Source organism: Vicugna pacos, chromosome 13 (assembly GCF_048564905.1).
Source record: "Vicugna pacos chromosome 13, VicPac4, whole genome shotgun sequence".
NCBI lineage: Eukaryota > Metazoa > Chordata > Mammalia > Artiodactyla > Camelidae > Vicugna > Vicugna pacos.
The window spans coordinates 52,594,861-52,866,204 of record NC_132999.1 but is presented as its reverse complement, the minus strand read 5'-3'; the positions used below and the strand labels follow the sequence as shown (position 1 = coordinate 52,866,204).

Here is a 271,344-nt window from a genome sequence, read left to right as displayed (position 1 = left end):
GTCTATCCACACAATGGAATCTTACTCATCAGTGAAAGGGAATTACTGATACACGCTACAACATGGCTGAACCTTGAAAACGTTATACTGAATGAAAGAAGCCAGTCACAAAAGACTGCCTATTCTATCATTCCATTTATATGAAATTTCCAGAGTAGGTAAATCTATAAAGACAAACTACACACGAAAGTTGTTTCCTAGGGCAAATGGAGAGGAACACAGGGTGGAGGGCTGGAAAGTGATTGCTAACAGGTACAAGGCTTCTTGGGAGGTGAAGCTGTTCTGAAATTGGATTACAGTATTGGCTGCACAACTCTTAAATATACTAGAAATCATTGTATTGTCCACTTTAAGTGTGTGAACCTTTATGGGATAAAAACTATATCTCAATAAAATTTTAAAAGTTTATTAAATGAATGACTGAGGAGACATTAAAGAAGGAGGGAAACAAGAGAAGAAAAGCAATTGGGAAACTTCCACTGGGTCTGAACAGAGCTGAATCCCTATGAAACCCCAGCTGGGGAGCCTGGGAACCTTTCAATTCCCTGTTGTCCCCTCTTCTGCTTCCCTCCCCAGCTGGGTGGGTGGAGGAACATCTAAGGTGGAGCATGTCTGTCCCCTGGTGGTGATCTTAAGTGAGCACTTGGGAATGTGGTGGAGGGGACAGACCTAGATATGGGACCAACTTTTTTTTTTTTTATATATGTAAGTTTCAGGATTACAGCATTATAATTAGCCATCCGTATAAATTACAAAGTGATCACCACCACAAGTCTAGTCACCATCCATCACCATAGTTGACCCCCTTCACCTAATTGTCCACCCCCAACCCCTTTCCCACCTGATAACCACTAATCTGATCTCTGTATCTATGAGTTTTGTTTTGTTCTTTTTAAATTGTTGTTATTGTTGTTTAGATTCCACATATGAGTGAGATCATATGGTACTTGTCTTTCTCTGTCTGAGTTATTTTACTTAGCATACTGCTTTCAAGTTCCATCCATGTTGTCACAAATGGCTGGATTTCACTCTTTTTCATGTGTGTGGCTGAATGTTATTCCATTGTGTGTGTGTGTGTGTGTGTATATATAGATACACACACTACATCTTTATTTATTTATTGAAACATACTGTTCACAATGTTATATCACTTTCTCGTGTACAGCATGATGTTTCAGTCATTCATGTACATACATATATTCCTTTTCATATTCTTAATTACAGCTTACTACAAGATATTGAATACAGTTCCCTGTGCTATACAGTAGAAACTTGTTTAGTTATTTTTATACAGAGTAGTTAGTATCTGTAAATCTGAATTCTCAGTTTATCCCTTTCCACTCTCTTTCCTATTTGGTAACCATAAATTTGTTTTCTATGCCTGTGAGTCTGTTTCGGTTTTGCAGATGAGTTCATTTGTGTCATTTTTTTTTAGATTCCACATATAACTGGTATCATATGGCATTTTTATTTCTTTCTGCCTTACTTCACTTAATATGACGATCTCCAGGTCCATTCATGTTGCACCAAGTAGCATTATTTTATTCCTTTTTATGTTTGAGTAGTATTCTATTGTATAAATATACCACAACTTCTTTATCCAGTCATCTGTCGATGGACATTTAGGTTGCTTCCATGTCTTGGCTATTGTAAACAGTGTTGCTATGAACACTGTGGTGCATGCTTCTTTTCAAATTGGAGTTTCCTCTGGATATATGCCCAGGAGTGCGATTGCTAGATCACATGGTAAGTCTATTTTTAGTTTTTAAAGGAATCTCCATACTGTTTTCCATAATGGCTGCACCAATCTACAGTCCCACCAACAGTGTTGGAAGATTCCCTTTTTTCCACACCCTCTCTAGCATTTATCATTTGTGGACTTTTTAATGATGGTTATTCTGATTGGTGTGAGGTGATACCTCATTATAGTTTTGATTTGCATTTCTCTAATAATTAGTGATATTGAGCATTTTTCATGTGCCTATTGGCCCTTTGTGCGTCTTCACTGGAGAAATGCTTGTTTAGGCCTTCTGCCTATTTTTGGATTGGGTTGTTTGTTCTTTTGTTATTGAGTTAAATGAGCTGTTTGTATATTCTGGAAATTAAGTCTTTATCAGTCACATCATTTGCAAATATTTTCTCCCATTCCATAGGTTGTCTTTTTGTTTTGATTTTTTTGAGTTAACTTTTGTATATGGTGTAAGATAGTGGTCCAATTTCATTCTTTTTGCATGTGGCTGTTCAGTTTTCCTGACACCATTTATTGAAGAGGCTGTCCTTTCTCTACTATATTGCCCATATGTGTGTGAGTATTTCTGGGCCTCAATTCTGTTCCATTCATCTGTGTGTCTGTCTTTGTGCCAGTACCATACTGTTTTGAATACTGTAGCTTTTTGGTATAGTTTGGAATCAGGGAGCTTGACACCTCCAGCTTTGTCTTCTTCTCAAGACTGTTTCGGCTATTCAGGGTCTTCTGTGGTTCTATACAAATTTTAGAATTATTTGTTCTAGTTTGGTAAAATGTGCTATTGGAATTTTGATAGAGATTGCCTTGAATCTGTAAATTGCTTTGGGTAGTATGGACATTTTAACAATATTAATTTTTCCAATCTATGAGCATGGAATATCTTTTCCATTTTTTGTGTGTTTTCTTCCATTTATTTCATTAGTATTTTGTAGTTTTCACTGTATATATCTTTTATATCCTTAGTTAAATTCATTCCCAGGTATTTCATTCTTTTTGATGCAATTATAAATGGGATTGTTTTCTTAATTTCTCTTTCTGGTGTTTTGTTATTAGTATATAGAAATGTCAAGATTTTTGTATATTGATTTTATAGCTGGCAACTTTACTGAATTCATTTATTAGCTCTAACAATTTTTGATGGTCTTTAGGATTTTTGGTATATAAAGTCATGTCACCTGCAAAGAGTGACAGTTTTACTTCTTCCTTTCCAATTTGGATGTCTTTTATTTCTTTTTTCTCGCCTAATTGCTGTGGCTAGGACTTCCAATATTATGCTGAATAAAAGTGGTGAGAATGGGTATTCGTGTATGTTTCCTAATCTTAGAGGCAAAATCTCAGCCTTTGACCAATGAGTATGATATTAACTATGTGTTTGTTTTATATGCTTTTTATTATAGTGAGGTACATTCCTCTATACTCACTTTTTGAGAGTTTTTTCATAAATGGATGTTGAATTTTGTCAAATGCTTTTTCTGCATCTATTAAGATGATCCTATGATTTTTATCTTTCATTTTGTTAACGTGATGTATCAAATTGATTGATTTGTAGATATTGAACCATTCTTGCATCCCTGGAATAAATCCCACTTGAATGTGGTGTATGATCCTTTAAATGTATTGTTGGATTTAGTCTGCAAATATTATGTTAAGGGTTTTTTCCTCTATGCTCAACAAGGATACTGGCCTGTACTTTTCTTTTTTTGTGGTGTTCCTGTCTGGTTTGGGTATCAGGATAATGCTGACTTCGTAAAATGTATTCAGAAGAGTTCTCTTCTCTTCTATTTTTTGGGAAGAATTTGAGAAAGGTTGCTGTTAATTTTTCTTTGCATGTTTGGTAGAATTCATCAGTGGAGCCATTTGAGCTTTTGTTTATTGGGGGATTTTTGATTCCTGTTTCAGTGTCCTTACTAGTAATCAGTCTATTCAGATTTTCTATTTCTTCCTGATTCATTCTTGGAAGATTGTATATTTCTAGGAAATTATCCATTTCTTCTATCTTGTCCAATTTATTGGCATATAATTATTCCTAGTAGTCTCTTATGATTCTTTGTATTTCTGTGGTATTGGCTGTAACTTCTCCTCTTTCATTTCTAATTTTATTTGCGTCTTCTCTTTTTTCTTGGTTAGTCTAGCTAAAAGTTTGTTGATTTGTTTCTATTGGTTTTTTTTTTTTGGTATCTATTTCATTTATTTCTGATCTTTATATTTTTGGTAAGGGGTCAGCTTTAGCGAACTAAGGAGGTCCTGGGGAAGGGCAGGGAGTGGAAGAAACTTGTAGAAGCCTGGAGACAGGAAAGTGCCAGGGATGATGCCAAGGACACTTTGCTGGGTTTCTGAGGCTGGTATCACCATTTATAATTATTGCTGGGTTTTTCTCTGCATTTGTTCCCTGCCTCCTCCCACAGTGATATGAGCACCAGGAGAGCAGGGATGTGTCTTCTGGTTCACCCCACTTCCCCAGCTCCCAGCACAGTGCCTGGAACTTGGTGGATACTCAATAAAAATGCATGGACTGTAGTTTGTTGTAGTAGAAAGAACAGAGAGAGAAGTCTGGGTGTGAGTGCAGTGTCCACTTTGTTAACCCAATGACTCTGGGCAAGTCACATGACCTCGGTGGGCCTGAATTGGCACACTTCACTGTGTTGTGAGGAGAATGTCCCTTTCCTCTCAGGGTTATGGTGAGTTTAAATGATGGGCAGCTGGGATGTGGGGGAGCACTTCTTCCAGGATCTGCGGGCCCAGGGCGAGGTGCCAGAGCTCTACTGACTTGCTGGGTGACATCAGGCAAGTCCATTTACATTTCAGGCTTCTATTGTCTCTCCTTTAAAACAGCAAGAATAATGCCCTTATCTCGGCTCTTTTGACTCCTATAATGACTATGTCCTGAGAACCTTCCAGATGCCTGGCACTGGGCTAGCTCTGGGTTCACAGTGAAGTCACAGCCACACCTCTACTCTCAGGAAGCTTACATTCCAGTGAACGAAGCCAACAACAGCCAATTATCAGACACGTAAATGTATTGTTACAACAGATCTGAGGGTGACGGAGAAGCACAGGCAGCTAGATAGAGGGTGGAAGAGGACTCTCCCTGAGATTAGGTCAGACAAATCCCTGGAGAAGTCATTCAGGTCAAGAGCCAAGGCAAGGTGAGGCTTGGTGAGAAGAATGTTCCCGAGATGTGTGAAGGCATTTAGGCGGGAAGGGGCTCCACCTCCTGTCACAGCCCAGAGAGCGGCAAGGCAAGGGTGAGTGGGGGTGAGACCTCATGGGGCCTGGTGGGCCACCTTCAAGAGCTGGATTTCATTCTAAGTACAACAGGAAGTTATCAGAGCATCCTGAGCTGGGCTGAGTCTTGAAAGATCACCCTAGTTGCTGTGGGTGAAATGGCTTGTTTGAGGTAGGGGTGAGGTGCAGAAGTCCAGCGAGTGATGAAGGCAGCTCAGACCCCAGTGATGGTGGTGGGGCTGGAGAGAACTGGACCACTGTGAGATGAGATCTGGAGACAGAATCCTCAGGGCGTGGGAAGGAAGGCTATGGGGATGAGAGGGCACTGAGGGTTCTCTGCTTCCATCCCAAGCAGCTGGGCAAACAGAAGTGTCATTTAATGTGGGGGAAGCAGGTTTAAGAAGGAAGAATGAGCATTTGGGTTTGTTAATTTTCACGTGTGTGTCAATTTTGAGATGTCTGTTCAACAACCGAGGGTCAATATCAAGGAAGCAGCTGGAGAGCAGCATCAGAGCTCAGAAAAAGAGATCTGGGCTGGAAGCTCATTTGACATTTCAGAAAATCCTATTAGCTTTTCTTTTTAATTGCAAAAAGAATACATACCAGTCATCACAAAATCAAACAATGCAAAACAGAAGAAAGAAAGAAAGAAAGAAAGAAAGAAAGAAAGAAAGAAAGAAAGAAAGAAAGAAAGAAAGAAAGAAAGAAAGAAAAGAAAGAAAAGAAAAGAAAGGAAGAAAGGAAGAAAAAGAAAGGAAAGGAAGAACTCATGCTTCTCCCACCCCTGCCTCACCCCTTTCAGATCAAGTCAATCCTGACCTAACTTGAGAGAAGAGACCCAATAGTGGGAAAGGAGGTTGAAAACTCAAAGCAGTTTGGCAGCATGGACCACATCAATGTGCAAGGCCACCCTGGGAACCAGCTTTCTGAAACAATTTAGGTCATCTGTTAGTGCAGACTTAAGGATTCTCATTGCCGCATAACTAGAAATAAAATGTTGGGTGTTCCTTTTGTGGCCAAAAATAGATGATTTAGTTCTATCCGTGGTTTCCAACCCTGGCAAAATCTCCAGGGAAAATGTAAAAAGTAGCAAGGCCTGGGACCCACCCAAGTCTTCCCAAATCAGTCTGCTGGGCGTGGAGCTTGAAATCTGTACCTTAAAAAAAGCTTCCTGGTATTCTAATGCAGCAGGCCCATTGAGAAAGAATCTATACACTTGTACATATAATGGGATATTACGCAGGAAAAACAGTAATATAGAAACTTAGCTCCTGACATGTATCTATACCTATTGTTCATGTTTTACTGCTCAAATTAAAAAGTAGTTTGTGAAATAGTATTTGCAGTAGGGTTATATTTTCCTCCTTTTGTTTATCTGTATTTCTGATTTTACCACCACAAGCATGGATTGCTTTTGTAATAAAGAATCATTGCCTTTCAGGAGAAAAAGAAAAAGTGATGACTCAGATGCATCTTCTTGGTGTGATTCACTGTGTGGCCAGGAGGAAAGATCAGATTTCACTCATTATATCCTCTGGAGCTTATATGTACCCCCTCGAGGTGCCCAGCCTGTGTTAGGGGCTGGTGACCAAGCACACACGCGGTCTTGCCCAGAAGGCACAGATTCCAGTCAGGGAGACAGACAGTAATCAAGTCATCACATGAATAAGCAGGGGAATTACAAGCTGAACTAAGTTTCCTGCAGGAAAGAAACATGGCTCTTTGAGAGGGTTTATCATAGAACTTGATCTAGACCCTGGGGTCATGTAAGATCTCCATGAAGAGGTAACCTCTGAGCTTATACCTAAAGGATGAAAAGGAGTTAACTAGGTGAAGGGAGTGGAAGAGCAGTCTAGGCTGGGGGAACAGCATATACAAAGGCCCTGGGGTAGGAGGGAGCTCGGTGGATTTGAGGAACTGAATGATAGGGCAACAGGGGCTGGAGTGCAAAGAAGAGGTAGGCAGGTGCTCTAAGAGAAGCTGGGGGATTTCCAAGGGCCAGAACATGTGGGCCTTGCAGGCTGTGTTAAGGTTTGGGGTATTGATCCAAACAGCCATGGGAAGCCATCAGTGTTTCCAACAAGGAGATGTCATAATCAGATCTGCATTTTGATGTGGACCACTCTGGCTGCTGTGTGGTGGAAAGACTGGAAAGGTCCCCTAAGACAATGCCAGGAGACCAGACAGGAGCTTTTACAAAAGCCTAGCCCAGAGATGATGGCACCTGGAGTAGGCTATTGGAGAGATGCTGAGGAGGATAACATGGGTAGTAGCTGGTGAGGGACTGGATATTGAGGGAGGGAGAGGGAGATTTCCAAGATGACTCCTAAGTTCGTGTCTTGTGTAACAGGCTGCAACTGAGATGGGGAAGATTGTTAGAGAATTGGGTTGGAGTAGATCATGAGTTCACCTTGGACAGGTTGAGTCTGAGGTACGTTTGAGGCACCCAAGTGGAGATGGGGTACAAGTGGCTGGATGTACCAACCTGGGGTTCAGAGGAAGGGCTAGGCTAGAATAAAGTCCTCAATCTGGGCATGGCTGACAATTCTCTGCCGGGATTGGGAAGGGGGCATCCTGTGCATTGCAGTATGTTCAGAAGCATCCCTGGCCTCTACCCACTAGATGTCAGTAGCATCCCTCCCTAGTTGTGACAACCACAAATGTCTTCAGACGTGGCTGAATGAAGGGCCAGACTGCCCCTAATTGAGATCCTGGGCTAGAGGTACGCACTCGGAAGTTATCACATCTATAGGGGTGTGTGTAATGTTACCCAGGGTAAGAGAATGGGATGAAAGGAGAAGAGGGTCTCAGATCAAGTGTTGAGGAGCACCAGCATCTAATGGCCAGATAAATTACAATGGGCCATCAAAGGAGGCTGAGGAGGAGAGGTTTGAGATGTGGGAGGAGAACCAGAAGCCAGAAACACAGGTGAGGGAGTCTTTCCAGAAGGAAGGTGTGGCCAACAGCATCAAGTGCAGGTAAGAGAGAAATCAAGTGCGTGGAGCCTGAACAATGTCCCCTGAGCGGTGACCTTAGGAGGCTTGGCTGGAACTGTGGGCGAAAAGCCAAAATGGCCTGGGCTGAAGAATGAGGAGGAAGTGAAGAAATGAGCACAGTGAGTGTAGGCGGTCCTTCCAGGACTTCCGCTGTGAGGAGAAATAAGAGGGTAGCTAGAGTTGAAGGGCAAGAGACAGAGGGGTTGTTGGCTTATATTTTTAAGGTGAGAGAGACTTCAGCATTTTAAGTGGAAAGTTCTGGTTGAGAGGTGGAATGGAAGGTGCTGGAGAGAGGGGCCATTAGTTGGAGACAGGAAGGAGTAGGACCTGGAGCACCAGAGCAGACTGGTCCATGGCCCTGGGGGGTTGGGGATGGGAGGAAGGGGGACGGCTGTTGAGGAAGGATGCAGGCGGGGGTGGGCGGAGTTTTGCACATGCTGGGGGCAGTTGGAGGGTCCCCGGCTGAGAGTGGGGGAGGCTGTGCAGGCTGTGTTTGTAGAACGAGTGTTGGAGGTGTGGGGTGCATGGAGAACGTTTGATACCAGGTTGTGGAAAGCAGAACATAAAAATTAAGGAGACGACGCATTTGAAAGGCCGAACGCTGTTCCAGATCCAGAGGAAGAGCTGGGCTGATGCTCTTCTCGTTCTTGTTACTAATTGTAATAGTTACTATCTGGGTTCAAAACTGGCTCTACCTATTCCAATCTGTAAAATAGGGATAGGGGAACCTTCCTCAAAAAGTTACTGTGAAGATTCAATTACATAAAGCGTGTTAAGTGCTTACAGCCTGTGGTAGGAGCGCAACAGGGCAGCTCAGCAAGCATCCCCGGGCCTGGAAAACCGTTCGTGTTTTATAACTGACTGACCAGCAGGGGGCAACATGTCCATGCAAGGAAGGACATGGTGCAAACCTTCAGGTTGTCGGACCCAAGGGAGCCATGATGCAGGCTGGAGGAGACCCAGGCCAACATGGAGCCCCAGGAGAGTGGGGAATAGGACTGGGGGCGGGGGTCCAGCTCAGCTGGGGCGGGAGCAAGCTAGTGGAGACTCATGGGGTGTCCCTGGGATTATCCAGGACAGCTTCATGGGCCGACGGGAGCAGCGGCCTGGATGAGTCAACAGGGAAACAGATCAATACTAGTAATCCCCTGGGCCCAGAGCAGAACTGTGCTGGGTGACCAGGAACATTCTGGGCAGAATGAGATGAAGAACTTGCTCCAGCTTAAGAATGAGCCTTGCTCAAGTAAGTCTAGGGAAGGGAGAGCAAATTGTGCTGGGGTTGAAAGGGCAGAGTTTAGGCTGGGATTTGGGGTTTGGGCGTTGGGGTGTGAAAAGGCCTTTGCAAGCTGAGAGTTAGAAAGCAGAGTTGGCAGCCAGGAGCTGGGCCAGAGAATCAGGTGGGGGCCTGAGGGAGGAGGGCCAGGGAGGACCACTCAGGCCTCCAGGACAGTCAGGGCCCCAGATGCAGCTTTCTGGTGGCGTCCCAGACCCAGCAGCCAGAGCCAGGCTGAGCTGGCCTCCCCTGGCCTCAAGCACTCCTCTTCCCAGACAAGGCCTCTGAAGGGCTACGGGGGTCCTGGGGTGGTGTCGGTGCCCCACTAGGCTTGACTCTGCTGCCAGGAGGTGGTAAGGCAGCCTATTCCTCCTGCTCCTTCTCCCAGGTCCATTCAGTCTCCTGCCTGTGGTCTCGGCAGACACATCACCCAGAGTCCTTTCTCTCAGAAGCGGAGACCCACACAAGGCTGCAAACATGGCCGAGACCGGGATTACAAACAAGTCCCTGGCTCTCTGTGTAGACGACGCTCCCGTCAGGTATGTCCATTTCACCAATTCCATTTGTGCCCAGAAGCTGGGACTAAAATCCCAAAAGGGTATCTGAGAATGGCAAAGGCCTCAATTGTCAGGGATAGAGAAGTCTCAGGTTTGCCTGATCCCCTGTCCTCATTTTACAGAAGAGAAAACCAACTTACAGCTTATGGAGGCGAAGTCCTATGTAAAGCAAGGACTCTAACCCAAGACCCCGGGGTTCTTCTCCATGGCCGACCACATTAAGCACAGATAACCATGCAGCGGCTGGAGAGCACTTGTGCCTTACAAAAGAGCCCAGGTGGATGACACCTCCAAGAGGGATCTTTTTCAGGATAGAAAATTTCACAAATTATCTCTGTGATCTTTGTCAAATCTGTCCCTCTCTCTGGATATCAAAGTCTCATCAACTAAAGCAGAGGGATCAGAAAAAAAAGGAGGTGGGGAGGGAATTAACATATTTTGTGAGGTGATCTAATCTTACTTTCAAAATTGGAAAAATAAGACAAGAAAAGAAAATGACATGCTCATTTCACCTATGAACATGAAGATAAAAATCCTAAATAATATATTGGCTAATTGGATCCTTTGTTGTTGTTGTTGATTTAAAATCACAGCCAAACGGGGTTTATCACATATTAGAAAGGAGAATTAACCATCAGAAAATTAATCCTTTAGTTTTTCCATGTTAATTAATGGACTGAAGGAGAAAAATCACATGGTTATGTCATTAAAGGCACACATATACACAGAAGTCTTTTGATAAATTCAGAAATAATTTATGATTAAAAAATTGTTCTTTAGGAATAGAAAAGAACTCACAAATTTTGATGAAAACTATACACCAAAAATTCAGAGCAAATATATTCTTAATGAACAAACATTAGGTGCCTCTAAAATCAAAAGCAACTCAAAGGTATCTGATATCACCATTACTACATAACTTAGCTCTGAAGTTCTAGCCCACATTACAAAGGAAAGTAAAAGAAATGTAAGGACTGAAAGACAACAGGTAAAACTGTCATTACTTTCAGACTATATACTAGTCACCTACACAGAAAAAACATTGCAATAATTGCCAGGTAAAGGACCTATAAAAATTAATAGCACTTTTCCATATAAGCAATGACCAACTGAAAAATATAGAGGAAAATAATATGCTAAAGTAACAAGGAAATTAGCTTCCTACTCCTTTTTATTCTTTTCCTTGCCCTTCCCCCGAGAATTTAGTCATAGAGCCATTAAATGGTGTACATCTAATAAGGCAACATCTGTGCAGAGGCGCAGTCTGTGTGGGGTTTTGGGGGCCAGTGGGATGAGGAAGGCAGCCAGCGTTGGGGAGACCTGGCATGAGACGCTGGGGCCCGATTCAGGTAAAGAGAGTGATATATATTCTCTAGCTCTGAGAGGGCCTGGGGGCAGTGGTATTCCAGCAGTAATAAGCACACCTAGTACTCAGCACCCAGCTCTTGGTCTCTAAATACCGTTCTTCACTAAAAGGAACTAGGTCTCCTTGGATGAATGACTGATTCCAGGATTGGGGCAGAGGAAGTAGAAAATGAGCCTAGATCATCTTGTTACAAGAGAAGGCAAGGAAGTGCTCAAAGAATGATGGGGACATGACAAAAGGACATGTCCAACTTGGAAGGGCTTCCACTGGACAAAAATAGGACAATTTAAGATCAAAATAAATCATGATAGTAATGGATTAAATTTTTTTAAACCATGAGTTTGTATTTCTATAAATAAATGCCCAAATAAATTGAAAGTTTCATGGAAATATTTACATAATTTAAAAACCGTTCCACAAAGTACTTTTAATTACAAGGGAGAAAAGGATAACTTTATAATGGCAAAACCTGGCAGATACCACCTTAATCGAGTAATCAAAGTAAACACCATTAGCAATAGGACAAACTGAAATTGTGTGCCATCTGATAGGATGCCTCGGGAAGAATGCAGCATCACTTCTGTGATGTTCCTGCCAAAGATATGTAACCTGAATCTAATCATGAGGAAATATCAGACAAATCTAAATTGAGGGACATTTTGTAAAATAACTTACCTGTGATCTTCAAAAGTGTCAAGGTCAGATAAATCAAAGAAGGACTGAGGAACTGTTTCAAACCAAAGGAGATTAAAGAGACATGAAAAGCAAATGCAAGATGTGTTCTGAACACGATTCCTTTTGCTATAAAGAATGTTATTGGAAAGACTGTTTAAACTTGAAGGTCTGGAGGTAAGATGATGGTAATGTATCAGTGTGAATTTCCTAACTTTGATGGTTACATCATAGCTATGTATGAGAGTGTCCTTATTTGTATGGAATACCCAATGAAGTATGTGAGGGCGATGGGGCATCAGGTTTGCAACAAGAATTCAAATGGTTCAGAAAAAAAATTCTTTGTATCATTCTTGTGACTCTCCTGTCTGAGATTTTTTCAAATTTTTAAAAAGTCCTAAGATTTACATTTAAAGTATCTAGAAATTAACTTAAGGAATGCAAAAAGATCCCTAAAGTGAAATTTTAAAAATTCTATTAAAGGATATAAAAGAAGACATAAATAGATACCTACTGCATATTCATGGTTAGGGTGACTTAACATCATAAAGTTGCTGGTTCTCAAATTGGTCTACAAAATCAGTAAAATCCCAAGCAAAATTCTAGATAGATTTCATCTTGGAGAAATTCAACAAGCTTCTTCTAAATTATATATGGAAGAATACAGTCCACAAAGAGCTAAGTCAACTTTGTAAAAGAAAAACTAAATGGGAGAAGTTGTCTTATCAGATATATAGATAGGTAGACATATACATAAATATAGATACAGATAATGATTATGATAATAGATGGACATAGATAAATGATAGATAAGTACAAAGATGACACCATAAATCAAAGAAGGGGCAGACTTTTTAGTAGATGGTACTGGGAAAACTGGCTCACTATATGGAAAACAAAACTGACTCCTTGTCTTTGGCCACCACAAATGTGGATTCCAGATGTATGAAAAACCTAGATGTGAAAGAAAAAAGTGTAAAACAGTTTTTGTGATCTAGAGATGAGGAAAGCACCTCTTAAACTAGATCCCTAAAAGCACAAGCCATGACGCAAGAAATGCTGGATTTGACTATAACAAAGACTTCTGTTCAAAGAAGGACCCTGTAAACAAAATTAACAGATGGAAAACTGATTTGTTAAACATGTTTTCAATGTCTAAAGCTGACAAGAGATTCATATCTAGACTCTACATGGAAGTGCTGCAAATTAACAAGAAAAAGAACCAAAATATGGGGGGAAATGAGTGAAGGATATGACTAGGCGACTCACTGAAGGGGAATCCAAATGACAAGATGCGAAGAGATACTTAGATGCATCCATAATCAGAGACACACAAAGTAAAACATCGGTGAAATGAAGTCATATAAATAGCCAATAGGTGCATAAAAAAATGCTCAGTATCGCTAATTATCAGAGAAATGCAAATCAAACCTACACCTCACACCAATCAGAATGGCCATCATTAAAAAGTCCACAAACGATAAATGCTGAAGAGGGTGTGGAGAAAAAAGAACCCTCCTACACTGTTGGTGGGAATGTAGTTCGGTGCAGCCATTATGGAAAACAGTATGGAGATTCCTTAAAAAACTAAAAATAGACTTACCATATGATCCACCAATCCCACTCCTGGGCAAATATCCAGACAAAATTTTAACTCAAAAAGAGATATACACCCTAATGTTCATTGCAGCATTATATACAATAGTCAAGACACAGAAGCAACCTAAATGTCCATCGACAGATGACTGGATAAAGAAGTTGTGGTATATTTATATAATGGAATACTACTCAGCCATAAAAAAGAATGACATATTGCCATTTGCAGCAACATGGATGGACCTGGAGATCATCATTTTAAGTGAAGTAAGCCAGAAAAGGGAAAGCAAAACACCATATCACTCATATGTGGAATCTAAAAAAAGAAAAAAGAAGACACTAATGAACTCATCTACAAAACAGAAACAGACTTGCAGACATAGTAAACAATCTTATGGTTACTGGGGGAAATGGGGTGGGAAGGAATAGATTTGGGGGTTCGAGATTTGCAGATATTAACTACGATATATAAAAATAGATTAAAAACCAAATTTCTTCTGTATAGCACAAGGAACTGTATTCAATTGCCTTATACTAACCTTTAGTGGAAAAAAATATGAAAATGAATATATATATATACATATATATATACACACACACACATATTATATATACATATATATATATATATATATATATACACACACACATACATATATATGACTGGGACATTATGCTGTACACCAGAAAGTGACACATTATAACTGACTATACTGCAATAAAAAACAAACAAAAATTTAAAAAATCAATGAGATGCCATTTCATATCTATCAGGCTGGCAAAAAAATGAAACAGGTGGATTGTACTGAGCACTGGTGAGGATTTAGGGAGACATCCTTATGAATTGCTGATGGGAATGCAGACTGGTGCACCCACTCTGGAGAACAATCTGGCAGTTTGTAAGTGCAATTAAGCTTGCATGTACCCTGTGATCCAGAAAGCTGAATGCTGAGTTAGTATCTATGTAGATTGAATAATGGTCCTAATTTTTTATTCTATATCCTTGCCATAGCGTCAGGATGGGCAGAGAGAATTTCCCAAGCCCTAGACTTTGGGCTTGGCCATGTGACTTGCTTTGGCCAAAAGAGTGTTGGCAAATCAGAGACATATAGATGCCTGTGATGTGCTTGTGCCCTTGAGCTTGTTCTCTTGCACTTCTGCCATCACCATGAGAATGCCCGAGTAGCCCACTGCCTTTCCAGCCTAGGCTGGAGAATCTCCCTGAGAGTCAAATGAACATAGTAAGACTAGGGGGAAAAAACACAAAGAAACATTCCTTCCGCACTGTTTGAACACCTAGAGCCAACTGTGCTTAAAGCCAGAATTCCTTGTGGACTTTTCAGTTATGCAAACAAATAAAGTCACCTGTTTGTTTATGTCAATTTGATTTGGGCTTAAGTCACCTACAACAGAGTCCAGTCTAAGTCATCTCCCTCACAGTATTTTAACTCCAAACTAACTGAATTACTCATCATACGCATCATCCCTTAAATATTGTGTCTCTCTGCCCTTGCTCAAATTCAATTTAACTAATACTTTTATAAGCATATACCATATAAAAGGTACAGGATTCCAAGGGTACCATGGTCAACATGCCTTATTCAATTTTGTTAATACTTTCAAAGAACCAACTTTTAGCTTTGTTGATTTATGCTCTTCTATTTGTTGTTTTCTTCTTTTTTTCCTTTTTCCTTTTCTTCCCCTTTGCTGTTCCTTTTCAGCTTCTTAAGATGGACCCTTTAATCATTCCAAGTCTCTCTTCTTTTCTAATACACACATTTTTGAGGTTACAGATTTTCCTCCAAGAACTGCATTAGCTGCATCTCACAAGTTTTAATATGAGATATCTTCATTATCATTCAGTTCAAAATGTTTTCTGATTTCCATTTTCATTTCTTCTTTGACCAGCATAACGTTTAACATCCAGGCAGTCAGGAATTTTCTTTTTCTTTTTTCCTGTTATTGATTTATAGTTTAGTTTCTTTGTGGTTAGAGAATATAGTCTGAATAATTTCAATCTTTTAAAATGTGTTGAATCTTTTTTAGGGACCAGTATATGGTCGATGTTGATAAATGTTGCATGTTCACTTGAACACATGTGAATTTGGAGTTCTTAGGTCAAATTTGCTAAGAAAATATCACTAATTGATCACAGCCCTTTTTACATTATTTATCAGAGACAACCTCAGAGTCTTTCTCAACACAGGGCTTCAATCAGTTGCTAGGAGTAGAAACTCAATATGGAACCTCTTTCCTGTATAGTGTAGGGGTTATGGGCGAGGCGTCAGATTGTTTGCATTCAGATCTCAGCCCTGCCACCTTCTAGCTGTATGATTTGGGGCAAGTTGACCTAACTGCCTTGATCCTCAGCTTCCTTGTGTGAAAAATGCTGCTAATGATAGTTCCCCTGCTGCCTACAGTTGTGAGGATTAAGTATGAATAAAGTGCTGAGCTGAGGGAATGTCATCTAGTAAGCACCCTCCAGCCAGACATGTAAGCCTCTGCCCTGGTCTGAACCCCTCCACCCAACATCAATCATCCCTTCCAGCCTAAGTCTAATCACACTTCAAGGTCCGGATAGAATCAACTCCCCCTCCAAGAAGCTGTTGCTACTGAGACTTTACCTGTTCCTGTTTGTTTTGACTGCCTGACATCTGAGCCCTTTTCCCTATTCTAGAAGAGTCCCTTCCTTAGGAGCCGTGGAAGGAGTCAGGACTGCCTCCAACTTTAAAAGCAAAATTTTCCAGATGTTTGCTTTCCCAGCTTCCCTTGCAGCCTGGGCATGGTCACTGACCATGGTCATTGGTCCTGCCCATCAGATGTTCCCACTGTAAACTTTGAATCTGAAGCAGGGACAGAGAGACTGTGTCTCGTGGGACAGCAGCTAGCCTGGAAGTGGCCTCCCTCATCTAGTGCCAGTTGTGGGTCAGGACTGGCACTTCAGGCTGCGGCTTTGGGCTGGACCATTATTTACCTGACCAGTTCTATGGGTGATTTTGGCAGCTTCTTGTCCATGAAGCCTCTGAGCCTGGTTCTTCCTCCTAGCAATATCCTGGAATGAACCTGATACTCTTCCAACAACTTCTCCCTTGGGGCTTAAACCAGACAGAGTTGGTTTCTGTTGTAATCAAGACCCCCCTCTGCTAGGTCCTCCTTGGCCATCCTTCTCTCTCACTTCTAAGGCCCCTGCAGCACCAAGGATCTCCCCAGTTCGTGTATCCAGCAAGTCCTGGCTATGACCAAACTCATATTATTTTCTGCCTCTATCATACCTCCACTACTACAAGCTCAGTATCCTCTATGCAAATTTTAAGGACCAGGAGTGATTCAAAATTTTTCAGATTTTAGAATGGTAACTTGGTGCATATTCTGGGACCACACCTGGTAATCAATCACATTAACGTACTCGCAGTCAGTGGGCTATTCCATTAAGACTATAAACAATTTGGCATTAATTCAGATCAGGTTTGGCCATCAAATGAATTTTGGTGTCAAACTAAACAAAAACACTTGAGTTTTCAGAGCTTTATGAATTTCAGATTGCTGACAAGCGATTGTAGATCTGTAGTAAAAGCTAATGGCCAATATTAACAAGCATTTCCTATGTGCCAGGAACTGTGCTAAGTGTTAAACCTCACCTCCATGCTATGAGGTGGGTATGATTTTTATGCCCATTTCACAGCTGAGGAAACTGAGCCTTAAACCTGAGCATAAAAGCAGAAATTATCTGATGCTCGGAAGAGACGTTATTTTAATGGATGAGAAAATGGAGGCTCAGAGAGGTGAAGTGACTTCCCTGAGTCCCAAAGCAAGAGAGTGGCAGGATACAATTCCAGCTCAGCCTACTCTCCCCTGGCCTTGCCTCTTTCCTGGTATGCAGAGCCTCACCTCATCCTTGCCCTTCTCTGTCCCAAATCTGGGTAACAGGGAGCAGGCAGACACAGGAAGGAAATGCCAGCCCCAGAGAAATGATTGCTCAAGCAAAAACTAATGCAAATACCTTCCCAGGAACTTGCTCCCACAGGCAAATGTCTACTGCTTTGCTGACTGGTTAAACACATGCCAGTACTTGGTGAATTCAGTTTATTGGCCTCTAGGCTTGGCTCTCTCTGTCCACTGTCTCCTCCTTCAAGTGTCCTTCAAGTTAGTGTTTCCTAGACTTGGTGTTTCACAAACCTACACAGTGTCAAAAGAAAAGACACAGGGACTGATGTAGAATTTAGTGGCATGTAGACATGCCACTAAAAACCACAACTCCTGGCAACCAGCTTCATCTGTCCAGAAATTAAGGTGATTTTAAAGCTAACATAGGGGCACACTTTATTTTATTGAATAGCCACAATATTTGTTCTTTTTTTGTTGCTGAGAAAATTAAGTGTTCAACTGCCAGCATGGCTATCCTTGTTCCCCAGCAGATGGCTGACCTCTGCTTTAGTCTAGAAACTCCTTGAGATAAGAAGCCACGGCGGTTCAACCTGCTGTCTCAGCCAATCATCTCTCCATCACCCTAGAACAATCTTAGTTGCCTGTAATAGACACTTGCCTTGTGCTAGAACCAAAGCTAAGTGCCCTCCATAATGCAAGAGGCAACCACTATTCTCAGCCTCATTTTACAGGTGACAGACCTATGACTCAGAGGTTAAGTAACATGATCAAGGTCACACAGTTAATTAAGTGGCAGAGCAGAAATTTAAATTTGATTCTGTCTAGGTCCAAAACCACTATCCTGTAATTCCTCTCTAAGGAAGTGGATGAACAAGGGCACAAAGAGCATCATATTCTATGCACATGCCTCACTTTAGGGAGAGGATCCTGGGTACAACGTGTTAACAATCAGGAAAGACTGTTGGAACAAGGATCTGGGAGCTTCTAAGGAACCTGGATTCACATGGTGCTTAGATCCATGGAATGCACATTGGGAATTCTTTGCCATGTTATTATTATCCCTCTGTTGAAAGAAAAATACAAGAAACCAAGATTTCTGATTTACTAACATTTTACTACACTTGCTTTCTCTCTATGTATATCAGCACTGGCAGATAAAAACTTCTGTATTTGTTTTTATATTTCTGTATATGTTTTATACCTGCACCATCCTAGTTGGGGTGAAGTGGCACTTTGTGGCGGTTTTGACTTGCATTTTGCTAATGACTAATGATGCTGAATAGTATTTCATATAGTATTGGCCGTTTGTATATCTTCTTTGGAGGAGTGTTAATTCAAGTCCTTTGTCCATTTTGTAATTTTGTCGTTCCATTGTAAGCGTTCTTTATATATTCTGGATACTAGACCTTTATCAGATATGATTTGCAAATAGTTTCTCCCCTTCTGTGGGCTGTCTTTTCACTTTCTTAACGATGTCCTTTGATGTATAAAAGTTTTTAATGCGGATGAAGTCCAGTTTATCCAGTTTTTCTTTTGTTGCTTGTATGTTGTTTTGTTGTCATAGATAAGAATCCATTTCCAAACCCCAAGTCATGAAGATTTACCTCTATGTTTTCTTCTAGGAATTCATAGTTATAGCTCTTACATTTAACTCTTTGATCAATTTTCAGTTAATTTTTACATGTGGTGTGAGGTAAGGATTCAACTTCATTTTCACTCTTTTGTATGTAGATATCCAGGTGTCCTAGTACCATTTGTTGATAGGACTATTCTTTCCCTATTGAAGGTCTTGGCCCTCTTTTGGAAAGTTTATAAGTTTATTTCTGGGCTCTAAATTTTGTTTCATTATGTCAGTTTGATATGGTCTTGAATACTGTAGCTTTGTAGTTAAGTATTGAAATCAGGAATTGTGAATTCCCCAATTTGGTTAATTTTTTTTTTTAAAGATGTTTTGGCTATTCTTGAGTTTCCCTTGAGTTTCCACATGAGTTTTAGGATCATCTTGTCCATTTCTGCAAAAATATCAGTTGGAATTTTGATAGGGAATTCACTGAATCTGTAGAGCAATCTAAGGAGTACTGCCATCATATAAATATTAAGTCTTCCAACCCATGGACATGGGATATTTTTCTATTTATTTAAGGGTTATTTAATTTCTATTAACAGTGTTCTATAGCTTTTAGTGTACATATATTATACCTTCTTCATTAAATTTATTCCTAAACATTTTACTTTTTGATGATAATGTAAATGGAATTATCTTATTCATTTTGGATTATTTATTACCAACTACATAGAAATACAGTTTATTTTTGTATATTGATTTTGTATCCTGCAACCTTGTTGAACTTATTAGTTCTAAATTTTTTAGTGGATCCCTTAAGATTTTTCTCTATATAAGATCATGTTATTTGAGAATAGAGATAATTTTACTTCTTTCTTTCCAATCTATATACCTTTTAACTCTTTTTCTTGCCTAGTTGCTCTATCTAGAACCTCCAGGACAATGTTGAATAGAAGTGGTGAGGGCAATCCTTGTCTTGTTCATGATCTTAGTGGGGAAGGATGAGCAGTACGATGTTCGCTGTGAGTTTTTCGTAGATGTCCTTTATCAGGTTGAGGAAAGTTTCCCTCCCTTCCTTGTTTGTTGAATGTTTTTATCATGAAAGGATATCGGACCTTTTCAAATGCGTTTTTGTTGTTGTTGCATTGATTGATCATGCGGTTTCCTTCCTTTATTGTATTAATATGGTATATTATACTCATTGGTTTTTGCATATTAAACCAACCTTGCGTCCCTGGGATAAGTCCCACTTGGTCATGATGTGTTTGGCTTGTGTTTGGTTTACTAGTGTTTTGTTGAGGATTTTTGCATATATATTCATAAGGGACATTGGTCTACAGTCTTCCTTTCTTTTAATGTCTTTGTCTAGCTTTGGTATCAGGGTAATACTGGTCTCATAGAATGACTTAAGAAGTGTCCCTTCCTTCTCAATTTTTTGGGAAGAGTTTTAGAAGGACTGCTGTTAATTCTTCCTTAAAAAAAATTGATATAATTTAACATAAAGCCATCTAGTCCTGGGCTTTTCTTTGCTGGAAATTTTTTGACTACTGACTCAATCTCTTTACTTTTATGTCTATTTGGTTTTTTAAAATTTACAATATTATATTAGTCTCAGGGGTATAAAACAGTAATTCAATATTTTTGTATATTATACTCCATTTAAAGTTATTAAGAATAATGGCTATATTTCTCTGTATAATATATCATTGTAGCTTATTTATTTTATACATAATAGTTTATACCTCTTAATCTACTACCCTACAATTGTCCCTCCCCCTTCCCTCTCCCCACTAGTAACCAGTAGTTTGTTCAATATATCTGTGAGTCTCTTTCTCTTTTGTTATATTTATTCATTTGTTTTATTTTTTGGGATTCCACATATAAGTGATAAAATACAGTATTTGTCTTTCTTTGTCTGACTTATTTTGCTAAGCATAGTACCCTTTAGGTCCATCCATGTTTCAAATAGCAGAATTTCATTCCTTTCTATGGCTGAGTAGTATTCCATTGTATATATGCACCACATCTTGTTTATCCAGTCATTTGCTGATGGACACTTCGGTTGCTTCCATATCTTGGCTATTGCTAATAACGCTGCTATGAATATTAGGGTTCATGTATCTTTCTGAATTAGTGTTTTCATTTTCTTTGGATATATACCCAGGAGTGGAATTCCTGGATCATATGGTAGTTCTATTTATAGTTTTTGAGGGACTTCCATACTGTTTTCCATAATGGCTACACCTCTTTTTCTTTCTGATTCAGTTTTGGCAGTTTGTGTCTTTCTAGGATTTTTCCATTTTATTTACATTGTCTAATTTGTTGTCATACATGTATTGATAGTATACTCCTGTAATCCTTTTTATTTTTATAAGTTTGGAAGTAATGTCTCCACTTTCACTTCTGATTTTAGTTATCTGAGTCGTCTCTCTTTTTTTCTTGGTTGGTCTAGCTAACGATATGCCAACTTTTTGACAAAAATATTGGTCTTTTCAGAGAACTAACGTTTGGGTTCCTTGATTCTATTGTTATTCTATTTTCAATTCCTTCTATCTCCACTGTAATCTTTTTAATTTTCTTCCTTATGCTTGCTTTGAGGTTAGTTTGCTCCTCTGTTTCTAGTTCTTCAATGTAGACGTTTAGGTTATTAATTTGAGACCTTAACTTTTATAATGTAGGGATTTACAGATGTAAATTTCACTTTGAGCACTGCTTTCACTGCATCTCTCCATTTCTTTTTGTTGCCACATAATATTCCACTAGACAGATATACCACATTTTATTTTAATCATTTTCAAGTTGAGATTTTTGTCTTTGAAAATTATTTGCTCATGCCCTTTCTATTTTTCTTTTTTTTAAGACCACATTTTATTTATCTATTTGTCAGTTGATGGGCATTGTGTTGTCTCCACTTTGGGGCTATCCTGAATATGCTGCTATGAACATTTGTATGGATATATATTTTCAATTCTCTTAGGTGTATATACCTAGGAGTGAATTGCTGGGTTTCGTGTTAACTCTGTGGTCAACTCTGACACTCAAAAATTTAATATTAATACAATAATATTATCTAATGTAGACACACTCAAATTTCCCCAATTGTACCAACAATGCCCTTCATAGCTGTTTTTTGACATGGAGGTAAAATTTACATATAGTGAAATTCACACCTCTTAGGTGCACATTTCAACGAGTTACAGTAAATACATATACCTGTACTATATCACCCCAGATAAAATGTAGACTCTTTCAATTGCTCCTGAAAGTTTCTCTTTCTAAGTCACTCCCCCACGTTCCTCCACACCTATTATTATTATGGTAATGGTAGCTCTGGGGCTGATCATAAAGGACTAATATTTATCTCAAGAATTTGCAAAACATATTCCCTTCATTTTTTTAACTTGGAAACAGACTAGGGAAGGGGGAAGATCATGAGCACTGGAGTTAAATAGATCTTGTTCTTATCCTAACTCTACTAATTATTGGCTGTGTACTCTGGGTAGGTTACCTAATATCTCTGAGTCTCAGTTTTCTCAAATGTAAAATGGGTTGTTTGTAAAAATTAGAACAATTTATTTGAAACTCCTGGCACCATATGGAGACCTTCCAAACATTAATTCCCTCTCCATTTCCTGCTCCCTCTTCCTTATTTGATTCTCAAAATAACCTTCATATAATCATTTATCCACTCTACCATGTGTTTAGTGCTAAGCTCTGGGGAAACAATGTGAATTAAAATAGCCACTGTCCCTACCTTCATGAAGGTTATAGTCAAGAAGATGTTTAATCAAATAACCATATTAGAGTAAGGTAAAGAAGTACTCAGTGCTCTGAGAGGGTGTAATGAGAGCCCTGACTCTCTTAGGGCTGCTGATTGCAGAGGGCATCTAGGAGGAGGTGACCCTTTACCTGAGAACTGAGTAAATAGAACAGAATGAGGTAAGGCTTTGGGGGAGTAAAGAATGGCTTTCCAGGCAGAAGAAACAGGGTGTGCAAATACCCTGTGGTAGGCAAGAGAATGGGGCATTCAAGGAACCAAGGGAAAGCCCACGTAGCTACAGCACGGGCCAGATGTGGCTGAAGGTGGTGAGGGCCAGATCTCATAAGTCCGAGGCGGCCATAGTTAGAAATCAGGTCTTTAGCAAAAGGGCAAGGAGAGCCATTGGTGGTTTTTCAACAAAGGTGGGGTGGGAGCATGATCTGACCAGATTTGCCCTGAGAAGAGAGGGCAGTGCCACATCCTGAGACTGGGGAGGAAATGTACTCATCTTGGTGAGGAACTGGTTGCCTGGAGCAGGATGGAGGTGGAGAGGTATGGTCACAATTTTAGAAATATTTAGGGATTTATCAGGTAAAATAAACAGGATTTGGAGATGGTCTAGACATAAAGAGAGAGAGACAAGGAGGACTCTAGTGTGAGCCATGGATAAAAGACAGTTCCAGTGAAGTAGGAACTCCCAGAAGGGACCAGGGCTGGGGGACCTGGGGGACGATTCTGAGCTGGAGAAGCTGAGATTCCACAAGGTAAAGGGACTGGTTATGGCCAGATGGCTGGACTGGGGGCGGGGAATGGGTGGTAATGCTATTCTGAACACCTGCTGCTCCTGAGAAAACTTCCAGCTGATGTGTGTATGGCAGGAAGTGGAGGTGGTGGTTAGAAATAGTCCATTGCTTAAGATCTGGGAGCATTCTTGTCTGGGCATCCTGGAAACAACTTCACACCTCATATGGAAGACAGAATAAGAACGAAGCCAAGAAACTGTTTCCTGAGAGCACAGAAATACCCTGGCAGCAGCCAGCCGACTGACAGCACACACTGCCTGGGACACAGTAGGTGCTCAGTAACCAAAGACCCTCTGCTGAGAGTGGCCGGCACTCAAGGCTGGGGGCCTCAGAGGTGATACTCTACCCAAGGCAGGAGCTAGGTATCAGAACAAAGAGGTCAAGGCTGGTTCTGAAGCCTCCAGGGTTCAGGAATTTGAAAAAGTGAAATTGATGCTAATGTAATTGCCAAAGTTGAATTTCCATTTCCAAAACTCCTCCCCTCCTCCTGGGTGGTGATGGAGGAGGTGAAGTTCCCAAGCTGGAAATATAATTACATACTATTTAAACACTTGGCAATTTGCCCCAAATTAGCACTGAATGCTGAAGATAGGGAGAAAGCAAACATTGGCTAGGGCCCACAGGAGAAGTGGCAACAAATGATTGTTTTTTAAGAATTACAAATATCAACAGGACAATTCATGGATTGTATTGGGGCGTTGTTCTCCCAGAGAAGAGGTCGGCTTCACCCCACTCTCCAGAGTCTTCTGAGTCAGAGTCAGGTAAGGCAAATGGGGCACCTTCACCCTAGCCCCACCCTGCTTGTAAGACCCCAGGACCTAGAAGCAGTTCCAGACAGTAAAGCTCTGCTCCCCAAAATCCACAGGCTCTCCCATCCCTCACTAACTTAGGAGTCTGAGGGAGGAGCCAGTCCCTGGGTTGGTCTGTCACCTGCTAGGCTGCCATTGTGCACAGGGCAGCCAACACATAGAAGTATTTACTGAGCACTCAATATATGTAGGACATTCTGCTAGGTATTTTGCTGGTAACAAAAAACATTGACCCATATCTCTCCCCAGGGAGCTCCCAACCTCATAGAAATGACCCAGAGTAGGAAATGATTGGGGAGGTGGGTACCCAGATGTGATCTAAATAACCTCAAATTGCAGATCAAGAAGGCTTTCCTTTTTAAGTTTATTTCACTCTCTCCGGGCCAATATATCATCAACACCTCATCACCGCTTGTTAAAAGCCTTGGCAGGGAACAGATTCAAGCTAGAATTCGTTGACTCTGTGGTGATGGTTACCTTCTATTTGTGGCAAATGAGATTGGTTTTCCATTTTTGACAGCAATTTAATTCTAAAATGAATCTATTGGAATTTTAAAAAGGAAAAATGCATCCACTTGAAGAAGCGTATCAGCCAGTAACAGTACAGTTAGTGACCCACAGACATGCCAACAACTACCGAGAGGTAAGCAAGAAGAAACACCTTGTCCCCACCCAGTGCCACAGACTCACAACTGTCCTGTGGAATCCCTGTCCCACTTATTTCCAAAGTACCCCAGAGACTGGAGGATTTTCCTTTTGGCCTGGGATCAACCCGACCTGCTTGGGATAAAAGAGCAATTAACAACCTTGGTGTTGTTTTCTGCAGGGACTGTTTTCCTCCCTCCCACTCCTCCTCCTGGGAAAAAAATTAATACAAACAAAACCACTTGCACTCAGTTAAGAGTTGTTTGGGTGAGTTGAATGTTGTTTTGCAGCTAAGGTCTTAAGATACTTTAAGGAACAGTGATTTTAAAAAAACAGACAAGACTATCCACCCTGAAACAGAAAAACGTGATGGCTTCAGGCCACCAATTCTAAGACTCAATGCTCAGCATCAGAGGCGGCTTTAGACCTTTAGGTGCCTGAGCCCTGGGACGCCCCTTACTATCCTCTTTCCATGTAATTCAAAATGTAAATGACATTAAACCACAAACACATACCTAACAGATACGGCAGAGTTAAAACTTGTTTATATGTCTGTATCTTAAATTCACTGATTACGGATTCTGAATAAGATGCTCGAAATGAACTTTTGTTCTTGGGTTTTGTTTGGATTTCGGGGGATTATTCTATTTTCCTGGTGCCCTGGGCATAATTTTTACCCTAACCACTATTTGCTAAGGGAAGGTAGGAGGAGGGAGGGGAGTGTGATCTGGTCCAGCCCAGGGAATGTTGCTGCGCCCAGGCTCAGAACGTTGACACGTCACCTGTCAGAATGACTCTGTGCTGTCAGTCTGACATCAGCTTTTTAGCCAGCCGGTCAGGAACTTGTCTCGTCTCCCTGGCATTAGCTGGATTCTCAGCAAGCAATTATCAGTTTACTCCCCATAGGCCCTCTGCATTGGGGACACTGAGAGATCAGGAAACAGGTGTAGAAATGAGAATTCTGTCATCCCACTTCCTTCTGTTACAAACCACTTTTACTCTTGGCCCAAGAATAAGGAATAAAATAGTCTACCATCCATTCTCATAACATGCGGCAGTGATGAGACACCTCATTTCTGGATCATCAGAGAAGGGTGGGGCCCAAGACTATGCCTTGTCCAACCTCGTCATTTCACAAATAAGGAAATAAGATTTTGGTGTTAACAGTAACTCCTACCAAGAAGGGACTAATGTTTATGTAATTTAACTATGGGCAGGTCCTAGTACATAGTGGGCTCAAAAAATATATATCTTCACTGAATCTGAATAAATCTTCAGATTTGCTAAAGGAGAGAAGAGGCTGGAGCCAGGGCTTGGTTGAGCTACTTACATACAGTGAAGACATGGTAGGAAGATTCTGTCCCACCTCCCTCCCAGTGAATGGTTGCCTGGTTTACAAACAACTTCTGGATCTAAGTATAAAGCTCTTTGGTGCCTTGGAGGAAATATTTTCCCTCAAGCCCTACTCTGGCCCCACTTCGGTGTGCCATGACAAGCCCAGGTCTGAGGTGTGGAGAAGGGCCCCATACCTGGGGACCTTCCTCTACTGCCCTCAGGGATGCAGTGCCCACGCTCTGGGGTTGGCGGTCATAATGATTGTTTCTACAGGCCATTTTGGGAAAGTTGCTTTCTGTCCGCTCCCTCCTAGGGGAGGTTGGGTGGCATTGAGACAAGGAGAGAGTATTGTGCTGCCAACTATTGTTCAGAGTGTCCTTAAATGGATGTGATTCTGGTACACACTCTAGGCACACACGTCCATGAAGCTTTAAGCAGGAGAAATGGGGGTGGGGTGGGATGGTTATGTCTTTTCTCCTTGGAGAAAAAAAAGAAGTTGGATTATTTGTGGCTCTTTTTAAGGAGAAATAGGGAAGTGAAATTTTCTGGGTAGCACATTTTGGGTGACATGAAACAAAAATTTGGGTGGAGGGAACTGTGGGGCTACAACTAGAAATTCCAGGGAGTTCTACGGGCCCAGAAAAGTTACACTCAGCCAGGCCCCTCTGGTGCTGGAAGAGGAAACTGGAAAGTTGGAGATTGCAGTTACCTGCCCAGTGTCTTGGGCTGCAGGTCACTCTTACCTCAGTTTCTCTCTAAGCAACTGCTCCCTTCTCTCATTCGGCTGGGACGCTCTCCTTTCCCAGATTCAAGGCGGCTCCATGTCGCCCATGGCTTTTCATCTTGCATGGTCAACAACAGCCCTCTCATTACGATTCCTTGGTTCAGATTCTGATTGACTGTGGAATCAAGGGACAGGCCTGGGGACTGGCTGAATGTGACTTGATGGGCTGTGTCCAGAGGCGTGTGTGTGTGTGTGTCTGTCGGTGCCCTGTGATGGCTATCCAGAGTAACAGGTGCCGTGCGTAGGGCTTCCCCCAGGACAAGGGAAGCTGTAAACTTCTGAGTGTGATGGAGTGACGATGAGACTTTGTCCTCCCAGTTTGAGAACCAAGGAGTAAAACTGGTTTGTGATAGAAGGAAGTGTAGTGACAGAATCTCATCATCTGAGTGTCCAGTCCCCTTCACAGCCCAGTTCCCTCTTCCGTCGGAGCTGCCATGTTGGCACTGCATGACTCCACCCCTATCCATAGCTGATTGGATCAGGAGTGGACATGTGATCCAGCTGGGCCAATTCAATTCTCTCTCCTGAGGACTAGAGCGGCAATGCTTGTATGCACTTGCCAGATAGCCACTGGGCAGGCCCCTCCTGCTGCAAAGACTGGGTAGAAGAGAAAGTGGGTCTGCAGGGACAGAGAGTGAAGTAGATACAGAGAGAAGAAACTAAGTCTGAAAATGATCTGAATTGGTGACTGATCAAATCCCTGCTTCCAGACAGTATGGAAAACAGTATGGAGGTTTCTCCAAAAACTAAAAATAGAACTATCATATGACCCAGCAATTCCACTCCTGGGTGCAAAAAATGAAAACACTAAGTCAAAAAGATACATGTATCCCAATGTTTATGGCAGCATTATTTACAATCACCAAGATATAGAAGCAACCTAAGTGTCCATCAACAGATGAATAAAGAAGACGTGGTGTATATATATGATGGAGTATTACTCAGCCATAAAAAAGAATGAAATTTTGCCATTTGCAACAACACAGATGGACTAGGAAGGTATTATGCTTAATGAAACAAGTCAGAGAAAAAAATACTGTATGATATCCCTTATATGTGGAATCTAAAAAATAACACAAACTAGCGAATATAACAAAAAAGAAACAGACTCACAGATATGGAGAACAAACTAGTGGTTACCAGTAGGGAGAGGGAAGCAGGGAGGGGAAAGATAGGGGTCGTGGATTAAGAAGTACAAACTACTATGTATAAAATAAATAAGCTACGAGGATATAGTGTACAGCACAAGGAATATGGCCAATATTTTATAATAATGTAAATGTAGTATAACTTTTAAATATTGTGAATCACTATGTTGTACACCTGAAACTTAAGTAATATTGTACATCAGCTATACCTCAATAAAATAAAAAGAATTGAATACAAAGGCTTTTGAACATCTCCTCCTGCAAATATACGCCTGCTTCTACTCTCTTCTGGAACCCTGGCTGCCTCCCTGCCCTTGGTCCAGCAGGAGTGGTTTTCTATTACCTACAATTTGAATATGCATTAGTATATATATCTAATAGATACAATAATAGTAATAGTTATAGAACGCTTATTATGTGCCATATACACTCTCCCAAGGGGTTTATATGGATTATTTTATTTAAACCCCTCAACAACTCTATATGCTATATATTATTATTCCCATTTCACAGCAAAAGAAACTGTTTTACTTGCTCAATGTCACACAGCTAGTGGAGCCAGTTTTGAGCACAGGTGGTCTGGCTTCAGAGTCAGGGCCATTGTCCATTATGACAGCCTTTTCAGTTGAGACTGCTGGCACGTGGAGGCTCAGGCTTTCTGAGTGCCCCCATCATATGCCCACTCTAGCCCTGCACCCACACAGAAAACTGGAGCTTCAGGAGTTGGCATGTGAGATGGAGTATTTGCCCTCTGCCCCCTGGCTCTGCCCATCCCCACCCCAGAGGGAAAGGGAGAGTCCAGAGTCCCTGGGTTTCCATGACACTGCACTTCTGGGTGGTAAACATTAAACCCACTACTCATCTTCCAGAGTCGCTTTTGGGCACTTCCGGAATGACCAGCAGGGCATCCTTTCTCCCATTTGGAGACTGTGAGCCACCATGGTTAGGGCCTGGGCTGGGAACCGCATGCTGGCTGCCTGCTCCTGACTTAATCTCCAAGCCTCAGATTCATTATTCATAAAATGGGGATCGTAATAACCCCTACCTACCCAAAGGAGAAAATGGGATCATGGGAAAATGTTTATATATTAAATGAAAAAAGCAGGGACCTTCATTCTGTATTCTGTGATCCCAGCCTTTTGAGTTTTTGCTTTGTTTTATTTTGTTTTTAAATTGGGAAAGATAAATATCAAGGTGTTACATGGGATATCTCTGTGTGATGAGACTACAAGGTATTTTAATTTTCTTTTCCTTTTTTGTATTTAAACTTTCTAGTATGGAAATAGATGATTTATGTATTTAAAAACACATCATACTTTACACATATACAATAATTTTATTATTTACTTCATAGTGCTTTGGCAAATACAAAGCCTACAAATGCAAGAGTGTGAGTTCTTCCCCAAGTCCTAAAGCCATGTATGGGGGACATTTGTGAGCTGCCTCCCCACACCCAATCCCCTCTTCTTTTTAAGCAGATTGGGTAGGTTGGACCTTATCCTATCTCCACAGGTAGGCCTGGATAAACTTAAAGATCAATCATTGCAGTGACTGGATTAGGGATCCCATGACGGAGGTTTGGTCCACGAGACTTAATTCCAAGACTTGTGTGTGTTTGGAGAAATAGATTTCCATATCTTGTCAACTGGGAATCTCCACCTGAGTGAGACTGGGGCCAAGTGGGAGGAAGAGGAGCTGAGAAATAGAGAGGGAAGCCAGGTCCTGATTCCATCACTGAGCCACTGGGAAAACCTCTCCTGAATGTGTAGTCTTTTCTGTTTCATGAGCCAACAAATTTCCTTTATTTTCAAAACAAGTTTGAGAAGTTGGATTTTGTTACTTACAACTTCCTAACTGATAAGGAAATAGGGACTAGCACTCACAGTGGGATGTTGCAAACGGTAGACCCTACAGTGCAGAACCTGTGGGGCTGAGGAGGCAGGCAGAGCATAGAAGGGGCCAAGGCTTCTGGCCGGGAAGGTGGCGGCTCTAAAATAGCTGGTGGTGAAGGAGCCGGTTAGGCCGTGGTCTTTTGAATCTCAGAATTCCAAGCAAGTGCCTCCAAGGCTGCTCATATATGAGACTTGTGGGAAAATTTCAGGATTTTGGAATGCTTTCTCATTTCTTGTGGTCATTAGTAAATTCCTACAAGAAAGAGACGTGATGCCTTTTGAAATAGGCCTGTTTAAAAGAAGAAAAAGAAGAACTAGGGTTTTGCTAAGAGAAGTACTTTAGATCTGAAGCCTGTGATCCAAACTGACAGCGATTCCAGGATTCCAGCCAAAAAGCTGAATTCTCCACACCCAGCTATATTTAGTGTAAGCAGAGGCCAGGAGGTGGGGGACTTAGCAGGAGATAAAACTGAAGACCCCTCAGGTCCTTCCCAAGCACATCCCATTAAGCATTCTTTGTCTGACAATGAGATCCAGCTCCTCCTCTCACGCCTCTGATGGGATGCAGACTGCAGACAAAAGGCCAGTTAGCAATATCTCTCTACATGCCAAATAAGCCATTCATTACACCGAGGGCAGAGGGGTGTACTGAGTCCAAGGCCAGTTGTCAGGAGACAGATATCCCCAGGTCAGGCTCTGGACACAAAGCTGTGATAAGGTCTCTATGTATTTGGCTAGGAGCAAATAGATCGGACACCTACTAAGTCTTTCAGAACATTGCTATAGTGGGGGAGGGTATAGCCCAAGTAATAGAGCGCATGCTTAGCATGTATGAGGTCCTGGGTTCAATCTCCAGCACCTACTCTAATAAATAAATAAACCTAATTCTTCCCCTGCCCACCAAAAATGAAATAAAACATTGCTAAAGTAATCCCCAATCTGGCCAATATCAGCCTGCCCTGGTCCAAACCCTAAAGTAGCCTCAGGTCCCTGAATCTGCATCTAACAAGAAGGGGGATGATAAAGTGATGTAGCTCCCGGGAGAGCATCTCCAAGGCCCATTTCAGATGTGTCCATCAAAGACAGGGAGATGGATGCACAGGTCGATGCACAGCCAGGAGGCTGGGTGAATCTCCGGGAACCTTTCATCAAAGATGATAAAAGCCCTGGTTGGGGGTGGAGGGTGGGGTGGGGGAATCTCTCTGCCATCCTAGGTTCAGCCAAACTCTCTTCCTACTTATTAGGGATGGCTTCCTGCCTGCCTCCATTCTGAAAATGCCAAGGGACTGCCACGGCTGGGCCTGCCTGAACCTGCTCTGGCCTCTGGAATCCAGCCCCCAGCAGACAGCCCTGACCCTTCTTCCTCTTGGCCTGCAGCCTTCTCCAGGGCAGAGAATAGGAAGCAACATGCTCCCTCTTGGAGCTTGGAGCCTGCTCACAAATCCCTTTAGAAATAAAGGACAAAATGAGGACATTGTTCCTTGGACAATGAGGTTTTCTCACAGAGCAGTCTCTTCAGGCCTTTGTGAGGAAGGCTTCCTTTAAGTGCAGCTAGGGCTTGAGGACACCCTCTAGCCAGTTCTTAGGGTACTGGGCACGGGACTGACTGCTGGGAGTAGGGGGTGGGACTGCGGATGGGGCTGTAGGTGTGAAGAGACACCGGGGTTAGTACTGCCTGAGAGAGAGAAGATGAGGGCTGAGCAAGGGCGAGGCTGAAGATGGGATGGTTCAAGGCTGGGGCAGGATTAGGGGGACTAAGTCTAGGACTGGGGCTAAAGCCAGGGCTGGGAGGAGGCTTGGGGGTGAGAGCTGATCCTGGGAGGGCATGTCGTGCACTGCTCAAAAGCCCAGGCCTTAAATCCAGGCAGCCAGGGTTCTTCCCTGACTATCTAGGTGGTCTCAGGCAGGCTCTCTCTCACCTTCCAGCTTCCCTCCAATCTCATCTTTCCGCTCCGAACTCCCTGTTTGATGCCACAATCTGCCCCCTCCGGCACTCCTCTTATATCTGCTCTAGCTCTTTATTTATTCCCTTATCATCTTCTTATTTACCATATTATTTACTTAATTATAACATTTATTGTTTCTTTTCTGTCTTCCCTGACTAGAACGTCAGTTCCATGAGGACAGACATCTTGGTTTTGTTCACTTGTGTCCCCAGATCCTAGTGCAGTGCCTGGCACAGAGCAGGCATCCAATAAATATGTGTCAAATGGATAAAGTTGTTAAACTCTGAGCTGAGAGCTTCCTCATCTAAAACGGGAGGATGACGTTAATGACTCATCTTGCAAAGAGGAGTGAATGAGATCTGGCCTGTAACGGGCTTTGCAACAGGCTGGTGGGCACATCCGCAAGTGACAGCTCGTATATGCCTCAGTTTCCTCATTGGTAAAGTGGGAATAAAAGTCCCTAGTCTGTCGAGCTGTTGTGAGGTTAAAATGTACAAAGCACTTAGAGTAGCTCCTCACACGAAGTTGGTGTTCGGGAAGCTGGGCAGCTGCACCATTGGTTTAATGGTATTGCCTCAGCTTTCTTGGTCCCTTCCGTCTCCTTGTTTTACTGAGTTGAAGGAGAGGCTGAAGGTGGCTCTGGGAGTCAGATGGCTGAAACTTGGGTTTATACTTGGGCTTGACCATAAAATGATCTCTCAAGTCCAAGGCTCAAAAGAGACCAAGGGTTTCAAGACCCCCTCCTCTTTAAATATCCACCTTGATTTCAGGCACGCTATCCTCCAGCCCTGGGTCAGAGCCTACTCCGCCCTGCCCCCCATATACAGGCTTTGGGGTTTTGTTTTTTCTCTCCATCCTTTCTCCTGCATCCTTCACTCTGGGGACCTGACACCCCTCTGCTCTCCATCTCAGGATCTCTCCCTGCAGAGCCTCCCCAGGGTCAGCGGAAAAGAGAAAATTTTCTTTTCAACTCTAACTCAGCTTCTGATGCCTGGTGAGCTTCAGGCCTTGTTCAAGACACGGGGCTCATGGCACATGGCTCATGGCACGCACTTAATAAATGAGGAACAAATGAATGAGGAGAAAAAGCCCCGGCTCCATCCCAGACCATTGGGTAACTCTGGCCTTTGGTTTCCTCATCTCTAACGGGGATTATAAATGTCTGTCAGTCAACCTTATGAAACTGTTGTAAGAATAAAATGAGGTCATCAGCTCTTAGAACAAAGGGAGCTTGGAGGTCAAGCAGTCCGATCTGCTTATTTTTCAAAAAGGAAACAAACCCCCAGAGACATGGTATGTGCAGATGCAGACAAACCTAATGTGATGAACTATTTTCTAACTGCTGCGTGGTCCTGGAATCCTGGAATCCTAGAGATTGTTCAGTCCAACCAGCCAGAGGGAATCTGAGCCTAGACAGGGAAAGTGACTTGCTCAGCTCACGCAGGAAACTAGGGCAGAGCTGGAACATGGGGACCCCCGCTTTCCGGCCTAGGCCTCCTTCCTGCTGTGTTGACAGTAACAGGAGGGGTGCATCTAGGGAGCAGGGGAGGCAATGGCTGCTGGGTGACCCCATCTTGGTTGAATTCTTGGAAGAGAGAGCCTAAGAGTACAGTAGGAGGAGGGAGGGAGGAAGGTGGCAGGGCTGGCAAGGCAGCGGTCACTCTTGCTCATAACCGATCCCTGGACGCCCAAGGTGGTAGTGGAGGGGATACCTGTGGGAAAATCACCCAGAGGGGCCCAATGCTGGCCACATAGTGCAACCAAGAGTGTCTATCCCGCATAGCTTTGGGGAGATTGGAAGTCGGGGGCAGGCATGGGGGCCCATGATAGGTGAAATGGGGTCCTCCCACCTACCTGTTGCCCTGGTCTCCCAGCCTCTGTCCAGGCTGCACAGGCAGACTTCTCATGCCTGGGGATTTGCCCCTGGCTCACTGATGATGATACTATCTCAAGCCTCTTCATATCTCTAAACCGTTTCTTGGAGTTTGTGAGCAATTACACAACCTCTCACAGTGGTGGGGCTCTGTTCTGCTTTCACCCACAATTTCTTACGCAAAAGTATTGTTGCCTGAACTCGATTCACTTACCACCTCTATGATTTTTGCCTTGATAACCTGATCCATTAAATACATAAATAAATGTTTTCTCAATGTTTTGATCTGCTTTTTAAAAACATAAACTTATGTCCAAAAGGAAACTTCACGTCACTCCTGTAAATAAAGCAGCAGTATCTGTTGCTAAAAATACAAGAAAAAAGGAAAAGAATTACAAAGGCATTCTTGGTTTCTGGCACCAGGCCCCAGTTCTGGTTCCAATCATACTGACAAACCACCTGCGGGCTTTCTTTAGGCCTCTGTTTCCTCATCTCTAAAATGGGGCTGTTGGGAGATAATGTATGCAAGATGTCTGGCCCTGAGCTGGCATGGAGTAGGTAAAAGAGAGAATTCTGGGCTGGTATCGGTTCTGCTGGTGCCGACACCTTCTCCGCTCTGCTCTGGCCTTAGTCTCCTGCCCTCCGTCTCTTTATCTAGAACTTTAATATTTCCTGTACGCTTGTAGACCAGTGTCTCATATTAACCTGCCTCTCAGAACGTGGTAAGGTAAGCCAGGGGAGATGATGTCTGCCTATTAAAGGGCAGGCCAGGCCACAGGGCTCAAGTGATTTGCCCAAGGTCAGGAGGGTGGAGTCTTGAACCTGGGCTGTTTGACTCCACTGCTTAGGAAGTGTAGGCTTCCTCTTCCTCACCCAGGAGGCAGGTCCTGGGGCTCTGGCTACGATGCAGTCTGCAGCAACCCTGGTTGGCTCTAACGAGAAAAGAGGAAATAGTTTCTGTCTAAGAAAGGTGGTCCCGCCTAGGCGAGGCTCACCTCCCCAAAGCCACCCCTCCTACATCTCCCTCTACTTCCTGGGGCTCTAGCAAAGGAGACAGCCCAAGGGTAGAGGAGAAATGAAACAGGCCAGTGGTCCGGTCTGCAGTGGGACGGAGAGGGGGACAGGGAGGAGAGCCAGAGACACAGGTGGACAGAGACGGAGAGAGGGACACGTGGGCAGAGATGGAAAGAGACCTCAAAAAGAGACCTATAGGTTGACGGACAAAGAGCCAAGATGCACAGAGAGGGCCAAACAAGACAAGGCGCGAGAAAGAGAGCTACAAAGAGACACAGAAGGAAGTTGAAGCCAAAAATAAAGGCAACCACAAAGAGACGGAGATGGAATCAGAGCCGGAGCTCCGGGGGAGGGAGGTGGCTGCGCGGGGAAGCCGGGAGGCGGAGAGAGCCCGAGAGCGGCGGGGGCGGCAGAGCGCGGAGGCGGCAGCACCCTCTCCCGCCCCAACCCAGCGCGGTGCCCCAGCCCAGCCAGGGCGCGGGAAGCAGTGAGAGGATGTCCCGTTCCCCGGCAGGGGGCGCCCTGGCCGCGCGCCGGGACCAGCCGGCAGGACTCGGGGCCGGGGGCGGGGCGGGGGAGGGGAGGGCCGGAGCCCGGGCCGGGGGCGGGGGCGGGGGTGGAGGTGGGAGGGGAGGGCTGCCCGGGCCGTGCTCGGGCCCCGCGGCCGCCTTTATAAGGCCGCGGGGGAGGTGGCCCCGGCAGCGTCCGGCTCCCGCCACTCCGCGACCTAGGTCCCAGGGCACCGAGTCACGCCACTTGTGCCAGGACAGGACTTCACCCACGAACTCTGCGCAGGTAAGGACTCCACTCTGGTCCCCGGGCGCCCGGGACTCCCGGGGACGTGGTCGATCCCCGGCCCCTCCCACATCTTCTGCTCGCCCGGGGATGGTGGCGAGGTTGGATATCAATGGCAGGGCAGGGACCTCCACGTCCCCACACTGCCCAAGGCAGCCCATTTGGAACCCTCAGCCACCTGTCCCGCTCCCTCACTCGCGCGCATCCGAGGCTTCCTGCTGGCGTGCTGGACCCGGCTGGAAGTTGGACGTAGCGCACGCGGAGCCGGCGAGCTAAGGGGACCGTGTTCGTAACCGCCTCTGCAGTCCTGGGGTCTCCTGCCGCCCGGGCTGCCGCCGGAGACTCCTCACCTTCAGTCTAGGCACCTCCTCCTGGTGTCCCGTGCCTGAGCAGCTTCTGTGGTACCCCCTTGATCCAAGATCAAGAGACTCAGGTTGACCCATGCTACGGCGCCCCCACAGGGCAGGGGTTGGTCTTTTTGCCGGGGGAGGTGGGGCGGTTCCAAAGGAGTTTGGGCCAGAGCTAGAAGAATTAAAGGGAAGGAGGATCTCGGGTCAAGAGTCGCAGGGAGGCGGGGTTGGGGGGCGGGGAGGGACGATATCGGGCGTGTTGCTGTCTGTTTGGGAGTTGGGGGTGGGCACAGCAGCCATAGGGCACGGTTCTGGAGCTCCTGAAGCTGAGGGAGTCTGCGATCCACCTCTGGACGTTTGCAAGTGAGCTGATTGCCCAGGGTTAGTGCCCATGCCCAGTCTTGATAAGAAGGGGTTAAATGCATAGTAACATTGGCAGGGTGGGAAGCTAAGGAAAGTCTTTTACTTTCCCCACGTTGTCCCTTTTGACCCTTTTCCTACGCAGAATGGGATTGGGTGAGGGGGTCTTTACAAAGGCCTGTGGGTGGAGAGGGAAAACCCAAGAGATCAAAAGAGGGGCAATTCTTAAGCTAGAAGGGGCCTTTGGGCCCTGGAAAAAAAGAGTCCCAGGTGGGCCAAGCTTCCCAGGGGGTCAAGGCTTGGCTCCCACAGCAGTAAAGATGACAGCAACTGTTTATTGACCACCTACTGGGTGCCGGGCCCACCCCAGTACTTCACATGCATCATCTCATTTACAAATGGGGAAACTGAGGCTTGGGGAAGTTAAGCAAGTGTGAGACTAGGATTTGAACCCAGACTCTAAACCCTGCAACCTTCATCTCCCACTTCCACTGTACTGCCCAAGAGATGAGGGGCTGAGCCTTGGTTCTTCCTTCTGGCCTGTCCAGTGTTCGATCTTATATGCCCCCCCACCACATGCACTCTAGACCTGCCCTCTTCAAATCTTTATTCCTCCCCACCCCCACCCACTCCACTCCCCACCCCCGCTCACCTTGGCCTTCTGCTTCCTTTCTTCTTCTTAAACTTCATGCCTCTGAACTCCCTAAGCAGAAAAGGCCCCTGAACACAGCTTCTTAACTTTCCAGTCCCTGGAGTAAGACAGGCTTGGATGATGGCCCTGTTGGTGTCTGTGGCCCCACCTGCAAAATGGGGAGTATGCCACGCTCATGACTATTGTGAGGAATAAAACTGAACTGAGGCCAGAAACAAAATGCTGTCTTCATTCAACAAAAGTTTGTTAAACTTTGTGCCAAACCCTGTTCTAGGTGCTGGGAATGCGGCAGTAAATTAAACAGACATTTGGACATTCACATGACAATTTTTTCAGGCTCTGAAATGGATATTTTGGAATTGGAATCAAGCAATTCACAAGGAAGGAGATTAAAATGCAATAACACGGGTAAAGTTGGTCGGCCAACCTTTGGTTTTCACTCATAGAAGAGGCAACCTGGCTGTTGACCCTGGACAAGTTCTGTTCCCTGTTATGCCTCAGTCTCCTCCTTTAAGCTGAGAAGATCAATAAATAGTACTTACCAGCAGTGATGTCTAAATATGATCTATGTATGCAAAGTGTTTAGCTAGTGCCTGTGCTTAAGAAAATATTGGCTATAATCAGCTCTAATCTCAGCAGAAAAGTGCAACCCTGAGACTGGGTGTAGGGTTATATCACTGCCTCTGAACCCTGGAAACCTGTCACCCACCTTCTCCTAGGTCTTGTCCATTCCCTGATGGGTTGGGCTGTAGAGTGGCATGGTGATCTCCTTGCCCACACTCAGGTGCCATCTCCTATTACCCTACACACAGCCTTGGCCAGGAGCCTGGAGCTCCTTGCTGGGAACAGGCCTGGGGCTGTTTTCTCAGCAGTGCCTTCTGCCCTCTGCCTCTATTTAAATGGGATGAAACCAAACTCAAGCCCTGCCTGTCCTGTGCTTTACATATCCTACATTCCCTGCAAGCTAGATACAGTCCTTACTTTACTGGTGAGGAAGCTGGTCCTGCAGAGGGAAAGTGTCTTGTTCAAGAGACACACAGATACTACCTGGGGAGCTGGGGCTGGAGCCCTGGTGATCAGCTCTAGTGATCCTCCTGTTGCACCCATCTTTAGGGATGAGGCCTCTCAATCCAGGGGCAGGATCCAGTGGCATAGCTCGGAGTTCTTACCTTGAAATAGATCCAGCTGAAGTTATTAATACAAAACTCAGAGCTGGAAGAGAACATTACGGGGAGAGTGAGCACGCTGGGCTGAGAACCAGCACTCAGAAATCTCCTAGTGGCCACAGGAATGCAGACGCAGCTTGTCTTTGTCGTTGTCCTCGTCCTCAGCAGGGTGGAGCTAGGCTGTGCAGTGTGTGTGTGTGTTTCTTTTTTTTTAAAGAGATGTCTTCACTTTTAGAAGGCAGCTGTGGGCAGTAGATTGAAGGTTCATTTCCAGCACTGCTGTGTCACCCTGGACAAGTTTCTTTCCCTCTCTGAGCCTCAGGTGAGGAAATCATTTATAATATGGGTTAACAATACTTTGCAGAGTTGCTGTAAGGAGCCAGCAACATCATAAATGATTTTTCACCACTGAATCGTTCAGCTGGGGCTGAACCAGAATTGGTGATTGTTATTGAGAAGTTAATGTCCTCTGTGGGACAGTTTCTTCACCAATACCAAGTGATCCATAGGGCCAGAGAGAAGGCTTTGTGAGGTTACAAAGACCTAGACAGGAGGGAAAATATTGGACTTGGGGTCAGCATCTTGGGTTCCCACCCCTAGTTGTGTGACCCAAGGCAGGTCACTTTGCCTCTCTGACTGCTGGGTTCATAGTAGGCCCCCAACTATGATGCTCAGTGTCCAAAGAACATTCAAGGGTAGTCTCCATATTTTTCCACCTCCCCATGCCACCTCCCAACGTTTCATAATTGCTCCCAGAAAAAAGTCATGCTTAAAGTTTTCCATGCTGAAATTCTCAACCTCACTGTGGCATGAAATCAATTGTTTGCATTTAATTTGACTTCTCAAATTAAGGGGTAAAATTTGAGATGAGAGTAGGGGATGAGGGGGGGAGGAGACGAGGAAAACGAAGTTAAACCAGATGTGTTTTTGTTTAACTGTCGGATGGTGGTTAAACTGCTCGAGTATTATTGCCATCATTCCTTCTGAATTCCAGTAACCAGGAGTCAAGTTTCACTAAAAATTGTAGTGTTCCCTCCTGGCTACCATAGACTTGCTGTCCCCATTATTATTATTATTACTATTTTATATTCATCTGAGGTCACAAAGTACTGGTCAGAGAGGAGACATAGATGCCTAGAATTTCAGAGCTGGAAGGAATTTAGAGGCTCCTTGTTAACTGGCTGCTTTGCAGATCAGGGAGACTGAGGTACAGAGAGGTAGGAAGGGACTTGCCCAAGGTCACCCATGATCTTTCCAAAAGCAACCATTGTCTTGACTTTGGTGTGTATCATTTCCATAGTATATCCTTAATATATCTATTTTTTGAAAAAAAAAAAAGAATTATTCAAGGAAGGATACACATAACTCCTGTATGTTAAGAGGCTGGTAAATCAAAGTGGATACAGGTGGAGGAAGAAAGAGACAAATTGTAGTCAGAGAGGCCAGGCCTGACACAGTTCAATGACAGCCAGCAGCAGGCCTGGAGGATTACAGGACAGGGACCTGAGGACCTCAGGTGTGGGTTGGTAGAAAAAGATCCTCAACTTAGAGGAACAGTGTTTGAGTCCTTGAACTGTTGATACCCTACCTGTGTGACCCTGGGCAAGTCACTTCCCCTCTCTGAACCTCAGTCTCCTCATCTGTAAGCCAGGATGCTTTTGAAGAGCAACAGTTGGGGACATCCCTAAGATTTGGGATGGTCTAACTTAATCAGTTGGTCCTCACATGCTCACAAACTGCCCTCCCGAGGCAGCAAGTGGTGGGGGTGGAGGAATTGTTGACTCCCACAGTGATTTTAAAACTTTTAGTTGTTGGTGTTGCTAAAACAGGTGGTTTTATTTTACATAAAAATAAGGGTTTCTGGTTTCTCTCAAAAGATCAAAAGATGTGACCACACTGGGCTGCATCCTGTCTGGCCACTATGGCTTGAACTGATCAGCAGCTTCTCTGTCCACTTTTCCACAGTCCCCACTGTGCCCCACTCTCACCTGGCCCATTTGCTTCATTGCCATTCCTGCCTGCCTTCAGAGTCTCCAATTTCTGTGCTAGGTGCTTGAGGCTTGGCCAGCCCTCCGGGGGCTCAGGGTAGGAATGTGGGACACATGGACACCAGTCTCTCTTCCAGGGCCTGGCAGGATCTCTGAAACATGTCTGCCTGGAGGAGAGAGCTTTCCTCCTGCTTTGCTGGTCCCGGGAAGAGGCTAAGAGCTATAGAGACTTGGGGCTGACAGCGTCAGCCTGTCAGTACTCAGAGAGCTGGGCCTGGGGCCCAGCTGTTGGGGGACAGGCAACCCTGGGTGCTTCAATCTAGAGAATACAGTGTCCCCTCAGGGAGGGGACTCCTTTGACATCTGCCACCTCACCTAATGCTCCCAACAGCCCTGTGCATTGGTGTCCGCTTCACAGATAGGAAACACCGTCTTGCGCGCTGAACCCACAGCTCTCTGTTCTGCCCCCTTTGCTGGGAGCCGAGGTGTGGTGATGACCAGCAGGCACCTGATCTCCAAATCGCTGTGTCAGAGCTTAAGGGCAGCATGGGAGGCCAGGAAGCCTCATGGTTCAAGCTCCTGGTGAAGGCTCTGGAGGCAGCCACCTAGCATGAGCTTCTAGAAGGTCTCTGCAAGCAGACTGCTCTGGGGGTACAAGCTGAACAAGGGGGAGCCCTGAGGACCAGGGCCCCTGGTCCTTGCACCTGCAGAGTTGTTCAGGAACATACTCTGTGTGGGAAGCAGCATCCTGTGAGCACCCGCTGAGTACCAGGCACTTTCCACACTGTCTTTGATCCTCATCTACCCTCACCCCTGCCATTCTGCAGTTGTGGCTCAGGGGACGGATACCTTGGGTCCAATTCCCTCCCCTGGGTGCCTCTGTCACTGTGTCCCGATCCAGGGAGGGGAGGAGAGCGGGGTGGTGGCTGGGAGGCTATTTCCTTGGCAAACCTGTAGTGAGACCCTGACCCGGGGCTTGTCTGAGAGAAGCGTTTCCATCCCCCTAAATCTCAGTTTGGGATTCAGGTGGGTGAACTTCACCCGGCCAGGTCTGCAAGCTGCCAGACAAGCCCAACAAACATTTTATGTCCTTTAAAAAAGTGTTTAGGAGGCTTTTATTTGCAAACCTGTAAATCCCACATTTAAAAGAATCTGCTGTGTGACTTTTTTTTAAATTGAGGTATAGTTGATTTACAATGTGTTAATTTCTGATGTGCAGTATAGTGATTCAGTTATACATACATGTATTCCTTTTTAAGTCAAATTCTTGCCTTCTCTGATCCACCTTTGACCTTGTCTACAAAACAGCAGGGTGAGTACTCTCCCAGACCTCAGGTTAAGGTCCTCAGATCCCCATCCTGTAATCCTCTAGGCCTCATGCTGGCTGTCAGTGAACTGTGTCAGGCCTGGCCTCTCTGAGTATCATTTGTCTCTTTCTTCCTCTACCCGTCCCCTCTTTGACTTACTGACCTCTTAACATACAGAAATTAATAACTTACTCATCTGCTGCCATTCTGGGCAGAAAGTGTCTCAGCTGACTCTGAGACCCCTCCCCTCTGTCACTCCTTCTTAGCACTTCTGTAACAGCTCTCTGTTTCTTCTGAGCTCCCCATTTCCACCTGCACACACAACTGCTCATTATATGTCCATAGACTCTACCCGATAACATTGCTCCTCATTCAATGTTAGCAGCCCTGTGCGGCAAGTGCTATTATCCCACATTACAGATGAGGAAGCTGAGGCGCCAAATCACCCAGCTGGGAAATGGGAAATATGCATGTTCATCCCCTACCATTGCCAATCCACCCACCCAAGGCTGCTTCCTTCTTTGTGACATGAATGATGTGATCTACTTAAAAGAGAAATTTTGAAATTGTTTTGATATTTTGAAATTGTTAAATGTAGTAATTCATATTTCAGCATCAGTTAGCCAGTCAAGATAACAGAGGTAAACAGATTCCTCTCAACAGCTCATCTGAGAGCCCTTGCCTTAGTGAGTAGTATTTGTGACAATGCTGTGTGTTTTAATTTTTCCTCTTGACCTCATCCTTACAAGTAACACTTAAGGTCTTACTGTATGTCAGGAACTGAGCTAATGACCCTCAGTGACCTTACTGTATTTAACTTGTTATCCTCTCCATTTTATAGAGGAGAAAAATAAAGCTCAGGGAAGCTGAGTAACTTTCTCTAGGTCACACAGCTAGAAAGTAGAGATGAGACCCAAAATCAGGTCTCATGCCCTTGTGCCCAATCAGATTAGCATCTGGATTCAAATTTTTGTCTGGATACTAGCCCCCAGGGGACCTTGCTGTTTTTTCCCCATAGAACCATCCATCTCTGGGTTTTGCAAAGTGATGTGGGGTGGGATGCCTCAGAGGGAGGGGACCTAGCACAGTCACTCCTGATTGGACAGCAGCTTCTGTTCTCCAGACAATGAGTCTTGGCCTGGACATCCCCTCTTCTAGTTAGGAGGAAGAATATGACAGTCTTAGCAGAAGCATTCTTAGAAAACCAGAGGGGCCTGGGTTTGAATCCCAACCCTGTCACTTCGAGCTTTGTGACCTTAGGCAAGTCTCTTTGCCTCTTTTGGCTTTCAGTTACCTTGCCTGACAAGTATGGCTTGTTTGAGCGAGGCAAGGCCTTAGGACTTTTCTAGCTCACACATGGCAAATAGTTGGCACACGTGCTGCCACTCTCCTGTCCTCCACCCTTATCAGACATCACTAATCAACCACTGCTCTCTTTCCTTCTAAACCTCAAGTTCCTTCTAAATGCAGTCCTCTAGGCAGTCATTATCAACTCACTAGAGTTGGCACACAAGATTGGAAGACATCTCCAAACCAAATTAGACTTAGGCATAGTGTGAGCAGAGGCGGAGAAGGGACAGGCCCAGGGTGGTGCCCAAGTCAGTGTCACTGTGCTTCTCAGTCTTCTTTTCCTGATCTGAGAGAGCAGGAGGAACCCTGAGCTAGACTGTGCCAGAACCTGCCTCTGGTGTGGGGTGAAGACCTTTCATGGAGCACCCAGGTGTGTCCATGTTCAGTCCTCAAGGGGATGGGGGCGGGGGGTGTGGTTTCTGGGGCCAGTTGCAACCCAGGTTTAAAGTAAGAATGAAAAGGAAAAGGCTGCTTTCAGATCGTCCTGGAAAGAATTCCATTCACCTCTTCCAAATAATATCCTCCAAAGATAATACCTGTAATAGCAGTAATAATAGTATTAAGAGTTATTAACATTTATTGAATATTTATTATGCACCAAACCACTCTGCTAAATGCTTTAAATACATTCATGCTTTTAAGCCTTATAACAACCTTTATTCAAGTGAAGAAAATGACTCAAAGATGCAGTCCTTTGCCCAAGTTCCCTGCTGGTGAACCAGGGGAGCTGCTGAGATTGGAATTCGCATCCGTGCAGCCCTGAAGCGGCTCCCCTCCCTGGCTCAGTCCGAGGACTGCCAGACTCTGCACTGGCTGTTCCCCAGCTCACCATCATCACTTCTCATCTGTGACCAGGACACTTCTTCACCTGTGGAAGGTGCTCTTCCACACACACAACCTTCCATGAACACACGGGAGTAGCAAAGCAAATGGCATGTCCATGTTTGCAGGTTAGAAAATTGGACCGGGGATCACACAGCCAGGAAATGGTCCTCGTTGGGCTGCGGGATGGCCAGGGAGAGCCTGGGCAGGAGACAGGAACTCGGGTGTGTTGCAGCTGAGGTGGGGTTGGGTTTGTCCCCCCCATCCTAGATATCCTGAAACTAGTTCCTGTTTTAATCAGCCATGGGACCCTGGATGAGTCATTTTAATACTCCCAACCTCAGCTTCCAGGCTCTTATACTTTTTGGTTGTCAAAGCTCTTTCCTATTCATGAACTCACTGAATCCTTAAATCAGCCCAATAAAGTATTATCTTCACTTTGCAGAAGGGAAACTGAGGCTCAGGTCAATCAATGGCAGAACTAGCCCTGAAACTCAGATCAGGATCCCAGGCTCATGGTCTTTCCTCAGATGCGTCCCCCAGCCTCTGGCATCTTTGCCTTTGCACCTGCTGTCCCCTCCCCAGCAGTGTCCTCCCTGCCTGTGTTGTCAGTTGGCATCAGAGCTTCTTTTCTAGATCTTGCTTAGAAAACTTCAGCCCTTGGTAAGCTGATCATCCACACAGTGTCTGGCTCTGTGTGAGTTCCTGGAGGGCAGGAACCCCATTTGAGTCATTCATGAATCCCAAGGTACGTGCATTCAGCAAGTGTCCAATGACGTTGAGTTAATGAAAGACGGCCACACCTGGCAGGGGTTTCCACAGCTCAGCCAGGCTTGCTTCCAGGGGGAATCTGGAAAGGCTGTCCTGCTGAGTTTGACACCTGAGCCACTCTAGGCTGAGCCCGGCTGCCCTTCCCAGATCTGCGGCTGATAACTGGCAGCAGGACAAGCTGGTTTCACTATTGGTAGCTCAGGTCTCAGTCAGGTATGGGTTCCCCCAGCATCATACCTCTGACCAATCTTCTCGTCCATTTTGTTCACAGATATACCCTCAGTGCCAAACAATCTTAATTTCTTTAAAAATAGTACCATCATTTGCCGAATCTATAAGTACCATGCATCCTGGTGCATATTATGCGCTTAATACATATTTGGCGAATGAATGAATACTTGCAAGGAGTAACGGCTCTTAGGATTGAAGACCTTGTGTGACCTCCATGCCTCAGTTTCCTCCTGTGTCCATGAGAGGTACTCAGAGGAATAATTGATACTTACATCAATATGTGTTTGTTTTAAATATGTTGTGAACCACTCTCTAACTGCTTCACTTATATTTATTCATGTATCCTCACAACAGAGGCCCAGAGAGGTTAAGTAATCTCTCCTAGATCACACAGCCGGCGCCAAATACAAATATTTTCCTGACTCTCGGGACACATGTGTTCTAAGTAATACAATGAGGGGACCATTTTCCCCCAACCTCTTTCCCTAGCACAGAACCCCCTACCCCGGGGCCCACGGTCATCAATAGTAGGGGAGTCCAGTGGTCATTTGTCCCCTGACTAGGAAACACCTCCATGGCTAGAAAAGACCTAATGCAGTGGCGAGCGCATAATAGGTCTTGTGACCATCATGGGTGTGAGAGGCACCAGTCAAGCGCTGGTGGGAGACCTGAGTCTGCTGCAGAAAGCCAGGGGAGCCTTCACGGAAGAAACGCAAGCGGTCATGAGTGACTGTAACAGCAACAGCTCACACCTGAGGAGCAGACCCTGCTCCAAGCACGTCAGACCCTGGAACTCATTTACTCCTCTGTCAGCCCTGGGAAGTGAGCACCATAATATTCATCCCCACCCCGTGGATTGGGAAACAGAAATGTGCTCACTTGCCTGGGAAACGGTTAGGAACAGGCGGGCCCGGCACCAAGCTGTGGAGTCCGGCTGTACTGCCTGCTCGGCCAGGTTTCCTGCTGGTCAGTTCCCTCGCGCCTCTGCTCGGGGCTGGCTGTTGGCAGGCAGGCCCATGTGAGGGTACACGCTGGTACCACATGATCCCTGGAGTGGAGGGGAGTTTCTCCCTTCTCCCGAGGGCCTTTCTCGCATCACGCCCTGAGGCTGAGCCCAGGTGGAGGTTTCCAGGAAGGGAAACCAATTTATCACCTCACCCCTGTCTGGGGCAGCCCCAGCATGTGTCAGCTCCCTAATCCCCTGGCACTTTGCACGCAGGGCCAGTAGCAACAGGGACTAGCATCCCTGAGGAGGGAGGGCCATGACTGTTCCGAGGGAGGTACTGCTGTGGTCTGTCAGAGGCAGAAACAAGGCTCAGTGTGGTTAAGTAACCTGCCCAGGGTTGCGGAGCCAGTGGGTGGTAGAGCTGGGATTTGAACCCAAGCCTGGGGTCTTTCCCCTCTGCCTCTCAGTCTGCTCTGAGCCGACTGGTTTTGGTTCTGGTGAGGGAAAAAGTGTCTGTCATGGAGACGTCTTGTGCAGAGACTCAGGCTTGCTTCCAAACAATCTAAAATTGTTTAATAATACTAAGCATTGTCATTTACTGAGTGTCTGTGTATGGCCTGCTTAGTACGTGTTTTATGTCCCCTTTTCATTGGTCCTCTTAACCGCCCCACAGGGTAGGTACTTGAATCTCAGTTTTTGTAGGTGAAAAATAGAAGCATAGAAAAGGGGAGGGACTTGCCCAAGATCTTGCCGCTCATAAGTGGTTAAGCCAGAATTTGAAACTAGGCAGCTTGGCTCGAGTGTGGGCCTGTAATCAATAAATATTAGGTAAATCTCTGCGGGCCAGATGTATAAACTCCTCTTGAACCTAATGGTACTCTGGAGCCTGGCTCGGGGAGAGGGTACAAGGCAGGAATAGACCACAGGACACTTCCCAGCCCTCTGAGCTGAGGATGCAGAGTTTATCTACCTGCTGTATGAGTCCTGGGAGAAGGGAGGGATGGATCGGGGTAGGGGGCACAGTGGGGCAGTCCCGGTGTCTCCAGAACCAGGGCCAGGAGGAGGCCAGAGCAATTAGCCTGGCTGAAGCTCCAGCTAACTGAGAATCCTCAGTGGAGGATTGGTCCCAGCCTCAGGCCGGGGCTCTGGCCTCAGGCCTGACCTTTCTGGGGTCCCATCTCAGGCTTCCAGAGTCTTTCTAGGGTGGGAAATCTCAGAGCTCTGGTTTGTGTGAGAACTTTGCAGTTTCCCCCTTCAACCCCCAAATCCTGGGCTGGCCTGCCCGCCCCACTTCACCCTTTCGGAGGAAGTGGATCCCTTCCTGTTGGGTAGCTACACGATTTGAATAATCAATTATTTCCCGACTGGTTCCCGGCCCACCAGGGCTCGCTATGCAAGGCGTCTAGCTGGGGCTCCGAGGCAGGCCTGCCAGCCTCCTCACCTGGTGATGTTCTCCAGGCAGCAAGGGCGACGTGCAGGGAAACCCTGTGCAGTTGGCTTTGCTGGGCAGGCCCCAGGCAGTTCCTGTAAAAGAGGCAGTGCTGGCCTTGGGCTTTGTCCCCTCACTGCTTTGAGTGGCTCCTGTTAGGAAAAGGAGGAGGGGTTGTCCCCTTTTCAGGAAATTCATGCTGGAGTGGCCTTTCTTGTCAGCTCACCGGGGTATGACCTCTTGGCTCCTGTCAGGCTAGAGAAAGGAGGAAGCAGAGTCAGGAAGACGGAAAGATGGGTGCAAGAAAACAGTCATTCATTCATTCAACAAATATTTCCTTACTTAGCCCAACTGCCTGCTAGGCCAAGGGCGGGGTGCTGGAATTCACAGATGAATCTGGTCTAGTTTTTTTCTTCAGAGAGCATCTAGTGTAGGGATAGAGGGCCATGTAAACAGGTGACATTTCAGAGTCCCAGGTGGTACAGGATGAAGGGGACTTGCAAGAGCTGTGGGACCCAAGGAACCACTTAACCAAGCCTCGGGCAGAATGACCACAAAGGATTTCTGCAGAAGGAGGAGCATTCTTTTTAAAATTTTTTTTCTCCCAACAAATGTTTACTGAGCATCTTCTGTAGGCAGGTGTGGTTCTAGGTGCTGGGGCTGCAGCAGTGAAGAACACCGTCCTGCCTCCTGGAGCTCCTCTGTAATGCAGACCATGAAGTAAAATTAAGTTAGTCTCAGAAAGTAATGAGGGCTGTGAAGGAAATAAACAGGGTTGTGAAATAGTGAGGAACTGGGATGCAGTGGAGGCTTCTTCACCCGGCATGTGCAGGGAAGGACTCAGAGGAGGTGGCCTTTGACCTGAAGAATGAGAAGGAGGGAGCCAAGCAAAGTCCTGGGGGATGAGTGTTCCAGGCAGGGGAACGGCCAGTCCCAACCCCCTGAGGGAAGAGAACAGGGCATGGAAGGTCTGACTGGTGAAGGGAGGGGACCAGGAGATGATGTCAGGAGGTGGGCTGCCCCAGAACTTGCAGACATCTGACCTGACTTGAAGAATCAGCAGGGCCTGCCAGGAGAAGTAAGGGGATGGCCCCTTAAAAACACTCTGAGCAGGAATGGCCTTTGGGGTTTGCTACTCCGGCTCTCCATGCACAGATGGGGCGGCTGAGGCCCAGAAAGGGAAAGTGACCCTCTGAGGTCACAAAGGGAGATAGTGGGACAGTATCTAGGTCCCCTAGCCACCAACCAGTTTCTCTCCAAGGTGCCCACACAGCTCCTCTGAATTAAGACGGACATTTATTAAGCGCTTACTGTTTGCCAAGAAAGTTATGTACCTTACCTACTTCGACGGGTGGAAGGTGAGGCTCAGGGAGGTATGGGGACCTGGTTAAGGATCATTGAGGCCTGGGTTCCATATGGTTGACCCTGGCCAAGTGGCCAAACCTCAGTTTACTCATAAAATGGGGACAGTAATGGTTTCCAGCTCATAACACTGTTGAGGATTCAATGAGATATGACATGTGTTGAGAAATTTCGATAGTGTTTGGCAAAATGTGAATATTATCTGAGCATTTTTGTTTTCATTTAAGTTATTTTATGGACCTTGGGATCATTCAGTGGATTAATCATGATCTTTGTTCAAGCACTCTCACCATTGATCCATAATGGCACTCTTGTCTATTTTATTACTCAAAATAAACGTAAAATGCCAATGAGCCATCATTCAATACTAGGATTAGAATGTTGACAATAATTTACATCTTCCTCTGGGCTCTTCCATCTGCCTTCCACTCACCTTTCTTCATGTGGGGTAACCACTATCCTGAGTCTGGGCTTTGCCATTCCCTTGCCTTTTAAAATTATTATTTTAAAAACTTGATTGATATTTTATTAGTATTTGTATTAGTATCATTATCACACAGGTTTATGTATCATATATATCGAAATTTCTCATTCCCTTTGCCTTCTTTGATTAGTTTTTAACGTCATGTATGAGTGTGTTTTATATATCATATAAAATATATATAGTTTTACTTTATGAAAGTGTGTCATGCTTTACATCATCTCCTGGGACTTGCTTTTTTCACTTAATCTTATATTGCAGAGCTCAATCCAATAGTTGCATGTTGCTGTAATTTTTTTTAACTACTGCATAACATTCCACTGGGTAACTATTCCACAATTTCTATTTATTTGATTTCTTGTTGATGGCATTTGGTTTGTTTTCAGCTTTTTGCTAGGGAAGGAAAATCACCTATGACTATTCATGTACGTGCTTTCTAATAGATAAATGGAGAACTTTTTCACTTCTCTTTGTTGCTGATGTATGAAAATGCAATAGGCTTTTTTTTTGCATTTGATCTGAATCAAGCTAATTTGCTAAACTATTTCCAATTACTTGTGTGTAGATTCTGTGTAGACAATCAGTTGCAAATAATGATAGTTTTCTTTTGTATTTTTAGATCTTTTTGATTTCAACTATTTTTCTTTTTACATTGTCTAGGACTTCTAGTACAATCTTAAATTTAAAAGGTAGTATTAGGTATCTGTGCCTTGTTTGATTTTTTTATTGAAATATAGTTTACAATGTTGTGTCAATTTCTGGTGTACAGCATAATAGTTCAGTCATACATATGCATACATATATTCATTTTCATATTCTTTTTTATTAGAGGTTATTACAAGACATTGAATATAGTTCCCTGTGCTATACAGTATAAACATGTTGTTTAGCTATTTTATATATAGTAGTTAGTATCTGCAAATCTCGAACTCCCTATTTATCCCTTCCTTCCGTATTCCCAACCTGGTAACCATAAGTTTGTTTTCTATGTCTATGAGTCTGTTTCTGTTTTGTACATAAGTTCATTTGTCTTTTTTTAGACTCCACATCTAAGTGATATCATATGGTATTTTCTTTCTCTTTCTGGCTTACTTCGCTTAGAATGACACTCTCCAGTTCTGCCCATGTTGCTGCAAATGGCATTATTTTATTATTTTTTACGACTGAGTAGTATTCCATTATATACCACAACTTTATCCAGTCTTCTGTCGATAGACATTTAGGTTGTTTCCATATCTTGGCTATTGTAAATAATGCTGCTGTAAACATTGGGGTGTATGTATCTTTTCAAATTAGAGTTTTCTCTGGATATATGCCCAGGAGTGGGATTGCTGAATCATATGGTAAGTCTTATTTTTAATCTTTTGAGGAATCTCCGTAATGTTTTCCATAACAGCTGCATCAAATTATATTCCCACCAACAGTGTAGGAAGGTTCCCCTTTCTCCACACCCTCTCCAACATTTATTATTTGTGGACTTTTTAATGATGGCCATTCTGACTGGCGTGAGGTGATACCTCATTGTAGTTTGATTTGCATTTCTCTGATAATTAGCAGTATTGAGCATTTTTTCATGTGCTTATTGGCCATTTGTATGTCTTCATTGGAGAATTGCTTGTTTAGGTCTTCTGCCCATTTTTGGATTGGATTGTTTTTTTTTTCTTATTAAGTTGTATGAACTGTTTATATTCTGGAAACCAAGCCCTTGTCAGTCTCATCTTTTGCAAATATATTTTCTCCCATTCCTTAGGCTGTCTTTTTGTTTTGCTTATGATTTCCTTTGCTGTTCAAAAGCTTATATGCTTAATTAGGTCCCATTTGTTTATTTTTGCTTTTATTTCTATTGCCTGGGTAGACTGCCCTAGGAGAACATTGCTAAGATATATGTCATAGAATGTTTTGTCTGTGTCTTCTTCTAAGAGGTTTATAGTGTCTTGTCTTATGTTTTTTGCCTTGTTTTTTATTTTAGAGAGAATGTTCTAATATTTCCCCATTTAGTATGTATGTGTTGTAGAATTTTTATAAATTCCTTTTTCAAGTTAAAGTTCTCTTCTATTCATAACTTATTGAGAGCTTTTTAAAAATAATAATTTGTGTTGAATTACATTAAATGCTTTCAAATAGTATCTTGAGATGATTATAAAGTTTTTCTCTTTTAATCTGTTGCTGCAGTTAATTACATATAATGATTTTCTAATATAAAATAAGCCTAAATTGTTCATTACATATGTTGGTTATGCTCTGATATCTTGTTTAGAATTATTTTATCAATATTCGTGAATAAAAAGGATCTGTAATTGTCTCGCTTTCTTCTTTTCTGGCTTTCATATTGTAATTATGGCCTCACTGAATTAGATGGTAATAATTTTTACTGTTCTCTGGAAAACGCTGAGTAAAACTGAGATAATTTGTTTCTTGGAGTCTGGTAGAACTCAGCTACAAAATCTCCTTGGCCTATTGTTTTCTTTGTGGAAAGAGTTCAACTACTGTTTTAATTTTTAAACTCAGGTTCTGTATTTCTTCTTGAGTCAGTTTTGGTCAGTTATATTTTTAGAAATGTATGCATTTAATCTACATTTTCAAATCTACTGGTATCAGGTTGCTTATAGCACTTTCTTATGGTATTCCTCTTTTCCATAATAATTGTGTATTATCTCTTTCTCCTTCTCTTTATTTTTTTTTTTTCAAATTAATCTTCCCTCAAGTTCATTGACTTTTTTAAAGGACTAACTTGTGGCTTTGATCTTTTCAATTTAATCTTTTTTTCTGTTTTGTTGATATCTGCTCTTTATAATCTCCTTTTACTTTCTTTGAGTTTCTGTTTTTTTCTGATTTCCTAAGTTGGACACTTAGATCATCAATTTTTAGCCTTTCTTTGCTGCATTCCACAATTTTTGATATACAGTGTTTTATTATCATTCAGTTCTAAGTAGTGTTTCATTTCTACTATGACTTTTCTTTGGTCCATAAGTTATTTAGGGGTGTTTTTAATCTCTAACTGTATGAGGAATTGTTTGTTCTTTTAAAAACTAGCTTGAAACTTAAAAATCAGAAAATGTGGGCTGTGCAAAGACCTGTTATTTAAAATGTGAGATTTGCTTTGTGGCCTGGTATGTGATTAATTTTTTTTTTAAATGCTTGAGTGTCCCTGAAAAGAATGTGTGTGTGTATTTTGTTTATACTGCCCTACTTTTTAATTTCAATTTATCTTGCTTTTTCTGTTTCACTTTAATGTTTTATTACTTAAAAAAATTGTTAGCTATAGCTTTTTCCTCCAAGGACGAGATCAGCATTTTCTCACACCCCTTGGTTTCTCTCTTCCCTTTCAGCCCTTATACTCTACCAACGTGTCCTTCTGCCGCCGTAACATCATGTCGAGATTGTCTGGAGTTTTCAGTTTATAGAATCGTCTTGTTCTTCTCTTTGATCTGGGAATTTTTTAAAAACATTAAACCTTACTATTTGCTTAGCTTCCACTTATCTTTAGTGTCACCTGTGGAATTTGTTTCTGTTAGTGAAGTAGTTACTTCAAAATTGTTTTTCTTTGGGGGTGGGGGTGTCTTTTTGTATAAACCTGAGCCATTGAAATGTGATTTTTGGGGTTTGGGTTTTTTATTTTTTATTAATTTTTTTTAGCCTTTAACATTTGAATGACAGTTTAGCTTGATATAAAATTCTCAGTTCAAATTCTTTTCCTTTGGTACTTTGATAAATTCAATTTGGTACTTATTCCTTTGCAAGCCATTTGGGGTTTTTTTCCCCCAGACTTTTAGAATGTTTCTGTTGTCTTTTGATATTCACTCTGATATTTCTAAGTGTGCATTTTTCCTTGTCTGTCCTGTTTGTTGTATTTGGGGCCCCTTCCAACTGTGTTTGTTCACTTTCTTCAGTTCCAAGGTTATCTTCAAATATCTCCTCCCCTGATTTATTTACCTCTCCTGGGACTCCTAACATCTAGATGTTGACACTTAGACTTCCATCTCTTTTTTTTTTTTTTTTGGCGATGTGTAATGTCATTCAATAAAATGCACAGATCTTAAGTGTTCAATTCAATGTGTTTTGGCAAATTACATTACCTTGTAACCATGACCCCAAATAAGATTAAAGAAAAAAATTCTGTCTCTCTAGCAAGTTCCATTACACCCCTTTTCGGTTTATTTTCCCTCTCAAATTGCAATCGTTATTCTGATTTCTTTTACCATACATTGGTCTTTTCTAGAGTTTCGTATAAATGGAATCATACAGCAGATACTCTTCCATGTCTGGCTTCTTTCACTTGGCATAATGTTTTTGAGATTCATCTATGTTTGCTGCCTCAGTAAAATTCTCTCCTGTTTTTGCTAAGTGGTTTTCCTCTGTATTGATATACTGCCATTGTTTATTCATTCATCCATTAGTGAACATTTAAACTGTTTCCAGTTTGGGGGTATTATAAATAAAGCTCTTGTTAACACTTAACCAATGAATCTTTGAGTAGGTGTACTTTCATTTCTTTTGAACAAATACTTAAGAGTGGAATTGCTGGATCATGTGATAAGTGTATTGTTAACTGCCAGACTCTTTTCCAAAGTCACTGCACTATTACACAACAAATGAGCAATATATCAGACTTCTGCGTTTTTCTACATTCTTGCCAATATTTGATTTTGCACATCATTTTGATTTGGTTTTAGTCATTCTGGTGGGTGTTAAACAGGTCTAATTTTCACTTACCTGATACTAAAGATGTGAAACACCATGAAATCTTGGTCATTTGTATGTTTTCTTTTTGAAGTGGCTAAGTCTCCTGCCCATTGGGTGGGCGGGGTTGTTAATCATTTTATCGTCAACTTTAGGAGTTATTTATTTATTGGATACAAGTCCTTTGTGAGCTTATATACTGTGCGTATTTTTCCCATTATTTATCTTGTCTATTCAGTTTCTTAAGGGTATCTTTTGATGAGCAGAAATTTAAAATTTTGATGAAGTCCCATTTATCAAAAAATTCTACTGAAGTTGGGACTCCTTGCCTGCCCTAAGGTCGCAAAGATACCTGCTTATGTTTTCTTCAAGAGGCTTTATGGTTCTGGCTTTTATAATTAAATTTATAATCCATTTCAAATTAATGGAGTAAGATTGAGGTGGATGTTTTAAACTTTTTGCTGATGTCTTACCCTTTTGTTCGTATTTTCTATTTCTTAATCCTTCCTGGCTTCTTCCTGGAAATATTCCTCCATCTGATACCCCAGTTCCCTATTTCATTCCTGAGGTATCCATTCTACAGTTCATTCTGTTATGTCTGTTATTTTGACTAGTTTTTCACGTAGAATATTTCCACTTGGGTCCCATAACATTTTTATGTTCTGTTTTGTATCACTAATATCTTTCCTTATTTCCTTGCCGTGTTCCCAATGCTTATTTTTAAATTCTCAGTCCGTCTGTTGAACAGGGACAATTCCGGTGGTATCTCTAATCAGTTAGTGTTTCTTTTGAAATCATCGGACTCCTCAGATTCCCTGTTCTTTAACCTGTGAGCTCATTCCTCGGAGGGTTTCAGCTGTTCTGTCTGGTGCTGCATATCTGGGTAAGAATCCAGGCCTGACCCTAGTCTCTGTCAGCACTGATGAGCCCAAGGAGATGACAGTCCGAGTGGAGACCCCCAGGCGCCAGAACCACATAGTTCCTCACCGGACTGCACATTGCCAGTCCCCCTCCCCGAGTAACTAACTGCACAGGATTGAGCCTCTTTTTCCAGATCCCAGAAGGAAGCAGCCAGGGGAGGGGGCTGTCTGCCTAGGTCAGAATCCACTAGCCTCCTGGTCTGGAAGAGAAGGGATGGTGGAGTGACTGTGGAGGCCTGTTCCCTCTTGATTTCTGGAATTCTGCACTGCCCTGAATTCACTCTGGCGGACACTCATGCCATCTTCCTGGGCTGCGTGTGTCCAAGTGAGAATGCTGGCCTCGGTTTCTCTAGGGCAAATGGGCATGTGGCAGGGCGGGGGGCTTGTGCTGGGGAAGGCTTGATGCAAAAGAGGCAAGAGCAGAGCTCAAATCCGATTTTCTCTTCTACAGTATTCTCCACCCCCTAAAGACTAGCCCTGCCCCTGCTCCTGGGGCTGCATCCACACCCCCTACCCCAGCACACACATTTAAAACCCCCTTCCTTCTCCCCAGGAGATTCCGTTTTCTCCATGATTTTCTAGGATGAGTGGTTCTATTTTTGCTCTATTGTTACTCTGGTGTTGATTTGAGGAAGAGGGGTCAGGAGCGATATGTCTTCCCTCACTGTGAGTTCTAAGGGAAACCCTCACCCCCACCGCATCACCAGCCAGAGCACAAAGGCTTCAAAAGAAAAGTAGCAACTAGAGATAGCATTGGAGTCAGCGACGACGTTAGGACAGATAGACTAAGAGGTTTAAATTAGCATTAGAAACATACAAAAGAAATAAGGAAAAATATTGGTAACATAAAATGGAATAAGAGAAATATTAAATAATAAAAGAATCATGTGGAAATATGAAATATGGCTTAATATGAAAAACCAGCCTTATCTGTTCCTGCCCCAACCTTTGCATGCACCTCACAGCTCACTATTCTCCAAAAAAAAAGACTTCATGGCCTCCAGAGCTTTGCATGGGCTGTTCCCTCTGCTTAGTCTGCCTTTGCTGCATTTCTGCTGGAAAAATTCTGATGCCATCCTGAGGACTCCTTCCCTGAAGGCCTCTAATCGTCAGTGTGATACTTAGTGATGCCGTGGGGTTCTGGAGTTTGGAAACCAGGATGCTTGTCTTGTTCAACTAACTGACTGTGTGACTTTAGGAAAGTCACACTACTCTCTGGACCTTAGGCTTCTGCTGGGAAAAAATGAAAGTGTTGGGTTAGATTATTCCTAGAGTCCCCTTCACTTCTGACAAGCTGGTGCGGAGGTTACAATTGAAGGTTTTAGACTTAATTGCTGTGTTTCAATGAGCAGTTATTTCAACTCGTAAAGTCTCATTTCCTAACCTAGCATAATAGTTAAGACCTTATACTTTGGGGTTGGACAATTTGGGTTCATAATCCCAACTCTGCCACTTGCCTGCTGTGTGACCATAGGCAAGTTATTTAGCCTCTCCGTGCTTTTTTTTCTCTTCTCTAAAATAGGGTTGATACTAAGAGTGCCTACCTCAGTGTAAGAGCACAATGAATGCAGCTGTTGTTCTGCTGGTGGTGGTTGCTCACCATTATACAGACTTCATTCCACTCAACAAATTCTTGATATTTGTCTGCTGCTGGACTCTGCTAAATGCTTTCTAAAATTCTACATAATTTTATTGCTTAATGGATACTCTCCACTGCACTTTATCTTTAAAACAACTTCGCAAGAAGAGGATGACTAACCCTGTTTTTCAGATAGGGAGCCTGCAACTCCAGACATAAAGTCACTTTCAAAGCCGTATTGCCAGGACTTAACCCCATATTCACCTCCTCTGTGGCCAAGATCTTTCCACTACACCACAGTGTTCAGAAAGATTAGACTGGGGTTTGGGGGATTACAGAACAAATCCAGATAGAAAGCTCTGTGAGAAGTTCCCCCCTCCCCCTTACACATGTACTCCGGCTGTCCGCCTGCCCTAGGCTGTCCGCAGGATGTCTTTTGTAGGTTTCATGCAAATGCAGGTTTAGTGATGGGCCAGAAGTTAATTGAGGAGGCAGAACCAGGGTGGATTGGACAATTAGGGGCTCATATGACCTGGGATAGGGAGCCAAAGGGGCTCTGGGAAAGAGAGCAGTACTCTTGAAGGACACAGAGTCAGCAAAGAGGAGGACTGAGATTCGACAAGCCCAGAGCTGAAGCTGGAGGGCGAAGCCCGCAGAAGCAGATGCTGGTCTTGCAGTCCCAGAGGGTGGCCCTGGGGCTGAACCCCAGCGCCGTCGTGTACTCCTGCAGGTTGGGACGTGTGGCTTTACCTCTCAGAGCCTACAAGAGGGCTTCCAGTACCATTTGGTAGAGTTAGGGGAGAGGGCCTGTGGAAGCCCAACACCCCTCGGCTCCCGCACCAGCATCTCAGTCCCGCGGCTGGTTAGATTGGCATGCGTGGACTTGATTTAATCCTGAAGCCTCAGTTCCCTGATTTGCAATTTGGGAATCACATTCTCAGCTGTGTGGGATTATTTCACGGCTGCAGCGAGATGATTTCTTGGTGAGACCTTCTCTGACCTCTCTATTTAAAACTGTAAACACTGCCTCTCCTCCCCGCCTTTCTTCTCCATCTCACTTTCCACCACCTGGCATCCTATTGATTTTACCTATTTTCCTGTTGCCTGTTCTCCCCGCCAGCAGGGATTTGAGCACCTAGAACAGCCTCTGGCCTCTAGTAGGTGCTCAATAAACAGTGGTCAAAGGAAGTTTGATTGAATAACATCTAGAGAAGACCCTAGTGCGCAGGGGATGTTGAGGTGGTGTCATTTGGATCTTAGAGATACAAGGCAGAGGCACCAGAGAGGCCAGGACAGCTTAGTTGGGGTGCCAAGTGTTACCCATGAAAGCATTTGGAGCCTGGATTTCAGGATGGCGGCTGGCCCCTGTCTGGCCACAGCCTGTAAGAGGGGAGCCTCGTGGGACAGTAAAGCTGGATAGGCCTGAGTGCTGGACTTTTCATGGAGCCAAGACCCTTGGGCAAACAGGAAGCCCATGATACTTGGCTTTCCTGTTTTCTTTAGCTTTTTGAAACATTCTGATTGCCCCTACATGGTGCAAACTACCTCAAAGAAATGACAGTCCCAGCACCATCCTGGACTCCCCAAAAGCCTAGGGGAAAAAAAACAGTGGGTTTGGAGCCAGGCAGATGTGAGGGCCTGGCCTGGCCCTGGCCCTACCCCTCTTTAGTAGAGAAATGTTGGGCAAGTCACTGCCCCTGAGTCTCTGTCTCCTCCTCTGTGAAATGGGTGTAGCAGTATCCCACTGTATGTCAACCTCCTAGGGCTTTGGGTAAAATCCAGTAATAATGTGTGTTGTGACCAATCATCATTAGACTGAAGGGCCTCAAAGGCAGAGGTTGTACCTGTAGCCCTTAGCCAGAGTCAGGCACACAGCAGATACTTGGAACCTGGTGGCCAAGGAGTTGTTAAACTCAACTGACAACAACCTATTGGAAAGGGAAGGTCTGAGTCCTGCAAGCAGTATGGCTTTTCGGCAAATCCTGCCCAAAGACCTCCTACAATTCTACAAGTTTATAGATTCCAAGAAAACCTAACTTGTATTAACTGTCCTCATTTTACCAAGCACTTGAAATTTACTGACCCGTCTTTAGCTTGTTTGTAAGTTTTCTCCTTTGGTAGAAACAGCTGGCTGAGTGACAAGATGTGGTTGCTTACAGTGTAAGGAACTGAGAAAAACTAGCTGAACTGGAGTTCTGAGATCAGACTCTGTGTTGTAATTAGCTCATGTAACTGGGATATTCAGTGACAGGCTTCAGGCATGGCTGCATCCAGGGGCTCAAGCAATGTCATCAAAAACTCAGATTCTCTGCATCTCTCTATTCCACCTTCTGAGAGCTTGCTTTGTCTTCAGGCTCCACATGGTGCCCTCCCCACCAGCCCACACCCTCACAACACAATAAGCTGGAGTCTTCCAGCTTAAGCCAATCAGGAGCCACCTGGAGCTGCTGGGGGTAGGATCAATCCTACCCAAACCACAGGCGGAAAGGAAGAGGATCCTTTCCCAAGGAAACTGTGGTATTGTTAGGAAGGGTGGATGGATTCTGGGTGGCCAAAAATTACAGCAAATATCCACTACAGTCATCAGAAGAGGAAGCAGAAAGCCATAGAAACATCTGCATAGCACTTTACAGTTTGCAAAGTTCCTTCCCTCCCAAGAAGCCAATACTGGAAGCAGAATGACATTTATTATCCCTGCATTACAATGAGAAAACGGCCCTTGAGTAATTGGTCAGGACTCTGACTTGTAACCCTGAGCTGTCCCCACCCATTTCAGCCTCTTTGTGTGAAATTATAAACCAGGGCGGGCTGACCAGGGCAGGTGGGGGCCAATGTGACTGAAGCCCCTCCCTTTAAGGAGGGAGCACCCATTCTAGATGCGAGAGGTCCTGAGGAGGCTGCAATCATGTGAAAGCCCAAATGGAGCTGGTCTGAGGGCAGAGGGAGCAGCCTGACGTGAGGACCGGTCACAGGGCTGGGCGCACACAATGGGAGTCCTGCAGTGCTCTCACACACACACACACACACACACACAGAGGCAGAGGGAGATCATGTGGCACACTGACGTGGGGCTCCCTGTTCCGGAGGTGGCCAAGGCATCAGGGGTCTGCCTTTTGTGATAGTGACAGTTATGGAGGTTGTCCTGGCATGTGACTGGGATGGGGGTAGCAAGCACACTGGATGTGGAGCCAGACAGGCCTGGCCTGCATCCCAGCTCTCCCACGTGGTTGCTGTGTGACCCTGCACCTCCCTCCCCCTTTCTGAGCCTCAGTTTTCTCTTCTGACCCAGAGCTGATAATTCCCATCTCACTGGGTTCTTGGAACCCAGCGCATAGTAGGTGCTTCATTAAGAGTTTCTCCCCTTCCCTCTTCGTAGTGTCCTGTTAACAGCTGTGTGATCCTGGCCAAGTTACTTAACTTCTCTGTACAATGGGAGCAAGATAGCACCTACCACATGGTGCTGTGAGGATTAGACGAAATAATGCCTGTAAAGCACTTAGAACAGTGCCTGGCAAACTTGTTACCACTCCTAGTACTAGCTAACATTTATTTTGAGTGTTTAATATGGACCCAGCCCTGGGCCTTTATCTCATTATTTGCTGTGAAATTCTAGTGATATAGGCCCTCACTGTGATTATCCCCATTGGACCTCTGAGAAAACAGGCCCAGAGGGGAAGTGACATGCCCAGGGTCACAAAGCCAGTCAGCAATGGCAGCTCTGCTCAGCTGTGCACCCTTGCATGGGACCCTCACCTCCGTGGGCCCATGTTTCCTGTCCAGGGGTCGGGGCACATCCCTGCCCTGGGCCTCCCGGGGTCACCGTCAATATCAAGTGCAGTAGTGCCAGGAGCCTCCACCGGCTGGAAGGTTCTCTGGGAAGGGGAGGAGCACTGTTATCATGGGCCCAAGGCAGCGACACCTGTCTCTGGGAACATCTGTATACTCCCTGTTCTGACGCAAGCCGGACATTCGAGAAACGCGACACATGCCACCCAGGGATACTGCTTGTGTTGGCTGCGGCCCAGAAGGCTACAAGTGCACGGCCTATTTCCCTGAAGTCCAGAGCTGCCTCAGCCTCCTCCTACAGGGCCTGTGTGGGGCCATCTGTGGAAGAGAGGTTTCCTCTCCTAGGGGAAGGCTGCCAGGGTTCGTGGGGCACTGGGGGCGGGGACTGGGAAAAGCCATGGTGGTCCCGTGTCTTACGTGAGGACCAGCTGGAGTAGGTGCTCGTAGGGGAGGAGAGTTCTATCCAGGGTCACTGTCCTGTCCAGGAGTGGAGCCCAGTCTCCAGCCAAGGTCCTCCCCTCCCCGCACTGCACGTCCCAGGTGGTCCCCACTGCAGGGCAGGCCACCTGTGGTGCAAATCAAGGACTTGGACTCAGTCCTAGATGTGACTCTCGGCCACTCTCTTACGTGTGGCCTCCGGCAAGTCACCTCACCGCTCTTGCATAAAGGGGTGGATAAGAGGAAGTACTCCCTCAACGGCTATGATGCATATATAATAAAATTACATTTGGGAAGAGTGCAGAAGTGAGTATGAGTCAAATGGTAGCTTTGTGTAATCCTTTCATCTACACATATGCGATGTACGCATTGCAGGTAGAATAAATGTGGTTTGTTTCCACTCTTACCAGCTGCTTTAGTTTACACTTGGCCCTGGGAGACAAATGTCCACAAGTGATTTTGCATTCTGGCTTGGTCACTTACTGGTTGTGCAACCCTAGGCAAGATACTTAACTCTCCATTTTGTCACCCGTAAAATGGAGATAATAATAGTGCATGTCTAATTGGTTGTTGTGGATATTGAATGAGTTAATATAGGTAAAGTGTTTAGAACAATGCCTGGCACCTAGCAAGCGCTATGAAAAGGTATGCTGTTATTAATTAATGAATACAAATGACAGTGTGTAAAATAAGGGTATTTCTAGAATAGTCTCAGTTTGAAATATTCTTTTCATTTGCTAGAAATCATGGTTGTCTGGAATTCCAAGACATTGTCATCCATGCTGTGCCTCACAGACTGCCTCGGGCTTCTGGTAATAGCCCCTCAAATCCTAGCTGTTTAGTGAAGAGACCCCTCCCTGCTGTTGATTGCTGTGTGACCCTGGGAAGGTTGTGTACCCTCTCTGTGCCTTCCTTTTCTTGTTGTTCATTGTGAGAGCAAGGATGGGATGGCTTTGTCTCCTGGTACCAGAGGGGCTCCTGCTGAAGCACTGCTGAGTGAGGTGCCTGAGTGCAGGGGGTGGCAATCACCTCGGGGACACATAACATGTGCTCTGCCCCCACTCCACTCAGCTTGTGGGCTTGTCCCAGAGCAAGGTGGCCTGGGACAGAACATGTCCTGTCCATGGGATGGTGGGAAACTGTATGCCCATCCCTGACCTTCCGCTGCCTGGGTGCTCCAGCCACCCCAGGCGCAGGCATGTTGTCTCCGGGCCTCCCTCCCCCACTTCCCTGCTGCCAGCTCTCCTCCCACCAGCTGAACCTTGACTGGCCTCAGTCCTCTGCCCACAGAGCCAGTTTGTGGCATCAGGACTGTCCAGGCGTCCCAGGGAGCCCCAGAGAAATCTTGGACTCCCAGAGACCCTTGGGGCTTCTGATTCCAGCTCTGCTGTGTGGTCTTGGGCGAGGGGCCGACCGTCTGAGCTTCAGAATCCTTCCCTGCAAAATGGGCTGGCGAGGAGGCATGTAAGTGAGGCAGGGCATGCCAAGCACCTGCTCCGGACCAGAGGCTGAGCTGAGGGAGCAAAGCCCTCTGAGGTCGGTCCTGGCTGCCTCCCTGCCCTCTATCACCAGCTGCCTCTAAATACTCTAAACACTGCATTTCTGCCTCCTTGCTTTTGCACATTCGGGATCCTTCCAGCCCGGCTCCCCACCCCCACCCCCGCCCCCAGGGAGCCTTCTGGGCTGGCCCTGGTTGTTCTCTCTCTCTTTTTCCTTCAAGAGGAAAAGAAAGCGCCAGGCTGCCTGGTGGGATGTTTGTGTTTATGTGTGTGGGAGAGTGAGTCCTGGTCCTCTCAGGAAACATGGTGCCCTTTGTCTATAGGAACTGGGACCTCCACCCCTCAATTAACAGCCCCCGCCAAGCGCAGGTGCACAGGAGCCAGGTAAGCTTTTTGGTTTTCAGACCCTTGGAGTTAGAAAGACTTTGTGGAGCCTTCCAGGCAGGCAGCCTGCGGTGAGGCCAGGGGTGAAGGGCTGCTGGCCGAGTGGGCAGAGAAGGATCTGTCGGTTCTCAGCTCCAGCCCCTCACCTGCCCACTTGCCCCTCAGTCCATCCTCCCTGCCCTGTGATCATGGCTGCTGGGTGACATACATTGCCCACTTACCATGTCCCAGGCTCTGTGTTAAGCCTTTCTGGGTAATAACTCATATAATACTTACAACGACCCTAGGGCTTCCATTCTTCTCCCACTTTGCAGATGAGAAGCCTGAGGCACAGGGAGGTGGGGTCCCTGGCAGAGGCAGGATCTGAACCTGGAGGCCTGGCTCCACAGCTCACTCTTCCTGCTGCTGAGCTGCCTCACCATTGACCCACCACCCTTCCACCCACCTCCGGGCATTCCTGCCCGGCCAGGCTGGCCGTGCACTGGGCTCTGCTGGCCGCGCCCCTGCCGCCATCCGCCATCTGCAGAGTGAGACCCCTGCCCTCTAGGAGCTCATGCCGTGGTGAGGAGGTGACCACCCACGATTCTCTAAGACTGATAAATGTGACCAAGGTCTTGAGCGCCCGGGTTCTGGGAGCTTGGGGAGAAGCCATGTAACTACTATCATCTGGGCTGTGGCGGGGGTCGAGGGCAGCCTATCAGAGCTGAGGTCGAGGGGGAAGGGTGATGGAAGGACTTTATCGGGTGGACAGCAGGGAACATTCCAGACCAGTTCCAGACAAGGGAACGCAGTGTGCAGAGGTGCTGAGGCTGGAGGTGCTCAGGGGACAGCTGGCATCTCCTCAGAGCCCTAAAGATGCAACGGCTTGGCAGCAGGCAGGGCTGACAGCAAGGCTTCCTGGGCACTCCCCCATCTGCTGAGATGGGGTGCTGTCAGTGGCTAGAGGTCTGAGCCTTGCTCCATCCCAGCACCTGGCCCACCGCCCTCTGGGGAAGTCCCTCCTTGGGTCTGACCTGCAGCCCACTCTGACCATCACACATTCTTTCCAGAGCCCTTTACCCAGAGGCTGCTTTATGGCAGCCGTAAATAGCTTCTGTCAGTGAATGAATAAAGTCCCGGCCAGCAAGGCTTGCCAGAGACACTGGGCTTGGCTGAGAGAGTGATTCCATTCCCCCTCTCTCTGACCCTGCAGCTGAAATGTTCCTGGACTAATCTTTAACTGCACTCTCTCCCTGAGCAGCTGCTGCAGCCCAGTTGGGTGCTGCAGGACCCCCTCCCATCCCCATCCCATTGCCCCCACCCACCGGAAGCACAGGAAGCATTCAGCTTTTCTCTTCAGTCAGAGCTCCTTAAAAGAGCCCAGAGGGCCCAGCTAACAGCCCAGAAGGCACTGGCTCCGGGCTGATTCTGATTGTTCCCTGTGTGTGTCTATGGAGAGTAGCAGCTGGGAGACCCCGGGTAAGTCTTTCATCTTCTTTAGGCCTCAGTCTTCCCATCTGGGCAATGGGCCAATCTCTAAGGCAATGTTTCCCAAACTAATCTGTTCTTAGAATAACTTGCCAGGCCCTGCCCTAGGAGATCCTGACTGAATAGGTCTGGGATGGGGGAACTAGGAATGAATGGAGGGAGCAGTTGCTTGTCTTCTTAATCTTTTTTTAAATTTGAATATAATCACCGTGATAGCTTTTACTTCCCATCACTCCCTTAACTCAGATCTCATCAGATCCTTATCACACCTAAAGGTACAGGCAGGGTGGGAGTTACTAGCCCCTGGATTGATTTTTACATATATACACACTTCTGACTGCCTCCTAGATCATTGTAAGAATATGTCCATCACCCCAGAAATTTCCATCATACACTTCCTACTCTTTACATCTCACTTGGGATTGGGGCCTTTTTTCACAATCACCCTAAGTGATTTTTGTGGTCTGGTGCATTTGGGAAAATCTGCTCAAAGGACCTTCCCCAGCCCAGACATTCTTGGACTGTGACCTCTAGACCAGGACTCCCCAAGGACAAATAACTGTCCCCCTGGGCCCACCAGTTACAGCTAGTGAGCACAGGTGAGGCTCCTTGAGGTCTCACATCAATTTATTAGGCTGGTAAGTGGGTGATCCTTTCAGGGTGTCCCAGGCCTGAGAGCTGAGTGAGGTGGGGAGGGTCTCTGGGTGAGCTGTGGTGGAGAGAGCCTGAAGCAGGGGTGGCCCCTGGTAGGTCCCGTGTGAAGTCCTGAGCAGGGCTTGGCTCAGGACCTGCCATCTGTGTGACCCTGGGTCATCCTTGCCACGGCCCCCTGGGTCTTTATTTCTTCACCTGGAAAGGGGGACGACTGTATCTAGCTCTCAGTGTTGGTAATAAGTATTCAAGTAAGATGGCGTATGTCATACTCTGCACCTGGCCTGACTTAGGGCTCTCCTGAATGGGAGATGAATGTTAGACTGATAAAGCAGCAGGCTTCAGAGATGCAGGGAGTGACCCAACATCACACAGCTGGGAAGTGATGGATGTAGGACTTGGACCAGATTTGCTGGCTGTGTGTCAGCTGACTTCCCTGATAACCCTCTGTCTCCCCATCTGTTGATGAGGCTGTTGACCCCACCTTGCCTGTATCACTAGGATATGGTGAGGATCTGATGCAATTTGAGGATCTGATGCAATTTGAAGATCTGATGCAAAGTGAGAAAGAGAAATGTTTAATGGAGTAATGTGATTGGTTTCCTGTTTTCATGGTGAGCTTGGTGGCATTTCTGGGGCCAGGAATAGGGTCCCTTCCTTGGCACCAAGAGGTTAAAACATCTCCCTCCAACCTTGGGTGCTTTGTACTATGGGATCTGAGGTGTCCCAGGAGGCAGGAAGTGTAACTAGAAAAGGCCTGGTCACATAGACACACAGCTGGGTTGGCCTCCGGATTGTGTGTGTGTCCAGTGGCTTCACCTCTCTGAGCCTCAGCTTCTGAATCTGTAAGAAGCAAACCATAATCACCATCCTGACTTCATGTGATGTTGTTGGAACCCATGAGAGAATGGAAAAGGGGGAGGGGACACTTTGGAAGCAGAAAGGGCCCCTCCGGGCAGGTGGCAGCTCAGCTACGTCCAGCCTTTGTGTGCTGACCCTCTGGTGATGGCTGGCTTTGGGCCAACACCTGGCTGAGACTTGACTGAGGCCTCCTTGCTGCCCTGAGGGGCTGGTGCTGTCCCAGTTCTGACATAGGGCAGGGGCTGGGGTTCCAGCTGTGGAAGCTGGCAGATCTGGGTTCAAATTCCAACTCCATCATTGCACCTCTGAGCTTCAGTTTCTTTATCTGTGAGTGGGGATGCTAGTAGCTAGCTCCCATGGGGCCTGGCACACAGTTGGTGCTCAGTAAGAACAGTGCCTCTTGACTGAAGAATCGTGCTGTACACCAGAAATTGACACGACATTGTAAGCTGACTTTAACTCGATAAAAAACTATATTAAAAATAAAAAAAACTTTAATGAACAGTGCCTCTTATTCTAGGTATGGGTTCACCCCTCTGGCTGGTTCATCACAGACTCAGGCTCCTGGGCTTGTAAGTGGGATGGAGTGGCCACTGCTGCAGGGGGAAATACAATCTTGGCCCCAGCTAGGGCTTCCTTTCCTTCTGTGCTTTTATCCCACAAGGTGCCGAGCACAATGACTGGCACACAGTAGGTGCTTTTTCCTACCGTGGCCCGTCAGGACTCTCCAAGAGGACAGAGACGGGGTCTGTCCTGATCCCCACTGAGTCCTTAGCACCTAGAAGAGAGCCAAGTATCCAGCAGGTACTCAGTAAATGTTTGGGGATGTAGAATGAATGAAGATGAATGAACAAGCCTCAGGTTGAGAAAGACTCAGCTGGGGGAGGGGAGCTTCGTGGGTTGTCCTCCTCCCCTTTCATCCCTCCTGGGCTAATCCCCAAAGATTAACCCTGGGGACAAAACCAGGTCACGTCCACTGACCCCGCTTTGGCGCAAGCATCCAAGGCTAGTGTGACTGTGTACAGGGTGCCGTGGCTGCTCCGTGGGGCCCTGTTCACTCAGGATGGCTCTCCTGTCCCCCACCCTGGACGTGGTCCTCACAACAGTCCTCAGCCTCCTCCTCTTGGCGCTGACCTTCAGCCTGGTGTGCTTCTTCACCTGCCGCCTGGCCAGGCCACTCAGGTAGAACTCACCCTGGCCCAACTCCCTCCCCTGCCAGGTCTCCTGCCCTAAATTTTATCTGGCTTCTGTTTGCTCTTGTGAGATAGAGAGAGGATGAGCACTAGTCTCTCTCCCTCTCCTTGGTGGGGAAACCGAGGCCCAGGGAGGTTGAGTCAGCCTGGAGTTCAGTTGCACTTGGCCGTAGATGAGCTGAGATCCTTTGCTCAATTTCCTAGACTGTAGAATAGAAGCTAACAATACTTGTGAGGATTAAGTGAGATCACAGATGTAAACAGTTGTTAGCACAAGGCTGGGTACAATGTGAGTCTCCAAGAAGTGGTAGTGATTTTTATCAGTCCTATTATTCTGTCGTTTGTCCTGGACCTTTTGAGACCCAGCCCAGAGCTGGCTTTCTGCCCACTCCAAGGGGCTCCGGTGCCCTCTGTCCCAGGATGCTGAGTCAGTCTTCAGGGCCAAGGCCCAGCCTCTGCTCCCTCCCCTGACCCGCCAAGTCACTGCTCCTCCTCCAGGGCCAGAGCCCAGCCAGGGCTTCTGCACACTTGTCATGAATAATCAGGGCACGTAGCTGGGAGCCTGGCAGAGACGGTTGGGCTGGGAGGTGGGGAGCGATGGGACTGGCACGCACCCGGAGGCGCCATTCTGAACTGGTAGGGCATTGGCAGAGGGTGGTGGGCAGCCGGGGCCCGCAGAGCCCCAGACTGGGCCCCATGGAGCCCATCACTCAGGGCTGCTGGAGAGCAGACTTGGAGCCTCTGAGTGGGGGTAAGGGCCGAGAGGGGGAGCCAGCAGGGGAGACTCTGGCTTCTGAAGGGTTTCCTAGGTTTCCTCCTTTCCAGGAGGAGGCAATGGGAGAAGGTACCTGTTTGTCTCCAGAACAGGCCTTTCTCAATGCCACATCCCTGGGGCCAAAATTCAGAGCATTCCAGCCTGAATCATGGGGCTTTTCATTAAGTTAACATTCACTGAGCTGCTTCTATGTGCACGGGGTTGGGGATTCCGAGATGGGGAAGGTGATCTTTAGTCTCACAAAGCGTCAGGCTAACAAAGAGAGGCAAACGAGTAAGAATAATCATGCAGGATAAGGGCTGGATAAGCTCTTTAGATCTCCCGGGGCTCCCCTTCACTTTTATTTTTCCTTATTTATGAATTTGTTTTGGACCCGAGGTTCAGAGAGAATTGAGTAAGTTGAGTAAGTTGTATTTCTCACTGCATGGCGTACTATCATGAGGTCAGTTATCTTATTTATTAATCTTCTCCTTCATCCCTGCTCCCCAGTACCAAGCCCACCAACTCCCCAAAGGCCCCCACGCTGAATTTGTCAGTGTCCTTGCAAGTTAGGCCGTGTTGTGTATAGGAGTGTGGTTTCCATTGACATACAGGGTACAGCAATCCTGTGTTTTTAAGCTCCACCCATGCTACTGTTTTAACTTCTAGTTTTAATACCACTACCACATAGATACTGCCTCCACCACTCTTTACAACTTCCTTCCCTAGGCTGTGGACCTAGAGGTTGCCCCCAGGGCTTTATAATCATCATAAACTGGCGTTAAAGGGAATATGCCAAAAATTTCTCCAATAAATATGATGGTTCTGTAGGGTTTTTCTTATATAAAGTTTTTATCAAGTTAAAGAAATTCTTTTCAATTCCTGGTTTTCTGAGGTCTTTTCTCATAGTTGTCTATTCCTCATTCCCTCTTCTCAGATGATCTTGTCAAGTTTCTTTAAGGCTTTAAACGTCACCTACATACCCATGGTCCCCAAGTGTATACCTCTAGTCAAGACCTCTTTCCTAGATGTCAGATGCCTATATCCAACTGTCCATTTGATGTCACTACTTCTACGGGACACCTCAAACTCAGTAAGTCCAAAACTACGTTCCTGATTTTCGCCCACCAAATCTAATCTATCTCATACCTCAAAACACCCCAAATGCTGAAAGTCTGAATTCTTCTCTTCAAAGATCAGGAACAAGGCAAGGTTTTTCACTCTTCCCTCTCCTATTCAACATAGTGCTGGAAGACCTAGCCAGTGCAATAAGGCAAGAAAAAGAAATAAAAAGCATACAGATTGGATAGAAAGAACTAAAATTGTCCCTATTTGTCAATGACATGTTTGGCTACATCAGATGGTGAAGAATCCACAAACATACACACAAAACTAGAACCAGTGAGTTTAACAAGGTCACAGAAGGGCAAAACATAAAAATCAATTCTATTTCTATATACTAGCAATGAACAGTTTAAAACAATGCTATTATAAAAGCTCCCCGCCAAAGTGAAATACAACAGTATTAACCTAACGAAACACGTATAGGATTATATGCTGAAGACTGCAAGAACTAAATGCACAGAGACATACTATGTTCATGATTGGAAGCCTGAACATTGCAGAGATGCAAACCTTCCCCATATTGATCTACAAATTTAATACAACATCAATTGAAACCATAGTGATGGAGAAGAGAGCAGGGGTTGCCAGGTATAGGCATGGGGGAGCTTCTGTGAAAACAGAGACCACACAAGAGTTTTGGGGGTGGTAGAACTCTTCTGTATCCTAATTGTGGTAGAGGTTACATGAATCTATACATGTGTTAAATTTTAAAATCTTCATCCTACAGTTGGCGAACGTGAAGCCCCACCTTTGGAAGGGTCACCGTGGTAACCTTGTTGCTAATTCTGGAATCAGCAGCTCTGTGGTTAGAGTTCTGCTCTGCTACCTGCTTGTCTGTAGCCTTGGACAAGTCATTTTTCCTTTCAGAGCCTTGTTTTTCTCATCTACAAAGGAGCTCATACGTCCCTCTCTGTCTACTGCATACGTTATTATGGTGAAAGACTTTATAAAAGGTGAACATTTCTTCTATGTCCTTTATGGATTGTTTATATAAGCTCTCAGAGGATAGTGTTTTTATTTTATCAAAGTGTAACATACATACACAAAATGTCTATATCCTAAATTGACAGTTTGTTGGACTTTCAGACTGAACTCACCCATGTAACTAGCCCCAGGTCAATCAACAGAATTTATCAGCACCTTGTACCTTCCCTGTGCCACAACCCCCTACCCCGAGTGCAGCCTTTATCCTGTCTTCTAACACCCTTGGTTGGTCTTTATACTTTTTAAAAAAAATTTTTAATCAAACTGTAGTTGACATACAATATTATATGTTACAGGTGTACAGTAGAGTGATTCAGAATTTAAAAGTTATACTCCATTTATAGTGATTATAAAATTTTGGCTATATTCCCTGAGCTGTACAATATTTTATACATAATATACATATTTTATTTTATACATAATAGTTTATTTTATACATAGTAGTTTGTACCTCTTAATCCCCTGCCTTTATTCTGCCCCTACCCACTGGGCTTTTATACTTTATATCATTGGACTCACACTGTATGTGCTCTTGGGTTGGCTTCCTTACTCAGCCTTACCTTTGCAGGATTCATCCATGTTGGTGTATGGAGTTGTCAATCTTTCGTTCTCATTGTTATGTAGATTTCTGTCTTGTGAACCCACACAATGTATGTATTCATCCTGCTGAAGATGGTCACAGTTTTGAGGCATTATGAACATTCTCATACGTGTCTTTTGGTGCACACACGTGCATACTTCTGCTGGCGCTGAATGAGTCAGAGGGTGTATGGATGGTGTCAGCTTGGTGGATGCTGCCAGTTTTCCAAAGTGGTTGTACCAGTCTCCACTCCACCAGCAGTGAACAGATACTCTGGTAGTCCCAATTCCTTGCCAACACTTGGACTTTTCTGCACCGACAGAGAGGGTATTTTTGGGTGATTGATCCCTACCTCCCCCACTTAGAGCACGGGCTTTCAGTAAATATTTGCTGTGCTGAGCACTAGAGTACAAACAAACAAGGCAAAGTCCCTGCTGTTAGAAGCACCCAGTGTAGTGGATGAGATGGACCAGGAAGGAATTACATTCAAAACAGAGAAGTCCATGCAATGATTGTATTGATACTGTATATCAATTTGTAACATTCTTTTCCTGATGTTAAAATTTATTTTAGAAACGTTTGGAAACTAAAATAGACTTAAAAATTAGAAGTCATCTGAAATCCCAACAGTCAGAGTTAAGTGCTGGTACATATTAGATGAAGGATATTTCCTTTCAATTTCTGCGCTCCCCTCACCACCCCTTGCCCCAGATTTTTAAGGAACAAGGTGGACAAGGAAGGGAGTAGAAAAGCACAGGGGTGTCCAACTGGTTGGCATATTTGGTGCGTTCTGGGTGCTTTGTGGGATGCAGGGCCAGTGAGTCCTGTCTCTGGGCACGGGTGTGCCCCACGCAGGTTTTTAAGGTTGAATCAAGGTCGCTTTTTTGAGTGGTTTCTTATCTATCATGACCCTCTGCCTAATGGTAGAATGTTGCACATCACCGCTGTTTCATTTTTATCTTAGTTTTGGTGGAAATAATAACATTTCCCAGTGAAACGCTTGCCATTTAAAATTCCTCTTCTTCCGGTAATGTTTATACACAACAAGGTTAGTACATTTTTCAGCTGCCAGTAGGATTATCCCTTGTGATCCTAACAGGATGACCACAATTTAAAAACATTCTTAAGTCATTAATACAAGCTTATTTTAGACAATTTGGACCAAAAAAAAAATTAAAAGCAAGAGGAAAAAGCATTCATAGTCCTACTGCCCAGAGAAAACCATAGTTAACATTTTGGTATATTTCCTTCCAGTCTTTTTTTTTAATAGTATTTTTTTAAATTATAAAGGTAACATCTCAACCCAGAGGATAATTTGGGAAATGCAAATAAGACAATGAAAAAATATTCAGAGTCATCTGAAAAGTCACTACCCAGAAATGGCCGCCCTTACCAGTTAATCTTTTTCTGTATATCACTCCTGCAGTTTTTATTTCTCTCACCATAAATGACAAGCTCTAGAAGGGAATGTGGCAAATGTAGGTGTCCCTGTAAGAAAAGGTGGCCTCTTTGTTTTGGCTTTGATGTGCTTGGGGCGTGGGTAATTAAAGGCTGAAGACTGATGTCCGAGAACAGTGCTTCTCAAAGTGGAGTCCACAAACCTGCAGCTGCAGCAGCAGCGCCTGAGAGCTTGTTAGAAATGCAGTCTCTGGACGAGGGCTGGGGGGTGCTGAGATCTGTTTCAGCAAGCCCTCTAGAAGCTTCTGATGTACCCTGCAGTTGGAGAAGCACTCCAAAGAAGGACAGCTCTGGTAGGTTCTGGGCTTCAGATGGATTAAAAGTGGGAATTCACTTGGGAAATGAGAAGGGACCACTTTGCAGCCTGGAACTCATTTATTCCTGCACAACTGTTCGTGTGATTAAGCTTCCCGAGGGAGGGACCACTTAGGTTTTGTATCCCAATACCTGGTCCTGTAACAGGTGCTCAAGAAATAATGAATGAATGAATGAATAAGTGAATGAACAAATGAACCCTGGAGCCGTGGCCCACGTGTCTTTTTTTTCCCCCCTAGGATTGGAACATCAATTAACTGCTGACCACTGGCAACCCACACCCTCCCACCCACATCCATCGTACCTCTGGGCTCCAGAGAGAAGGCAGGTCTTGGAGTGCACCATGATTTCACCACTCTTAGTGCTGGCCATTGGCACCTGTCTTACCAACTCCTTAGTGCCAGGTAGGAGTGAGGACAAGGGCAGAGGGAGGGGAGACCTGGTGCAGGTGGGATAGGATGAGGGCAGTAACTGTGTCCAGGGTTATAGAACCATCCGAAGTATTTAAGAGCTGGAAACAAATGTTCAGAGCAGGAAATCCTAGCTCTGCTATTGCATGTGCTAGTGTTGGAAAGGTCACTCTTTTCCTCTTTATATTATCCTGTTCTTTAATTGGGGTTTCTATTCTCTCTTATCTCTAAGAATCTGAAATAGAACTTATTCTCCAAGTTCTTAGAATGTTAAGTCTCCTGTTGGTTTTGTTTGCTGACTCTCCCTCACGGTAGTACATTTCCTTGTATTTGTAACTCTTGCTTGTAAACTCATCTTCAACAGGAGTTTCATTTTGTTTTTGTTTTGTTCCCTATTGGAAACTCAGACGAGAGTGTTTCTATGGTGCAGGGTTGTGTTTGATTCTTCAACTAACTCTGTCAGAGTGTTTATGTTAACTTCTCAGTTTTCAGTACTTATGCTATAAATTCAGACCTCACTACACTGTAAATTCAGGCTCAGATTTAGAGTTGAGTTCACATTTCCCGTGACTGACTTTTTCCCACCCCTACCAGAGCTCCGAGGCAAAACATGCACCTGAAAACAGTTTCAGCCTCAACCTGTATCTGGTCTGACATCCCAAGGGTCCCTCAGCATCAGCTCCTGTTTATCTTCCTGGTTTTGAATTCCCTCTTAATGTCTGCCTCCTAGGGATTTCCCTTCCCCCTTTTCTTCCTTTTTCAAGCTGCTGGGTTTTTTGGTTTTTTTTTTTTTTTGAGTAAAAGCAGATTTATTTAGAGAGATACATGCTTCATAGAGTGAAGGCTGTTTCAGAAGGCAAGAGAAAGGCCACAAGGTGTGGGGGTTGGGTGCTCAGTAGACACACACTCCATAGACAGAGTGTTGTGGTCCATCTCTCTCAGAAGGGAGAACGGCCTACATGCTGATCTTTCAGTATCTGTTGTAGGAGGGGAGGCCTCCTTGGCTCAGTCCATTAAGTGGCTCGAAGTCCCCACTTGCCCTCCCCAGCCTAAATTTCTCCATCTGCCCAGTGGAAATAATTTCTCCTCCTTAGGGTTGTTGTGGGAATTATAGGGGACAGCCTCAGTGTCAGGCAGAGGGTGGGTACTCTTAGGAGGAATATATCTCAATGGATAAGGAAATTGGGGTGCAGAGAAGGGACTGACCCTTCCAGGTCACACAGCAAGTCAGTAGCAAGCCTGGGAACTGAACCTGAGCTGTTGGGTTCCCAGGCCATTGCTCCCATGTTGCCTTTCCGCTTGTGTCCTTGGGGGCCCGAGGTCACTCGGGGACCGGGTCCCTGCTTTCTCAGCACTGAGAACCTACCTCGATGAAAGGTGAGCAGATGGATGAAGTGTGAAAAGATGAAAAAGTGACGAAATGAAAGGTTGTCAAATACTCAGAGATTCAACTTTTTTTGTATCTGTCTGTTTCATTTTCCCATTCTGATGGGTGTGGAGTGGTGTTACATTGTGGATTTTTTTCCCCTTTTTTAAAAAAAGGTTAGATGTAACTTACAGTAAAGTGCAGGAATTTTAAATGTATAGTGTGACGAGTTTTTACCGATTTGTATGCCCATGTAACCACCACCCAGATCTAGGAAAGAACATTTTCAGTCACGGGATGCCAAAGGCTTCCCTGTGCCCGTCCCAGCCCCTGCCATGCCAAAGGAAGTGACTGGGCTTACCCCTAGGCTTACCACTTCTTTCCAGGTCCTCATCGGCGCTGCCTGTGGTGAGATCTGAAACTGGAGAGCTCGCAGACTCCTTAAGAGAGAGCTGGCACTGGGGGCTGCCAGGGTGCAGGCAGTGGGCTAAGAGATCGGGGTGTGTGGGGGCCTCTTGGGGGAGGAGTAGGGTGTGGATGGGTCCCGGGCTGGAGGTGGAGAACACTTCTTTCCGGCTCCTTATCCATGCTGCTCGCCCGAGGCAGGAGCACAGCCACCAGGATGTATGGGTTTCCTGTTCTGCTGCAGCTCCAATCTCAGGACCCTCCGTTTCCTCACTCTGTAATGTGGAGGAAACAACCCTGTAAGGCTGGGGAGGTGAAGGAGCTCCCGCTGTGTGTGAACACGTGCCTGGATACCACACGTGTGTAAGAAGGAGAGCCGTGCTCCTCACCCGCACAACGTGGGCCTGAGCCAGGCCAAGGGATGAGGCCTATGTCTTCAGCTCATGAACGTGCAACATGGCCTCGGACAGGACCCTCCCACCTCTCCTGGCCTCGGCCTTCCCATCCATGCAGCGGGGGCCATGGAAAGAGAGAATCCCCTAGGAGCTCCCATCTCTAAGCGTCTGTGCTCCGATGGGCAGGTTTGATGGGGCCCAACTACAGAGGAGAGCCCAGCAGATGGTGGGAGGGACCCTGACCCCTGCGGACAGGGATCCTGGGCTTCGATTTGGAAGAAAAAGGGATTCCAGATCTGGGCTGGAATTGCTGGGGGTGCAGGGTGTTGATCCCCTCCTGGGGTCAGATGTGTCTCTGGCTTTATCTAATCCGGTCCTCGTGAGGACCTTGAGAAGAAGAGATAGACAACCACATCTGATGGGGAGAAAACTGAGGCTCTGGGAGGTGGCTTGTGCACACAGCTGGGACTTGGCCCAGCTGCGGTTCTGATCAAGGTCTTTCGGGCACTACAGTGTTCTTTCCGCTGGAGGATTGACTGCTGGCTGGGCCCAGGGAGGAGAGAGAGAGAAAGAGGGCATTCCTGGTTCCAGTTTTTCTCAAGATTAGGGACACAGGACGTCTTCTTTGCTGATCTATCCCAACAGGAGTGAGATTGTAGGTGGCCCCTTTAAATTTGATACGTTAAACAAAAGGCAAGTCTTGCTTCCCAGCCCTGCTAGAGGGCTGGGGCTGAGTCAGGTTGCTGCTGAGCCTACTTTAATAAATAAGCCAAGCAGTTTATAATTGATGGCTGGATACATCTGGGGACTCCTGCAGTTGGAAGTAGTTTGTTCTCTTGAATAGGTTAAACATTACCCTTCTAATTGTGCTAGCACAATTCATTTGCTGCCTTAGCGCAGTGTCTCTCTGCTGGGTGGAAGGAAAGAGCGTGGGCTTTGGAGTGAAGCCCAGCTCTGCCAGTGTCTGCCAGAGCTGTGTGGCCTTGGGCGAGTTGCTTGGTGTCTCTGAGCCTTGTGTCTCCGGTCTTAGACGTGGGGAGAAGATGCAGGGTCCACAGGCTTTTTTGGAGGATTGGACTGGCCTATGCTTGCAGCTCTGCTCTCAGGAATAAGAAGCCATGGCTGGGGATGGGAAGCTGCCCCCACCTGCTCCCAAATAACTCTACCTCTCTGTTTGTACAGAGAAAGAGAAAGACCCCAAGTACTGGAGAGACCAAGCTCAGCAGACCCTGAAAAATGCCCTGAGGCTTCAGAATCTTAACACCAATGTGGCTAAAAATGTCATCATGTTCCTGGGAGATGGTGAGGCCTGGGGGCCCAAGGGAGGGGCTGGATGGGGGCCCAGGGAGCCGGGTGGAGGTGAATGGGGCTGTACTGAAGAGGCTGCGGCCCTGGGTGGGCGTGTTAAAGAGGCTGGGGGGCCAGGCTGTGGACCCTGATGGTCTGGGGAGGGAAGGAGGAGAGGGGCCACATAGTGATGCTCCGGTGCCCACTGCCCAGCCTGCCTTGGCACCAAACTAGGGAGCTTTGGGTACCTGAGAGGGCTGATTGGATAGCCAAGGAGCCCAAGAGACTGAGGCCCCTCACCCCTGCCGCAGGGATGGGCGTCTCCACAGTGACAGCCGCCCGCATCCTCAAGGGTCAGCTCCACCACAGCCCTGGCGAGGAGACTAGGCTGGAGATGGACAAGTTTCCCTACGTGGCCCTCTCCAAGGTGAGCTCCAGCCCCACGCCTCCCTCCTCTCAGCTCGGCAGCACGTGGACGAAAGGGCAGGGGGCTGGCGTCCACTGGATTCTTCAAGCCTGCTGACAAGGCGGTCAGCCCTCCTGGGGGCTCCTGGGCCCCACTGTGAAGTGAGGACAGCAGCAGCAGCTTCCCAAGACTTTGTGGGTCTCAGCTCATTGATTTAAAAATCTGTTGAAATGTAACATACCTAGAGAGACGTGGACACATGTACGGCATGAATTTTCACAAACTGCGTGTGTCTGTATGACCAGTCTCCAGGTCGAGAAACTGGACATGATGGCAGCCAGAGGTCCCCCCACGCCCCCTCCAGTCCCTTGCCCCCTGACTTCTAACACCATAGATTAGCTGTATCTGCTTTTGTACTTGATGTAAACCGAATCACACAGTGTGTACTCTTCATCGGGGTTCTGTCACATTCATTCCCTCCCAAGGTAGCGCAGATGGAAAGTGGAAGTTCTTGTTACTGGGGGAGAAGCAGGGACTGTAATGTTTTCTGGACCTTCAAGGGGCTCTCAGACTGGTGGGGCAGGCAGACAGGCAGATGGTTTCAGGGTCTGTACTCAAGGTCTGAGCCAGTGGGAGGGGGGCTTCCCCATCTCCCCATTCTAAGTCCTGCCTCTCCGTCACTTTCCCTTCCCTTCCCCAGCTCCCCTCACTCCTTCAAGAACCAACCTCCCAGTCCCTTCTCTGGGACCCACCTGCCTCCCCCTCCCCCTTGCTGGCTCCTGCAGCCTCAGCCCCAGCCTCAGACCCGGAAAGAAGTCTCCCTGTGCTGGAGCCTTGCATTCTGGCTCCTTCCTGCTACCCTGGCTGCCAAGGCACAGGGTGTGGGCAGGAAGCAGGCAGCTAAGTGACCCTGGGGCTCTGGAGGGACCTCGGTGGGTAGCAGGGCTCAGCCAAGGCTGCAAGAGGCCTGTCTCCAAGCCCGGGCACCAGGGTGTGAGTGGGGGGTGGGTGGAGCAGAGTGGGCCAAGGCTGGGCCATCTCCTGACCATCCTTTCCCACCTGCAGACATACAACACCAATGCTCAGGTCCCTGACAGCGCGGGCACTGCCACTGCCTACTTGTGTGGGGTGAAGGCCAATGAGGGCACCGTGGGAGTGAGCGCAGCCACCCAGCGCACCCAGTGCAACACCACTCAGGGCAATGAGGTCACCTCCATCTTGCGCTGGGCCAAGGATGCAGGTGAGTGGGGGCAGCAGCAGAGAACAGGACCCAGCTCTGTGACCTGCCTGGGCCTCGGTCTTTCCAACTGTACAATGGGGAGAGGATAGAAAGATGCTCTCCAGGGCTCTCCCTGTTCTGATGTTTTGGGACTCTGTGGAATACTCATGGGCTCTCTTCCACGACAGCGAAGTCCAGTGGCTTAGAGGGTTATTCAGATATGGATTCTGCTCCCAGCTCATTTCCCTCAGTCTATTCGAGTATAAAATGGGCATGAAAATATAGCCCCTCATAGGTTTGGCATGAGAAAAGTATGGAACCTGTTGCAGCGCTGGTCCTGTGGGAGTTCTGGAAATGCCTGCTTCTCCCTTCCTCCTTGGAATCGGGCTCACACCCCCAGGAGCTTTGGAGTCAGGGTATGAGGTCAACTGACATAGGAGACAGAACCACACTCCACCTGAAAGCCCTTAGAAAGGGCCCCGGTTTTCTTGCAGGACAGCAGGAGTGGGGCTCAGTGGGGGGTTCTCCAAGGAGGGGAGGACTCCAGCCCAGGTGCTCGTAGCTCACCCTCAGGTCACAAAGGCAGAGTGTCTGAGCTGCCAGGATATTCGGAAGCCACCATCCCTGCCTGTAGTACTGATGGAGAGACTGGGGCCCGGGCAGACAGCAGAACTGACCAGTCTTCAGCTAGGAGAGGGAGGAAGGAGGCAGTTTGGACACCCTCATCTCCAGACGCGCCAACCCCTCCTCTCCCGCACCCTAGGGAAATCTGTGGGCATCGTGACCACCACGCGAGTGAACCACGCCACCCCCAGTGCTGCCTACGCCCACTCTGCTGACCGGGACTGGTACTCGGACAACGAGATGCCCCCGGAGGCCCTGAGCCAGGGCTGCAAGGATATTGCCTACCAGCTCATGCACAACATCAAGGATATTGAGGCAAGTGGAGTGGGGGGTGCGCAGTCAGGGCAGAGGCTGGTGAAGTGGGGGCCTCAGGTCTAGGCTAGCCCAGGAAACGCAGCCTGGCCTGGCTCCCCACACACCTGGGAGGGCTCCCAGCCCATTAGGGGATTTGTGGTTGGGGCAGGGAGGCACTGAAGGATTTCTCTGCGGTGGGGCTGAGGGATGAACCCTGATGTGGCCGCCACCACACCCCAAGAACCAGGCGCCCGGGGATTATTCTGTGAATTGGAAACTGGCACTGCCCTGGAGCGTGGGGGTGACACGGTGCCATCCGAGGGGAGTACCTGCCCTGTACTTTCCCACATGCACAGACAGGCACGCGTCCCTTGCCCTCAGCCAGCGAGCCCAGAGGAATAAGGTGGTGTGGGCTGTGCTTAGCATAAGCTCTTATTTTAAAACTTGGGTTCAAATCCTCGCCCTGCTGTTTGCTGGCTGCATGACCTTGGGTCAGTTACTTAACCTCTCTGAGACTTCCCTTCATGACCGTTTTGTGACATGTACCTACCTTGAAAGCCCATTGCAATAAAATAATCCTGTAGAGTTCGGCACCAGGCATGACACCTTGTGAGTGCTCAGATAGTGGTAGCATTTATGCACGAGCAGCCACATGTCCCTGCCCAGAAACACAAGCTTTGACATACTGAGCAGGCTCTGCACACACACACCCCAGCATCGTCCGCCTGGTGCTCAGATGGGCCCCTACTCTGTTCTGAAATGAGAACCTCTGGCTTGTTCCTTTTTCAAGCTGTTACCCACTGCCAGGGGCTGGTGGGGAGGCAAGGGGACTTTGGCTGCTGAGCTTAGGATGAGGGTTCAGGGAGGCTTAAAGAAAGCCCCCGGGTCCCTCCTACCCCTTACCTCTGTTTCTACCCACCCCCAGACTAACTCCCTGGCTCCCAGACCCACCCCATGCCATCCCCCAAGTTTCTAAGTGCCACTTGGCCCCTCTACCAATGCCTGACCTCTGTTTTCTGAGCAATGGGGTGAGTTGCCCATCTTGGGACAGACAGTCCTGTTGACCGCTCCTGGTGAGCGAATAGCCAAGGCTGAGCCGCCATTCTGACTTTGCCCAACTCATGTCACTTCCTGTGGGGACAAGTCACTTCCTCTCCCCGAGCCTCAGTGTCCCCACCTGTGCAGCAGGAACAGGGAGCCCCACCTGCCCCCTGCCCAGGGCCTCTGGAGACCGAGATGAGGTCATGGATGTGAGAACATTTGTTGTACAAGCACAGGGTGTAATTATGGGGCTGCTCTTCAGAGAGATTTGGCGGCAGCAGCCTGGGAAGGGGACAGGAGCCTAAGGGAGGTCTTCTCCAGCCGGGGTGGGGGTGGGGGGTGGGCGTCTGCAGAGGGTGCAGGTGTGGGGACATGAGCTAGGGTGGGAGTGTGGAGGCAGGGCTGCTGTGAGGACAGGCCCTCCTCCCTTTCCTCTCTCAGTCTCCTCATCCTTTTCTCGCCCATCTGCCCCTGCAGCACCACCACCCCGAAGCCCCCCAGCCCCCATGCTGTACATGAAACAAAAACCCTGGTGTCCGCCCTGAAAATAAATATCTTTTGCTAAAAAAAAAAAAGAAAAAAAGAAAAATGAAAGACACAAACCCAAACCCCAAAGCCAAACAGCAAGTCTGTTATTTGGGAGTTTAATGAGTGTGTGAAGTTCTTGCTGGGGCTGGAAATGATGAGGCTCCAGGCAAGAAGATTGGGGGCTTCATTTTCCACTCTGAAAATGCCAAGGGGTCAGGTTCTGTGGGAACAGTGGTGGGGGCAGGGGGCCAGTGACCCGGGGTCCCCTTCTCCCTCCTCTCACAGCCTGCCCCACCCCCAGAGCTCCCAGCTGGAGCCGACAGTGAGGAGCTTGCCTCCACCGAAAGGCTCTGATCTCCACTCCTTCTGACCTGGAGCATACCTTCCACTGGTGGCCACGCCTGGGTGCCAGGACTGCACTGCGTGACTGCCTTGTCCTCCTGGGACAGTCCTGGGGATGGATAGTCCTGGGGGTGGGCATTATTTCCATTTTATAGATAATGAAACTGAGGCTCAGAGAGGTTAAGTGACAGGCCTTTGGTCAAGACACGATAGAGTCAGGAGTCAAACCCAAGTCTGACTTCGAAGCCCTCTCCGGTTCCTCATGATCCAGGCTAGTCCCGGGGCACCTTCCCCCACATACCACCACCGGCCTGGGCTCCTGGCTCCCCCTCCGCCCTGTGGAAGCTGGGTTCTGAAGAGGGAGATGGAATGGAAGGTCAAGAAGGGGGCCCATGAAACACCAGTCCCGGGATGGTGGACCTGAGGCCAGCCGTCGCTGGGCTGTGCTCTCCCAAGGTGTCGGCCAGGGGCAGTGGCCTGGGCTGACGCCCACGGTGACAGGAGGACACCGGTGTGGCAGTCACCGCAGGCGGTGGCTGTTATGCTCTTGGCTCTCGTTTTAAAAATAGTCAGGACTTCAAACATGGACTCCCAAGGAAAACAAACAGTCCCGCGTCCGTCTGCCCACGAGGGTCAGCCTGGTGGGTAAAATTAGCCTGGCGGTGACTACACAGACGTGGGCGCTGGCCTGCCCCTTGCCAGGCTCCCAGCTGGGCTGCCCCAGGGCCTCCCTGGCTGGGGGCCTCTCGCCTGCGGGCACTCTGTCTCTCACTGGCGGCAGAAGAGGCTCTTGGAGTCCCCATCCTCAGCTCCACGGATGCAGCAGGGCCCTGGTGCCAGGGTGGAAGAAGCCTCAGGTTCGAATCCTGGTTCTGCCCTTTACTGGCTGTGTGGCCTTGGGAGAAAGAAATCACATTTCTGCACCTATTTCTTTATTGGGAAAACAAGTGACACAGGTTCCCTTGCAGCCTTGGTAGGACGTTGAATAAAATCACGTATCTCAAGCCCTTAGTGCCCGATACACAGTGATGCCCTGTAAGTGGTATTATTCTCATACCAGCCGAAGTTGTGTGTCAGGCTTCTGGAAAGCCAGGTAAGGGAGGTTATCAGTAGCTCCAATGTTTCAGCCAGAAACCCAAACCACAGTCCCAACAGACTCATGATTTCATCTCTCCAAGTTGGAGAAGTGAAGGCTCAGGGAGGACTCACGGGCTGAAGCCGGGACTCGCCAAGCAGGAGAAACAGCCACTCCACCCCCGGGCTCCAGGAGCCCAACTGTCCAAGCGCGGCCACTGGAGCTTCTGGACGTCCTGAAACCCCGGGGTACTGATGGCTCTGTCCCCTTTAGGTGATCATGGGGGGCGGCCGGAAGTACATGTTCCCCAAGAACAGAACCGATGTGGAGTATGACATGGATGAGAAGGCTAGGGGCACGAGGCTGGACGGCCTGAACCTCATCGACATCTGGAAGAGCTTCAAACCGAGACACAAGGTAGCCTGTCCGGGGGCCAGGGGACAGCGGGGGCCCGCAGTGGGCTGGGGAGCCCTCTCTGAATCTGTTTTCATTTCTGTAGAATGGGGTCCTAATTCTTACCTCAGTGGGTTTAGAGGGCCTAAAAGATATATGAATGGCACATAGTAGGTGGTCAGCCAAGGAATGACCTGTGCGGACAGTCAGTCCACCTGTGTGCAGGGCCCCTGGTAGGCATGAGGTCCAAAGGATGAATCAGATGGTTGAGAAAATGTGGAAAACTGTGTGCTCGGGTGGCGAGAAGCCCAGGACCTACGGGAACCCAGAGAGGACAGACCACAAGGAGGGGCTGAGGAGCCCTGGCAAGGGGAGGAGGGGGAGGAGGAGGCAGTATGGGGAGGATCTTGCAGGCAGGGGTGGCAGGGAGGGGAGTGTGCGGGCCAGGCTGTGATGTGGCCTTGGCCAGGGCCAGGGCACGTGCTGGGGCAGGGAGGCCAGAGCGTGGGAAGACCTAAGTACTGGCTCCTGGGGCAGCTCTGGCCCTTAAAGTCCGTCTGCCGGCCGCTGGGCCTGGGGCCACTGGGGTCTGGAAATGACTGCGGTCAGGGCTGAAGACAGTGGGGAGCAGCCTGGCAGCCACTTTGATGTCACTCTGGGGTTGGGTTTCTGAGGGTTCCAGGACTGGCCCCCGGGGAGGCCTTGTGGGATGGGGCTGGGCCACGAGCGAGGTGGGGGCAGGGGCCGGGGAATGGCCCCCCAGGGTTGCTGGGGGTGGGACCGAGTCGCTTTGAACCTTTCCCATTCCCTCTGAGTCAGCTCGGGGGGGGCCAGAGCCCTTTCCTGGCCCAAGCCAGAGGGACGCTGCCCCTCCCGGCCTCAGTTTCTCTACCTGAAACATGGGGCCAGAGCTTAATCCTTCTTGCCCAGGCAGGGGCTTACCCTGGAGTTCCGTATAAACACCAAGCAGGAGAATAGGGCCCATCTCACTGGACTGGACAGGACATGACTGTGGGGTTTCAGATAAATCACACAGTCTTCACAAATCATGCCTGAGTGTGGGTTCCAGAGCCATTCTCACCTTTACCCCTCAGTCTGTGTCACTCGGTATCCGCATCTGTAAAGTGAGAATGATAGTACCTTCCTTGTATGGGTGACGTGAAGGTCAAATGAGAAACCACAGGAGAAATCACCTCAGTGAAGGGGGGGCAGCAGGGGAGCCCCAGTTTCTTAGCCTTCCCACCCTCCTTCCCATAACAACCCCTGAGGTTTGAAAACCTCTGATCCCAATGCCACTACACAGAGAAGGCAAGGGGCTCTTCTAAGGATACACAGCTGTTTCCTGGTAGTCGGGGACCTCAGTTCAGACCTGAATGGTGCCATCTCTGGGCAAGCTGGCCATCCCCTTCCTATGGCCTCTGTGCCCTGGGGAAGCAGCTCTTCCTCCAACACCCCTCTTAGACGGGGTCTCCAGGGCAGAGCTAGGACTTTGCTTCCTCCCTGACTCCTTATAGCTCTCAGGACACACATAGCCCATACCTCTCAGCATGCGCTCAAGGCCCCTTGCAACCAACACCTCCTTCTTCTTTACTCCTTGATCCCTCCCCCTGCTTGGAACTCGACTCCCAGACCCCAGGCTGATTAATTCCTACTTGTCCTCCAGAGCCCCATTAGGACATCACCTCCACTAGGAAGCCCTCCCTGATCCTGCCTGTAGCCTCACAACGCCCCCTGCTCTCAGAATTCTCATCTCCCTGCATTAAAATTGCCTGTTTATTTGCCATTTCCTGAGGGCAGGATGGTAGTTCCTCAGGGAGGGATTGTTAGATGACTGAAGGAAACAAATGCATGCCCCAGACCTGAGACCAGCTAGGGTCAGTTCTTCCGACTCCCCCGGCCCAGCACGGCTGACACCGGCCCTTCCTCCTAGCACTCTCACTATATCTGGAACCGCACTGAACTCCTGGCCCTGGACCCGCACATGGTGGACTACCTCTTGGGTAAGTAGAGGAGAGTGGAGTGGAGGACACCCAGCTGGGTACCCTGGGGCTGGGGCTGTGTGAGTCCAGCCCTGGGGGATGAGGTCCCAGGCTGACCCCTGCTTAGGGACCTTTGCCCTCAGGCTCCAGGACCTGGGAGGGGTGAGGAAAGGGTTCTGGTTCATAGAATTAGATCTGAAATCTGCTGGCCATGCAGGATGAATATCCCCATTGAGCACAAAGGGAAACTGAAGCTCAGAGAGGGAAAGTGACCCTGGCATGCCACACAGCCAATTAGAGTTACAGCCCAGGTGGGTCTGAACCCTCGCTGGAGCCGGGACAGATCCCTGGCTGTGGAGCAGGGGGACCTAGAGCCAGCCCTGCTCTGTGACCAGGGCGGAAGCCAGCTAGGTTGTCTCTGCTGGTCTTGACTTAGGGTTGTCCCCTCCCCTCTGGGGAGTGGGAAGCAGGTGCGGGGCTGGGGGCACCTCCAGACTAGGAGGAACAAGACTGTGAGCACCACCATGTAGACATCTGGGTCCTCTTTCCCTCCTGGCTGTTGGGCCAAGCAAGTGGTGGCAAAACTTCCTGCCAACTTTCCCAAAGATCACAGCCCCTGGGTCCTGGGTGTGTCGTTGGAGATTATGGGCTCAGAGCTGGGCACCTGGGGGATCCCCCAGACATACACACAGCCCTCTGCTTACCTGGGTCACACAGCACACAGCCTGTACCCCATGCTGGCTGTGTAGAGCTGTGTATGTACCTGGGGGCATGGCAGTGCCACTCGTGGATCTTAGATCCAGAGTGCTAAGTTCAGATCCTGTGAGCTCCTACCACCTGTGAGCTGGGCAACCTCGGGCAAGTGGTTTCTCCTCTCTGTGCCTCAGTGTTCTCTTCTATAAAGCAAAAAATAATGACTCTTCTATGAAATGGGGATAATGACAGGGCCTACCTTAGGGTTGTCATGAGGATTAAATGAACTAATGTGTAAGTTATCTGTTGCTGCATAACATAATCCCAAAACTTAACCATTTAAAACAAGACTAAACCTTGATTACTCCACAGTTTCTTTGGAAGTGGTTTAGCTGGGTCTTTCATGAGGTTGCAGTCATCTGAAGGCAGTGCTGTGGCTGGGGCTTCCAAAATGGCTCACTCACATGGCTAATTAGTTGGCACAGGCTGTTGGCAGCCGGCCTCAGTCCATTGCCTCCTGAATCTCTTCAGAGAGCTGCTTGAGCGCCCTCACAACGTGGCGCTTGGCTTCCGCTAGAAGTGTAAGAGCGTGCAAGGCAGAAGCTACAGTGTCTTATGTCCTGGCCTAGAAGTCACACACCATCATTTCTGCAGTTTTCCATTGGATGTCCAGCCTAGTCCTAGTCAGTGAGGGACGGACACACACGGGCATGAACTCCAGGAGGCAGGGATTATCTGGCGGCATCCTAGAATGCATCTTCCAAAGCACTTAGAATAGCACGTGGCATAGAGTGAGCACTTCTTTGGCTGCACACACTCATGGAGGGGCAAGGTGTCCTGGAAGGACGTCCAGGACTGGAAACCCCAACCCAGCACATGTGGAATCATGACATGGGCAAGGAGTGGACCACTCTTCTTATTTCACAAGGGAAAAAGCCAAGCTCAGTGAACAGAAGGGACAGTGACCCCCAAACCTTCTACTGTTTCACTGCACAGGGTACTGTGCCCTCCCAACCTGACCTGTAAATGACAGATAGATACATACCCAGGCTGCCTGCTCGAGCCCAGGACATAGTCCTCTGCCTGAAGACACAGTGCTGTGTTCAGGGCCCTTAGGACTAGGGGTGGGCTGATGGATTTGAACCCCAGATCTCCCACTTAGCAACCAAAAATAGCACATTATGAAACATCTGAGCCTCAGTTTCCTCCTCTGTAAAGTGGACACAGCTGTCCCCCTCACTGTGGCATGGCTATGAACAGGAGAGGAGGCAGCACTCCCAAAGCGCCTGGCACAATTCGGGCTCACAAGAGCCATCCAGATGAGTTTCCCTCCCCCGACTCTACCCCCAAGTTGCGTGTGAGGAGACTGCACCCCTGAGACCCCCACCTCCTCCCGGGTCCTCCTCAGGTCTTTTTGAGCCAGGAGACATGCAGTATGAGCTCAACAGGAACAATGTGACTGACCCTTCGCTCTCCGAGATGGTGAAGACGGCCATCAAGATTCTGAACAAGAACCCCAAAGGCTTCTTCTTGCTGGTGGAAGGTAGGGGCCTCAGACCTGGCTGCAGGGCCGCTTCCCTGGGAACTTCCAGATGGGTTCAGGGGGCAGGGCGGTCTGACTCTCAGAGACAACTGTCCAGTTTGAGGGTAAGCAGGGAAATTCCTTTGGGGAGGATGGGTTATCGACTGGAGGAGAAGGGGGCAGTGCTGAAGCTCCCAGCCCAGCACACTGTTCTTTGGGCAAGGAGATGGCACATTAGGCTTACTAGTCCAGGAAGGCTTCCTGAGAGAGGCAGCAGGTTTCTTCCTTTCAGGGGTCCCTCCCCAAGGCTTGGCTCTGGAGGGGCATGAGGCCCCCTCAGCTTCACTCCTCCCAAAAGACAAATCAGCAGGCCTTGGTAGATACCCGCGCTCTGAGCAGCTGCCTGGCTGGGCCCGAGGATACAGGCCCAGGGTCTTCCTCTGCAGATGCCCAGTGGTCTGCGGGAGCCCTTGCAGCTGGACAGTGGACATCTGCTGCCACTGGGCCTGTGCGGGGCCGAGGTCAGATCCATGTCCTATCCCTGGGAGGAGGAGGCCCGGGCAGGCCCTGGGGTATCTTGGGTCCCTGGGTTGGGAGAACCAGACCCTTTGGGAAGCAGCAGTGCCGAGGTTCGTGGGGTTTCCCAGCGCTGTTGCAAGGCCCTGAGGTCGTTGTCCTGATGCTGCCACCCACTGGCCATGTGACCTCTACCTGTACATTTCTGTAAAATGAGGCCCCCTTTCCAAGAAGTGTTATTAGCATCCACTACATTTAGAGACATAATGTACTTGGAACAGGGCCCAGCAGAGAATACATCCTCAGTGTTACTATTATTATCATTATTATGATTACACAATAGGTAAGTCAATAACAAGAGGAAGTGAGAGGAAATGATAAAGCTTCCAGAATCTTCCAGAGTGCTAACAACCATTGTCTTCCATGTTCTACATGCACACACACACACGGACATGTTTGCACACATACTCCCACCACACATACACACGTGCTCGGGCCCCTCCACCCCCCAGAGGCCAGCGGCCGCCAGCCCAGCTTGGCTGCTTGCTTGCCAAACCCCGGGGTTCCCACTCAATCACGGCGGTCTCGCCTGGCCCTGAACAGGGCTCTGACGCTGAGGAACCAGCCAGAAACCAGCGGTGGTGAGCACAGGCTCCCCCGGGAACGGTTCTCTTTGTGAGCCGGGCCAGGACAGGGCCTGCCAGACCAACTGCTCCCAGAACCACAACAAAGGAGGGACCCACCCTGCCATTCTGCCAGGCCAGCGTGGTGAGGCTCAGGCTGGCGGGCAGGCAGGGCAGGCAGGCGCCCAGGCTCAGGACCCTCAGAGTTGGGAGTGTCCACCCAGGCATTGTCTTCTGGTAGAGATGCGGAGGCGTTCCCTCAAGTCACACAGCCTGAGCAGTGACCTTTAAGCCAGGTTTAACGCCAGGCCGCCTGTGCTCACCTGGGGGAGGTGGCATGGGGTGCAGGTTTCCCCAGGCCTTGTGGAGGGCTGCTGTGGGCACTGCCCAGGCACTGAGGACTTTTCACCTTCTGGAGTGTGCCTTACGCTCAGAAGGGATGTATTCAAAGTGGAGATGGAAAAACAGGACTTTAGAATGAGTCACAACTGAATTCAAATCCCAGCAGATCCTACCTTGGACACGTCACTTCCCCACTCTCAGCCTTGGCTGCTCCGTGTGTGAATGGAGCTGATTGTACCCATTTCTGCAAGACATCAGCTTGGCTCCTAGTAGGCATTCAGGCATGTTGGGCCCCTCCCCTACCTCTCTGAGGGCTTCAGAGACTCAAGCAGCTGAAAAAGCGGTGCTGGGAGTAGCATGGGGTGGTGGAGCTGCTTTAAAGCCTCTCCACGCGTGGACCTGTGATCCAGCAACTCTGAGCTACTGTAAAGGTTGAATGGCTGTGTCAAAGGCTGGAGGTGCCTGGCCCACGGAAATCCCCAGCAAAGAGTTTGACCCAGTGGTTGTGGGATGGGGCTTGGGGGTCAGGTCTCACCAGAAGCCTTTGCCTTGGTGTTCAAGGGGGCAGGATTGACCACGGGCACCATGAGGGCAAAGCCAAGCAGGCGCTGCACGAGGCGGTGGAGATGGACCGGGCCATCGAGCAAGCGGGCACCATGACCTCTGTGGAAGACACACTGACCGTCGTCACTGCTGACCACTCCCACGTCTTTACCTTTGGCGGGTACACCCCCCGTGGCAACTCTATCTTTGGTAGGTGGGCCTCCATTGGGGTGGGCACTAGGCACTCCCAAGGTCTGCCATCTGGGAGCAAGAGTAGGGTGCCAGTGTTTGCAAGCTCAGGGCCTGGCACATGTGAGACTCAGAATTGGGTAGAAGTTCCTGACAGGTAGAGAACACAGGACCGGGGGATAGAGTGAAGTGAATGCATGGGTATTTGGATGGATGGCTACCTGGATGATGAATGGGTAGAAGAATGAAAGGATGGATGAATGGACAGGGGAGAGGAAAGGATGGAGATGAATGAATGGACGGATGGACCAACAGATGGAAGGGATATGGGCACAGTGGAAATGAGAGATGATTGGTTGGAAAATAAATTGGTTTTGGAAGGTGGCATCCTTGAAAGGGGACCCAAGAATTGCCAAGCTGAGGGCTGGGGACTGTACTCCTGGTGCTCCAACATGACTCCTGGACCAATGCCTCCCTATGCAGGTCTCGCCCCCATGGTGAGCGACACGGACAAGAAACCCTTCACCGCCATCCTGTACGGCAACGGGCCTGGCTACAAGGTGGTGGGTGGTGAGCGAGAGAATGTCTCCATGGTGGACTATGGTGAGACTGCAAGGCGCAGGGCTGGGAGGGGACAGGGCATCCCTCAGGGGTGGGCTTGGAGACAATGTAGTCCTGTGGTTAAGGCCAGGGATCTCAGAATAGCCAAGACTTGAGTCAGAACAATGTCAATTTGAATCCCCTCCTGAAATCTAACAGCTCTGTGACTTTGGGCACATGACTTTGCCTTTTTAGCTTCACTTTCCTCCATAAAAGTGTCTGCCTCCCAAGGTTGTCTGAAAGACTGAACAGGTCTGATGAGCTTGGTGAGGTGCCTGGCATGTGCAGGTGCTCGCTGTGGTACACTGTCATTTTTACCTGCTGCATAATATTTCAGTATATGCGCCTTCCCAGTTTGCTTATCCAATTCCATATTATTGAATGTTTGTTCGTACATGATGTCCCCAGTGGCCCCTGGGGTCTAATGGCACAGCCAATGATAAGAAGCTCGCCAGGGTTGACTCTTCCCTTCTAATCCAAATGGCCCAGATGAGGTCTGGGGGTTGAGAATGCAGGCTTCTGTGTCAGAACAGACTCAGGCCTGAGTCCTGTGGCCCCCACGCAAAGTGACTTCCCTACGATGAGCCTCAGTGTCTTCTATACCGTGGGAGCATTCGAGCCAGCCTGGACGGGGAACGGAAGGGGAATAGTGCCAGGCCCCTGGTAGGCTCTCACCTGGAGTTTCTTCTGGCCCGCAGCTCACAACAACTACCAGGCCCAGTCCGCTGTGCCCCTGCGCCACGAGACCCACGGCGGGGAGGATGTAGCTGTCTTCGCCAAGGGCCCCATGGCCCACTTGCTGCACGGCGTCCACGAGCAGAACTATATCCCCCACGTGATGGCTTATGCCGCCTGCATCGGTGCCAACCGTGACCACTGTGCCTCAGCCAGCTCGTCGGGCAGCCCCTCCCCAGGCCCCCTGCCACTCCTGCTGGCCCTGCTCCCCCTGGGCATCCTGTTCTGAGGGCCCAGGGCCCGGGCACCCACCAGCCCATGACGGACGGCTGGCCTCCCGCTCCCAGCGCTGCCCACTGCCCGGCAGCCCACACCTCAAGGGGCGGGAGGCGAGGGCCTCCCCAGCCTCTGCAGCTGCCAGAAAGGGGACCCAGGAAACCAAAGTCTGCCTGCTGCCTGCCTTGCTCCCCTCTGGAATCCTCCACTGGGGCCAGACCAGTTCCTGGCCTCCAGCCGTCGCCCCAGCCCGCTGCCCCTTTGGCCAACAGGGTAGGTTTCTCTTGGGCAGGCAGAGAGCATAGACTGCAGAAATTCTCAAAGCGTCTTATTTTTCTAGCAAACATATTTCTCCAGACCCAGAGGCCCTGGAGCTTCTATGGAACATTCTGGATCTGACCCTCTCACCCCCATCTCCTTCCTCTAGAACCCACCAGGCTCCACCATGTGCGTGGCCCTGTCCCCAGGCCCAGTCCTAAGGGCAGGGGAGACCAAGTCCTTCTGTTCAAGATGGGGATTTGCTCACTTGTTCATTCCAAAGCTGCCAGGGGCTCCCCGGAAGTCAGCTCCCAGGACTGGCTGTCCAAGCCCGGGGTGGCCCAGGCTGGGAAGAGCAACCTGGCCAAGCAGACACTTCCCAGCTCTGAACACACATGCCAGCTCCTCTCTGAAGCGACTCTCCTGTTTGAATCAGCCAAACAATTTTCTCTTTTTGGTGTTGGTTAAAAGGGAACACAAAACATTTAAATAAAACTTTCCAAATATTTCTGAGGACAGAACTGAGTCTTTGTGGTCAGTGAGGAAGAGACTGAAATAAGCTCATTTCTCTGGGAAGAACCCAACTCGGGGCCCAGGGGTGCAGGTGGGGCTGGGAAGGGAGGAAGGGGTCTCCAGCTGACCTGGGGGCTTCACCACTCATTACCTGCGAGACTTTGGACAAAGTGCTTTGGGTCTCTGCCTCTCCGTTTCTCTATCTGTAAAGTGGAAGGTGGCCCACTCAAGAGGTGCTTTGAGGATTAGCGAAGGGTGCCTCTGTGCCCTGAAACCCACAGCAGAAAGGCCTTGAAGGGCCCTGGGACAGCCTCGTTGCACGGCGCCCACAAACAGAGTTGCCTGCCTTGGGCCATCTTAGCTGCTTCTTTATCCAGCTATTCGAGTACTGAGTGTGAGCGAGCACGGGACTAGGTCTTAAAGAATTTTAGTGGCGATCAGCGCTCTGCTCTCACAGAGCTTCAGCCTAGATGTCACACTAGGCTCAGGGTTACACCTGATATTGGGGTGTATACAGAGTCCCCCGAGTTGGCTCCTTGTGCCTCACTGTAATGAAAGTCCCAGTAATGATACTAATGCTAAGGATTAACACTGATCATTTATCGTCCGCCAATCTCTGTCCTCGATGCGTCTATGCATTCAGTTCATTTAATCCTCACTAGGAAGCAGGCCCCCATCACCCACACTTATAGATGATGAAACCAGGGGTGCAGGAGGTGATGTGAGTGACCCAAGGTCCCCAAGATTGTGGAGCTGAGGTTTGATTACAAAGCTTCTATACTTAATGACATCCTTTATTTGTTTATAATGCATTCCAACCTCCTGCCAACAAGGTTCCAAGGCAGCCAGTACTAATGACTCATAACACACGCCAGTTAAATATGAACTCGAGAAGACCAGAAACTGTCAGAAACAGAGCATTCTTCAGGGATGAAAACTCATTTGAGCAGATTTCTCTCTGAGCTTCCTAACAGTCCTGGCAAAAAGGGAAGCACAGCTAAACTGAAGTTGGGATGACAAATTAAACTATATGCCTACATTCTTGCCAGGCCAGAGACCCCTCATCTTCAGCGCTATAATGCAGCATTTTCATTTGTTTTTCTTCACAACTTTTATCATACCTCTGTACTATCATTTCCTAAACACTTCTTCAAATTCACATGTAAGTAGTCTGTTTTTCAAAGTTCACCACTACCACCCAAAATCAACTTACATGTCTCAGGTTGTGCAAACAATACTTTGTGTCCTAGGTTGAGTTTCCCAGAGGCAGGCTCTGAGACAAGGATTTCAGTACAAGTAGTTTGTAAAAGGAACCCAGAGAGCACCAAGCAGAGTGGGGAGGGGAAGAGAGCTGATAAAGGGTGTGTTATTAAGCAGGTTACCATTATGGGCAACTAGGACTCAGTCTCACTGTGGGCCTCCAAGATACAGCATAAAAGATGCATCTCAGAGTTACCCTGCTGTGGTATTTAGTCCCCAGCTCTCATCTCTCATTGGCTAAGGGCCGCTCCTGGGAAAATGAACACCCTGGCCCTTCCAACCACCCCTGGAAGGGCTGAGAGAAAGCCTCCAGGCATGTGCTGGAACAGTAAATGCTCAAGGGATACAAACAAGGCGTCAACATCATCTGTTAAACTTTGGGATACACTGATGGGGTTCAAAAGCTGTGAGTCAGAGAGATAGGGACTCTTGTCTCTGCTCCATCACTTTCTCTTTTCTATGAACTAGGGAGAGTTCATTAACTTCGCTGATCCATTCCTACTTCTGAGTATCGAGTGCTCAGCACAGTGCCAAACTCATAGTGCTTAGGGTCCCATGAGGAACAAGCAGCTCTTCCTGCCCGGAGTGCAGGCCATGGTTTAGGAGGAATCAAGAGTGTTCAAGCACCACTGCTCCAGAGCCTTCCTCAAGTCTCCATCACCCCAGCTGGGCCCCTGCACCTTCAGCTCACTCATCACCCCTTCATTCTAACTGTTGGCGGTTCTGGGTCCTAATCCAAACCAGGGATCCAGGCAGAAGTCCCAGCTCTACTCATCAGCACCCATGGAACTAAAGGCTCAGGATAACTGTAAGATGCTTTCTCAAGGAGGAAGAACAAAGGTAAGCTGACAAATCCTCCTCCAGTCGTCCAGAGAACTCTGTCTTCTGTTAAAGAGAAATCCAGAACTTAACACAATATGCTTATTTCTATCTGAAACATCTGGTGGTGCCTCTGGGACCCAGGCTCTTTCCACCATGTGGTTCTGCTCTCCTCTAAGTTCCAGATGTTCTAACTAGAACATGTATCCAAGTTCCATCTGACCAGCACATTGATGGTGCTGGCCTGCTTTTTAACCACTTCCTCCTGGAAGTGACACACATCACTTCTCACAGTCCATTGATGAGAACTAGTCACATGATCCCATCTAGATGCAGAAGGGGACTGGGAAATGTAGTCTTCAGTTGAGTGGCTGCTTCGCACCAACAACATCAGCAGGTTCTCAACCTTGGACACTTGGGGCTGAATGTTTCTCTGTTGTGAGGACCATCCTGCGCATCATAGAATGGTTAGCAACATTCCTGGCCCCTCCTCACTAGACTCTTAGGGAACAAAATTCTCCTCCTCCCCAGGATTGGGAACCTTTGCTCTATAGTAAGGAGGGGTGTAGGAAGCTCAGGCTATCTTGTCTCAGCTTCACTTATGTTCAGGGTGCCTTCCAAGTCACGTGCTCCTCAGGCCATGAAGACCCTGGGGAGCCATGGGATGTTCTGGAGCTGAGGCATAAGCATCATTTTTGAAAGATCATCTTGGCTGCCAGTTTTGAGGGCAGCTTCGAGAAGAAGGACTAGAGGCTGGGAGACCAGCAAGGAGGCTGCTACAACAGGCCAGGCAGGAGAAGCTGGGGCCATGGAGAAGCTGGGGCCATGGAGACAGGGAGGAGGAAACAGGCCCCAAATCTGTGCCCAAGAGTCTTGGTTTCTACTTTTGAGAAAGGAAACTGGATCAGCATGTGAATGGATGGTTGTCAGCAAGCTGATCACTCAGATCTACAATGCATCACACACCCTACTAAGCACCCAAGACATGGCAGTGAAGTTGCCATCCTTGGGGGTACATTGTATACATCCACACACACCCCCATCATCCTATGAGGTGGGCAACATCATCTCCATTTTACAGATGAGAAAGTTGAGACTTGGCAGGGTGCAGTGACCTATTCCATGGCTTGTAAGTGACAGCTGCAAGTTGAACCCAGGTCTGCCTGACACCCAGTCCACCTCCCCCAACCCTCTCCAAGGCGCTAATCTCTCCAAAGAAAACCACCCTGGCCCCATCAACCACAGAAGCCCTTCGATGGGATAGTGAGATCCCCAAGCCAGCAGCACTTATAATTAGCCCAAGACCTCCCACCAAGATCTAGCACCAGCTGATCTGGGGGTGGGGTGGGGAGATTAAGTTCTCAGAAGAGGATTTGGGCTCCTGAGTTCCTGTGTGGCTTCCTGGAGCCCCCTTGTGATGCTGCCTTGATCACAGCGCCAGGTTCTTTTCTGGCTCCACAGCTGTCTGACCCCAGCCTCGGGATGGGATGCACACACATGATCCAGAAGCCCAGGAGGGGCAATCTGGGCTGAGGGCCACCACTGGCCAGTGCCTCTTTTCCCTCCTGCCCACTAGAACCAAGGCTCAGGATCACTGAGCTGGTAGAAACGCCAGCTGCAGGCACAGCAGCAAACATCTCATGGTGCCCCCTGAGTACCAGGCACTGTTCCTGTGCCTCTAGTGCCTCACAGCACACTTCACTCATTTACCCTCCCAGTTACTCTCAGAGGGCAAGGACTATTACTGTCCCCAGTTTACAGATGAGGAAATGTAAGCAGAGAGAAATTTGATACTTTCTGCAAAGTCACGCCACTAACAAGAGATGGAGGAGGATGTGAAGCCAAGCAGCGTGGCTGCAGAGCGCTGGGTTTAATCACGTCACTGCCTCCTTTGGCACCGTGCAGGGTGAGAAGCAGAAGGGAGAGTCAGCCCGGACATAGAAAACAAACTATGGTTACCGAAGGGGAAGGGGGTAAGGGATAAATTAGGAGTTTGGGATTAACAAATACATATTACTACATACAAAATAGATAAACAACAAGGACCTACTGTAGAGCACGGGGAACTATATTCAATTTCTTGTAATAAACTATAATGGAAAAAATCTGAAAAATAAAATATATGGATGTATATATATAACTGAACCTCTTTGCTGTACACCTGAAACTGACATCGTAAATCAACTACACTTCAGTAAAAAAAAAATTGAAAAAACAAAGAAGGGGGAGTCAGAATCGTAACTGCAAAGATTCTAGGGGGCGGGGCTGTGGGCATCAGGGACGGTGATCCTGTCCTCTGGGGCCTGTGCCCTCATCCTGGTGGGGAAAAGGTCTCCGAGGCCAGCCGGGGTTGAACACTCTGGCTGAGGGCCCTGTTATCAGCCTCCTGCCCACTCAGGTCATCTGTCACCTGGTTGGGGAAGAGGGGCAGCTATGAGGCTGTGCCCTGAGGTCAGGATGAGAAGAGGGCTATGGGCGGGATATGCAAGGGTTTGAGGTGTGATCAGTCCCCCTTCTCCCAGAGCCCTCCCAGAGCCCGCCCAGGGCCAAGGCCTGAGCAGCTACTGTCTGCTCAAGGCATGAACAGGTGTGGTCATGACACCCACCCTCAGGCCGAGATTCAGTGCTGAACTGGCTTTTTTCCCCGAGCCCTCCCCTCCTGACGGGTCTCCTGGGACACAGGCCTCTTTCCAGCATCCCCTAGACGAAGCTCAGGACTGGAGTCAGCTTCTGCAGACCAGGGAGGAAGGTAGCCCAGAGAGGATCAGCCACCAGGTTGAAGTCACACAGTAAATTGAGTCCAGCTTCTACTTCCGGCAAAACATTCTCAAGCCTCCTGACCCTGGGTCCAGCCAGCTCAGGGTTAATCATACCTTGGGACTGCAGGTGCCAGCAAGAGGGGAGGATTCACAGCGACCCAGTGCTGCCTCACACCGGCACTTCAGCCACCTTGCTTCCCCTAGCAATCTCTTTCCACACTCTTAGGTAGGGCACTGGTACTGGCCCATTTTACAGATAACAAACCAAGGTCCAGAGAGTGACTGGGGGCTCTGCTATAGCTGTTGGTCAGTGAAGACCTGTCTGAGGAGGTGACATTTGGGTTGAGACCCAGTTGGTAAGATGGTGACCTTGCAAAGAGCTGGAGGAAAGATTGTTCCAAGTAGAATAAAGCAAGTGCAAAGACCATGGGGCAGGAATAAGCTTAATTTGATCAAGGGACAGAAATAAGGCACTGTGGCTGGAGCCCAGAGAAAGGGTAGACAGTGGCGGGGATGGGGTGGGAGGGGTGAACAGGAACTGTCATGTGGGACACAATTGAAGCCTGCATCTTCTATTGCAGGGAAAGGTTAGATGCAGGGAGTGACAAGATCCAGCTTATGCTTTGGACAGATCCCGCTGGCTGCCATGCAAAGGGACCAGGAACGCCAGGAGCAGACGCCGGAGGGCAGTCTGGAGGCCTTTCTGTTGCTGGGAGTGGAGGTGGTGGTGGCTTGGACCAGCTAAGTGTGGTGGTGGTGGGAAGGAGCTGGATCCCAGACACGTTTGGGACTTGAAGCCAGCAGGGCTTGCTGATGGGCTGAACACAGGGAGGGGTGGAAACAGTGGAATCAGGGATGCCCCTTGAGTTTTGGGTCTGAGCACCTGGGCGGAGAGCCACTTCTGGCAATGGAGGAGCAGATGTGGGGAGAAATAGAGATTTGGTTTGGATCACATTAGCTTGCTGATACCCATTGGACTTTGGAGTGAACATTCTCGTAGGCAGTCAGAAACAAAAAAAGTCTGGAAAGAATGAAAGAGTCTAGAGTTCAGGGGAGGAGGCCCAGGCTGGAGATGGAAGGATGAGGGTCATGATGGCATTTAAGGCTGTGGGGCTGGAGAGGATGGGGCATGCCCAAGATCATGGAGAGCCAGTGGCCGGGATTTGAACTGGGGTCTGTCAGACTCCAAAACACATGGGAGCTTCTTTCTACCCCATCAGGTGGTCACTGCAGGGAGCTGGGAAGAGGGAGCTTTGTCTGAGGTATAGGGGGTCTCCAAGACTTTGGGGGTGGAGACAAGAAGAAGCTCTTGAAAATGAACTTGAGAACACCTGAGATTCTGCCAGCCTGGGCTGCCCACCCCACAGCCACAGCCTGTCTGGCGGGCAGAGCCCTTGTCAAGCAGGGAGTCCTGTCCCCTGTCGATTGTACAGATGGAGAAACTGAGGTCCAGAGGAGGGCAGGGCTGGGTGCTAGGTCTTCTGCCAGCCAACCCTGGCATCTCCACCAGCTTCTTAGGAGGGCTCCTGTCTGAACCAACTCAGTGGTTGAGTTGAAACTATCCAGCAGGGACAATCCTGAAGGAGGTGGGTGCTCCTCTTGAGGCCCTCAGTGGGAGCTGGGGCCTGGGGCCTTCTCTCCTGGCCTCCCTCCCACCGAGGACAATGGCCTATCCAGCCATCCCAGGCCTTCAGGACCCCTCCAGTTCCCTGGCAGGACAGCCTCGAGCCTGGCTCCAGCCGTGACTCCTGCCTCGTGGCCAGGATCGAGGACCCCCCCTGGCCCCTGCCCAGACCACCCAGCGCCAGGGCCTGGCGGAGCCCAGCAGAGCTGGCGGGCAGTGTTCCCAGGCTGGCCAGCCGTGGTCTGGCTCCGCCCGAGGGGCTGTGGCCTGGGAACCACTAGCTGTCTCCTCAGGGAAGCAGCTGGGATCTCCAGAACAAACAGGGAAACCGCAGGCCCGCGCCCCGCCCGAGGAGGGGAGCTGCCTCTGGCCTTGTGCGTCCACAAACGCCAGGCAGATGGGGAAGTCTGCGACTGAGGGGCTCGGAGCACCCCGGGGGAGGGAGTTTGACTGAGCTGAGGTGGGGCATGTCTCCTCAGCCGCGGGCCAGGAACAAAGCCTTGGAATCAGATCTGGATTCCTGTCCGGACTCTGCCACATTCTCGCTGAGTGACCTTGGGCAAGTGACTTTGCTGCTCTGTGCCTCAGTTTCCCCTTCTGCAAAAACAGTAGCCCCTGCCTCCCAGAGCTGTGGTGACATGACCTGAAGTCCGCTGTATGGAAAGCACGCAGCTCAGAGCCTCACACGCAACAGGTCCCAGAGGGACATCAATCCCTGACCCATCGCTGGCTCAGTGGGAACCAGAACAATCCTAGGGGATTCCTGGGCCTGGCAGGGCAGGCCGGGACAACCTAGCTGATTCAGAGCAGCGGGGAGGGGCGGTGGGGGAGCAGCTGACTCCACTAAAAGCCGCAATTAGAGCTCAATTTACAGAGACGCTGTTAGTTGTTCCCAGGGCAGATGTGATTATAGGCTCGGAGCTAACCCGTTACTAACAGGATGACACACAGAGGGCCCCATCCAGGCCATGGCAGGACGTCCAGCCCCGCCCCCTCGCTGGACAACTGGGGAAACCGAGGCCAGAGCAGGCGGGTTCCAGCCGCAGCTCACAGTGCAGTCTGGGGGGCCAGTGCCTCCCGATGGCTGCTCCAAGCTCCATCCCCAACTCTTAGTTTGCTCCAAAGGATTTCTTGCTGATCTAGAAGCCAGAGGCACCTTGAAGGAACTGATTCCTTGGAAAGGAGGGGAGGGGGCCAAGATGGCTGAAGCCCTGAGACAAAATGGGGCTCAGCATGACACTGGCCTTGGACCCGGGGCCTTATTGCCAGATACTCCCTGCCCAATCCTCCAGGGCCTCGAAATGACACTGATGATAATAATAACAATAATAACAAAACAAGCTTCTGAAGCTCTCACTGTGTGGTGGCATCATCCCGCATCGTCCCAGTAGCCTAGGAGTGTTATTCCCCTCGTAGGACAGGAAAACTGAGGTTCAGAGTGGTTAGTGACTTGCCCAAGGTCGCCTGGGGAGCCAGTGGGAGGGCCAGCACTGGAACAGGCGTGTTCCTATTGGGACCAGATGAGATGCTGCAGTACTTTATCACCCGGCCTGGAGCCAGGCCATCCCAGTGAGTCAGCAAGTGAATGAATGAAGGAGTGAGCACAAGGACTCTGCCCTGGGGGAGGTGCGGGAAAGCCGCAGGCCCCTCCCTAGTTTGCCCCCTCCAGGGAGACCCCCGAGATTAACGGACTACAGAAAAAGGCCCAAATCTCACCTCCCCCAAAACAAAGGTCCCCGAGTTTCTGGGTCCCAGGAATCCCCCTGATTGAGCAGCAACTCTTTGGCCGGTCCTCCTCCCTGAGTCCCACCCAGCCCCCAATGCCGGAAGCCAGAGGTCACCCTGCCCTAGATCCCACCCCTCACCTGAACCCTTGCCTGGGCTGGACTCCAGGTTGGGACGGGGGTCTAGGGTGGGGCTCGGGTAGGGGCCTCCTCTCTCCATGCCCTCTGCCTCGTTCCCACCCACTGCAGCTCACCTTGGGGAGCCCCTGGGGGAGGGGCAGTGCATACTCCAGTTGGATACAAGGAGCTCGGGAGGTAGGGTGCTGGAGCCCCTGCTGGGTATGGATTGGGAGAATTCTTCATTTATTTAACAAATATTTATGAAGCCCCTACTATGTGCCAGGCCCTGGGTGAAGCACTGGGACTCAGCAGAGAACACACGTGGACCCTCCCTTCAGGTGTTCACGGCTCCACTGAGGAGGTGACTGGTGTCCGTGTGTCATGAGCACCCTCACCAACCATGCTCCCGGGGACTGTCCCAACCCCGAAAACAGAAAGCTCCTTGTGGGCAGGAGCTCTGCCTCCCCATCAGACTGGGATTTCTCCAGGATCTGGTTGTGACACCCACACCAGGTGGGGGCTCTCACGGTCTATAAAACCTGCTGTCCCTAAGAAATGCCTCCACTCTTAGCGCCTCCCCAGATACGGCTGCCAGAGAAAATACATGCTACCCAATTAAACTTGAATTTCAGATAAACAAGGGATGACTTTTAGTTTAAGTACATCCCAAATATTGCATGAGGTATACTTAAATTAAAAATCATCCCTTGTTTATCTGAAATTCAGATTTAACTGGGCTCCATGTGTTTCTACTTGCTAAATCTGGCAACCCTACCCCTGGAGCTCATTCCTTCTGTTAGCACCTGGCCTGGCCGGATGGCCCAGGTCGTGCCTGGACACAGTGCCTGCCAGCACAGTTACAGCTCCTGTTGGTCCCCAGGACTGCTGTCCTTTGCCACTGGGCCCCATCTGCAGCTCCAGTTCCCAGGTGGACACCTGCTCCCCACCTGGCCTGCACAGTCCAGCCTACAAGCTGTCAGGAATGCTGCTGGGGTCTCCTGCATGATGGACCCAGAGAGAGGGGGACAGAGTCATAGCTGCAGAGAGGGACCTTAAGATCAGAAGCAGGACACAGAGGTAAAGGGACAGAGAGTGAGCAGATGGAGACAGCATTAGAGTCAAGACAAAGAGAGACAAAGAGCTTAAGGCCCCCTGCCCAGAACTGCTTCAGGGAGGCCAGTGCAGAGGTAGAGGGTCCTGAGAGCCCACCAGGATTCTCTCTGAGTGGACCAGGGCAGAGGCTGGGCCCCTGAGCCCCAGTATTGGACCAGGGCTCTGGGCCCTGGATTGGCAGGTCCTGGGAGGCAGCTTGGGGTCTCCTGCACTGGCTGTCAGGGGTGGGAGTCCTCCCCAGCCCCTGCTGCTCTCCCCTCGCCCTGCCTCCCAGGGGCAAACACAGGGACATTCATGGCTTCCCAGAAGGGCCCATGGGGCAGCCAGAGTGGCTTTTAAAATTAGCTTCGCTAACCAGATCTGGTTATTTCAGGAGGCTCCGTCCCTGGCTGTCCCCTTGGCAGGGCGGGTGCAGGGAAGGAGGGAGGGACCTCCACATTCCAGGGTCCCTGGTTAAGTACCCCCTGTGGCCTGAGCAGCAGAGAACACCCAGGTCCCAGTCCCCTGGCACTGGGCGGGCCTGAGCCTGCGGCCGTCTCTTTGGCAAAGTTGTCCCAGGGTTAGCTGTGAATGTGCAGGGACACCCCAGCTGCTGAGGGGCAGGGAGGACCCCTCCTGCTGGGCATGGGGTCTATGCCAGGTCCCTTAGAGGCCATGGCAGCCTCTTCACAGTAACAGGTAGGACTTTGTTCCCGTTTCGCAGGTGAGGAAACTGAGACCTGGAGAGACAGGTCCCAGCTCCGAGGCAGGGATAATGTGGATGTCGGGTCAGCCAGGCGCCCAAGTGCCTCCACGAAGGCCTTTCGCCTCCTGTGTCTGGAGAAACCTCTGGCTGCCATTTCTACCACCAGAGTTATTTCTAAGCAGAGTCCAGAGCTTCCTGGAGCCCAGTGCCCCCCGCCCAAGCCCTAATTTCAGCCTCGGGTCCGTGTCCCGGCTCGCCCTCCCCACCTCAGAACCCAGGACGAGCACGGGGCTGGCGTCGGCACAAAAGAAACAGTGCTGGATACTTTGATCCCAGAGGCCAGATTCATCCTCAGCCTCCCCCTTGGAGCCTGGAGGGGTGGTGTGGGGGCCCAGGCTGAAACCCAGCCCAGAGGCTGGCCCTTCCGGCTGCTGGGGACTGGCAGCGCCTGGGCAGACTGAGGGGCAAAGGCAGGTTCTGCTCATCAAGCTGCCCCCTGCTTCTGCTGTAGCTCAGCTGCGGGCCAGAGCTGTGGGTTGGACCACATCATAAAAGTAAAAGGACGTAAGTGGGGGTGCCTGAACTCTTTTCTAAAAGCATCATCAACCCCAGTAAAGCCTGGGAAGCTGAGGCTCAGGGAAGCAACTGATAATCATACATCCCCAAAGCCTCTGATCCAGACATCTGTGCTGGCCCAGCACCGGCTACTCCACTTTCCAAGCAGAGCTGATTCCACATCCTCTGATGTGGGCTGTGGAGATGGTCCTTATGAATGGCTAATTGCACCCCACACCCCCCACACACAACACACACACAACACACACACTGTTTTTTGAACCCACTGTGTGCTAGGGCTACACCAAGAACCTTACCAGGTATCACCTTATTGAATCCTTACATCAGGATACCAAGGGCAAGACATTCCCCCTACACAGATGAAGAGACTGAGGCCCAGGGAGCCAAAATCATGTGACCAAAGTCACAGAGCTAGGAGGTGAACAAACTCAGAGCTAAGCTCTTACTTGGTCTTGGTGCTCAACTGTGGCTACTGGCCCTTTGGTGGTGGATGGGAGGAGAAGGGCAACAGACCGAGGCAGAGAGTGCTGAAGAGCCAGATCTCCAGGGATTAGAGAACAGGCCCAGGAGGGGAGGGGGCACGGTTAGCAGGGGACCCACTGAGACCAGAGCCACGCCCAGGTGGGCGGGGTTGGGGAGCGGATGTGAGTCACTACCCCAGGTGGTCCCAGATACCACCTGAGGGTCACAGCAGAGCCCCATCAAGAGACCCTGTGGGTGCACTCAGCATCGTCCTGGGGAGGGTATGGTGGCTGGTGGTGGGGAGTGGGTGAGGCCAAGGGATGGTAAGTCCCACTGGAACCCAATTCTGTGCCTGCCCCCAAGCCCAAAATCCCTCAACCTGCTCCTACCTTAGGGGAGACCCCCATTCACCCCAAACTCAGGTGGACCCCTGAGAGACTCCTCAGTTCCTCCCTCAGCCCCACATCTCATCAGGCCCTTAGTCCAGATGCTCAGGCCTCCCAACACCTTCTAGACCTGCCCACTGTCCTCCTGGCTGCCCTCTGCTCTCTGTCCCCAGCAACAGCTCTCCTCCTTGGTCCTCCCTTCCCTGGGCTGACACTGCCAGTCTTCACCAGCAGCCCACACTTGTCTTCTAACGGTGCTCCCTGTTTTGTATCCTCCATGTCTCCCTACTGCCCTCAGCCCCTTGGTCTGGTACTCAAAGCCACGTGGCCTCTGGCCTCATCTCTGCCCATCTCCCTGTTTCCTCCATCAACACCTTCCCATCATTCAAAACTGCTTGCTCCCTTCCCAACTGCAAGCAGCACCCTCTCGCTTCAGTACCTTTGCTCCTATACCTCCCTCCTCAGGGACACTATCCTAAGCCTTTCCAGGATGCTCAGGCACCAGTGCTCTGGAGTCTTCCCATTCCTCCTTCACCCAGGCTGCGCCCCATGCCCGTGCCCCTATCCCCCCGAGGCACTCATCACCCTTCATTTTAACTGCCCTGCACCCGGTGCTGCTTCCACAGCTGGACAGACTGGTCCCCATCTCCCCGCCCCGTCAGTCTGGGTAAGCAATCCCCTGGCGCCCCCTGGTGGCCACCTAGGGGAAACCCTTGGGCTTCACTGAGTAAGAGAAAGGAGAGGAAAGTGGATCCTTGAGCACCCACTGGGCACCAGATGCGTAAGGTGTTTCATATGCACCAGCTCAATGAATCCCCAGGAAAAACCCTTGGGAGAAGCTCCCGTTTTACAGAAGTGGAAACAGGCTCAGGGAAGGTTGTAAGTTTCTCAGTGCCACCTGGATAGTAAGAGACTCCAATCCAGGTCTGCCTGACTTCAAAGCCCCGGTCTTCCCTCTGTGCAGAGGAGAACAAGGAGGGGCAAAGGGCCGCGCCATGGGGAGGAGGCCACAGCTGGTGGACACGGAGCCCGTGGTTTGGCCTTGGAGGTGCCCCCAAACCCAGCAGTCCTGATCAAGGGGGTGGATAGGCTCTTCCCCTCAACCCTGGAGCCACTGAGATCTGTCTGGGGTTGATCCGGGTAGGGTCACACGAAGCCAGGTCCAATCCGGGGTACAATAGTGATAAATAGAATTTATTTTGTACAACTGTTACTGACATACACACGGCCACGGGGGACTTCCAAAATAGGTGTTGGGGCCGGAGGGCTGGCCTTTGGCGTGGCGCCTAAAAAGTGTGGACAGACACACACGAGGATGTGGACTCACAGCAGCTGTGCCTGGCTGCCCCTTCCATGGAGGGTGGGGGTGGCGCAAAGGTGAGGCCCATAACTCTAGGCCAGCTGAGACCCCTTGGCCTGGAGTGCCCAGGAGCATGGGATGGCAGGGGTTAAGCTAGGTGCTGGCTGAGGAGCCAGGTATGCCCCCCTTCCCCCACTAGGGGGTCACTTGTCTGTCAAGTGGAGGCAGTGCACAGGGCAGTGGCAGATCTGAGGGTCCAGGAGGGGCGACAGGCACAGCCAGCTCCCTGCCCCTCAGACCACCTGGGGCCCCAGGAACCCCAACAAGCAGGGTGGGGTGATGGGAGACCCCTGGGGGCACAATCCTCCATTCTGGGGCAGGTGCCCAGAATCACAGTCTTTAGTGACCTCTGAAATAATCTCGTCCCTTTGTAGCAGACGCGCCCAGAGAGGGAGAGTGATTTGCCCAGGGTCACAGAGCAGAACCCAAATCAAAAGCTAGGACTTAGGACTCGCAGTCCAGTGCTCATTCTACCACACCTCACACCCACTGCCTCCATAGCAGGCTCTGTATGCACTGAGATGTCTCAATCTCCCCTTCCACCTCCCTCCCACTAAGTCCAGAGGGGCACCCAGGGGTGATGGGAGGCTTAGGGTCAGGGTGAGCCAGGCCTGGAGTCCTGTTTCAACAGATCACTCCCTGCCCCAGCCAGGCCCCCCAGCCCAGGGGGTGGGGATGGTGCCAGCAGCTTCCCCGCTCCCAGGTCTGGACGGCTCCGCCCTGCAGAGACAGTGTAGACTGTGGGCCAAGAGGAGGGTTGGGGAGGCAGAGGGCAGCCCACAGGCTGGTGCTGGCCTCGGGGCAGAGGTCCTGTCTGCCTGGATTTGACACGGCATCTTCACATTGTGCTTCTGTGGCCTCATCTGCAGGGTAAAGGGAGATGGAGGCAGGCAAATAGATGTGGGAGGGGCCCGCCCTTGGAGTTCCAGGCTCTGGGTCTTTCCAACCCACTGGGAACCCCCCAGACCCCTCCCTCCCAACAATTCCCAACTTCCTTTCAGGCTCCCATCAAATCCTCTCAGCAACTCATGGGCAGAGCTGAGACAGCATCTATTAGCCCTGTTGTACAGATAAGAAAATTGAGGCCCAGGGTCACCTAGTAACTGAGTGGCAGAGGAGTCAAACCGAGATACATAGCTCTCATCCCAGAGACATGACAGAGGAAGAGAGAGAAGTTGGCCCACCCCCTGCCCACCTCCACCCTCTCCCCACCAAACAGGAGCTGAGGGCTGGGACTGACCTGCTCAGTGTCACCTTCAAGGGGCAGCCTGGCTAACAGCCCTGCACAGGCAGAGAACATCGACAAGGCAGGTGATAGAGCAGAGGACATGGGCGACAGGCAAACAGAAGTCACTGGCTGTGCCCAGGCTGGATGAGCCCAACCCCTCCAGGCTTAGGGAAACCCCTTAGTCCAGCCTCAACCCTGGGGATCCCTGGTCCCCTTGATGCCTCTCCCCAACAGCCAACCCCCTCTCAGGTGGGGCTCCACACAGGACCAGCATCCAAGCCATCTGTCCCCACCCCAGCCAGGCCCTTGGTGGCTGCACCTACCAGCTGGGACATGGGCTGTTCAGATGCTTCCAGCTGGATCTTGATCTCGGGACATGCAGGGTCCCCCAACTTGCCGCCGTCTGGGTGGGGTGACCAAGAGGGGCCTGGGGAGGGAGGCAGGAGGGAGCCACCTCACTGGCCGCGGGGAGGCACCAGGGAGATGGGGGCATGGTTGGGCGGTCGGTACGAGTGCTCCCCTACCCGCCCAGCCCCTCCCTCAGGAAATCCCACCCGTAACACCCTTCTTTACACCTCCCCTCATCATCCTCCAAGACCTTACAAGAAGCCACCAGCCCGCCAAGCCACCTAACCACCTTAGGCTGGATAGAGACCAGCCCACTGTCCCCCATGTCAGGGGCAGTCCCATTACATGCCCACCACCCAGGGTATGAGAACTGGTCTCAACCCTCTGTGCCCAGCCCTGTCCCTCACCCCACCACACAAGTGGCCCTGCTTGTGGCAGGGAAGCAGCCCCGGGCCCAGTACCTGGGGAGCTGCCCCCGCTTGTGGTGCTGACACTGTCCTCTAGCCACGTGCTATAGATGAATGAGTCCCGCTTGTGGGGTGTCCCTGAGGATGAGACACTTTCCTGGGGATGGGGAAGGAGATAAAGAGGGAAGTCAGCCCTCATCCCCCTCTCCCCTCCCCACCCCTACTGCAATCCACAACCCCCACCCAGGCCCCCCTGCAAAGAGGATGAAGACCACAGGAGACCAGACCTGGGCACACACACACACTCCCATTCATTAATTCAACATTCACTGATGTTTTCATGGGCCAAGGCACCAAGAGAAATCAGGCAGTGTCCTGGCCCTAGAGGAAAGACAGGCTGAGAAGAGACTAATATAATTCTAGAACTTAAGCCCCATGGGGCAGGGCCTTGGTCTGCACTGTCCCCTCTGCATGTGCAGCAACTGCCACAGGGCCTGGCATGGAACAGTGCCCACTGAAGGACTGGTGAATACAGAATGACAAAAAGGTGTGAAGGATGGAGCCCAGGGTCCCCAGTGGAGGACTGGGGACTGCAAAGGAGGGCATTATGGCTGAAATGGTAAGAGATGAGGCTGGGGACGGAGGGACTAGATCTTCAATGGTCTCAGAGATTGGTCTGTGGGAGGTACTGGGGAGCCATGGAAGGTTTCAGAGTGAGGGACAGTTAGCCCACATTATTCCTTTGGGCTGGGTTCCCTGATCACAACTCAGCCACACCCAGATTCATGTCTCTACCCAGAGCATCTCCACAGACTGGACAGTCCCCCCACTTCAGCCTGTTGTGGGCACCTCCACTCCCTGGGACTCTCACCAGGCCTGTATCGTCCCCGTCCACACCCTCCGCTTCCTCCACGACGCTGGCAAAGCTGCTGGCACTGGACGAGGAGCGGGAGAAGTCCTTCAACACTTCTGCTCTTTGAGCTGCTGTCTCCGCTCTGCCGCAGACAGCACCCCATCAGCCAGCATCCACACCGGGCACCTCCCGAGCCAAGGCCGCATGCCCCTGCCCTCCCGGCCCAGCCCGCAGCCAGCCAAGCACCTTTGTGTCCCCTTACAGCTCCCTGGGCCTCTGAGCCTCCCAGATGCCACTGTCCTTCCTAACACATGGATCCCATCCTGCCCCTTCCCTTCTCAATACCCTCTCCTGGCTTCCCACTGCCCCAGATAAAGTCCAATTTCCTTGGATGGATGTTCAGTCTTAACTATGAACAATAAGGCTGTCATTTAGTGCATGTTTGCTCTGTGCCACCCACTGTGTTAAATGCTTTTACTTGATTTATCTTATTGCTATCATTATTAGACCTATTTTACAGGTGAGCAAACATCAAGGTACAGAGAGGGTGGCCACATAGCCCGAGGTCACCCAGCCATTGCTGGGGAACAGGTAGGACCAAGGCCTTTCAACTCCACAGTCTACTCTCTTAACTCTCTCACAATTTTGCTCCATGCTCAGGGACTTGGTGTCTGATGCCTGGAGTCTCACTCCTTCCCTCAAATTCCAAAAAGCAAATTCACCTTTCTAAAACCAGCCAGGATTCCTGATTCCTCCTCACTGTGGGAATAATCCTGTCCTCTCAGCTTTCTCTCTCCTAGTCCCTGTTGCCCTTTCCTACTTCTCTGTTCACCTGCCTGACTCTTCAGGCCAGGCTGGGTCCTCTCAACATCCCACCCCTCCCCAGCCCACATCCCCTGAAGCCAACATAGAAGGGGCTCAGCCAGGAGCACGGAATGGAGGGGAGCCTCCAGGCTGGCTTTTTAAAGCATCACTCCCCTTAACTAAAATCTTCCAAAGGCTCCTTGTCACACTTAGAATAAAATTCAAAGTCCTCACATGGTCTCCAAAGCCGTGATCTCACCCCTGCCCACCTCTCCGACCTCATCCTCACCGCCAGCATTGCAATGTCCACCTGGGCCCAACCTCACTCACTCGGTTCCAGCTGCACTGCCCCTCTTTCTATCCTTCAACATGCCTCAGGGCCTTTGCACTTGCTGTGCTTCTTACCTGGAACCCTCTTGCCTCTGCTGTGCCAGTCCTAACATGGCTGACTCCGCACTCAGCTCTCAATTCAAACCTCACCCCTTGGGAGACATCTTCCCTGAGCACCACCTAACCCCCTGCCCATCCGATCACTCTTCATCACATCTTCTGCTTTACTTTCCTCCTATTATCACTATCTAGAAATAGCTCATGAGGTTATGTTACACTGGACAATCAGCTCTGGGAGGCAGGGGCTGTGGATGTCCGGCTGACTGCTGTGTTGCAGAGCTTGGCATGCACAAAGCGCTCAGCAAGTGTGCATCAAAGGAGAACTCAAGAGAGGGCCCAGGCCTCCCTGCTGCCCTGGTGTGGCCGTGTCAACACTCCCGGGCAGCCCCAGGCCCGGACAGGGGGTAGAGAGAATAGACCGCCACACCCAAGCCCGCCAGCTCAGCATGCCCCAAGCCCCAACCTGTTTTTGGTCGTGGGCATCTCTGGGGAGCTCTGAGTGGATGAGTTCTCCGACTTGGGCTCCTGTGAGACGTGCCCGCTGTCTGGAGTCTTCTGGCCAGCCGGGGGGCTCTCCCTGCGGGGCACACAAGGGCAGTGGGGGGATTCAGCACTGGGCCTGGCATCAAGGGTAGAATGAGGCCCAGGTGGTGAGAGGAGGTCATGGGTGCCTCCTGCCTCGTACCCATACCCTGTATCTTTAGGGGCCAACCCTAGAGCAGTTCCTGCGGCTCACTGGCTGTCCTGGCCAAGGAGAGGGACAGGAACGGCAGGAGCAGCTACTTAAGACAGGACAGTCCCCATGTCCTCCTCCCCATAAATGGGGGTACAACTATACCCTGTTATAGATAAGGAAACTGGAGTCTAGAGATGGGAAGGAACCTGTCCTGGGATGCACAGCTAGGACATGGCAAAGCTAAGACTGGAACCCTGGAGGCATGGGATTCTGGGCTCTTGTGCCTGTGAGGACAGTGCCAGCTCCACTCCTGAGGCCTCAGTGCACCTGCCACCCCGCCTCGCATGCACTGCAACACACCCCCGCAGCAGCCCCATGCCATTGGTTGTGCTCTTTTCCGCATTTTTCAGATTGGGACAGTAAGGCTCAGAGAGGTACAGTAACTTCCCCAAGGTCACATAGCCCCAATGTAGTCAAGACAGAATTCACACCCAGCAACTATCTTCAGCATCCCAGAGGCTCTCTGTTGCTAATATGGAGCAATATCCACACCCTGCCCACACTTACAGACCTCCATAGACCAGGTCTTAAGTCCTAGCTCTTCCTCTCACCAGCTGTGTGACCTGGGCAGGCCCCTGACCCCTCTGACCTACAGCTCCTTGATGTGCAAGATGTGACCCCAAGGAGCCAGCAGAACTGGGAATGGATGAAAGCGGTTCACATTAGGTGACCAGCTGGCCCTGGTGCTGGGCACACAGCAGGGACTTGACTGTACAGCTGTCACCGGTGGGGACAGAGGGGCAGAAGGGCGGGCACGCCCTCTTGCCTGCTTTGCTTTGCCCCTGAGTGGGGGTCAGGGAGGGAGCCAGAGCAGACGCAGGCCCCTCCTGCCCACTCTGCTCCACCCACCTTTTCTCCTGCACCTCCTGTATGTTCTCGATGCCGATGGCACTGCTGCGGCGTGAGCCGAATGGGCCCGACTTCTTCCTCGTAGGGCTCTTCCCAGGGACAATCAGTGACTGTGGGGAGAGGCTCCAACTCAGTACCCACCTGCCCCAGGAGCCCGGGACCCACCCCACGCCACCCTGGGGCCCTGCTGCCCCAGGCCCTGAAGCAGAGACAATGAGCAAGAAAAACGAGAGAGCTGTCCATCTCCAGAGATAGCTGTCCAAGTTTACAGATAAGGAAATAGACCCAGCGAGGGCAAAGGGCCCCCTGAAATTACACAGGAGGTCTGGACCCGTGAGCTCAGTCCAGGAGAAGGGCAGAGGCCTGAGAGGGCTGGACAGCGGCTCTGGGCTGGGATGGGAGGAGACAAGTCCTCAGAATGGCTGCCCCTCTCCGCCCCCAGGGCTTCATGGGACCTGCAGCCTAAGGGCAGTGGGGAGAGTGGATGAAGCAACCCAAGCCCCTGCCCCATGCCAGCCCTGCCCCACCTCGGAATCTCCAAGCAGGCTAGGGGAAGTTCTGGCCCAGCAGTGGAAAGACACCCCTCAGTTTCCACACATACGAGCATGGGATGAGCATGCCCCCAGCTACTCTGGGGAGGCAGGAAGGTGGGCCCCAGGGAGGCATGAAGGGGCAGGAACCCCCAGGCCAGTTCATGGTTGGGACGGGGTTAGGGCTGAGAAGAGCGATGGCGTTCCATGCAGAACCGGCGATATTGGGGGACGTGCGGCTGGGCATAGGTTCTTTGGGTACCAGATCCTGGCAGGGACTGGGCCAGAGTCCCAGGGGCCAGGGGAGGGCCAGAAGCCTCGGGTGGGGGGGCACTGGCTCTGGCACAGGTACCAGGCCCCAAGGCAGGTGCTGAGTGCCATCAGAGCTGCTGGCACTCCATCCTGCACGCCCTCGGCCTGTCCCGGGGGAAGTGGGGCAACGTCCCCAATATGGCCTCCATCCTGAGAGCGGGCAGAACAGCGCGTGCAGGCAGCCTCCAGAGCCGGCAGCCCCGCGGACGACAACCTCTTCCACGGTTCCTATGCCTATGGCACTGCCCCGGCGTCCGAATCTACTCGCACTTTTCCCAGGAATAAGCAATGACTGGCAAGCAGCAGAGGGCGGGGGGTAGAGAGAGAAAGACAGAGAGTCAGAGAGAGACAGAGATGGCGGGAGGGCGAGACACGGAGAGGTGAGGAAGGGAAGAGGGAAAGACAGAGAGAAACAAAGAAGCGAGTGGGCAGGGGGTTGTAAGGCCAAGGCCAAGGGAGGGAAGGAGCGGAGACACATGGAGAACACAGGAGAGAGATCGACAGTCACCCGAGAAGTGAAAAACGGACAGACACAGAGATGGACCCGGGGGTGAGATGGACAGAGAGCAGTGGGAAAGAGGAGAGGGAGTAAAAGGCAGGTGCAAGAGGAGAGAATCCACAGGTGCAAGAAGGCCGAGAGGGGCCAAGGGGAAGAGGAGGGGCAGAAAGAAAGGGAAAGAAAAACAAGGGAAGAGGAGAGAGTGGAAGGAAAAGGAAGCAACAGGAAGAGAGGGGAGAGTTGTGCAAAAACAAAAACAGAAATGGGTCTGGTTACTGCCATGGTGGGTGCTGCTGGTCTGGCCCTGTCCCTGGGGCCCCTCTACAGCCACCCACAGGAGGCTGGGCCATTCTGGTCAGGAAGGGAGTGGCTGGTGGAATCGGGGTTGGGGAGAGTGGGTCCGATTCTCCAGTGACAGTGGGCTTGGTGACTGTTGGAAAACAGAGGACTCGCCTTGCTCCCCTGGCCAGGCCAGACCATGGGGCAGGGATGGGAGTTGGGGGGGGGTCCCTCTTGCCACGTGACATAGCTTCACAGCACTGAGCACAGGGCTTGCTTGGCATGCAGCAGACAGTCCATAAATGATAGACAGATGGATGGACGAATGGATGGACGGATGGATGGATGGGCGGGTGGATGGGTGAGTGAATGGAGTGAAGGATAGATGGATGGGTGGATGGGTGGATGGAAGGAAGAAAAAATGGATGGGAAAGGGGCAGCAGAGCAGCAGGTGCAGTGCTGGGGGGTGGCCACTGGGCAGTGGAAAGCAGATAGGCCCACAGCTGAAGGCTTTATTCATCCTGTGTGCCCGGCACATCCTCTTAGTATTAAGAACAGAATCCCACAGAGCCTGGCAGACAGTAAGTAATCACACAGTAGGTGCTCACTCAGGAGAGGCTCACACAGAAGTTCAGTTCCTGACACACGATAGATAGCCACAACCACAGAGGCCCTGGCACACAGTAGGTGCTCACACAGCTCATTTTCTGACACAAAGTGAGTATTTGCTAGCATCCAGGGCTTTTCACAGCCGTCCACTTCCTGACACATAACAGGTTCTCACACAGCAGCTCAGGGTTGGGTACACAGCAGACACTTACAGAGTCAGATCCACGCAGTAACCCAGGACCTGACACACAATAGGTGCTCACAGAAACTCGGGGCCAGGCCCACAGTAGGTGCTCACAAAGTGCATGTCCACACAGCAACCCGGGTCCTAATACACAGTAGGTGCTCACACAGCAGCCCAAGTCTGGACACACAGTGGTACCCACCAGCATCTCAGAGCCAGGCACAAGGCAGATGCTCACACAGAAATCCAGGTCCTGACACACAGTGCGTGCCCACAGCCTGACACACAGTAGGTGCTCCCAGAAACTCAAGGCTTGACAGGAGATGCCCATACAGCAGCCCAATTCCCAGCATATGACAGACAGTAGGTGCTCCATAAGGAAAGTGATACAGAGGCTGCCCCAGTGCTGACACGCAGAATGTCACAGCTGAATAAGGGGACAGGAGGAGGGGTGGACCAAGGAGCTGGGGAGGGGGCCACAGGCCCTCAGCACCCCAGTGTCATGGCTTGGGCACCTGACCCCATGGAGAGCAGTGGCTTGACCCAGTCTAGAGCCCAGGATGGGTCCTCAGACAGGAGGGCAGTGGCGGAAGGTGGGGCCAGGCTTTGGAGGCAGGGGAGAGCTGGGGGCCCCCGGGGGAAGGCACTCACTATTCCAGCCGCCTTGGCCAGGTCGGGGTTGTTGGGTGTGAAGCTCCCGCTGTGGCTGGTGGATACAGTGTTGGGCTTCTTGTTGCTTAGCCCCATGGCATCCATGGACTGGCTGCGGCTCCGGATGACCCGCTGTGAAAGTGGCAGAGGGGGTTTCATAAGGCCCCACCTCCTGGGGAAACCCAGGAGCCACCACAGCCACTATAGATGACCCCAGGAAGTCCCTTCCCATGGGGCCACTCAAGAGTCAGGTCTATATGGTGCTAAGGGTGGTGTGGGCCTTGGCTCTGCCAGCAGCTTGCTCAGTGACCTTGGACAAGCCACTTCACCCCTCTGACCCTCTGGGCCTAATGATGTCTCGTGTGGTTGTTGTAAGAACTACAGAAGGTACTGGGTCGTGACAAAAAGTGTGCATAGAGAGCCCTGCAGAAACCTGCTTCTTCCTTTAGGGTCTCCCTTCTCTCACTCCTCCCTTGATTTTTTCAGTCAGTCTGCACTGAAGGCTCACTCTGGGGCCGGGTCCTCCACCTGTGCTCTCACTCACTCCGACCCGGGAGGCGGGCACTGTTGCCACACCCATTTTACACATGATGAAACTGATGCAGAAGTGAGTCTGGAACCCAGACACCAAACCCTTAACTGTGGGCTCCACTGCCTCTGAGAAAGTCTGTGACCTAATCCAGCTCCACCATCCAGCACTCACCAGATGTGGGGCCACTGGAGTCCTCCCTCAGAGAAGACACCGTAGACCCATGTTCACCCCACCCACCCACTGTCTCCACTGGGCAGAGGCAGGGCTCTCCTCAGGTCTCTTTCTCAAAGACAGTCTGTTCACCTCAGCCAAGTGCAGGCCTGGGCAGCTGGGCTAATCCTCTTATGCAAACCCACATCTCCAGCTTTGTGGCCTGCCCTGGGGTAAAGGTGAGGCCTCGCCAGCCTGGCTGGGCACCTGGAGGATGGGCAGTCCTCCTCCTGTGGGTGGAGGACACGGTGGCAGAGGCCGCTGCCTGGGGACCTGCAGCCTGGGGGAGTCCGGGCCCTTTGGGAGGAAGAGGAATTCCCTTGTCATCTGCCTCTCACTTTGGATAGTAGTTGCTGAAGGCAGATGTGCAGCATTTTGCATTTTGCTTCCTAACTTACATTACACTAATCTAGTTGCTTTACAAATAATTTTGAACAATTATATGAGGTGAGTTGCCATTATCCCAAACAACAGAAAAAGAAACTGAGGCTCAGAGAATGCTCAAGCTGGTAAGTGGCAGAGTTGGGATTTGAACCCAGAATGTCTGTGCTTTTAATACTATGCTAAACCAGAGACAGCCAGGTGGGTCACATGGGCCTAAGTTCACACAGGCCAGGTCCCTCTCCTATGGCCACTAGGCTCACGTCCCTTCCCGGATCTGTTTCTTTCTCTCAATCAGGCCTCCTCCTCTTTTCTTCACCTGCTGACCTGGCAGCTGTCACCCTTGATATTAGAGTTACCTCCATGCCCCCGTAAAGGCTCCAACCTTCAGAACTCCCAGGCCGACTCCACCCCCAAGTTTAGGCCCCACCTCCAACCATCAACTCCTCCCCAAGCCACAGCCCACCTTACAACTCCCAACCTCCAGCTCTATCCCAGGCGCAGACAGTACCTCCGCGCCTAAGCCCCACCCTAAAGGCTAGGTCTACCCTGAGGCTCGCCACCACCCAGACACTACCCCAGGTACCTGCCCACCTAGCCTGTGCTCACACCTATTAACTCCACCCCGAGCCACTCCCCCATCCGACTCCATCTCCAATGCCAGCTCGCCTCTAGCCACCGCCCACCTCTCATCTATAACTCCACCCCTGATTCCACCCCAACCACATCCCTGCCTCTCTGTGCCCAGGTAGACTACCCTGCCCTTCACCTTGAAAGACTCGAAGAAGCCGCCGCCCCCACCACCATTCTCCATCTTGTCCTCGTCGCCACCCAGGCCCATCATGGACTGGCTGTGGATGTGTAGCTCCTCATAGAGCGTCTCCAGAAGGGCAGCCCGTGTCCGCTCCTGTGGGCCAGGCCGGGGAGTCAGGAGAGACCCCCCCAGGGATCAGCCCTTCTTCCCACATCTAGAATCCCGGCTCCTTCTCTGAGTGAGTGGGGAGTGGACCTGGGCCCCGAAGCCTACGCCAGCTTCCCTTGAGCCCCTCGGCAGCTCAAGCAGCCCCCAGGGCTCAAGAGGCCCCTCTAAGATCTGGCTTCATGTCCACACCCCCAGTTTTCCCCCTCCTCCACAGCATCCTGTGTGTCTGCCTGCCTACCTCTGAGCCCCTCCTGGGCATTCCTTATGAATCCTTATTTCCTCTCCCTTGATCCTAGTCCTGCTCATCCATAAATCCATCTTCCCCTGGAGGGCCCCCTCTAAGGCCAAGGTCTGAACATGGCTTGTCATTCCTCAGGGGCAGGGCGGGAATTCTGGGGGGACGGGCAGCTCAGCCCCAAGAGCCCATCCTCACCTCCAGTTTGGCAAACTTCTCTGCCTTGTAGCAAGCATATTCAGCATTGATCAGTTTTGTCAGCAAAAATTCCTGGAACTCAGGCCCCTGGGAGCCCCCAGTGTGGAGGAGAAGAGAAAGGGAGGGTCAGGCAAACACAGAGAGGAGGGGCTGAGCCCTGATGATGAGTTGGGGGCAGGGGCTCCTGAGGCACCCCTGCTGGGCTCTGGGGCTACCCTCTTCACTCCCAGAAGGGATCTCCTTGGGCTCAGCTCCCCAGCCCAGGCACCCATGAGCCCCTAGTGCCCTTCATGGCTGCCCACCCCTCAGGAGAGTTGGGTTGGGGTCTCCTACTGCCTCTATCTGGGGGATGGGGGGAGGGGCTGAAGCCAAAGCTCAAAGTGGGCTTCTGAGAGGTGAGAGAGATGTGTGCCCCCCTCCCCAAACACTTTAGAAGAAGACTGGAACTGTCAAAAAGGTAATGGAAATGAGGAAAGGCCACAGACTCTGCTGTGCAAAATATAAAACGATACAGTTTGCCCTGTGACATTGTAAATAAAGGTCATATTTTTTATCAAGATGAACAGAAAAACCAGGCCTGAGCTACATGGTTTGGGGGGCCCAGCTGCCCTGGCACACAGTAGGGCTTCAGGACCTCATGTAGCAGAATGTGCACCCCCCGGCCCCCTCCCTCTTAGTCCTGCTCTGCCCATGATGGGGCTGGGGGCTGACCCTCACCTTTCTGAACACAGCGGGGTCTGGGAGGGGTGGCCCAAAGAAGGGAACGTCATCTCGTGCAGTGACGGACACCTGGAAGAGAGAGCAGCTGTCCTGTGGATCCCCACACCAGCCAGAAACCCCTAATTCACCTTGCTATCCTGCTCCATGCTGGGCCCCAGGTTGCCTCTTGGCGGGGGAGGTTCAGTGACTGCTGACTGGGTGGGTAAATCCCAGGATTTCAGCTCCTCCATCCTTGGTCCTGAGTTTGAGTGGTGGGAGGGGTGGAGGATCTCAGGAATCATGAAGATGGAGAAAGAGGAGGAGGCTATAGAGCAGAGGAGGGTAACCAGCCTCTTTGAGGGGAGGAATTTTGGGGAGTGGAGAGGGCCAGATGGGAATCCCCCATCATCAGAGCAAGAGGGGGGCTCACAGCCCTCCAGACAGTCCTCTTTACAGCTGGGAAAAACTGAGGCTCAGAGAGGCGTCGCAGGGAGTGAGGGCGGGGATACAGCTGGGGCAGTGGCTGTTGCCCCTGGGAGGCTCCGAGATCACCCACCTTGTACAGTGGGCCGTCGGGGCCCCCGCCCTCGGCCTGCACCACCACGTAGGCGTGCAGGAAGTTGGACGCGATCATGTCTGGCACAAAGGGCGTGTTCTCGTCCTGGAAGACCACAGCCACGATGTCGTTCCCAATGTGCCGCTTCCGCTGCAACTGAGCACAGGGCCACAGCCTTTACCATCTGGACAGGGAGGGGCCCACTGGGCGCGGGGAGGGTGCCCGCAGGGGTGTGGGAGGGCTTAGGGTAGGCAGAGGGCACACCTAAGGAGTTGCTTCCCCCCTAACAAATGTGGTGAGAAACTTGTCTTAAAATCATTTTCGTTTTCTTAGCATCCTATGATAGACGAGAAAACTGAGGCCAAGAGAAAAGTGCCCTGCAAGGCCCTACCATGAGTTAGGGGACTTGAACCCAAGGCTCTTGGTCCCCAGGCCCTACCTCGCGGCCCTCCTCCTGCCTAAATACCCCGAACACTGCCCCTCTCAAACAAACAAGTTCCAGTCAGTATATATTTATGTTGCTGAAGTGAACAGAGGATCTTATTAAAAGGAAATTAAAAGACACCAAAAATAAGAAATAAACATTTCCATTTTTCTCACATTATCCCTACTACCCTTCGGATGGGGGCATGGGTAAGGTAGACAGCCCCACAGGAAGCTTAGGACAAGGTGACACATTTCCGAGTTCAGCTCCGGGAACATGCCCTGTGCTCCCTCATCTCCAGGCCTTCGAGGAAGGTGGAAGCCATTCTTTCCCCTGGAACATTCCGCCTCCCTCTCCCACCTCCTCTGCAGCCTAAAAGTCACTTTATCTTGAAAGCTTTGCCTGACTCCCACCTCTGCCAAGTCTAAGCATCTCCATATGACCCCACGATACCCTTCACTCCCTGTGAAAATACTCACATTTACTGATCTCCTGTCCTTTATCAGATACTGTTCTAGCCACTCTGTGTGCATCCTCTCATTTCTGCTCACGTATGAGGTAGGTGTCATTACTATCCCCATTTCCACAGATGTGGAAATTGAGGTTTTCACAACATCGCAGCAGCTTGTCACCCTGCCCCAACTAGAGTCCACAAGTGGAGGGACTGGATCATTTCCATCTCTCTATCCCAGGGCCCACTGAGCCTGGTGAGCGGATGCTGAAAGGACGGGTAAATCGGGGACAGGAGGACAGGTGGGAAGCAGGTGGGTGGGTGCCCAGGCTACCTGCTGGGCGTCCCCTTCTGTGTAGGGCAGCTTGGTGGACACGTGAAACATGATCTCCTTGTTGCGGAAGTTGCAGTACACAGACTCGGTCCCCGTCTGCCCGTGGGTCACGTCCAGGCCTCCTCGGAACCTGCCCCAGGCCCCCCAGGCCACGGCTCAGTCTCCAGCCCCAGCCAGGCCTCCATGGGGCCAGGGTGGGGGCTCCCTCCCTGCCCACGGGCATGAGTCAGATTATCCTCAGCTTATCCCACCCCAATACTCACCCCTTAAAGTCCTGCAGTTTGACCTTCTGGCCAAGAAATTCGAGGAACTCCACGAAGGCGGGGCTCTCCTCGTTGGTGCTGAAGAGTTCTTCCTCAGAGGTCTGGGGACACACAGAGGGCAGAGGTCATCGAGCTGGAGCTCCTAGCCCTACTCACACCCAGGAAGGCTGGAAGGGGGACCTCTGGCAGCCCCTGAGCTCCTGGGGTTCTGAGTCCCTGGGCAGGTGCTCTCCCTGGCAAGGGTCGGAGGTCCCAGGTACACAGCCTGATGGGTGGGGGGCAAGGAGCACACCTGCCCGAGCTTCTGATAAATGACTCCGAACTTGAAGTTATTGCTGATGACATGCTCGTCAAAGGTGACGATGAGGCGAGAAGCCTGCGGGGAGAGGATGATGGGTGAAATACACTGCTTTCTCCAGTTGCCATTTATTGCTCTATGTGCCAAGCACTGTGCCAGGCACTCCACATGCATCATCTCATTTGCTCCTCAGAACAAGCCCATGAGGGAGGCCCTTCTACTGCCCCCATTTCACAGATGAAGCAGCCAAGGCTCCGAGAGGTTATACAATTACTTGCCTAAGGTCAACAGCTGGCCAATGGCAGAGCTGTTGGATTCCGAAGCTTAAGCTCATTGCTCCTGAGTTCTGCCCATAAGCTCCCGCCTCTACTCTGCTCTAATACCCAGCTCGTTCCTTGACTTTTCTGTAAACCCAGCTCGTCACTCTAGAAAGGGCCAAGCCCCTTCAATGTGCTGTGGAGCTGTGAGCAAGCTCCTCTCCTTACCCTGGGCCTCGGTTTCCTCTTCTGTAACTGAGAGGTAGGGTCTAATTTCTGAGGCCCCTTCCTTCAGGGGCCTTTCCTGGACCACCCCACCCTTCAGGGATCTGACCTCACTCTAGAATTCAGTCAGAGCCACAGGGTGTGCAGGGTCTTTAAAGACCCATCTCTTTCAAGAAGCCTCCCTGGCTAGCTGAAGACAGAAGCGCCTTCCTTTATCCCACATTGTCACAGTGACTTGAACCCAACACCCATCACCACAGCTGCTGTCTGTGGGGCAGCATTTATGGCGGTTCCTTCTAGGGTCAGAAGGCAAGGCCAGGGGAGTACCTTGGCTCAGGGGTGCAGATTACCCTTGGGAAGGTCCCCAAATGGCACTGAGAGTTTTCAGGGTAAGTAAGGCTTGCCTCAAAGGTGGACAACACTAAGTTCAAATGCAGGCCTTCCTTATCTGCTGTGAATCCCTCGGTAATGGCACCGAACCTTTCTGGGCCTCCAGTTCCTCTTCCACAAACTGCAGACTTTGCAGGGTTATTGTGAGGATTAAATGAGAGAACTTAGAAGAAGTACCCTGCACACAGCAGATGCCTAATAAACACCCAGTCCTCTAATTACCCACCCACCCTCACTGAGCAGGGCCCAGATCCAGCCATACCTTGGGATAGAGCACAGGATAGAATCGATCCACATTCACGTCTTCACACACCAGCTGCAGGAGGAGATAAGGGAGGGCCTGAGGGTGAGGCCTCTGGGCCTCCCTGGCCAAGATCTGGGGGAGGACAGCAGGAGAAACGGAGAGGGGACAACCAAGGCTAAAGCAGGCCTGGGGGCTGTCACTCAGAATAGGGTTCAGAGATCTGGGGTCCCTTATCTCCAAAAGATGCTCTAAAGAGTACACAGGCAGAGGACAGGAGCCCTGAATATATGCCAGCATGTGGATATCGTGTGAACATGTGAGAGGCAGGACCCTGGAGACAGGCCACAACATGCAGGCTATATAATCTGGGGCTAAAGATGAGGGTGCGCAAAGGCGAGGCTGCAGCCCCCCTCTGTGCCCACCTGGGGCACCCAAAGGGGCTCACATGAAGGATCAGAGGCCTCACCTTTGCCATCTGGACCACGTTGGGGAACTCGGTGAGGCAGGAGATGGGGATGACATCGTGGTATGTCCGGCATTTGGTCCTGGGAGGAGAAAATCCAGTGAGAGGTGAGGCAGTGGGAAAGGAGATGGGAGTTCCTCCACACCAAGTAAGACCAGAGAGGGCAGACCCCAGGGAGGTCCAGAGGTGATGAGGGGGCCAGGCCTAGCTTGGGCACTAACGTGCTGTGTGACCTCAGGCAAATCCCTGGCCCTCTCTAGGCCTCAATTAGAAGAATGGGTAAAATGAGATGGGCTCCTAGATTATAAGACCTCAGCCCCCACTGCTGTCACAGGTCCCCCCACCCCACCCTCACCTGAGCAGCAGTCGCAGGTGCTCCTGGTCCCCGATGACATCGTACTTGAGTGAGAAGACAAGGTGGCCCAGGGCAGTGTCCAGTGAGTAGTAATTAAAATGCTCCTGTGGTGGGAGGTGGGGGCCAGGGCAGTGGGTGAGGCTGAGCTTGAGACTTCCAGAAACCAAACCAGAAAGCCAACTTACCTCCGACTGGAGGTCCTTTACCAAATAGCAGGTGCGCCGGCTAATACCACACTGCCTCAGACAGACCTGCTTTCAAATCCCAGCGCTGTCACTTGCCAGCTGGGTAACCTGAGGTCACCTTGCCTTTCTGTGCCTCAGTTTACCAGTCTATAAAATGGGAGTGAGGCCAACTACCCAGTGGAAGGGTGGCAGGAACTGAAAGAGATAGTGCCTGGTGCAGAGTAGGTGTGCAATGAACATCTGTAGTAACTTTGGCTCTCTTGAGTCCTCAGCAAAGTCAGGACCACATTTGCACCTACACGGCTATCTCCTAGCCCCTGCTCTTCTCAGGGCTGGGCACACAGTAGGTGCTCAATAAAAATATGTCAACTGACTGATTGCTCAACCCATGGCTCTGAGGCCCCTGAAGCCAGGGCCCATGAGAATGAGGAAATGAAATATCTCATGCACATACCGGGTGGCTGACCAGGACGGTTCCTACCCTCCTGCCTCACCTGGAAAAGCTGCAGGGTTGGGCAGAAATACCTCCTAGGGAGCAGGGGAAGCTGCAGCAGGGATGGACCCCTCAGACAGGAGCCCAGGGCTGGCACCTCCAGGTGGAGAAGTCTCAAAGCCAAAGGCTGGGAGTGCCAGAAGATTTCAGCCCACCTGGCCCTGGACTCCCCTCCAGCCCAGGCCCTGGGAATGGGGCTGGCTCTCCAGCCACACCCGCCCCAGGAGTCATTGTGGAAGGAAGTCCTGCTTAAATGTGAACACCTGTGCTCAAAGTGGGGGAGGAGAAAGAGGGGCCAGGGGATACACCTCACAAATCCACAGCTCAGGGGCAGTCTGCAGGGGCCTGGGGCAGAGTCCCCTCGGTACTGCTTGGGCATAGAATGATGGAAACCCTCAAATGTTTGGCTTTATCTGCAGAGAGGGAGTGGCCAGCATTTGGCAAGGAGAGCGGCAATGAAGTCCTCAGAGCAGGGAGTTTCCCCCAGAACCCCCTGGCCGGACCCAGAGGAGCCCAAGGAGAGTGGGCTCAGGGTCCGAGGGAGTCAATGCCCCAAGTCACCCTGACCTCCTCCCTCTGACAGAACAGGGCCCAGTGCTTCCCCATTCACCCTACCTGGAGTCAGGAGTGGCCCTGCCTCTCTGCCAGCCTCTGGGACCCCTCTTCTCTGTGCTGTTAACCTGACCCTGGTCATTATGTCTTCTCTGAGCCCCCAGCCTGTGCCTCTTCAAATCTTCCTGTGCTCAAGGCACCACCTTCATTCTGTCACTCGTCCCATCACTCCTTCAGCAAAGTTTTCTGAGCACCAGCTATGTGCTGGGTCCACACAATCCTCCAGATCCCAACACCTGCCAGACCCAACTAAGAGGTTCTAGAGGGTTGGCTCCTGGGATGCAGTCCGTCTTGTCTTGACACACAGGGTTCAGCTGGGAGGTGGAATCCCATGCCCTGTTCTGGGGTTGTCCCCAGGCAATGGCTCCTGAACCTGAGCCTGCTGGGTCAGTCTCAGTCACAATGGATCCTCTCCCTTTCCCCTCCCGGGGCCCCCGACCTTAGCACCAATACCCACCAGCGTCTGGCCAACGCCCTGGGCCCAGATTGAGATCACACAGCTCCCCAACACCCCAAGGAATTACCTGGGTCTGTTTGGTTTGCTGCTGTATACCTGGTGCCTAGAACAGGGCCAGGCACACAGCTGGTGCTCATTATTTGCTCACCTTGACTGAGCACTTACTAGGAGCCGGACGCCAGTCTGAACACCTCACAAACATCATCTCATTAAAGGCTGGCAGCAACGTCATGCAGTGAGTATCATCAGTATCTCCATTTTTACAAATGAGGGAACAGAGGCCCGGAAAAGGTAAATGACTTGCCTGACGTCCCATGTAGTAAGTGGCAAAGCCAGGATTCAAAGCCAGGATTCAAACAGCAGTCTTTACTGTTAACCACTATGCCACAGTACTGCCTTTTGCAATAAATGTTTGTTGGTCGAATGAATCCACCACACATGCTCCCTGAAACTCAGAGCTCTGGGACTGTCACCCAGCCCCAGCCCATGATTCTGCTTCCCCTCAGGCCCAGCCTCCCCCAGGGCTGGACTGTGACCCACTATCTCCCCAGCCCAGCCTCTGAACACCAGTGAGCCACCCACCTTGCCGAGAAAGTGCTTCCGGTAGATGCGGGCTGTGGGGTTGCACTCCAGCTTCACCTTGGTTGTGGGTGACTGCAGTGGCTCCGTCTCCGGGATGCTGGTGATTTCGTGATTGGTGCCTTCAATCCAGTAGCCCCCAAACTGGGGCAGCAGAATGAGGGGGAAGGGCCCTTCTCGCCCCAGGACCTGAAGGAGGACTCAGCTGAGAGCCACCCCAACCCACACTGTACCCCGCTTGGGGCCCAGGACACCCCTTAACTCAGACCTGGAGCCACTTCTACCATGGCTAAGGAGTACTAGGGGTCAGCCCAGAGTCTCTGTGGGTCCCAGGGCTCACGTCCATCCCCTCCAAGGTACCTTCCCTCCCACTGCCAACCCAGATGCACAGAGCCCCATGTCCCAGTCTCAAAGGACTAGGGGGCGGTGGAGGGAGGGGACAGGTAGAGCTGGGAGCAAAACCTTGGTGGAGAAGCTAACATATTTAGCTCAGAGGCCCAAAGGTTCGGATGGGCTCTGAAGTCTTGGGCCTGTAAACTGAGTCTCCAGCCCCTACAGCAAGACCTGTGGTCACGCTCTTGACAGAGAGGAGGACCCAGGTGTCCAGACTCCCTGAGTGAGCGCCTCCTGGACTTGGGGTAGAGATGAGCTCAGTGGGGTCCAGTTACCTCGTGGACACTCGGGTAGGGAATGTAGTCCTCCTCCGTCTGCAAAACACAAGCAGGGCAGAGGTGCAGCTGTGGTGGGGTCCTTGCCCTTACTTCCAGCCTCCCCAAATCACCTGCTGTCCAGCCAGCCCTGCTGGTTGGGGGTGTAGATGGGCTGTGTCCTCAGCTCCTCATCTCACAGGTAGGGCAGAGCTTGCCTTGGGGTGACTCCACGAGGCAGGGCTGAGGTAGGCCTAGCTCACTGAGTGCTGGCAGCCTCTTTTCGGTCTCTTTCTGCCTGGGGAAAAGGAGGCTCACTGCCTCTGGACCAGTGACTCTCAGTGCATCAAAATGACCTGGAGGGCTCGTAAACACAGATTGCTGTGCCCCAACCCCAGAGTTTCGGATGCTGTGGGTCTGGGTGGGGCCCAAGAATTTAAAGGCTAACAAGCTCCCAAGTGATGCTGATGCTGCTTTGAGAACCCCTGCTCTGGACAAAGCACTAGGCTTGTGCCCATGAACCCCACTTTAACCCTCACCCCTGCAGCCCTGAGCCCACTCCCCAAGGCCCAGCCACCAGTCTTTTTAGATTGCTGGGGTCCCAAATCACCAACCATAGAATTGCATGCCTACCTGGAGGGGCTATGCAGCTTCCAACCCCAGAAAATTCTGAGTCTAAATAAGAGCCTCCTCACATCCCCTCAGTCCCCAGCCTCCTGTTAGTCTCTTCATGACGGTTGGGGGGCAACCAGGCTCCCTCTCCCCCTCAGCCCTCCCAGGGAGAAGATACATGGAGTGGGAGAGGGTAAGCCTCCTGGGTCCTGGGTTTGAGTCTTCTTGCACCTGCTGATCATAACTGGTTTCAAAGAAAACATTTTATAACAGGCGGTCGTGAGGGATGGGGCTTCAATTTGGGGAAGCCTGGAGAGGCAGGGTGAGTTTGCAGTGGGGTAGATGGATTGGGGAGAAGCTGGAATGAAGGCCCCTGGCCTATAGCAAGGGAAGGGTTCTCCACATCTCAGACTCCTAACGGGCAGGGCTGGGTGTACCCTGCTATGCTCTTGGCCCCAGGACCTAGCCCACAGTAAGTAAGACCACTTTGAAAGGGTGCAGGATTCTCCAGGGCTGGCTGCTTGGCTGGGGCTGCACTTCCCAGGCCCCACCCCCACCCCAGAGAGGGAGTCTGCCTCCCCTTCCCAACCCCCTCCCTCCCCAAGCCCTTTGGAGAGCGCTGTCCTGGAAGCTGACAGCCCCCAGAAGGGGGGACTGGGGCCAGCTTCACACCTACTTTGAGGGGTGGTGGGAAGGAGCATCGTTGTTCATCCATCCTGCTTCCCTGCGAAGAGAAGCAGGCACACCCCGTTACACCCCTCCCATGCCCACCAGAGGCAGTACCCCTTCCAGGGAGATGGTGATGTGGGGGTGCTCCCAGGGCAGGGTGCTGGCTGGCAGGATTACTCAGGCCTCTGCAGGGCTGGCCCTCCTGGAAGCAACCTGGACTGAGGGAGGCCAGGAGCAGCAGGGAGAATTGGGTGCTCTGTGCCTGTATATTGCCGCCGGGAGTCAGGGCAGGGGCAGTGTGCATGCTTGTGATGGGGAGAGAGGGAAAGAGAGAGAGAAGGAGGGGGAGAGGTAGAGACAGAAAGACTAACAGAGGCAGAGAAGCAGGAAGATGGCACAAAAGAGGGTTTGGATGGTGAACGGACATCAGAGAAAGCTCCTAAGGTCTGTTCAAGTCCCTTGTCCACCTTCCAACACATACCCAAACAAAACAACAAACAAGTGCCTGGAAGACCAGGGCTGGTGAGTGGGGGTTGGGCAGGAGTCAGATAGATTGGGGGGGGTGCTGCCTAGCTCATTAGCACCTCCCCATACCTGCAGCAGAGCCTCCGGTTGCCCCTTGCCCTGTGCCCTGGCATCTATCTCTCCTCCCATTCCACATGGGGGTCCTGCAGAGCCTGTCCTGCCTCTTGGGAGATGGGGGATGGTGTGTGTATGTGGGGGTGGGTTGAAGCACTGACCCCAACAACCTATACAGGGAAGGGAGCGGGGGAGACGCAAGTGGGGCCTGGGCCCTTGGGTTAGTCAGGGAGTTGGGCACCATTAACCCCTCATCCTCTCTTCTGACCCCTAGGCAGAAGGCTCTGGACAACCACACACTGCCACCATCTCCTCCTGGCACAGTGTATAAGAGCTCTCGGCCTGTCCTCAGAGAGATGTAGGGCTGGAGATACAGCAAGGGCCTCCTCACCCCCAGCCCAGCCCCTTCTGTGGCTCCCAGAAAAGGCTACAGAGCCCACCTCACCTGCATCTTTTCAATCATCTCAAACAGATCTGTGTTCTGCAACAGAGATGGAGAGAGCAGGTCAGCCCTCAGGTGCCCAGCTGATCCTGCTAAGTCCCCGAGAAGTCTCCACCCACGCCCGAGTCTCCTGGTCCCCCAACTCTGAACAACCACCGAGCAGCAAGAGGGAGTGGAGGGGACATCATAGGACGGGACTCTGTGCCTCTGACCCACAGACTTTGACCAACTGCCAAGGGAAGTCCATCCAAAGCCCAGCACCCTCCCCAGGGAGCCCACCCCACTGAGTCCCCTTCCCTAATGGAGAAGGCTGCTGCTTCAAACAAAGAAGGCTGCGACCCTTGGGGAGAGACATCTTCCCCATGTCACTGCAAGGGTGGCAGTGCCAGGATCAGCCCACAGACCTCTCAGAAGGGCCCCAGGTCCCAGCGCCAGAGACAAGCCCGGCTGGGATCCTCACAGGAGGGTCTGTGGTTCCACCTGCCTCTCTTGGAAAAGGATCTCACCCTCTCTCCCAAGCAGTGTGGCCTGGGGGCGCTGCTGGGGGAGAGAACGCTGGGATGTCCCACTGGCCCAACACCTGCGTGTGAGTCCACACACACCCCCTCCTCCCCACTCAGGCTCCAGCCAGCCTCTCCCGAGGCTAGCCAGGGCACACACAGGGTTAACCTGGGCATCTGCCAGCTGTGCTTGGCAGCTTCAGCCTCTCTAGCGCCAACTCCCTACAAGCTTTCCTGGAAGGCAGCATCCTTGCAGGCTGGCGGGGCTGGGGGCTGGGCCTGGGAACCCCCAGGGTCTCTAAGATGGTGCCCCTCCCCCAGCACCTCCAAGGCCTCAATTCAGTCAGCTCCTGCAGTCCAGTGGGAGCACTGGCTGAGCTCACACATATTTGCTATGGGGTTGTGCACCGAGAAACACACTCTCCCTCTCTCTCTCCCTCTAAAACACAGCAGCCTGTACACCAATATTTAAACGCAGTCTCACTGTACCAAAGAAAGAAAACACACAGAAACCCACACACACAAACCCACTGGGTCTGTACACATCAACTCTTAGACACAGAGCTACATGCTAACATACAAATACACGTGTCAGTGTCCTACATTTCACAACAGCACACTCACTCACACATACACACAGGTCCATGCCCTGCAAGCGCCACACACACAAATGCAAACCCAGCCCTATGCAGATCTGCACACCAGCAATTGCTCACGAAGCTACACAAACACCACAAAATCACTCTCACATCTGTGTGCCGAGAGATACAATAACATGCAGTCACAGATACAGGCAGGTATGTTCACGGAAACTGAGACACAGAGCCCCACTCCCACGCACTTGTTCACCCTTCCACATCAGAGTCACACACCTTGTGTAACAGACAAGACAGACTTGATCCCATAATATAAAAGGAGTTCTGAGAAAACGAAAAAGCAGGCAGAAACTGTAGGAGTGGTTAATCACCAAGGATGAGGGGCACAGGTTTGAACCACACACACACACAAACACACACACACAAACACACACACACGGAGCTCTGCCAAAGATCACGAGACAGACACCCCATGTGCACACTCTAAGGCCTGCCCACAGAGGCAAAACCTACCCTGTAAAATGCATGACAGAAGTCCACAGGAGACGCTGACCCATGGACCCCTCTGGCCACACCCAACACTTCTGAGCTTGGAAGAGACAATTCCATAGGCAGTTACAGCAGAGACCAGACACACATCTGCAATCCAGGCAGACAAACACACCTGTCAACCCAACACCTTATACAACAGAAACATCAGCATCTATGCCTGGGTTAGCCACACCACCTCAGCCCAGCATAGCCCCAGCACGACAGTGATGGGGTGCACTGATGTCTCCCAGAGTACCCCACTCCGGTGACCTAACGTGGCCAGGAACAAGGCACCGGGAGTCACAGTCACATAAACATTGACACATGGTACTGTCACCCAGAGCACACACACAGCAACAAGTGACACCCACAGATACAGGCTTGCTAGTGCATCAGGCACTCTGAAACATGAAAGGCTGTGAGCAAAGTGGCTCAGGGCGCCAAGCAAAGTTACACTGTGACATTCAGACCCCTCCTAAATGGAGGAGGGGATAGATGAAGTGGTCCAGAGGCTAGTCTCTCTGTCTCTCTGTCTCTCTGTCTCTCTCTCTCTCTCACACACACACACACACACACAAACACACACACACACACACACACACACACACAGAGTGCCCCTGTAGCCCAGAGTCACAGTGTCACCACGGGCACTCTGTTCCATAGGCAGCTGCAGAAAGAGCCCAAGGCCCGGGACCCCAAGGCAGGGGTGTGCCCTGTGGCCGCAGTGGCCGGGTGTTAGCCCAGAGAAGCTAACACACCCTCCATGACGGAGCCTCACACACCCGTCCTGGCTGAGGCAGAGCCTGCTGGTCTCCGAGGAAGTCGGGCTGACTGGCTCCCGCGGACCCCCTCAGCCAGGCCGCCTTCGTCCTGGTCCTCACCTGCCAGCCGGCCCCAGCGGGTAGCGAGCCCCTCCGCGGACGGCCCGGGGGCGCCAGGGGCCGCGGCTGAGCCATCCCGAGCCCTGCCCGGCCCCGGCCCCCGACCCCGTGGCGCTTCAGCTGGCCCAGCCGGCTCCGGCCCGCGCGAGCCCCCGCCCGGGCCCCGCAGCGCCGAGCTCCGCGCTCCCGGCTCCGGGCTCCGGCGACGCGCTGCCTGCGCTTAGTTAGCCCGCCGGCCGGGCCCCGAGGGGGCGGGGCGCCAGGTACGGGCGGCGCGGGGGCAGGGGCGGGGCTTTCGGAGATCCGGGGCGGGAACACAGGAGGCCCCGCCCCGGTGCGGTCCTTTAACACTGCGCCTGCGCGCTCTTGTTAGCGCGCTGGGAGCTCTCCGCTCGCGGGCCCTTTGGAACCCCCAGGCTCTCCAGCGCATCCCAAGCCCGCCTCTAATTTCCCAAACTCTGGGTACCCCGCCTCAGGGTTTCAGGGACGGGCTTCTTGGGCTGGGCTGTGAAACCGGGGAGGAAGGGGTGGAGGGGTTTACCTTGGAGACAGAGGGCTTTTGCTGAGCATCTACTTAATGTCTGACCCTTTACAAGTCTCATCTTCTCCCCACGACTCAGAAGATACGAGTGGCATCCTCATTTTACAGAAGAGAAAATAGATTCCAAGACATAAAATACGATGCTCAAGATCACACAGAATCAGAACTAGGAATCCAGGGAAAGGATTGGAGCTCTTTCCTCTCCCTCCTCCTCACCTTCACCCGCCCCCTAACGTCTGACAATGGCTGGCCTGTACTCTCCCTTCCCCAGGTCCCATGCTCATACCTGTCCCTAACTGCCCCAGATCCTGGGGGAGGGAGGGAACAGGAGCTGCCAAGTCTCCACACATGGAGAGGACTTCAGGATATGTGAGTTCTAGCTCTGCCCTTGCTACAACATGCTGAGTAGACTTGAGTGAGTCCCTGCCACCTCTGCAGGCCTCAGGTTCCCCATCTGTAAAATATAAGGCCTCTGCAGGCCCTACCGGCTGACCCTACATTGTGTCTGCCACTGTACAGTGGGTGCAGGACTTCAGCACTCCCTCCTTAGACAGATGCTGGGGAAGCGGCAATTGCTTCCTGAGCTGTGGCCAAGTCAACACCAACTGCTTCAGACCCTGCAGGGCAGGGCTGCCCACCAGCTCAGTATCCAACCTCTCTTCAGCTTCCTGAAGGAGCTGCTGGCAGCTACCCACCACTCTCCATCTCCAGGGGCAAGGGCTCCTGGAAGGAAGGCATTGTGCCTTCCTTTCCCTCAGACCTGGCCCTGGGTCAGATTGGAGCCCAGGAAGCCGGAGGGGGGGAACTCTGGAGATGTGTGTTCCAGACACGGTGTAGCTTTGTTTTTAATAATTAACAGCAGCAAATATTGATTTACACAGGCACTTCCAGGCCTGAGCACTTCCGGGCACCCATCGAAATGCAACCAAAGAAATATTCATTCCCACACTGAAAGGAGGCAAGACCTGCTTGCATCCCCAAGATGTCTGTGTCCCCAGAGTGGAGGATGTGCACGTGTGTGCATGCAGCTGTGTGTATGTGTAACTCTGAGACCAGATGTGGCTGTGTGTGCACGGACATCTTGGGTGTATGTATTTGTGTGTTTGTATCTGTACACACATGCATCTGAATACATTTGCAGTCATGTGAATGTATCCATGTATGTAGGTGTGGGGAGACTGTGCATGTACATGTATGCAGATTCCTAAATCCTCAAGTGGAAAAACTCTTACAGGGGGTCAGGGTCCTGGGTAGCTCAGTGTCTGTACAAATGTGGCTTCCCAATGAGAAGGGAATGTCCCTTCTGGGTGTTCTCTCTTGCCCTGGGAATGTAATGAAGCTGGTAATAGTTCGGATTCCTAATTTCAACTTTCCAAAATTACTTTCACAGTCATCACCCAATTGCAAGCTGGCAAGGTGGGTAGAGAAGGAACTGTCAGCTCTGTTTCACAGTTGAGAAACTGAGGCCCAGAGAGGAGCAGGGATTTGCCCATTGGCAGAGGGAGTCACTTGCCCCTCAGACTGGCTCCACCATCAACATGATAAATGTGCGCAGAGCTGGCGGAGGGGGATGGAGGATGTGTCACAGGCCTGGGACTCTCCTCCCCACCACTGATTTGCTGGGGATCAGATGGATCACTCAGTCTCTCTGGGCCCTGATTTCCTTTCCTGTAGATCATTCTATCTACAGACTGTGTCTTGATTCTGGGGTGGGTGTGGGCTGTCGGGGTGGGGCAATTTGGAGCCCGTAGCCGTCTGGGCTGTACTGGCACAAACGGAGGCTTCTAGCCAAACTGGGCAGAGGCCAGGAAGTCTGAGGGGAGGCAGCTCAGAGCTAATCTGAGAAGGCAAGACTCAGGGCGATGGGCTATTCTAACCCTCATTTTTCTGATGAGAACACTGAGGCTCAGGGATGGGAAGCGAACCCAGGCCTCCTACTGGATGCTTGGGGGAGAGGAAATGGGAGCCTCACTCCTGAACCCAGCTGCCATGGAGTCACTTCTTTCCTGCCAAATCCCAGGATCATGAACTAGTCTTGGGCTGTTACCCAGGCAGAGACAGGAGAGGATCTCAGGAACCCCCAACATGGTCCCTAGGGCCCCCACTTGGGAACCCCTTGGAGGTGGTGATCCCCTATATGGGCACCATTCCTTGGCTATATGCCCTCCCAGCCTAGGAGACGTAGATGGCCCTTGTTCCAGGTCAGATCTCTGGGGAAAGAGCTTGGCAGATCTTGCCCCTGCTATTTCCTGGCTGTGTGATCTTGGGAAAACCAGTTCACCTCTCTGAGCATCTGGATCCTCATCTGGAGACTGCCTACCACCTCAGGACCAAGAGGCATGATGTCTGTGGACGTGATTTAGAAACAGTAAAGTGTACTGCAAAAGTGAGTATCCTCTGCATTAGAGAAGCCACCAGACCAGGCACTCCGGCCAGACAGCCTGAGTTCCAGTCCTGGCCTCATCTCATCCTACCTGTGTGTCTTTGAGCAAGTAACTTAACTTCTCTGAGCCTCGATTTTCTCATCTGCAAAATGAGACTAGTAATAGTACTCATATAAGTACATGGTACTTATAGTTTGAAGATGAAATGAGATATGGCATATAAAGCATTAGGTACCCACCTAGCACATAGTAAATCTCAATAAATGCTAGTGGTTATTACTCGTATTTGACACTCCTTGTAAGTTGTTTGGCAATTTATCTCTTAACTGGGCTATGGCTCCTTGAGAGCAGGGTCTGTGTCAGATTGATTTCTGGCACCTCAGTGACCAGCACAAAGTCTGGCACAGGTCAAGTGCTGGGCAAACATTTGATTTTGATGATAACAGCAAATAATAGCCTCATTTGTAGGGCTCTTCGTCTGTGCCAGATATTGTGCATGGAATGTTTTACCAGCACTTTTGCGTTTAATCCTCACAGTAGCCCTGTGAGGCGGGGTATTATCATCACACCCGATTTACAGCTGAGGAGACTGATGGTGATGCTGATGATGAGGATAAGGAAGAATAGCTGTTTGGCCAGTTTATCTCCAGCTTTTTTGCCCCCCACCCCCAATAGTGCTACAGGCCCTGGTTCAACCTCTGAGACTATACCAGGCTCACCCAGGGGTGAGGAGTGGTGTCCCCTTGTGGGGGCTAAACCCCAAGCAGCATCTACTTGAATGTTCTACCTCTGCCCAGTAGTCATTCTTAGGTGTCCCTCAGCCCTGGGGGGTCTCTAGACCGGGGGCTGTGGGTAGGGGGGCACTTACCTTAGGGTAGAGTGAAGCAGTGTGGGAGGGAACTAAGTCCACTCGTGGCAGGTCTAGTGCCTGAGGGAAGCGCTGGTTCTGCCCATCACTCCTCCTGAAAGAGAAGAAGAGTCTGAGGTCAGGGAGGGCCCCAGGTTGGGAGATTTGTAAACTTTGGGAGGAAGAGTCACTCTCAGAGTGGGAGACATTAGGGGGGACAGGTATCTTGGAGGAGGGAGTCTTGGTTCTCCAGGAGGCAAAAGAGGAGGGGCTTCTTGAACAGGGCTGCCAAACAGGCTCTCCTTCCCCAGAGATCAGAGATGTGGACAGAATCTCTCTCCAAGCTCTCTATTAGGCCTCCCTAACCCACACTCCAGCCAAGAGGATGTCCACAGCCCATTCTAAAGATGGGTAGACTGAGGCAGGGGCAGTGAGGGTTGCTGTAAAGAGCTGAACCCTGACCTCTGGACTAAGCAGGGGTACCCCCCAGCCTCTAAGCACCACCCCCCAGAGCCTTCAGGGAGACAGCAGCTTTAAGGCTGAGAGGGCACCCTGGTCACTGCTATGGTTAGTGGTAGTAACAATAACCGACACTCATTAGGCCTACTATGTGCCAGGCCCTGTGCCGAGCCCCTCTTTCCAGGCCTAAGGGCACAGACTCGTCACCGCAATGGTATTCCCACTTTCCAGATGACGAGGCACGCAGAGGTCATACATCTGGTCAGCGGCAGAGCCAGCATCTGAGCGAGGCTTGACTGACTCCAAGCCCAGACTCTTTGCCCACACCCACACCCCTCCCTGAGGAAAGGAAGCAGGTCTGGTGAGGGTGAAGTCAGCTCCTGCTACCCTAGAAAGCCTAGGAGGAGGCCACCTCTGGGGTCAGGAAGAGGAAGTGCCTGGTGGTTCCTGGGACCCAGGTCGTCCAGGGCTGGGCAAGCAGGCCTGGCTTCCGCCCACTGCCCAGGGCCACCCTGATGTGGCTGCACCCCCACCTCAGTCCCTCCACCGAGGCTGGCTCTGAGAGGGTGAGTCATTCGGCTCACATCGAGCTTGAGTCAGGCGGAGCTGGGCCTGCCACACCCCAAGAGGGGAAGTGCCTGTGGGAACCTGGTCCAGGAAGAAGACCCTGAGGAAGCTCTGAGCCCTGCTGCTGACTCCCCTGGGCCCAACTACTTGGACAGAAATGGCTCAGAGGGATGGCCCACAGCCCTGCTACAGGCACCAGATGCCTCTCCACCTCCCAGGGGTGCAGGCATCTTAAAAGGGGGCCTTGCACTGGGCAGTGCTTGACCCAGAGGATAGATATGGTGACAGTGGCATTTTAGGTTTGTGGCATCAGTGTGAGGGAGACAGTCTCAGGCCTGCTGGGACTCACCTGCTGTGTGACTTTAAGTCAGTGACACACCTCTCTCATTCTCAGTTTCCAGAAAAATTCATCATAGAGCCTGGGCAGCTAGTAGGTATTTACCCAGTGAATTCCTTGATATCCATTCATTCGTGGTAAACTCTGGCTCCCCACATTAGGGTCTCATTAAGAATTTGTTGAATGGATGAGTAAATGAGTGAATGCATGTTGGCAGTAGGAAGGCAGTAAAGGTTTGTGAGCAAGGGAATGGCCTAAACAAAGGTTCCTGTAGATTATAAGGTGCAGTGACATGGGGAGAATCTGGGGAAGGGGAAGTGGAGAGGGGCCCATAGAAATGGTCCAAGCAAATTCCACTGAGGCTGCTGTGGGGACTCTTGAGACCTACCCGGAGCCTGGAACTATGTTAGGCATGTTACAGCCTCACTATAGTGCTAAGAGGTTGGCATTATCTATCCCCATTTTTACAGATGGAGAAACTGAAGCTCAGAGAGACGAAGCCACTTCTCCCAGCAAGTGGGTGACAGAGACAGAATTTAAAGCCCATGCTCTTGACTGAGCAAGGCCAATGCCAGTGGGATGGAGAGCAGAGGCTGTCCAAGGACCAGGAAGTCCTGAGGTTGAAGCCCAGGATGGTGGGGACCACTGTCTTGGTGGCCCTGGCTGCTGAGTGGAGGTTTTTGTCCAGGATTAAGCTAATCAGGCACTGTCCTTCTGTCCACCCCTTCTCATTCCCCAAGGCTCAGACCGTGGCCGCTGCAGGTCAGCCTGGCAGCAGCTCCCTAACACGCCCGCCTTCTAGGACCTGCCTCAGTTTCCCTGTGTCTGGATGCCACGGCTCATGTTAGCTCAGGACTCAGTAGATCTTGCAAGACAAGAGGGCTCTGGTTTCCCTCGGAACCCTGCCCAAGGCCCTCAGCTCTCCAGTTCCCAGCTGGCCAGAGCCCCCGCCTCAGAGGCAACTCATCTACCTAAAAGGCCATGGCTGAGGCCCTAAGGGGCAGGGGAAGGGAGGGACTCCAGGATGAGGACAGAGCAGGAAATCAGAGGCTCTGGGCCCAGCCTGCCCTCAACCATCCCAACCCTGCAGGGACAGAAGGACAATAATAACAAAAGCCACAGCCTCCCTGTGCCTTCCATGATTTTTCTTAATTCTTGCAGCTCCCCAGTGAGGCAGGCACTCAAAAACTACCTGCTTTACACATGAGGAAACTGAGTCTCAGAAAGGTATATCAACTTGCCCAAGGTCACACAGTTAATGAGGCAGAACAGGCATTTGAACCCAGGTATGTCACTCCAGAGCCAAGTATCTGAACTTCCCAGCATGGCTGGCCAGCCCTCCAGACACAGCGCACCGGCAAGGTGATTATAATAGTGACAGCCCAGGCAGCCAGTGCTGGTACAGGACGGACCGTGTGTGGGCCCTGCTCTAACTGCTTCACTTGTTATTCACTCATTTCACCCTCATCTTTCAGAGGAGGGAACTAAGACACGGAGAGGTTAAGCATCATGTCCAAGGTCACACTGACAGTAAGGGAAATCAAGAGGCTCTGAACCCCTAACCATCGGGTCTAGCTGCTGCCCTAATGCTATACTACACTGCCTTTTAGTAAATAGTGTTGCTCAATAATACCTTTGAAGAAATGAATAAACAGCCTCTCACCTCCCTCCCTACCCTTTTCCCCTCCCCTGATGCCTCCTCCTCCTTCTCTCAGACTTCCTCACCTCTCACCCATTTCTTCCTCACCTTTCTAGCCCACTCTTCATTCCCCTCTGCCTCTGGTCCCTGCAGACCTCCCCCTACTTGGTAATTTTCCTCCCTCTCATGAATTTGAAGCTCTCTGTCCCTCCTCTTTCTCTCCCATCCCACCTTTGTCTCCTGGTTTCCATCATTCCCATTCACATGAGGTCCCCCAAGTCTCTGCCCTCTTCCTCGCTTCTCTGAAAACGTTCCTGACCCCATGGCCTGGCTCAGCTTAAAATGCTTTTCCTTCTCCCCACACATGCAGCATCTGGGAAGTGCCTGGAGCTCACTGGGACATGGGGACCTCTCCCTACTTTTCCTGTCCCCTTGGCCATAAGTCATATCTGCACAGCTCTCTACAGTTTGCTCAGGCATTATCTCATTGAATCACCACAGCAGCTTTGTGAGGTTGCATTATTATCATCCTTTTTTCCAGATAAGAAAACTGAGGTTCAGAGAGGTTAAGTGACAAGCCCAGGGTCACACCAGGGAAAGGGCAATGCCAAAGTTTTACTCCAGCCCAGGGTTCTTCTACTACACATATCACAGCCGCTCTCAACTCAGGCCCTCAGTCCTGTCAGTCAGCTCCCAGTGGTCCCTGGCTCCTGCAGCCACTAGCTAGCAACTTCCCTCGGTCCAGCTCCAATCCTGCCCTGTCTGGCCTGGACACCTGCCTATAGTACAGGACACCTGAACACAGGAAAAGGCAGCAGCCAGAGAGGAGATGACTTGCCCAAGGTCACACAGAAAGCTGGAGCCAACCTGGAGTCTGGACCAGGCACATTCCAAGGTCACCTTCAGGCCCTGCAGGTGCATGGCCACCAGTCAGCTGGCCCCAGCTCTGCCCCCATCAGAGTGCCCACCCCTCCCTGGGAAAGAGTGCGGTGGAGTAGTGGTGGGGGTGCCCAGTGGCCCAGCTCCTGAGTGGGATGGGCCAGGCCGGAAGCTGCTGCTGACAGCTCCGGGGTTTCTTGGCAACGGTTCACTGCACCTCCTCCCCCTCCCTTATCTCCACATCGAAGTAACAATAATAATTGCACTGTCGTGAGTGCAGCTCTTTGTACTTTTCAAAAGCCCTCTTTATCTGTTCACTCCTGGGAGTCTCACCGGAACTGGAGCAGGAGATAAGGCAGTCGCTAGGATCCCCAATTCCCAAAAGGGTAAACTGAAGCTCAGAGAGGTTAAACCACCATCTCGAAGTCACCCAGCAAGGTGGGAGCAGATTGGGAACTAGAACCAGGCCACCACCAGTCCAGGGCTCCAGACGCTGCACTGGGGTGGGGGGCATTTCAGGGGGGCTTCACACTCTGCGAAACTTCAGGTCACACCCAGGTGTGACTGGGGAGTTAAGGAACAAGGAGACAGGTGACCAGATGTCTCCCTGGGTTGCTTCCCACCTGTTAACCAGCTGAAGAGTTGATGGGAGGGCCCTGTCTTTTCTCTTATCTGCAAAATGAGAGATAATGTCCCCACCCCTTAAGGTTGCATTAGAGTGAGTGAGCCCCGCAGAGCCCAGTAGAAGTGGTGGTTGTTGTTGTTGTTGTTAGCCACTCTCCTAGAGAACCCTACCCTTTCAGGGCACCAAGGGTGGCTGGGCCATCCTGTGAGTAGGGCTTGGCCCTTTGGCCATCCAGAGATAGCTGCCCTGAGTGAGGTCCCCAGGTGGGTATGGCCCCTGCTAACTCTCCCACTCTCATCTCCACTCACACCCCCTTCCTGTCCCATCCCCATCACCTTGTCCTAAGTGGGCTGGGCTGCAGGCAGCTTTCCAAACAAGCCCCGCTTGTGTCCTGCTGCTGAGCCTCTGACAGGCTGTGCCCTCTGCCGGGGGCTCCCTTTCCCATCTTTTCTGCCTGGTAGACTATTTATGCTTTAAAATTCAATTGAAACAGGTGAAACTCTGGTGGCCAGAATAGGTGACTTACGACCACCAAGGCAGGAGGCCTGTGACAGGGAGCAGGGCAGATGCTGGACAGCACACACACGAGTTGGGAAACCAGACTTGGGGGTTTGGGAGGGGCTCAGCCAGTCACTGAACACAGGGCTGAGAAGGATTTATCGGGGGCTAGACCAGGACAGGAACCAAAGGGGTCCAGGCCAGACCACTGGTCACCAGAGTTGGGTCCCTGACTCTCCCTGAGACCAACTGGTTCTACCAACCTGCTGATTCATATGGAGGCGGGGGGACGTGGAAGGGGGCCAGACCTAGAAGTGAGAGGGAGATGCAAAGGGCTGCTCTTGCGGCTCCTCACTCCCCTGAGAGAGGGCCTTCTGGATGGGGCTTGGGAGGCTGCCTGTGTCTTCCAGCCATGGTATCAGGTCTAAGGGGACCCTAATCTCCTGAAACCAGAGACTAGAGGCCAGCCTGGAACTGCCCCCTCCCCGGGAGGCCACAGAGGCCCGTTGTCTCTGGAGCGCAACCATCCGGCACTGCTTGCCCGTGGCCTTGCCGAGGTGCCAGGAAAGGCAGCCAGGGGCAGCCTGTGAGTGAGTCTCTGAAGCTAGGCTGGAGGACCCTGGCCCCCTCCTCTGGAGGAGGCCCATGGAGAGAGCGGCAGCAGGTGCAGGGGGTGGGGGACACAGGCGTGGCTGCTCCTGGCTCTCCCTTCCCCAGGCACCTTTTACCTCAGCCAGGACTCAAGAGGGAGCGTTGGGGGGCGGAAGGTGGGGGAGGGAGAGCCAAGTGCTGTGATGTCCTGCAATCCTACCACAACCCTGATTCAGGCCTGCTGTTATTTTCACACCATTGTAAAGAGAAGGAGTCGGAGCCTCATGGGGACTGCAAGATGGGCCAGGGTCTCAGCTGCCAAGTGGCCAATTTGGCAGGGTCCCCCTGGGGGCAGGCGGAGAGGACCTCAGGTGCTAGGCGGGGCAGAGGAGGTGAGCAGGAAGGTGGCACAGGGGGCCCTCACCCTCACCCTGAGCTGGCTGAGCGCCGAGACACCCGGATCCCGGAGCTGAGCCAGGCAGCGGCCTCCTGAGCAAACAACAGGTTGGCAGCCCCGAGAGTAGGTCATGGGACTGGCCCCCACCCGAGGGCACAGCACCTGGGAACCGGGCCTCCCATCCACCAGCTGCCCGCCAGCACCTCCCCTGCCCAGGTGGCCCAAGCCCTGCAGTGGCTGAAGCCTGAACCTCCGCCTCCCTGGGGACTGACTCCTCCCTGCACAGGGGGCAGGAGGGAGGAGTGACCCTGAGATGACCTGGCCACAAGGCCTATTCCTGCTGGGTAATAATATCTGCTTACCTGGCCTGGCACTTTACAGTTTACAGACTTCCTTTGCTCTAGACCCTCTCAACAGCCTCACAAAGAACCGAAGGGCAGGTGATGTTACCTCCATTCTGTGTGGGAGAAAAGTGAAGCCAGAACAGAGGTGATGACTTGCCCAAGGTATCACACTCAAAGCCCAGACCCAGCTGCTTTACTCCTTGCCCATGTGGGCACAGGGCAACTTACTGCTGGGCTGGCACAGGCTGCCGCCCTTAGCGCCCAGGGAAAGGAGGGCCGGAGCCCACGCACAGGGACTTCCCAGCACCCATTGCTGCCTGATGCCCACACGCAGTCTCACAGGCACCCACACCCCGCCTCCGCCGTTAACCTTACTGTCCCTCCTAGCCTCTGCAGCGCAGGGGCTCTCCCTTCCTGAACTCCATGCATTCCTTCGCTTGCTCACTCCGTCACCCACCCACTCCCCCATGTGCCCTTCATTCCTATGCTTAGTCACTCATTCAGGACACATGTCCTGACGCCTGCTCTGGGCCAGACAATGGTCCTGAGTGTTGGCATCGAAGGCGGGGTGAGCCAGGCCTCCCCCATCTGGAAGCAAATCCCAGTGATACCGCCTGGACCGTTCTCTAGCTGTGCCTGGTGTTCTGCGGCCTCACTGCCCAGATGCTGAACCCTCCAGTGCTGAGGCCTTGTTAAATCCATCCCTCCCCCTTCTAAGCCTTGGCTTTGCCACCTCATTGGCTCCAGGCCACTGGTGAGCAGAAGTCCCTGCCAGGTCAAGGCAAAAGCCCCTTGCGGAGAGACAAGGTCATTATCTCCTAACTAAAGGCACAAGGAGAAGCCCTGGCTCTTGCCTCCAAGTTGCCAGGTGTACAGGATTAAGTCACCATAACCTCTCTAAGCACTTTCCACTGGAAACTGGGACAGACTAGATGACACTAAGGCCCAGCCCTGACATTCCACAGAGGGTGAATGGGAGGATGAAAAACTAGGAGCTGAGTCCACCGAGGACTGGTTGAAACTAGAATGCTGGAGGGACCACTCAGCCCAGCAGGGGGTGTGGAGGGGGCCTTTACTTCTCTGAGCCTCAGTTTCCTCATCTGCAAAATGGGATAGTAATATCTACTCTACATGCTTGTAGCATAGACTAAATTTGATATTATATGTACAATCTGACTAGCCTAGAGCAGAGTATACAGTAGGGGTTCAATAAATTACAGGCTCCTGCCTGGAGAGGCAGCATAACATCAGAGGTGTGGACCCTGGAATCCGACAGACTGTATCTTAGCTCTACCACTTAACAGCTGTGTGACCTTGGACAAGTTACTTAACTTCTCTGACCCTCAGTTCCTCATCTATAATATGGGGATAACAGCAATGTCTGCCTCCAACAGTTGTCAGGATTAAATGAGTTCATACATGTAAAGTATGTAAACATTAACCATGAACATTTCCAGGCCTTCCCTTCCCTCTTCCTTTCTTCTTTCTTTCCTTCTGCAGGCTGCTGAGGACTGAGGTAGGGCTCCTGGGTGAAAGCTGTGAGAAGGTACATTGGAGTCCAACACAAGAAACAGTGTGATAAATAGAGCCATGTAAGGTAATGAGCTCCCCGTCAAGCAAAGGCAGGCAGATCCTCTCAGGGATGTAGGGGGAGATTCTAAGGTGCGGGAAGAAGAGTAAGGGGAGCATGGAGCTTCACTAGATGACCTGCCAGGCGCCTCCCATGTGTGGAATCGGTTCCTCTTGACTCTAGGGTAGCTGTGGTCGAGGGCAGAGGCGGTGGATAAGTTCCTATTATTTTGAGGAAACAGACCTTCCTGGGTCTCCTAGGGGCACGTGGATTGCTGCTACTTCTCTGTCGGTTTTTTGCCCCTTCTATTCAAAGTGAAAATGGGCGTACTCTTTGGCCCAGCAATTCCATTTCTAGGCATTTATCCTCCAGAAATACTTTTAAAAAGCACAAAAATATATGAACAGAGGACATGCACTGCAGCGGGGTTTGCCACAGCTGAAATCTGGAAGCTGATTAAATACATCAAGGCACACCCAAACCATAGGGCACCATGCAGTGACGACAAGGGAGGTCCCAGCCCTGACGGGAAAGGCGATTTGAAGCATACAGTTAAGTGAAAAAGGCAAATCGTGCCACAAGAATCTCACTTGTAAAAATTCTAAATTACGTGTAAAAGTTCGTATGGGTTATCTCTGGGAAACAGGCTCACTAGGAACTTCTGCCTTCTACAGGACACACTTCTCTGCGTTGTTTGGATTTTTACAGTAAGCACTTCTTATTTTTGTAATCAGAAAAAAAATAGTGAAAGAACAAAAAAACTGAGCCGGACGAGTCAGCTCTCTGAGTGCCTGACTCCCTCACCTTCCTCAATCATCCTGAGAAGGAGATTCTCTTAGCTCCTTGTTCCAAGAAGCTGACACCAAGGGAGGTTAAAAACCATGGTCAAGGTCCCCCAGCCAGGAGGGACAGAGATGGGCTGACCCTTGTTTTTTTGGCTGCCTCTGAAGCCCACGCTCTTCCCCCCACTCTAGGCACCCTGCTCTGAGGGACAGGGAGGGAAACAGGCGGGAGAGAAGCAGTCCAGGCTGCTGGGCACGAGGCTGTACCCTGGGACCTCAGCTGTCAGGTCCTGGGAGCTAGGCCAGCCAGGGTGAGCCTGTGCGGGGGACAAGCCTGTCCACCTCATCTGCAAATGCAAATGAAGGCTCTGCTCTTGCCTTCAGGTCCCTGCCTGAGCTGCCCCAGACTAGCAGGCTGGCAGGTACCCAGCTCCACCCCTGGAATCACCCGCTCAGGGCCTCAGGGTCACCAGGCGAGTGGGCACACACTGGGGCTCAAAATAACTTTCCAAGTTGATCAACATGTTTCTGGAAGAATGTGGGTTGAAGGTCACTTGCCATCTTTTCAGTGAAAGCCTGGAGCGGAAAGGTTCATAGCTGAGTGCTCCTGAGTCTGGGTGGCCAGGGTACCCAGCTAGAAGTCAGATGGACTAGAGTTCAAATCCTGATGAGGTCAAGCTCTAGCTGTGTGGCCTGAGGCGAGTCGTTTCACCTCTCTGAGCCTCAGTTTCCTCAGCTGTAAAATGGTGTTGGTAATTCCTCCCTGCAGCGTTGCTGGGAGAATTCAATGAGATAACACATGTGAAAGTACTCCCTAAGCTAGAAGCCACCAGCCACGTGCAGGGAAGTTTATGATCTTGCACGTGTTGGGTGGGTTGGGGCATGTGCAAATGTAGAGTGTGCAAAGGTCGATCCTAGCTGGATCAGAGGGCCTTGCCCCACAAAATCAGCAAGCAGGTGGGGTGACTGTCTGACACTTTTGCTGGGAGCCAGCACGGGGTTCTCTGCAGCGCTGCCTGGTGGTGCGAGAGGGTGTGTGTGACTCTGGATGAGGATGTAGGTGGGAGGCCTGGCAGGAATGTGAAACGTGGGTGGGAGAGAAAGCGCTCGTGTCTGGGGTGTGCGTGGGCTTGTGTGCGAGCATGTTTATGTCTATCACGTCATCCACCTGCCTAAAAGCCCCCAGTGGCTTCCCACCGCATGCAGGAGGAAGACTAGACTGCCTCACGTGGCCCATGAGACCCTGAGTGTCTGTCCCACCTCCAGGCCCTTGCACACACTGTACCCGCTCCCGTTACACCCTCCCCCATCCTCCCCCGTCACACCTCACGTGCTACACTCTTACCCAGTCTTTCTGGAGCCCCCTCCACGGACTGGGTCAGGCTGCCCCCCAACCTGACAAGCTTTCCCAGAAGCCTGTCCTAGGCTGTCATGGGTCTGTCAGTTTGGTTTGCACTTGTCATGGTGTGATTATTAGATCACTACCAGTCTCTCCCACTAGAAATGGAGCTGCCTCGGGCAAGGACCAGATCAGTTTGGGGCCTGGCACACAGCTGATGCCCACTTACAATCTGCTGCACGAGTGAGAATCTATTCTATAGCTCTACATGCATGACGAAGCTGCGTGGACGAGTCAAGTCTGTGAACGTGAGCAGGGAAATTGTGCATGTACATAGGCGGCATCCCAAAGAACCTCTGGCCCATGGCTGGGCCACCTGGGAAAGGCTGGGCATTCTGTGGCTGCTGCCCAGGCCCAGGTTGCCTGGGGTGAGAGAGAAAGCAGACCTAAGTTCCCTTGCCCCTCTCCCCTAAACTCCCCCTAAAATAGTCAGGCCCAGGGTCTCTGTACCAGACTGCAGAATACTTCTGTGAAGGGGGCTCAGCCAGGTGGTCACCAGGCTGACCCCTGCCTGTGCCCTGCAGGGGGCTCCACCCTTGCTACCTGCATCCTATCTCGCCCGAGGTCCAACTCAAGCCTGGTCCTGCAAGCCTGCCCTCAAAGCCCACTCCCTCCCCCAGGCCTGCCTCCTGGGCAGCAGTTCTTAATCTGAGAGAAGACAGGCCTCCAAACCCTCTTCCTGCTCAGCTGCCTTCCACCTGCTGCCAGGAGATGGTCTGGAATGTTCCACACTTGGAGTGGGGAAGGAAGCTTGTTCCCACTTCAAGACCTTTACAGGTACTCAGCCCTCTGCCTGGATCACCCTTCCCACAGCCAGTTCCTTCCCATTCAGGCCTTGAGAGGCCCTCTCTGATACCCTTCCCACCCTCCCCATCACTTACTACTCATTTCCTGTCTGAAATCACCTTATTTGTCTGTCAGCTTGTTTTGCATCTGTCTCTTACACTGGAGAGTAACTGCATGAGGCCAGACACCATGTCCATCAGGCTAACTGCTATATTCTCAGTTCTTACATGTTACTTCACACGTGGTAGGGACATGATAAGTATTTGTTGAATGACAAACAGTTAACAGAAGACTTGAAAGACTCCTGTGAGGTGAATATTGTCCCTCGTTATAGGTGTGGAAATTGAGGTTCAGAGAGGGTAAGTTTCCAGCCCAAGGTCACACAGCAAATAGACCACATCAAGATTAGGGACCATCTGACTACACTAGAACCCCAGCATGTCAGCGTGTTTTGTAGCTAATCTTCCCACTTTATAGATAGGAAAATGAGCCTTGGAGAGTAAGAGTGCTGTTTCTCCAGGTTACTGGGTGATCTGAAAGAGATGCACTGTTGGGCTGGGCTGGCCCTTTATTTTTTAAATTTATTTTATTAAAAAAAATTTGGTGGGTTAATTAGGTTTATTTATTTATTTCTAGTGGAGGTACTAGGGATTGAACCCAGGATCTTGTGCATGCTAGGCATACACTCTACCACTGAGCTATACCCTCCCCACCCTGGCCCTTTAAAAGCACCTCCTCATTCCTCTCATTCACCCTGAGGTGGGGACAACTAATAACCCTGCTGCACAAGGAGAGAAACCACGGCTGAGCCAGGGAGGCACTGCCCAAGGTCACCCGGCCAAGACTCAGCGCAGGCCTGGCTGGCTGCAAAGTCAGCATTCTCAGGGTCAGTGGCAAGGTCAGTGCCCATGGCTGGGAGCATGCTCACATGTGGGCAGGTCTCACCTCCCAGCAGGCAGTGAACTTCAGACGGCAGAGTCCACACACTGAGTGATTCTGCCCCAACTGCAGGGCCTAGCTTGTAAGGACTACATGGCAAAGACCACTGAGGGTTCAGACTCTCTGGAGCACCCACCCATAGGAAGTCCTAAAGAGGTTGGTAAGGACATGAGCCAGTGGCTGCCTCTCCCACCTTCTGCTGCCAGATCTGGTTCCATCCTGTGCCTAGCATGTGCCACCAAATGTTTTTCTCCTCCACGTTGCTGACCTTCCACCTTCTCTTCTCGGAACACTGTGTTGGCACTGACCCTCCTTCCCCCACCACACACACACAGACACACTGCCACTTGGTTCACTTCAACTTGTTCTTCGGGTTTCAGTTTCTGGGTCACCTCCTCCAGGAAGCCTTCCCTGATTCCCAGGTGTGGAGGAGGAATCCTTCTTTGACCTCTCAGAACTCCCCACATCTGCCCCCATCAACACATATCTCCCCCATTAAAACTATCTCTTTCCTAATTCTCCCTCTCCCCTGGAACTCCATGAGGGAAGTGGCCTTGTCTATCATCTCCATCACCATGTCCCCAGTGTCCAGCATGGGGTTTGGTTGGCCCTTAGAGGGCATTCCCACATTAAATATTTGTTGAATTAATTTGCTAAATGAATGAATGACTGTCTTGGGAGAGACTCTGAGCAGAGGAAAGCTTTTATGGGGATTTGGGGATATTGGAAATGTCCCCTCCTTAATCACTTTGCCTCAAATAAGCCACCTCCACAGTGTCTAAAATTCTAGCACTAAAATTTTAATGAGTCTCTCTTTGGTTTAATGAGTCTTTTCTCTCAAAATGCAAATGCTCAGAGAAAGGGAAAACATCCACTCACTGCACAGAGTGAACTTATTTCGTCCTAAGTACCCCATGGGGTAAGCAGTCTGGTTCGCATTGTAATGAATAGTTGGAGGTTCAGAGAGGCAAAGTAGCTCAGGCAAGGCCACACAGCAAGTAAAAAAAGTTGAAGTTGGTAGCTGAACTCAGATCTGCCTGAAAAATAGAACCCACATCTTTCCATGCACCACCCAAACAAAGGGATCTGAGCCTAGAGGCAAGCAGGGCCAACCAGACTGGGAACCTTGAGCTGAAAGAGCCGTTAAGGACCACTCTGCCTCTTGACTCTGCTGAAGGGGGCATGGGGAAACCGCCCAAAGATGGGAATTCACTTCCCAAGATGACACAGGAAAACGGCAGTCGCAGGATCAAAACCCATCTGGAGGAGATTTTCTCTTATCTCTTTAAGTTAGAGAGGCTCTTTTCTGGAAGAGGGGGTCTCTCTGGTCTGGAGTCTCTCCTAGGAGTGCTCTCTGCCCAGAAAGTGGCCTTCCCTAGAAATAGGCATTGTCTGGCCTCATAGGAAGACAAGGAGGGACAACTAAGGGGGCTTCAAGGCCTGCACAAGCTGAGTCAAACAGACAATAAAAAGGAGGGAGGGCTAGGAAGAGTGACTGTCTAGACCAGAAAGAGTGGACCTGGGGATATACAATCCCCATCCTTATCTCACTGAAGGGCCACTGCCCGGGGTTGGAGACGCAGAGGGTGTATCTAGGCTCAGGCAGCTGATTTTAAGTAAGGAAGAATTCTGACATCCATTTGAGCTGCCCAGCAGTGAAATGGGCTGCTTCAAGGGTAGTGAGCCTCCTATCACTAGGAGTGAGTAAGGAAGGGCTAGTCAAGGAGTTGCCAAGAGGTCATGATGGTCTCAACCAGGGATGGTGGGCTTCAACAGGTCTGTGAAGCCACTGAAAATAAAGGTACATTTTCCTCAGAAGGCCCCCAAAGTCTTCTTCCAATATTCAAAGGGGTTGTGAATCAAAGGAGGGTTCCTTATTAAGTGGGAGGCCATAGGAGGGTGCCTCAAATATCTCTTCCATCTCCAAAGAGTCTAGGAGACACAAGTTCTTTTGATTCTAAGACTTTACAAAGCTAGGAGTCTGAGACTCAGTGGTTCTGCATGTCAGTCACTGCTATTGTATCCCAACTCCAGCACCGCCTGCAAGACTCTCAGTCTAGACCCTCCCCTCTCCCCTAACCCACACCTGACCTCCCTCTCCCACATCCCTCCAGCCATACCAGCTTCCTCCTTATTCTGGGGACACAGTAAACTTATTTCTGCCTCAGGGCCTTTGCATCTGCTGTTTTCTCAAGTAGCTCTTCTCATTCTTCTCTTTTGGTTCAGAAGCCTCTCCTCCTCAAAAAGTCCTCCATGGGAGTCCTCCATGACTTCTTCCCTCCTCCTGCAGCTTCACGGTACAGGGTGATGTGCAAACTGGAGCCCAGCTGCTTGGGTTCAAATATCAGCCTTGCCAAGAGACCCTGAACAGGTTACTTGGTCCCTCCATGCCTCAGTTTCCTCAGCCCTAAACTGGGGATAATAACAGTACCTGCCTCATGGAGTTGTTAAATTACTGATTAAATCCATCAGTAATATGGAAAGGGCTTTGGAGCACAGCCCAGCACGCCAGGTAAGCTCCAGCTAAGGATCAGCTCTTGTCAGCATGTACTCTTGTTTTAAAATTCAACACAACCATCATAGTTTGTTTTTTGTCTATTTATAGACTGTCTCCCCTACTCCTTATTTTATACATTTAGTAAGTTGAGGCTCAAAGAGGTATGGAACTGACCAAATCAAGGTCTCTGAAGATAGGGACTGGGCCTGTCTAATTTTCCACTGACTTTGCAATCCCTAGATCTGTGTCTGGCATATAGTAGGTGCTCAGTAGTTACCTGTGGCTAAATCAATGATGAATAAATGACCGTGACTCCATCACTCTGAGGTTCTATGCAGCCAGGAGCCTGTGCCTTTAAGACTATTTCAGCCCGCCTCTGCCCACCCTAGTCCCAGACGACCCTCAGCTCAATCAAAGTCCCAGCCTCTCTCAGAAGTAGCTGCTGGGACAGGCAGGCTGATGAGCTGGGGACCAGCATCCATGCCCCTGTCCCCTGGGGAACACCCTCACCTAGGCTGGACCAGGGGAATGAGGCAGGAGTGCCCTGGCATTCACTTTGGGGGATCCCTGCCCAGAGGTATGGTGGCAGGTGTGTGGGCTCAGGAAGCAGCAGCTAGCTCCCCCATCCTGTGCTCTGCCAGCTGCCCACTGGGGGCCTGGCCACCAGATGCATAATAGATGAGGAGGCCCAGTAGGTTGTGCCCGCCTGGCATTTCAGAGCCACTAATGAGGCCAGCCTCGTGCTTCCCACAGCAGCACATAGGCCCCCAGGGCCTCCGGCTAAATGATTACAGAAAGGAGCCACCTGAGGACAGGGGCTGCCCACCGGAGCCCCCCACTCAGCACAGGCAGCATCCAGGAGAGCTAAGGCTAAATGTACAGGCTCAGGCTCATGGTGCTGCCAGTCTTGGTTCACCACTAACTGTGTGCCCCTGGGCCAGCCATGTCCCCTCTCTGAGCCTCAGATTCTTGATCTGTAAAATGGGAGATGGGTCGTAATAATCTCTACTTAGTAAAGCTAGTGTGAGGATAGAATGAAATAATTCAGATGAAGTGCTCAGCCCAAGGCCTGAGACCCAGGAAATGCTTCATATACGCGAGCAACTTGTCCCACTGCGTCATGGGGAAATAGCTCAGTGACCAGATGGGCCCTCCTGCTGGGAGGCATGGGGCTGCGCAGTGACCTCTGTTTTGGAAGTATTCAGGATCATCTCACTGTCCCCCTCCTTCCTTACCCCACAGCCAGGATTTTTCTCATTCCTGTGGCTTCCTCAACTCTGGCCAAGGTCCCTTCCTTGGCAGAAGAAAAAGCTGGATTCAAATCCAGCCCTTGCCAGCTGTGTGACTCTGGGCCAGAGCCTTCAATGTTCTCAGTCTTGGTTTTGGCCTCTAAAAGTAGAGACATTAAGGCAAACTTTCAGGATTGTCATCATGACTTAATGAGACCACCACAGTAAAATGCCCAGCACACCAGTGGCACTTAATCCTTGCCAGGTCCTGCCTCCTCCTCCCAGGGTCCCAGCTTTAAGATCAAAGTTGACTCTCCTCTTTCCAGGGTACTTCCAGCTCCAGCTAGCCATTTCCCCACCCTGACACTGCTCCATCTCCTTCCTCCCCCGATTAAATGTCCAGCCCCCATTAAGGCTGCAGAACCAGAGTTATCCAGTATCCCACTGGCTCCTGATCCTCCCACTGAGCCTCATTCCTCTGACATTTGCACACTTATTCTGTGTTCTTCCACACAGATAACCTGCTGATGAAGGGTAAGGGATAGGGGAAACCAGCCATGATCATGTCTGGCTTCTACCAGGCCTCACTGCTCCCTTAATTCAAGCCTCTACTCTTAATCCTTTTTAAAAAATAGGTGGGGAAAACCCACACCCGCTTCGGGAAGCCCTCCCAGCCTACTTCACAAAGTTTCACCTGTTTCACTCTCTACACACATTCAGTTCAATCCCACAAACATTCATTAAGCATTTACTGGGTTTGGGTAGCTGTAGAAGACTGTGTGGAGGACAGAGAGATGAGAAGAGTACAGTCCAGCTTTTATGGGACTCACGCTGAAAAGTGGCCCTAAGTCAAAAGTAATTCAAGCAACTCCTGCTTTCAAGGCCCTCAGAGCCTGTCTCGCACCTCAGTGTTATGTGTATATGTTCAACTCACCTTAAGTTAACTCACTGAAATATCCAATTCATCAAAGATTATCAAGTGGGACTCTGAAAGAGAGAGTGACCTGCCCAGGGTCACATCTCTAGGATGTGGTAGAGGCAGATTCAAATCCACATGTGTCAGACTCAAAAGCCATGATCTTTCCACTACCTCAAGAATGAGCATTAATGTGTGTTCTACAAGAATGATAAGCAGAAGGACTAGTTCTAAGGAGAGAAAAACAGGGTATGGGGATCAGGAAAGAAACACTCAACAAGTGGTGATAAAAATGGGCTGGAAGTGTGGTGAAGGCTCGTGGAGATGGGAGGAGAGTGTGGGTCAAGAGGAGGGACAATGTGAGCAAAAGCCTGGAGGTGGTGCTCACAGGGCCACATTCTCATCGATCAGAAATGCAGGGCATGGGAGAAGGGCATGTCTCCCAGGCTGGAGACAGGCCTTCAATGCCAGGAAATCATAATTAATAGCTAGAGTGACCTCCATTTAGAGCAATAACTGTATGCCAGGCACAGGCTGGGGCGTAAGGGAGGGCCCAGGGGCTAGCACCATGGACAGCAGCTCTGGTACAAGTGGCCATGGGGCAAGGCATTGTGGGTAATAGGCAAGTTCTTGCCATTTCAGAACCCTACTTTGTAAGTGTGTCGACTGAGGCCCGAGATGGGAAGGGATTTGCCCAAAGTCACACAGTAGTTTGTCACTGTCAATCTTAGACCCTCATCTCTGACTCTTCATTCAGGACTCCCTAGAGTGTTCCCTAGAGTGAACTTTCTGGATCACCCCTCCATCTTCAAGATTTCGCTCAACAGCATCTCTCACTGAGACCTTCCCCGTGGCCTGGAGGCCCTTGGACAAAGTGACTGAGAGTCTGGGTTCTGCACAGACAGAGCCTGGAAGATCAAGATTCAAACCCCAGCTCTGCCACTAACTGTGTGAACTTGAGTAAGTCACTTCCCCCTTCTGTGCATCACTGTTCTCATCTGTTAATTAGAGCTAACTCAGGGACATGGGAAAGATTGTGTGAGGTGATATGGTTCAAGCACCTAACAGTACCTGGTGCACAGCAGGTGCTGTACAAATAGCAATTGTTGGGATATTATTATTTAACTCCTTGATGGAAAAAGTGTCTTCCTCACCTCCATCTGTATTACTTCTCACCCTAACCCTGCTCTGGGCTTAGATTATGGCCTTGCACATAGAAGACACTCAAACTGACTTTGCACATGGTAGAGGCACAGCAGCAGGAAATACAACCCAGAGAGGGAGAGTAACTGGCCCCAGGTTGCACAGAGAGCATCAAAGGAAAATAAAAGGGCAGGCCCTGGAGCTCAGCCCCTGGACACCCTGTGTGCCTCCTGCCCCGGTGTGGCTTCCGAGTGGGGCTCTGGCAGCAGGTAGGGCAATGGTGCCAGACAGGAGTCATCTAGCAGCTGGGGGGCACTGCAGGACCTGGGGACCCCGTGAAGCCCTCAGCAGGGGCAGGAAGCAGGAGCCAGAGCCATTGCAGGCTCTCCTGCTGGAGTTGAAGTGGCAGCAGGAGCAGCCAGCCCAAGTGCTGCTGGTTCCAGAGAAGCCGGGAGGCACCCGCCTGCTGGGGCATCCGGGTGCGGTGAATCCCGAGGTGAGGCTACACCTCCACCCACTGCTTACAGTGCTGGGGAAGCTGTGGACGCTCCCTCCTCCAGAGAGAGGCAGCCTCAGACACAGGAAATGGGCTGGAGGAGGGGGTTCTGAGGTTCTGTATGGAGTGGGAATGGAGGGCTTGGGGGACAGCAAAAAGGCTAAAGGCATCCCTAGTGCAGCCAGGAACCACCATGAGATGAGGTTTTTTTTTAAACAATGTGCTATGAAGTTTAATTAACCAGTACTGGAAGGAACAGAAAAGAGAAAAGGAAGGAAACAATTTCAGGGAGGGTCTACATATGCCAGGACCTGTTTCGATTTTTTTTTTTACAGCTTTATGCTCTGTTAAATAGGCATTTTAATCCCCATTTCACAGATGAGAATATTGAGGTTCAGAGAGGTACATGAATAGCTGAAGATCACACAGGCAGAGGCAGAGCTAAGATTTAACCTAGTTTGCCTACCTTCAAGGCAGAGCTCCAGAAAGAATTGTGGGGGAGACCATGTGGGGCAGAGCTAGTAAGAGGTTCTGCCCACCCCGTCACCTGCAGAGGATGGATGGAGGCTTGGTGGGGTCTGGTCTGGAATTATAGGCGATGACAGTGATTTGGGAATGTCCTCAAAGTTCAGCCAAGTAGCCCAGCCCCTCCCAAGGTCCCTCAGTACTCACCACACACTTCGGCGAGGGGTGAAGGACTTGTCCACCCTGAAACACAGCAAGAGGGGCAGCAGGTGAGGGGGCAGCCCCTTCTCATCAGGCTTTGGCCAGTACGTCAGGCCAACCCCAACTCACCACCACCTTCCCAAAGGGGCCTGGAGGAGGTACTGGTGCCTGATGCAGTCATCATTCCCCGTAGGCTGAAGGGGTCCTAATGTCAGATTAGGGACATGTGAAGGTATGGAGTGAAGGAATAAGGAAGAGAGGCAGCATTGGGGATAAGGGGGTAGGGAAGCAGGGGCCCAGGACCAGGCTATGGGGTGGTAACAGGGGTGGGAGTCAGCATGGGAGATTCTGTAACAGGTGGAGTGGGACAGTGACTACAGCAGTTTGGGGTCAGAGCAACGAGGTAGGGGTGTGGCTGGAGCCAATTTAGAGTGTTTCCAGACAGAACTGAAGAGTGTGGGTGTTCATAAAGATGGGCAAGAAGACCACCCTCCCCCTCCCCCAGTGGCCTGCCTCGATTCTGGAGCTGGAGCTCACTCACATCCACGCAGGGGGCAAATGCCTGGGAATCTGGGAGCGGAAGACCCATGAGGATCTTCCTGTCCTGCCCTGCCCACCCCCTACCCCCACACCCGGCCCCTCAAAGCAGAGCCAAAGAAAGACCTCAAGCCTCCAGAGTTCAGGGACTATTCCCAGATTTTGTCTCTCCCAAATCCCTCCAGGTCCGGCCTCAGGAAGAGTGAACAGTCTGTGCCCCTTCCCCAAGGCTCCGCTCATTGCCCTCTGAGGGCACCTTGGGGTAGAGCTGGCTCCACCTTCCTGCCCTGCTGGGCACTGAGGGGCTCAGCTGTTGGGACAACAAACAACTCCTACCTCCTTGCCAGAGGCCAGAAGAGAATGGGAAAGGGGCTCCAAACCAGACTCTGCCAGCTAAGAGGGGGATCTTCTGAAGAAACATGGCTGGGGTCTCCCAGGGATCAGCTAATGTGGACTCTGCACATAGGGAAAGTGAGGCCAGAGAGGCCAGGACTTGCCCAAGGTCACAACAGAACACAGCCCCACTCCCCGGGCTACCTCTCGGTGTCAGGGGACCAGGAGTCTCAGGGCTAAACCCAGGCCCATGGCCTGAGGCTGGCAGGGCCCTAGGTAGGGAGGGCAGCCCTCTTGTCTCACACCCCACCCAGCTCCTCTGCCGGGGTACCCTTGGAGGTTGAGTGTCCAGAGAGGTGACACACCTTGGATACAATTCCTACAGCTCAAAGACATGTCCTGCACCATTACATGCCTGAGCCCCAAATGCTCTGCACCCAAAAGGTGGGTCCTGTGTGTCCCTCTGACTGCAGGGAGTCAGGGCCTGGTGAAGATTATGCAACTAACTACTCGGCCAGCCAGGAAAGGGGTTCTGGCCCTTCCTTCCAATTTACCAAATCTCTGCGATTCCTAAGGCAAGGACTCTCCCAGCCCAACTCTGCACCGCTCTGCGGTGGGCACTTAGAGTCAGGAGGGAAAGTGACCCCAAGTTGGGCCAGCCACCACTCTGACTCCTCCCTTCCACAGGTCTCCAAGCCAAGGCGGCCAGCAGCCCTGGGAGGAGGGTGTTCCTGAGAGCCAGGCAGCTCTAGCTAAGGGCAGCCCTGGTGCCCAGGCGTAGGGGTTGGCGGGTGTCTGCTAATGGCTTCTAGGTTCCCTTCTTCCAAAACCTCAATGCAGGGCCCGAGCAGCTTCTGGGGCCAAGTCCCGGGCTCCTGCAGGGCCTCCCCGAGACCTGCCTCCTCCCACCCCCACTACCTATATGCGCACCCAGGAGTGCACATACACAGGCCCAGGCTGCCTGTCCACATACAATCACATAAATACTGTCATGCACTTAGACACAAACACAGAAATGCCCACGGGCACTCACGTTCCCACACGTGCACATGGGCACGCAGTCGGAGCACACAGGAACACACACACACAGACTGACCGTACAAGCTATGCACTGACATCAAACAGCTCACACACAAGCACAAATTCACAACTACACAATTCCCCAAACCCAAGGCAGACACCGGCGGGCGCGCGCACCCCCATGCACGCGCCCCCTCACCCCCGCGCAAGGGCGCCCCCAGCCGGCGCACCTACCCTCCATAGGCCCCGAAGGTGAAGCTGCGCTTCCGGCCGCTCATGGTGCCGCCGCCGCCGCCGCCGCCGCCGCCGCCTGGCCCGCGCCGAGCCGGAGCCGCCTTCCCCGCGCCCGGGTCACCTTGGCAACCCAGGCCGCCCCGCCCCCGGCCACAAGCCCAGGGATTGTCCGCGCCCCCGCGGGCTGCGGTCCAGCTGCCGGGGGCAGCCGCGCGCAGAAAAGGACGCTTGTTCGCGCCGCCCTCGGGCCGGAGGCGGGGGCTTCGCTGGACTTTCCGAGCTTGGACCTCGGGGCGGGGAGGCGGGAGGGGCGGGCGGGGCCTCGGCGGTGGGGGGGAAGGGGGAGCGGTTAGGACGAGGCCAACCCTTCACTCCCAGACCAGGGCGTACCCGGTTGCAGACCTTCTTCTGGAGGCAACTCTCTATTCCATCCCCCCTAGAGCCATCGGGCCCTGTCGGCGAATATGCCCCCTCCCCCATCACGATGGGGAGCTCATAGCGGGCCGGCTCAAGAATTTGGAACCCAGGGTCACAATGGTCTGCACTGTACCTCGAATTTCTCATCTGTAAAATAGAACTAATCTGCCAGGGCCCTTGTGATGATGGAGTAAGTTCATATTTGTAGCGTGCTCAACCCGAGCCTGGCACACAGTAAATGCTCAATAAATGCCAGCTACCAGAGTGCTGCACTGTGAGTCAGGAACTCTGCTCCTGAATGAGTGAAGGAAGGAACAGAGTGCCCAGTAGCCCTTCTACTGCCCACTCTCATTCCCTGCCCCACCCCAACCTCCACCGCAAGAGCCTCCCTTTGCCCGGGTGAGGAAGAAGAGAGCAGGAATGGAGATGCTCCACCTTCTTCATGGAAATTCATCCAGTCTCCTTGAAAATTCACTCAGCAACCTTCTGAAGGAAACTGGAGTCTTTGAGCCGGTCATGCATTCACTCAACAAACACTCTGAGCTCTTCCTCTGAACCCAACTCACAGTCCAGTGCTCCACCCCACAGGAAGCTGTCTTTAATGCCCCAAATATGTGTCAAGAGACATGGGACACTGGCCCTGCCCCCAGAACTCATTCACCCCTCCCAGAACACTCTGCCCCCTACCCCTGCAGTCAGGGAGGACCCCAGAACCTTGAGGTTTTCTATGGAGTTTTCTGTTTAAAGGGACTGCAAGGAACAGATGCAGTTGGGGGACGAGGGAGGAAGGACGCCCAAGGGCACAAGGATAGGGCGGCAGGGTTTCTTCAGAAGCCTTTCAGGAACTGTTCCGCCTGGGCCCTGAGCCAGGGCTCATTTAGCTCTGTCTTCCCCCGGGAAATGGTTGGTCTGGGTACAGGGCTCCATAGTTTGCCTCACCCAGGCAGGGAGTGGGGCGCAGCAATCTTCTCATTTCAGACATGAAGAAACAGACCTTGGCTCACAGCAGTTACTTCTCTTCTGGGAGGGTCCCCCTCCAGCCCCTCTCTCTGCTGCACCCTGGACCCCTTCTCCTCTCCATACACTCTGGCGGGTGGAGAAACCCTCAAGAGCCTCTTGCAGAGTGCAGAGCCTCAGCAGGGCAAGCATGATCTCCTCGGCCCTAAAACCACCCCCTTGGTTTGGTGCTCTGGAGCCAGGGCTGGGCTCCTTCTGCTCTGGATTCCTGGGCAGCATGGGACATCCACTCCTCACAGGACAGTCTGGTAGTAGTCCCAAGGGGCAAACCCTAGGCACGCTGAGATTGGCCCGAGGAGGGAGGAAGTGTTTCCTTCCTAAGTGGTAGCAGCAGCAGGGCTGCCCAGTGAGTTGAGGTGGAGGGAAGGACGAGGAGCTGGGCCTAGGTCGTAAGGGGTGTGCAGTGTCACGGCTGGGACCCAGGACTCCAGCCCCAACCGGAGGGCTGTATCTAATTGGATGTAGCCCTCAGCTTCACCGGCCTCTTTTCAGCAGGAATGATCCCTGAGTGGGCTCTGCATGTCCACTTGGCAGAGTGGCCAAAGGGCCTCCAATGTGCCAAGTTTCCCAGCCGGGCCTGGCCCCCGGGAGGCCCTGCCGGTGCTGGGACAGTGGGCCCTTGAGAGGGGCCGTGGGGGCTGCAGGGTTCCCACCAAAGACAAAGAGCCCAGTGTGGGCTCTGGGCTCTTGGGCTCTGACCAGCTGCAGCTGCCTCATTGGCAAGAGCTGGGGGTGGGGTGGGGGTGGAGGGGGGTCACGTCCCTCAGCCAGTGATACACAGGGCACTCCCTGCCCAGCTCCTTGTCCCTCAGGCAATAGCAGAATTTAAATGCACCTTCTTAACATGCACGACCACCTCCAGGAATTCACCCTCTACATCACTGCAGGTAAGCCTGAAGATGAATGGCCAAGGTCAAGGGACAGAGAGGCAGACACACATCCTCATTCTTGTGAAACCCCTCAGGGTTCAAATCCCGGCTCTCTCCCACTCATCAGCTGTGTAGCCTTGGGCAAGTTACTTAATTTTTCTGTCCCTCAACTTCTTCATCTGCAAAATAGGGTTGCTAATGAAGATAAGAGTACCTACTTCAAAAGGTTTTGCCTAAAGTTAATACTTATAAAGCATTGAGAATAGTATTTGAATCACATGTGTTTGTTAACTAAAACACTTGCAGCAGCATCATTTGTATTAGACTGAACTACATGAAATCACCATTTTCGTTGAGTTAGCAAAGATTTATTAGTTTAGTAAGTGTTCCAAAACAAACTAATGGCCAGCCAGAGGGACCCAGATAAATAAATTGAGGTCCATTTCCACCATGCAGCATATGTAGCTCTTGGAAAGAAGGGGGCAGATCTGTGTGTGTGGGCACAAGGAACAACTCCAAGACAGACATACAGACATCCACAGAGGCGGCACAGTAAGGGTGTAGGTGCTGGACCAGGCTCTGACACTTCCTAGCTGTATTGTATTTAATGGCCCTCAGGCATCCAGCCTCCACTGGCTTACTGTGACAGGGAGTTTAAGTCAGCACAGAGCCGGTGCTCACCGACTGGCACTGGGAAGCCACTGCCATCTTTGCAGTGGGACAGAGCTCCCTTCTTCCTTTCCCTCCCCACTTCTTCCCTAGAAACCAGAGCCAGGCTGCCCTCTGGGGTCCAGACCCCCCCTCTAGGAGGAAACCTCTACTTGTGGGCCTCACAGATTTGCACCCAAGTTGTTCAAACTGTATGAAGGAGGAGGGAAGGGTGCAGGGGTGGAGGGTTGCAGAGCTCCCTTTCCAAGTTCACCCTGGTTTGAACTCTGAGAGTTCCACCCACCTGCCTCCAGCTCCCCCTTTCCAACCCTAGGGTGGGGGAGGCTCCTGGGAAGATCTCAGGCCTGGCTCCAGCTGAGGCTGCTGGGTAAGTTCTTGCCAGAGTCACCAGCAACCTTCCCTGTCTTCCCTCCCCTTAGTCTTTCCCATATAAGATATCTGCAAGGGGCATCCTGAGCAGTAGACAGGGCAGTCCTGAGCTTCCTGCCTGGCCAGGCAACCTCCTGTGTGGTTCTGCATTAACCAGTTCTTGCTCCTGGGCCTCAGTTTGCTTATCTGTTAAACACCCACTCTCACTTTGCTGGGTCAGAGACATAATAATGGAAAAATGCATTTGCCTTGAGAGAATTTCATGGGTTCGAAGCATCATTATCCTTAGCTCATGGCCTTTCTAGCCAAGCCACACCCACTCAATCCCAAGATGCTGCAGACCCTGAGCTCCTGGAAAAGGAGTCTCCTGAGAGGCCCCCAACCTCTGGGAAGGGAGGGAGGGCTGGGTGTGGCTTGGCTCACACCCTCACCCCAAGCAGCTACTCACCGAGGTTACTGAACCAGCCATCCTGACTCTGAGACTTCCATCCCATTCAATGAGTTCCTGAGACCTCTGCCTGCTCAAATACCTACTGTGTGCCTGACACTGTTCAGAAACTAGAAGAAGAGGGTAAACAAGATAGATATAGTCTGTGGTGGACATGTGTGCATACCTGCACAGAAACTTCACCAGGTCACACGTGCACTTGTACTGTAAACAAAAACATCCAACTCATGCCTATAAGATCATATCAAGGTCATATGCATGCAGACATGCTCACATGAACATCAGCCCCTACACTGCAAACCCACATGCGCACACACAAGCAAAGGTCAAATCCAGCTCACACCTACAGGTCCCAAATCAGTGTATGCCCACCTACTGACTGTGGCTGGGTTTGTACACACGTGTGAATACATGCCAATGACAACAGACTCATTCACAGAAATCACAGGTCCACTCATCCTTAGATCACATTATGCTCACACAAAATAGACACACAGACACATGAGCACACACCAAACACGTACACACACACAGTGCCGGCTAACTACTGGGAAGAAATAAAGGTAGGGGTTGAGGGATGTGCAATTGCTGCATCCTCAAAAAGAGGGGAGGTCATGACCCCTTTCACATATTATAGGCTGGAATTCAGCCATCCGCCCTCTCTGACTCCCCTGCTAAGGGCATGGTCCTCCCCTCCCATTTTTAGGAGCAGGTAAGTTGAACTGGGAGACTGCATATGTCCAGAGCTCCTCTCAGGGCAGCTGGGCTGACTGAGCCCTGTGCTGGGGGCAGAGAGGAGGGCAGGGGACCTGGTTTGTGCTGCACCCCCTCACCCAGGTCACTCATTGTGTTTCCTAGCACAAACTCTTCCCATTTCGGGCCTCTATTCCATCTGTAAGATGGAGGATGGGATGCCCTGACAATACCTTAAGGTGCCATGCTCTCGCTCAGCCAGTTGGGGATTCTGTGAGCCCCTCTTCAGCCGGCCAAGGCCCCCACCTTGGTTCTCAAGGAGGGCAGCTTTGCCCCCTGGAGGGCATTAGGGGATTACCTGATGGTGGTTTTGGTCCTCAGCAATTCCTGGGGATCACCACTGCCATTCAGTGGGTGAGGGCCAGGAAAGCTATGTTGGGGAGAGTCCCACCCAAGGAGACCCGTTGTGCATCAGATATCCCCCCAGACATACATATGGGGGAAAGGCCTGATTATCCCATTCTACAACTTAACTCTGGTTTACATACGGATATTTATTTTAGTGTGGTTTTAATACGTACTGAGTCTTCCAAAGATGTAACTACTAGAGCCATTCTAAACTAGAGATCAGGTACAGCGATAAGATTTTCTATCCTTAAATCTAAAGGTATTTTTATAATATGCAAACAGGTGCAACCATTTGGTTACTTTATTAGGTCCTCTGATCATGCCAGAGTATTCATCTATGGAAGTGAGGGCTTTTACTTCTCTCAGGGAGGTATACCTTTTGGCTTTTTTAAGTTGTCTGTGTGGGTAGGTTTATTATCTGGGAATACCATAACAGGAAAGTAAAGAATGCTCTTTAAAAACGTATTCTGAAACGGGCCTGGGGAGTCCGCCGCGGTCTCGGACGCCCTCAACTGGCCATTATGGGAACTGCATGGGGAGGGCCAGGCGGGCTCCAGGACCAGGGACAGCGCCCCGGGTATCTCTTCTGGGGAGGGTTGGGACCCGAGAGCTCCCGGAGCACGCGCCCTGCGTTCCCGTGGCCACCCACGCCCTGCCGCACTCCTCAATCTTCCCTTTGAGCGGAGGTGGCCCCCAGAACCTGCATCTTTTTCTTCTCCCTGGCGCAAACTGCCGCGCCTCTCCCAGCTCACAATGACACACCTGCGTGCCACAATGGTGGCACCTGTGTTGCCACCCACCGTGTTCCTGCCGCCTCCTCTCCCCGCCGGGAACCGTTCCTTCGGTGTGCAGATCACGGAGGCGCACCTACGCACCCTGGGACCTCTGTGATCTCCACAACAGCCCCCTGAGGCAGATTATACAAGAGTTTTATGTCAGCCATGACTGATAGGGAAACTGAGGCCTGCAAATAGGGCAGATCCAGCTCTCCTGCCACCCCTCAAGACCTCATCCCCCGTCACATATGCACCACAGATCAACAAAAACAGCTACTCGTTCCTGAGGCCCTACGCCAAGTACTCTTGTTGGTTCAGTCCTCATGATCACCCTATAAATCAGGTAATATTATCATCCCAGGAAACTGAGGCCCTGAGAGGCTAAGTGACTTGCCCAAGGGCCAGGGAAGTAGAAGTGGTTGTAGACTCTCTAGGCTCTTAACTCAGTTCTGAGTCACTCTCAGGGGCATCCTGCCAGGAAGAAAGCCCTTCCAACTGCACACGCTGCCCTGCATGCCACCCCTGGAGGCCCAAGAGTCTCCTCCACCTCAGGGCTTGGGTGGGGTAGTTGCTTGGGGCCCCACATCCCTCACAGAAAAGCCCCTATCTCCCCTTCCTCACAGCTTTAGCCTCACAAAGCACTTCCCCAAGACAAATAATAGATGCTCAATAAACACATGCTGCTCAGCCCTGGTGCACAGTAGGCACCCAGTAAGTGGGGACTGCCCTCAGCACTGTTTCTGGACATGTGCCCGCACAGCCACACAGAGTCAGGAGACCCGGGTCCTGGGCCCAGCTCTGCCACCTGGTCAGCATGACTGTGGGCAGGTCCCTACCCTCCCTGAGCCCCAGTGAAATTCTCTGTAAAATGAGGGCTCTCCAAGCTGCCTTCTCAGCCTGACTCTGGGGGCATGGGAGGTGGAGAGACCCCCAGAAAACAGCTCTGCCCTTCAGCCTATATTCTCCGAATGGAGAAGGGGAGTGTGTTTCCATGACAGGGAGGAAGGCAGGCATCAATGGGAGTCCCAGAGCTTCACCTGATACCTGCCTCCTGCCCAGGCAGAACTCTCAGACCAGCCCCCGCAGAAAGCATGCCCCTAATGCAGGATGCAGTCCTAGAGCCACACCATGTGGGCTCTGGGCCTCAGGGAGACCAGGAGAGTGCAGTCTCAGAGGGAAGTAAGATCTGGGTTTGGAGCCCAGTTCCCTGGCCAGCTGTGTGCCCCAAGACCCATCTCTTTGCCCTTCTAAACCTCAGTTTCCTCAGCCACAGAGTGAGAAGAATAACAATGGCCTCAGGAGTCCTGCCAGCCCTGAGGGCTCTGTTGCGCATGGAGGCAACCCAGATGTGAAAGCCCTTTGTGAATTACCACCATCGGGTGTAATCATCATAATTATTATCTGTAAAATGAGGGGGTTGGACCAGCCGATTTCCATGGGCTCCTCTCCAGCTCTGACACTGAGGATTTCTCGTTTTCTGAGCTGGGAGTTCATGCAGACAGATGGGGTCGGGAGAAGCCAGGGTCTATGGGATTGTACGTCCCTGGGAACCTCTGCAAACAAATCTCCCCATTCATCCACTTTCCCCAACCCAGCCCGGGGTGCTGAGCTCCATGGATGGTCCACGGGGAAGGGAAAAGGGAGGCAGGAGGAGCTGGGATGTTCAGGGCCAGGTCCTGAATGTGGGGCAGCCCCAGAGTTTGAGCCCACCCCTGCCCCTGTCAGAACTAGGCCCCATTCCCCCTCCCCATCTAATCCTGCATGCAGTACACCAAAGTGGTTAAAAGTGGAGTCAGACAGCCCTTAATTCAAATCTGAGCTTCAGCCATACACCAGCTGGGTGACCTTGGGCGGGCTCTTTAACCTCTCTGAGCTTCAATGGGCCTAATGACAGTTGCTCTGAGGATTAAATGAGGTAGATCCATGAAAAGAGCTTAGCCCAGGGACCACTCACTGTAAGTATTTAATTCATGCCCCCATCTGCATCCTGTCACTCAGCCTCCGTTCTGCTTCTCCCCTGGCAGAATGCTCCTGGAATCCCTGAGGCAGCCAGCCAGCTCCCACCTTGGCTGACCCAGGGCAGACCCCAACTGTGTAGCTGGGGGCAAAGGCAGAAAGCAGGTCCCTCAGAGGACCATGGAAGGCCACACCTATCCAGCCAGGGAGGCCTGGGGGAACTTCCCAGTGACTGAGACAGGTGAGGGCTTTGCTGTGTTCAGGGGCTCTGTTCAGTCTTGTTTCTGGAGGCTTGAAGTCCTGGGGGAGGGACTGTAGGGCACCCCTATGCACCTGGAAAACCTCCCACATCTCAGGTGGAGGCACGTGGTAAATGGGACCAGGCTGGAGCCCACCTACCCAGAGCTTCAGCCCTGTGGCATCCAGAGCCGGCTGCCCGGGCTGGCACAAGGGGCTGCAGTGGTCTGCCGGGGTGGCTGGCCTCTCTCTGGACCCCCAAGGTTGGGAAGAGGAAGCAGGGTGGGAGGCTTGCCTGCCATCAGACTGGGCCTCATCCTGGAAGCCCCTTGCAGGTCAATGACATGTTTTACTTTTGAAAATGGAGGAATTGGGGCTGCCCCAACAGTTCTGGCACTGAGCTTGCAAGCAGAGAGAAATTCCCAAGACCACCCTCCACCCCACCCCAAAAGCTCCAACTCAGAGGAGTGGGGTCTTGGAGAGGGCTGTCCTCTCAGCTGAGGTGGGGGTGTCTTTCTCTTGCAGACTTGGGGCCAAGAACTCAGGAGCAGAGCAGAGGGCTGGACCCTCAGGTCTCACCCCTCCACGCCCCCAACAGCCTGGCTGCAACAGGTATGTGGCTCCGGTGGCCTTGAGACGGTCATGGCCTCTCTGGCCACCCAGGAGTCTGTTTCCCCTCTCCAAATCCCAGCAGCACCAGATCCTCAGGGGAGCCTGAGGAACAGGTAGTTACAAGAAACAGCACGATACCTCCAGAGATAAGACACACCTAAGGCTCATACAGCATGGTCACCAGCTCTGTCTCACTGGAGCCACACGGCAAAGGCAGAAACTGCACCCACCCATTGCACAGATGGAAAGAGAGGCTTGAAGATGCCAGCCACTTGCCTGAGATCACACAGCTAGTGGGAAGAGGTCAGAGGTGGAACACAGGTCTCCTGATCGCCAGCACAGAAGACAGCCCCCTATTTCCCTGACTCGTTGGTGCCTTGGTCCTCTCTCCTGTCCCTGGGGTGGAAGATGCTGGCGCTCTCTCCTCCGCATACAGGGGGGAAATGAGACCCAGGGAAACAGGCAATGGAGCTATACTTACACAGCAGAGGCAGGCAGAGAACTGTGCCCAGCCAGCACCCCAAGGCCTGCCCACAGAATGCTCAGTCAGTCCTGCCAATGGTTTTCCCATTGGCTTCCAGGAAAGTGCAAACTCCTTAACAAACTGACTCCAACTCACCCCTACACACACCTTCAAATGAAGCCAAATCAGTGTCGTGATTGCCACCTTTCACGCTGGAGCTGTCACACCACCAGAAACACCCTCACTCCTCCTTTCACTATGCAACTCAAAATTCCACCCATGGCCACCATTACCATTTGTTGACCACCTACTATGTGCCAAGCACTGACTCCCCAAGGGGAAAAACTACCCATCTCATGTGACAAGAGCAATGCCAACTGCCTTGGAAGTGTGAAGTTATGGAAGCAATTCCTGCCCCAAAACACCGAATAAAAGGCTTATTTTTTTCTTGCTGTAATAAAATATTTGAAGTTTTTTTTGAAAAGATTTTTCTGGTGTTTGTTTCTCCTTTGGGCATCCATGTCTCTGCGTGCAGCTCTGTGTTTTTTCAAAGCAGCTCCCAGCCATCATGCCTGATCTGCACAAACAACACTTCCAGGTAGGCAGGCAAACAAGGGCTTATCATCCCTGATCTACGGGAAGGAAATGAGGCACAGAGAGACTAAGTGACTTGTCCAAAGTCACACATCAGAGACCGGACATGGAATCCTGACAACTCCCAGCCCATCTCCTCTGAGCCCCCAACAAATGTCCATGATGAGCTGGATCCTGCCCTGGGCATTTGCCTGCATTTATCTTCTTAACCTTTGAAACAATCCGTCAGGTACATAAAGTTGGTGACCCCCCTTTTCAGATTAAAAAAAATAGAAGTTCAAGTGATGCAGCTGGTCAGTGGCAAAGTCAGATTTTGAACTCATTTTCCTCCAAAAGGGGACCGCAGGGAGGGTGGCCTCACTCTGGCAGAGGTGTTGACTAGAAGAACAGCCAGGTCCTTCGACCTCTTCCAGCCTTGCCTTCTCACCTGCCACAGCAGCACCACACTGGGCTGTGGCAGGGACAGAAGGATGCCACACCCAGCTCATGTCTGTTCCTGCCCCTGGGACACACTACACACTCTAAATGCTTCATGACTGTGCCAGCAGGGTCCCCACCATTGTGCCAGCACACAGTGGGAGCATCACAAGCTTGGCTCCTTCTTTCCAGTGGGGAAGGTTGGTGTCCCAGTGGAACCTCCCTGTTTTGGGGTGTCTCTCCATCAGCAACCCCCTGCCTCTTCTCCCTCCCTCTCTGAGTCACTGCCTCCAAGTACAAGTCTGCAGCTCTAAAAATAGAGCACATATGGGGGCATAAAAATACCCACAGATGTAAACTACAGCAGCAGTGCCCCCCTGCCCTCAAGTCCCCCTCCACTGACCCCAGGGTGGCCTCCCCAGGAAATCCCTGGACTGGCAACTCTTGCTTGACCTGGTGTGGACCCAGAGTTTTCAATCTGCTGGAAGTCCTTAGCCAGGGGCCACCTCTTGCCCACACTGCCCAGCAAAGCCAAACTTCCTTTCCTTGTTGGCACAGGGCTGCCACCTCACACCTCACACTCCCTGGGAGGCTGAGCTGCCTCCCAGAGCTGGAGGTGGGCCCAGAGAGGGGAAATGACTTCCTTGGGCCACACAGCCAGCAAGAGGCAGGGCCAGGCCTGGACTCCGAACCAGTGCCCTGGCAAGCCCCGGGGAAGAACAGCAAAGCCCGGAGCCCTTGCTGCCCTCCACCTGGCATTGGTCTGCCCTGGACACCACATCCGAGCCCACAGAAGCACCTCCCAGCAGCTGCCTCTCAGCGATGCCAGCCTCCCAGAGGCACAGCCAGGGTGTCAGGGCCCAGCCTGGCAGAGGTTCTGCCAAGTGAGGAGGTGAGAGAGGAGAACTCAGAGGATTCCCCTCCCTTCACACCACCTGGCGCCCAGACTTGCTGGGAAGGCAAAGCCGAAAACAGGACTTAGCAAGGCCTCCTGGAAAGGTGACGAAGGAAAGGGAACCCCAGGGCTGCATGGAGCCTGGGCTGGGGGTGCCCTGTCTTGGGAGGGGCCCGTGGAGCAGCACCTTCAGGGGTAGCAAAAGGGCAGCCCAGAGACATGCTCTCTGGCAACCTGACAGGTGTGTTTGGAGGAAGGCGAGCAGGAGAGGAAGGCCTACTGAGGGGGAAAGACCAGGCAGTTTCCCAGGATTCCCAGGGTTAGCCCACCGGGGTTCACAGGAACCAGAAAAGAGGGAAGATGGGAGGCTGAGGCTTTGCTGGGGGTCAGGCTTTGGCAGTCAGAGGGGCCTCTGCCACCCCCTCCCAGGTTGGTGCTGAGTTCACATCCCACGCGCAGGAAGCTGATGGAATGCACGCGTGTGTGCACCCGCGGTGGCCTGGGTGTGGGTGGGTGTGTGTGCATATCTGCCAGGTTCGTTTCTAAGGGTGTGGGGCCTCCTCATGCTCCTTCCTGAGTGTGTATCATGTATGTGGCCTGGAGGAGATAATGGAAGCAGATATCAGCCCGATGAGGGCTTTGGAGGTGGCCCTGGCCGACAACACCCTCCACCTCTGTGTGTACACGATGTCTGGACGGCGTCTCTCTCCGTCTGCCGGGTCGGTCAGAGGAAGAGGCGGGAGTCTTAGCTGGGGTGTGCAGTGTGTTCCGGTGTCTGGGTCTCGGGGTATTTGTGCATCAGAGCGTGCTTGCGTCTGTGTCTGGCTGTGCACGGGTCTCGGCTGTTTGTGCAGCACGTGTGGCTACTCAGCGCGTCTGAAGGCAGGACAAAGGCCTCGGCCGACAGACAGGTGGTGTGAAAGACAGACCTGCCCCAGGAGTCCTCACAGGGCCTCTGGCCTCGGAACATGACAGCCGGCAGGGGTGGGGCCCGGGGAGAGGGAGGTGGAGCAGAGTCTCCGGGCTCCCTCACCCCAGGCCTGCGCGGCCACTGCTGGGGGCCTGAGGCGGGAGCAGCAGAGAACCCTGGACTAAAAAGGAGACTGGCTGCATTTCAAGAGGCCAAAGGAAGAATCCTTCCTGTCTCATAGTGGGTGGAGGATGGACAGGGCCAGGAGAGGGGTCTCTGGAGATCCCTGCCAGGCAGACACCCAGGGGCAGAGAGGAGAGCTTTGCCCAAGGAAGGCTGGGAGCTGGGAAGGTCCCAGGGTGGGAACATCATCACGGCTGTGGGCAGCAGTGGCAGAGCAAGCACAAGGCTCTGGGAGGGGGAGGTCTGAGTTTCAGACCCTAAAGAAAGGTGAAGTTCTCCTCAACCTGATCCAGCCTCCCTACCTCCATCCAGATGCACCCCCACCCCAACCCTGTGCAGCACAAGAGAGCGTGTCACCTGTGAGCCACTCCATCCCACTGCTGTGGAGATCTGCCTGGACCAAGAGTCAATGAACTGATTCTAGCCAAAGGCAACTCTGTGACCTTGGGCAGTTTATTTAGCCTCTCTGAGCCTTAGTTTCCTCATTTGTGCAATGGAGATCTCTCCGTTCCCCTCCTTGAAATGTTGCTGTGGGTAAGGAAAGCACTCTGCCACCTGAGGATTAATCATTACCCTGGAATTTTTTCCAAGGCCATTAAGGCATCCCTCTGCTTCCCCAGACCCTCCAAGTGCCAGGAGGTCTCAGAGAGAGACTGAGATCCTGGATAGAGGATTGAAAGGGTATCTTGGGGCCAGCTGGGCGTGACCACCACCTGCCCCACTCAGCTGCTGCCTTCTCCCCGTTCAGGGGCCTCTTTGGCTGATTTCCCTCTCATCAGCTAGGAAACTCAGGGTGGCCTTTCCTCTGGTCCAGCTTCTTCTTCCAGACACCCTGGGGAAGGAGGGACCCCTACCCTGGGGCAGGGTGGACCTGGAGCCAGAGGCTCAGCTCCCTTTGGGGAGGAAATAACCCCCCTCCTTCGTTTTCCCTCTGCCTTTCTCTCCTGCTCTGTCCTGGCCCAGCTTTTCTCAGTGCCCCCTCCTGCTGGCCTCTGATTTTGGTGAGGGAGGAGAATGAAGCATGGGGCCAGATGCCATGTGCCATGTGTAAGGGGCGGGATGTCCTTGATTCCACCCCCAGGCCTGTGGTCCATCCCAACAAAATCTTGGGGTCACGCACAGGTCGGGGTCTAATCACCAAGGAGGAGGTGTGCTCACCTCCTGAGCTGGTTTATGTGTGTGTGCGTGCGTGCGTGAACACAAAATATCTTCCGGAAGCCCAGGCGCCCCACGGCTGGCACCAAAGTGCCTGCGGGGTGCGGGGGACCGCCCTGCGGATTCCCATCGAGTCCTCAGATCCTGTGGCGCCAGGGGAAGCGACGAGGGGGCGCCCGACCGCGTGACGCGGGTGCCCTGCTCCGCGGCGGGTCACAGACGGGGCGGGGCGGGGGTGCGCGCTGCCCCTGGGGAAGCAAGGACTTCACTGCCCCTCAGCTCAGGATCGTTGGACCACCCCCACTTCCCTCCTTCGAAGACCAGAGAGCCTCTTCCTGGGGGGTGTCGTGGCCAGGCCCCTCCCGGAGGGATCCAGGGAACGCGCCCACTTCTCCGCGCCCCATCCACAGGATGAACGGAACACGGGACCCCCACCCACGCAGGGGGGTGGGACCCGAGACCCTGATCCGCGGCCTGGACTCACCCCCCGGAGGCGGGGGACTGAGCCGGCTCAGCCCAGGCCTGACCCTCGGTCCCCCGCCTGCAGCCGCGGCCAACCAGGGCCTGTTCCCGGTCCACGCCGGCCCTGGCCCCCGGGTCCCCGCTCGTGGCCCCCATCCTCCCGCCCGGCCCGCCCGCGCGGGGTCTCAGCTGCCAGCCGAGGGGAGCCTGAGTCACCTCCGTCCCTTCCCCTTCCCAAGGCCGCCGCCCGGGCGGGGCGGACTCACCCGCGGGCCTGGGCCGGGGGCGTCCTGGGCTCGGCACTCCGGTGCCAGCGGCAGCCGCTGCAGCTCTGCTCGGACGCGGCTTGGCGTTCGCCGCCGCCGCCGCCGCCGCAGTTGGGGGGGGTGCCACGTGACCACGGAGCCTCCTTCCCGGCTCGCTCCCCCCTCACTGCGGAGCCCGAGCCGGAGCCGAGCTGGAGCCGCGGGCGCGGGAGCGGCGGAGGCCCCCACCTGGCCGCCTCCAACAGGTCCCGGAGGCGGGCGCTCTGCGCCCCCATTTTACGGGTGGGGAAAGTGAGAACCTGAGGGCAAGCACTGGCGCAAGGTTACAAGGCTAGATGGACAGGGCCCATGCTCCAAGGAGAGTGGGACAACTTGGGGGGGAAATGGGGGCGACGGGAAAGGTGGGGGCCACTCTCTGGGCTCGCGTGGGCTCCGCGTGTCCGCAGGGGCGGGGAGGAAGGAAAAGGCGCACAGGTTTAGCTGGGCGAGGAGGCTGTACCTTCGCTGCACATCCTTCGCATGGGCGCTTAGCGCGCGTCCTCGCTGAGGCCCAGCGATGACTCTCCGCAGCCCGTTAGTGGCTCTCCGACATCCTCCCTGAATTGGGCAGCTCGTGTCCCACTCCCAACCTAACCGGGAAGGCCGCAAGGGGCGGGGGGAGTGGCGAACCTCAGGCCACGCTCTAAAGGGGTAGTGGAGGGAAGGCAGCAGGACAGTGGAGTCAAGAGAGTGAAAATCCAGGCAGGAAGGGGCCACAGAGATCACCTTAACCTGACCTCTGAGGCCCCGGCGGGAAGAGACTTGCCCAAGGTCACAAGCAAGTGAGCAGCAGCAGCAACACTGCGGACACGTGAGAAGCTCCCGGGCATCCATCCCCACTGAAGAGAACCCATGTTGTGAGCCCACTGGGCTTCCCTCCAAGGGACAACCATCGTAGATGAACCAAGGAAACAGGCAGTATGTCTACAAGGGCCAGCGCTGTGAGGTAGCCCCAAGTCACATGGAACATTGACTTTAGAAGGGAACTTTGAGACCTCTGGATCTCAAATAATTGCTCTAATAACTGGGGAAACTGAGGTTGCAAAAGGGGTTGAGACAAACCTCCATCTCATCTACCCTCCAAGGGCAGCAAGTCCAAAAGGCCCACTTCACAGACAGGATTTAGGGAAAATTTAAGTCTTGTATTCACTTATTCAACATTTTTATTGAGCACCTGCTGTGTGCTTAACAAGTGACTGTCACTTCCACCCCCACCCCCCCGTTTTCCCAGCGGTGGGAACTGCATTTCATTGAGGAAAATACCTGGGACCTTCAGTAACACATCAGCCTCTGGATGATCTGAGACGTACAGGCCGCTGAGTTTTCAGTCCTGCAGGGGCTGGAACCAGGACCACGTTTCCCCACCACAATCCTCAACCCAATCAAGAGAGGCTAGACTTAAAGGGGAACAGCAGCCTGTGCCTCACCCTCATCTGACCCCCCGCCCCCCCTCCACAAATGTGAAAAGGCAGAGGCGAAGTAGAGTTGGGGCATTAGTTCTTTCCAGTTTTTTCTGTGTCTCTCCTGCAGGCTCACCCCAGCTATGTGTGGGAAAGAGTTCCGAGCCCAGGGCTTCTCAAACTTCTAAAAGCATAGGAGTGGCCTGATAGAGATTCAGTGGGCCTGGGGCCTGAGTTCCTGCATTTCTAATAAAGCTTGGCAGCATTTCTAGTCCAAGACAGTATCTGAATAGTGCTGGTAGCACAAAGTTGCCAGGGAAGAATGAAAACTGCTGGGGCTCTGAGAGTCGACTGCTGGAGAGGCACCTACTCACTCTGGACCCACCCCAACCCTGGGGGCCCTGTGATTTCCTACCTAAGCATCAGGCCTGAGCCTGGATCCTTCTGAGGATGCACCAGGGCTTTAGAGTTTGGTTTAAAGCTGTAATAAGAGGGAAGAAGTTGAACGAGACTGGCCGAGGCACTTCCAGAGGTGGTGCAGAAGGGATTTCGTAGCAGCAGTTGCCCCAGACCAGTATGTTGTACAGGGCACTGGTCCTGAGATGCTTGGTGAAATAAAATCCTTTTTAGGAAATGCTGGTTGAAAGCCCAAAGCCCTTCCAGGGCAGCATGCGCTGGGCTGCCCTGCCTATAGCAGGGCTCACATATCTCAGGAAGTGCACACAAATTCCAGGGTTCTCTGAAGCACCACATCTCCTCCTGTCCTTCATCTCCTTTTTTGTATGCTAGGCTGGATGCACCCCTGAATTCAGTTCCCATCAAAATTCCAGTGCCTCTTCCTGCTTCTCCAACTACTCCCCCAAAACGCCCTCTTCCCCTCTGGGCTCCCAACTCTGGCCACGAAGGCATTGCCGATGGTACCATTCCAGATTGTGAGTGGAGACAAAGGTGCCTCGGGCAAGGGGCCAGCAGAGGCAGGGGAGGCACGGACATGAACTAAGCGGGGAGTTGCAGCTGTAACCTTTCATGGTCTGGACCAGCAGACCCCAAGGTCCCCAAGGGCCTAGGATCCTATTGGCACTGAGGGACTGAATGTACTCAATCCTGGTGGAGTAGGTCAAAGAACGAAGGCTCTTTTGTGCCAGGCCTCTCTATTTCTTTATGACCAAGTGCTTCAATTACAGCATTTTCCTCTTTACAGAAAACCTCAATGCATGAGGCTTATAATCTCTCTTGTGTCCTGGGGGGCAGCATGCTGAGATTGTCAGGGGCCCTGGGGAGAAGGCAGCAAGCACGTGCCATAGGGGGCTGGGCACGGAGCCAGGGTATTGAAGGGAAGATTGGATGAAGGCCCCAGAGCTTCGCTTTCCCTGCCCTATTTCAATCCAAACCACTCAAGACTGACCACTCACGCATGGCTGACTCTGGGCACAAGCCTTTTCTTTTCCAAACACTTAATACATTGCGACCAAGCCACCACCCCTGCCCTCCCTCCCAATTGCTGTAAAAAGAAAGCTGGTTTCAAAAAATCTGACATCTAAGAAGGGTGGAGAATGAAAACGGGGGTGGCACAACAGTAAACTTGGAATAATGCAAGCAGGAGTCCAAAAATGGGAACGATGCCTTTTGGAAATAACTCTCCTGTCTCTGCTCACCCCTCCCTGGCCAGATCAACAAGGAGAAAGATGGGGATGGGGACCACCCAGTGGAAAAGGCAGAGGGAGAAAACCCAAGTGGTAGGTCCCCAAGGTATGTTGTTTACAGAACACTGAGTCAGGTCTGGGAGGGGCTGGTAAAGAGGAGTGCGGGCTGCAAGAATAGCTGGAAGGTAGGTCCATTCTGGTGACTGGATAAGGACTGGGAATCAGCTCCAGAACATATCTGTCAAGAACCTGAGGCCTCAGTGTCTGGGTGGGCTGCCATGCTGATGCTGGAGATACAGCAGAGAGAATGTAATACTGGGGGACCCATTCTTGGATGACAATGTGAACACAGCCAAGAAGTCCCCATTTTGAAGACAAAGGAGACAAGCCCAAAAGTGGGGATAGCACTGCTCACACGAAAGTAACAGAAAACTCTCAGAAATCTTGCTGGGCAGGAGCTTCCAGTGGATTCTGGGGTTCATCCATTATTCCTTGCTGAGAACCCATTTTATGTGACACACTGTGGGAGACAGGATGAATAAGATGGCCAGAGCCCCTGCCCTCAGGGAGCTAGAACAGTCTCACACTAGTTAGGCTAATTCATTTTCTGGGATTTGGAGTTGTTTTAGGTGCAGTCAGAATATCCAGCACAGCCCTAACTCCAGCTCCCAGTTAAGACAAAAATAATTAATTTACTCTAGTCCCAGAAGTCTAGACAGTTTAGCACGGCTTGAAGCCTCTTTCACCCAGAACCAGTGCATGCTACAACTGGCAGAGAAGATGCAGCAAAAACTCCAAACCAACCAAAGTGACTCACATACTGATAAAACGAGGACGTCCTTAGAGGTGATCCGGGTAGGCAGTTTTCCAAGTGCACTCCGGGGAACTTCAAGGGAGTGGGTGGGTATGGGAGTGGAGCTGAAGAGATGCAGCCCCCCTGCCTCCTTCCACCTAGTTTGTCCTTAACAATTTCTACACATCCAACTTCCTTTTAGAGGCCCAAAGGGGAACACACTTGTCCAGGATCATAAAGAGAGCTGGTAGCAGTTCAGTGTTCCCTGGGTTACAAATACAAATACACGAGAATGGGGGAGGGGAGACCAAGAGCCAAACAAGCAGAGGCCCACGTGCCGGCCGGCAAGGATTCAACCGGGCAGCGGCTGCTCAGACCTTCTGGCTTCCTTGGGGTGTGTCCCCCACTTCCTGTGGCCCAGGGCCTGCCTTGCCTGGCAGCACTAAGGCAGATCTGGAATTCAAGCTGCCACTCCAGCTGCTGGTTCCCTCCCTGACCAAGAGCAATTTCACTTCAAAGGCCTGAGCCTACAGTCTCAGCCAAATCCTTGAAAACACTTTTTTTCCCCCTTTAAGCATAATGTGGGCAAACAGATGATGCCCTCTATCAGAGAGCAATACTGTAATTATGTTGGACAAGCTCTCGGAGCTAACTTCGGGGGAAATCAGACAGCCTCATGAAAGGGAAAGTGTGAAAACACAGCCGGAGAAGAGCCCACGTGTCACTGGTGCTTGTGGATGGAGCCCATTTGGCAACAACATCCATTTCTTTGGGGATTGTGGTGGTGTCTGCGCTGAGTAGGACACAGCAAAGGCTCAGTCCAGTAATGAGCTGGTGCAGGTTCCAATTCTAAAGGCAGAACAATGTCACCAGGCGACTCCTGGCAAGCTGCAAAGACGACTTGATTCATAAGAGGAATTCTGCAACCTCCCTCTTCCCCAAACCTAATGAGGTTCATAAGTGATACTTAACTTTTATCGTATGAAGAAATGTCACCACCTTGTCTGAAACGTATGCATTTAAAGTGCTGAATGTGACATGGATGGCAGTACACTGTATTCATTTCATAAAACTGGTCATGTGGTTGATTTGCTGGGGAAGGGGAAGCACAAGAAATACCTGTTCCATGCACTCTACTCTTGAACAACATTATTCACTGGGTCTCAAGAAGTACATAAAGAATGAAAAACACGACTCTCAGATCAGGAAGTAGCCTGAAGCACTGGCCAGTCTCCTGCTTTGCTTCACGATGCCCGGTGCCTGCCTCCTGGGCTCCCGGCACCTGTTCCTGATATTCTTGGCAATGACAATCAAAACACCGGAAACTGCCCCTCTGGGGCAAGACCTGCCTATCACAAAGACAAATCTTCAACCAGTATTCTAAACGTGTTCCAAATATCTTTCAATATGACCCTGCAAAAGAGAAGCAGAATCAAGGTGGCTCATTGTCTGGACATTCGTTTCACTTTCCTTGGGGGCCAAGAAGTATTTATGTAACAGAAGACTGAACACCTCTGCAGCCATCATTTTAAGTCTAAGGGTGTCCAGCATAAGGTACATCCTAAAACTCTCAGAGTGGGAGGTTCCAGACAGCTTGGCTATGCCGTTAGAAGACCTTTCTGAAGACTCAGGGAAAAGATTTCACAGCATTTCCTCACAAAGGCTAGAGTCTAATTAAAAAAAAAATCATACAAAGCATTTCACCCCAACAATATTTTTTATTGCTTGCTCCTGAGTGTGGGAGGGTAAACAAGGCAGCAAATACTGCCCTGTTCTAAGAGATAAGGGAGCTAAGACAAAGAAGCGAAGCTAAGTAACTTTCCCTAGTTACAAGGTAAATGGTGAAATTACCCGGAACATAGGTGACCCAACTTACCAAGCTTGCCCTTTCAGTACTCACCTACCCACGTACATGCTCTCTGAACAGCTAGAGGACCCCTCAGCCCAACTAACTCACCAGCCAGACTTGGGGAAAAACAACTGTGTGGGATGTGTGAGACGGAGAGGTCGGCTTCTGTGTTTCCCTCCTTGGCGCCCAGGACTCGGCACAAAGCTGTTGCTCAGTGAAGTATCTATCATACAAAGTGACACCATTTTATGAATATCTGGAACTTGTATTTTGATGAATAAAGAATTCCAGTAATGTTGGTTATCAGACCCCAGCTAATGTTGGCATCTATGCAATGTCTGAGTTTTGAGGGTGGCGAACTGCTTGCCTTCAGAATCAGAAAGGCAGCTGGCGACAAAACGCTGCATCCGAGTTGGGGGGCGGTGTGCAGGGTGTTGGCAAAACGGTGAGAATTTTCTTGAAATGAAAATCCTGGCTATTTATCAGACTGAACTCTGTTCCTGGTCCCTTGTAACACCACCAAACAAACTCAAACGCCAGAGAGAAAGGATGTGACTGACACTCCTGCGTGATTCTGTAACAGGAAAGACAGGCTCTCGTGCTCATTCCACCTCAGTTTGTTTGGACAGAGACAAATCATCCTTTGGGTATTTAAAACGGGTTACTCAATCCCAGTATTAGCTTCAATTATTAACCCGAGTCTGGTCAACAAGCCCATGACCATACAGACGAACCAACAGTACGTTTAAAGTAATAGAAAATTCACTCTGGATTACGACTCCATGGAAACAAAGGGACATTCATTTCTTTTTAATTTGACACAAAGGTAACTGTGATTCTTAACAATAAAGTTCATTAATACGCAGAAAGATAATTATTCTGCCAGGGAATGAAGACATCCAAGTGGAAACCTGTATTTCAGGTTAACAGAACGTGTACCAAGGTGGTATGTTGTCCGCATTAGTTCGAGATTGATGAATGGACAGAAATATGGGGGGGGGGGGCGGATGTGGCAGATGGACATAACTTCAAACTTCATTATACCTTCCACAGACTTGTCTAATATAAAAAAGTACACATAAACGACACAAAAAATTGATAGGAAAGAGTCTCTGCATTTCAGCGTGGTCACAGCTCAGAAAACAACCAATCTCCATCTATTTATAAATACACAGAAAAAGCAAGGATTTTAGGTTACATGTTGCACCTGTTTCCCCTGTACAAAGTGGAGAGGGTGGTGATGTAGGCCACCTATAGCAGGTATACATTGCTGTGTAACTGACTATGGGAGGGAAGAGGTCCCACTCCAAGGCTTCCCAACCTTTCAGAGCACAGGGGTGACCTGGCCTATAGATGCAGATCTCAACTCCGTGAGTCTGGGGACCTCAGCTCTTGTATTTCTAATGAAGCTCTGACATGCTGCTAGTGCTCTGGGGCCACAGACAATATTCTGAGTAGTGTTGGTAGTTTGAGCTTACGCTGCGAGGGCAGGAGGAAGAAAACGGCTGGGCTCTGAGGGCCGATTCCTGGAGCAGCAGCTGCTCCCCCCCCCCCCAGCCCACCCCACGCCCACCTGCTGGGCAGTTAATAAAGGAGGCAGTACTGAGACTGGGCTATCAGCCACAGAGACTTATCACGTGCTGTTACTCTGCACCATTCCATGAGGGGAAAACATTCAAGTAATACATTTTAAAACTGTTATTAACAGCAAAGTGGGAAAAATATCTCAGATTCTTCCTGGGGAAAGGGAAGTAGCTGCATCAAGGATTAAGTGGATGTGTTACATCTTTAGCCTGAGAAAGACTAAGTTGCTTGGTGTGTTATTACTTTTATGTTCTGGCATTTTTTTTTTTTTTTGGAAAGGGTGTGGGTAGACTGAGATCTAAAGAATTAGGATTAGAAAAAAAAATTAATAAAAATAAAAATCAGGATTAGCTATTCATGATTCCCTATGCTGACCTCAAGGGGGGACCTTAGGATGGTTTGTGTGCAGCTCACTCTTCCAAGCAGACTCATTAAAAACACCCTGCGCCTCCTCAGGCGCACAGACTGAAGACACTGTAAACACAGAGAAACATAAGGAAGAAGTTGTAATTTTACCAAACAGCTAAAATTATTCTAATAAAAAGAGCTATTCAAAAGGGAGGCTGCCAAGGTTACTAGTCTTCAAATTGAACCCTGCCTCCTCCAACCAGTATTTGAGTTTAAATTTTCAGAAAAGGGACAGGGAGGGTTTGGGGTTGGGGGAACCAAGCATAAACCCAAGGCTAAAAAAAGTGTTAGCGAGAGAGATACCAGAGTCAGCATCTCGGCCACAAACATGTACATACAACATACAGCAAAAAACCCTCCAGTCTTCAAATCCATTTAAAAAACCCTCAATATTCTTAAGTATATTGCTATGGTTATGTGCTGCTTATCAATAATAATCCTGAGCTGGATAAGATGGCACTCCCAAACATATATGGTTTTTTTCCCCCCTTTTAAAATAGTGTGATCTAAAAGATCCTTTCTGGGCATTTCCAAAGAATGCTTTCAAAATAGAGAAGGGAGATCCAGGACATGGTGGACTTGCAGGGCGGAAGGAATAAATTTTATATAAAAGCCTTATGTTACCCAAATGTACTTCAAGCCATTTTGCTCTTCTGATAAGGTGATCAGATTTCTCAAAAGTGCAGGGTGTATTTGAGTAACAGCAGAACTGGAGAAGGGTGCTATCGCATGTAATAAACATTCATCATTCTTTCTGAAATGCATGAAAATAAAAAGCTTTTGGAGACACAAAAAATGAGACACAGTCCCTTGGCTCATTGCAGGAGATATGCAGGTGCACCCCTCCTTTACTCAACACTAAGAGACCACTGGGCAGCATGTGAGGCGGATGCACTGGAGCCGACACGGAGAGGACTCTAATCTGAAGACACTTTTCCACAATTATGGCAAGTTCTTCACTTTCATGCTTTATTGAAAGTAAAATATGAATCAAAGACAGGTAGTGGTAGGTAAGCAGGTTATGTCTCTAAAGAATCACTTTTAGTTCAGAGGAGAATGTCGTCCTGTCTACTGGGATACAAATCCTTTATGGACCAATGCTTCTGGTATGAAACTCGGGCAAGGAAATATAACAGAACTTTATTCCCTCCCATGACTATAAATCTCATATGTAAACATGATTTACTGATACTGCTACTAAAACTTTCAGTCTTTACTTGCCCCCTTCCCTCCCACCACCCCCGTTAAATATAAAATTTGAAACATTTCCTTCAAGTCTGATATCCTTCAGTGCAATCTGCTTTATTTGACATAAGGCATTTTGGGACAGTCACTTTTGAATGGTTTTCTGCCTTTTGGAAGAGTCATGTAATAGCTTAATTCTTAAATCCACCTTTGCTTTAATGCCCTAACATGTCAAACTCCTCTTCCCTTCTGGTCATTTCTTAGCAGTCAGCAAGTGTTCAAAATATTAATGTCCAAGCAGCCCAGTACCTGGGAAAAGAAACACATGTGGAGGCACAGTTGTGAACTACAAGTTAAGAGTTCATGAATTCCATTTGCCAAGAATGCATCACCAACAGGAAATATCCAACCTAATAAACGAGCACAGCAGCCCCTTAACGTGGAAGGATAAGAGGAAGCATCAGCAGACGCCAGGCTTTCAGTGAAAGGACGTTTCTGCTCGAAAGCCATGCGGTTCCTACGCGTTACCTCCACACAAGTTAACCAGATTTTATTCATGCTTTCATTTGATGGCCATTTCTCATAATTTTTTTTCTTTCCTTCCTTTTGTTCTAACCACACCAGGAGTTTCTTTATAGTGGGAATGTGTAGACAAGTAAGCCACACTGACAGGGAGGCTTTATTTAGGCCAGTGTCTTGGCTCATTTGTTCGCTTTAGCACTGAACCCCTAGTATTTGATTCAAACTTATTCTTTGGCAAAATCACAATGTGCCGTGGACTTCTGGACTAGGCCACAAAGAATCAAAATGGCAACAGTTAAATCTGTAAATATCAAAGGTCTGGATTCGATTGTGTGCACAACTATAGTGGCCAAGATGTAGTATGAGGCACTGCCGTTTATTCATCCTAAGTGATAATCCAAGAAATGCTGTAACTCTAAAGAGATGAACGAGAAGCTTTCTGCAGAACCTGATATAATTTAGCAAATTCTTCTCCCTGAATTCTTATCAGTTACACACAAATTGTTTTGCTCTGAGATGGGACTGACAGGAGGAACTGGAAAAAAATTAAGTATAAAAATCAAAATGCCACTGGCCAAATCCCCAACTTTCCCCCAAAATGAGCAAAAAAAAGCAGACTGGGCATCTGGCAGTAGATGTCTAACAAACTGGCCCTATCTGAGGCCTGAACGCTGAAACAGATAATGAAGAAGCTTGAATGAAAAATGCATTTAACCAAAATTAATTTCAGTCACGAGACTCAGATTGAATTAAATTTTTAAACTGAATTATAGGCTTCACTTTAATAGAAAATTACAATGTGACTCTGACATTCATGAACAAAACATGACAAATGTAACTTACCTTTAAATCCTTCTTCTGGCATACACACTGGAGGGGGGGAAAAAAAGAATTCCAAATTGAAAAGATTGTCACTACAGAGAGAAATAAGTTCACTTCAATGCCTGAAGACGAAAAGTTCAAAGTAACTTTTAATTCCCTTATTCACCTATAACGATTACTTTTGAAGTTACAGATAATAACCGGATGACAATCTTTCTCTGTTTTTATTTTTATCAAAGCAACACATATGCATCATCTAAGAAGTCAGATACTGGGAGAACAAAGGTCATAACTAGAGCCAACATTCCACATGATTCCAAGGGGGGCCTGGAGAAAACCTTGCAGCAGACCCCCTCTCCCCCATCCTCCTTTCATTCCCATTTTCTACACGGAACCACTTTCCACCCTTGCAGCCAGTTCTTCTGGTATTTAAACTCTTTATTTCTAAATAACATATTTATATTGCTAATTCATAATTTTAGATAATATCTAATAACTTCCTCCCTGAAAGATAAAAATTTAGTTCTTCTACCACCTCTTATATACACCTGCCCCCCAAGCCCATCCTCCTGACAGTGACTTTTTTTGTTGTTTTAAAGCCAATCTCCAATGTTTACCTTTTTAAACTCCATTACTACTGCTTAGTGTTTAAACCCTTGGTTATGGTTCTTGTCTGGTATGACTGTGTCTTTCTGGGGTTGGTAACTGCTGCATTATTTATGTGTTTCATTTTTCTCTGTACCATCTCCAATTCCTCTGTAAACTCTTAAAAGACCTGTGAACCTCGAGACAGTCATCTATCACTTCGACTCTTCCCTGGGGACATCCTTTGCCAAAGCCTGCATTCCACCGCTCCAATCTGGATGGGCTGAGTTCACTGCCTGCTGCAGAGCTTCTGTCCTGGAATTTTCTTTCACCATCTTCTAAGGATCTACTCCTATGACGGATCCCTGTTTTCTGGTTCCACTGTTGACTTCTTTATGGATTTACTCTCATGTTTAACAAGAGCAGACCCTCCCAGAGTATGCTGGCACATGGTGCATGACGGAAATTTTCTGAGGTCTTACATGTGTCCAAGGAGCCATCAAGTGTGTGAGTAGCGCACAGTCTGTTGTGTTACACAGTTCTAACTTGGAACTCACTTTTCCTCAGAATCATGGAGGCATTGCTACATTAGTTTGTTTTTCTGACTGTTTTTTTCCGTTCTCCAAATGTTCCCTAAATACAGACCCAAATTTGTCTGCTCTTTCCATATTACTTATAATTAATTTGTAAGCTTTTTTATGCTCCCTGTGTGTCTATTTCCTCTGGGTTCCTTTTTCCAGTTAGGATGCCAGTGGTGACGGCATTAAGTTAGGTAGAAATAAAAAGTCAGCCTGACATCTTTTAGTTCCATGCTCTTTGCTGAACTGTCTGGTGCTCTCTGGCTGAGCATTTCTGCCTGTCTAAGTGTGAGGTACTAAAAAGATGCCTGACAATTCTGTCTGGTGGGCAGTGGTGGGCTTCACTGAAGGGCACTGGGAAATGAACCACTTAAAAACAAAATACACACACACACACACACACACACACATATTTGTAAGTTAGTTTCTTGAACTGCCCCAGTTTCCCCAGAGGAAAATCTCTTCCTTTCGGTGTGGGAGGTAAGAGATGCGCTACTGATAACTGAACAAAGGGTTGGGGGGTGATCTCCCTATTTGGTGCATAACAGGCCTCATTCTCATCTTTCTAGTTTAATTTCTTCAAAGAGCTGAAACACATACTCTAATTTTAGCCTATCGGAGGTGCAGGTTGAGAAGAGGCAGTGACATGGATGTAAAGGGAGAGGCTGTGAAGATCTGCGGGGTGGTAAGCTAACTCCTTATACAGTTTCCAACCTTTCTTTAGGTTTATCCCTTTCAGAGGCACCTGGGGCCTCCAATTCCCGTGTACCTGTCTAAGGCTCTGTGATTTCAATTAGCCTTGTTTCTTGTTTACTTCTTCCATCAGCAGCCATACATTTATTTCAATTTCCTTGGGTAAACTAAATAATGACTGTTCTCTCTGCTTTCCACTTTCTAAATTATCAGAGATATTCTCTCTATGATCTCCTAAGATCAATAATGATCTTGGATCTAAGACTCTATCTACCTTAACAATATATGGAAGCTTTTTTCAAGGTTATAAGTAAAAATACTGTAGTCTATATAATAACTATAATCCCACCTTCTTTGAACAAGTTAATCAACAATATCCTGAAACAAATTGGTCTTTACCTTGCATGACATCATCCATTGCAGCATAATCTGCAATTGGTTCATCAGCCTAGAAAACAAATGAAGACAATTCAAAACCACAAGGGAGTGGGAGCCAGGAGGAGGAGCACGTCCCATCCTCCTCACACTGAAGGGTGGCCCAGGAGTAGAGCAGTGTGTTGCTCCAAGACACAAATACAAACACTGTCCGGCAGAAAAAAGGGTTCAAGCCACAGCCAGCGATGTCCAAGATTAACAAAGGATGATGCCCCATCAATGAAGGGTCTAGATTCATCACCCTCAAAACCACACATTGGATGTGGCATTGTTTTCCTTCTCCTCAAACACCTTAAGATGCAGAAATGTTCAGATACCCCGAGGTTACTAAATGTCAGTTAACTGACGTGCGTTAAGATGCCAGTGGCGACAGCATTAAGTTAGGTAGAAATAAAAGTCAGAATGGTCCTCTAAAAATGCCAATTAAGTTAAAAATATATTCTCATTCCTTCGCAACCACCAAGAACAAAATACCCGTGTCCTTTTTAGGGCAGAAGCCAGTGCAGAGTCCAAGCTGGTGGTGGGATTAGTTGCAAGAGTAAAGAGGCCAATGACCAGCGTGCACTCTAGCTGCCCATCGGATTGGAAGTACAAACCATTTAATAATGCAGGCTGTTTCTAGGATTTTAGACAGGGTCCTAAAGATTCAGCAAAGCAAGTAAGTTTTCAAAATAATTCCACAGAACGTACAGTTCCAAGAAAAGCAAACAGAGGGTAGGGGAAGGTAGCAGAACAAGGTGGGTGTGTGTGCATGCAGGGGTAGATGTGGGTCCGCATCATCATTTCTGGGGCCTAACTTTGACCAGAATCAAAGCTCTATGGTATGAAGAACATATTTCACAATTCAAAACCCTGACAAATATCCTACCACATGATGCAATGGTAAGCCTTCTAGCCACCAAAAAACAAAGAGGCAAAGGAAAGTTAATGGAATCAAAACCTTAGGGAGGGTAGGATACAGCTAATGAGGCTGGTTCAATGATTGTTTTCCTGTGACAAAGTCTCAGAAGCCCCTACTTTCTAAAATACACCTTCCCACTGCTCCTAAATCCATTCCACCCAAAGCCAGTTTCCATACCCTGGAAATGAATCCCATAAGGCAACCAACGAGTGTTGTATCTGTTTGCTTCCTAGCTTGACTAGCTGGTACTTTTGAGCTGAGAGGAAAGGCAGGGATGCTTTAATAGTAGAAGTATGATTAAGCAATTTGTTGATCCAGAAGTTAGGGATGGGACCTGGATCTATTATTTTAAACAAGAATTATGAAAACCACACATGACCCAATGAGGTCATGACCCCGTCTAAGTCTCCTGTGGCTCAGCCAGAGATGAAGAATCCAGAGGCCAGTGGCTTATTACCACAGCCTGCTGAGGACCCGAGGCAGTTTAACCACCACTGCATGTTTGGGTGTGTGTCATTAAAACTCTCTAGAATCCCTCAGGTAAAGAGCGGTTACCTACCTTTAACAAAATGACAGATTCAGGAATGACACCAAGGGTGCCAAGGGTGGCACAGTCATCACTTAAAATCTTTCCATCGATTGACAGATTCTGGTCAAAAGGAGCAACTGAAAACGCATGCATGATCTGTGCCAATATAAAAGAAACAAAGTCTGAATAAAGCCAAATACTGGGACTCTATTTGAATAAATAATGCATAGACTCCAATAAAGAAAAAAAGAGAATTCAGAATACAAAAGATATCACTGTTTGCAGTCAGCCCACTTGCTACATTCCTATTGAGACTATAATCCCAATATATCTGGGAACAGCCTTAGGAGATCTGGCAGAGAATAAGGCAACAATTACACCCGCAGGTCCCTTTGTTCAGCACAATACAACCTCTCCATGGGTGGGGGTATGGAGAAATCAAAGGGGCAGAAGGTGGGACTGGGTTGACAGCTCCTTTGGTTATAAGGCTTGGGCGAGGCCATCACTCTCGCTCCAACTAGCCCAGGCTCCACATTCGTTTAATATCAAGTCAATCCCAAATTCTTTCATAAAACCATCTTTAAATTAACCAGCAGGCTATCTGGACTCTTATTTTGATTCCCTTAGCAAACAGCCTGGACTACGTAATTCAGCCCTTGGGACTCTCCTATATTCTTAGAATAAGTCTTGCCTCTAGGAACAAAAATATTAAATTCTTAAGGGTAGGGAACACATATGCCACCCCAGTTCTAGCCAAGTGTTAAAAATTAAATACATTCAAAAAGACTACAATGGATAATACCTAAACTTTTTTCTCAAATTAAGAAAATTTTTTACTCTTTCTCATGTCCATGTTGAAATTACCACCGGGGGACAAGGAGTTGGACTCAGAGAGCCACGCACAGGTATGTTCAATGATATGTACTGATTCTTCACTTGGAGGGTGAGTTCAAGAGTATTCATTTTATTATGCTTCATAATTACATACTCACTGGATATATTCTATTGCATGTATCTTTCATTACCCAATATCCATGATGTTATTTGGGAACCGTCCTATGTTTTTATGCACTCTATTCCTCTACTCTGGAAAGACAAAACAAGCAGCCCTCAACCAATGTGTGTATGTAATAGGGCCCAAGAGCTTTCCAAGCTGGGAAGACCGTGACCAGAAGAGTGATTTGAATTAACAGCACACAGATAAGTAAGAACAAGGATAACAACACAGACTTCCTCCCCAACTATTAGGTCAGAATCGTAACTGAACTTCTCAGGACATCAGCCCCTGCGAAGCAAGCAGAGGTCGATTAAACAGGGATCTGCGGCTGAAGTGTGCTGACGTCATCAATGATCTGCCTATGAAACAATAAGCCTGTTTCTGCTGAGTGAGGAGTACGTACGGGACAGTTCTGCCAAAGCCAACCCAGCACATGGGCATCGGGCAGAGGCAACCAGCCCCAGGTTACTGAATGAGACCGACGAAGCAGTTACAGTAGAGGTGTCTGACACCAACTTAAAGTGGGCGATGCCATGGCTGCTGGGCTGTAGGAAACACTTGTTCTCAAGCCTAAATGTGATGTATATGGTCTCTGCGCCTCCCTATGAGACTGAACTGACGGTAAATACCTCAAGACTGGAGTACCATCACTGAAGGGCTGATGCTCACACTTTATATTTTGAGCACACAGACAAGGACATTTAAAATTCACTCAACAACTAATGAAGATTTACTCACCACGTGTTAAATACTGTGCTAGATATTGGAAATATAAAAGTGAGTATCCCACCCAGGAAGGGGCCGTAAGGGTGAGGACAAAACTAAGCAGTGAAGATGGTGGCAGAAGGTACATATGGGATGTAGCGGAGCACAAAGGAAGGAATGGTCAGCTGTACAACTGGAGGCCAAGACAGGGTTTGGAGAGGAGATGCAGTGAAAGATGAACAAGTGCCTACTGGTAAGGGAAAAAACGCTATTTCAGAACGAGAGAACAGTCTGATCAAAGGCATGGAGGCCTGTGGTACGGTAATTCATAAATCGTAAGTGCTAGGAGAATGCTGGAGTAGAATTAACATTCTATAGTTCTGTTTAACAAGTGAGTGCAGCACCATTGATCCACAGAGCATAAGGAAATCAATGAAAGGGGGAGGGTATAGTCTAGTGGTAGAGTGTGTGCCTAAAATACACAAGGTCCTGGGTTCAATCCCCAGCACCTCCAAGAAAAAAAAAAAATAAATAAAAACCTAATTACCCCCCTCCAAAAGATTTAAAATAAAATGAAGCATTATAAAAAACAGGATACAAAAAATAAAAAAAAAAAAATCAATGAAAACCCTGTTTCTACAGATGAGCAGCTCTATGCTCCTGTAGGCCATGTATGTGGCAGAAATAGGGAAATGCAATAAGGAAATAAGGAAATGAAATGAAATAAGGAAAATGTCCTCCTTTCTAAGGCAAGCAATACTACCTATTCAGAATCTAGCTTTGGGAAAATGAAATAATACAATTAAAACACTTAGCATCTTCTGCAAGAGGAGATGGATAAACTGTACTTCATTTACTTTATGGTCTCATAGGTGGATGAATTAACACTTCACCAATTAATGTTTTAAACAACTATAAAACGGTTATATGTAGAATAAAACATTAGTTTTCCAAAGGTTTCCCCTAGAGGAAAGGCTCCGTTAAACATGAAAGAGATACTTTATGTAAAGAGTCACCCACCTGAGGATCACATGCATGCTCAGAACACACCGTAGCAGTGCCCAGGCTGCTGGGCTAAAAGGTCCCGTCTAGTAGGAGCTTCAAAGCTACCACCACGGTGCAGTGAAGAGAAATTACATTTCACTGCCCTTTCTTTTGACTGCCTGGATCATGGTGATCCCTGAAGCAAGGGTGGGAGATGAGAGGAAGCCCACTGCAAAGAAGCCGTGCAAGAATAGCACACCTGGGGGTTTTCTTGTGAACAGCTGTTGCCTTCTAATAACTCATTTGTGCAGGTAACATGCTTCTAGATAGAGGTTATTTTGGCTGACTTTTGATTTATTCTTCAAAAACAGCGGTCCACAATAAAAGCAGCTACAGGCTTTGAAAATGTCTTTATCCACAGGGACTCTCTTTGTAATTTAACGGTTTTGAATGTTCGAGGTTTACCACTGACAGACAGAAAGCCAGCGATAGAAACAAGCTTTCTCAGGTGTAAAAAGCTACAATAATGGAGTAAAGATATTACACCAACACGTTTATTTTCAGAGCCGTGGGTTCAAACAAGGGAAATACCGTTCCCAGGAAAATCTGGAACATATAACACACTCAAAGGAAGCCTGTACTTTTGCCTCAATTACAATGATAAATATCAGCAAAAAGAAAACAATGCAGATCCAGTAAACTACGCCACATGAAAGTAGCAAAGAGGGAAATTTGGTCAACTTTTGGGATCTGTATCAGTGACTAAAACAGATAAAGGGCCAGATTTTTTTCATGGACATCTTGAATTTATCAGTCTCTTTTTCCTGGCTTTTGAGACATACCATTGGCATACTCATTTATAGTACTTCAGTATTACTACCAAGAAACAATATCGTGAAGTATTTTCACAATGCCTACATTGCACCTACTGGGTTGATGTGCAAAGAGCAGTATCAGCTCTTAGGGGAGGGGGAATGTAGAGAGAATGATCTAAAATGAACCTTTGAAGGGAGGGGATAACTCAGTGATACAGTGCCTGCTTAGCATGCACAAGGTCCTGGGTTCAATCCCCAATACTTCCACTTTAAAAATAAGTAAATAAATAAACCTAATTATCTCTACCCCTTAAAAAAAAAAAAGGAATTCTTAAAATGACCCTTTGAAAAGAAACTCCTTGATGTGCAACAGATTAAATGGATCTCAGTATTTCTCATTATTATTGGAAAGCTACTCAGAACCTGCACAGAAAGATTCTTGGCTAATTTTGAAAATTTTAAGTCTTTCTAAAGAAAGAAATTTAGGGACCCTGCAGGCATTATTCTAAAATCAAAAATGACCTCTCTCAGCGGGAGGGTATAGCTCAGTGGTAGAGTATGTACTTAGCATACACAAGGTCCTAGGTTCAATCCCCAGTACCTCCACATATACCTCAGTGTTCTTAGCAGCCATTATATACAATAGCCAAGACATGGAACCAACCTAAATGTCCATCAATAGATGACTGGATAAAGAAGCTGTGGCATATTTATACAATGGATAAAAGAATAAAATAATGCCATTTGCAGCAACACGGATGGACCTACAGATCATCATCCTAAGTTAGCCAGAAAGAAAGAAAAATACCATATGAGATCACTCATATGTGAAATCTTAAAAAAAAAAAGGGGGGGGGGACACTCTGAACTCATCTACGAAACAGAAAAACTCATAGGCTTAGTAAACAATCTTATGGTTACTGGGGAAAGGGGTTGGGAGTTTGAGATTTATAAATGTTAGCAACTATATATAAAAATAGACTTTAAGAAAGTTCCTTTTGTATAGCACGGGGAACTATGTTCAATATCTTGCAATAACCTTTAATGGAAAAAATACAAAAATGATTATATGTATGTATATGCATGACTGAAACATTGTGCTGTACACCAGACACTGACACACTGTAATTGACTGTACTTCAACAGAACAAACAAATAATAAAAATTTCAAAGCCCTAATTACTCCCCCACAAAAAAGACCTCTCTCAGTGGCCCAACACTATTGAGCAGATAGCGGTTTAAAGGCTCAGCCCTGATAGAAAACACAGATACATATAGAAACATAGGCAGAAAGCAGGAACTTGCAAAGGTCCTCCACGTACAGAGCATACTTAAGCAAATGTTGTATTTTCCTCACCTGAATTTTCAATTCTTTTAATGTCTGATTAGCAGAAACAAGAAGTGCTTTTTCACCACGAACTTTTCTATGCCGCATACTCCGTCGAATAACTTGCTTTTGATAGGCTATATAATTTTGATGGGATATCTTTTGCCGCTTTGTTCCTCCATTGCTCTACAATAAAGATCCGGGAAAAAAAGGAAGAACTGAAATTATCGATACTGTGACCCTGCTCATAAAGTTCATCAGACAGGCAAAAGCAGCTTACCTATCAGTCCCTTAAGCATTTGAGATTCAGTGTCAACAATGAATTGGGCAGGGGTGGAGGGGGTACAACTCACTGACAGAGCGCATACCCAGCATGCACAAGGTCCTGGGTTCAATTCCCAGTGCCTTGGTTAAGGGGAAGGAAAGAAAAGATAGAAAGAAAAAAAGAAAACCTCAAAATATAATAAAACGATTTTTTTTAAAGATTAAAAAAAAATAAGCAACAACGACGACTAGGAACTCAAAGTAGGTTCCTAGTTAGCTCACAAGAAATTTTTAAAAAGAATAAATGAAATACACTTCTAACTGCATGTCAGCTCTAGGATTTAAAAATGTGTGTAGTATAAAAAGGACATTTAAAAGCAAAATGATAAGTTTGACCTCAAATCAGAAAAACACGTTCTGATAAACTGAAAATTTTTAATATTACTCAATTTTATTCATTAAAAAACCCTGAATCCTAATTTGTTTGTATGAAATATTTTCTCCTTTTTTGTAAAGGACACAGAAACTATAAACTTCTGAGAGCTTTAAAATGACAGATAGTACCTTAATCAAGACACCAAATTTAGTTTAACTAAAAACAGGACAGGACATTGTGCCTCTTGACACCATCACAAAATACATAGTTTTGCCTATGAAATACTCTTGCAAAAAATATTTGTTAGACTGAATCTCAAACATTTAGACCCAAGTTCCAATTTACAGAAAATACAGGGAAAGGAAATAATTTAAAACCAGTGACATAAAGAGGCAATCAGGTGACTCCAAAATGCGGGATAATCTACAAGAAAGCAAGAAAAGGCTGGGAGGCAGGATCGAGATGATTACAGTGTAAAGCGGTACAAAACAGTGCACATCTTGATTGTATGCTGGGTGGAGGGGTTAAAATTTGTTTAAGACATATTTGGGATAGCTGCAGAGATCTCAGTATGGGTAACAGGATACTGTCCTTGCTGGTATGCTGGTTTAAGAATTTAGAGGTAAAATGTCACGATGGACACAATTTAACTAAAGACGGTTCAGCAAAAAGTACAGGCATACATATGGGTACATAATAATACAGTACTAGATTTAAGAAAAAATAATGGATAAGGACCGAATGTCTTTCTACAATACTCCAACAAATGCCTCATATCAAGAAGGTTAATACACAGTCAAGATTCTTCTGCTAACCAGGCCAGGGAATGAATGAAACAAGATTTTAAAAATAATCTTTCCCCCTGGTTTAATTAAGTCTGGATGAGGCAACCCTCAAGCCCTGGCTCTGGCTTCTGTGGTTGTTACTGAGTGCCAGCTGTGCATAGGCAGGCTGGTTTAGGGGTCATTTATGGACACAGATGCCACATATTCATTGTCAATGGAGCTCCAGAGATTTACACAGCAGAGAGGATCAAGAGGTAAACACAGAAGAGCATGTGTTCAGGGTGACAGTTGACTGGCTAGGTGCTGCACAAGGCTAGATTCAGCACTAAAGAAGCACACAGGTCAACAAAGGACCAAAACAACAACAAAACAAAACAAAACAAAAACAAAAACAAAGTTGATAAAACATTCTTCTCAATCTTGACTATTCAAAGGTGAAACTGGACCTAAATTTCACAATTAGGAACAGAAGGGAAAATATCTAAACAACCTACAATTTTACATTAGAAATATAAAACACAACCAAATAACAAAGCGCTGAGCATTAAACAAGATTTTTTTTTAAATGACTGTGATTTTAAATAGGTCTAAAAGCTTTTCCCAGAATTACTATTTTTTTAAAAATCCATAGAATTTAAATCCAACTTATCTGACAAAAACCAACCCACCGGTTTTAGAAGGCTTTCAATTACCTAAGTAATATCGAATACTGGGTGCATTATTAACCTAAATTGTGGATAAGGTCAAAGTCAAAGGAACTGGGTTGATCTAGCTTAGAGAAAAGAGGAAAGGGGATTTGTTCATCTCCATTAAGGACAAACAGAAATGCATCAGTTGATATTACAGGGATTTAAAACAGCAATTGCAGAAGCTATATATTGAGATACTGCAAACTATTACAAAGAAAAAGTTTAAGGAGGCTGATGTTGGGAAAAGGCTTGATATTCTTCTGGGACCATCTACTCTTTTCAAAAAGGAAGGTAATACTTCTTTATTGAAAAACAAAAATATTTCAAACATTCTAGACTTTTACAACACCCAAAAAACAACAAGGAAGACAGAAGAAAATTATCCTAAGTATAAAAAATAATTAAAGCATAAAAAAATGTTCCTCAACAAATTTTCTCCACCATATTTTTAAATGTGGAATCTCGTCACCCACAACTAAGGAGAATACTACCACATCCATTTTTTAAAAGTTGCTGTGGCTGTGACACCAATGAACAGAACTACATATTCAAAAACATTAGCTTCCCCAGAATCTAAATCACTTGAAAATGTTTTTGAAATAGTTTTCTAAATAACTCTTAGGCTCAAAAGTAAAGCTTGAAATGACAGAAACTACGGACAGTAAGAACATATATGAAGCTTTGCAAAGTAATTACAAAGTTTATCAAAACAACAGACTCCCAACTGATTAAACCATACTGTCAAGAGACAAAACTTAAAACAAGGAAATGAAAGAGAATGGAGTCCTAACTTGGGATGGATGGGGACACACACACAAACACAGATATATTTTAACATATCAACTGAAAAAGCAAATACTAGTTTGTAAATCTGTGACTTGAAAAATGGACTGCACAGGAGATGATGACATGAAAAAAGCTGGTGTGAAACAACTTAAAGGCAGCAAAACTATGTTTGCAAATTCCTATTCAAGAGGTCTATTATTTAACTCAATAATATCAAAAACCATCCGAAGGAACAGAAGGCATACATGTACACAGGTTTCAATAAGAGCATTATTTATTATAGGAAAATACCTCCCACAAAACTGAAAACCTGCATCCCTATGAAATGTATCAATCGGCTTAGCACTGAGACAAAGGGGTCCTCCAGTACTAAGGGACTGAAATACAAATCTGTGGCTGATCACCGTCAGTAGGGCGGGTGGTGCTTGAAAGTGCATGACTGTTCTTTCATGGGGGTGTTTCAAAGCCAACATTTCGCGAGATCCAACAAGCCATGAAAAACAAATGCTGACATATCTCTTTATACCAGTTGGGAAACTACAAGTAACATTTACCTCAGGGAGACCAAGATTCAAGTCAAGAGGGCTTTTCAGACTTTCTTAATCAATGTTGAAAATGAAGGAACAGTATCAGTGTGTACAGACAGGCCAACAAACCCAGATATCTCTGCTCTGTAACAGATATAGCAGATGGCCATTATAACACTTTTATTCCTTCAGGGAGGATATTAACCATAAGTTGACTACACTATATATTAGCAGTAAAGAAAGAAAACAAATATCTCCTCTGTTAAAATTAAACTCTAATTAGAGTAGAAATTTCACAAATTTAAATCCAGAATTCCCTGGAATAAAATGGTGTGACTTTTTGAGAGGCCGAACTTACCTATACCAAATATCAACCAAACACATTTCGTGTTCTTAAGACAATTTTCTCCAATGTCACTATGAACACGCATAATATAATTAGGCAACCAAATCAGAGGGGTAGAATGTTAACAGAATACACAGAAAATAGGCAATTTAATAGAAGAATTTATGTTCATCACATGAAAAATGAAAAACAAAATCTGATCTAGTCATTTGACTAACACCTTTAATTAGAGATCAAAAATCTCCTATAAATTCCATAAAGGCTATTGTTTATTTTGTTTGTAACGAGGGAATCTGAGGCTAATAATTTTTTCATACTTAAAGATTCCATGATTAAGAAACAAACTAAGTTTATGGGTCTTGTTTTAGTCTTTCCAGCTAAAAATTTCATCATTGCAGTGTATTTTATCCTTTTGTAAGTATGAAATATATTAATTCTGGAGTCATGTAGTCCATGGCTTTTCATGAGAAATCAGGACAGCTACAGTACGCTACCCAGCTAAAGAAAGAGGAAAAACAAGGGTGCTGAGAACCAATATCCTACACAGGCTACGGAGTGATGTCCAGGGGCTGGAGACACTGCTTTCAGAACAGCAAAATATGTAACAATGAAGAGCAGCTTCAACACGTACTTGATTAAAATCCGGATCTTTTTCTCCATCCGGTTTGGCTTCTTCCTTATCCTCCTCTGTCTCAGAACTACTCACATTCAGCTCCGGAGCTGAATCCTTCATCACCTGAATATGCCAGTAAGACAGAAAGAGAAGTAGGTCAGACCCCAGGAAGACAAGCTGTGCAGGCCACCTTTACCTTTATCAACAGGAGAGACACCTTTATCAATGGTAGGATAAAAGACCAGACAAAGGATAAAGATTCTCTTGTTTCCTGTGCTTTTATAACATGTTAGTTTTTATTCTATGAGTTATTCTTATATTTAATGTATTCACCATAAATGTAAGCAGTCTGCACAGAATAGTTATGATCAGATTTTATAATGATGTTATTTTGTGGAAGTTCTAAGTTGCTCTACATTTTCTCTAGCTCAAGACTTTTCAAGTACATATAGGAGCCCCAATGCTCCTTAAGACTGAGAAAAATGAAGAATGAATGAAATACTGATATTAAACTAAAAATAAATAATAAAATTTTAGCTAAATTGGATACTATTTTATACTAGATACCAACATATACATGCATTAAGAAAATTCTAGGGGAAAAATTGAGACATTTATACTCAGCAAATTAGAAAATGAAGGCCTTCATTCAAATTGTGAAGCAGAACCCTAGAGCATTAGAGCAACCAAATAAGAGGGGCAGAACATAACAGAATACACAATAATTTTTAAGTTATCCTTCTATAATGATGTGTTTGGTAACTACCATCAGATAAAATGTATTCTATTTTATCTAGGGGAAGGTCTAGCTCAGCAATAGACTGCATGCCTAGCATGCATAAGGTCCTGGGTTCAATCCTCAGTACTTTCATCAAATAAATAAATAAAACTAATTACCTCCCCCTAAAAAAAGAATTTTAATTCCAAAACCATGGAATCAAATTAATGAGATATCCAGAGATCTGAGTCAGAATCTACCTAAGAGCCATCCCTCAATATAGTAAAAATGCTCCAAAAACAATCTAGAGGAATACCTCTGCTCCCAAAATATACCCATACCTGCCTACTTCACCAATCCTTTAGATCAACCAATGCAAGAAGCTCTAAATTGACCTCCCTTATTCCTGTTATGCCCTCACCAATTCCAAACACAGCTGCCGGGCTGATCTGTTCAAAGCATAATTGAGATCACACCATGAACTTGCTTGAAACCCTCCAGTGGCTAACATGCACACCAAAAGATCCCAAATCCTTAGTATGATGTATAAAATCCAATAAAACTTGGTCCTTAATCACCCATCACTATCTTTCCTTGGAAGAAACTTTTCTCTAAACCAGTCCTGTCCACTACGGTAGCCAGAGGCCACACGTGGTTATCTAAATTTAAATCAATTAAAAATTCCTCATGCACTGTTGCCACAAATCTCAAATGCTCCACAGTCACATGTAGCTAGTGGCTACCATAGTGTACAGTGTAGAAACAGAACATCTCCATCACTGCAGAAAAGTTCCACTGGACAGTGGTGCTCCAACACACTCTATTGCGTGAGTACATTAGGCTTATGCTTTGGTCTGGACTAGGTGTCATAGGCTGGATCTCTGACAGTTAACACCCAGGTAAAACAACAACTCCTCCGAGGCATTTTCCCAACTTCTACCTGTCTACCACTGCCACCTCCATCTCTCTCAGTGCCTCACGTTATCCTGCTAGACTTCCTTCAAAACACTAGTTTCTACATGAAATCATCTTACGAATTTATGGGTTTATTCCTCTTTTTCTTTTTCAAAGATTTTTTTATGTGTTGAGGTACAGTCAGTTTACAATGTTGTGTCAATTTCTGCTGTGCACAATAATAGTTCAGTCATACATGTATATACATATATTCATTTTCATATTTTTTCACTGTAGGTTACTATAAGATATTGAATATAGTTGCCTGTGCTATACAGCAAAAACGTGTTCATCTACTTTATATATAGTAATCAGTATCTGCAAATCTCAAACTCCCAATTTATCCCTTCCCATCACCCCGCCTAACCATGTTTATTTTCTATGTCTCTAAGTCTGTTTTGTAAATAAGTTCGTCTTTTTTTTAGATCCCACGTTAAGTAATATCATATGATATTTTTCTCTCTTTCTGGTTTACTTCACTTAGAATGACTTACTTCACTTAGAATGACAATCTTCAGGTCCATCCATGTTGCTGCAAATGGCATTAATTTATTATTTTTTACGGCTGAGTATATTCCGTTATATAAATATACCACAACCTCTTTATCCAGTCATCTGTCAATGGACATTTAGGCTGTTTCCATGTCTTGGTTACTGTAAATAGTTATGGGTTTATTTTTGATCTTCCTCACTATGCACAAATATTGAGGGCAGGTACCTTGTCTGCCTTCTTCACCACTGATCCCTAGCACCAAGACCATTCCTAGCACAGAGCTGACAGTCAATAAGTTATTTGTGTATCAAATTAAAAATGGACTAAATCTACATAAATCTTCTAACTATTTGTTTTTAATTCTGGTCCAATTTCAACTCAGGCCCAATGGCTGGTGGGTGGCAGTGAGGAATGGGGCGAGAGCAAGCTTAGACAGTCCTCAGTGAAAATCTAACAGCAAATCAAAAAGTAGGCTTGATCATTACTAGTCACGGCCACAAGAGGGATTGTTACCTTTTTATTATCCACAACTTTATGGACATAGATGGTGGCTTGAGTGTATTCACGCAGGTCCCTCTGCTGTTGACACAATAAGCCTTCTCTACATTCTGGACAGAGTTCTAAAAAAAAAAAAAATTAAATAAAACAGCAGTAGCTGAGGAATTACTGCCAAAGAATGAAAGATCTAAAACTGCATATCAAAGTAACCAGTGAATATCTATCAAACTATTCCACATATTTTGTTAATTCTTGTATACTACTGTATGATAATGATAATAATAACAGTAACAATAATAATAATTAAATCCATTTACTGTCAACAAACAAACACAACTATATGATAGTTCCTACCTTGGCAATATTTGGTTGGACCACCACATGATCTTTAATGTTATAAAGCAGAGAATACAATATTGATATACACTTTCCTCCCCCCTTAAAAATGTCAACTTTTAACTACACAAACCAAGAACAGTATGAAAACTTACTAGGCTCAGAAATATACTGTGTTTCTGAAGAGTCTGCATCTCCCACTTCCGTTCTCGTGATTTTAATTACATGATCCACAACAAAGAGCTTTTGTATCATTTGCCACTCACTGGGCCATATGAGAGCTATACTGTGCAAAAAAACACAACATGCTTTAAGACACATGGAAATTAAAAGAACATAATCCATTAGCCCCTTACACCAAAATTATCAAAACCAATATTTAATACAAGGAAATTAAGAAGGAAAAGACTCATCAACAAGGAACAGTGTCTTTTCTCATACAGAAAAAAGCTCTCACAGCCATCAAACTAAATAGACCAGAGTTACATGAATCAGCATGGCTGAATCTCAAGAGTCTAAGCTGAGTAAAGAAATTAGCTGCAGAAGGATAAATGTTGTGTGGTGCCACCTAGAGACACTGTCCTGGTTACCAGCAGCTTAGAAGGAGAAAGCAGGGCTCCAGGAAGAAGAAACAAAGAACAAGGTAGACTCGGGCAGCCTCTTGGCTTTTTGTGGAAAAGCAGTCTTTTATTTCTTTCTTTCCTTTTTTAAAAAAGACAAGTGTTCTCAATCTGGTACGGAATATCAAAGGAAAACACCCCACAATTCAACAAAAGCCCAGATTCTTAAAAGATTGTTTATGTCAGTCAAGAAATTTCCTAAACACATTCTATTAACCATTAGAAACAAAAATCACATGAAAAAAAGAAACTCACAGTTTAGAATCTTCTTTGGTCATGGAAGCAAATGTAAACATGAGTCCCCCATGGGGACACAGAAGAGCACTGTTTCCGACCGATGACACAGGACTACATCTTGTAGGTTTTCTATTCAAATGAGACAGAGAGGATCGATATACTTCACTATTACAGAACTACAGTGAAGGTCTTTAAGATGACTATTTTAAAATTACATACATTTAAAAGAATATTACTAATTAAATGTGTTTCTCAAGATTATTCATTTAAATTATCAGAAGATAAAGTTTTCAGTATATGCTAGTAAAAGTAAGGTACCACGATCAGAATCCACAAATTCTTAAAAATATTAGAACGAACAACAAAAAAGGAAATAGAAACTGTGGGTTTTTACCTAACAAATTTCCGCCATTCTTCTACAAAAAACTGTGACACAATGTAGAGGACATCTGTGTCCTAGAATAGAAAGATCAGATAAAAGTATCCATAAATTCACTGCATTTTTTAAAAAACAACTTTATTGCAGTATAATTTCTATATAGTAAACTATACATATTTCAGATGTACAATTTGATGAATTTTGATAGGTGTATACACCTATGAATGTAGAGGACATCTGTGTACTAGAATATAAAAATCAAATAAAAGCATACATTAATTCACTGCATTCTTAACCTAAATCCTATAGGGAAAAATGTTTCCATAAACATTCCAAAAATGCTTTCCTTTTTAAGTTTCATAACTTAAACTGAAATAAAGTCCTCCACCAAGAAATCACAAGCTAGAGTAAAATCTCCCTGGTTAGAGAACTATGCTTCATGTAATGAGAATTAGAGAAGCTCTGGGTTATTGTGAAATAGTTCACTGGGGCTTTAAAAAGGTGAGGTGAATTCTGTCCTTTGTGGGAATCATTATACCTCTGGCCAGTTACTGAGACACGGTCTGTTTTTGTCCTGGAACAAATTTGGGAGAGAAGTCTTTTGCTCATTTGCAATCATCTTATGTAAGGCTTCATTTTCTTCCCCTTCTCTCTCTAAAATCTGAAAGAGAGTGAAACAGGAAGCAATCAACCGTCTCCTGCTGACAGCACAGGACATGCCTCCTCCCTACACCCCCATCAAAAGCACAGTGTTAAATCTCCTGGGAAGTCTATCCAGGGAGGTGGCATGTCATTTCCACAGATGTCAGTACAGCATTCAGTACCTTGCACTGTGAACAGCATTCTTTGTAACTTGGGAACTCAGGAGCCTTTGGAAAGTACTGCTGCAGTTTGCTCCAGGCCTCTTTAGAAACAAGTCTTCTTTCATTTTCAGATATGCATAACTCCCCTGAAGTTAAAAAAAAAAAAAAAAAAAACGGGGAGCATCAAAATATACCCAACAAAAATTGATCTCCCCTTTCTTAAACTTAAGAAAAAATTTGTAGGGCCTCTTTTCCTTCCTTTCTAAAGTGCTATAATTCTCGGGGGGAAGGTATAGCTCAGTGGTAGAGTACATGTTTAGCATGCATGAGGTCCTGGGTTCAAGCCCCAGTACCTCCATTCAAAAAAATAAATGAATATATAAAACTAATTACCTCCCACCAAAAACAAAATAAAGTGCTATAATTCTCTTCCCTTAGTTTCAAAATCTCCAAAAAAGCCTTAAACTTCATCTAATTCTAAAGGAGCCAGCCATTCCTTCGTCCATAATCTAGGTCTTTCTTCCTGCCAGCAGCGAAGTAAGCAATAAAAGGGCTTCCAGGGATCCTGGAGTCCCTGTGCCACCGCAGGGGTTATTCAACAGCATTTCACCTCCACCTACATTCCAATGCCACCATTTCCTGCAGAATATTTTTCTCCCATTTGATTATATTATGTTACTAAAATCATCCTGAAAAGAAATGGTATTTTTAAGGTTGCGTCCAACCTTTTCAGTCCCATTCTCTTAAGTTAGAGACCAACAGTTAATAGTAAAGCAATCTACTTTTCAATTGGAAAACCACCTCCAATCAATATCCAATTGGTTTCTTATTGCTACTGCAAACACCCCGAACCCATGATCCTTAAAAATCCCAGAAGACAATAAGCAGGGTACTAGTCACATCACCTTCTTCTCCTCAGATCACAGGACGGCCCAGAGGACAGTGACCCTCAATCTCAGGAGCCCCTCCTCCAGCATTCCAGGACCTTTCTCCCCACTCAACCCCTTACTCCATTTGTGGTTCTAGTTTGTACTGCTTCAGTTGTCCCCAGTAGATAATTAATAAACTACATGTATGTACCTATATGGTTCATTACCCAGAAAATCATCTTCAAGTTTCCAAAGGAAAACATTTGTTTCTACTCCCATTGGCAAGGTAACTTTATTAAGTGTAATAAAGCCAGGGGCTTCTTTTGATGTAAGGATAAAGCATCCTTCTTTGCTTTATGTGTTTTACATAATAAACTGAGAGTAAGAGAAATTAATACACCCAGGGTCACTGCAGCTGGTGAATGAGGCCAAGATATGAAACCAGATCTGTCTCATCCAAACTCCATAATTTCTATAACCTCAAAGTGCATTTTTTAAACTTCATCCTTCACCTCTTACTGAGCTTTAACTAATCCCAAGAAAAGATTACATTGCTTTAATATAAAAGATTACATTGCTTTAATATACTTACTACCAGAGAAAACAGGTCACAATGTAACTTTCTTTCTGAACAGGCTGTTAAATTTTCTCTGAGGTTATAAAAACTTACATCAAAAAGTTTATCCTCAGACACAATTAGGGAATTTATTATCTTTTAAAGGTTGACTCAATTATCAAAACTCCAATTTAGTGTGTCTTTATGGTGATATATAATACAACCACAAAAAAATAGCAAAGCAGATTTGTATAACCTGATTTAGAAAGAACTTCAAGGCAATTATACTTTTAAAGTGGTTTCCTATGAAAAAAAAAAAGTACTCTTTTTCTGTACATACGTGGTATAACCCAAACTGGTTCAGAAAAGTACAGAATGAAGAAAACATAGTACAAATACACATACGCACATATTTTAAACAGGATTCCACGGACTTTCTGGATGCATTGCCTTTTGTTTTGATGTAAGACTACCTTTACTTTATGACTGGTTATAATGCTGGACGTATATCACTCAGATGATTAGAAAAGAATAACCCAAATTTATTTCTGAAATCAGTAGTTTAATAAGTCATTTTAGGGCAGTCAGAAAGTGGTAGCAAACAAAGTCATCCACTCTACTCTTAACCATGTTTCTAAATTTAGTTTCATATCAACTAAATTTAATATATCTGAATACTGTTTATGACCTCACAATAATCAACTTTTACTTGTGACGTGAATTTTTAGAAGTTGGACTTGCATCCTGCAATATATAACACTATTCTTAAATCTGAAAAAAGAAAGCCAATCAATTAAATTCATCTTGTGAGCAACATCTCCCAATACAAAATCAAACTAGTTGAGAGATTTAATTCACGAAACATAATTGGATAACCTAATCCTCAAAGATTCTTCCGGTAAAAATAGAAATCTAGTTAACAATGACTTTGGATTCTGGATAAATCCTCCCCTCCTCCCGCCCCTGTCAAAATCTATTTCAAACTCTAATAATCTGGGCCACAGAACATCCAAAGAACTTGTAAAAAATAAAATAAAATAAATTTATCAACTGCTAAATAAACCAAGTGTAATAAACAAGGTAAGCTATAGGCAAATTATCACTTAAATGAACATAAACCGAAATGGATAAGAAAGCCTGATGGATATGGAGTATCTGCAATAAATGCTGAGCTCTTTGATAGTAATAAACCATCTGATGGGATATAATCCATGATTATTTCACATAGAATCTGTCATAAATATGCACAGGGCTTCCAGATAAAAATGGTATTTTAAAATTGCATTTACTATCAGTGCCTCCTAAAACACCACTAAACCACAGTAAGGGGACCTTTTTTAAAGATATAAAATCATAATGACAGTAAAGAGAACAGAGACGGGGTAATGGCAACAAATATTTTAGAAGCTTAAAGGTGGATAGATAAGACACAAGAAATGAGTTTCTATCTATACACTTAGAAAACTACCAGGCACGTGGTAAACATTCAATTATGTCCAACTATCATACTACTATTAGTACTACTACGATGACCATCACATCTCAGGGACAAGTCTTAATATAAACCTAAAGAGTGAAATAGGTTTCTAAATAAGGTCCCATATCCTACACTGAAAAACCTGACCCCATGGACACAGTATAGACGGGTGATGTCTGCAAAAGCAAGAGTTCAGAACTATCCTTTTGAAATCCTAGATGATAAGGTACAGTAACAAAATGCCACCGAATTGCAGATCAAGCTAAAAGATCTTTTTTTTTAAAAAAAAAAAAAAGCTCGTGTATACTTTCTGACAAGTTGAGCGGAGCAGCCTGAGTCCTGAAATCACATTCAGCTCTGCCATGCTTTCTAGTCAAAACTGTAATACAGAAATGACAAGATGAGAGAGGTGGGCTGAGAGCAAATGTCAGCGAGCTACGTAGAAAGACGACAGTCTGAGTTCTGGCACTGTTTCACCCTGCTAAGCAGCACCAAGCATGAAAACTCAGTATTTTACAAAAGATTCCTCAACTTTCAAAATGGAGGCACTCATGCTATGTCTACATCTATGCTCCAAAGGTCAAATAAAAAGAGCTGACACGAAAGCAACGTGAGAAAAATCTACTTTGGCTGTTCACTTTGCCTGCCTCTACTTACTTACGCAATCTCTCTATGACTCAGGGGTTCACATCTACACTCATATTTGTGCTCCTACTATGCACTACTAGTGTAAGGGGGACAATCTGGGAGACAGAACAGAAGGCCTTGGGATCCACAGATCCAATCCCATACCGCAGGATGACCCTTCATCCCCTATCTTCCTAGCTGTGTGGCCAGTAAATGAGAATGTCACCTAGTTAGTAAAGTGCAGTGAGATCACGTCCAGAAAGGCCAGCACGAAAGTATCACTCAAGTGACAACTACTATCACTAGTATCACCAGGGATTCTTGATATAAATAAAAGAACTACTGTGTATGAGGGGAAGTGTGAGGCATCATGTGCCAATTCATAATGAGGACATGAAGTAAAAACTAGAATAAAGAACTTACTAGGACCAACAAGAATTCTGAGTACTAGCAATACAGTAGCACACAGCAAGACATGCAAACATGGGTTAACAAATCCACCCCTGACATCTCAACTTCTCTGGGTCCAGTGTTTCTCTGGGTGGAGTTAGAAAAAAAAACAAAATAAAACAGTGAGTGAGTGAGGTACTGGGAAGTAGATACCTTTCTGACTTCGAGTGATAACAGAATGGAAAATCACATGTCATATAGTGAGACCCTTGCAAAATAGTTATTTTTTTTACAAGTGAGCACCCACTAAAACCAAATAAAAATTAAAAAGGATTTGGTAGTTATCATTAAGAGTATATAATACATAGTAGCTAGTCAAAAAATGTCTAATAAACTAAAGCAGCAATAGCCCTGAGGAGAAGAAATACACAAATATTGTTTTCCAAGTATTCAAATTGGACAGACACAGACATGGGAAATAACTGAAATTCTTCTCCTTGAAACTCAGAAAGCCCTTCAATGTGATAAGTGACAAAGATTCTTCTCCAGAACATGGAGAAATCCTGTTTTGTATTATTTTAAAATTTTTTTGCAAGAAGGTGTGAGGGGCATTGGCTTGAAAGCAAGCAGCAGAGGCTGTTTAAAAGGGTAAGAGAACAGAAGCATTAAGAAAACGTACAGTTTAGAAAACCAGTTACTCCACCATGGCTGCCACATTAGGACCTAATCTTGGAGTGTAAAACATTTAACAAAATATTTACAACATGCTAAACTCAGACTAACAATGAAAGTTTCACACTTCTGCCTTACCATGTGGGCACAGAATGTCTTCATTAAAATTTAACTCCTCCTCCTCTTCTTTTCTTTCTTCCTTTGATTCATCTAATCAAAAGAAACACAGGTAATAACTGCAGTAACTGTTGTATTTAACAATCAAAGTAGCAAAGATACTACTCAACAATTTTGAACAAATGAAACTTTAAAACATTCTAAAAATCAGACCCCCAGTGATTCCTACACAGTTCTGCTAAAAAGTGTTTCATTGCTTTCCCTTACAAGAGGAGGGGAAATTTGAACAGCAGTTTCACTTTTTAAAGCGTTAGGTTATACAAGAAAATACGCATTTTTTTCCAATTGAAAAACAATTTACAAATCCTTCCATTAATTCTAGTCAAGGTACTGAGAATGTGATATAAACCAGGTTAATCACTTCCATGCCATGTCACTTTCACCCACCTATTCTTTTAGGGGTAGAACAGCAAGTTTTAGCAGGCTAATAGAAAAGGTACTTAAATTTTAATGTCAAATGTACATAATTAAAACTTCTTTATTCCTATTAACAGTTTTTTTCTAATATCTGCTTTTTCTACTTGTCTACACTGTGATACTGTCAATTTGTAGTTGTGTATACCGGACAACAGGATCGAATAAAAGCCGTTAAGTATCAGGAGATTAGAATAGTTACCAATGGATTTTCCAGCTTATGTACATAGCACAAACCTTGTGTGTGTGTGTGTGTGTGTGTGTGTGTGTGTGTGTGTGTGTGTGTGTGTGTGTGTGTGTGTGTGTGTGTGTGTGTGTGTATTCAATAAAATATGTATATTTTCTTGAAGTATGGTCGGTTTACAATGTTGTGTCAATTTCTGGTGTACAGCACAATGCTTCAGTCATACATGAACAATATATATATTTGTTTTCATATTCTTTTCACCATAAGTTACTACAAGATTCTGAATATAGTTCCCTGTGCTATACAAGCACAAAATTTTAATACACTTAATGTAAAGAATATTTATTATTAAAAAGCTCAAGGAGAAAAATGCGCAAAGATAAGACATGACCACAAGACAAGACATGACCTGTCTCTCTGTCTCCTATTTGTCTCTGCTTCTGTGTCACATAATGTGAAAATTAGACAAAGTAGGTACAAGGACATCTAAGGATGCTCACTGCATCTGTGTTTATGTACTAATTGTAAAAAACTGAAATAGGTTATATATATATATACACACACACACACATACATATATATGTATATATATACACATACACAATTAAATGCAGCCACTAAATTTTTAAAAACTGCATGTTTTTGTAGAGGAAGATGAATAAACTGTGCCCAAACAAGCACCATTATAAAAAGCCACTATTTCCAGTAACTAGATCTGGTAGAAGGGATTTCAGTTTTGACTGTTACTTCTATGGGGGAAGAAAAACGTTTTACTCAGAAAGCAGCATGGAAAAATGTTTTTACACTAGGCCAAGATCAAGGCACTCTCTATTATGGCATCCAACTTTACTTAGGATGAAAGGTCACTGATATACAAAGAGGCTTCAAAGAGCACCCAACAAATACTTCACATGCTGAGTCACAGGACACATGAAAAGTAGGTTTTTAATTTTCTCTTTATTTTTAGTGAGGTAGTTGATGTACAATATTAAATAAATTTAATGTGTACAACATAGTGTTTTATAATTTTTAAAGGTTAAATTCCACTTGTAAAATATTGGCTATATTTAAAAGTACATTTTATAAATGTTAGAATAAAATTAAAACTAATGTTAAGTTAATGAAGTACATAGCACAAAATACTTTTGACCAAAAGGAAAACATTCTTCAAATCTGAAAATGTTAAAAATCACAGTTTGAAACTAACAGTAGCTCTGCTCTATTTATTTTCTCAAACCGTTAAGGCAGTCACTGATATAGGAAGATTCACACAAAATAAAATTAAATGGGTTAAAATGTTGGAATGCAGAAAATACAGAATATGTATGTAAATATTACTACTTGGAGGTAAAACTGGAAGTGAAATAATTGCATATGGATCACTAATTGTATCTAAGAACTGCAAACCAATCAAAGCACTAGTTTCTACTTTAAATCTAAAAAGTTTAATGCCTTAATTTCCCTTGATAACTTATAAGCTATTGACTACAAAATTATACTGAGTGGTTGACTTACATTAATATAATTTCCTATTTAAAAGCATAGCTTCAGAAAAGTCAGAAGAATGTATAAGCAAAAAGCTATTCAAAATCTGTCTTCTTTCCTAGCTAAATAACACAGACTTTCAAGCTCATTCACGGGAGGAAAGCAGCCTACAGATGTGGCAGATAATCTATGACCAAAATGTACTGAGTGCAATGTGTGGCAGACTTGCCTTTCTTAAAAATTTTAGCTGGAGCAAAGCTACAATTAATCTTGCTTGAGGGTAATTAGAAAGAACATAAGCCCAGGGCAGGCGAGGTTATTAGGAACGGCTCTCCCGAGTTCTTGAGCCCTTGCTCACTTTCAATAGCTTAAATACTTTTATATGTTCTGAGATATTTTTGGAGAGCTTTAAATTTAAAAAAATTGTCTTTGAAATTACATGGATGGGAATTAAAACATTTTACTAAAAACAAATGCTCTCAGTTTTGTGTTATGATTCACAACCATCTGTGTAACAGGTTTTAAATGTTACCTTTATTCAAGGTGTTGCCATTCATTTTCCCGTTGCTTTGGTCTGCATCGCCATCTTGCTCGTCTAGTTGTTCAAGAGCTAGCTGGCGCCAGCTGCGCAAGGAGGACTTCCCAACCCAGAACCCGTCACTGCTGTGGAACAGAGAGAATGTGAAATGATGCAAGTAACATTTCCTAGCTCCCTCATCCCTTCTTTCCGTGTAAAGGCCACGACCAAATTGAATTAGAAGTCAATATCTGCTGCTGTGCAATTTTTTTTAAACTCACTTCCTCATTTTGGCCATTTTTACTCACTATTAAATTGCAGGTATCTAATACTTTGATTCTATCATAAATCTTACCCTGCTTCTCCTAAACCTCATTTAAATGTATGCCAATCACACTGTTCAACTGGCCACTTTCACTAGATTACTAAGTAGAACTACATACAGCTGTGCCTTCAAGTACACACACACATTCACACACCCCCACACACACCCACGTCTATATACAAACACACATTTAGGGGACTCAGGGGGCTGTTCATGGAATAACCAAAAATAGTGAACTAATTAATATTTCTTTGGGAAATATACAATTTAAATTAAACCCAGATAAAATAAACGCCATCTGAGTCCAGAGGTACTCTACAGAATGGGGTTCGACAAACTCCAAGTAGCACAGATGTTTCTGACAAGGATGCACCACTGGGTACCATTTGTTAACTGGTTACTTCAGCCTCTCTAAAGTGGACAGCCCCAGGCCTGCTAGAATGGTTTTCCAATATAAGCATTCCATAATTCCATGTCAGAACACAGGCCAGCACCCTTCCTTCATTTGCTCAGGCCTCAGATCTACTTCTTTTGCTTCCACCTTTCTAATGGATGGAATTCGGCCACAAGGGCCATGACTCAGCTTTACCTTTGCCACAGTGGCAATCACTCCAAAGTCTGATCCCGCACTGCCACCCCCTTCATGACCTTTCTTTCTTCCCCAAATCCCAGCTCTTTATTATCCATAAATAATAAGCTTCTAGGTTTTCAGTTTATCTAACAATATACTGTGTAACATACCCTTTTACTGTTGCCTTTAGCAGATTATTTACAGTCTTATAATCTTCATTTAGTTGGTTCTTCAGACGCAGCACGCGACAACGTTCAACTACGCATTCCTTACAGAGGGCTTTCACTGGACAGGATTGAAAGAGAACAGAGTGCATTCACATACAGATTTCCTCTTAAAACGTTTTCAGCAATTCAAAAAACAAGGATAGTTCTAAGCTTAAGTAAATTTTGACAATATAGCAAATTGATATACATCTTAAATTATTTTGGCGACATAAATATCAAGACAGCAACAGTGTTACCCTGCATAAAGAATAAGGAGGTATAATATAATGTTAAAACTATCTATGCCACAAAGTACAATATTTTACAAAGTTTAGATGCAAATTTTGCAAGACCATGATCAAATAATTGAGGCTCTAAATGAGGGGAGGATAGTCAATGTATCAGACAACTATATATGTACTGTTGATTGTTTAAGAACTTCATGTGGGTATTAACTATTGAAACAGTAAAGGGAAAAGAAACATCAAGGGCCTGATTCAAAACATAGTTCTAGGAATTACATGAAACGTGATTCTTACAAAGATCTCATAGTAGTTTATTGCTTATGAATCAAAAACAGATATTTAGAAAGCAAAACTCCAGATGTATATAAGAGAAGGCCAGAATCATGCAGTTAAATGCCAGTTTTTTAATGCAGTAAGTTGTACACAATCAGAAAACAGCATTTAATTTAGGGAACAGAAGGGAGGTGGTGGTGACAGTCATGCGATTTTGTTTATTAGACTCATCTATAGATTGGAGGGTGGCTTGTGTTGCCAGATGGTCATTAAAAGTAAAAATGCTTTGGTGGGGAGGGTATAGTTCAGTGGTAGACCATATGCTTAGCACACACAAGGTCCTGGGTTCAATCTGCAATACCTCCAATTAAAAAAAATTTTTTTTAATAAATAAACCTAAGTACCCCCACCTCCAAAAAAAAAAAAAAAGTAAAAATGCTTTGAGGAAAGGCAACTGAGAGCAGACTACAGATAACTGTGTGGTTATATATAGCTCATATTCAAGGCAGAATTAAGCAGCTTCCATCCATAAGCTAAGTAACAATCTATAGACCACACAGAAGTCACACTTAAAGGGAGAAACAAGAAGTGCAACCAATCAAACCAACATTTTAAAGATTATATAAAATAACAAAAAACTACTAGATGGATTTCTCAAATGTTTCCTATTTTCTCTGTTTTGTGAGGGGAAAAAAACAACAAAACTGAACCAGCAGTATCAATTTCTAACATTATAAATATACTGTGTATAATATGGTTAACTTTGACTTTATGTAGCAAATCCTCTTTGCAGAGTGTAAGAAACATGTGATCTAAGCACAGTTTGGGTGAAATGATCATAAAGATCATATGATGAGGACTGAATGCATTACTCTTTTTTAAGCAGAGAAGACATCTTGAATTACCAGTTAATCTTGGTCCTCCTCCGTATCTACTGTAGAAAATATCAGCTGCATATTCAGATATTCTCTTCATAATCGATATTTTATCAGGATGAAGCTTGTCGTGGGAACACAAGCAAGCGTGATTATCGATAGGCTTCGTAGGTGTCGATTCATCCAACCACTTCTGCAGCCACTCAAGAGAGACAAATTCATAGGGCTCTGTGGAAGAAAGCAAGGGAAAGAGCCTATGTATTTTTACAGCTTTTTGACTAAGTGATACATTCATTTTTCCTCAAAAGGCAATGTAAAGTCTGTCCAAAGTTAGCAGAACCAGAAGAAGAATGACTGTTCAGGGAAGAGGTCTGATGGGTACAGCACAAAGCTCCATGTAACTACCACTCTGAGTTCAAGGAGCCGTGCAGAGGAGGGACGAGTCTGCACAGTGCCCTATGAGGTCGGCTGGTATTATTAACCACATTCTACAAAAGAGGTATCCACAGAGAGAAGTGTCTTGCTTGGTAAGCACAGCAGAGCTTTGATCAGGACACCCAAGATTGTTGACTACAAGCCACAATCCAGGCTGGCTTGCAAATCACATAACCTCACCCCGACTATGTTTATATCATATATGATTTTCGTAAACACTTGTCATCAAAGTGTGATATACATCTGAAAAATTAAAATGAGAAGTCTGACTAGGTTTTAAGTTAAAAATTAACCTCATCAGCTATAATCGCACTTTTACAGTCCATTTCAACCACTGAACTTTCCCTCATCCAAGAGGACAGTGATGTCTATTAAAAGGTATTTGATCTCCCCACCCAAATCCGTATCGCGATCTATTCATTACATCGTTACGTATTTTAAGAAATTATGCTATTTTACACAACTTTCAGGATGAAGTGCACTACAATTGAATTATTATCAATTTTGAAGTTGCAAGAATTTCAGACAAAACTAAACCTCACAATGAGTTTTACTTTGGGAAACAAGAGTCCCAGGGCTCCCTAAAAGCCAAAATTAAAGATAAAGGGCCAGCTTTGATTACTTACAAAGATCTCCAGTGAGTCCCAGCATAAAACATAGAAGAAAACATACAGAGGTTGAATTTATGTATTTGTATTATGGTACTCTTTCTGATGAGATGAGGGAAAGACAATTCAACTCAAAGTCCATTTTGACCAATTTTACACTTCCCTGAGAGTTACAAGTCTAGAAAGCTAACTTTCATCTTTTAAGTTTAGTGTAAAACATTTCAATTTTCACCAAAACAGAACTCAGAATTGTTCAGTCCCTTACTTGGGCTAAAACTGTAAATTATAAGCTGAAAGCCTCCCGGCTGATTGCTCAGCTCTGATGCAGCTGCAGGGGAAGAGCTCAGGAATACAGGTTGAGGCCAAGGTCTAAAACAAGTTCTGCCACCAAGAAACTGAACTGGAGCAAGTCACTTGACCTCTCTATGCTTCAGGTCTTTTATTTGTAAAATGAAGGTAATAATACCTGCCTTCTACCTACCTCACATGGATGTTGTTGAATGTAAAAGATAAGATAATGTGAAGCATTTTGAGCTTTTTGGAAGAAAAGAGATAGAAAAGTTAATTGTACATTCACACAATATATATAAGTGGAGACCTTATGGATACAGTATAGGTAACACGGTTGTGGCATTTAACAATATAAAACGGTATGGTTAAATTAAAAATTACTTCCTAATTTTACTGCCATTCATAGATTTAATCTGACAGACACAGAGTGCACGGAAGTATCTTAAGAAGGCAAAGATAAACGATCCCTATCCAAGAGAGCAAAATAAAAGCCTTATTACAGTACATCTAATATTTCCCCAAGCATAGTCACATAGGTTAGAACTTTTAAGCAATCTCAAGGATATCAATGAAGCAGCAACAGGATCATGACACAGGGTGACACTAAAGAATAATTCCCCACGGTTCTCCTTTCACTAGCAGCTTGGGGGAGGGGGTGGTGGTAGAGGACACCTGCTACAGCTAACTGAAAGGACAGCCATCAGAATCCTGACCCTTACCAGGAAAGGAATCTAGGAAAACTAAAAATGTACCCCAAAATAAATTAATTAATTAAAATTTAAATTAAAATAATAAAAATGTACAAAGCATGCCCTGCCAAGGGGTGTATGATGGAATTTTAAGCCCAGGGTGAGGATAACCCTGACTCACACAGCAACAATGTGACCCAAAGGCAGTTGGTTCAAGACATTTTCCAATTCCCTACAGAAGTTCCTGCAGAAAACTTCCAAGTGAAGTTTACTGTTTTGGTTTTGAGTAGTTTAATGGGAATTCAATGTAAGATATAAGATAAGAAAAATCATGTATGATTGTCTAGTAAAAAGCAGCAGGAAGAGGGCCTCTAATATGATTAATTCCATACTTAGTAACTCCACCAGTTCTCCAGATCCTGGGGGCTGGTTTCAGTATGCTGGCGGATCCATGGAAGAAGAGTGACTACAGTCACAGAGGTATTTCTTTCCATTTTCAGTATAAACAGTTGTATTCATTTCTGCCAAGAGCTTCCCTAACACTCCAGGTCGAGCACAAGCCTCAGTAGTTAAGGGAGATTCCGCTTGTGGGAGGTTTTTACACTATGGATGCTTCTGTACCAAAGACAGACTCTTGGCAGGTTCTCAAAGATGTTCTCTATTCTTTGTGATTCAGTAAACTACTAAGCATCACCTTCCAAAGGTACGGATAGTCAACTAATAAACAAGAAGGAGAACTTTAATTATCAAGGTAGACATAACAAACTGTATAAAATCTTAGTACTTCATGAACCTGGAAATCATTAAAATATTTGCCAAAGGAAAATGTACATTATGGTTCAAAGTTATATATACACAGACACTTAAAATGGCTAGATTTTGAACAGGAATTTTCTTTTGCAAAGTTTTAAAGTCTAGAAAGATCACAGCATCAAAAATATTTGAAACAACTTACCTAGAAATAATTAAGGATTATTTAGAGATGATTTATTTCAATTTAAATAAAAAGGGCCAAAGAGTTCAGGTTCCTAGAAAGGTTTATATTTTAGGATAAATGACCCTTCTTTTGATAGGATCACAAACAAAGGTAAAATTTAGAAAATACTTCACCAAAAGACTTCAATTGGCAGCACAGAACCATGGTCATTAGCTTTGCAATTTGACAACATTTTAGGACATGGATTTTCTACTTGGGGAAGATACTTGGGGAAAATCATAAAGCTCATAATTGGTAGAAGTACTGATAATATATATACATATTCTAAGAAAATAAGCACAGGTTCTTACAGACAAAACAGGCAAGAGGAGCACAAGTGTCAACTTGACACATAACATTTTTAGACCACGTACTTTTAAAGAGTAATTCAAAACAGCATTTTGGTTTAGATCCAGTAAGTCCCCTTCTCTTGTCCAGTGAATACAGGAAATTATGAATAAAGTTCAGAAAATAGATTTCTAGGCCCCAACTCCTTTGAATAAATTTAGAGATATGAATCACATATTCTTTCCCAAATCATTTCCCATAAAATTAAGGTCAGTCTAATTCTTTAGGATAATCCCAACCCTTGAAACAAGAGTGAGATTAACAGGTTACAAAGAAAGGTCAGACTCAAACTAAGACGTAGTTTGGAGATATTCTTATAGATTCAGCAACTTATATTCATCTTTTGTTATACCAGTATTGGAAAACTGAGATATCAAAAAGACAAAACCACAAGAACAATTATGCTTGAGTATTTGTTTTCTAAAATTAGTAAAGTTGCCTCTCTTTTTAAAGTAGGGGCTGGGTATGGGGCATTCATGCCTATGAAATGACATAAACCATATTATTACAAATGGCATTCGAGCCTTAAAAAGTTGGGGTTTCCTTTTTGAGGCATTGGATAAACTTGAATAAACATATACAGTAATGAGCTGGACTATGTGGGATAATAATTAGGAGTCAGCATAAAGCTTTCCTATTCTTAACATAATACTGGATATTAAATTTCAAAATAACCTAATAGTGTCATAAAAAAGTTGTACTCATAAGAGAATGCCTGGCAATTAATACTGTTAGGGTATAAAGTGTGTAAGGAAATAAGACTAGGCAAGTAGCTTCCATAGTAACTCAATCAGATTTTTCTTTAACAAGTTAATGTCTCAGAAATTAGAAATACCTACAAGAGTCATATATGCAGAGTGCTGACCTAAACCTTATAATTTATTGAGAGCTTCCCATTCTTAAAGGTACATGATAATGAAAATTATATGAAATGCTACACATGAAGTTACTGCTAGTTTACATAGTAATTTTATACTGCATAAGCTGGCATTAATGGGTTATAAGGAAAGGCAGGGGAAAAGTTTGTTCAAATACATTTGTCATCATAAAAGAAACAAGGCACTTAATGGCAACAGTGCTGTCCCAGAATATCTTACAGACCAGCTCCAGCAGGTAACCTTTGGTACAGCTCCTTAACTTCTTCATGCTTTGCTTTTCCTTTATCCACACTCTGCTTACGCATCTCGGCCATTTCAATACACCACTCCTCAAACTTGGAATTATCCCGATCTACCAGCTCCTGAAGAAAGGCTATTCAGAACATTAAGACAAAAAAAAATTTACAGTGTTTTCAAGACACATAACCATGCTGATCTCTAGATTACATCAAACACTGGCTAAGATTTTGGTGGCAGCTTCCTACTGGGATCTCCCTTTCTATGAGACCTCCAGACGCAGGCAGAAGTAAATCTGAAGTCATTATCTGGAATGTCCCCACCTGGTTCTCCGTGACATCATCGGCCAGCTGGGACTATCAAGCAGCCCAGAACCCCAGTCAAATTAAGACTGCCTTTAGGCAAGTAGCAGCTCTTTCTTCTTTACGTTAAATCTAGAAAATTTACAACTAATTGGCTAAAATCCACAAGTGCTTTACAAATTGAACAAAATAAAACCAAACGGCTCTAATCTATATTGAAAAAGAATATGAAAACGAATATATGTATGTATATGAATGACTGAAAACATTATGTTATACACCAGAAACTGACACATTGTAAGGTGACTATACTTCAATTAACAAAAACTTTTTAAAATACATCTCTTGACTATCCATAGGATTTTTTTAAATTGCTTTTACTTTTCCTTAGGGAGGTCAGTGGAATGGTTCTGTTAAAAGCTCTTTGTTTTAAAAACTTACTTCATTAAAGCAAATTTATGATTATGTACACTTTCACCAGTCCCCACATGCAGCCAACCTACCATTATAAAAGCAATCTGTTCTTGTCATTGACCTTTGAGCATGGTTCTCCAAAATATTTGCCTTACCTAATCCTGGAAAATTGCTTACCTGGTACCTGAATAGTCGTGTTGGGTTTTTCTTGAGTTTGTAATCTATAAACCAACATATACGCATTTCGAGAGCAGTGAGTTCCTTTGCCACACTTGGGTTTACGTGTCTGGGACTTAGAAGGTTCTGCTGAGATGGAAAAACCAAAAAAATGACTCAATTAGAATGCCTATAGTTTGTTCATTCTTTTGCAGGGGAGGGGAACAAGGAAGGTCACAGAAAACAACTCCTAAAATACAAACCCAGATACTCTAAAAGGTAATACAAATTTAGTAAACTCATTTAATGTTTGGATATTTAAACAATTTATTGACCCCTTGGTTGCCATTTTCCATTTTTAAAAGCTGAAAAGTACTACTTTTCACAAAGATAAACCTGAACAACAACAGCAGAAAACTACAAATTTATTTTAATGCTGGTCTTAAATTACAAACATTAATTCAGACTTTGCCCAAAGAAATAAAACAGCATGTTACTAAAAAAGAAATGAAATGAAATGCTAAGATTAGCCACTAATTCAGTGAATTCAGTAGCAAGTGGAAAACATTATTAACTGTTTTACATGGCAAGTACATCGCATGAAGTTGGTTTTCATACTGAGTTTGAATATCCCAGGATAACCTTCCAAGGAGTGTGAGGTCATGGATGGTTCTCAGGGAATCAATTACCAGATGCTCAATCCACTATGTACTTTTCTAAAATTGTTCTGTCTCATAGTTGAGGTTCCACTGATGGTTTCTACCATTCCTTTCACAGTCATCTGTCTCCTGCTTTACAAAAGGATATAACCTCCTACCCACTGACAAAATTTTATCCACCTCATCAAAAGATTTATTTACAGTACAATTTTGCTGTGCTTAATTTCTAATACATTTATATTGGTTTGATCAATTATGCAGTAATATTTATTTGAAAAAAAAGAAAAAGAACAGTGCTCAATTCAGAAGAACTTTTTAACCACTTGGAGCTTTGATTACAGAATACTTAATATATTCCATTAGAACAAAATTCTGTAGCTTCAGTGGAAACATTAGTACAGGACAAAGGGGAAGTATTAAAAACATCCTTCCATAAAAAGAGACCAGTTCGCATACCTTTGAAAAGGATGATGTGTGTATCAAATCTCTATTATGTGATTTCATTTTGGATACACTTAGTAAGGTTGTGGTTTAAGTTTCAATAATTATAATTTGTCAGAAATTACATTATCTGGAGCTACTTAAATTTATAATGAAAATATTGGATTTTAAAATGTGCAATAAAATACAAAGTTGTTCAATATTCCTACAGAGAATACAGGAGCAGTAAGTTTGAAGATCACAGGCATTGGGAATTAAAAATCTCTGGAGCATGCACAAGCAAAGGGAGGTTGGTCATTTCTAAATGAGAAGTATTAAGACTTAAGATGTTCGTTAATTTCTATAAGATGGAATATAAAATAATTCATAAATGTTCATATTCACAGCAATGAATCACTAATGGGATTTTATGAACAAGTATTTTCTATGTTTGATAAAATAGATAAAAGCTGCAATGTAAGTTGCATATTACAGTGAGAGGCATTAAAACATTAGAATGGGATCCTCAGTATATGTGGGGTCTTTCTCTTTAAATGTTTTACAATTTAGGACTACCTATATGGAGAAGATAGACAGGAGAGCCTTAACAATGCTTTTAATCCTACAATTCTCTGACTAAAAATAAGATGGATCAAATAAACCTCAGTAAAGAACAGTCAAATAAGACTAAATTTTAATTACTCACAATTTAAAGCTACATGTCAATTTTGCTCCTAGTTAGAATATCAAAATAAGATATAAAAGCAAATGTTAAGAGTTTGAGTATTACTTAGGTAAAGTGAGAGCAAGATTGCTATATGTTTAAAATGTGATTTAAAAATAGATAATACTTCTAATGTGAAGACCGAGTTGAGTACCACTCAGGAGGCAAGCCCAGCACACTTCCCACTTTTTCTTTTCCAGCTTTACTGAGGTATAATTGACTAATAAAAATGGTGTGCATTTTTTAAAAGTAAAGAATTTTCAAATTGTACTGAAAACATGACATAGAAACCACGTCTGAAGAAAAATCATTTTTAAAAAATGAGCATTGCTATGAAAGATGTTCAAAGATTTTATGTGTGTTTAAGAAGTGCATAGTCCATAACAATCTTGGGCTCTATTAATTTATCACAAATGTTTCTGTAAAAAAAAAATTATATTTTAAAAGGGCACTCACAACTTAAAGGTTTTACCTAGATCTTCCTCAATCCCTAGTTGTAATTTCTTCCCCTCCATCTTTTCTATGTCTTCGTCATTAAACTTATACCATTCACCAGACTGTGGATCTTTCACATGGGCAATGTAGTGACCAGAGTAAGCGCTCACTCCTCTGTGTATGAGGACTGCACTGAGTTCATACACATAGGACCCACCTGGAGAAGTAGAAAGGGAGAAAATGAAAGAAATTTTGGATAACATTATTTCTTCTTATACCCTGAGCCTGAATTGAAATGATTAAAATTCTTTATGTATCTGATAGAATTCAAAACATGTGACCTAAGATTTCAAAAATTACAAAGTAATGTAGTAGACATTGTCTTAAGCAGTTCACTGTATTAGCTATCTAGTCCCTCTGCAAAATACATAGATGGGAAGCTATGGCATTCTGGGCACTTAGGGTTACGAAGCCACTCTATAGTGTATTTTACCCTCCTGCAGAAACTGGCAGACCATATAGTTACTAAGAATCAGTTGTTCATATTCTCCAACTTGTTACAAAAATTAACTGCACAACCTAGTGAGATATGAGTGCAAAGCTAAAAGACTATAATTCCTAGAAAAAAGAACAAATGCTTTTTAAAAATTTGAGTTAAGTCATTAAGGAAAACTGCTCTCAAAATAGGTGTATACAACACAATTAGAAACAGCACGGGAAGAAACAAAAATCTAGACTGGTTCTGCACTCAGATTTCTTTTTAAATATTTTACGATCCTATTCCATTTTAAATAAACAAAACCTACACATCACAGCCTACGTACTATGCAAATGGTTCATGCAAGAAGAGATAGCTTTATCCAAACATCAAAATGCCAGCAAATGAATGAACAACTACATTTTAATATAAAATATTTTAAAGTGAAAAAGAACCCTTTAAAAGATTCTAAACTTAAACCAATTATAGGGAGAAATTATCTGTGTTAATCATTTCTACTGCAGTCTTAGTAAAAATTGGAAAACAAATTCATTAGGAATCCCACAACATTAAATACAACCACTATTAACATTGAAATCTGCAGTTTTTTCTAACAAATTTATCAGTAACATCTTTCCACATCATTAAATATTCTTCTAAAAATTTATAGTGAGCATACACAAGTACCATAATACAGTGAACCACAAGAAGTGAGTCACAAGGTATAGCCAATCACTCATTCAACAAATAAACACACTGAACACTGTTTTAGGCACGGAGGACACAGAAGTTGACTGAAAGGACAAAGTCCTGCATTTTTCTTTTTAGCTCAGTAGGGGATACAGTAATGCAGATTAATACCTGGACCAAAGCCCAGCTAACCCACACCAGCTGAAAATAATTTAAAATACTGGGTAAGATAAAAATACTTTAAAATATTTTAAAATGCACTGGTCAGCTGGCAAGAAAAGAAGAATTCTCAGAAGCCAAATACTATGTGAAGACAGCAAGCTAGGGTGGTGAGGGCAGTGAAAACAATTTCCTCCTGAGAGTCCTGGGTGAAACCTGATCAACTTGAACTTTGTTTTTTTCACAGTTAACAGGTTTGTGGGACCTTAGATAGAAGCTAAGATCCACAAAAGGTGAGGAGTCTAGACATGAACTCACATCATGAAACTAGGGCTCTTCAGTTTGAAATAGGAGAAATGAACCTGCCCTACACCAGAAATAGGAGAAAAATTATCTGCCTTATACTTTGACTCTTGAGGTGAGGAGAAAACCAAATATCTGAGCAAGGGAACCTGCAGCATTGGACATGGTCTGGGATGATACCTAACCAATAATGACCCCAGGTATTTGGCAGAAAGAAACCTAGGTATCTCTGGAGACGGTGGCGTCATCCCAGCCCTAAGTGAATCCCCATTAAAAATTTCCCACGTGCAATAACCAGCATGTCAGATATAACAGGTACAGATGATGTGGCAATAGTAAAAGAGCCAGCAAAAATAAACTTGCATAATAGTCCAACAATGTCCATCATGACCCCAAGTTATAAAACTAGGGTTTCTATGTTTAGAGAAATGAGAAGCCTGAAAATATATGCAAGGGATAGGGAACTACAAAGAGTGATGCAAATTTGAATTAGAGGAAATATTGGTAATTACATTAAGTATAAATAGATTAAAAAAAATCCAGTTAAAAGATAAAAATTGACAGATTAGATTTTTTCACCTAAATTTGAAATTCTACAATAAAAAGATTGAGAAGACAGGCACACCTATGGTGTTTTCCTCCAGTGTTCAATGGCCAAGACGCGGGGGGAGGGCTCCCCCCCCCCCCCCGCAGATTAAGATTTAATCACAGGTTGCACTTCACCTGGCAATATCCCAGGAGGCAAAAGGTAAACTATAATGTTTAATGGTTCAAGCTCATAAAGTAAAATGTTAAGGGAAAAAAATTCAAAAGGAAGTGATTGCCATAAAAGTCAGGTTACTGGCTATATTTTGAGAGCAGGAAGCCATAAGTGGGAGGAGCCCACAGGAGGCTTTGGAACATTAGGAATGTTTTCCTCCTTGACCCGTGTGGTACTCACGAAGACGTTTACTTTGTGATAATTGTCCATACATTTCTGTATTTTGAACTTTTATGAACATGTTATATTTTGTAATTTAAAAAAAGAGGAGGAAAGATATGATGGAATAAGATGTATGACATTTAAACTGTGGGAGGACAAGGTAGCATATGACCCTTAGAAGGGGAATAGGGAGACAAAAATCACTGAAGGAGAGTTCTTATGAGGTCTGGTGAAGACAGCTTACAACAGCGGCAGTTAATAGTATTCCCTAAATTATTAATGAAGACAATAAACCACAGAAGTATTAGTGGTGACTGTAACTTTATTATCAACAGACATCACAATTTTCATTACCACATTACCACTAATGCAGATTATCTGATTTTATACTTATCAATTCATTCTACTCGTCAACTTAAGAGTTACGGTGGTTTTGATTAGCCACTGAAACCTGTTCTTTGGTGTCCACCTGATTATGGTATTACAAATTTGTCTTAATATTTTGACAACTACATTAAAATGTAATTGGTTTCTTCTAAAATTCTATGAATTTTATGCACTCTTAAAGTGGACTACAGGGATATTAAAATCCCCAAGAAATACAGCAAGAGTTGAGTTAGAGAGTCAGCTACGAAACATTCAAGGAATGGGGACCCCTCAGCTTACATATCTATGCATATCTGCAGGTTAACTATTTAAAGAGACAAACGAATTCTCCTTTTAAAAACAGATCACCTTTTATATCATTCTTTTCCACTTTGTGTGCATGTGTGTATGCAGCACGTATGAGTAAGAACATAGGAAAATATAAATACTGGTTATCTTGCTGATAGAATTACAACTGGTTTTTATTTACAACTCTTCTTTATGCTTTCTGATTTTTTCCTAATCATCTAGAATGAATCCTGTGCAATTTTAACAAGCTAATTTATGTCTAGTATTCCACCTATACGAGGTAATACATTTGTATAGCAAACATTACAACAGCCTTGGAAAGACAGGTCTATAACTATAAACTACTGGATTAATTTTACAAGTCACAGTTAACAATGCTAAAATAAAAACTTCTATTTCTCCATTTAAAAATTAAACTTAGTAAGACAACATATTGAAATATTTCTACAGGTTTCTTCACCTATTAAGGTCAAAGTTTTTCTGTACAGTATAAACTGGACAAATATATAATAAATTTAATAACAAGAAGTATTCAAAATCATACACTAGAGTCAAGGAAAATAACTTTACATCTCCTGTGTTTTTGACCCCTGAGAAACCACTAAGCTAGCGGGCTTCTCTAATTCCAAATAATTACCTAACAAAGGAGTCAGGAAGCAAACTACTATATAAAGTGACCTACATCTAAGTTTACGCATTCAGCCAAATACAGCAGTAACAAAGCCCGGTAGTAATGTGTATAGCAGCTTCCTTCTTCCAGAGGTGCGAATGTTAAACCACAGGTCTGGTTAAAGCATCATACTTTTTAAGGTTTAAATATTTACCACATCATTTCCCCCAACCTCCCCAATCATTTCTTTTAAAGGTTTTATTTTATGGCTTGTTTCCATTTATAAGCTGCCACCAGAACCTCTTTTATGGAGACAGAGTTTAACTTCAATATTAAAAATTTAACCAACTTTAAAATCAATGTTAAGAGAGAAGTAAAATGGTCCCCCCAGTAAGCGCAGGAGAAACAAAGGGCAAGATGTTTCTTTCCTCTAACAAGAATCTTCCCATTTGGTGAGGTGAAACTACGAAAAGAAGAGTAGCAAATTATTATTGAGACGGTGTCATAGCCTCGCACAACTTATCAGTGGTCAGAGATCCAACGAATTACGGCACAAATACTGGAACTAGGCCACCTAATGTTTTTGATGAAATGTTTTTTAAAGAATGTGAATGGAGGCAGCTTGAAGACCCTTAATTTTATGAGGAATTTCAGATATGGTACTGAGGCTAAGGTAACACGAGTGAGTTCAGGAACAGCAAAATATCTTTTTTCAATTTTTATTCTTTTATACTATTATATAGATATTGATGAACCATCTAATTTTTGTTGTGTACTTACTCATAGAAAATGAAAGTAACATCTCAGCTCACCTAAAATGACTTTGCTCCCAGAGATTACCAAATAAAATTTAGTAGTAACTGCTATTCTGTACTTAACACAAGCAGATCACAAGTCACAGCCTCTGAACATTTATAATTATCACCACTCAGTAAAAAGTAGTACCTTCGTGTTCCACATAAGGCTCCATATCCAAAATTTCTGAGAAGCCAATGTAGGTATTCAGCTTTTTCTTATGTCCAGTTTGCCTAACCAAGAAGAAAGCTAATTATATTTATATTTAAAACAATCATAAAACAATGTATAAGCTCTATCAGCTATTTTAATAAACTCAATAGAAGCTAGGTAATTTCATCTAGCAGTCTTGCTCAAAACATAATCCTGTCTTAGAATTAGGCAATAAATAATCAACAGGCTAAAAGGTATGAAATTTAAAGTGCTAATTCCAAACAGCACATTTCCAGAAGTTTTAATTTTAGTACAAAAGAAACCACAGATGTTCCTGTTTTACAGAAGAAATGCACATGTAAAAACACTACCTGGTTTGAATTATAAAATAAAAGATACATTCTCATGGAAATAGGGACTATTAGAGTGAGTAGAAAATTTACTAGAGTTCTTATTTAATAATACAGAATGTCAAAGTAATTTTGTTCCTACCCAAATGTTTACTTGGCCTTTGCAGTTTTTACTAATTTCTCAGAATAAAAAATAAAGATTCCCTATTTTCTAGTTCTTAATTATATATGACTGGCTTCTTTAAGAATATTGTGATAAGTCATGAAATACTGGCATTTCAAAATGATAGGCTCCATCTATAATTTTCATCACCAAATCCTGAGTTTCAAATTAGAAGCATTTTGCTCTTAACTGTCTATGGTAAAATCTGTACGTATTAGTCACAATGAGCGATGAACACTACAATTGCACACATTTACCTGTCAAAGACAAAACGCATTAACTGTAAGTTCAACGTGCAAGGAAGGCTAAGGAGTCGGATCTTCCTTGTTGCGTTCTGTTTGCTTTGACAGTTTTCACAAAAGTATCGATTGTCTCCTTCTAATTTTTCTTCCTGATCAGGAATAAGACATTAGTTTTAAAAAAAATTAAAACAAGATGGAAAGATTGTTTTAAGTCATCAAATCTCTGATGCAAAGCATAATTTCATGAATTAATAGCTTCTATTCAAGATCAAGTTATTATAAATATCAAGGACACAGAAGATATAAGGCATTGCTTAGGAGTGACATTATTTGTCTACAGTGATTTAAAACAGATGTGCCTCTTTCCAAAATGTATGACTATAAAAATACTTGGTTTTAGGTCCTTTGTCCTGATAATCCCATTTCTGGGAATTGTAAGAAAGTAGGTTTAAAAAAGAAATATAATATGCACTTTGATGCAGCAAAATTAATTTTGAAACAGTGAAAATGGGTGGCAACTACATAAGGGAAATAGAATACGAAATTACATATATATACACAAAATTCATACCACACACACAGTTAACATTACTGAACCACATTCACAATAGAAAGCTAATTGTGCTCAATGTTAGAGGTAATGGTGGGGTTTTTTTTATTATTATTACAATTTTTCCTTTATGTTTCTATAACAGCTTTCTGGTACAGGTTATTACCACCACTTTATTCACTTGGCTCTAGGGTGCTTCTCAACTCACATCCCCCTCAGCATCCCTCACTAGCTGCTCCTGTCTCCCTGATCTCTTAATGTTTGAATGTCCCAGGGTTCAGCCCTTGGTCTTTGTCTCTCTCACTCCCTTTGCAGTTTTTATCCAGCCTTGACGTCTCACCTCAACTATACCTTATCTATCAAATTTAACATGCCCCAAGGCAAACTTCTAAGCCCTCTCCCAAACCTTCTCCTCCCACCAGCCTTCACAACTCAAGTCACAGCAATTCCCTTCTTTCAGCTGCTCAGGAGTAATCCTTGACTCCTCTCTTTCTCTCTATATCCCATCTGCAAATTTTATCAGCTCTACTCTGAAAAATCCAAACACTACTTATCACTTCTTTGGCTAACCCTTGCTTGGTCCAAGCCATCATCAACTCCTTCTGTCTGCCTTTGCCCCACTATCAGTCTATTCTCAAGATGGCAGCCAGAGTAATCCATATTAAAACAGACTATATCACTCCTATGCTTACAGCCCTCACATGTCATCTCATTTCAGAGTCAAACTTCTGACAAATGTCTACCTGGCCCTACATTTTTTTTCTCTTAAAGAGATTTTTTTAAAAAATGGAAGTACAGTCGGTTTGCAATGCTGTGTTAATTTCTGGTGTACAGTATAGTGAGTCAGTTATACATATATACAGAAAGATAGGTACATGTGTTTCTTTTCATATTCTTTTTCATTATAGGCTATTACAAGGTATTGAATACAGCTCCCTGTGCTACACAGTAGGACCTTGTTTTTATCTACCTGGCCCTATCTGATAAGGTCCTTAGTTACCCCTACAATGTTATCTTCTATCACTCTCCCCTGGTTTATTCACTTCAGCCATACTGGCCTCCTGCTGTTCCTCAAAACACCAGGCACATTTTTGTCTCAAGTTTTGCACTTGTTATTTCATCTGCCCCAAACAATTCTTGGATGGGTCACTACTCCATCACCTTCACTCACCCTTCCATATGCCATCCCCCTCCCCTGCTTTAGTTTACTCCATAGCATTTATTACAGCTGACACACTCGCTGGCCCTAGCAAATCCCTATACATACTACACTATAAACTTCTTAACAGAAAAATGTCCGCTTCATTCACTATGGTTATTCCCCAAAGCTGAAACACTGCCTGAACGCAGCAAGCACTTGATACTTAGCTGAATGAATTCAATAAATGAGTACTTCATGCATGCTAATGGCTGCGCTAAAGTAGGATAAATACAAAATACTTTAAGAAGCTATATAATAAGCTCATCTACTGCGCTACATGTCTGTTCCTACATGTTAACAAAGGTTTCCTCTCAGCAACTTTTCTACTCTCAACAAAAGGGAACCACTTCTGGGTCTCTACATAAACCTAAATACATAAAGAGAGAAATATGGAGTGCAGGGGTTGAAGAATGGCCAATTTTTATGTAAAGAAAAATCTTCATTCAACACTTTCAATAGTTCTCATTAAATGTAAAAAGGTAAGCTAACCTTATGGTAACATAGCTTACATTTTCTTACTCTACAATTCCTCCATTACAAGTTTTTGCACATACATAACTCTATATATAAAATAACCTGAAATAGCCAAAAATTATTTTAAGATGAAGCTGACTTCAGTAATTTATAATTTACAAAGTTTCTTCTAGATCATTTCATAGAGACACTTCAAGACATTTCATATATAGAAAGTCGAAATAAATGAATTTATCCATTAAAAAACAATTCGGAATAGCATTTAAATTGTTTATCAGCAGAAACATATACACCAAAATGTAAATACCTTCAAAAATTCCGAGATACAGTCTGTTAACTGTTTGTGGCCTTGGATATTTAACTCCAGTTCATAAAACTTTGATAAAAGCTTAGATTCTCTGCCACACTGATTGCAACTATAATAAAAGAGAGTGATAAAATTAAGATCAGAGTGGGAAAAGCAGTAGTAAGGTTCTACCGTATTACATCCTAGAAAGATAGAAATAAGCATTTATAATCTTAGTTCTTTCATAGAAATCATTTACACTATGCGTACTCAAAAAAGAAATAAAAACAGAAAGTGATTGGTGAGGCCATGTAGTTAAGAGTTACTTTACTCTTAGTATTCCAGTTGGCTCCAATCTTACTCTTTCAGCCCACATCACAGCCATAAAATAACAGCAAGAGCTCAACCAGACACAGATCCCAACACCTGGATGGGTTCAACTGCAATTATCAAGTCAGTTGTTTACATGTTCCCATGGAAATGCACTGCTATAAATACTCCAGGTCCCAAGATAACCCACTAAAGCCATAACTTGGAACTGAACTGAAAATTAGAAAACACATGAGCAACTGCCTTAGAATAAAATACATCATGAAAAAGTGGAAACACACTTACACAGTTACATAAGCATATTCCCCACAGAACTGTTGCTGGACAATGTTCTGCACATCTGGGTTCTTTTGTTTAGACAAAGTATCTTCCAAAAGAGACATAAAGAGCTTTGAAAATTCTTGGGCATCCTACAATACAAGTTTGGGTTAATAAAAAAGAAATCATATCCTGCTTTTTGACTTGATACAAATAGTAATAAGTCAAATAATCCGGAAACTATCTGTACTTTGAATTTAGCATTTCTGAATAAAGACAAGAGCTTTGTTGAATCAGTTTCTGCCCACATATTAATTTTCAGAAATGGGATCGAGGAAAATGTATAACATACTGAACAGTAACTAAATGCTCCAATTCAAAATAGAAAAATAATTAATTTTTTAAAATTTCTTCATTTCCTTCTATAAATATTGTAAAGAGTGCTTTTTATATTAAAATAATAATAATAATAATAGGCTCTTACCTGCTGTTGCCCTGTGTCCAAGCCCAAGGCTTTAACAAATCCCGATGGATCAATGTATCGCCTATTACTGTTTTGCAACAAGGCAAACAAGTACTGGAGGTGCTCACAAATTGTTTGAGGCTCATAATCTATTAAAGAAACGATTGGTTTAAAAAAAAAAAAACTGCTACTTTTTAAAAAGTATGTACTCCTCTTCACATGAGAACATAATTAAATACCCTTACATCCAAACTATGTTAGTGTTTTTATTATAGTTTTAAAACTTTAAAACAAATTAGTAATCATGTCTTTTGACAGTAATGAGACAGCCATGGCTGTCTCTCTACACCCCCTAAAGGCAAGAGACTATACAGACAACAATAGCAATTATGACTAGTTTCTAGAGTGTCAAATCACACCAAAACATCCAATCCAGTAATTAAAACCATATACTGTATTTACTGTTCATGTAAAATGGCCTGATACTTTAATATAGTCTCATTAATGTGAACTTGCCACAAATGGGGCAAATGACAGCAATCTCAAGGACAGGGATTCAAACCTGAAGTATATGATGATTTACTGTTAAAAATCCTAAAATTTGGTGGAGGGTACAGCTCAAGTGGTAGAGAGCATGCTTAGCATGCAGAAGGTCCTGGGTTCAATCATCAGTACCTCCTCCAAAAACAGACAGACAGACAGACAGACAGACAGACAGATCGACTGACCTACCTACCTACCTACCTAATTTCCCTGCTGCCCCCCACCAAAATCCTAAAATTTAGTGTCAAGTTTTAATGGGTTGGGGGGAAGGTAAGCAAATAGGCAGCATGGATTTCAAGAGAGCAAAGAGACTGAGTATTATCTTCTCTGCCAGTTATCAAATCATTGCCTTTCAGCTCCAAATCCACCTTTCTTTGTCTACTCTATACTAAGAGATGAGCTCTGCAAAGATCCCTCCTTTGCCAGCTAGTGCACGGGTGAGTCTTGTCAGCAGAGGGCACTGGAGGGTTTGGTTGGGCCTCTCACCAGGCTCCCGCAGGGGACAGCTCTCTCAGGGCTCTGGGTTCCTGCAGCCAGCAGTGGCCAGCAGCTTCCTCCAGCATCTCCTCTAGTAGCTTCACAACAGGATGCCTCTGCTGAGGCACTCCCTCCCGAAGGACCACCCTATGCATGACCTCCTGGATACCTTCTCAGGTGACTTTGCAGGGGACTGAGGCCCAGCACTTCCCTGAGGACAGTTTCCAGCAGGGAAGCCAACTGAGGCATTTCAACACCTTTTTGGCCTTCTGGTGAGCACAGGCACTGCTTTCTTCAGTGAGGTATGGATCTCAGGCCTGACTAACCAATTCCCCCATTATTCTAATTTCCTGTTAATAATTCTTTCTCTTTCAAATTATTGTGTAGTTTCTGTCTCCTGACTGGTTTGAAGGGTTTATCTCTTTACTACCAACTGTGACTCACCAATTGTGAAAAGGAAGCCAGTATTTCATTTGTAAAATAAAGATAAAAATCTTACTTCCTGGAGTGCAAGGGCTTTACAGGATGTTAAAAGCTACAAGTAAGTTTGTATCTACTCCAACTGTCTCATTATACCCGTAGATACTTCATGAGATCTTAGATAACTTATACTCTGCTGGCTTTGCTATCTGTAAAATAAGGGAGTCGTTGAGCCAGGATTAGACCTCAGATCCCATCATTTCCAGCATAAACTCCTTTCACTATACTGCACTGTGTCTCTTAATAGCAGAAATGTACACTCTTATCAGAACAAGATCATGGACTTTGGAATTTAAGTGTTTAGAAGTTTTAAAAAAACAATTCTTGAAGATACAAATTAAAACTACAATACCCAAAGACCATGGTACCTCATTTTACAAAACAGAAATTTAGTTTTCACTTATTATTTTGCTGTCACCTCATCAGTAAATTTATAATTCAATAAAAACAATGCTAAAAAGTAAAAATGATCCATTTTCCATTACTCATCCTTTACATACACAATTCTTTAAATACCTACCATACTATTAATCTAGATTTAAATATTCAGAACTATAAAAATAAAGCTTTGCGAAAACAATAATTTTCAAGCACTATGTTTTGAAGCAAAGACTACTATTTACAAGGACCAAAACTCTAAAGTGTTACCGTTATGTAGCAGACAGCAAAAAGGAAGATGTGGGGCTTACGAATTCTATTTTTTTCTCTGTCAGAGCCAAAGATGTGAGCCATGTGCCCAAGTCAGATCATATGAAAGATAGCACAGGATTTACACGTGAGCAAGAGTCCAAAGTTCTCAACCTGGAGCTCCCAGACCTTAAAACACTTCCCTCCACCCACTCCCCAGCTTTGAGAAAAAGAAAAATCTGGTTTGCTCCATGGAAGTTCCATCTCAAAGAGAATAATCTCTAAATACAAATACCAGTTAGCAGTAACAATCAACATGCTATGCATGAAAAAACTAAGTAATTCCAGTAGGAGCAGTATGAAACAGGCTTTTAAGTTTGCAATGAGTGCAGTCGCATATGTAGCGGCCAATTTTGCCAAGGTTGGCTGATTTAATCTTAATTTTAGAGGGTCTTACGTAAGTCAGTCTATTTGGGAATCAAGACAAAAGACTGTTGTTACACCGAAGTATCTATTACGTCTAAGGAAAGGAGTAACCTTGTTTGCTTTCTTGACTGACTTTTTAATCAACCACTAGAATTTAATGGACTTCAATCACAGCATATTACATAGAGAACCGCAGCTATAAGCTACATAAGAATAATCAAATATATTTCCTTCACTTGAGTATTTGCCATTTTGGTGCATAAATGAGTAAATATACCCAAAAAAGGAAAAACAATTTTGAATCTTGACAATATTTGTCAAGGACCTAGCACCACACCTGGCAAGTGAGGAGCACTCAAAAGCTTCCCCTACATGGTTGGTTCAGATGTGGTCTAGTTGGCAATGTATTCAGAAGTGAGCCCTCCCCACATCCACCCCCACTAACCTTTCTCTTCCTGGATCCCATCACCCATCATGTAGTCGCTGCAGGTACTTGGACATAAGTAGAGCGCCTGTCGAAGCTCCAAGTTGAGAAACCACACTTGAAGAAATGTGTTGACATAACAAGTAGCTCCAAGGTTAGTCAGGCCCACAAATGAGTTCTACAAAAACACAAAACTTGTAGTTATAAAATTAATCTCCTTTTAAGTAAAAAAAAAAAAATCATGAGAAGCCTTAAGTTTCAGGTTAAAAATCTGTTACACTGTCTCAACCCATAAAGCCCCATAAGCCTCCCGTGGGTTCTGGTTAGGGCACAGTTGTCATGAAAGTCCCAAGGGGGGGGTGACTACAGGAGCAGGAAAGACTGAGGACAGCACCACAGCTCAACTCTAGTCTGCTAATCATCTTCTAGTCTTCTCCAGCCACTTAGATCTAACTTAGAGAACAGTGGGCTCTTGAAAAGATCGGTTTTGAACATGTGCACATAGGTTTTTCATTTGCAATTAACCTAAAAGTCCAGCATTCAGTAGAATGACACAGTGAAACTTCTAGAAAAGTTCCTTTTTATCCTATAGATCTGGAAAATGGAGGGTAGAGGGAGTTGGTTGCAACTTTTTCCAAAGACAGGACTGAGAATTTCTGAACTTGCAAAGAATCAATCTTTTTAACAGAGGAAATACCTATACATCTATTTTGCAAATGCCAAAAAAATTTACGGTTAGAAAAAAAATCACCAAAAAAAAAAAAAAGTAAAACTATCTGTTGTATGCATAATGTGTAAGAATACAAGACCAAGAAAGCAAATGGGAGCTTATTCTCTTGACTTAACACTTAAGAGAGCTCAAAATAAAACATGCAATGTTAAAGCAAACAGAGAATCAGTATTTAACTAAGACCATTGTTTAAAGGCTTACTGGGAAATAAATAAATAAATAAAGGCTTACTGGGTTACACAGCTACCTGTTTTAAAGCACACCATTAAGAATTGTTCCAAGTCAAGTGGGTTAGAGTCTTAAGTTCCATTATATATCTTAAAGCTGCCTAGGTTACCTGAAATCAGTAATGGTTTCTAACCAAAGGCACAGAACACAAAGGAGCATCACAAAGAATCTCCTTTAAAATACTGGCTTACCTTTTTTCTCCTCTCACAGTTGGGGTCATCAATGTTATGAAAACTGTTTTCATCTATTTCTCCTAACCAAATATGCTCACCAATCCCAACCAAGCAATTCGGATTTCCTTTGCAGTTTCGTCTGTGGGGAAAAAAAAACAGCATTTAATTAAAAAATACCACAGTTCCATGATAAGAAACATGCAAATTAAAACTAGAATGATATATCATTTTTTACCTGTTGCTCATCTATTAGATCAGGAAAACTGAGAAAGCATAACACATATCCAGTTTGTGAGGCTGTAAGGAAACAACTCATTTACTGCTGATGAGAATGCAAACTGGTAGAATTCTCAGAGAATTTTACAATCACTAACAAATCTACATACACAGCTATTGTGACCTAGCCATCTCATTTCTAAGAATTCACTCTGAAGACGCACCTCCAACAGTCCAAAAACACATATACTAGGTTATTCAAATTACAGCATTGTTTGTAATAACAAAATACTGGAAACAACCCGAATGACCGAACATGGGGAATATGAAACATCCACAAAATGGAGTACCACACCACTGTACCATGAAAAACACATGACGATCTCTACGAAGTGACGTAGAGCAATTTCCAGGATGTATTAGTAAGTATAAAGCACAGTGCAAAAGGGTACCTATAAGTATGCTATTTTGTGCATAAGAAAGACAGGGAAATCAAATATACGTGTGTCTGCTCATTTGAACAGAAAGAAAAACACAAAGAGGATAAATCAGAGACTAGTGAAAACTGGTTACCTCCAAAGTATGAGTGGGATTAGGGGGGAAAAAAGAGAGAAAGAGAAATGGGTGACACTTTTCTGAATATACTGTTCCACACATTGCTGAATTTGGGGGCCATGTGAACATTAAACCCACAATAAATCAGAAAGGATGGAGGGAACCCTTAATTCAACACAAACAGAAACATTCCAATTGAGTAACATACCCATCCTGAAAGGAAGAGGGTGGGGCACTGACCCAAGTAACTGGAACTCAGTCATTAGCAAGTTCGTTTAGTAGTCTCAGGAAAAAGACAAAAGGAAAAAATACCAAACCAATAGCTTCCTTTTCAAGGATACGTGGGTTCACAATTCTAAAAAAAACTTTCTGTACATTCTGCAATTGAACAAATAACTGAATATATGGAGGATAAAGGGAATCAAATTTTGGAGAGGAAAGTTACAAATAAGAAAACTAGGAAGAATAAAATGAATCCTCCAGTACAAATTAGGAGTAACAGGTGTAAGTTTAAACTCAAGGGTGTTAATAATATATACATAGGTAAATTAGTGTTGCCAGATAAAATACAGGACAGTAGTTACTTGAATTTCAGATAAATGACAAATTTTTATTTAAAAAGGATCTGTTGTCTATCTGAAATTTAGATTTAATTGTGCAGCCCAAACTAGATAGCTTTTGGTCAGCTGAGGGCCTAAAAGCAGTAACATGAGCACACCTAGCAACCAGATCTTGATTTCTAAACATTCCCCACTTGAAGAACCCAAGGCTCCTTAGAGAAATGGCTGATTCAAAGGCTAAGAAGGCAAAGTACAAGATGAACATGGAACGTCTTGCTGTGCCTAAAAAGTAAGGACGTACTCAAAGAACAAGAGGGACATGGGAAAAGGGAGTTTAAAGGGGGTTCTCAGTGGCTAAATCTGGAACAATGTGAGCAACAAAATAATAATGAGATTATAACCTGCTGAATAAAGTGGGAATCCATAGTGAGATGGATGGATGGGTGGCCCGCCAGACGGACGGACAAAAATATCTCTTCTATACCATATAGAAGTCAACTATCAATGTGGAAGAAAGGATAGAATTAGAAAATCACCACTTGGCTTCCATCAGATCAATAATAGAATCAGGTGAGAATTATCAATGGATGCTAGGGTAGGCAAGTTTGAGAAGTAACAAAATATTTACATAGTCAAGTTGCTCATTAATTACAAAAGGGAAGATAGTAACTTCCAGTGGAGAAACCCCGGCAGATACCACCTTAAGCAAATGATCAAAGTATAAGTAGCCAGTAAAAGGTCTAATCAACAGGATGCACTTCCTGGTGTGATGCACTAAGAGCACAACATCACTTCTGTGAACAAAAGTGAACAACCTAAATCTAATTATGAGCCAACACCAGACAAACCCAAGTTGAGGAACTTTCTACAAAGTGTCCTGTAATTTCAAAAACATCAATGTCATGATGTACAAAGAAAGACTGAGTTATCATTCCAGATTAAAGGAGACTTAAGAGACACAACAACTGGCTGAACGTATGAGCCTAGATTTTCTTTTGCTATGAAGGATATTATTAAGTCAGTATGTTCAGAATATTTCAGAAAGTTACCCACTAAAGCTTTATTGATAGCAGTAAAAGACTGGAAATATCCTAAATGCCCATCAATAGGAAACTGATAAATATAACCAAATGATGGAAACTACTGTAACGGGGGTGGGGGGCGGGGGGCGCAGGGAGGGTATGGAGAAACTTACTATGTTGTAATATGTAACAGTATCATTAGTTGAAAAAAGCAAGATACAAAACAGTGTTTAAAAATGGGTGTTACAGACCTGTTTGTTTACATAAAAGGATACACTATAAACTGGAAACAACCATCTCTGAGGTTTACCTTCATTTGCTAGCTGCTAAAAAAAAAAAAAGGAAACAGCTTTCTGTTTTCCCATCACCTTTTATATCTTTCAGACTTAGAACTTTGGAAAGTACTACATAGTCCAGAAATAAGTAAATAATTATTTTTAATGTTTTGCTTAAACGTACTGCCTTCTTGGGTTTAAAAATAAAAATGAAAACAAATTTGGCCAATTTATGAGTTTTGTCAGGTTTATGTCAGAGCCAGGTTGGAAAGTAACTTACTAAAGAAATAAAAGTAGGACTGATCTACTGTGACAGAAGGATCTAAAAGGATATTTTTTGTGCCTGTAACTCATCTCCAATGGGAAATGACTACAAGGGAGTTACAGTGCCGAGTAAAAAAAATCTTTCCCTTTTACACAAGAATAATTTTTCTCTTCTATCAATAGATAGAAAGAAACAACAAAAAACCTGATTCAGAGACTAGGGAAAGCAACCTAAAATCTTTCCTTGGAATAGAGGCAAGACTTTACTAGGAATTTCCTTTTAGGAAGAAAATTACAGCTAGCAGCATTGAACTACAAGGTCTTCAGAACAGGAAAAGTTAGCATCCATTACTAGCATGAAAATGCATCTCTAAAACTAAGTAAGTAGGTACTTATTCTTTCAGATCTGCTTTTCAAAGCTCTGTCAAGTCTCATTTGTTCTTTCTCCTCTTAAACAAGGAAGAGGGTACAATCTTCACAGGATTTGGCTAGGCAGGCAGGCACTCTCCTATGGGTCAAACACATTATCATTCTCTCAAAACACGACGATTCTGATGGAACCGGTCTGATACTAGTCTCCTATTCCAAACAGCAAAATAGAGAAAATGAACAAAAAGTAGGCTCTCCTTGTCCTTGCTCTTCCCCTCCCAAACACACAAAATAATTCTTGTATACTTGGTCCCAAGTTGGCCTCAAAAAGCAAATACAAACATACAGACAGCTATGGCCTCAAAATGTCATACAATAGGTTTAACTTTGAAGTCTTTCAAAAACAGATGTGAGAAATTGGGAGCAACGTGCATTATTTGGCCCTAGAATACTGTTTTTTTTTTGCTTTTGCTTTTTTAACTTGTCTTCTTAAATTAACTGCTGGCGAGGTATTGCTAAATAAGGTGCAATCAGCCAGAACACCATCACACCATCATAGTGTAGATGACATGAATCTCTTAAAACACTGGGCCCCACCCCGCAACCCCAAGCGGATCTGGGTCCCTAAGGCCACAGTTCAGGTGAGAACCAAAAAGCAGCACAGAAGAATGCCAAGTACAGAAGACTAGATGGAATCCCCCTGTAGAAGAAAACCTCTCCCACTCATCAGTCTCCAATGCCCTGAACTCCTTTTTACCCCCATTAGGAATGGGCTACAGGTGTCAAGTATCATCTACCATCCTGGTTGTACCAATTTACTTATAGCAGAAAAATATCTCTGTGTACTTGTTTCTATTAAAGGGTAAGAAGAGACAGATTAAGGAGGTTGTATGTTTCGAGAAAACGAGAGACAAGACATATGTTTGATGTGTAAAAACCCTAGCCAGTTGACTCAAATTATCTGGATTTGCTAATGCTGGCTTAGAAATCAAGTAACATTTTCAAGGTCACATAGAGCCCCAATTTAACCTAGGTAGAGTGATGCCACTCACCTTCTCTGAAATAGTAAGTCCCTATAACCTTATAACTGTACACTCCACTCACTTCCCATTGGTCTTCTTCCCAGAAATCCTTCATTCGGCCTACAGTGGAATCAGAGGTGGAAAACTGAATCACAAACAAAACAAAGCATGAAGAGCGGTCAACCTGGTTCTCCTTTGGCTCTCTCCCACTCTCACCTCTCAGTTACTTTATGCATCAGTTGGCTTAAGACTAGGTTTTTGTTTTATGTGGCAAGTGCCTATTACTGTAGGTGTCTAGTTTCTTCCACTCCCCCTTGCCTCTTTTTGAGAACAAGCTGTTCCTCCATCCTTGTGGTTCTAGTAAGAGCTGCTGAGATACAGCTCCCATCCACCACCCAAAAACAAAGACCTCATATTTCAAATGAGAACTGAGGGAAGGGAAAAACAAACAATAAACCAAAAAATGACAATCTTTCTTCAGTGGCAGACTCTTCTGAATAGTGTGGAGCTTGGGAAGCTTAGCTGTCTCAGCCTTAAGAAAGAAATCAACATACTGATTTGTATGAGAAACAGAGCTGGAAGAGGTTCAAGAATGACGCCTTATCCCCATTGTTTCCCTGCCCTATTCATGCTTTATTTGTCCAAATCTTCCTTAAATTAAAAAATACCTCCCTAGCTTTGTTACCTGAGGTATTTCCCTTATAAGTATGTTACTTTCAAGTTTCTTTCACTTATATCTAAGAGCCTCAACTAACAAATATGGACTAACCAAATAAAGCTTTCATTAACACTCCAAGAGCCAACAATCTACTTCAGTCTCTGACAGATCTCCTAATTCTTAAAAACAGCTTTGCCCCTCATCAGCTCCAGAGAAATGTAAATTTAAAAGAGGCCATGAAAGATGTATTCACTTATGGAATCAGCAGAAACTTTTCTGTTGATGAACCGGGGTAAAAGTGACAGTAACTGTCTATTCATTGCCAAAGAGAAGTAAATAAACACAACTCTTCTGGAAAAACTTGAGTGTGTTTTGAAATGTTAAATAACACCAACACTTGGTTTCAATACTTCTACTTCTGGGCACATGTCCACAGAATATGCAATGACACTACAGCAATGAAACAAAATGATGAAGAAGCCCAGTGGGTACTTTTTTCCTAGGACTGTTATAAGACACCAAGTGGCCAAATTGGTAGTCAGGGGATAGGTTCCCAAAATGTTTAATACGACATACTAGGCAGCTGTGACATTATTTGCTGTGATTTTAGGACAGGGAACACTTTGGGAGTGATGTAAATGACAGATCAAAGCTGAACAACACCTGAGACACAACAATTTCCCTAGGGAGAGATGCAGTCCTAAACCTATTCATTCAATGGTGATGCAATGGAAGAAAGGTGAATTCAAGCACATCAGTGAGATGAAATCAATAGGACTTTGGGAACTGATTAGATGATGTAGGCAAGAAAGAAAAGGATATATCTGCAGTGATGCCCAAAATTGTAAAGAAAAGAAACAATTTTTCACAAACAAAAAACTGGGGAGTGGAAAAACAGTAGGCTAGGTATCTTGGGGCGCAAATGACTTAAGTTCCTCCCATACTGGCCATAGGGAAGAGTGGTAGTTTTAGCTCTTGTTTTGACAGATCTCCTCATTTAGGAGTATGCCTTCCAGCACAGTGGATGGAAATTTATAATCAATGATTTCATAGTTGCTATGTAGTTTAGAGAAAATTCATTATTTGAATGTGAGAAGGGATGGAGATCTCAACTCTCTGAGTGGTCATTTAAAGAGTTAAAATTTCTTCCTCAACACCTTTTAGTTTCTTGCCCTTAGGACATCATTTCACACAAGACAGCCCAGGTAGGAATCAATGAAGGATGGCATGCCAACTTTTCCTGCTTCTGGTGAAGATCCTTGACTATACTAAGGCTTTGCTGAATGCAGCCAACAGACTTCTGAAAAGTGATTTGTGTATGCATGTGTATGTTTGTATATGTGTGTGTGAATATATGTATATGGAAAGAGAGAAAAAGTTAACCAAATATTACTGAAGTGGTTTCAGTAATAAACCATTTATTGTCTGAATTGTCCTTGAAAACTTCAGATCATCTCTGTAACTCCAAATGTCAGTCACTCTATCAGAATGACAACTGCTTAGGATTATTAGTTAGACCCATTAACTTAGTTTAGGTATTCCCTTCCAAACTAGTCCCCTCTGATTAAGGACATTCTTGTCTCTCTATCATTTTATTTCATAATCACAAACTGGTCTCTTATCAGATGTCAAAAGTAAAGAGAAATTCAAAAGGCTCCCAGGCTCCTTGTCCTTCACCAGGTGGAGGAGGTGAGGAGCTACATACAGCAGTCACTGTCTAACTTCAAGCCCTTTCCAACTCAACATTCCTAGGCACCTCCCTGTCCTATGCACTGGTTGAAAGAAAACAAAACAAACCCTCCTCCATTATCTGGGTCACAGAAAAAGAGGTCTCCATTTCTTCATGTATTAAAAAAACAAAGGGGATGGGTTAGGTGAACATTAAAATTTTCTGTTTTTCTTTCTTAACTTGGATCACCTTGGAAACTCACATTTACAAAAACTTGAGTTCATGAGGCAGTAAGACCATTCTGCTTGGACAGCCTCTAGAAAGAACAGAAGATGATGAAAACAAGGGTGGAAGTGATGCTGGGTTAAAGAGCCAGTGATTGTGATCAGTCAGAGTGCTGCTGCAGGGGCAGTTTCAAACTGCAATTAATAAATTTTGCTAGCACAAGCCTTCCACAAGGTATGCCACATTGCAAATGAGTGCAAGTAAACAATGATGTGTAACCAAAACCTATTATCTTATAAAAGCAACTAGATGCTACAGGTTCACACATTCTGTCAAGCCAAGATGCTCAGATAGGAATTACAAGACCTGAGGATATCGAAATAAAAGACAAGGTCCCAAGCATCAAAGAAGGGCTCACAACCCAGGAGGTGACAGCCAGGTGAAAGGACAACTTCAGAGAACTAAGTGCTTTGGTGGCATTAAGCACAGGATGCTGCACCAGAAATCTCATAGGAGGGAAGTGTTGCCAAGCTGAGTCTCCAAGGGCACACAGGAATTCACTAGATGCGGGCAGAGAATTAAAGAGCATTCCAGGCCTAGGAAAGCTTATAAAGAAAGGCTAGAGAAGCAAGCTAGGGGAAAACCAATGAAGGCTCACATGGCTCCCTAAGGAAGTCTTCCTACTTATGCAGCTCAGCACAGACACGGGCTTTGGGGAGAGGGAGGTGGGAAGGCCAATGAGGCTGCTGAGAAGCCTGGGACTAGACCAGATCACAGAAGATCTCAAATACTAGAGAGCTTGGACTTCATTCCATAAGCAGCGAGGAGCCAACACATGATTTTAAGAAGAAAAATAACTGGATTTGCATCTTAGAAAGAGCCTCTCATATGCTTCTCAACCAAGGTGCATTATCAGAATTATCTGAAGATTCCACAAGTTTTGCTTTCTCAATCAATGTTGTTCTTGTAATTATAATGCTCCTCCTGTTTTTAATAAGTTTCAAGTTTCTAAGTTTTTTTTTAATGGGAAATTTTCAAAGTATAAATGAGGGAGGGGCAGTTAAACAGAGGCATTTAACATGAATGCTGTTAATTATAAGAGATGAGAAATGAGTGCCTGAAATGTAAAATAGATCTAAGAGTTCAAATCAACAGTACCTGTTATCAGTCATTTTTGTGGGGAGTGAGAGAAAAATCAGGTTTTATGTATGTGGTTTCATTTAAAGTATATTTTAAAAGAAGGATGGGAATCACTAGTAATGAATGTTTTGAGAATATACGCATCTAAAAATTAATAAAATGTTCATTTGCCTAACAACCCGACTTCTTTTGAAAATTTGAATTCTGACCAAAAGAATTCAAGAGAAAATAAACACAGCAAACAAGACAGGTTAGGCAACAGAATCTGGCTGAGCATCTTTCATAATGTGTAGCTACCATCCTGAAGCAGGTTTACTGGCTCTATGGCTGCTCTTCTTCTTTGAGAAAGAGTTCCAAGGCTGGAAAATCATCTTTCACCAAAAAGGCTTCTCTCTTTCATCCTTCTAAGATTCAAGCTGCCATGAAACATTTGATGGTATTAAAATAGGCACTTTCATCCAAAGTTTTCACTTTTTCAAAGCAGGTTAAAAAAAAAAAAAAACTCCCAAAAGTAAATTAACTATTAAAACAATGTGAGTAAATCCTCTAGTAGAAAATACAGTTCAGTGCCCAAGCAGAGTTTCAAAGGTTACCATAGGGCAGACTACCAAACCCCTAGAGGGCCCTCCTCCTTCTACAATCATGACTTCAATTTGAGAAAAAAACCAAACAACTTAAGTTGCTCACTCCTGCATGTCAAAAAAACAAAATCAAAACAAACCGGAGGGAAAAAAAACCCAAAACACTTCATGACATACTTCTCAAACTCCAATATTCCCAGCCATGGGGTAAACATGTTAAATCTTTATGGATCATAAGTTTTACACAAAAATTAGGAGAAATTTTTTATTAAATGAAGCAGATACATAATGGAATAGAACAAAAAATTTTAAAAACTCCTAAAAGAATAATCAGGAGGGATTAAGCACTATAAGATACTGAATCATAAAGTCCCCAAGATTAAACAATGTAACAGAATAAAAAGTTCAGAAACAGACCCAAATATATATAGCAATGCGATGAAGGTATCCAAACCATGGAGTAAAGATACAACTTTTAATAAATAGTGGTGGAGACAACCAGGCAGCTACCTGGAAGAAAGATAAAGTTGGATTCATTTCAAAGTATACATCAGTACAAATTCCAAATGTATTTAAATATTAATTGAAACCATAACAACACAAGAAAACATCAGCAAATTTCTTTATAACATTGGTACGAGAAAGGCCCTCCTATGATTCAAAACTCATAACCCATAAAAGATCCATTAATTCAATCTCATAAAAACTTTCTGTGTGGCAAACAAATCCATAAGCAAAGTCAAAAAACAATGATCCAAAAAAAACAAAAACAAAAGACAATGATCTAACTAAAAAAATTTTTACAACTCACGTCACAGAACTAATTTCTTAATAAATAAAGAACTCCTACAAGTTGACAAGAATAACCCAATATAAAAATGGGCAAAGGATATGACAACAGGCTGTTCAAAGAGGAATAAAAATGGCCCCTATGCATGAAAAGATGCTCTCAATCACTGTCATAAGAACAGTTTCATTGCGGGGGAGGGTATAGCTCAGTGGTGGAGCGCATGCTTGGCATGCACAAGGTCCTGGGTTCAATCCCCAGTACTTCCATTAAAAATAAATAAATAAAAACCTAATTACTAAAAAAGAAAAAGAAAAAAAAGGAATAGTTTCACTTTGTAAACAGACAGCTTGTGTGACAACCAACACTGCAGTTTGCCAAGTATTCCTCTCTTCTCCTCCTAGATACTGGATCAGTAGAACCATGAAACAGGCCCTGGCCAATGAATTGTGAGCAGAAATGACACATGCAATGTCAAGGCAAGCATTTAACTACTAGCACTGAAACCTCCCAGAAGAACAGAGCTGACAGTGTTTCAAATGGTGGCTCCTACATCAGGTACCCAAGTGACCCGGATAAGCCAGCCTCCCCCATCTCCACTCACTCTGCCCCCAGTTTATGCCTTTCTGTAGCTTGGGCCAGATATAAACCTTTGTTGTTTTAGGCATCGAGATTCGGGAGTTATCTGTTCCCACAGCATAACCTAGCCCATTTTCTCTAATACATCTTGTCTAGTCTATCATATTAGCCCAAATCCAGGAAGTCTGACAAGCCCATGGGGAAACAGAACAGGCAGTCTCTCATATGTTGATAGTGAAGCTAAAAAATGGAATGATCTCTATAGAGGATAATTTCCATTTTCTAGGAAAAATTACTAATGCATTTACCCTTGACGCCCTGCAATTCCACATAGGTATTTATTCTACAGATTTCTCTGTATGCATGCAAAACAATTTAAAGTGAAAGTTATTTATTGAAGCACCTTAGTAACAGCATGACTGAAAAAAGCCCAAAGTCCATTTATAGGGAACTAGTTAAATAAATCACGGTTAATCCATACAACAGTATACACTGTAACTGTGCACCTAATGAGGACCCAAGAAAAATGGATACAAATATCTAAAGACTGCACATGAAAGTTTACAGCAGCATCTATTTACAATAGTCAAAACCTATAAATGATTCAAATGCCCATTAATGGAATAAAGTACGAAAAAAATCATACCATAGAACTTGCCCCCACCAAAACAAAAACACAAACAAAAAACCTGACGTATTGAACATGGATGATTCTCAAAAACCTAATGTTGATCAAAAAAAGAATCCAGACACAAAAGAGTAACTGCTCTCAGAGTCCGTAATATCAAGTTCAAGAACTGGCAAATCCATGTAGAAAGAAATCAGAATAATTACCTTCAGGGAGATGAAGAACTACTTGGAAAGAGGGTATGAAGAAACTTTCTGGGGTGATGGAAATGTTCTTTATCTTGATTAGGGGATATATCAAAACTCAATGAACTACCTTCACAAAAATTAACTCAAAATGGATCATGAACTAAATGTAAAAGACAAAACTCTAAAACTCCTAGAAGATAACATAGGAGAAAAATCTAGACAAACTTAGGCTTGGGGATGACTTTTTAGATACAACACTAAAGGTACAATCCAATGGAGAAAGAATTGATAAGCTGGTCTTCATTAAAATTAAAAACTTCTACCAGGCAAAAGACAAGCTACAGACTAAGGGGGAAATATTTACAAAAGACATACCTGATAAAAGTAGCATATTATGCTTGAGTAATACGTCTGTTACTCAAAATATAAAAAGAACTCTTCCAACTCAAAAATAAAAACCTGATTTAAAAATAGGCCAGAGGTGGGAGGGTATAGCTCAGTGGTAGAGTGCATGCTTAGTACACATGAGGTCCTGGGTTCATCCCCACAATCTCCGTTAAATTAAAAAAAAAAAAGGCCAAAGATAGATTTATCATGTATGATCCAGCAATCCCACTCCTGGGCATATATCTGGAGAAAACTCTAATTTAAAAAGATACATGCACCCCAATGTTCACAGCAGCACTATTTACAGTAGCCAAGACATGGAAGCAAATTAATGTCCATCAATAGATGAATGGATAAAGGGGTGTGTGTGTGTAAAACGGAATACTACTCAGCCATAAAAATGAAATGCCATTTGCGGCAACACAGACAGACCTAGAGATTATCATACTAAGTGAAGTAAGCCAAAAAGAGAAATACAAAGACCATATGATACCACTTTCAAGTGGAATCTAAAAAAAAATGACAAAAATGAACTTATTTATGAAACAGAAACAGACTCACAGACATAGAAAACAAACTTATGGTTACCAGGGTGGAAAGGAGAGGGGATAAATGGGGAGTTTGGGATTTGCAGATACTATTATATATAAAACAGATAAACAAACAAACAAACAAAAGAAACAAGGTCCTACTGTATAGCACAGGGAACTATATTCAATATCTTGTAGTAACCTACAATGAAAAATATGAAAAATAATATATACATATAGTGTGTGTACATAACTGAATCATGATGCTGTATATCAGAGACTAACACAACATTATAAATCAACTATGCTTAAATTTAAAAAAAGTAAAAGGCCAGGGGAAAGGATATAGCTCAGTGGTAGAGTGTGTGCTTAGCATGCACGAGATCCTGGTTTAATCCCTGGTACCTCCATCAGAATTAAATAAATAAATAAACCTAATTATCTCCCCCTCCAAAAAATTTAATTAAATTTTTAAAAAAGAAAAAAAAAAAAGGAAAAAGGCCAAAGACCTTAAAAAACACCTCACCAAAGACATACACAGATAGCAAATAAGCATACAAAAAGATGTTCCACATCCTGTCCTCAGAGGAATGCAAATTAAAGACAATGAGACACCGCTACACACCTATCAGCCTGGCCAAAATCCAGGACACTGAAAAGGCCCAATGCTAATGTGACACTACAGGAACTCTCCTTCAGTGCTGGTAGGAATACAAAATGGTACAGCCACTTTTGGAAGACAGTTTGGCTGGGTTTTTTTGTGTGTTTGTTTTTGTTTTTTTTTTTTATAAAACTAAGCATACTCTTACCATACAATCCAGCAAAAACACTCCCAGGTATTTATCCAAAGGAGCCGAAAACATGTCCACACAAAACCCTGCACACTGATGTTTATAAAGCAACTCGACACATAAATGTCAAAATTTGGAAGCAACCAAGATGTCCTTAAGTGAATGGATAAAGCAATTGTGGTACATCCAAACAATGAAATGTTATTGGGTGCTAAAAAGAAATGAGCTATCAAGCCATGAAAAAACATGAAGGATGCTTAAATGCATATTACTAAGTGAAGGTCAATCTGAAAAGGCTGCATACTGTGTGATTCTACCTATGTTACATTCTGGAAAAAGCAAAACAATGGCGACAATATAAAGATCAGTAGTTGCCAGGGTAGGGAGGGATAAACAGACAGGACACAGAGGATTTTAGTCAATGAAACTATATTGTAGAATACTGTAATGCCCAAACCCACGGAATATGTAACACCCAAGAGTAAACCCTAGTGTAAACTGTCAATTATGGGTGATAATAATGTTTCAATGTAGCTCCATCAATTGGTAATAAATGTAACACTCTAGCAAGGGAAGTTGATGTTGGGGGAGGCTATGCTTGTGCAGGGGCAGAGAGAACTTGTGAAATATCTATCTCCTGCTCAATTTTGCTGTGAATCAAAAACTGCTCTAAAATTATATTTTTAAAAAACCTGAATGAACATTTCACCATATATAATTTTACCTCAATTGTTTAAAGCCTTAATTTCTTAAAAAAAAAAAAAACAAGGAAGCTGTTAGGTACTGATAGAAACATGTCTACAGGTATAGAACAGTGTATGAAGTATGCTACATCTGTGTAAGAAAAGGGAGAAGAAAATGTTTGTGTTTCCTTATATTTGCATAAACACTGAAAGAATAACCAGAAAATAAAAGTTGTTTCTTACAGAGGATCTGAAAGAATGGGATGATGGGGACAGATGTAGGAATGAGAGTTCTCAATGTGTACTTTTTAAGTCGCTTTCATATTTAAACTTAATGACTATTAGCTAATTATTTTACTTCAAATTTTTATTGAAAAGGAAACTTGTATACCTAAATGACTAAAGCACGTATTTTCCTGAAACAACATAATCTAAACTCTAGATTCTAGTCACTGAAGAACTTAGTGTTTCCTCTTAGCATTATTATATCAACAGCTCAGATACTAGACATATCAGATAAAAGCAAAAATAAAAGCAAAACCACAAACAGGTTCCTTAGCACATATGCCCACACTCTCTAGGACTCCTCCGCCACATACAGAGAAATCTTGGGCAAAAAAGTTTTGAGACGCAACTGATAAAGCAAAGTCAATAAAATTCAACAGCAAACTTACGTAAAGCATCATGGACAGAAGCTTTCCTGAAGTATTAGTAATTTGTTAACTGTTATATTGGGTATTCCAAAAAAAAAAGCATATATTTTTTTCAAGCTTAAAAATCCAATCAACCTTTGAAGCTGTGCCACCTAACGAAAGTGGAATACCTTGAATACCTTTATTTTTCCAAACCTCAAAGTTAGGCCCTACAAAATTAGGATTCTAAAACTGTAAAAATGATCAGTATATCCAATACTCTTGTAATTAACATATCAAATTAGTTGGCCTGAAACTGAGGCTTCTATGAGGAAAAGGAGGACAAGCCAAGCAGGAAAGGATTTAAAAAGTAACCTTACTTGGAAATATTATGAATCTACTTTCTAACAGGATACCACCCAAACAGGAAAGTGCTGGGGGGAGTGCAAGTTAAAAAGAAAGTCTTTCCCTCTCTAAACAGGCTTAATTAACTATTAAAACTTAAAAGTATCCCCCTCTTTACAGTGGGACTTAGTTCTCCAAGGAGGATGATTTGAAACATTTCAGGTTTTATACAAATTCAGGGAATAATGGCCTAACACTTGAAAAAAAAACCTTCCAACTTCCCTAGGGATCAAAAGATGCCATCATTCACTTATGAAGTTGGCAGCAATTGTAAAACTTAATACTCAGTGGTGGCAAGGAGGGAGACAGGGAAGTTCATATAACTGCAGAGTGGGTGGAAGCAAATCTTGTAATAGTAATGTGTATGAAATGTCCATGCCACTTCTACAATTTTTCCTAAGAAAATAACCATAAAAGTAGTCAACATTTACTTATAAGGATGCTCACAACATTAAGAGCTCAACCAAAAAAAAAAAAAAAAAAAAAAGAGAGACGAGAAAGAGGAGGAAAAAGGGGAGAGAGGGGAAGAAAAAAGGAAGGCAGACAAATGCCCAACAAAATAGTAGTTAAATACTCCAGGGTATATAAAATGGAAAATTATGCAATGATTAGAAATTACTTTTTAAACTATATAATCTCCCGGGGAAACATCCTTAATGTTAAGTTTAAAAAGACCTATACAAAATGCACATGTTGTTTTTATGAACAAAATCCAAATGAATTATTTAAATTATAACCTCGTTCTCTGGATGACTTTTATTTGAGATGAATTAATCAAGTCAGCAGTGAGATCAGACTCCTTCAAAAGATAATTTAACTTATTATCTCATTTGAGCTTATCCCTGCTTCTCAGACTGTAGTACAATTGGTGAAAACATCGGATACATAAAACCACAAGAAAAACATACTATGTGCCATCCTGGAACCTAAACTTCAGTTCATTTCACTAAAAAAATTGAAGGAATTTTCCTAAACATTACACAGAAAACTCCAGAATTGCTAGATCACATGAGGCTTTTCTTCTATTCCATTTCTTTATTTAGACTGCCCCAAATATAAGGCTAGCTTTTTCTTAACAATAACCTCAGAAGCCAAAGGAAATAAATTAGGTGTGGAGGATTTGCAGAAGATAAATTATACTTCGGTTAATGTTGTGTGTTTGTTTCCCTACATATGTCCCTTTCACTTAGAGCTGTTACCTTTTCTAGTGGAGATGTTTACATTAGTCATTCAACCTTTTCTACTTTGCTAAGGTCACAGGGAACAGGAAACCTTTAAATTCTTTGATGCCGTTACTTTCCATTGTCAATAAATAATCGATTCCAAGTAGATTGTAAGTCTAACTATGAAAGAAAAAACAATACAACTTGTAGAAGACAATAGGACAATATCTTTAGGACCTTAGGAAAAGTAAAGATTTCTTAAACAATATACACACACCAAAAAGCAACAGCCATAAAGAAAAATATATAGTACAGACTACACTGAAAATAGAACTTCTGTTCATCAAAAGATGCTATTAAGAGTGAAAAGACAACAGTAGAAGATACTTGCAATACATATATTCAACAAAACCATCTGTAACAAAAAATAAAGATCTCCTACAAATCAAGATAATCAAATAGAAAACCTGGGCAAGAGATTTCATATAGGCATCTCACTAGACGATACGCAAATAGTCAAATATGAAAGAGGTCACTTTCTTTGGTCACTGGAGAAACGCAAATTAAGACCATGGTAGATACCATGACACACCTGTATCACAATGGCTAAAATTAAAATGACTATACCAACTTCTGGTGAGGATATGCAGCAAATAAACTCTCAGAGACTGCTCATGAGAGCAGAATGTGCTACAATCATTTAGGAAAATGGTCTGGCACTATTACCTAAAGTTAAAAAAACACTTGTGACCCAGCAATTCCTCTCCTATCAAAAACATGTGTGTATACACCTCCAAGAGATACATACAAGAATGTTCACTGCAGCTTTATTCATAATAGTCAAATTCTGGAAAATTTCTAGATGACCATCACCAGTAGAAGAGATAAAGTATAAAATAACACAATGGAATTCTGCACAGCACTGAAAATACTGCTGCTACTCACAATGTGGATGAAGCTCACAATGCTGAGCAAAACTAGCCAGACAGGGAAGGAACTACGATGTATAATTAATTGTATACAAAGTTTAAAATAGCCTAAGTAATCTGTGGTGTTCAAACTAAGAATAGTGGGTACTTTTGAGGAAGGAAATAGGAGTCACCAGTAGGAGGCAGAAAATAGGACATGGGGGTGTTCTGGAATGCTAGCATTGTTTTAATCTTGGTGGCAGATATAGGATACGTTGTTCCCTGTGCGACAATTCATCCAGTGTAAATTTTATGATTCGTGTACTTTCTGTATATAAAAAATAAATTTTAATTAAATAACAATATTAGAAAAATCCTCAGAGGAATTTAAGAAGAGTCTTGCCTTATCAGATATTTTAAAAATATTAGCAAGTGGTGGGGATTGATACAGCTCAAGTAGTAAAGCGCATGCTTGGCACACAAAGTCTTGAGTTCAATCCCCAAGAGCTCCTCTAAAAATAAATAAGTGAACCTAATTACCTCCCACCCCAAAAAAATTAAAAAAAAAATTTTTTTTAAATTAGCAAGTAATTAGAACTGTAGTCCTAGTACAGAGATACTGGATCAATGGAAGAAAAGGGCTGGGAAATAAATTCAAATACATATAATAATTTGTCATATAATAAAGGTAGCTTTTTAACTAGTGGAGGAGGGAAAGACCAGATTATTCAATAAACGGCTTAAGAAAACTGAGTGGCCATTTGGTAAAAAGGAAAATAAAAGATGGATCCCTACCTTACTGCCTAAATTAAATATAATTCTAAAAGGACAAAGATTAAAATGCATAAACTGAAACCATCAGTATTATAACAAAACATGAGTGAATACTTCTATAATCTTGGAATTGGGAAAGCCAGAAATCGTAAAGAAAAAAAGCACTGGTAAAAAAACCTGACCACAAAAATATCATGAGTTTTAATGTACAAAAAGAGGGAAAAACCATCAAAGTCAAAAAATTGGTAAAAATATCTTCAACAGAAATACTTAAGCTCTAGGGAGAGGGAATAGCTCAGTGGTAGAGTACGTGCCTAGCATGCACGAGGTCCTGGGTTCAAACCCCAGTACTGTCTTTAAAATAAGTAAGTAAACAAACCTGATTACTACCCCCACCCCAACACACACACACACACACACACACACACACACACACACAAAGAAATACTTAATAAGCTCCTGAAAAACAGAAAGAAAATGATCAACAATCCAGAATACACAATTCACAGGAGAAATACCAAAAAAAAAAAACACTAAAAGCCACTAGCAAAAAAAGGCAAATAAAAATAAGGTACTGTTTTTCACTCATCAGACTAGCGTTTGAAATAGGAATGTCTGGGGTGGGAAATAGGGTGAATAAAAGTGGCAGTGTTAAATGGTAGGAACTTTTACCATCTACCAAAATTTAAATAGTCTTCATGCCCTTAACCACAGCAATTCCTCACCTCGCAACCTAAGTGGGAACGCTGACTCTACCAAAATACATGTATGGGGAGGTTCACAGCAGCACTGTCTCTAGTATCAAAGACTGGAAACACAAAGATCCATCACAGATAACTGATTAAATTATAATACATTTACCTCTACACAATGGAATAGCACATTGCTATTAAAAATAAGGCAAATCTATATGCACTAATACAGAAAAAAGTATCCTATCAAATAAAAACAACCTGTAAAAAAAAAAGTTAACGGTGTGATATCCCTACTCTTTTCTGTAAAATAACAATTATAGTGTTTCTTTCTTTCTGACCTCTAAAATAAATGACAAATGAAGGAAGGAACTTTAACTTCTAGGGCTTTATCCCAGAGCCAACCTAGACTACCACCAAGCCCACAGCAAATGTCGAAAATATTTGTTAAATAAAAGAATAATTATTCCTTGGCAGGGAGGGAATAGCTCAAGTGGGCACGAGGTCCTGGGTTCAATCCCCAGTACCTCTATTAAAAAAAACAAAAATAAATAAACCTATTTACCTCCCTCTCCTGCCAAAAAAAAAAAAAAGTTATTTCTGCAAGGCACATAACAGGCACTCAGATATTTGCTGAATTTAACAGATACACAGAAAGAAACTTTTTTAAAAAGTCAAGTAGTTATACTACCTTAACAATGGTTATCTGTGAGTCTGAGATTAAGGAGGGGTTCTCACTTTCACTAAAAACTTGCTTATGGACTAATTCTCTAAGTGTTAGTGTGCTAAGACAGTAGAAAGATAAACTATGAACAAAAACAGACAAAGACCCAATTTTCATAGAACACAAAACACTTACTAAACCAATAACATGCATTAAACTGGTAATTTTTAGATTAAAGTTGTGTTAAGTAGTAAAAGTACAGCACGCAATGAGAATAAAACAAGTGGTCGTCTCGTGTTAACTGTTAAAGCCGCATAGTACAGGGGGGTTCACTGTACCATCCACTCCACTTCTGCATGTGTTTAAAACTTGCCGGTGCAGCCACTATGGAAAACAGTGTGGAGATTCCTCAAAAGACTAGGAATAGACTTACCATATGACCCAGGAATCCCACTCCTGGGCTTGTACCCAGAAGGAAATCTACTTCAGGATGACACCTGCACCCCAATGTTCATAGCAGCACTATTTACAATAGCCAAAACATGGAAACAGCCTAAATGTCCATCAACAGGTGACTGGATAAAGAAGAGGTGGTATATTTATACAATGGAATACTACTCAGCCATAAAAACCGACAACATAATGCCATTTGCAGCAACATGGATGCTCCTAGAGAATATCATTCTAAGTGAAGTAAGCCAGAAAGAGAAAGAAAAATACCATATGAGATCGCTCATATGTGGAATCTAAAAAACAAAAACAAACAAACAAAAACAAAGCATAAATACAGGACAGAAATAGACTCATGGACAGAGAATACAGACTTGTGGTAACGGGCGGGGGGGGTAGAGGGTGGGAAGGGATAGACTGGGATTTCAAAATTGTAGAATAGATAAACAAGATTACACTGTATAGCACAGGAAAATATACACAAAATGTTATGATAAATCACAGAGAAAAAAATGTGACAATGAGTGTGTATATGTCCATGAATGACTGAAAAATTGTGCTGAACACTGGAATTTGACACAACACTGTAAAATGATTATGAATCAATAAAAAATGTAAAAAAAAAACTTGCCATAATTAAGATTTTAAAAAATCCAAAATAATGTATTCCCTAACTTAATCTGAGGGTCAGGGAAAGTTAGCAAAATTAATGGGACCGATAATGTGAAAGTAAGAGAAAACATGAACCAACTGAAAGGTGTCACTGGATCACCATCAAGAGGAAAAGCTCAATAGAGAGAAACTTAAGAGTGAGGCCCAGCAGTCCTCATTAACAGTTTTGAACTAGAGCTATGAGAAGCCATTGAAGTGTTTTTTTATTTTCTATTGTTTTTAAAGATTTCTTTTCTTTATTTTATTTTATTTTAATTTTTAGTGGGGGGGAGGTAATTAGGTCTATTTATTTATTTTTAGAGGAGGTACTGGGGATTGAACTCAGGACCTTGTGCATGCTAAGCATACACTCTACCACCTGAGCTACACCCTCCCCCATGAAGTGTTTTTTTAAACGGGCATAACGTTGACTTTCTAGACTGTATTACATTTCCATAATGTTTTAATATAATAGTCACGTAGTTTCTTTAATAAGAACAAAACAGACATACTCCTATACACAACAAGAAGTATAAGTAAGTCCAGACTTTGAAAATTCATATCAAAATCTTAACTGTTACAAAAAGAAATTAACATGACACCATTCTTCCACTTATCTGATCAAAAAAGTGTAATTAACATATTGTGTTGATGATGATGGTATAAGGCAACGAGACATTCTTACACATTGGCAGTAAAAATATAAAGTGAAACTATCACTCTTATGGGCAACTCAGCAATATGGATCAAAATGAAAACTGCACATCCCTTACCCAACAATTTCACTGCAAGAAACTTACTTGCCTATGATCCTCACAGTTAGCAAATTAGTGTGGCTTTATGAATTAAGACACATAACATGTGCAGAATTCTTTGGATACAGGATTCTTGCTTTCATGCTGTGACTGTACTAAGCAGTTTCAGAAATGTAAATAATAACCCTAAGTCATCTAGTCTTTGAATATGGCTAAACACTTCTTCAGCTCTGGCATCTCACAACAATCTGTTGTGTAAAGAATTTTTTAAAAGATATTGATGATATGTTCATTTAATTCTTTAATCTCTTGTTGCTAAGAAAGAAGGTTTAAAGGAAAGAGTTATGTGTGTAGGAAAAGCCTTTCTGTTATTTAAATAAAAATTGCTTGGACCTCAGATTAGGTACGATTTCAAAAGCACAAGTGACCAAAAAGTAAATACGACTACTGTACATCAAAACTAAACGTTTTTTTGCCGCGAATCATGCCATCAAGAAAGAGAAAAGACATCCATAGAATAAGAGAAAATACTTGCAGATATATGGGACTTGTATCCAGAATATATAAAGAACTCTTACAACTCAATAATAAAAAGGCAATCCAATTTTAAAATGGGCAAAGGATGTGAACAGACATCTCTCTAAAGATACACAAATGGCCAATAAGCACATGAAAAGATGCTTAACATTTTAGTCAACAGGGAAATGCAAATCAAAACCACAGTGAGATACTTCACACCCACTGGGATGGCTTAAGAAAAAAAAAAAGGAGGGTGGGGAGGGTATATAGCTTAGTAGTAGAGTGCATGCCTAGCATTCACGAGGTCCTGGGTTCAATCCTCAGTACTTTCATTAAGAAAATAATAACATAATTACACCCCCCTGCCAAAAAAGATAAAAACTGTGTGATGAGAAACTGATATACTCATACATTGTGAGTATATAAAGTAGTGCAGCCACTTTGGAAACTGTCAGTTCCTCAGTGTTATCACATGACCCAGCAATTCCACCCCTAGGTATACACCCCAGAGAACTAAAAATAGGTATTCTAACAAATACTTGTAAAGCAATGTTCACAGCGACACTATTCACAACAGCCAGAAAGTGGAAATAATCAAAATGTCTATCAACTTAACTATGTGAAGCAATGGATGTGTTAAATACCTTGTTCTTGGTATTCATTCCACGGTGTTTATCAAATCATTATGTTGTACACTTTAAATATATACAACTGTATCTGTCAATTATACCTCAATAAAGCTGGGGGAGGGGGATTTTTAAATCTATCATTTTAAATCCATCAACTGATGAATAGATAAAACGTGGTATATCCAAAAATGGAATATTATTCAGTTATAAAAAGGAATAAAGTACTGATACATGCTATAACATGGATGACTCTTGAAAACAGTACCCTAAGTGCTAAGTCCCAGACAAAAAAGGTACATTCCACTTATACGAAATACCCAGAAAAAAAGAAATCTATAGAGACAAAAAGATTAATGGTTATGGATATGGAATTTCTTTTTAGGGTGATAGAAGAAGTTCTGGAACTAGATAACGGTGATGTTCAACACTGTAAAGGTGTTTAATGCCAGTGAATTTTATACTTTAAAATGGTAAACTTCATTGTGCATGTTAAAAAAATGTTTGCACAATTTTTAAATTAAATGAAATACTGATATATGCCACAACATGGATGATCCTTCAAACATTATGCAAGTCAAAGAAGCCAGTCACAAAAGTCCACATATTCTATGATTCCATTTACATGAAATGTCGAGAATAAGCAAAGTCAGAGACAGAAAGTAGATCAGTGGTTGCCTACAGCTTGTGGGGTAAGGGGGGGGTGGTCCAGGGTGGAAGGACTGGTTGCCAAGCTAATGGGTACTGACTGGGCTTCTTTCGGGGGGCTGAAATGTTCTAAAGTCAGATTATGGTGATAGCTGAACATCCCTGTAAATATATAAACAAAAAAACACTGGATTGAACATTTTAAATGGGTAACTCATACTGTGAATTGTATCTCAAAGTCGTTTAAAAAAAAAAAAACTGTTTGGATATGAACCCTGCAAATGCAGCTTAAAACTCACCTCTATGACATTCCCCTTATAGTGACCTCAGCCAATTTCTACTCCTTTACTTCCGTCAAAATGAGAACTATTACAGTGAAAGAGTTTGTATTTTTTAATTACTCTGGAACCTAACTGGAGAAATTGACTGAAGCTTAATTCTATTATACACGGACTTGTCATTCCAGTACTGATTGTTGGGAGTTAGATTTGCCCTCCTTGTGAGCCAGACGCCCAGAGCTTGGAATTATTCATTTGCTTTATGGAAGCTCTCTAACTTGTTTCGCTTCTCCCAAAGCTCCAAAGCTGAAACCTTGACTTCCATTCCTTCCAGATCCTGCCGCGGAATGTTAAAAACTCCATAATGTCTTTACTAAATGCTTGCCAAAAGAAGGCTACTGAGCATGCCCGGCTTGGCCAAGTCAATTCAGCAACATTCCGGAACAAAAACTATAGTTCCCGCGTTGAAAGGTGGACAACAGCTAAGGATTCCGTCTAAAAATAAAAGCAAGGTTCTAGGGCTAAGAAGTGAAGAACAGCATCCACACATTCGTACTCAGTATACTGGTTTTGAGTCAGAACGACCCCCACCCCCACCCCCACAACACCAAAAAAAAAAAAAAGGCTAAAAATTACTTGATTATCGAGAGAGGGGAGGTCAACTGGGGATGAAGGGTACCGATGACGCAGGCCAACCATATGTTTTTCTAAAGCCCTACCCAAAAATACTGATGAAGCCTTCGGCGTCAACATCAATACAAGAGACACAGTGATGAAGCTCACTTCGAAGAAGTTCCCGTTTTACAAACCAAAACCCGAGCCTCGGCCAAAATATATCAACCACCAACGTTTGCTAAGCTTTCAGCTCCTGCCTTCAACCATCTCCACCGCCATCTTCTAGATAAGAACCCAGAACCTTTTCTAAAGGGCTTTCAGCAGCATCACCTCCGTGCAGAGCCCTGGAAGACTGCGTTCCCAGGTCACCCAGACACGGGAAAGCTGGAAGCCCCCACCTTGTTCTCTCCACGCCTGCTAGAAGCACGAAACCCGCCGCCTTCTTCCTTCCCGCAACCAGACCCTCGGCCCCCGGCCCTGTTTTCCAAGGTCCGACGCGAGAGGGGCACGAGGCCCGGTGCGCGGGCCTCACCTGCACACGCCACGGATGCAGGGCTCCAGCCAGATGCGGTAGGCGGTCTCGATGTGCTCCTGCGACACCTCCTCGGGCCTCACCGTCTCCGCCCAGCGCCAGGCCGCCTTCTCTAGCTGTAGCCGCGGGGCCATGGCCTTGGCCCGAGGAATGCCTCCTGAGCCTGGCCGCCGCTGCCGCCGCCGCCGCCTCCACCGCCGCCCAAGTGGGCTCCGCCACCTGCCAGCGATGAGGACCAGGCGCTCCCTCAGCCAGCTGGCCAGTCAATCACCTGTGCGCGCCACTGCCGCCGCGCCCGCCCGCGCCCGACCCGCACGACCGGCCGCAAAGCGCCACCGCGGACACCCGACACCCCCTGCGCCCGCAGACGTTGGAGGTGTACTCCCGGCCGCGGTGGACGCATGCGCGTTCCCGGCAACCTTTGCGCCTCCCGCGCCTCTGCCCGACGGCGGAGGTAGGGCAATCCGCGGTTGGAGACTCTTGTCAAGTCCTCACCGGCGCTGCTAGGAAGCGACGTCTCAGCCCCTGTCCAGGGTAACGTTCTGAGCCACTACTCTTACAAGCCGGCGCCTCGAGGCCCGAAGGGTGCTTACTCTTGGCTTCTGGTACTTTCCCTTTAACTGTGAAGGATTCACGCGAGAGGCTACTCAACGCACACCATAGGTCCGTTGGATTGTAGGGTGGGACCTGAAACTTGGGTCACCAAAGAAACCACGCCAACTCCCTGGAATAAGGTTTAACATGAGCCTGGACCGGTTCCGACTCTTCCCGAGCCTTCCTGACGTCACGGGACGTTCTGTGTTTTTTCCTGAGCTAGAACTGGACTACGTGTCCCGGCATGCATTGCCAGCTGCCACTCACTGGATGCGAGGCATGCTGGGATTTGTAGTCTTCGAAGTGGTGGGCTGGCTGTGCCTTGGATTGTGCTGGGGCGTACCGGAGTGCCTGGGCAAGGTTTCTCTGACCGTAAAGGTCATCCTTTGCAGCTGGCGAGCCTTCCTCACTACTATTATCTCCATTTACTGATTTCTTCTTTCTTTAGTCAAGGCCTTTTCTAGCTCCAGAGTTTGAAAACATTTCCTTTTTCGCAATCTCTGCCTCAGGACCTAAAGAGTAGCTTATCAGAATGTTTTGCAAACTGTAAAGGGCACTGCTTGAGTCAGGATTTTGAAGACTTTGTAATTTGAGTAAGAGCCCTATTACGGGGCGGGGAGGTCTAAATACTAATTTTTGACTCCACAGTTTACCAACTGGGTAAGCTTGGACTGGAAGCTTAATGTGTGCTATTCATTAGACAAACGTTCACAGAAGGCACGGTGAAAATAAAACGTGGCCCTGCCCTTGGGGATGGGTGAGGGGAGAGTGGCAAAAACTCAAAGTTCCCTTCCTAGCCTTGGAAGGTTTTGAGTACTTGGGAAAAGTCTTCCCAAAGGAGGGGTAACTCCTAAAACCACCCTTAATAAAACTTACCCACGTTAGAGGAAAGCACCATTCCAGACAAAGGGTATTGCAAGGAACAGAGGCATAGAAGGGAGAAACTTCTTACTGTGAGGCCACAAATTCTGAGATGGGGAGGTGAGACATAAGGCTTGCGAGGCAGGCCAGGACTTTGCCTTTATCTGAGGAACTCATTGAAAAAGTCTAAAGCTGGTGAGAAATATTATGGAGATTTGCATTTTGTATAGCTCCCTCAGGCGAGGTCGAGGTCAAGGTCAGAGGCAGTGTGTTACTATAGAAGTAATACAGGCCAGAGTTAATGCAGGCCTGAACTGGGGTAGTGTAATAAATATGGAATGAGGAGACAGACTTGAAAGATATTTAGGACCGGGAATTGCTAAACTTGATGATAAGTTGCTCTAATCAAAGTCTGTTTACCTTCCTGTTAATTGACCTTCCAGTCTAGCCCTTTCCTAGGTACTTACAGCTCCCTGTGTCATTCATTCCCTCACTTAGCACATGTTGAAATTGTGAATATTATTCACCGTGCTTCACTGCTATATACCAGTTTTCTAGCTTTGGTAGTTAAACATATCAAGTTTCTACCAAGTGAGATAAAAGGTACAGAAGGAGAAGGTTTAGAAGTAAGGTGATGATTTTGTTGGAGAAAGATCGGCCCCCGTCCCTGATGAACCAAATAACCCAGAGACAAGGTCTTGGAGCTTAGAAGAAAAGAGGCAATTTTATTGCTTTGCTGGGCAAAGGGAGCTCACAGGCTAGTGCCTTCAAAACTGTGAATCCACCTTGGCAATGGGGTGGGGTGGTTACATAGCCATAGCTCAAACAATAAAGCATCTGTAACAAGCAACAGAATCATTTTCTCTTCAGAAGACAGAATGGCATCATGATGCCTCCAGGCAACCAATTCTGTAGAGGCCAGCAGTTAGATCTCTTTATCTCATAAGCACTCAAGGTGTGGTCTTCTTGGCAATTCAGGACTGTAACCTTCTTGGAGAAGGACTCAGAGACCAAGCTTGATTATTACTTTCAATTACTGGAATAAAGTAGAAACTGTAAGATCAAGAGCTTTAGTTTTAACAATGGGCCTGAAACTGTGAGTAGCACCCATTCAGTCAGATCAGTTGACCATTTTAAGGGCAAGCATAAGAATAAGCAATCTGTTAGCCTAACTGCGGCCATTTTATTAATCCTCCTACAATTTCACTTTTTATTACGGTGCATTTTAAGTGTATCAGGGAAATTCATGTAAGGACAGCAGACCTGAGTCTGAATCTTACAGGATATATTGCTTCTGCATCATGGATTTCTCAGTCTCTACTGGATGATTCTCATCAGCATTCAAATATGCTGTTATTTCTCCCAGGTTTAACACACCCTCTCTTGACTCCCACATCCCTGCCAACTACCATCCCACTGCTCTGCTCTTCCTTGTTGCAAAAATCCTGCAAAGAGTGGTCTATATTTTTCTCCAGTTCCCTTTTCCTGTCCCCCTTAAACTCATTGTAAATCAAGCTCTGGCCTCTGTCACCCCCAAACCACCCATATGAAAGTCACCAAAGGCCTCCACACTGTTAAATCCAGTGGTAAACTTACACTCTGTTTTACTTGGCCTATCCACGGCATTTGGCCTAGCTCTTCACTCTCTTCTCTTGGGAACACTTTCTTCTCTTAACTTGTAGGACACCACTCTCCTTGTTTTCCCATCACCCATTGGCCATCTTGTTTCAGTATCCTTTGCTTTCTCTCTAACCTGTAAACTTGAGTGGCCCAGGGTTGTCCTTGGACCTCTTCTCTAACTGCATTTACTCCCTGGGTGATCTGATCTCCCTTAGCTTTAAATACCAGTGTGCGTTAATGACTTCCCAAATTCCATATCTCCAGACATGACCTTACTCCCAAAATGCCAAACTTGTGTATCCTACTGCTCACCTGGCATCTCTAATGTTCTGTAGGTATTTTGCCCTTTACAGGGCCCAAACATTCTTTTTTAAAAAATTGAGTTATAGTCATTTTACAATGTTGTGACAAAACATATTCTTACTCTACTTCCAGTCAACCCAAAACAGCCTTCTGTCATCTTTCCCACCTCAGCAGGTGGCAACTCCATCTTTCTAGAAATCTTAGAGGCAGCTTTAACTTCTCTTTCTCTTACATCCTCATGCAGGCCTTTGACAAATCCAGTCAATGGTGCCTTCAAATATATACAGAATGCAGCCACTGCAGTTACGGTTACCACCCTGGCCTCTCACCTGAATTATTACAGAAGTCTCCTAACTGGTCTCCCTATTTTCATTTTTGCCTCTGTTGGAGTCCAGAGTAGGCCACCCCAAAAATGTACCTCAATGGCATATTGATTATTTTGAATTAAAGTTACTTAAGAAATGTCCAAAGCAAGAGGGATGCACTCTGACTGCCCCCTTTCTTCTCCCTGAAAGCAGGGAATCTCTCATGTGAAAGCTGCACTCCTGCATCTGGAGGTAGAAGTGCATCCTTATTGCCAAAGCTAGGGAATTTGGGTGGAAAGGCTGTATAAACAAACCTTATTACTTCTTTAATTAACTGCCCCAAGCCCAAACTTCATTTAGATTCTTCACTAATGTGGCATCCCAAACCTAAGTGTTTTTGTCCTATCAATTTCTCACAATGTGTTATTTCTTTGTCTAAAAAATATAAAAGCTGCCTGCTTTGGCCACTTCTGAGGTCCCATTTCTATGGGACCTCCATGTGCATGAATTAAAATTTGTCTCTTTTTCTCCTGTTACTCAGCCTCAAGAACTCAGCAGGGTTGAGGGGGAAATCTTCCCCTCCCCAACATCTCTTTATAGTTTGTTCTTGGCACATAAACCAGAAGAGCATTCCTGTGCTCAAAAACCTCCAGAACCTTCCCATTTAATTCAAAGTGAATGACAAAAGCCCTCCCCTCTTCACCTCATAGTCCAGGCCTCAGTTCCTACCAGTCTCCCTCCCCCCAACTCTGTTCCAACAACACTGCCTTCTTCCTCCCTGTTCCATAATGCCCCAAGCAGACTCCTGCCTCAGGGCCTTTACATTTGCTATTTCTTTTACTTGAAACTCTTCTTCTGTACAGCCACATGGCTGCTCCTTCACCTCATGTTTCAGGAACAGCGGGAGAACCTAGGAAGAAGGTTCAGGAGAACAATTGTTAGATATAAGAAGAATCAGAATTGAGTATCTCAGAAGCTTAGAGAGGAAAGTTTCAAGAAGATGGGAATAATCAGCAGTGTTAAATTCCCTAATAATTTTCCTTCTAATTTCTTGACTCCCTTCACAGTAATATTATTGAACTAATTATCTACCTCAACACTGTCCAATAGAAATATAATATGAACCACATATGTAGTTTTAAATTTTGTAGCAGCCATATTACTTAAAGGTAAAAAGAAACAGGTGAAATTAATTATTATAATGTAGTTAACTGATACTCCAAAATGTTTACATTTCCATATGAAATCAGTATTTTAAAAATGGTAATGAGATACTCTCCCTTTTCGTCACAGTATATTTTGGCTATCTGGTGTGCATTTTACACTCACAATACATCTCATTTCAAACTTGCCACATTCAAGTGCTCAGTAGCCACGTGCGGTGAGTGGCTACCATAGGAGACAGCACAGGTCTATATTCTCTAGACTTCCTCATCTCCTGTTGTAAGCAGAAAGGATAAGTCCTCAGAGAAAGAGAACCAGGCATGGCTTCCTTGATATAGGAGAACCCACTTTAGGCCTAAGCTATTTTGTGATTTGAGTCTGGCCACAATGCTTGACCTTGAACAGGTCTCAGTAATGAATGATCTTTAGGAAAGTGAGGGAATGCAGGAACATAGGAAAAGCAGTCAAGAAACTATAGTTCAGAGCTAAAACAGAGTCCTAGTTATTCCTCAACAGAAATACATGGTAGTCTTTGAGTTCTGCAGGAAATAAGGCCCCCACACAGGGGGAGGATGGTAATTACCTGCTGAGACCCCGGAACCTAAGGAATGATGATGCTGACCTTTTCTGACCTTCAAGATTTCAATCAACTAAAGTTTGAGTCAACCTTTGCCCCATTCTGTGTGGCATCCTTCTCTGCACAAGTCCCCTTCATGAATATGCATAAACTACTCAAGCCCCTTAATGAATATGCACATCTCCTTTGCTTAATCTTCCACAATTTTGCTGTTCGGGAAGACTCTGCTTTGGGAAAGATCCCCAGTGTTCTCCTTGCTTGCTGCAATTAGTAAATCCTTCTCCTGCTCTTTGGCTTAGTTGTGTCTTTTGTCTCAACATCTCACCAAGAGGCAAACCCAATTTTCAGATATTATTCACTTTTCAACCAAGTCCAATCTGGCCTTTGACCTTATCACTCCTCTACAGTGGCCTTTATCAAGGTTACAGTAACTTCCATGTTACCAGATCCAGTGTTCTCTCTGTCCTCAGCTCTCTGAAATCACTCACACAGATGACCACTCCCACTATGTTGAAATATTCTTCTCTTGGTTTCTGTGCAGTATCATCTCTTGGTTTTCCACCTCCCTCAGTGGCTGCTCCTCCTTCAGTCTTCTTTGCCACCTCTTCCTCTTCTATTGGCTTTCCAAATGCTGGTGTAAGGAAAGAAACTCGCTCCTGGTGTCTCCTCTACTCTTAATACTCCACTACAACACTACTTCACTTCTGACACCAGGTGTGTGGGTTTTCCACACACTGAGCAATTCTGTGACCCAGGCTGGGTGTCCCACGGTTTAACTCAATTCTTGACTTTATCTACCTGGAGTTAGCATCAGATTCCATAGGTTAAGGGTTCAGTCCTACAAGACTGCGTGCACAACACACACACACAGACACACACACACACACACACACATACAGTCCTTGAGACACCACCTGCAAGTCTTGGTTCTCACCTATACTTCTGACCAACCAGCTGTATATCTGAGGTTCCTACAACCCCTCCTCAGGTTTGATTAATTTTCTAGAGTGAGTCACAGAACTCAGAGAAACGTTTTATTTCTGATCACTAGTTTATTATAAAAGGATGTAGCTCAGAAATACCCAGATGGAAGAGATGCATAGGGTAAGTCTCCTGAGAAGGGGCACAGAGCTTCGATGCCATCTGTGCCCACCACCCTCCCAGCACCTCCACAGTTCACCCACCAGGAAGCTCTCCAAACCCCTTCCTTTGGGTACTTGTGGAGGCAGGTATGATTGATTAAATCATTGGCCGTTGGTGATTGAACTCAAACTCTAGTCCCTCAAACTCTTCTTCTGGGAGGTAGGGGTGGGAATAGGGCTGAAAGCTCCAGTCCTTTAATCAGGGTTGGTTCCCCTGACAACCACACCCCTGGTTTAGGTTGCCTAGGGGCTTCCTAAGTCACCTCATTAACATAAACTCTGGTGCAGTTATGCTTATAATGAATAACAAAAGACACCTTTATCACTCTAATCACTTCAGAGATCCCAAAGATTTTAGGAGCTTTGTGAGAAGTGGAGGAAGACCCAATATGTATTTCTTAAAAATCACAATATCACAGCTGGAGTTCTTCTAGCACTTGCTCTGGGCCCTCTTCTATATCAGTCAACAACAAATGGAAACGAAGTGTAAACATAAATCAGACGTCACTCCATTTTGGCATCCTTTTGTTCTTTAACTAAAATCTAAATTCCTTTCCATGGCTTGTGGGCAGAATAATGCCCCCCCCCCAAATGTTGCTATAGACTGAACGTTTTTGTCTCCCTAAAATTCAACTGTTGAAATCTAACCCCATGTGATGGTATTTAGAGGTGAGGCATTTGGGAGGCGATTAAGTCATGAGGGTGGAGCCCTCATAAATGGGATTAGTGCCCCTAGAGAGCTTACTTGCCCCTTCTACCATGTGAGTGAAGCCGGAGCAGGACCCTGTAGGGACCTCTCAGGTCCAAGTCTTTTCCCTGTCCCCCTTCTCAGGTCTGTGGGAAATAACCCTCATTCAGCCTCCCGGGCCTTCCTTGAGGACCTAAGGGCAGATTCAAACAGCTGCTAATCAGGGAAGGGAGGGAGCACAGAAACAAAGGGAGACCAGTCAGGAAGCAATAGTGCAGCCTCAAGGAACAGGCACAACAGTATCTTTGAGTTCTGCTGCTGGGACTAAGGCCCCACCCAGGTGGAGGATGGTAACCTCAGGCTGGGCCCAAGATTCCTGGAGCACTGCCCTGCTACCTCATCACCATCCAATCAGAGGAAGTCACACACCCTGCAGTCCACACCCCACATTTTGCCTATTAAGAATTTCTCCCCAAAATCTCTTAGGGGAGTTTGGGGTTTTTGATCACAAGCCACCCATTATCCCCGCTTGGCCCTGCAATAAACCTTTCTCTGCTCCAAATTCTGATATTTTGGTTTGTTTGGCCTCATTATGGGTGGCATACAGGAACTTGACTTTGGTAACATGAGGACATAGTGAGAAGATAGCCCTCTATGTACCTGAAGTGAGTTCTCACTGAACACTCTGCCAGTGCCTCGCTCTTGCGCTTTCCTGCCTCCATAACTGTCAGAAATAAATTTCTGATGTTTATAAGCCACCCAGTCTGTGATATTTTTGTTAATAGAGCCCAAAGGGAGTAAGACAGATGTCCATGTCCTAATTCCCCAAACCTGTGAATATGTTACCTTATGTGTCAAAAGGGACTTTGTGGATGAGATTAGGTTAAAGATCTTAGAATGGGGAGATTATCCTGGATTACCTGAATGGGCCCTATGTAATCACATGGATTTTATCTGAGGGAAGCAGGAGGGTCAAAGTCAGAGAAGAGGCTACACTGTTGACTCTGAAAGCAGGAGAAACAAGCCAAGCACTGGATTCTTGGAGAAGGCAAGGAAATGCACTCCCCCGGAGCTTCCAAAGGGAGTAGAGCCCTGCCAACACTTTGATTTTAGCTCAGTGAACCCATTTCAGACTTTTGATCTCCAGACTTAGAAATTGTTTTAAGCCACTAAAGCCCTGGTGATTTGTTATAGCAGTAATAGGAAATAGAAGCCCCCTTCATGATCTGGCCATTCCCAGCTCTAACCTCCTACTACTGTTCCCTCATTCACTGTGCTTTAGCCACAGGATCAAATACTTTTCTGCCCCAGGGCCTTTGTGACTTCTATTCCCCCTGCTAATGCTCTCCCCCAGCTCTTAGCATGTCTGGCTCCTTCATATCTTAGCTCAAAGTGATGCAGGAAAACGGATGTGGGGCATGAGGATGACCATGTCCCAGGTCTCGGTTGAGCCCCTGGGATGTGCCCCACCAAGTGTGGGTCCTTGGCTTCACACAGGAAAGAATTTAAGTGCGAGCCACAGTTGAGTAAAGGTAGATTTATTTAGACAGATACATACTGCATAGAGTGTAAGGCAAGAGAAAGGCAAGGAAAGAGGTATGGAAATTAGGTGCTCAGGTTAAAGTAAAAGGAGGTACACACTCCATAGACAGAATGCAGGCCATCTTCAAAGAGGAGGGAGCGAAAAAAGGCCGCTAGGTTTGGTGTTGCCAGTTTTTATGGGCTCAGTACTTTCACATGCCTACAAGTAGGACCATTCCAACCACTCTGGGGCAGGGGCTAGGATTCCCAGGAATTGGACCACCACCCATTCTTTGGCCTTTTGCAGTTATCCTTGGGACTGTCATGGCACCTGCGGGCATGTTATTTATCATGCTGTTACAATAAGCATGTAATGAAGCTCAAGGTCTACTAGAAGTCAAACCTCTTAATCCTCAAGGCTAACTGGGAGTTGAATCTTCTGCCATTTTGGTTTTAAATTGCTGTCATTCCTTGAGTGGCTGTGCCCTGCCCCCTTCCGTCCTGTCTCAAAATGTCACCTCCACAGAGAAGGCCTCCCTGACCAGCCTGTCAAGAGTAGATATCCCTCTTGTAACCAAGCAAGACCCTATGGAACCATCCTGGGACAGACCCCCACACCCATCCATGTCTTCTGCCTGCCTCTTGTTTATAGAAAAACTTAAGCCTCCTAGGCCTCCCTAAATTACAGAGAATAAATTTAGTCAGAGAAGTGAGAAAATGCAGAAACAAAGGAAAACAGTCTAGCAAGACAAAATAATAGTTTAGCCATTAAATAAAATCAAGGACTTTTAGTACGTCCTCAAGGGCCATAGATAATATTCTGAGTCATACTCTTTGAGCTGTCTTGCAGATCCTGAAACCCCTACCAGGAAGAAGTTAATTGCATCCTGACCACATAGACCCCAGGCACATGGAACCAGAAGGTTGATAACGTTGACTCCTGATGACCTTACCACCAACCAGTCAGGCTGAGTAAGAACTCTGCCTGTCCAGGCCATGATGATTCTACTGGCTTCCTACTCAGATGCCAAAGGACCTTGCAAGGGCAGAAAAGAGGTGACACCCCAGTTCCAGGAAGAACTCCGCCTATTCCCAGAAAACCAATGAATATACCACCCCCTCGTTAACCTTGCCCTTAAAATTTTGCCTTGATTGTACCCCCAATGGGAAGTTGATTTGTGAGCTAAGTTCCTTTTTCCCCATTCTCTAGCCTTTGGATAAAGCTTGTGCTGCTTCATTCTCAGCTTCAGAATCATTTTTGGCTGCATGAACCCAAATGGAAAAAACACATTCCCCACCAAGGCAGAGGGGAGCCTCAGCCAGGCTAGGGCCCATGTAGGGATCCATGTGACCTAATTTGGTAACACTCTCTCACCCTCAATTGTTAAGTCCCTGCTTGTCTCCTAACATTGATAACATCTGAAGTGACCATGTTCTTCTTTACTTGCTTGCTGTTATGTCTTCTCTCTCTAATTTGTTCAGGCCAAATTTGAGGATTTAACCCCAGAAGAGCATCTCAGGAAGCTCTGAGAACTGTTCTGTCAGTTAGAAATCAAGGCGCAGTTATGTAAGTTTGATGAGACAGAGGGCTGTACAAGAAATGATGTATTATTGACAATTTACACAATCCAGATCTAAGCATCATCCTGGTGGGTCATGTGAAGGAATATTATCTTTTAAGGAGTTGTCTTGTTGTTGCTAAGAGAATGTTACTCTTTATGACTGAGCAGGTATTTCTGCAGAGGGGGAGGTGTGATTGATGCATAATGCAGATACACAATGCACAGTGGGGAGAGAGAGGAGGCCAAAGGGAATTTGGGAGAAATTTTTATGTTTACAATTTTCTTGCCTTGCCAGTAAAACACGAATTTTATTTCACATAGGCAATTTAGCAAGCCCTAATATGGTGATCCTCTTTTCTTTTTTTTTTTTTTTTTTTTACAGTCCAGGTCTTTTATTTTCTTTACACTCATCATGCCATGAATTCATAAGGAATGGGTTCCAACAGTTCAGGCTCCTTTCCATTGGTTCTCAAGAAGTGCTATTCTCTGGATGGAGCAGGCTGGCGCTTCAACTGAACCCAAGTACCTTTCTCTTTGGCTTCTTTCTTTTTCTGATCATTTTACTTCACTCGTTTCAGGAAGCTTTCTTGGCTCTTAGAGTGCTTAACATGCTCATCACGCACGTTAATTCTCTTGGCAAGAATCCCGCCCTTAACTTGTTTGTTTACAATAATGCCAGCAGTGTCCTGGGTACATTGTAGAGTTTCCTAGTTTTGCCATAGCAACATTTGTGGGGCATGCCTTTTTGAACAGTACTCATTCCCCTGATGTCCACAATGTTACCTTTCTTATAGATTCGCATGTATGTGGCCAAAGGAACAACTCCATGTTTTCTAAAAAGCCTGGAAAACATATAGTGGGTGTCTCTCTTCTTTCCCTTTGTGCTGGTCATTTTGGAGAGTTACTGGAAGATGGTGGTTCCAGTGAAAAAGAAAACTGTTGATCCTTGATACAATTACTGTACATACTGGCTCTTGCCACCTCACCCATTAGGCTGTAGGTTTTACAGAAATACAAATGAGGCAACCCTAATATTTTGACACTTTTAAGATGTGAGCTGGCCTTCACCGGAATGCGGGCAGCCCTCAACAGCTGGAAACAATAAGATGCTGTGGTCAAACTCAGAACATAATTCATAAACACATGCTCACCCCCTGACTCTGTCACACTAAGCTTTACAATATATCCGAATCAATATTATCAAAATCATAGCAAACGAGGCATATTTGTTAAGTATTTGATAACATTGCAATGTGTACAATCAATGAAGTCATGTCAAGAGACCCCTAAATGCCCATGGCACATAGTCTAGCCAAGCCTGGAAAAGACATAACTCCAACCATTACAACTTTGTTGTAACTGTTCTGTGTTTCTCTTCAGCTTACCATGCCCAGCATCCATGAGTATCTGTGATATCCACTCTAAAGCCTATTTGGTTTTTTTTTTCCGATCTTGCTAATGGCCCTGAACTCTTTGATGATGTTGTAAATCTTCCCCATGTTTTGGTTCACTTGTCTCCCCTGAGGAAGGTAACATTGTTCCTGTTGGGTCTGCTCTTAGATGCCTGTGAGGTGACGTTTTAAGTCTCAGGCCCACACGGGCCCATGTGGATGCTCTGTGTCTATTGACATTATTCTGAGTGAATGGGGTGAGTTTCCCCATTTGAGATCCCTTGAGATCATGTTGACCTCATCTGTGTCATCTGAGGGGGTCACAAGACTTTCTTTCCTTGCATGTGAAACTGGACCATTGCTTTTTTTTTTCTCATGACAGTTTTAGATAGAATAAAGGATGTATTTTGGTTATTGTAAAACGTCCATGATCTGCATCTGATGATCATTTGATCCAAACAGGGTGTTCATCATCTTCACAGTCAGGCTGTGACTGTGATCGAACGCAAGTTCGTGTGCCTGACCCACAGTGAGGCCAAACAAACCAAAATGCCAGTTTGTTGCAGAGAAAGGTTTATTGTAGGGCCGAGCAAGGAGAATAGGTGGCTTTTGCTCAAAAAACCCAAACTCCCTAAAGGTTTTCGGGGAGAAGTTTTTAAGCAGGCAGAATATGGGGTGAGGGCTGCAGGGTGTGACTTCCTTCTGATTGGTGAGGTAGCAGGGCAGTGCTCCAGGAATCTTGGGCCCAGCCTGAGGTTACCATCCTCCACCTGGGTGGGGCCTTAGTCCCAGCAGCAGAACTCAAAGATACTGTTGTGCCTGTTCCTTGAGGCTGCACTATTGCTTCCCGACTGGTCTCCCTTTGTTTCTGTGCTCCCTCCCTTCCCTGATTAGCAGCTGTTTGAATCTGCCCTTAGGTCCTCAAGGAAGGCCGGGGAGGCTGAATGAGGGTTATTTCCCACAGACCTGAGAAGGGGGACAGGGAAAGGACTTGGATCTGGGAGGTCACCACAGGGTCCTGCTCCATTTCATAACATCCACTTGTTAGGTTGTGTTCAGTTTATTTACAGGAAAACTGGGTGCACACTGTCAGATAATTCAGATGGTTATAATAAACTTATTGAGAGTTGTCAATGTAAATGCTTTTCTATTCTGAAAGAGAAGCCATAAGTATCTTGTATTTGTATTATTATTCCCCCATGATCTTTAAGTTTAATGTCTTTAAACTTGATTATAGTGTTACTAAGCCTAAGTTCATGTGCCCGACGCACAATGAGGCCAAACAACCCAAAACGCTGGAGTTTGAAGCAGAAAAAGCTTTTTAGCAAGGACCAAGCAAGAAGAGTGGGCAGCTAGAACTTAAAAAACTTGAACTCCTGGATGGTTTTTGGGTAAGAGTTTTTAAAGACAAAATTTCGGGTGAAAAAAATTTGAGGTGAAGGCTACAGGATGTGTGACTTTCTTCTGATTGGTTGGTGGTGAGATAACAGGGTGGCATTCTAGGAACCTGGTCCTCAGCCTGAATTTACCCTTCTCCATCTGTAGGGGGGGTGCTTAGTTCTAGCATCAGGCCTCAAAGATATTGTTATGCATATCCCTTGAGGAGGAACCAGGACCCTGCCCCAGGGCTACACTATTGTTTATTCACTGCTCCTCCTTTCTTTCTGTGCTCCCTCCCTTCCCTGGTTGGCAACTGTTTGAATCTGCCCTTTGGAACTCTGGGGAGGCCTAGGAGGCTGAAGCCTTTTTTCTGAAAAGCCTTCATTAGGGAGCTAATTTATGGGGGACAAACCTGCTGGGTTTCAAGCAGGTTATATTGTTTTGAGACAGGAGGGGAGGGGGCAGAACACAGCTATTAAAGGAATGACACAGCAATTAGTACCCCGATGGTGGAAGACTCAACTCCCAGTAGACCTGGAGGCCCAAGATGCTGGAAGATTCCACCTCCGGTGGACTTTGGGCTTCACTATACACATTGTAATGTACTAGCATGGTGAAGGACACACCCACACCCAAGGCGCCATGACAGTTCCAAAGCTAACTGTAAAAGGTCAAAGAGAGGGCCTTGGCCCAGTTCCTGGGAATCCCCGCCCCTTCCCTAAAGTAATTGGAATAAGCTCTCACTTGTTAGCTTATAAAAACTAGCAACAGGGTACCTCATGGTGGCTTTCTCTCTTGCCTTGAGACAGCCTGCACTCTGTGGAGTGTGTATCCACGTTTTCTTTAACTCCCCCACCTCCACCAGTGTACATCTCTCTAAATAAATCTACTTTTACTCAGCCTATGGCTCTCTCTTGAATTCTTTCATGCGGGAATCCAAGGATCCTCACCCCACCCCCTTTTCCTGTATCAGTTTGAATAGCCCTAGGATGTCAGGATAGTTGTTTATTTTGTAATTTGGATGACTTACTCTATCAGAACACTGTTCCATCTTTCATTTATTTCCTACCTACTCTGGATTTAGGTTTTTCCTTAGTAGCTCATTAAACTTACTACCGTTCCTGATGCTGTAGGACTATGAGGCATATGATTTCCTTCTTATTGGCCTAGACCAGTTTCTTTACTGTAAAGTTTATTGCCTGGTTTGACTGTGGTCTGGGCACTTCTAGAGGCACTAACAGGTGTCTGGTATTGTGGATTTAGCATCTATGCAAATCCCAGTCCTGAAGAAGTACTTTCTACAGGCATTTCTGTTTCCCTTGTGACTCAGTCATGGCTTCAATGTAGTCTACCCACCAGATTAACACTCTGCTAGCTCTTTGGATTGTTTGCCCCCTTTTCTGTTGTCAAATAACATGGGAAAAGGTTGGCAGATTTGACAATGTTTAAGCATGTGCTGTTTTAGTACTCTCTCTCTCTCCCTTGATCATTTAATTGATGAGTTTGGGCCCAAACGTCCATTTGTTTGGGGAACCCATCTAGCTAATACTTTGTCAATTAACCATTTTTGATGTTATATTTCCAGTTAATTTATCTACTTCCTAAGAACTTGCTTTTTGAGTTTTGTCTTTCTGGGTACTAAGGCATGGTCTCCTAATATGTAAGGTTGTCAAACCTGATGCATATTCCTTCATTTTGGTTTTCTCCATACTGGTTATCTGTTTATTAGACAAGCATTTGTTTTCCACTTTGAGCACCAAATTATCAGGCCATTGGCTACTGCCCATGGATCAGAACTCAAGATAACTTTAGGATCTCCTTTCTGTAAGCTATGACTTATTGGCAATTGAACTGATTTTAATTCATCATCATATTGGGCTGAGTTGTTCATCCCTCCACCTGCCAGGGTGTCCCCTGTGGTTGAAATTAAGGCTGCTGCTTTCCATTCGATCCCTATTGGTGTGAGTGAGACACTGCCATCCTTGAACCATCACATCACTGGCACAGCCCCAGCTCCAGCTCAGAAGAGGTTGCATCTCCAGGGTGGTGGCTAAGATGTTCCCTGCCCTCTCTGCTCATGGGGCAGGTCTAACAAAAGCTGAGATGCTGCCTCCTCGACGGAGGACCCTGCTTTGTCTTTTCCCTTATATATCATTTCCATTTTATTTTTGAATATATTTATTTTATTGGGGGGGAGGTAATTAGGTTTATTTATTTATTTTTAGAGGAGGTACTGGGGATTGAACCCAGGAGCTATACCTTCCCCCTACCATTTCCATTTTAGATGAGTAGGACTTGGTAGGTTTGGTCAGGACTGAGTCTAGGTTGTGCTAATATGAGTAACTTGGTTCTTTTTTTGGGGTTACCAACAGTCCTTACATTACGAAGAATGTAACCAGTGTTTTTTTTTTTTTTCCTGTTGGGCTAGTTTTCTCTATCAGAAAATGTCTTTGTTGTGGTGATCATTTTGCAATGTATAAAAATGTTGATGTTTTATACATAAAACATATAATATTTTAAGTCAATTATATGTCAGTAAAAGAGGGGGAGGGGAAAAAAGAAAAGAAAATATCTTTGTTTAATAGGCTGAAATAGTACGCTGCCTGATTCTCAAAGTCTAACTGACAGTGACCCATCTGCGTGTCCACGAGTCCTTGCAGTCTGTCTTCTCCAGTGACGCAGGTGCTCAGGGTGATGATGCCATACTGCCCTCTTTAGTTCATCTGAGGATGTCTGCTCTCTGACCCTTTTGGAAAGTCTTGGGCTTCTTTTCCCTAATGATTTGATATATTGTAAAAGACTAACATAGAATATGTTTTCTCCAATAGGCAAATAAATAATCCTAAAAATTTTAGGGGCTATTTTTTTCTTTTTTTCCCCTACTTTTTAAAAAAAATTTAAATGGAGATACATGAGGATTGAGCCCAGGACCTCATGCATACTAGGCATGTGCTCTACCACTGAGCTATTTCCCTTCCCACCAGGGCTACTTTTTTTTTTTAATCCTAGGCTATGTCCTTTATCTGTTCATTAATTGATTCTACTCTAATGACCAGATTTTACTTAAAATCTTAACTAAGTTACTCCCTTCTACAATTTTATGGTAGGCAACTGTCCATCCTTCTAATTCTAAACATTTTATGAGTTTATCTGTTCCAGTTATTGTATATTTTCAATCTGTTCCCCTATGATACATATGTAATAAAGTGTAAGGGAATTTAACATTCTCAAATCCTTGCCAGTAATTGGCTATTTATACATCCCAGGTAGTTTCTGAAATGTCTGTTGTTTTCCTTACCAAGTAATTGCAAATTGGGCTCAGTGATCTGGTGACCTGGAGATATTAGCATTACAAAATAACGTATTACTTGTATCTATGGTAGACATTATTTTCTTGGATATATAGAGATCCTTTCTGGGATTTCTAATGTGTTATATAAGAACTCACGCTACTTTTTGTGCATTTTGTTTTATTTTGCACATTATATTTCACTTTATTTTTATTTCTGCTGTCACTCTTCATTTTTCTTCAGGCCCCTCTAATGACTTGTTAGGGCTTAGGTTCACCTCATTACGTCTTCTTTCTCTAGTTCAGTAAAAATAACTGTTATCTCATTATTTCATCCTTGAATTTTGTGTTGTGGGGCATTAACAACCTTTGCTAAAATGTGGATCATGGAAAGGGAAGAACTATCTCCCCACGGGACTCAGGGTTGACAAATCTTGCCTAACATTGTTATCCTGGAAAGACCATGGACTTGGAAGTCAGCAAGACCCCGAATTCAAGCTCCGGCTCTGCGCATTCTGGCTGCGAATTGAATCTTCATGCCATGCCTGGCCTGTGTGGGAGCTGAGTCCACTGTGACCAGAAGGGGCCACTTTCTCAGGTTGCTGGGTAGAAACTACAACAGTGGGCTCTCCCAAGCCTTCTCTACTTTGTACACGCTTCTCCGTCTGCCTGGGACACTGGTGACCCTCTCCTCATCTGGCCAGGTTCTACCCAGACTTCAGCTCAGACAATTCCTCCTCTGGTTAGCCAGATTGCTTCCCCACTTCCAAGTTACACTTAGTAGCCCTGTGTCTCAACATCTTCATCTGTAAAATGGGGATGATAATAGTACTTACTTCATGGCATTATTGTGACAAGTAAATGAGCTAATGCATGACAACGGTCCCAGACAAACAGAAAGCACTCAGTAAATTATGATTAACTTATCCTTAATAATAATGTTGTTAATAATAATTATTAGCTATTCATTTTATTAGTTCTTATTATTTTATTATTTTCCATGTTCTCTGCTCCAGCAGAGGCTGTGTTCCCTCTGCCCTGTCTCTTATAATGCAGAAATGTACTTTTGTTGTGAGTGTCTCCTAGGCCCTGAGCTGCTTAAAGGCAGAGGTGTGTCCTTTACCCCTATCCTTAAGCTCCTAGTGCAGGGCCAGTCAGTCACTTTTGGACTCAAAGTCAAAGTGGGATGATGTAATAGAAAGAGAATGGGGTCCCGAGACCCTTGGAAATGGGCACCTAACTTTGCCTCCTGTTTCCGGGGCTACTTTGAACAAGGCCCCTAATCTCTCTGGACTTGGCTTCTTCATCTATAAAATGAGATGTTTATACCTGCCTCAGGGCTTTTCTGGAGTCAACCAGGCTTGGAATTGTCATAAATGAATAGTTATTTAATAGTAGCTTATCAAACTGTAAGTTACGTGGAAGAATGTGACAGATGAGATGTGACAGCCTTGATGCAGGAACATCAGCCCATATCCAGGACTCAAAGAGCTAAGGGGAACGAGCCCTTGGAAATGTCCAGTCTGGCTCACCCATCCTACAGAATAATAAGGGTGTGCTGATTGGGTGGGACAATTGTCCTTCTCTAGAGTTATCTGAAACATGTAGTGACGAGACTGAAGCCTCAATCCCAAGATGCTGAGTACTTGGCTTCTTGGTGAGCTGCCATCATCTCTGGCCCTTAAGCTGAATAGATAGCATCCTGCAGCCTCCCAGGGGCAGTTTCTAGAGTGTGCTTCATGTTTTCGCATTCCTCATCCTCATGTTGGCTTTGACTGACCCCTAGTGGACATTTTCTCTAGCACTATGGGTACGAGCTGAATTCCCCGGAAGGGATGGGCACTGTCCAGGCCATTTGGTCCTCTCCTCTTCTCTCTATGCTCACTCCTGCGGCAGTCTCGCCTCGTCTTGTGGCTTTACATATTATCCACGTGCTGACTATTCCCCAAATTATATCCCTAGTTCACACTTCCCTCCTGAACTCCAGACTTGGAGATCCAACCTCGACTTGTCATCTCCACCTAAATGGACAAGGGACATCTTAATCCAAACGTGTCTAAAACTGAGCTCCTCATCCTCCCCCTGCCCTGCTCCTCTCACTATTCTCCCCATCCCAGTTATGGCAACTCCATCTTTCGAGATGCTCAGTTTAAGTCCCAGGGTGCCATCCTTGACTCTTCTTATTTCCTTCACACCAAGTCCAATCTGTCAACAAATCCTATTGGCTGTACCTTCAAAATATGTCCAGAATCTGACTACTTCTCATGATCCTGGTTCAGGCCACCATCAGTTCCAGTCTTATTAAAATAATCTCCTGTCTGGTCCTGCAGCATCTGGCCTTGCCCAATGGTTCTCATTTCAGTCAGAGAAAAAGGCAAAGTCCCTAAATAACCTCTAGGCCCCTACATGATCTGACTTATCTCCATTCATCATCTACATTGCTGCACTCACTCCACACTGTTGTTGCTTGTGCTGGGCATGCTCCTGCCTCAGGAACTTTGCACTTGCTATTCCCTTTACCTAGTATATTTTTAAAAGAACTGCATGACTGGTTCCCTCACTTTCTTCAGCTCTTAAAAGACAGTTCTTTTTGAGGCTTTCCCGGGCTATGCTATCAAAATTGCAACATCTCTCTGACATTTCACATCTCCTGGCCTTGCTTTATGTTTTTTTTCTTCTTAATATTTATCACTATTCAACACACCATACATTTTTGTCCTTTATCCTTCTCTGGAATGTAAGTTGAGCAAGGGTGGAATTCTCATTTATTTTGTTCCATAATGTATCTCCAATGCTGGAAACAGATGTCAGGGATATTTGAAAAATGATTTTACATCCTTCTTTTAATTTAATCTTCCCAACAATACAGTAGGATTTTTAGTATTGTCCCTATTTTATAGATGGGAAAACTGAGGCACAGAGAGGGTAAGTCACTTGTTTAAGGGTCACACAGCTCGGAAATGGGACCTGGGGAAATATTCTACCCCCCACCTACCAACCTTATTTATTATCATTCTCTGTACCATGATTGCTCATCCTTTAAATGAGGCTCATAAGCATGCCTTCTTTGTAGGTTCATTGTGACAATTATGTGTGATAAAGCATGTGACAAGCTTACAGCCTGTGACTGGAGTGTTGTAAACACTTAAGAAGTGGTTGCTAGAAATATGAAAAGGTCTACATGGAATTCATGAAAAGCAGGGATGTTTCAGGCACAGAGCCCAGTCAAAGGGCCAGGAAGTTACTATTACTACATTTAATACAGTTCTGCATGGAAAGTCCTATGCATCCTTCAAGGCCCAACACAGAAGTGCCCTTCTCTGGGAAGCCTTTCCTGACTTCCCAGGGTACCTCATGTTCCTGTTAAGACTGGAATTTATTTAAAGGTTGTTTTTATTTATTTGCTTGTTTGTTTGTTTAATCTGAAGCCCCTACCAGGCTGAGAGCTTCCTGAGGGCCAGGTTTTTGGGTCCTGAAGCACAGACAGTTTGAGGGCCCTCTTTAAAAATACGAAATTGTAAACACAAAACCAGGTTTCAAAATGAGTATTTATTTAGGATAAGAAAAAAAAATCCCAACAACTTTTTTTTTCTGAATTTATATGAAGTTTTTAATTCAGGGAGACATCAGTTTGTTCCCTGGTGCTTTTAAGGAATCAACAAAAGTACTTTGACGGGTTTATATTTGACTTTGAAAGCAACACCACCTTTGTGTGCTGAGAGAAAGATAAAATTTCTTTAAATTTGTCTCATTGGCCCCATGCTTCATCTACCAGTGTATTTACTGCTATTTACAAGTAGAAATGTCTAGTTCTATGTATTAAATCTGAATAACTGATGCATATTATAATTTCCCCCCTTGTTTTGCATATTATAATTTTTATGGCAGGTGGTAAACTTTCCTTTAGATCTTGTGAGATTTCATCTTGTTAGGGGGCGAACACTATTTTACAAAGTGTAACAATACTTACTTTTTTTTTTTTAGTTGAGAAAATGAACTTGAGCACCTACATAGCAAAGCTGTGTGGGCAACGACATGTAACCTGTGCTCTGATTACGTGCTCTGCCTTTCCATTAGGCCAGGATAGCTTTCCACCTGCTACAGGGGAAAACAGAAACTGCTGTAAAGCCTGAGAACAAAATGTTCCAAACCCAAATCCCAGAGCATTCTATCAGGGCTTAGCATCTTCAAAGAATTTAAAGAAAACTGCTAATTGCCTAATTACTCCTTCAAAACACCTGCAAAGAAAAGCTCTGCTTTCTCATAAGACTTACTCCATTCCATTCCAGTCACACCTTTTGCTACCTAGGAGGAAGCGCTTTAGACCAGACTGCACTTTCATTAATACTAGTTTTCTCTCAAAGCAAGTTCTTCATGCTGACATTTCCAGTGTCAGGAAGCACAAGTGCTATTAATCATCTCCAATCTTTGCATTACCAAGGAGATCTTTCTCCATCTTGTTCTGAAGGGATGAACAAAAGTTTGAAGTGTATGTTTCAGAAGACAAACCGCAGCAAGAAGACCCGCTATGTTTACCCAGAGTAGGCACCTTCCACCATGCACATCCTGTCCTGGATAATGCCTCAGTAAAGCATCTCTTGTCCTGAGCAAGTAGTGCAGCTCGGCCTGTCCTTGGTCTACAGACACGGCTCATCTCCCATAGGCAAGCTGGAAAAAGATTCCAATTTCTCCAGCCCATCCTTTTTCCAAATGGCATGTCTGTTACAATATCCACAGAGCCAGTTCTTCATGGCAGATTGCAGATATCCCATCACACAGTATCTATGGGCAAGCCCCAGAGTTACCAATTCATACTTGGGTCCCCTCCCTGGGTGCAGGAAAGCAATCTACTGACACGGGGTCATGGTGAAGGAAAGTGCAGTGTCTATGGCAGGGTACCAAGCAAAGAGTGCACGTAGCTGGTGCTCAAAAGGCCCGAACTCCCCGATGGCTTTCAGGGAAGGGTTTTTAAAGACAGGGTGAGGGGTGTGTGATCAGCTCATGGACATTCTTCTGATTGGCTGGGGTGAGGTCACCTGGAGTCAACATCATCAGCCTTCTGGTTCCAACCAGTCTGGGATTTACGTGCTTGCAGGCAGCATACAGTTAATTTCTTCCAGTTGGTAGAGGTTTGGGTAACTGCAAAACAGTTCAAAGGATATGGCTCAGAATATTATCTGTAGTCCTTGAGGAGAAACTAAAGGTCCTTGACTTTGTTTAATGACTAAACTGTTATTATTTTGTCTTGCTTGACTGTTTTCCTTTTTTAGTGCATTTTCTTACCCCTCTGATTAAATTTATTCTTTGGAACTTGGGGAAGGCCCGGGAGGCTAAAGGTTTCTATAGACAAGAGGCAGAGGGAGGACAGGGGAGAGGGGCTGTCCCAGGAATGCCTCATAGGGTCCTGCTCCGTTACACCAGGACAGTTTGCCTTTTTGAACCTGGCTCTTGGTCAATACAGATGAGATGTATATGCTACTCTATTCACAGCCAATGGAATCCCGGCAACTTTTAGAGTTTAAAAAACTGACAAATACCATAAACAATATAAATTCAAAATAATAGCATATTTTAAGTTAATCAACTGCCTAACACTCTTCTATAACACTTTTTCCTTACTTTTTTTGGCTGCACACCCTTTTATCACAAATGTGACAACAATGTGTGATATTTTCTCTAACAGGTCTAAAAAGATGATTCAGGCTTTCCTTTAGCATGATTAAACAGAATTAGTTTTTTGTTAGTGATCATTTAGATTTTTTTCTCTTCAGCTTTGCATTTATTAGTAAGATTGTTCTCTTAAGGACTGTTGTCAAACTTAAGATAAACTCTATCAAATTTCTTACCTATGTGAGTTTTAATATGTCAAAGGATTTTCCACGGAATAGCTTCTGGCTTCATATATTTCAAACCTTATTTCTCCTCCAATAACCTCCCTCCACCGAGGCCATGCATAATAATGATCTCTGGCTCTACATCTTCACATCACAACATCGGAATAGACGGCACAGCGGGCATTAGGAGCATTTTTGGAAGGCATTCTGGGGCAATTAGAAATCATAAAGCTGTGCCTGGAAGGAGCTAAGACCCCATAATTATACACATCCCCAAACCCAAAGCCACCTCTCCTCAGCCGGATTTCAAAAATGGCTGTGGCCATCTGACATGAAGAGAGATGTGATGGAGGAGACTGCGGTGGAAAGAGACAGTAATCTGAAATGATTGTGGTTAAAATCGCTTACTTTTTGCAAATTTTATAAAAATCTATAATCCCATGCAAATAATATGTCCTGAAGTGTAAGCTTCATGAGTTTCATGGTAAATCCACTCCTGCCGAAGGTAGACTTAAGTCTTCTTGGAGTCCCCCAAGGGCTAGCCTTGGATATCATATGCGGTAGGGTATCAAGTTTACATCAAATGTCAGCTCTAGAAGGGAGAGCATTAGAGAGCAGTGGGACCAGTGGTTTTAACCATAGAGTCCTTGGACTCTGAGAGGGTGTCTCAAATGTTGGTACTGGAGACTTGAAACATGGAAGACCTCTATTTAAATAATGATGACATTAAGAGTCATCATTTGGCCTGACAGGTACTGGGCACTTTAATACGTGGTAGACACTATTCTAAGTACCCTGCTTGTTTCAAGTTTCTTACTCCTTATAACATACCTATGAAGTTGGAACTATCATTATCCCATTTTACAGATGGAGAAACTGAGATTTGAAAAGTTCCAGTTTTATCTATTAAGATTCTACATAAGAAGCCTTTTGAAAAAAAAATTCTTGTAGTAATAGCAAGTTTTGAAAAAGGCCAAAACGGTCCAAGCCCTTTCTTTTACACATAAAGACGTAAAATGCAGAAAAAGGGAGATCATTTGCTCAACGCCACACATATATTCTTATTTCCTGGATGCCTGCTCTGTGCCAGGCACTGTGCTATGGCCGAGGGCTTCAGAGATCAACAAGACACTCATGGAACACAGTTTTTATGGGTGCCAATGGACAGTACATACAATTAGATAGATATAAATAAGCAAAATAATTCCAGTGAGTGCTAAGATAAATTTGGGGAGATGTGATTGAGTGACAAGGAGGGTAAGCACTGATTCAGACTGAGAAGTAGTCAGGGAAATGTGGTCTGAGGAGGTGACATGCGAGCTTGAAATCTGAACGACCTAAAGAAGGAAGCCCCGGACTGCTATGGGAGAAGAGCACTGCAGGCAGAGGAACTGTGAGTGCAAAGGCCCTGAGGCAGGAATACTTTGTTATAGAGCTGACTCCTGGTCCAGGGCTCCTTC

At 46.3% G+C, this 271,344-nt stretch overlaps 3 protein-coding genes, 3 long non-coding RNA genes and 1 pseudogene across 50 annotated transcripts; 3 read left to right on the top strand and 4 right to left on the bottom strand.

Annotated features, from left to right (window-relative positions):
- Window positions 1–35,510: 35,510 nt before the first annotated feature.
- Window positions 35,511–90,083, top strand: ALPL (alkaline phosphatase, biomineralization associated). 10 transcript variants are annotated; one of them, XM_072975179.1, is made up of 18 exons: window positions 35,939–36,118; window positions 37,384–37,455; window positions 38,449–38,535; window positions 61,045–61,115; window positions 62,126–62,186; window positions 68,050–68,205; window positions 68,965–69,190; window positions 71,814–71,978; window positions 75,333–75,452; window positions 75,749–75,864; window positions 76,909–77,083; window positions 77,826–78,001; window positions 81,240–81,383; window positions 83,290–83,359; window positions 85,440–85,574; window positions 87,596–87,787; window positions 88,250–88,369; window positions 89,065–90,083. In XM_072975179.1, the coding sequence occupies exons 6-18, from the start codon at window positions 68,050–68,052 to the stop codon at window positions 89,328–89,330; spliced, it is 2,061 nt and encodes a 686-aa protein (XP_072831280.1). In that variant the 5' UTR covers window positions 35,939–36,118; window positions 37,384–37,455; window positions 38,449–38,535; window positions 61,045–61,115; window positions 62,126–62,186; the 3' UTR covers window positions 89,331–90,083. The 10 variants fall into 10 exon arrangements, with proteins under 10 accessions (XP_072831283.1, XP_072831280.1, XP_072831281.1 ...); XM_072975180.1 differs by lacking the exons at window positions 37,384–37,455; window positions 38,449–38,535; XM_072975183.1 differs by lacking the exons at window positions 68,050–68,205; window positions 68,965–69,190.
- On the bottom strand, window positions 46,138–48,190 carry LOC140700774 (uncharacterized). 2 transcript variants are annotated; one of them, XR_012079438.1, is made up of 6 exons: window positions 48,101–48,190; window positions 47,677–47,758; window positions 47,400–47,482; window positions 47,284–47,312; window positions 47,070–47,152; window positions 46,138–46,436 (listed from the first exon to the last, which is right to left on the bottom strand). It is a non-coding gene; the product is annotated as an uncharacterized lncRNA (long non-coding RNA). The 2 variants fall into 2 exon arrangements; XR_012079437.1 differs by having other exon boundaries at window positions 47,400–47,758.
- Window positions 90,084–102,789: 12,706 nt separating the features above from the next.
- RAP1GAP (RAP1 GTPase activating protein) lies at window positions 102,790–165,459 on the bottom strand. 32 transcript variants are annotated; one of them, XR_012079426.1, is made up of 27 exons: window positions 151,531–151,565; window positions 149,413–149,448; window positions 137,002–137,096; window positions 130,669–130,762; window positions 124,371–124,406; window positions 123,354–123,401; window positions 122,087–122,125; window positions 121,422–121,607; window positions 119,093–119,196; window positions 118,741–118,819; window positions 118,293–118,346; window positions 117,153–117,236; window positions 116,861–116,961; window positions 116,598–116,727; window positions 115,389–115,544; window positions 114,851–114,922; window positions 114,134–114,220; window positions 113,548–113,685; window positions 111,656–111,787; window positions 109,648–109,725; window positions 108,592–108,701; window positions 107,470–107,625; window positions 105,831–105,954; window positions 105,014–105,116; window positions 104,528–104,662; window positions 104,217–104,257; window positions 102,790–103,839 (listed from the first exon to the last, which is right to left on the bottom strand). XR_012079426.1 is itself a non-coding variant. In XM_072975169.1 (26 exons), exons 4-25 carry the CDS (start codon window positions 124,386–124,388, stop codon window positions 104,249–104,251), a joined length of 2,112 nt encoding a protein of 703 aa, XP_072831270.1. In that variant the 5' UTR covers window positions 124,389–124,406; window positions 130,669–130,762; window positions 149,413–149,448; window positions 165,347–165,459; the 3' UTR covers window positions 102,790–103,839; window positions 104,217–104,248. The 32 variants fall into 32 exon arrangements, 13 of the variants coding, with proteins under 13 accessions (XP_072831270.1, XP_072831271.1, XP_072831267.1 ...); XR_012079429.1 differs by lacking the exons at window positions 137,002–137,096; window positions 151,531–151,565 and adding an exon at window positions 165,347–165,459 and having other exon boundaries at window positions 107,470–107,583; XR_012079436.1 differs by lacking the exons at window positions 137,002–137,096; window positions 151,531–151,565 and adding an exon at window positions 165,347–165,443.
- On the top strand, window positions 157,262–160,950 carry LOC140700957 (uncharacterized). Its single transcript, XR_012079721.1, has 3 exons — window positions 157,262–157,539; window positions 159,221–159,393; window positions 159,915–160,950. It is a non-coding gene; the product is annotated as an uncharacterized lncRNA (long non-coding RNA).
- An 8,884-nt stretch (window positions 165,460–174,343) lies between the features above and the next one.
- On the bottom strand, window positions 174,344–247,994 carry USP48 (ubiquitin specific peptidase 48). Of its 4 annotated transcripts, none has more exons than XM_015239532.3 (27): window positions 247,654–247,994; window positions 224,231–224,351; window positions 223,103–223,259; window positions 220,126–220,253; window positions 219,669–219,793; window positions 219,075–219,183; window positions 216,558–216,691; window positions 215,785–215,867; window positions 211,040–211,219; window positions 208,786–208,911; window positions 207,879–208,028; window positions 203,461–203,658; window positions 202,002–202,116; window positions 200,951–201,078; window positions 198,294–198,365; window positions 193,586–193,710; window positions 193,300–193,422; window positions 192,777–192,838; window positions 192,401–192,511; window positions 191,681–191,811; window positions 191,205–191,311; window positions 188,545–188,649; window positions 184,171–184,326; window positions 179,343–179,468; window positions 177,847–177,895; window positions 175,613–175,639; window positions 174,344–174,556 (listed from the first exon to the last, which is right to left on the bottom strand). In XM_015239532.3, the coding sequence occupies exons 1-27, from the start codon at window positions 247,785–247,787 to the stop codon at window positions 174,534–174,536; spliced, it is 3,105 nt and encodes a 1,034-aa protein (XP_015095018.1). In that variant the 5' UTR covers window positions 247,788–247,994; the 3' UTR covers window positions 174,344–174,533. The 4 variants fall into 4 exon arrangements, with proteins under 4 accessions (XP_015095018.1, XP_006196799.1, XP_015095009.1 ...); XM_006196737.3 differs by having other exon boundaries at window positions 200,951–201,081; window positions 208,786–208,914; window positions 247,654–247,993; XM_015239523.3 differs by having other exon boundaries at window positions 208,786–208,914; window positions 247,654–247,993.
- Window positions 247,995–248,062: 68 nt separating this feature from the next.
- LOC140700773 (uncharacterized) lies at window positions 248,063–257,665 on the top strand. Its single transcript, XR_012079416.1, has 2 exons — window positions 248,063–248,316; window positions 257,279–257,665. It is a non-coding gene; the product is annotated as an uncharacterized lncRNA (long non-coding RNA).
- Window positions 257,666–258,400: 735 nt separating this feature from the next.
- On the bottom strand, window positions 258,401–258,882 carry LOC102529974 (large ribosomal subunit protein eL21-like; annotated as a pseudogene).
- Between the last annotated feature and the right edge of the window lie 12,462 nt (window positions 258,883–271,344).

Excerpts from the sequence above, each read along its gene's own strand:
- ALPL (XM_072975178.1), top strand. The coding sequence starts at position 48,386 with ATGTACCTTACCTACTTCGACGGGTGGAAG. Across the intron at positions 48,416-61,044 it reads CCTACTTCGACGGGTGGAAG|AAATCATGGTTGTCTGGAAT; the intron begins GTGAGGCTCAGG and ends TTCATTTGCTAG. Across the intron at positions 81,384-83,289 it reads GCTTCAAACCGAGACACAAG|CACTCTCACTATATCTGGAA; the intron begins GTAGCCTGTCCG and ends CCTTCCTCCTAG.
- RAP1GAP (XM_072975165.1), bottom strand. The coding sequence starts at position 151,574 with ATGAGCGGCCGGAAGCGCAGCTTCACCTTCGGGGCCTATGGAGG. Across the intron at positions 118,820-119,092 it reads CACCTGCGACTGCTGCTCAG|GACCAAATGCCGGACATACC; the intron begins GTGAGGGTGGGG and ends TTCTCCTCCCAG. Across the intron at positions 114,221-114,850 it reads ACCCCGCTGTGTTCAGAAAG|GGGCCTGAGTTCCAGGAATT; the intron begins GTGAGGGTCAGC and ends GGGGGCTCCCAG.
- USP48 (XM_006196737.3), bottom strand. The coding sequence starts at position 247,787 with ATGGCCCCGCGGCTACAGCTAGAGAAGGCGGCCTGGCGCTGGGCGGAG. Across the intron at positions 193,423-193,585 it reads AATGCTGTTCACAGTGCAAG|ATTTTAGAGAGAGAAGGGGA; the intron begins GTACTGAATGCT and ends ACTCTCTTTCAG. Across the intron at positions 191,812-192,400 it reads ACCAAAGAAGATTCTAAACT|TATAGCTCTCATATGGCCCA; the intron begins GTGAGTTTCTTT and ends TTTTTTGCACAG.